Source organism: Lissotriton helveticus, chromosome 9, assembly GCF_964261635.1.
Source record: "Lissotriton helveticus chromosome 9, aLisHel1.1, whole genome shotgun sequence".
In the NCBI taxonomy this organism is placed as follows: domain Eukaryota; kingdom Metazoa; phylum Chordata; class Amphibia; order Caudata; family Salamandridae; genus Lissotriton; species Lissotriton helveticus.
This window is the reverse complement of record NC_136070.1, coordinates 958,586,052-958,874,409: the sequence shown is the minus strand read 5'-3', so window position 1 is coordinate 958,874,409 and position 288,358 is coordinate 958,586,052. Positions and strand designations below refer to the sequence as shown.

General features: G+C 47.9%; 2 protein-coding genes across 9 annotated transcripts in view; both read left to right on the top strand.

Annotated features, from left to right (window-relative positions):
• RBM5 (RNA binding motif protein 5) overlaps nucleotides 1-29,901 on the top strand; it is a 277,566-nt gene extending 247,665 nt beyond the window's left edge. The window contains exons 23-25 of the mRNA XM_078661241.1: nucleotides 1,661-1,758; nucleotides 2,298-2,427; nucleotides 29,276-29,901. Of these exons, the coding sequence (XP_078517367.1) occupies nucleotides 1,661-1,758; nucleotides 2,298-2,427; nucleotides 29,276-29,401 (354 nt within the window). The 3' untranslated portion in view covers nucleotides 29,402-29,901. The remainder of the gene's footprint in view (nucleotides 1-1,660; nucleotides 1,759-2,297; nucleotides 2,428-29,275) is intronic.
• An 82,264-nt stretch (nucleotides 29,902-112,165) lies between these two features.
• On the top strand, nucleotides 112,166-259,975 carry LOC144783085 (E3 ubiquitin/ISG15 ligase TRIM25-like). 8 transcript variants are annotated; one of them, XR_013601390.1, is made up of 8 exons: nucleotides 258,091-258,136; nucleotides 258,246-258,320; nucleotides 258,427-258,500; nucleotides 258,676-258,751; nucleotides 258,835-258,917; nucleotides 259,032-259,125; nucleotides 259,208-259,305; nucleotides 259,771-259,975. XR_013601390.1 is itself a non-coding variant. In XM_078662247.1 (2 exons), exons 1-2 carry the CDS (start codon nucleotides 112,357-112,359, stop codon nucleotides 242,006-242,008), a joined length of 1,758 nt encoding a protein of 585 aa, XP_078518373.1. In that variant the 5' UTR covers nucleotides 112,166-112,356; the 3' UTR covers nucleotides 242,009-243,770. The 8 variants fall into 8 exon arrangements, 2 of the variants coding, with proteins under 2 accessions (XP_078518373.1, XP_078518374.1); XR_013601392.1 differs by having other exon boundaries at nucleotides 258,676-258,917; XR_013601391.1 differs by lacking the exons at nucleotides 258,091-258,136; nucleotides 258,246-258,320; nucleotides 258,427-258,500; ... (2 more) ...; nucleotides 259,032-259,125; nucleotides 259,208-259,305 and adding exons at nucleotides 112,172-112,405; nucleotides 251,636-251,718.
• Nucleotides 259,976-288,358: the final 28,383 nt, after the last annotated feature.

Sequence of the window (288,358 nt, the reverse complement as noted above, 5' to 3'; positions counted from 1 at the left end):
TAGCAGATATGAGCACTTTCAAATCTGCGAGTTCAGCGTGTCTGCTAAATACAAATCTAGCCACATATAGGATACACATGAAGCCTGACTTGCTTCTTAGTTCATTACCAGCATTGTCAGGGCGGGGCAGGAATGTTTCTCAAATCATGTTTAAAAGCTATCACTTAGAATAAATACATAACTAAAACATGAAGTGGTATCACACTGTTATTTGTAATCAGCAGATTTTACATTGAAATAGCCACAAACATTCCCTAGGACATGCAGTTTTACTGATAAAACTATATTGTGTACAAACAATGGGCCCAATTCACAGACCTAACTTAAGACAAAATCCTAAACTTGCTACCATTTTGGTATTCACAGAAGACACTTACTAATTTCGGTATTCACAGAAGTTAGGAGTCCTAACTTTAGGACTCCTAAATGCCTTATGTGAAAACCGAGTCTTAATTAGGATTTTTCTCAGTTTAGTAGTAGTAAAGTTGAGAAAAAGCCTAATTTTAAGACTTTCAGTATTTACAGAAGGCATTTAGGAGTCCTAAAGTTAGGAGTCCTAACTTTACTACTACTAAATTGACAAAAATCCAAATTTTAAGACTTTCGGTATTCACAGAAGGCATTTAGGAGTCCTAAAGTTAGGACTCCTAAATTCTGTGAATACCGAAATGAGTAAGTGCCTTCTGTGAATACCAAAATGATAGTAAGTTTAGGATTTTGTCTTAAATTAGTTCTGTGAACGTTTGGAAATAGTTTCTGTAAATGTCATTTACCCATCACCAAGTAAAGGGTTTGGTTTGCTCCTATTTAACTCTGTTTACATCCCACTTATTTACAAAAAACGTGTTTTTGTAATTCCTGTAATATTTTTACTATTAATGTGCAAGCTATTTATTTAAATGTTTAATGTTAAAGCAAAATAACTGACCTCTTCAGACAGCTCACTTAATAAAACCTCTAACTCTAGAAAGAGAGAAAAACAAACCTCCTTTTCCAAGCAGCAATTAGTTACAAAACAAACTGGCATTCGACCTCTTTCCTTGAACAGACTGCAAATGTGTCAAGTTAGAAACTAGCTTTAATTGCATCTTTTTGCTCATTTACTTTATTAATGAACAGAACTCCTGTTCCTTTCCAGCCTTACACTCGCCTGATGGGACTAGTAAATGCTAAAAAATAGCTTGACTTGATAACATTTTATTTGCAATTGCGAGTGGGCAAGTAGATTTTTCAAGGCCTATGTATTCTGCTTTTTAACATGCTGTGGTTGAGATTTCCAGGCATTGAAATGTCAGTTCCAGCTGTACAGAGATGTGTGCTGCCATTGGGATTAACTTGCATTAATTCATCCTCTGACAGTCTGTCATTAAATAACATTTATAATCCACTAGCTGGGTGCCACAATATGGAGTGTCCTAGTCCACTCACTAAAGGAAATAAGTGATGCATTCATTTATTTTATGTACTGAAAACACTCGTGCATGAGTTTTCTTACTTGTTGTTTCCTATTCCATTATAAGAACCTTCCAGGTACCTTATACGGGTGTGCTAGACTCCTGAGCTAATGCACATGTGAGAACCATTTTGACACCAAGCTGCATTTTATAACTTGGATGATAAGTAACTTTGTACTGCAATTAATTCATGCTTTGTTTTGTAGATGAAATATCGAGATCGTGCTGCTGAACGAAGAGAAAAGTATGGTATCCCAGAACCACCTGAACCCAAACGCAAAAAGCATTTTGATAACAGCACAGTGTATGTATTTGTCATTTTTCAAGACCTATTTGCAGGGAATCTTGTCTTTTAAATATTTATTGATTGCTCAGCTTAAAATGGAAGAATGTTAAATCACAATATTTTGATTTTCACCTTCATTCTCTAAAGTTTACATTCTTGGGAATATACAGTCATGCTTTAACCCCTTCCGTGCGGGGCTGTTTCCCCCGCTGGGCGGGGGGGGGGCGCGTACAGCGCCCCGGTGCTCATGACGAGGTCAGCTCGTCATGAGCTCCGGCCCTCCGGTGCTCATGACGAGCTGAGCTAGTCATGGCCACACCCGTTCCAAAGGAACGCTCAGCACTGCAGGGGAATCAGCCCAGCATGTGAGCGTTCCACGGAACGGGCGCGGTCATGACGAGGTCAGCTCGTCATGAGCACCGGAGCGCCGTTGCTCATGACGAGCTGACCTCGTCATGAGCATTCAAGGGGTTAAATGCTTCTTTTTACTATTGTGTATAAGGCACATCATTTTAGAGCAGATAATTAATTCAGTTAATATGTTCTCTTTCATGCAGGAATTATGAGCAGCCAACAAAAGACGGCCTTGACACAAGCAATATTGGTAACAAAATGCTGCAGGCCATGGGTTGGAAGGAAGGGTTAGGCCTGGGTAAGAAAGCCCAGGGTATCACAGCTCCCATACAGGTAATTTGTTCATCCATTACCTCAGTTAATCCATTTGTAATGTTATTAACCAGTTTATTGGTTCTTTAGCGTTGCATATTTAAGAACTAATGGATAAACGTGAAATGAGTATGTAAGATTATTTTTTTTAATAACTAGTTTGTCACTTCTGTAAACTGTCCAGTCAGTCCATTTCCTTCCTAAACCACAGTTGGCCATGCAGCTGACTTTTTTGTTATGCTTATTGGGAATTGGTAGAAACCTAAGGTGCAAGTGAAGTATATATTATTCCATGTGCACCCGATTCCATACCTCACTCATTCATTGCCTTTTTGAGACTGGATCCATTTTTGCTCCATGTGCAAACCATATTCTTTTTCAATGGGCTACCTCAGTTCCTCATGTTTTACCAGCATTCCTTCTATAACCACTTCCTTCACTTACCAGTTCCTGTGACTATTATGTACCTCATTTGAGCCACTGGATTGTTGAACAATGACAGTTCAGTCCACAGGGATGAACAGGCTTCAAGGTATCCTTGCTCACTTTTGATAGTTAGCTTGTGGCATACATTAGAATGCATCTATATTGAGTGCAAAACAAGCAATGCAGTAAGTAATGCAGAATTGAGAATGTCTACATCCAGTTTAAGGAAAACATTAAAATGATATACAATATAACAAATCAGTTAAGTATGAAATCAAATATTGAAAAAAATAAATTATTGCAAAATCAAAAATAATTTAACTCCATGAAGCTCATCTTTACAAGTCAATGAAAAGCAAAATAACTCCCATCAAAATTAATGGTAACATTTAACACATTTGGTGGTTCTGAAATTCTTTAAAAAAAATAATAAATAGGCTAGACGTATTTCTTAATTTTGAGAATCCCAGTCAGTTGTGCTCCAGCAGTCTGTGTGGTATCCAGAAGCCATTAGGCAGCTAATTTCTATGATCTCATCTGTCACTTCTGGGTGTTAAATGATGCTGAAACATGTTAACCATACTCTGAAAAGTTTGTTTTTGGCTGCTTATTAGAACTGTGTGAGGGGGAAATGCACAAGTCTTGGTACTGAACTTAACTCCGTTTTATTTTGCCACAAGGCGAATTAGTACAATATATTATGCCTCCACCCCTTAAAGATTGAGAGACAGTTTTATTAGATATCCATCATGTGGACATTTTGGTGGCGAGAGGGAGAGCGATTTTGTAAATAAGGTAAATATTGTGGTTTCCACATTTGGCCAACGAGGTGTCCTTTTACCTTGGTCCAGAGTAGTTGTGAACTTTAAGTACTTCAAGATCTATACCTTTTCTTCCAGGGTATACTCATCGATCGTCTTAAGCACTTAATAGTCCCGCCCACATGCGGGGATCCCGGAGCACATAACCTGTACAATATATATGTATGTTTAAAAGTACGAAGTACCCTAAAACATACATATATGTATAAACCCACGTATATGTTCATATATATCTATACATAATCATGCAGCCTAATAAATATGCTAAACAATGCCTCAATTGCATTGAATTTATATTCAAAATCACCATATACATTTAACATATCTAGCACACAGAATATAAGCACATTTAATTGCCAAACATATCCTTTATTTGAAGGAAGAAAGGCAAGAAAATCCAAAGGCATTGTTAGCCAATAGGTTGCATTGGGAACATAGCATATCAAACTGGCGCTGTGCCTTTAAAACCTCCGACCTACCCAATCCAATCATTCACCATAGTTGACAGTAAGGTCTGTTCTCTTTTTTTCTTCCTCCTTGTGTGAGGATCCAGGGCACAGAGCTCTTCTGTTTCGACATTCCTGTCAAACTTTTCTCTTCGGAATTTTTCACCTTCACTCGACTGTTTTAAGTACCTCCTTGATTTCTAACAGTTTTTCGGACTGAAATGTCAGACATTACATGCCATCTGTGTTTAGCAAATGCACTTTGTGGGACAAATAGATGGCAAAATCCAACACGCACTCGGTGTGTATTGTTTGTTTGCCTTCATCATAATCCAGATACATACTATCCCTGCCAATACCTCTCCAGAAGAATATTGAGAGCTGGGGATAAGATTAGACTTAATGCCATGCAAGAGAAGAAAGGAAAGACCAAGTGGCCTTTTAGGGTCCCAACCCCCTTTCAAAGAGCCCTCCTATGAACTTATTTTTCATTGTTAGCCCCCCACTTTTTGCCTAGTTTTGATGAGCTTTCAATTGTAGTGCGTGGGGTCCCTGCAAACCGGGTCCCCTGTGTCAGTACTGCTTCCCTAAACAAATCCCCAATTGGTTCTTCTACCCCCTGTAAGCCCCTAGTTAACGGTACTCTTGAGTACCTGTTGCCTAAGAGCTGAAGAGGGTCCCCTGGGACCATTCCACTGCCCTTGCACCCAGTGAGGAAGAAAACAGTTGACTTAGCACTGCCTGAAGGCATAGGCAAGTCACCCCTCTAGCAGGCCTCAGCCCTAAGGTAGGGCGCACTATACCACAGGTCAGAGCACATCTGCAAAAGCAGATGTGCCTATAATTTTGGGTTCCCTTCCTTTATATTGTAAGTTCCAGTGAAGCCACAGAGTATATTGCCTGGAAACTCGACAACTCGTGTTCCCTAGCTCATGATGGCTTCACTGAACAGAGGAGTGTTTGGAACCAAACTACTCCTTTCAATAAATCCACACTGATACCAGTGTCATTTATTGTACTATGTACCCACAGGGAACCTCCATGGTGCCCCTTGAAAACCTACCACCTGCTCAGAGGGGAGCTTCAAAGGCCTGCCACCTTTGTAATTCGACCCCTAGCCTCTGCTTCCAGCAGCAGATGGCAGCCCCTCGTTTACACCCCCACTTTTGGCGAGAAAACTTCGAGAATATGTGGTTTGCCCAAATCTGCACACTCCACCCCTCTGGTGGAGGAGGCCAAGTTGAGCACACTTTTCAGTCTTATCTGTGGTTGGGGGAGGTTGAGGAAAAGTAGAGGCAAAAGGTAATGAGAACACAAAGACATGGATTAAAGTTCTCGAAGACCACCTCTGCGGCGATGTCAAAACACTTGAAGGTCACCATAAACAGAGCCCCACTGTCCCTGACCAAAGGACACCAATGTTGGCAAGCCTTCTAGCTAACCATCTACCCCACCAGGCACACATGGGGTGAAGGTCAAGGAGCTGAACTGCCGAGTGTGAAAAGGAAGACTACATTGAGGGCCGAAGATAAACATAGAGCTCGAGCAAAAGAAGTGCCTGCTTGAGAAGTAGGGCATGAGGTGGGACCTGAAGTTTTGCAGCGTGAATCTTTCTGGATTCACTATGCTGTGCATTATTCCGCGGTCTTGTGGTTGGGTCCGGATTCGTAGTCTTTTCTTTGTTTTTATTTTTTTGGGGTTTTTTTGTAGCCCAGGTGGGCGTCGGCGTCACACCCCTTTGGGTGTATTTCCGGTGACGTCGGCATGCTTCCTGCGGAAGCTCCCACTCTTGGGCGCCATCTTCAGATTCTTTTTTCCGCGGTCGGGTCTGGATCGTTCCCGTTTGGGCTCCAGACATTTTTGGAGGAAGAAAGAAAATACAGAAAAGACGAGGAGAAGTCATCTGAAGACTACAGGGGACTTCATCGACGAAAAGCCGGCGAGGAGAGGGCGTTTTTCATCGAGATCATCGACGACCGTCGACGAACACGCGACCAGAGAGGCCCTGGACGCTCGATGATGGACAACACGCCGTTCAAGTTCTGCCGTAACTGCCACCACAAGTACGCGCAGAAGGACCAGCACCCGGTATGCAACCTTTGCCTACCGGTGGACCACGAAAGCGGAGACTGCAACGCCTGTTCCGCCTTCGCCCCGAAGACCCTTCGTGTGAGAGAGGCAGAGGGTAGCACACGCCACCCTGCAGGGGAAGGCCCCGACTCCGTCCCTCTACGAGCTGGGGATGTCCTCCGAGGAAGAAGACAACGCTGCCGCCGAAGACGACAGCTACACGATCGTAGAGACCGATTACACGAAGACTTCTGACAAGGTAGGAGACTCTTCGGCCCCCAAGAACCCGAGAGACTCTGAATCTAGAAAAATCGAGGGCAAGACCCCGAAAGCGCCGACGCCAAAAAAGGTGGCGTCCGCGACTACTCCCAGGCCCAGCGGATCCTCCGAGAAGGAGTCCCCGGCGCCGAGGGCTGCTGATCAGCAGAAAACGTCGAAAATCGTCCCCGAAAAGGATCGATCGACGCCGAGGGAGAAAGACCCGAAACTGACGACGACGACCAGAGACCCAAGATCCGGTCCGACGTCGACGTCGAAAACTTCGACGCCGAAAGGTACGGCGACGAACCATCCGCCGAAAAGAACGGCCGACCCATCCGACGCGGAACACGCGGCAGAGATGGAGAAGAAGAGAAGGCGCCTCGAGGCCGAAATGGAGAACATCATGCAGCGGAAGAAAGATTTCGATGCAAAGATGAAGGCCTTCACGATCCCTCAAGACCTACAGGAGGTAGATTACATAGATGTCGACACCGACAGCCCCGAGGAGGTGGTCGACACTTACCCCTCGAGGCCCTCGGCGCCGGACGACATCGGGGCCTACAACTCGGTGATACAGGCTGCCGCAGCAGCTTTCAAGCTCAAGCTCGACGAAGAGAAGCAGAAAGCAGACTTCCTTCTAGAAACATTGCTCCCAACACAAACGAGGAGCCAGTTCCTTCCAATGCTCGAGAGCGTCTTGGCTCAGGGGAAGGAAGCTTTCAGGGAGCCCGCAACATGCAAGGCAGTAACTCCCAGAACTGAGAAGAAGTACAAGCATGCCACTAAGGACCCGGCCTACATTCAGGGCACGGTCTCCGCAGACTCCATTATCACGGCCACAGCAAGGAGGAGGGCTAACGTACCCACTACCTCGGGCCCACCACCGGATAAGGAGAGCAAAAGGATGGATCTGGTGGGCAGAAGGATCGAACGGAATGCCGCGACCCACTGGCGCATGGCTAATTCCAACGCCCTGATAAACAGGCACATGTACCAAATCATGGAGGGACTGGGGCACTTGGTGAAGGACTTGCCCCAGGATGCCAGACAGAAAGCCGAAAAGCTGGTTGAAGAGGGAAAAAAACGCGGCAAACTCTTGCCTTAAGACGGCCCTGGATGGGGCAGACACCGCCAGCAGGCTCATGATGATGGGCGTCACGGAAAGGAGGCACGCCTGGCTCAGGATATCCGGTTTCAAACCGGAGGTGCAACACAGCATCCTGAACACACCGTTCAACGGCAGCACGCTTTTCGGATCAACAGTTGATGAAACGCTCAGCCAACTGAAGAAAGATAATGAAACAGCAAGATCCATGGGAGCATTGCAGTTCAGAGGGAACAAGAGGGGCACCCCGTCACGGAGGCCCGGCGGGAGAGGCGAAAACCAGCCAGGTACATCACACCAGGCTTTCCAGCAAACGCACCAGGCAGACTCGCAGACTCAGCAGGGTCATCAGAAGCAGGCCTGGCAGTACCAACAAAGAGGCCAGTCCTTTCGAGGGAGAAATGGACGGGGACAAAATAGAAGAGGGGGGCAGCAGCCCACCTCCAAGTGACTTCAAAAAAATCCGTGTGCCCGCCCACAAAAAAGACCCCAGGGGGCAGCACGTACAGATGGGTCAAGACAAACTAGACACCTACAACCACATGACACCAGTGGGAGGAAGGTTAAGATTCCACCTCCAAGAGTGGAGAGAAATCACATCAGACAAATGGATCCTCAACATTATCCAATTCAGATACTGCATAGAGTTGGAGGGGAGGCCAACAAGCAGAAAACCAAAAAGAAAGCCACTAGCAAGCAAGCAGCTGCAGTGCCTTCAGGAAGAAGCAAAAGAACTCCTGCAGAAGCAGGCCATAGAACGGGTACCCTTCAAGGAAAGAAACACAGGAGTATACTCAACGTACTTCCTGGTACCAAAAGTAGACGAAACAATGAGACCCATTCTCGATTTACGGTTCATGAACAAATTCATAAGAACGCAAAAATTCAAAATGACCTCCCTGCAAGAGGTGCTCCCACAATTGCAGATCGGGGACTTCATGGTCACAATAGACCTCAAAGACGCATACCTGCACATTCCAATGAACAGAAAGCACAAGCACATGCTCAGGTTCACCGTCGGAGAAAGCCACTACCAGTTCACGACACTGGCCTTCGGTCTAAAATCAGCACCAAGAGTTTTCACAAAGTGCCTCGCAGCAGTCGCAGCGCACCTAAGAAGGCAGGGGATACACGTATACCCTTACCTGGACGACTGGCTGGTGAAAGCAAACTCATACCAGAAATGCAAGCTGCACGCACATACGGTGACAAGCACGCTCATAAGCCTGGGTTTCTCCATCCATTGGAAGAAATCATCAATGGAGCCAGAACAAGTGAAGATCTTCCTGGGAGCACAGATCAACACCTTACAGGGCAAGGTGTTCCCCAGCGAGAAGAGGGCGAGGGCGCTGGTGAAGGAAACTCGCCTCTACCGGAAGGGACAAGCTCGGACAGTGAGGACTGCGAGCAAGATCATGGGGATGATGGCATCATGCATCCACCTGGTACCGAATGTACGACTCCACATGAGACCCATTCAAGAATGGCTACAGGAGCAATGGTCACAAGCTACAGGCAGTTGGGAGGATCTAGTGGTTGTAACGCACGCAGTGCAGAAGGAGATGACATGGTGGACCATGGAGAACATAGCAAGGGGAAAGCCTCTAACGCCAACAGTGACCATCACCACAGACGCATCCCTGAAGGGATGGGGCGCTCACATGGAGGAGCTCAAGGTGAGGGGTCTGTGGACACCAACAGATGCGACAAAGCACATCAATTACTTAGAATTGAAGACAATCTTCCTTGCACTGAAAGCCTTTCAAACAAGACTGTACAAACACAAGGTGTTGATACAAACAGACAATACCACTGTGATGTTCTACATCAACAAGCAGGGGGGCACACAGTCAGCCCCGCTTTCAACGCTGGCGCAGGAGATATGGAGATGGGCCATCCCTCTCAAGATAGACCTGCTAGCCATACACCTGCCAGGGAAGGACAACATACAAGCAGACTGGCTCAGCAGGCAGACATCGGCATCCCACGAGTGGGAGCTCAATGCTCAGGGGACAAGGCGCCTATTCGACAGGTGGGGAACTCCACCGGTGGACCTGTTTGCCACACGCCAGAATGCAAAATGCCAAAACTTTGCATCCAGGCAGCCCGAGGAAGGATCACTAGGGAATGCCCTATGGATAGATTGGTCAAGGACATTTGCCTACGCCTTTCCCCCGATACCACTGATGCACAGAGTACTGAGCAAATGCAGAGCGAGCAACATGACACTGATACTGGTCGCACCACAGTGGGCGAGGCAGACATGGTATTCGCAGATCATGGAGATGACAGTGTGCACCCCACAGATTCAGCAGGAGGAAAGACTTACTCTCCATGCAGAACGGAGAGGTGCTCCACCCAGAGCCAGAGAACATGAGCCTAGTAGCGTGGCTCCTGAGGACATAGAGTTCGCACATTTAAGATTGCCAGAAAGTACCCTGAGGGTACTTCGGGAGGCAAGAAGACCTAGCACTCGGAAGTGCTATGTTGCGAAATGGAAAAGGTTCACAATATGGTGCAGACAAGAAAGACTTCACAATAAAATGAAGGACTCCACAGTGCTAAAGTACCTGACGCACTTGCTAGAGAAGAACCTTAGCTCATCCTCCTTGAGAGTTCACTTGGCAGCGATAGTCGCCTACACAAGGGGAGAAACTTGCAGGAGTTTCTTCACATCACAGGTGGTGAAGAGATTCCTAGAAGGAGTGAAAAGGATCGCACCACCCAAGCGGGTGCCGCCACCTGCATGGAACTTAAACGTAGTCCTAACGGAACTCATGAAGGAGCCCTTTGAACCAATCCACAAGGCGTCCTTAAAGATGCTAACTATGAAAACAGCTTTCCTGGTTGCAATAACGTCCTTACGCAGAGTAAGCGAGCTTCAGGCTCTGACGCTACAAAAGCCCTACATACAAATGCACAATGATAGGGTTGTGATGAGGACTGACCCACACTTCATGCCGAAGGTGGTATCTAAATTTCACATGAACCAGTCTATACAGATACCGAGTTTTTTCCAAAAACCGACAACTGCTGCAGAGCGAGCTCTGCACACCCTGGACGCCAGAAGGGCAGTCATGCACTACATTGAGAGGACGAAGGGACACAGGAAAACAAAACAGTTCTTTGTGTCATTCGCCAACAGTTACATGGGAAAGGCAGTAACCAAAAAGACCATTGCACGATGGATCGCACAGACAATTCAACTCTGCCACAAGCGTGCAGGACAAGAGCTAGCAGAGGGGACACGTGCCCGCTCCACTAGGAAAAAGGGGGCTACAATAGCCTTCCTGGCTAACACACCCATACAAGACATATGCCTGGCGGCAACATGGGCTTCGGTGCACACGTTCACGAAGCACTACTGTGTGGACATACAGATGAACAAGGAAGCTCAAGTTGGACAGAAGGTGCTACAGCACATATTCAATACCCAACGCTCATCTTCCACCCAACCGCCACAGAGATGAGAAACCGCTACAAAATCTATGCACAGCATAGTGAATCCAGAAAGATTCACGCTGCAAAACGAATAGTTTTCTTACCTGTCGGTGTAGTTTTGCAGCTTGAAGATCTTTCTGGATTCACTAGCGAACCCACCCACCTCTGCCAGAAAGATGAGGCTGGAGAGAGAAGAGGTGGAAATAGAAAAGTGGAAAAGACTTTGAAGGTACAAAGCGGTAAAATATCACCTGAATAGAACATTGCCATTACTTCGGAAACGAAAGAAACACGGAAAAAAAGAACCCGAAGATGGCGCCCAAGAGTGGGAGCTTCCGCAGGAAGCATGCCGACGTCACCGGAAATACACCCAAAGGGGTGTGACGCCGACGCCCACCTGGGCTACAAAAAACAAAAACAAAGAAAAGACTACGAATCCGGACCCAACCACAAGACCGCGGAATAATGCACAGCATAGTGAATCCAGAAAGATCTTCAAGCTGCAAAACTACACCGACAGGTAAGAAAACTATTCGTTTTGCAGCATGAATCTTTCTGGATTCAATATGCTGTGCATTATTCCGCGGTCTAGTGGTTTGGTCCGGAATCTTAGTTCTTTTTTTCTTTTTCTTTTTCCGTAGCTCAGGTGTACTTCCTGTGGCGGAAGCTCCCGCCTTTGGGCGCCATCTTCGGATTCATTTTTTCCGTCCGCCGTTGGGTCTGGATAGTCACCGAGAGGCTCCAGAGTTTTTGGGAGAAAAAGAGGAAAAAGGCGAAACTTTCACAGAAAAGATTGGAGAAGATACCGAAGAACAAGATCACCAAGCCGGGACGACTAAGAAGGAGGAGAACTTCGAGATCTTCGACGTCCAACGGAGAATGCGCACAGGGGGCCCCCTGAGTGCAGGAATGGACAAAACACCCTTTAAATTCTGCCGTAACTGCCACCACAAATAAGCACAGAAGGACCAGCACCAGGTCTGTAACCTCTGCTTACCGGTCGACCACGAGAGCAAGGATTGCAACGCCTGCTCCGCCTTCACCCCGAAGACACTCTGGGTTAGAGAGAGCCAGAGGAGAGCCAACTAAAACATGCAAGGCAAAGGCCAACCTCCATCGTTTGGGACCTGGGCCTCCAGCGACGGAGGACAACATCGCTGAGGGACCAGATGACTACACGGTCGTAGAGACTGATAAGAAGGCATCTAAAGAGGTAGGAGAGACGTCGACCCCTAAACCCCCAACAGACTCTAGAAAGCCCGATCAGGACTCTCGAAAAACAGTCCAATTCCTCGAAGGGAGCACTGGCACTGAAAACCTTGACGGCCGCAGCTGCATCCAAGGACAAACAGCCCCGCGGATCCTTCGAGAAGGACTCCCAGGCGGCGAAGACTGGCGAAAAGCAAAGGTAGTCTAAGCTCGTCCCCGAAAAGAACCGCTCGACTTTGAAGGCGAAGGACCCGAAGGTCGCTTCGACGTCTGACTACGTCGAAGAGATCAGCCGAAACGCTCAACGCCGAGCATGCCGCCGAGATGGAGAGAAAAAAGAGAAGGCTCGATGCCGAAATGGAGAACATCCTGCAAAGGAAGAACAAGTTCGAGAAAATTAAAAGGTTCACGATTCCGTCGAAGGCGCCGACGACTATCGTCGAAATAGAAGAGGAAGAGCCCCAGGAACACCTTGATCAAGATGGCCTATACTATGTTATGTTATATTTAATTTCTATAGCGCACGGCTACTCAATAAGAGTGTCCCGGCGCTTTATTAAGGCAGCTCAGTGAAAAAAGAACATAACACCATAAAAACAGACATGAACAGGAGACAAACAAAGCAACCTAAAGGTTAAAAAGCCAGGTCTTAAGGCTCTTCCTAAACAGGAGAAGGTTAGATGTACGGCGCAGAGCCAGAGGCAGTGTTCCAGAGCTGAGAGGCCCTCAAACTGAAGGAGCGCCCCCGATACGTGCCTTCGTCACTCGGGGGAACCACGGCCAGAAATAAAGATTCCGACCGCAGAGATCGAACCGGGCGGTGAAAGGCAAGCCTGCGCTGCAAGTACTTAGCTCCAAAGCCAAAAAGCGCTTTGTGAGCCAGGGTCAGCGCTTTGAACATAATCCTATGAACTATGAAGGAGACGATGACCAGCGAATGACTTTCTGCTCAGCATCCTCGATGACACAAGACCTGGAATGACAGGACATAGACTCCGAAAATCCGGAAGAGCCCGTGGAGACTTAACCTTCGAGGCCTTCGCCACCAGATGACATTGGGGCCTATAACATGGTCAACGCGGCAGCGGCCTATGGAGTCAAATTGGAGGAGGAAAAGCCTAAGGCATGTTTCTTTTTGGAGACCCTACTCAGTCAGTTCCTCCCCATGCTTCCAAGTGTCATGGACCAAGGGAGGGAGGCGTTCAAGGACCCGGCAACCTGCAGGTCTGTGACACCGAGAACTGAGGAAAAAATACAAACTCTTCTTGGGATCCTCCCTACATCCAGGGATCCGTCACAGCGGACTCCATTATTGCGGCAACAGCCAGAAAGAGGGCTATCGTCCCAACAGCATCAGGCCCACCACCAGACAAAAAGCAGAAGAATGGACCGGACTGGGAGAAAAACAGAAATGCAGCAGTACACTGCCGCTTGGCAAACTCAAATGCCCTACTGAACAGACACCAGTACCAGCATTGGGACGAAATATGGCAACTACTCAAGCACCTCCCAGAGGAATACCAGCAAAGGGCATCACATCTGGTGGAAGAGGGGAAATATATAGCAAATGCTTGCCTGAAAACAGCCTTGGATGGGGCTAACACATCCAGCAGACTTATGATGGTAGGAATCACAGAAAGAAGGCAGGCCTGGCTTAGGATCTCAGGCTTCAAGCCAGAAGTGCAAAACACCATTCTAAGCACCCCCTTCAATGGAGAGACACTGTTTGGGGAACCGATGGATGAGAAACTCACCCAGCTCAAGAAAGAAAATGAAACGGTTAGGTCCATGGAGGCCTTACAATTCAGAGGGATGAGAAGGGGTACCCCGACACGGAGACCACGCGGAAGGAGAGGAAACCAGCCGGGAACGTCACACCAGACAATCCAGCAGGCGTACCAGGGCGACAACCAATCCCAGCAGGGGCAGCAAAAGCAAACCTGGCAGTACCAGCCTCGGGGCCAGTCCTTTTGCGTGAGGGCGAATGAACGAGGGCATGCAAAAAGAGGGGGCTAGCAGCCCACCTCGATGTGACTCCGTCACGCAAAGCGTGCCCACCCACACGACCCCTTCGAGGGAGGGTGGAGCACAACAAGACCAACCAAGAGTTACACGGACCAAACCTCGACAAACATCGACAAACATGTAACACCAGTAGGAGGCAGACTAAGGCACTTCTTCCAGGAGTGAAAGAAGAGAACTACAGACAAATGGATACTCCACATCATACAGTTCGGATACTGCATAGAGCTGGAAAAGAAACCACCAAGCAGAAAACCGAAAAGGAAGGCGCATTCAGGAAAAGAACTAGCACTACTCCTAGAAGAATCACAAGAACTCCTCCGGAAGGAGGCCATTGAACCAGTTCCATTCAGAGAAAGGAACAAGGGAGTGTACTCAAACTATTTCCTAGTTCCAAAAGTGGACGAAACGCTAAAACCCATCCTGGACCTAAGGTTCCTAAACAAATACATAAAGACACAAAAGTTCAAAATGACATCCCTCCAAAAGGTCATTCCTCAGATAACGGATGGGGACTTCATGTCCACCATAGTCTTCAAAGATGACTACCGGTACATCACCATGAACAGGCAGCACAAACCTCTACTAAGATTTACTATCAACAAAGAACACTTCCAGTTCACAGCCCTAGCCTTTCGGACTAAAGTCCGCACCAAGGGTGTTAACCAAATGCCTTGCAGCCGTGGCAGCGTACCTGCGCAAAGAAGGGATTCACGTATACCCTTAACTCGGCGACTGGCTAATAAAAGCAATTTCACACAGGGCATGCAAGGAACACGCACAGTGGGTCACAGAGACCCTGACAGACCTAGGATTCTCCATGCACTGGGGAAAATCCTCAATTGAACCAGAGCAAGTGAAGATCTTCCTAGGAGCACAGATCAACACCATATAGAGCAAGGTGTTTCCCAGCGACCAGAACTCTGGCCCTGCTGAAGGAGACACGCCGCTACCGGAAGGGGCGAGCTCTGACAGTGAGGACAGCGAGCAAAATCATGGGGATGATGGTGTCCTGCATGCACCTAATATACGGCTCCACATGAGACCATTCCAGGAATGGCTGCAACAGCAATGGTCACAGGCTACAGGAAGTTGGGAGGATCTAGTGGTTGTAACGCACGCAGTGCAGGAGGAGATTACATGGTGGAACAGGGAGAACATAACCAGGTGGAAGCCCTTAACACCACCAACCCCAACGGTGACCATCACCACAGACACATCCCAGATGGGATGGGGAGCACACATGAACAAACTCGAGGTGAGGGGTCTGTGGACTCCAGCGGATGCGGTCAGACACATCAACTACCTGGAACTGAAGACCGTTTTCCTTGCCCTGAAGGCATTCCAGAAAAAACTGTACAACCAGAGTGTGTTGATAACAACAACGATGTTCTACATCAATAAACAAGGAGGAACACATTCTGTTGCACCGTCCAACCTAGCGCAGGAAATATGGAGATGGGCCCTCCCACTTAAAATAGACCTGCTGGCCATACACCTACCAGGGAAGGACAATGTGGAAGCAGACTGGCTCAGCAGACAGACTTCAGCATCCCACGAGTGGGAGGTCAATGCACAGGAAACGCAAAGGCTATTCAGGAGGTGGGGAACACCGACAAGACCTATTTGCAACACAGCAGAATGCAAAATGCCGACACTTCGCACCCAGGCAACCAGAGGAGCGATCTCAGGGGAATGCCCTATGGATAAGCTGGTCGAAAACATTTGCTTACACTTTTCCCCCCAATGCCACTGATACACAGAGTACTCAAGTACAGAACCAGCAACATGACACTGATCCTGGTGGCACCCCAGTGGGCCAGGCAGGCCTGGTACTCACAGATAATGGAAATGGCACAGGGTGCACCCCACAAGTTCGGGAAAAGGATAGACTTGCACTCAATGCAAAACTGAGAAGTACTACACCCAGAGCCAGAGAGCCTCAGCCTAGCAGCATGGCTCCTGAAGACCTAGTTTGCACACCTAAAGTTACCTGAGAGCACCCTGCGGGTGCTACGAGAGGCTAGGAGACCTAGCACACGAAGGTGCTATGTGGCAAAGTGGAAGAGGTTCACACAATGCGGCAGCAAGAAGAAGCTACACATGAAGATGACCAGGGAATCAACGGTGCTAAGATATCTCATGCACCTGCTGAAAGCAAAACGAAGTTCATCCTCGCTAAGAGTACACCTAACGGCGATAGTAGCCTACACAAGAGGAGAAACAGGGAAGAGCTTCTTTACATCAGAGAGTAAAGAGATTCCTGGAAGGTGCAAAGAGGATCGCACCACCAAAGAGGATGCTGCCACCAGCATGGAACCTTAATTTTGCAGCGTGAATCTTTCTGGATTCACTATGCTGTGCATTATTCCGCGGTCTTGTGGTTGGGTCCGGATTCGTAGTCTTTTCTTTGTGTTTTTTTTTGTTTGTTTTTTTCTTTGCCCAGGTGGGCGTCGGCGTCACACCCCCTTTGGGTGTATTTCCGGTGACGTCGGCATGCTTCCTGCGGAAGCTCCCACTCTTGGGCGCCATCTTCAGATTCTTTTTTTCCGCGGTCGGGTCTGGATCGTTCCCGTTTGGGCTCCAGACATTTTTGGAGAAAGAAGAAAGAAAATACAGAAAAGACGAGGAGAAGTCATCTGAAGACTCCAGGGGACTTCACCGACGAAAGACAAGCAAAGATAAGGCGTTTTCCATCCAGATCTTCGACGACCGTCGACGAACACGCGACCAGAGAGGCCCTGGACGCTCGAGGATGGACAACACGCCGTTCAAGTTCTGCCGTAACTGCCACCACAAGTACGCGCAGAAGGACCAGCACCCGGTATGCAACCTTTGCCTACCGGTGGACCACGAAAGCGGAGACTGCAACGCCTGTTCCGCCTTCACCCCGAAGACCCTTCGTGTGAGAGAGAGGCAGAGGGTAGCACACGCCGCCCTGCAGGGGAAGGCCCCGACCCCGTCGCTCTACGAGCTGGGGATGTCCTCCGAGGAAGAAGACAACGCTGCCGCCGAAGACGACAGCTACACGGTCGTAGAGACCGATTACACGAAGACTTCTGACAAGGTAGGAGACTCTTCGGCCCCCAAGAACCCGAGAGACTCTGAGTCTCGAAAAATCGAGGGCAAGACCCCGAAAGCGCCGACGCCAAAAAAGGCGGCGTCCGCGACTACTCCCAGGCCCAGCGGATCCTCAGAGAAGGAGTCCCTGGCGCCGAGAGCTGCTGATCAGCAGAAGACGTAGAAAATCGTCCCCGAAAAGGATCGATCGACGAGGGAGAAAGACCCGAAACTGTCGACGACGACCAGAGACCCGATATCCGGTTCGACGTCGAAAACTTCGACTCCGAGAGGCACGGCGACGAGCCATCCGTCGAAGAGAGCGGCGGAACCATCCGACGCGGAACACGCGGCCGAGATGGAAAAGAAAAGAAGGCGCCTCGAGGCAGAAATGGAGAACTTCATGCAGCGGAAAAAAGATTTCGACGCAAGGATGAAGGCCTTCACGATCCCTCACAAGACCAAGCCACCAGTGCTGGAGGCGGTCGAGGAGGAAGAAGAAGAGGTCGCCGAAGTCACCGAGCAAGACCAGGACGTCGAGGTGTTCGACGACCAGGAGGAGTACGAGAATCCCCACGAGAGCTACAGCTATGGGGAGGAAGATGAGGGCAGGACAGACACAGAGTCGGCGCCCTATGACCTTCAGGAGGTAGATTACATCGATGTCGACACCGACAGCCCGGAGGAGGTGGTCGACACCTACCCCTCGAGGCCCTCGCCGCCGGACGACATCGGGGCCTACAACGCGGTGATACAATCTGCCGCAGCAGCTTTCAAGCTCAAGCTCGACGAAGAGAAGCAGAAAGCAGACTTCCTTCTGGAAACATTGCTCCCAACACAAACGAGGAGCCAGTTCCTCCCGATGCTCGAGAGCGTCTTGGCTCAGGGGAAGGAAGCTTTCAGGGAGCCCGCAACATGCAAGGCAGTAACTCCCAGAACTGAGAAGAAGTACAAGCATGCCGCAAAGGACCCGGCCTACATTCAGGGCACGGTCTCCGCAGACTCCATTATCACGGCCACAGCAAGGAGGAGGGCTAACGTACCCACTACCTCGGGCCCGCCACCGGATAAAGAGAGCAAAAGGATGGATCTGGTGGGCAGAAGGATCGAACGGAATGCCGCGACCCACTGGCGCATGGCTAATTCCAACGCCCTGGTAAACAGACACATGTACCAAATCATGGAGGGACTGGGGCAGTTGGTGAAGGACTTGCCCCAGGATGCCAAGCAGAAAGCCGAAAAGCTAATTGAAGAGGGGAAGAATGCTGCAAATTCTTGCCTTAAGACGGCCCTGGATGGGGCAGACACCGCCAGCAGGCTCATGATGATGGGCGTCACGGAAAGGAGACACGCCTGGCTCAGGATATCCGGTTTCAAACCGGAGGTGCAACACAGCATCCTGAACACACCGTTCAACGGCAGTACGCTTTTCGGACAAACAGTTGATGAGCAACTCAGCCAACTTAAGAAGGATAACGAAACAGCAAGATCCATGGGAGCATTGCAGTTCAGAGGGAACAAGAGGGGCACCCCGTCACGGAGGCCCGGCGGAAGAGGCGGAAACCAGCCAGGTACATCACACCAGGCTTTCCAGCAAACGCACCAGGCAGACTCGCAGGGTCAGCAGGGCCATCAGAAACAGCCCTGGCAGTACCAACAAAGAGGCCAGTCCTTTCGAGGGAGAAATGGACGGGGACAAAATAGGAGAGGGGGCCAGCAGCCCACCTCCAAGTGACTTCAAAAAAATCCGTGTGCCCACCCACAAAAAAGATCCCAGGGGGCAGCACGTACAGATGGGTCAAGACAAACTAGACACCTACGACCACAGGACACCAGTGGGAGGAAGATTAAGATTCCACCTCCAGGAGTGGAGAGGAATCACATCAGACAAATGGATCCTCAACATTATCCAATTCGGATACTGCATAGAGTTGGAGGCGAGGCCAACAAGCAGAAAACCAAGAAGAAAGCCGCTAGCAAGCAAGCAGCTGCAGTGCCTTCAGGAAGAAGCAAAAGAACTCCTGCGGAAGCAGGCCATAGAAAAGGTACCCTTCAAGGAAAGAAACACAGGAGTATACTCAACATACTTCCTGGTACCAAAAGTAGACGAGACAATGAGGCCCATTCTCGATTTACGGTTCGTGAACAAATTCATAAGAACGCAAAAATTCAAAATGACCTCCCTGCAAGAGGTGCTCCCACAGTTGCAGACCGGGGACTTCATGGTCACTATAGACCTCAAAGACGCATACCTGCACATCCCAATGAACAGGAAGCACAAGCACATGCTCAGGTTCACCGTCGGAGAAAGCCACTACCAGTTCACGACACTGGCCTTCGGTCTAAAATCGGCACCAAGAGTTTTCACAAAGTGCCTCGCAGCAGTCGCAGCGCACCTAAGAAGGCAGGGAATACATGTATACCCTTACCTGGACGACTGGCTGGTGAAAGCAAACTCATACCAGAAATGCAAGCTGCACGCACATAGTGACCAGCACGCTCATAAACCTGGGGTTCTCCATCCATTGGAAGAAATCATCAATGGAGCCGGAACAAGTGAAGATCTTCCTGGGAGCACAGATCAACACCTTACAGGGCAAGGTGTTCCCCAGCGAGAAGAGGGCGAGGGCGCTGGTGAAGGAAACTCGCCTCTACCGGAAGGGACAAGCTCGGACAGTGAGGACGGCGAGCAAGATCATGGGGATGATGGCATCATGCATCCACTTGGTACCGAATGTACGACTCCACATGAGACCCATTCAAGAATGGCTACAGGAGCAATGGTCACAAGCTACAGGCAGTTGGGAGGATCTAGTGGTTGTAACGCACGCAGTGCAGAAGGAGATGACATGGTGGACCATGGAGAACATAGCAAGGGGAAAGCCTCTAACGCCCCCAACGCCAACAGTGACCATCACCACAGACGCATCCCTGAAGGGATGGGGCGCTCACATGGAGGAGCTCAAGGTGAGGGGACTGTGGACACCGACGGATGCCACAAAGCACATCAATTACTTAGAATTGAAGACAATCTTCCTTGCACTGAAGGCCTTTCAAACAAGACTGTACAAGCACAAGGTATTGATACAAACAGACAACACCACTGCGATGTTCTACATCAACAAGCAGGGGGGCACACAGTCCGCACCGCTTTCAACGCTGGCGCAGGAGATATGGAGATGGGCCATCCCTCTCAAGATAGACCTGCTAGCCATACACCTACCAGGGAAGGACAACATACAAGCCGATTGGCTCAGCAGGCAGACATCGGCATCCCACGAGTGGGAGCTCAATGCTCAGGAGACAAGATACCTGTTCGACAGGTGGGGGACACCATCGGTGGACCTGTTTGCCACACGCCAGAATGCAAAATGCCAAAACTTCGCATCCAGGCAGCCCGAGGAGGGGACACTGGGGAATGCCCTATGGATAGATTGGTCAAGGACATTTGCCTACGCCTTTCCCCCGATACCACTGATGCACAGAGTACTGAGCAAGTGCAGAGCGAGCAACATGACACTGATACTGGTCGCACCGCAGTGGGCGAGGCAGACCTGGTACTCGCAGATCATGGAGATGACACAGTGTGCACCCCACAGATTCAGCAGGAGGAAAGATCTACTGTCCATGCAGAACGGAGAGGTACTGCATCCAGAGCCAGAGAGCATGAGCCTAGTAGCGTGGCTCCTGAGGACATAGAGTTCGCACATTTGAGACTACCAGAAAGCACCCTGAGGGTACTTCGGGAGGCACGAAGGCCCAGCACTCGAAAGTGCTACGTTGCGAAATGGAAAAGATTCACAATATGGTGCAGACAGGAAAGACTCCACAATAAGATGAAGAGGGACTCCACAGTGCTAAGGTACCTGACGCACTTACTGGAGAAGAACCTTAGCTCATCCTCGTTAAGAGTTCACTTGGCAGCGATAGTAGCCTACACAAGGGGAGAAACGTGCAGGAGCTTCTTCACATCACAGGTGGTGAAGAGATTCCTAGAAGGAGCGAAAAGGATCGCGCCACCCAAGCGGGTGCCGCCACCTGCATGGAACTTGAACACAGTCCTAACGGAACTCATGAAAGAGCCCTTTGAACCACTTCACAAGGCCTCCCTAAAGATGCTAACTATGAAAACAGCCTTCCTGGTTGCGATAACGTCCTTACGCAGAGTAAGCGAGCTTCAAGCGCTGACGCTACAAGAACCATACATACAAATACACAACGATAGAGTTGTGATGAGGACTGACCCACACTTCATGCCGAAGGTGGTATCCAATTTTCACATGAACCAGTCTATACAGATACCGAGTTTTTTCCAAAAACCCACAACCAGCGCAGAGAGAGCTCTGCACACCCTGGACGCCAGAAGGGCAGTCATGCACTACATTGAAAGGACAAAGGGGCACAGGAAAACGAAACAGTTTTTTGTGTCCTTCGCAAACAGCTTCATGGGCAAAGCAGTAACCAAAAGGACCATTGCACGATGGATCGCACAAACAATCCAACTCTGCCACAAACGGGCAGGACAGGAACTGGCTGAGGGGACACGTGCCCACTCCACCAGGAAGAAGGGCGCTACAATAGCCTTCCTGGCTAACACACCCATAGAGGACATATGCCTGGCGGCAACATGGGCTTCGGTGCACACGTTCACGAAGCACTACTGTGTGGACATACAAATGAACAAGGAAGCTCAAGTGGGACAGAAGGTGCTACAGCACATATTCAACACCCAACGCTCATCTTCCACCCAGCCGCCACAGAGATGAGAAACCGCTACAAAATCTATGCACAGCATAGTGAATCCAGAAAGATTCACGCTGCAAAACGAATAGTTTTCTTACCTGTCGGTGTAGTTTTGCAGCTTGAAGATCTTTCTGGATTCACTAGCGAACCCACCCACCTCCGCCAGAAAGATGAGGCTGGAGAGAGAAGAGGTGGTTAACTAAAGAATAGACTTTGAAAGTACAAAGCGGTAAATACAAACTAAGAAGAACATTGCCATTACTTCGGAAACGAAAGAAACACGGAAAAAAAGAACCCGAAGATGGCGCCCAAGAGTGGGAGCTTCCGCAGGAAGCATGCCGACGTCACCGGAAATACACCCAAAGGGGGTGTGACGCCGACGCCCACCTGGGCAAAGAAAAAAAAAAAAAAAAAACACAAAGAAAAGACTACGAATCCGGACCCAACCACAAGACCGCGGAATAATGCACAGCATAGTGAATCCAGAAAGATCTTCAAGCTGCAAAACTACACCGACAGGTAAGAAAACTATTCGTTAAGTCCTAATGGAGCTCATGAAAGCGCCCTTTAAACCCATTCATAAGGCCTCCCTACAAATGCCTTCCTGGTGGCAATCACCTCGCTGCGCAGGGTGAGTGAACTACAGGCGCTAACGCTACAATAACCCTACATCCAAATACACAATGATAGGATGGTGATGAGAACTGACCAACACTTAATGCCAAAGGTGGTGTCAAGGTTCCACATAAACCAGACAGTACAAATACCAAGCTTCTTTCAGAAACGGGCCACAAGCGCAGAGGGGGCACTGCACACTCTGGACGCTAGAAGAGCAATAATGCACTACACAGAACCAAGGAGCACAGGTAAACCAAGCAGTTCTTTGTGTCCTTCGCAAGCAGTTTCCTCGGTAGACCAGTAACAGGGAACCATTGCACGATGGATCGCACAAACTATACAATTCTGCCACAGACAGGCAGGCCAAGAACTAGCAGAAGGGGCACGAGCCCACTCTACCAGGAAAAAAGGAGCAACAATAGCCTTCCTGGCTAACACACCCATTCAAGACATATGTCTGGCAGCAACATGGACTTCAGTGCACACGTTTACTAAGCACTATTGTGTGGATATACAAATGAACAAGGAAGCACGAGTAGGACAGAAGGTGCTTCAACATATATTCAACAACCAACACTCCTCTTCCACCCAGCCGCCACAAACATAACAAACCGCTACAAAGTCTATGCACAGCATAGTGAATCCAGAAAGATTCACGCTGCAAAACGAATAGTTTCTTACCTGTCGGTGTAGTATTGAAGCTTGAAGATCTTTGTGGATTCACTAGCGAACCCACCCACCTCCGCCAGAAAGATGAGGCAGGAGAAGATGGTGGTAATACAAAGACAATATAGAACCAGACACCTTAAAGGACAATGCGGAAAAATCACTTACTTGAAAAAGAAAGATAACATTGCCAAAGGATTCACAAACAAAACAAGAAAAAAGAATCCGAAGATGGCGCCCAAAGGTGGGAGCTTCCGCGGGAAGCGTGCTAACGTCACAGGAAGTACACCAAAAGTTGGGACGTCGACGCCCACCTGGGCTGCGGGGGGAGAAAAAAAAAGACTACGATTCCAGACCCAACCACTAGACCGCGGAATAATGCACAGCATAGTGAATCCAGAAAGATCTTCAAGCTGCAAAACTACACCGACAGGTAAACTATTCGCTTACAGTGGATGCAGATCTCGGAGAGAACAGCACAGGACCTGAAGTGGTGGCTGACCAACCGCTATTGGGTCGAAGGCAGACCCCTCTCCAACCATATCGCACAGTGTGGCAGAAGTGTTGCTCCTGGGATGGGGCAGCCATTTGGGAGAAGTGTGGGATCAAGGCACTATTGATTCCGGCTAAATCTGGACTCCGCATCAACATGCTGGAGCTCCGAGCGATTCACTTGGCATTGAAATCAAAAGCAATCTGGTTCACGGACAACACCACTGCCATGTGGTACTGCAACAAACAGGACGGGGTGGGGTCGTGGACCCTTTTTCAAGAGGTCCTCAATCTCTGGACATGGCTGGAACAGCAGGGCATATCCCTGGTGGTTCAACACTTGGCAGGTTCCCTGAAGGCCAGGATAGATTAACTGCTGTCTATTCCTAGCCGATCACCAGTGGTGTCTCCATCCGGAGGTCACGCATGTTCTTTCAGAAGTTGGGTGAGCCTTGGTTAGATCTGTTCTCTGCCGAGAACGTGCGATGTCGGCAGTTTTGCATGCTTGAGTTTTCAAAGCGGCAATCTCTCAGTGACGCTTTTAGTCTTGAGTGGAGCTCATGCCTCCTGTATTTATTTATTTATTTATAGTATTTATAGAGCGCGAGCGAAGGCCCTTGGGCATCTCGGCGCTAAGATCTCTGCCATATTCAGCCAAGGAGGGAAAGAGGGAATCACTGATTAAAGAGCCAGGTCTTGAGTTGCTTTCGGAAAGACCAGAGAGACGGGCTAGTTTTAATAGCATGTGGCAGTGTATTCCAGAGTCTAGGTGCTGACACAAGGAATCTTCTGTCACCCCAAGACACCAGTTTGGTACGAGGTACCACTAACTCGTGTAGATTGGAAGATCGAAGGGGTCTGAGGGGACGATGGGGAGTGAGATTTTGGATCAGAAAAGCTGGTCCTTGGTTATGCAAGGCCTTATAGACAATGGAGAGGGATTTAAATTTAATTCTATTTCTGATGGAAAGCCAATGGAGTTCTCTGATGGTTCCTGACACTGAGTGGAATTTGGGGACACCTCCCAGAAGCCTGGCAGCCGCATTTTGGATGGCTTGCATTTTATTGAGAACTCTTTCTTGAGTGTTCAGAAATAGTGCATTGCAATAGTCCAGAGTGGAAAGTACCAAGGATGTTATCAGGGTTTTACCCGCTGTGGCCGGGAGAAAAGGAAGAATTTTTTTTATAAGTCGTAACTTATGGAAAGCGGAGGAGGTGATCTGATTAGCATGGGGGAGAAAGGTAAGACGGTCATCGAACATAACTCCCAGATTCCTCACCCTGCTCACAGGGGTGGGAGGGGGACCCAATGACAGTGGCCACCAGCGGGAAGACCATTCCGGCATCAGATTTCCGAAAATAACTTCGGACTTGTCAGAATTCAATTTAAGGCAATTGGAAGCCATCCAATTCCCTATTGCTTCCATGCCCAGATTGAATTCGTCTGATATTTTTTGGCCATTATTCCTGATGGCAAGTACCAACTGGGTGTCATCAGCATAGGATGTAAGGCTCATCCCATGGGCTCGGATGACATTGGCCAGGTCCGACACATATATATTGAAGAGTGTCGGACTCAGGGATGAGCTTTGGGGTACTCCACATGGCAACGAAAGGGTGGAGGACTGAAAAGATCCTATGGTGACCACCTGTGTCCTTTGTTCCAGAAAGGAGGCCAGAAGAGTCTTAGCCCTTTGCTGAACACCCATGCTTTCGACACGGTCGATCAAGATGGTGTGATCGACCATGTCGAAGGCCGCCGACCGGTCCAGCAATATGAGGACCGCTGTTCCCCCAGCATCCCGAATAGTTCTAATGTCCTCCGTGGCCTTAATCAGTGCCGTCTCTGTCCCATGATATTGACGAAAGCCAAACTGGGAATTGTCCAGCAAGTGGTGTTCCTCTATAAAGGCTGAAAGTTGGAGATTCAGAGCCTTTTCGGCGATTTTGGCCACGGCTGGGAGGCTGGCGATGGGCCGATAGCTCTTAAGTTCGTCCATGTCAAGATTCGGTTTTTTGAGCAGTGGTCTTATTGGGTTTTTTTTTAGCGTGAGTGGGTAGATACCTGAAGTAATCATAGTATTACAAATGGAGGTGATGACAGGTAGTACCACTTCAATCACCGGGGTAAGTACTTTAAGGGGACATGGGTCAAGAGCAGAACCCGTCTTAATGGAAGACATAATGTCCCTAATCTGGGCTGTAGAGACCTCTGCAAACTGAAGGAATAAGGGGGTAGTTCTAATGTTGCAAGCCAAATCAGAGGTGGTTTTAGGGGTGATTTTAACACCATTGGCAAAGGCTGCATAGATGTCATTGACTTTGCTAAAAAAGAAATTAGCCAGTGCATCACAAAGTGGCTGTACGCCTTTCCTTTAATATCACTCTTGTCCAGAGTGCTCCAGAAAATCCGGAGCGATGGCCCAAATTATTCTTGTGGCTGTGGAGTGGGCCTGGAGACTCTGGTATCCAGAGCTTCTCCAACTGAGTATTCCTCCTCCGATCCAGCTGCCCCATCGGTAGGATCTTCTGTCGCAGTAGTAGGGGAGGGTCCTCCACCCAAACCTATCAACTCTACGCCTTCTTGCATGGAAATTGAGCTGCAGCAGTTAAAGGCATTCAACCTTCCTCCCGAAGTCTGCAATGTTTTTGCCAGCCAGGCGTCCCTCTACCAAGACACTGTATTCCTGCCGGTGGCAACATTCTTAGGTCTCGCGACCTATCGATGCGCGCAAGCGCATCGAGCGGAGCGAAAATTCAAGTAGCCAAAATCCTCGTGAAGCCAAGGGCTTCTTGCGCTGCAGTTTTCTTTAAGTTCACGTGAATCACGTGACAGCAAGCTCCTTCGTGCACGAGCTTGCCTGAGCCCTTCTGCCTATCAGCCTGCCAGTTCTCCTCCCCTAATTATTCACTTCACTTGTGACTCCCCACATCAAAGCCTCAGCCTCCCTCCCTTGCCATTTGCTTCCTAACCAGCCTGCCTCACATAATTGCATCAGACCCGACACTTCAAAGGAATGCCCCCCCCCCCCCCCCCCCCCCCCCCCTCGAGAGCCACTTTCACGGCCGTGCATTTCTCTTCCTTCTTTACCTCATGTGAGGAAACAGCGCCACTCGCTGGGCGGCATTGGAACATGTGCCTAGGCTGCAAAATAATGAGGTGGAAGATGTGCTTATAAGGTCCCACAAGCGAGACCTATTGGCAATGCCAATGCTTGTTTTAATATTGTACTGAAAGGTCTATTGATACTTTCTGCTTCCCTCTTTGAAGTCCTTCTCTATATTTTGACCCTTTCCCAGCACGGCCCTGCTCTTGGCATTTTTAATGGGTATCCTCGGTCTGCCTTCTTTAAATCCTCTATTGTCAAAAGATTTCTTAAGGAGCCTGTACTCCTTTTCTCACCTGGCCCATTAATCATGCCTCAATGGGACTTTAATTTGTTTCTCAAATTCCTAATGTGTGCTCCCTTCGAGAGTCTGCACAACTCTGGCTGCTTACCATTGAAACATCCTTTTTGATGGCAGGAACTTCTGCCACGAGGGTTAGCAAATTACATGCTCTGTCAGCCAGGCGTCCTCACAAGACCATCTTCCCAGATAAGTTTGTGCTTCGGACTAGAGCCTCTTTCTTACCTAAATTAGTTTCTCCGTTCCACCTGGGGCAGTCAATCACTTTGCCCACTTTTTTGCTCCTCCGTACCCCTCGAATAAGGGGGATTAACTCCACAGTCTGGACCCAAAAAGAGCATAGTCATTCTAACTTGACTGCACATAAGATCCTGGTGGACGACCAACACTTCGCTGGATCAAAGAGAGGTTTTATGGTGCGGAGGACTATCTCACGATGGGTTGTCCATCAAAATTTGCTACGTTCTGAACAAGAAACAGCCTCCTGAAGGCATAAGAGCTCTTTCACCAGAGCGAAGGCTGCCACCACGGTGTTGCAATATGGTGTCCCAGTCCTCTACATTTGTCAGGATGCAACGTGGGAGTTTCTACGCACATTCACTAAGCATTACATCCTAGACAGTCCATTCCGCAGAAACTGCCTTTTGGCCGCTTGGTCCTTTAGGGCTACCTGGTCTAAACTTGTCCACAGTCCCTCTTTCTGGAATGGTATTTATCTATTCCCAGGTAAGGAATCTGTGGCTAGATATCTTTATCAGATTGACAAGTTACTCACCTTCGGTAACGCTTTATCTGGTAGAGACATGATATAGCTGCAGATTACTTGCCGACCTAACCATCCTCCCGCACAGCATATAGTTTTTTCGGGTGAAAACTAATCATCCCTTACAGGGCCCTAGTTGTTCTAAACACACCACTGTCAGTGCGCTTCATGGCTTTCCACTCCTGACATGGAAAGTCATAAAGTAATGGGCATCAGCGTGCTGAGGTGATGCCAATAATGGTGACGCAGACATCACTTCTGACATCATGTGGAGCGGACTGCCACCTACCAGCACACTAGGGTATTGCTCAAGCAAAATTCTTCTGGATCCAGCCTGACATCTGGGAAATACTATGGAAAGGAATCTACGGCTAGATCATGTCTCTACCAGACAAGGCATTACTGAAAGCAAGTAAATTGTCTCACAGTACAAAACAAAATGGTTACTTATTCATATGACTAGTTTTGCAACTTGATGAATTTTCTAGATTTACGTTCAACCCTCCCACCTCCCTAAAGAGTTGAATGCAACAGGGGAGGGTAAAAGTTGCACCAAGGGGAAGAAGCCAAAGTAGATTGCTAAAAAAGAACCTAAAGATTGAAACCACTCACAGGGACTTCAAAGGCATACGTCGAACATCTCAGATGGTTCATAGTGCTAAAAAGTGTACACCACCCTTGTTTGGGAATAAAATGAAACTAGACTATTCCAGACCCAACCATTAGATGGTGGAATAATGGACAGCTTGTGAATCCAGAAAATTCTACAGGCTGCAAAACTGCTTCTACGTCGAAGTAACCATTATGTTGTCTTTCGTGGGAATTTTCATTTAAAGCCATAACCTGAAGGTTTATAGCAGCGGTGGACGGTAAAAGGTGTTCTTGTTTGGTAGTCAAAATGAATTGTTGGTTTCATGTAGCGTTTGTTTTGGGGCATTGGAGGAGCTTGCCTAGATATAGGAGCAATGTTCATCTTCAGCAATTTCAGCTGGCAATCCATCTGGCCCCATTTTTTTTATTTAACCACTCCCCCCCTTTTCTTTTGGGGGGGGGGGGGGAGTAAGCATTGGAGCATAACTCGGTTTTCTTTATGTTCATATAATTTTTTTTCTTAAACAATAAATTGTTAATGTGATTATTGTTGCCCAAGATAGGCTCGACTTTACTTACGTTTTTAAAACTTTTCTCCAGGACTGAGATAGTTATCATTGCTAGTTGTAGAGGATAATTGTTTGTCCATATTGTGTGCTAACCTTATTGTCCTTAAACTGTTTGATTTCAACAGCAATTTCATGATTTTTTGTTTTTTCTTCTACAGGCAAAAGTACGAATGCGAGGTGCAGGGTTGGGGGCCAAGGGCAGCTCTTATGGGGTATCAACTTCAGATTCTTACAAAGATGCTGTGCGGAAAGCGATGTTGGCTCGCTTTACAGAGATGGAATAAGATATTTTCTACTACCACACTTGTAAATTGTATCCCAGTTTATTGTAACTAAACTTAAAAATTCAACCGGGCAGTCATGCTTGTAAATTGGTGTTAATGCCACTCGACTTTTGTAGCATTCTTGTATTTTTATCATTTCTCACTTGACTCTTGTACAGAATATTGTATATCTTTTGAAAGCGTCAAACAATGAACATCAATACTAGCTGTATTTTTTTTATAAGATCTGTACATTTTGTAAATATTTTATTGTTTGTGAAGCTACTTGTTTGTGACCTTAAACATCCCCATCTCTCTCAAAACACCACCTTATGAGTGTGGGGGCAGTGCTACTTTCCCTTGCTCATCTTTTCTTTCTTAATCTGCTCTGTCTTGTATCATAGGAAACGTGCAGATTTTGTAATATACGTCTTGTGTACATATTTCTTATGTATGTGTAGATTTTCATTTGTTGCCATTTGCACCTTTTGAGAAATAAATTGAAAAAAAGTGTGTAAGTACTTAATCTGTCACATTTATTTTCTGAAGCCATATTTCACTTTTCATTCTGGTGTATACTTCTGCTAGCAGGTTCTTCACCCGTTTAATATCTCCAGGTGCCACACTGCACCCAAAACATTCATAGCCCTCCTGTCCCAGTGGGGGTTGCTTGGCTCCATCTCTGCATTGGAAACCACAACACTGACATTCCTGGAGCCATAAAGCACCCAACCTGGTTCATCAAATTCAGTTCCATGTTTTCTGTGCCTTTTGATGTAGATCTCTCCTTGTTTTAAGATGTTTTCTTCTGAGAAATCCTTCCAAATTCAAGCACAGTACTTATGGATTTCATCCCTAAAAACCACTGTTCAAGCCCTGTTCCAATTGGTAATGGAAAATGTCAACCACTAACCTGTAGTTTACTGCTTGTACTTAAGATTGCGACACAACTTGAGGTCCTGCAACCCGTCGTATTATGAAAGCGATCAAGGCGCACAGGGAAAAGCCTTCCAAGGCCCACAATGAGCTTTGAGTTTTACACCTTTCCTGCACTAGTTCCTTCACTGGTTGACTTTCCTGTAACGCCACTTTTGGCGCCTCCGATGCCAACCACATTACCCTTGGTGCAGAGACTGATACATCCTAGAAAGCAGCTTATTCGTAAGACCAAAGCAGTACCTCCGGTCCTGGAGGGAAGCCCAACAAATAAACTAATACAGGCTAGAGCAGGGTTATGGCTTCTCAGCTGGGTTACTTGCTGACTTTGCATAACCTGTTTTGCTCCAACTCCAATCCAGATGCTAGATATCATCCAACACTGTACAGACGATAGCAATGAGGACTCCAACCTACCTTCTGTACAATTCAATAAAGGTGGGGCACAATCCTCTTACCCCAAACAAAATAGAGGGGGTTATCGGGGCAACAACGCCAAGGGCAGAGGCAAGGGCAACAACAACTCCCGTTCCTCCGCCTCCAACAAACAGTGACGCCCTGTCACTGCCCCCCGACCATTCCACACCTGTCGGGGGGGAGACTCCAGCAGTTCCTGCCAGTCTGGACATCCATCACCACATACAGGTGGGTCAGGAAACTTATCCAGTACGGTTATTGTTTGGAGCTCACATCCACTCCACCCAACATACCACCAAAACACCGTTCTATGTCCACAGAGCATTTGCACTTATTGCAGCATGAGGTTCTCGTCATGCTGCAAAAGGGCGCTATAGAGCTTGTGCCAGTGGAGGAGGAAGGCACAGGGGTGTACTCCCTGTACTTCTTAATCCCAAAGAAGGACGGGTCCCTCAGGCCTATTCTGGACCTCAGGCCCCTAAACCAGTACATTCTCTCAGAACACTTCCACATGCTAACGCTGCAGCAGGTTCTTCCGCTCCTCAATCAGGGAGATTTACTCGCAACCTTGGACCTCAAGGATGCTTACTTCCACATTCCACTCCATCCATCACACAAAAAATACCTCTGATTCACCATTCAAAATCGGCATTATCAATTCAAGGTCCTTCCTTTCGGAGTGACCACGGCCCCCAGAGTGTTCACCAAATGTCTAGCGACAGTGGCGGCGCACCTCAGGAGACAACACATCCATGTCTACCCTTATCTGGACGACTGGCTGGTTCAGGCAAAGTCGGCCCAGCAGTGCGCCGCCGACATGTCCCACACCATTCACCTTCTTCAGTCTGGGGTTCTCCCTGAACTATCCAAAGTCGCACCTTCAGCCAGCCCATGTGCGGCAATATCTAGGTGCAACAATCAATACTCTGAATAATTAAGGAGGTAGGTCCCGGGACGTAGGGTCAGCTGGACCGTATAATATATTTTGAAAGAACAAAATGCCAACCCCACCACTTTTCAGGTGCTCATAAATCTGAGCAAACAAATAGAACTAGATTCCAGATTTGTTCGGTATATTTTATTTATACCCTTTACTTAGAAATTTTAGACACTTAAAACAAAGTGATCCTATGTTTGAGAGACACTCAACATATAACAATACAAAAATCACAAATACATAAATATATTATTTTAACAAACAAAAATATTGTACACCTTTTCTTATTGAACAATAGCAAACAGTAAATCTTTGCACATATTAAAAAAAAATCAATATTTCAACTCAATGATAGACACGTTCAAAGAAGAAATCGAAGAACACAAATCAATTCGGAACATTAATCAAATTCAGAAATCAATCCTGTATGTTTTATGTTTCTTTCTATTCTATTTATATTCTATTCACGGCAGAATAGATAGGACCAAAGACTTTAGGAAAACACAACAACTCTTTGTTGCCTTCTCAGCCCAGCACAAAGGCAACCCCATTTCCAAAGCAGGTATAGCCAGGTGGATCGTTAAGTGCATTCAGATTTGCTATCACAAGGCTAAGCGCACTTTAACGGTCCCTCCAAGAGCCCACTCCACCCGAAAGTTGGGGGCCTCTATGGCTTTCCTTGGTAATATCCCTTTGGAAGATATTTGTAGAGCAGCCACATGGTCTACACCACACACATTTACTAAACATTACTGTGTAGATGTGCACTCCAAGCAGCAGGCAGCTGTAGGGCAGGCTGTTCTTAAAACGCTTTTTCAGACTTCTGCAACTGGCACAGGCGGCTGCCGTTAATGGAGGGACTGCTATTTATTCTATGCTATAGATATGAATTCAGCAGCCCACATGCCTCGAACTGAATATGCTACTTACCAGTATGCATCTGTTCTTGGCATGTAGGGCTGCTGACATTCATATCGCCCGCCCTCCTCCCCGGCGCCTGTAGCGGCTGCAGACTTAACACTTACTCTTAGCATGGCCATCGCTTACACTATTACACTCCATCTTTGCCACAATGGCTAAAAACAATCTGGGGATGGAGTCGATGCCCATGCGCACTGTAGTCCAGGAGAGGAGCCACCTATCTCGTGATACTTCGAAGACTCTTCCAGGACAACAATGTGCAATCATCCGGACCCAACACTAGGCGGCGATCTATGCTATAGATATGAATGTCAGCAGCCCTACATGCCAAGAACAGATGCATACTGGTAAGTAGCATATTCATTACGTGTCCCCCTGCACAGTGTCGATGTCCATTACCTATCGAGTCTAGGTCTAGTGGTTGGGTCTGGAATCGTAGTTTTTTTTTTTTGTAGCCCAGGTGGGCGTCGACGTCCCACCTTCTGGTGTACTTCCTGTGATGTCAGCATGCTTCCTGTGGAAGCTCCCACCTTTGGGCGCCATCTTCAGATTCTTTTTTCCGCCGTTGGGTCTGAAGAGTCACCGAGAGGTTCCAGAGTTTTTGGAGAAAAGGAAAAAGCTGAAATCTACCGAAAGTTTGGAGAATACATCCAGGAACAAAACCACCGAGCTGGGATGACGAAGGAGGAGAACTTAGAATACTTCGACGTCCAACGGAGAATGCGCACACAGGAGGCCCCCTGAGCGCAGGAATGGACTAGACTCCGTTCAAATTCTGCCGCAATTGCCACCACCAGTACTCGCAGAAGGACCAGCACCCGGTTTGCAACCTCTGCCTGCCGGTCGACCACAAAAGCAAGGATTGCAACGCCTGCTCTGTCTTCACGCCGAAAACTCTCAGGATTAGAGAGAGGCAGAGGATAGCCAACCACAGCATGCAAGGAAAAGGCCAACCTCCGTCGCTTCAGGAATTGGGCCTCTCCAGTTACGAAGAGAACAATCGCTGAGGGACCAGATGATTTCATGGTCTTAGAGACCGATAAGAAAACTACAAAAGAGGTAGGAGAGATGTCGACCCCTAAAGCCCCGACACTCTCGAAAGCCTGAGTCAGACTCTCGAAAAACAGTCTGTGTCCACGAAAGGAGCACTGGTGCCGACACTTCCAACGGCCGCAGCTGCATTCAGGGACAAACAGCCCAGTGGATCCTTTGAAAGGGACTCCCAGGTAGCGAAAACACACGAAAAGCCTAGGTCATCGAAGCACGCCCCCGAAAAGGAGCACTCGACGCCGAAAGAAAAGGACCCGAAGGTATTTGAAATCGACGTCTACGTCGAAGAGATTGTCCAACACACTCGACGCCGAACAGGCCGCCGAGATGGAAAGGAAAAAAAGGCTAGAGGCCGAAATGGATAACATCCTGCAAAGGAAAATAGAATTCGACGAGCGGATGAAGAGGTTTACCATCCCATCGAAGCCAGCAACAACTTTCGTGGAAGTCTAAGATCAATCAATCCATTTGTAAAGCGCGGTGAGATGGTCCTGGGTCAGTCGAAGGTGTGCGGGGAGGGAGTTCCATGTCTTGGCCGCCAGGTAGGAGAACGATCTTCCGGTGGTGGTTCTGCGAATCCGAGGGACGGTGGCGAGGCTGGTGATGCGGAGCTGGCGGGTGGGATTGAGATTGGGATTGGGATTGAGAGGCGGTTGTTGAGGTATTCGGGGCCCGTGTTGTGGAGCGCTTTGTGTGCGTGGGTGAGCAGCCTGAACGTGATCCTCTTGCTGACGGGGAGCCAGTGCAGGTTTCTCAGGTGGGTAGATAAGTGGCTGTGGCAACGGATGTTGAGGATGAGTCTAGCGGAGGCGTTCTGTATGCGTTGCTGTCGTTTATGGAGTTTGGCTGTTGTTCCTGCATACAGGGCGTTTCCGTAGTCCAGTCGGCTGGTGACGAGGGCCTGGGTGACTGTCTTCCTTGTTTCGGTGGGGATCCACCGGAAGATCTTTCCGAGCATGCGCAGGGTGTTGAAGCATGAGGACGAGACTGCGTTGACTTGCTTGGTCATCGTGAGGGAGGAGTCCAGGATGAATCCCAGGTTGCGTGCGTGGTCCGTGGGTATCGGTGCGGTGCCCAGCGTCGCGGGCCACCAGGAGTCGTCCCAGGCGGAAGGGGATTGTCAGAGGATGAGGACCTCCGTTTTGTCTGAGTTGAGCTTCAGACGGCTGAGCTTCATCCAATCTGCGACATCTTTCATTCCGTCCTGGAAGTTGGCTTTGGCGGTGAGGTAGAGTATCAGTTGGGTGTTGCCGGCGTAAGAGATGATGTTGATGTTGTGCTTGCGTGCGATGGCGGCGAGGGGGCTCATGTAGATGTTGAAGAGGGTAGGGCTGAGTGAGGAGCCCTGGGGTACGCCGCAGATGATCTTGGTGGCCTCGGAGCGGAAGGGTGGGAGGCGGACTCTCTGGGTTCTGTCGGAGAGGAACGATGTGGTCCGGTCCAGGGCCTTTCCTTGGATCCCAGTGTTGTAGAGTCGGGTTATCAGGGTGCGGTGGCAGACGGTGTCAAAGGTGGCCGAGAGGTCAAGGAGAATGACGGTGGCTGCGATGAGGGCGGTCTCTGTGCTGTGGTTGGCTCTGAATCCAGACTGGGATGGGTCGAGCAAGTTTTCTTCGAGGAATGCAGTCAAATGTTTGTTGACTGTCTTCTTGATGACTTTAGCCGGGAAGGGGAGGAGAGAGATGGGGCGGAAATTCTTGAGGTCTTTGGGGTCCGCTGTTGGTTTCTTCAGTAGGGCGTTGATTTCTGCGTGTTTCCAGCTTTCCGCGAATGTGGCGGACGTGATTGAGTTGTTAATGACATTCCGGAGGTGGGGTGCAATGATGGTGTCTGCTTTGTTGAAGATATGATGAGGGCATGGGTCGGAGGGGGAGTCTGAGTGGATGCTGTTCATGACGCGGGTGTTGTCTTCGGTGCTGATGGGGGTCCATGCGTTGAGGCAGGAGGTGGGGGCCGTTGGTATGGTGGTTGGAGGCGGGGTCTGGGGTCCGAAGCTGTCGTGTATGTCTGTGATCTTGCGGTGGAAGAAAGTGGCGAGGGAGTTGCAGAGGTCTTGTGACGGTGAGATGTCGTTGTTGCCGGCACTGGGATTTGAGAGCTCTTTGACGATGCTGAAGAGTTCCTTGCTGTTGTGGGCGTTGTTGTCCAGCCGCTCTTTTAACGATGTCCTTTTGGTGGTGTGGATCATCTGGTGGTATTCGCGGGTGGCGTTCTTGAGAGTAGTCATGTTTTCTTGTGTCCGCTTGTGGCGCCAGGCTTTCTTGTGGGTTTTGCAAATTTTTTTTGCAATTTTGAGGGCGTCTGTGAACCATGCGGTTTTTCTGTTGCTAGTCTTGCCTGGGGGTTTCTTCAGAGGGGCGAGGTTGTCTGCGCAGTTGGTGATCCACCGTGCGAGGTTGCGCGCTGCGTCGTTGGTGTCGGCAGGTGGGTTCTGGCTCAGTGATGTGGTCAGTTGGTCTGTGGTGACTTTGCTCCAGCATCTGCGGGGGATCTGCGGTGTCTGGTGGTGACAGGTAGTCTTTTTGAAGGTGAAGTGGACGCAGCTGTGATTGGTCCAGTGTAGTCCGGAGGAGTGGCTGAAGGAGACGTGGTTGCTGGCGGAGAAGATGGGGTAGTGTGTGTGGCCGGCGAGGTGGGTGGGCGTGTCCACCAGTTGCTTGAGTCCGAGGTTGGTGAGGTTGTCGAGCAGGGTGGTGTTGCTGTTGTTTTTCTCCAGGTGGAAGTTCATGTCCCCTAGGAGGATGTACTCTGGAGAGGCTAGGGCGTGCAGGCTGATGAAGTCGGCGATGGTCTCGCTGAATTGTGTTTGTGGGCCCGGGGCCCTGTAGACGAGGGGTCGGTGTGGATCTGGAAGTGTAGGTGTTCGGCGGTGAGTGTGTCTTCGGCGTTGGTCGTGACGCTGATGGTGTTCCTGTAGATGATGGCGGCGACTCCTCCAGTTTTGTTGACGCGGTCCTTCCGGGTGATTTTGTAGCCGTCCGGGATCGCTATGGTGATGTCGGGGGCCGAGGAGGGCGTTCATCCAGGTTTCTGTGAGGAAGGCGATGTCTGGAGCTGTTGTGTCGAGGAGTTCCCAGAGTTCGACGGTGTCTTTGTGGACGGAGCGGGTGTTGAGCAGGATGCACTTGAGGTGGTTGTTGTTGTTGTCGTTGCTGTGTTCGGTGGGTGGGGGGCAGGTTCGGAAGCAGGTGAATTTGCAGGCTTGGCAGGTGAACGGTCCGTGGGTGCGCTTCGGGGTGGCTTGGTAGCAGGCGGGTGGTCGGCCGGTGTTGACTGCGTTGAGGACTGCGGAGTCGTGTATCAGTCGGGTAGCTTGTCTTTGGTGAGGGCCTGGGGTTCTGGCGCTGGGGGCAGTCCAGGCGCGGACGGGCGCAGATGGGCTTGCCTTTGGCCGCCAAAAACTCCCGAGCCCTATTCTATTTCGAAGAAGGCGAAGACCAGCGCATGAGTTTGGACTCTGCATCCTCGGCGGTGCAGGACCTGGATTGGCAGGACCTCGACGCCGAAAGCCCGGAAGAGGCCATGGAGACGTACCCTTCTAAACCTTCGCCGCCAGATGACATTGGTATCTACAACATGGTCATCAGGAACGCGGCAAAAGCTTATGGAGTAAAACTGGAGGAAGAAAAACCAAAAGCCTGCTTCCTCCTAGAGACCCTGCTCCCCACTCAAACAAGGAGTCAATTCCTCCCCATGCTACCTAGTGTCATGGACCAGGGGAGAGAGGCATTCAAAGAACCAGCAAGCTGTAGGACCTGTCACCCAGGACAGTGAAAAAAGTCCTCTAAGGATCCTCCCTACATCCAGGGATCCGTCACAGCTGACTCCATCATTGCAGTAACAGCCAGAAAAAGGGCCAACGTACCCACAAACTCAGGCCCACCACCTGACAGAGTAAGAGGATAGACCTCACTGGAAGGAAGATAGAGAGGAATGCATCAGTACACTGGCGCATTGCCAACTCTAATGCCCTACTCAACAGACATGCGTACCAGCATTGGGACGAGGTCGGACGACTGCTCAAACACCTCCCAGAGCAACACCAACAGAGCAGCACACCTGGTGGAGGAAGACAAGAATATAGCAAACGCATGCCTGAAATCAGCCTTGGATGCGGCAGACACATCCAGCAGGCTCATGATGATCGGTGTCACAGAAAGAAGGCATGCCTGGCAGAGGATCTCCAGCTTCAAGCCGGAAGTACAGAATAACATTCTGAACACCCCCTTTCAACGGAGAAACCCTGTACGGAACACCAGTGGATGAGAAACTCACCCAACACAAAAAAGAAAATGAAACTGCAAGGTACATGGGGGCCTTGCAATTCAGAGGACTGAGAAGGGGCACCCCGACACGAAGACCTAGTGGAAGAGGGGGAAACCAGCCAGGAACGTCACATCAGACATTCCAGCAGACCTACCAGGGTGACATTCAGGCGCAGCAGGGCCAGCAAAAACAATCCTGGCAATACCAGCCACGGGGCCAGTCCATTCACGAGTGAGCGAATGGACGAGGGCAAACTAGAAGAGGGGGCCAGCAACCCACCTCAAAGTGACTGCACAACACCAAGTGTGCCCATCCACTCAACACTTCTAGGGGAGGGGCACAACAAAATCACCAAAAAAAGTTACACAAACTAAAGATGAATGAACATGTAACGCCAGTAGGAGGCAGACAAAAACACTTCTTCCAGGAATGGAAGAACATAACTACAGACAAATGGATACTAAACACCATACAGTTCGGATACTGCATAGAACTGGAAAAGAAAATGCGAAACAGGAAACCAAAAAGAAAGGCGCGCTCAGCAAAAGAACTAGCGCTAAGTTTTCCAGCTTGAAGATCTTTCTGGATTCACTAGCGAACCCACCCACCTCCGCCAGAAAGATGAGGCAGGAGAAGAAGGTGGAAATACAAGGGCAATACAAACAGACACCTTAAGAGACTGTAGGAAGGTAGATCCCTGACTATGGTTGCCCCCAACTTTTTGCCTGGTGTTTTGCTGGTTTTCTGACTTAGTTGACCTGGGGCCCTGCTATTCAGGACCCCAGGCCCACTGCTCTCTCTGTAAAATGGATTCCATGTGCCTTAGGTACATATCCAATTGGATACTGAGTCACCTTATCAGTCCCTGTACAGTGTACCTTAGGTACCCAGGACATAGGTGTTCCCAGGGCCAACCAGGGGCTGCAGCATGTATTATGCCACCCCTGGCTGGCCATCCAAATCTGACCCAACTGGCTGCTTGACAGCTGGGGCAAGGTGGTGTAATCACCCTTTGCTTTAGATATAGTATACCTATATCTAACCCTAAAATGGACACAGATCTCCTATCAGTCACTCCTATGGCAGGCCTTAACAATCCTGAAGGCAGAGTGCTTGGAATCGTGTGAGATGGTGCTCTGGCATGAGCTGAGCCTGTCTGCGGCTTTCGGGATCTATCCCTTAGCCGTTTCCATGATATCGCATACCATATACTCTTAAGTGCATTATAATCCTCGCGGTTATATGCCAACTCTGGTATCGCTTTATCAAAACATGTCGAGTAAGGTGTCATACGAATTGGAATACTAACCCCTCGCCAATTCTGGCGACGGGGTTAGCATTCCACCCTTCTAGAGGGACACGACATGTATGTAACCTCTAACCCCGGTTAAAGTCAGACAGAGCCTTAGCATCCACAAAATGGATGCTGCCACCGAGACACAAGTCTGCCCTCCTGCTGCTGGGAGTCCTCCCAGAGCAGGAGGCAAGGACAAAGGGTTTCCTGCCAGGGGCGGTGCCAGCACCGTCCCAGACAGGGTTTTGTGTATTCCAGGTAGGCAGGGCTACAGAGGAAGGTGACTGCAAGTGGCACCCTGGTGCTCACTGTGCATAGGCCGGCTGAAACCAGTTCCAGGGGCACTCCAGCCCCTGGCCTGGGGAAAGCCTGCCAAAGGAGAGGGGTGTAACCACCCCCCTCCTGGTCCCACCCATAGGGCAGGACTTAGTCGCGTGCCAGCCCCCTTTTCCCAGATAAAGGTAGGAGCAGGCCCCCTTCCAAATTAGATCATCTTTGGAATCAAGATACGACTTTCTGCGAAAGGACTTCAAGATTTCCTTCTTCAAGATTCTCCCTTGTGACTAAGGAGTAGTCACCCTGCATCCGCAGGCACCATCGCAAGAACACTGCGGTCTGCTGTAAGTCCTTCCTCCGGAATCCGACTGCCCAGCTCGACAAGACCCGGCTTCCCTGGCACCTCCGACCTCTACTCACCTCTACAGCCAAGCTGAGAACCGTGAGTGCGACGATGCCTCAAGGGACCGACTATTGCCAAGACTGCACGACTTCTGCACAGCAAGCCCGCCGAGTAATTTCCTGGTGAGTGCTTTGGGGTCCGAGAAGCCCCGACCCTGAGCAGCTCCAGCACCGAAGATCAGCCCCCCAGCATCTCCACGATCGGCGTGGGGCCCTTCTGCTTTTTGCTGCTCACCGCGTTGTTTGGCTACTAGCCCGCTGGCTTGTGGCCTTCTGAACGACGCCCGACGACATCACTGCTGCTGGTCTGGTTGCTCCAGACTGGCCCTTGCTCCCTTCCAGAAGAGGAGCACCCCGGACCCTCCTGGTCCACTCAAGACGCCATTTTGAGTCCACCGCGTGGGCTTGAATTAGCCAAGGCTTTGTTGCCCAATCCTGGGTTCTTCGACGCCGACAGCTTCATCCATCGTGGGACAGCTCGCCTCTCCATCCTGGTCGCCGACAACGCCTCCTGGTCCGTGAGATCTGCAGAGCCAGCGTCGCCCACTCACCTAGTCGAGGTGACTACCATCCGGTGCCCTCCTGGTGCCCACTGACTACTGGCTAGTAGTCACGAACTTGGTCCCCTCTGCTTTCAGGTGTCATCCATCTTCCAGATCCAGGCTTGGATCAACTCGAACAATCTTCACTGGTCGCCTGCCAGCATCTTTCTTCCAGGCTCCTGGTCCGGCAACGAGGATTCCCGACGTCTTTTGAGACCTATGCAGCTGCAGCCCCTGGGCTAGGTAACTTCGGCATTTCGGTGCCCCAGCATAGCCTCACTATCCAAGGGTCAGGATCCACTGTCGTTTTCTCCCTACCAGGTCGGGTTCGCCCGTGAACACTAACTTTAGCGTTACTAGCTTCCATAGACTTTGTCCCGCATCCCGCGTGAGAGTGCACACTCTGCACCCGAGTCCCCTAGGCCTCCTAGAAGTAATCTAACGATTCCGTAGTCAAGTCCTAGCGATTCCAAAGCCTATTAGTACTGTACTTACCTGCTAGTAATTTCGCATTCCACTTTTAAAGTATATGGTTTTTCGTGCCCCTCGGGCATTTGTGTATACCGTGCTAACTTAAGTATTTTCGTAAGAGTTTTGTTGTGTGCCTAGCACCCTGTCCTCGTAAAGAGTACAGGGTTGTTGTGATTCTAATAAATACATTGTTTATTTTCATAACACTTGTGTGGTGTCCTTTCACTGGGTGTTCAAGGGGTAATGTGATGGTAAAACAGCTGGCTTAACACGCCCTCTAGAGTCTTAGCCTTAGACTGCTCGTATCCATGCTACTAGGATAGCTGGTCTATAAGGTTGACTTACAACCAATCATCAATAAGGGTTGTTTGGACTGATATATAGTGATCACTAGAATAGTGAACACTGCACATCAGGCCAACTTCTCACAGAGACAAAGTGGAAATTCATTTACTTAAGGAAGAACTTGAAAACATTGCCAAGGATTCACGAACAGAACACCAAAAAGAGAAAAAAAGAATCCGAAAATGGCGCCCAAAGATGGGAGCTCCCGCTGGAAGCGGGCCGACGTCACAGGAAGTACACTAGAAAGTGGGACGTCGACTCCCACCTGGGCTGCGGAAAAAAGTGAAAAAAGACTACGTTTCCGGACCCAACCTCTAGACCGCGGAATAATGCACAGCATAGTGAATCCTGAAAGATCTTCAAGCTGGAAAACTACACCGACAGGTAAACTATTTGTTTCCTTGTCTGATTTTTCATATCTGATAGAGTACTAGCCACAGATTCCTTACCGTAGAATTATCCCCAGGTGTGAGACTAGATCCGGAAATTTTTGCCACAGCATCCCTGCGCGCCAGGGCGTCATCACGCGACTCAGCCCTGGCGTTGTCTGCGTACGTGATGTCAGCGAGGTCTCGTAAGTCACACCCCGGCGCGCCTATGTCAGTTTTTTCCTTTTCCGCGTGCAACGCGGATCCGGATCGTGCTCCAGGCCTGTTCAGGCCTTTCCCTTTCACTTATTGCGTGTGTGTGGGGACAGTGTGCGAAAGCCTTCAGGCTTTAAGATGTGCTCGTCTTGTGCGTGCCAGATGTCGGCGACGGATCCTCACCCCATCTAAATGTGGTGTTTGGGGGAACACCACGACTCCACTGATTGTGAGGTATGCCTGCAGATGAAGTTCCGGCGGGAGCGCCAGATAAAACTTCTCTCAGCTCGCATGTCCAGCTCGGCTTCGTCTCCACGCCCAGCCCCTGCGGAGGGTATCTGAAAGAAACAGGTTAGTATTAGATTCCTTACCTTAGAATATTCCCAGGCGTCAGACTAGATCTGGAAAGTTTTCGTCAGCAGTACCCTTGCGAGTCGGTAGGCGTCGTCCGCGACTCCGCATCCGTCGTCTGTCGTTGGCGCCATGATGACGTCGTCTGAGTAATTGGACGCCGCCCTCGCGCGCTGACGTCAGTTCTTTTTTTTTTTTTTTTGCGCCAACAAGCGCCGATCCGGAAAAAGTGATATCCTTAGTCAATTTTTGACTAAACTTTTTGATCCTTTGGACCTGTTTTTCTCGAGTATTTCGACTCCATCGGTGCCGGTAGGGAGGCCCGGGTTCAAACCCTGTGCTGACTGCAACCGACTGATGTCGGTTACCAACCCCCATTGCCTGCATTGCTTGGGGCTTGACCACGATCACAAGTCGTGCCCCAACTGCCTGGCCTTGACGTCGAAGGCTAGGCGGGAGCAGTCCCGTAAGCGCCTCGAGCTCTGGCAGTCTGCCCTGTGCCGTTCGAGGTCCCGGTCCAGGAGGAGGTCGAGGGACCGGTTGCGGGGCCTGAGTCATCACCGCTCGTCGAGTCGACACCACTCGTCGGGCTCCAAGACCTCAGGTAAGACTCCCTCCGACGACTCGAGCGATGCGGCCGGGTGTTCGGGCGATACCGGCTCCGCCGGAGCCGCAGGTCTCAGCCAGATCCACACCCGCGGGTCCCTGTGCTGAATGAGACGCCGGAGGAGATTTGTGACTTCCTCGTGGCCATGAGGACTAACTTCCCTCCGTCGAGGATTGTCGGCGCGCCTTCGTGCCCTGCAGTCCCGACTCTGGGCCTTGGCGGGCCGTTGGCTTCGGCCCCGGCGGGTACTTTGGTGCCGTCGCAACTTCGGTCCCGACGCCGCAAGGCCCCGCTGGATCCGGGTCGCCGCTGGTCGACCGCACGACCCCTCCGCTGGCGCCGACCCCCAGGGCGTCACCCCGGACGACGTCGTCCCAGATTCTCGCCCCCCCCCGATCCGGTTCCGACGTCGGTGCGGCGTTGCTCGACGCCGCATTCGACGTCGAGGGAAGACCTTTTCTTCTATGATCCAGCGTCATCATTTGAACCTGAGTTCCAGGAGATGGAGGACGAGGCGGATTGGGAGGGGTCTTATCAGGACTGGGCATGTGAGCTAGGGGAGGCTAGTGGTTTGGACAGTTCGCCCAACACTGGTTTTGTCTCCCCTCCTATCGTCGCAGCCGTGAGGACTAACCTCCTCATTGAGGTCCTTAAACCGCAGGCAAGCTGTTCGGAGCCTCTGCTGCTGTTTAATGAGGCCTTAACACACGTTCTTGCGGGCACTTGGTCCAGGCCCGCCACAGGTCCCCCTGTCGATAGGTACGTGGCCAGACGCCACCGCCCGGCCCCGGGCGACCCTAGCTTCTTGTCCACCCACCCCACCCCAGAGAGCCTGGTCATCCAGGCCTCTAACTCCCAGACCGCATTCCCGACAGCTCCCCCTGATCGGGAATCCAAAAGGTACGAACAATATGGCAAAAAGATGTTCTCCTCACTGAGTTTGGGGTTGCGGTCAGTCAACACCGCGTGCCTTTTTGGCCGTTATACCCACTCTCTGTGGGACACGGTCGCGAACGTGCTGCCACAATGCCTGGAGGAGGCCCGGGTTAAACTCGCCCAATCCTTTGCGGAGGGTCGAGATGCGGCACGGTTTTCAATCTGATGTGGGCTGGATACAACGGACTCGCTAGGCAGGGCGATTGCAAAAACGGTGGCGGTTCGCCGCCACGCCTGGCTGAGATCCGCCAACTTTTCGGCCGATGTCCAAAACACCCTTATGGACATGCCGTTTGATGGGCGTCGCCTTTTTGGCGACAAGGGAGACAGTGCGCTTGAGCACTTTAAGGACTCCAGGGCTACGGCCAAGTCCTTGGGCCTGTCTGCCCGCGCCAGCAAATTGCTGCCTTTCGCTCCTTTCGTGGACAAGGAAGGGGCACCCCCACACGTCCTGCCAGTCACGGGCTGCAGACTAACATCCAGCGCAGTGGCGGACGTGGAAACCGCCGTGGCGGTGCCCGGGGACAACGGCGAGGCCAGTCCACATCCACCCCCGCAGCATCCGTCTCAAAGCCCTCCTAGTCCGAGCTTTCAGGCCCATTTGACACCAGTGCAGGGCAGGGTTCGCCATCACCTCCTCCACTGCCACCATCACATCGGACAGGTGAGTGCTGCAAATCGTCCGAAGGGGCTACTCCCTCCCCTTTGGGGCGACCCCTCCAGCCATGCCACCGCAATACCACTGCGTGTCGGATCACTTGAATCTTCTGCAGGAGGAAGTTGCGGCCCTCTTGGCCAAGGGGGGCCATCGAGCGCGTTCCTGGGCCAGAAGTAGGGTGTGGTTGCTATTCCCACTACTTTCTGGTTCCCAAGAAGGGCAAAGGGGGCCTATGCCCTATCTTGGTCCTCCGGAATGTCAACGGCTTCTTCCGGAAGGAGAAGTTCAAGATGTTGACTTTGGCTCAGGTCTTGGCTGCCCTAGACCCAGGAGACTGGATGGTAGCGTTGGACTTGGAGGATGCGTATTTCCACATCCCCGTCCTGCCGGCGCTACCTGCCGTGGTAGGCCACGAGCACTTTCAGTTTACCGGGCTCCCCTTCGGTCTTACCAGCGCCCCTCGGGTGTTCACGAAAGTGATGGAGGTTGTCGCAGCTCATCTGCGCAGATTAGGGGTGTCAGTCTTCCCCTATCTCGATGACTGGTTGTTGAAGGCGGGCTCGCCCCAGACAGTCGTCAGCCACCTCCAGACTACGGCCGACCTCCTGCACCTGCTGGGGTTCTCCATCAGTGTGCCGAAGTCACACATGTGCCCCTCTCAGAAGCTCCTCTTCATCGGAGCGGTTCTAGACACTGCACAGTTCCAGATTTTTCCTCCCGAACAGCGGGTTCGGGATATTCAGGCTCTGATTCCGATCTTTCAGCCTTTATCCCGAGTCTCGGTCAAGTTGACGCTGCGGCTTCTGGGGCTGATGGCCTCCTGCATCCTTCTGGTGCATCATGCCAGGTGGCGGATGCGGGCTCTGCAGTGGGACCTGAAGTTTGTGGGCCCAGCATCAGGGCAACTTGTCCGACCATGTCTTGATCTCGGAGGGCACTGCAAGACAGTTGAAGTGGTGGCTCACAGACCGCGATTGGGTGAGCGGCAGATCCCTCTCCCACATGGGAGATGCGGAGATCAGAGGCCTCTGGTCTCCGGCGGAGTCCCGGCTCAACATCAACCTTCTGGAGCTGCGGGCGATCCGACTTGCGCTGAAAGCATTCCTCCCCTCTGTCCGGGGGAGTGTAGTGCAAGTGTTCACGGATAACACCACCACCATGTGGTACTGTAACAAACTGGGTGGGGTCGTGGACACTATGCCAGGAGTCCCTGGTGGTTCAACACCTGGCAGGTTCCCTGAATGCCAGGGCGGACGAACTCAGCCGTTGGTGCATGATGGATCACGAATGGCGTCTGAACTCGAACGTGGCGCGAGGCCTCTTTCAGCAGTGGGGAGAGCCTCAGTTAGATCTATTTGCCACAGAAGAGCACGCGCAATGTCATCAGTTCTGCGTGTTGGAATTCCCAAGGCAGCACTCGCTCGGAGACGCTTTTCGTTGCGAGTGGAGCTGCGGTCTGTTGTACGCCTTTCCGCCTTTACCACTTCTGCCCAGAGTGCTGAAGATCAGGCGCGACTGGGCCTAAGTCATCCTTGTGGCTCCGGACTGGGCACAAAGATACTGGTATCCCGAGCTACTCAGCATGTCAGTCGATCCCCCGATTTGTCTGCCTCTTCAGGAGGACCTTCTGTTGCAGCAGCAGGGGACAGTCCTCTACCCGAACCTGGCCAGTCTCCACCTCCATGCGTGGAGATTGAGCGGCGACAGTTGAGGCCATTTGACTTGCCACCTGAAGTCTGCGATGTGATTCTGGCAGCCAGGCGTCCCTCCACAAAATCGGTGTACGCCTGCAGGTGGAACAAATTTGTGGCATGCTGCACATCAAAGGCTGTGGATCCACTCTCTGCACCTCTTTCTGAGGTTCTCCTCTTTCTTCTTTCTCTTGCCCAGCAGGGCTCTGCTCTGGGCACTATCAAGGGCTACCTCTCTGCCATTTCAGCCTTTCTAAGGCTACCTGATCAGCCCTCTCTTTTCACGTCCCCGGTTGTAAATAGGTTCTTGAAGGGCATCACTCATGTTTCCTCCTGTTCCTTTCGTGATGCCTCAGTGGGACTTGAACCTTGTTCTTACTTATTTGATGTGCGCTCCCTTCGAGCCACTTCACAATTGCCCTCTTCGTCTTCTTACTCTTAAGACTGCATTCCTGGTTGCCATCACCTCTGCCAGGAGAGTGAGTGAGCTCCAGGCTCTTTCTTCTAAGCCTCCTTTCCTTTCTGTCCAACCGGACAAGGTTGTGTTGAGAACGTGTCCCTCTTTCCTGCCCAAGGTAGTCACAGCCTTCCACATTGGGCAGTCCCATCACCTTGCCCACCTTCTTTCCGCCTCTGCATCCCTCGAAAGAGGACGACAGGCTCCACCGTCTGGACCCAAAACGTGCGCTCTCCTTCTACCTTGATCGCACATGCCAGTTCCGGGTGGATGACCACATTTTGTTGGTTACGTGTGTGAGAAGTTGGCCTGATATATAGTGCTCACTATTCTAGTGATCACTTTGTATCATACCAAACAACCCTTATTGATGATTGGTTGTAAGTCAACCTTAGAGACCAGCTATCCTAGTAGCATGGACACGAGCAGTCTTCAGGCTAAACTCTAGAGGGCGTGTTAAGCCAGCTGTTTTACCATCACATATACCCCTTGAACACCAAGTGAAAGGACACCACACAAGTTGTTATGAAAATAAAGGATATTTATTTATAACAAGTCTACCCTGAACTCTGGTGACCCCTGTGCCCTCGCAGGCGGTCGCTCCCTCCACGCTGCTCTGCCGCTCGCTCGCCGGCCTGCTGACTCAGCTGCTGCCTGGCCGCTCCCTTGATTGCCGAGACCTCCGCTCACCTCCCCCACGCCGCTGCCCTCCGCATCTTCCTCGGGCTCGCCTTCTGCCCGCAGCTTGCCGCCTCTACCCCCGCTCCTCACCGGCCCCGCTGCCCCGGTCACCTCCGTGCTTCCCGCCGCCGCTGACCCGGAGCTCCGCCTCCCCTCCTCTCCCATTGGTCCTCCCGCCTCCCGGCCGACTCTCCCGGCTCCTACTTATGACGCCCCCTCAGCGACCGCGCAGCGGACGCGCGCAGCGGGAGCACCGAATGAGCGCCGAAGGTGCGCCAAAGGTAAGCCCGTCTGCGCCTGGACCGCGCCCAGCGCTAGGACCCCTGGCCCCCACAGACCCCAGCCCACCCGCCGGACCTACGACGCCACCGAACTCTACGCACTCAACGCCGGAAGAACACCGGGATGCTACCAAGCCACCCCGAGATGCACCCACGGACCCTTCTGCTGCAACTCCTGCAAGTTCACCGGCATCCAGAACTCCACTACACCAGCACCGACCAAGACGAGCAACAGCCACAGCCACCTGAAATGCATCTTGCTCAACACCCGCTCCGTCCACAGACACGCCAACGAGATTTGGAACCTGCTCGACTCCACAGCCCCAGACGTCGCCTTCTTCACGGAAACCTGGATGAACGCCTCTTCAGCGCCCGACATCGCCATCGCCGTCCCAGACGGCTACAAGATCATCCGAAGGGACCGCATCAACAACACAGGAGGAGGCATCGCCATCATCCACAGGAACACCATCCGCATCACGACCAACACCGACGACACCCTCGCACCCGCCGAGCACCTTCACTTCCAGGTCCACATCAACCCCAAGACCACCCTCATCTACAGACCCCCGGGACCACGCACACAATTCAGCGAGGACTTCGCCGACTTCATCACCCCGCACGCCCTTCCCTCTGCTGACTACATCCTCCTCGGGGACCTCAACTTCCACCTGGAGAACAACAACGACCGCAACACCACCACCCTGCTGGACAACCTCGCAAACCTGGGACTCAAGCAGCTGGTGACCACCCCCACCCACTACGCCGGGGACACACTCGACCCAGTCTTCTCATCCAGCAAGGACATCGCCTTCAGCCACGCCACCGGACTCCACTGGACGGACCACAGCTGCGTCCACTTCAGCTTCAGAAGGACCACGATCCACCACCACCAGCAACAGGTTGCACGCAGAAGCTGGAACAAGATCACAGCCGACCAACTCGCGACCTCCCTGAGCATGAACCCCACCACCAGCACACCGAACCCAAGCCAGGCGGCCACCAACCTCACCAAGTGGATCAGCAACTGCGCAGACGACCTCGCCCCCCTGAGGACCCCGCCTAGCAGACCCGGCAGCAAGAAAGCCCCATGGTTCACCGACGAACTCAAGAACTCCAAGAAGAACTGCCGAGCCCTCGAGAGAACCTGGCGCAGAGACCCAACTCCGGACAACATGGCGGCCCTCAAGCTCGCCACCCGAAAGCACCACCAACTCATCCGCGCCACCAAGAAAACCGCATTCAAGGAACGACTGGACAACAACGCACACAACAGCAAGGAACTCTTCAACATCGTCAAAGAGCTCTCCAACCCCAACGCCGGAAACGACATCACCCCTTCGCAAGACCTCTGCAACTCCCTCGCCTCCTACTTCCACAACAAGATCGCGGACATACACAACAGCTTCAGCACTCAACCGACGCACGCCACGACCGAACCCCCGCCCCCCACCACCACCCTCCGCGCCTGGCCTCCGATCAACACCGAAGACACCATCCGCACGATGAACTCCATCCACTCCGGATCTCCGACCGACCCCTGCCCTCACCACGTCTTCAACAAGGCCGACGCTGTCATCGCACCCCACCTGCGGGACATCATCAACACCTCCTTCAACACCGCTACCTTCCCAGAGAGCTGGAAGCACGCCGAACTCAGCGCCCTGCTCAAGAAGCCATCAGCCGACCCCACCGACCTCAAGAACTACCGCCCCATCTCGCTGCTCCCGTTTCCGGCTAAAGTCATCGAGAAGACCGTCAACAAGCAGCTGGCCGCCTTCCTCGAGACTAACGGATCTCTCGACCCCTCGCAGTCTGGCTTCCGGGCAAACCACAGCACCGAGACTGCCCTGATCGCAGCCACCGATGACATCCGTGCCCTGCTCGACAGCGGAGAAACAGCGGCCCTCATCCTCCTAGACCTCTCCGCGGCCTTCGACACTGTCTGCCACCGTACCCTAGTACAGCGCCTCAGCAACGTCGGAGTCCAGGAGAAGGCACTGGAGTGGATCACCTCCTTCCTCGCCGGAAGGACACAGAGTCCGCCTCCCTCCGTTCAGATCGGAAGCCACCGAAGTCATCTGCGGCGTCCCTCAGGGCTCCTCCCTCAGTCCAACCCTCTTCAACGTCTACATGGGCCCCCTCGCAGACATCGCACGCCAGCACAACCTCAACATCTCCTACGCCGACGACACCCAGCTGATCCTCTCCCTCACCAACGACCCCGCCACCGCCAGAGACAACCTACACGAAGGGATGAAAGAGGTGGCCGAATGGATGAAGAACAGCCGCCTGAAACTGAACTCGGACAAGACGGAAGTCCTCATCCTGGGATCCTCACCCTCCGCCTGGGACGACTCCTGGTGGCCCCCCGCCCTGGGCAGCGCACCCCAACCAACAGACCACGCACGCAACCTGGGCTTCATCCTGGACTCCTCCCTCTCCATGACCAAACAAGTCAACGCCGTCTCCTCGTCGTGTTTCAACATCCTGCGCATGCTACGCAAGATCTTCCGGTGGATCCCCACCGAGACCAGGAAGACGGTCACTCAGGCCCTCGTCACCAGCCGTCTGGACTACGGCAACTCCCTCTACGCCGGAACCACCGCCAAGCTCCAGAAGAGACTTCAGCGGATCCAGAACGCCTCAGCACGTCTCATCCTGGACATCCCCCGTCGCAGCCACATCTCCGGACACCTGAGAGACCTGCTGTAGGAAGGTAGATCCCTGACTATGGTTGCCCCCAACTTTTTGCCTGGTGTTTTGCTGGTTTTCTGACTTAGTTGACCTGGGACCCTGCTATTCAGGGCCCCAGGCCTACTGCTCTCTCTGTAAAATGGATTCCATGTACCTTAGGTACATATCTAAATTGGATACTGAGTCACCTTATCAGTCCCTGTACAGTGTACCTTAGGTACCCAGGGCATAGGTGTACCCAGGGCCTACCAGGGGCTGCAGCATGTATTATGCCACCCCTGGCTGGCCATCCAAATCTGACACAACTGGCTGCTTGACAGCTGGGGCAAGGTGGTGTAATCACCCTTTGCTTTAGATATAGTATACCTATATCTAACCCTAAAAATGGACACACAGATCTCCTATCAGTCACTCCTATGGCAGGCCTTAACAATCCTGAAGGCAGAGTGCTTGGAATCGTGTGAGATGGTGCTCTGGCATGAGCTAAGCCTGTCTGCGGCTTTCGGGATCCATCCCTTAGCCGTTTCCACGATATCGCATACCATATACTCTTAAGTGCATTATAATCCTCGCGGTTATATGCCAACTCTGGTATCGCTTTATCAAAACATGTCGAGTAAGGTGTCATACGAATTGGAATACTAACCCCTCGCCAACTCTGGCGACGGGGTTAGCATTCCACCCTTCTAGAGGGACACGACATGTATGTAACCCCTAACCCCGGTTAAAGTCAAACAGAGCCTCAGCTCCACAAAATGGATGCTGCCACCGAGACACAAGTCTGCCCTCCTGCTGCTGGGAGTCCTCCCAGAGCAGGAGATAAGGACAAAGGGTTTCCTGCCAGGGGCGGTGGCAGCACCGTCCCAGACAGGGTTTTGTGTATTGTAGGTAGGCAGGGCTTTAGAGGAAGGTGACTGCACGGGGCACCCCGGTGCTCACTGTGCATAGGCTGGCTGGAACCAGTTCCAGGGTCACTCCAGACCCTGTGCTGGGGAAAGGCCCGCCAAGGAAGTGGGTGTAACCACCCCCCTCCTAGTCCCACCCCTAGGGCAGGACTTAGTCGCGTGCCAGCCCCTTTTTACAGGATAAAGGTAGGAACTGGCCCCCTTCCAAATTAGATCATCTTTGAATCCTGAAACTACTTTCCACGAAAGGAACTCAAGACTTCTTCCTAAGATTTCTCCCTTGTGACTAAGGAGTAGTCACCCTGCATCCGCAGGCACCATCTCAAGAACACTGCGGTCTGCTGCAAGTCTCTCCTCCGGATCAAGACTGCCCAGCTCGACGAGAACCGGCTTCCCTGGCACCTCTGACCTCTACCTGCATCATCAGTCACGCTGAGATTCGTGGGTGTGACGAGACCTCGAGGGACCGGCCATCTTCAAGACTGCACGACTTCTTTCCAGCAAGCCCGCCGAGTAATTTCCTGGTGGGTGCTTTGGGGTCCGAGAAGCCCCGACCCTGAGCAGCTCCAGCACCGAAGTGCAGCCTCCCAGCATCTCCACGATCTGCGTGGGGCCCTTCTGCTTTTTGCTGCTCACCGCGTTGTTTGGCTACTAGCCCGCTGGCTTGTGGCCTTCTGAACGACGCCCGACGACATTTCTGCTGCTGGTCTGGTTGCTCCAGGCTGGCCCTTGCTCCCTTCCAAAAGAGGAGCACCCCGGACCCTCCTGGTCCACTCAAGACGCCATTTTGAGTCCACCGCGTGGGCTTGAATTAGCCAAGGCTTGTTGCCCAATCCTGGGTAACTTCGACGCCGACAGCTTCATCCATCGTGGGACAGCTCGCCTCTCCATCCTGGTCGCCGACAACGCCTCCTGGTCCGTGAGATCTGCAGAGCCAGCGTCGCCCACTCACCTAGTCGAGGTGACTTCGCCCGGTGCCATCCTGGTGCCCACTTAATCACTGGCTAGTGATTCAAGAACTTGGTCCCCTCTGCTTTCAGGTTTTCTTCTTCCTTGATCCAGGCTTGGATCCATCGAACTTTCCTTCACTGGTCGCCTGCCAGCAACTTCCTTCTTCCAGGCTCCTGGTCCGGCAACGAGATCCCCGACGTCTTTTCAGACCTATGCAGCTGCAGCCCCTGGGCTAGGTAACTTCGGCACTTCGGTGTCCCAGCATAGCCTCACTATCCTAGGGTCAGGATCCACTGTCGTTTTCTTCCTACCAGGTCGGGTTCGCCCGTGAACACTAACTTTGCCTTTACTAGCTCCCATAGACTTTGTCCCGCATCCCGCGTGAGAGTGCACACTCTGCACCCGAGTCCCCTAGGTCGCCTAGAAGTAATCTAACGATTCCCTAGTCAAGTCCTAGCGATTCCAAAGCCTATTAGTATTGTACTTACCTGCTAGTAATTTCGCATTCCACTTTTAAAGTATATGGTTTTTCGTGCCCCTCGGGCATTTGTGTATAACGTGCTAACTTAAGTATTTTCGTAAGAGTTTTGTTGTGTGCCTAGCACCCTGTCCTCATAAAGAGTACAGGGTTGTTGTGATTCTAATAAATACACTGTTTATTTTCATAACACTTGTGTGGTGTCCTTTCACTGGGTGTTCAAGGGGTAATGTGATGGTAAAACAGCTGGCTTAACACGCCCTCTAGAGTCTTAGCCTTAGACTGCTCGTATCCATGCTACTAGGATAGCTGGTCTATAAGGTTGACTTACAACCAATCATCAATAAGGGTTGTTTGGACTGATATATAGGGATCACTAGAATAGTGAGCACTGCACATCAGGCCAACTTCTCACATTGGTGAGCAGCGGTTGGGATTTGAGCTTGCTGTTGTTTTACCACACATGCCCTAAGAATATCTTGTGAAAGATCACATAAGTACTAAAGGTACATATAACTTAGCTTAGAATACTCTGAGTTCTACTGAACCAGCTGTTGTAGCTCCTAGGGCCTAGCACACCCTAAACTACAACTCTAGCAAGGGATCAGTAGGCAAACACATAGTGTAGGTAAGTGCACCACTTACACCTCACTAGAAAAGCATGTCTACCCAGGGAGAATCTACTGAGACTCCCCTGGTCAGTGTTGACCCTCCACAGGTCACTTCAAGATATGCAGCTCTCAGTTTTCAGGAGATGAGACAAATCTGTGTCTCCAGAAAACTGAAGCAGGGGTCTAACCCCACCATTCCCTTTTTAATAGGTCTCTTAGAGACTTATGATGCGAGAAAGCTTTCTCAGCTAGATGGGAATATGCCAGCCTTAGAGGGAACCTCTGGGGATCCAGACCTCCCCAACACTGCTACTGCAGTTGAGGAGGAGGAGGATCAGGAGGAACTCTCTGGGGATGAGGTAGACAAAGGTCTTGAGGTAGTCAGAAGGCTAACCAGGACCAACTTAGACTTACTTGGGCTAGGATCTGGGGGACCCCCAGTACTAACCCGAAGTGGGCCTAACCTTGGAGTTAGGAGAGATAGATCTCTTTCTAGGGACTCCAATAGATCTCTGCACTCTAATGCCTCTTCTCAGGGGAGAAGGAATCCTCCACAGAGGAGATTTACTTCCCCTCAGAGAAGGGAGCATGAAGCTAGGATGAGACAAGCTGAACTGAGGATTGAAAGGGAAGAAATTGCCCTGGCCAAAGAGAAGCTTGCCCTGGCAAGAGAGCAGCAGATGAGTGGGTTAGCTCCCACTGGTGGCAGCAATCTCCCAAGAGATAGAGAGAAGGGTTTAGATACTAAACACCTGACTAAAATAGTGCCCCCCCTTTAAGCAAGGGGATGACATCCAGAAATGGATGGCTGCTCTGGAGAGGGCCTGCACTGTGCAGTGCATTCCCCAGAGTCAGTGGGCAGCTATACTGTGGCTCTCCTTTGATGGCAAAGGTAGAGATAAGCTCCTCACTACTAGAGTTGAGGATGCTAACAATTACCAGGTCCTGAAAAATGCACTGGTTGATGGGTTTGGTTTAACCATTGAGCAGTACAGGTTGCTGTTCAGAGACACCCAGAAAACTCAGTCTCAGGACTGGTCAGACTTTGTTGATTGTGCCACTAAGGCTTTGGAAGGCTGGCTACTGGGTAGCAAGGTTACTGACTTCACAGGATTATATAATCTTATTATGAGAGAGCAAGTCTTAAATAATTGTCAGAACCAGTTATTACACCAGCACCTGGTAGACTCTGATCTGACCTCTCCACAAGAATTGGGTAAGAGGGCAGACAAATGGGTCAGAACCAGAATTAGGCCCAAGAACCAAGGTGGTGACCAGAAAAAGGAATCAACCAAGCCTCAAGAGAAGGGTGGGAATAAATCTACAGATCAAACCACATCAGGGCCCCAAAAATCCTCTGAGGGGGGTGGGTCCCAGAATCCTTCCAACAACCAGAAGAAACCTTATTGTTATCCCTGTAAACAGGTGGGTCATTTAAAAACTGACAGCAGTTGCCCAAAGAATAACAATAAGGAAAACATACCCCCAAGTAACATTCCCAAACCTCCTGTTACTACTAGTAGTAATCCCCCAGGTGGTGGGAGTGCCCCCAAGAATTTGGGTGCATTTACTTTGGGAGTTCCTGGGGACTCTGGCCTAACCAGGTCCCCAAACTTAGATACTCTTGTCTGTGAGACTGGCATGGGGTTTGCCAACTTCACAACTTGTCCCAACACTTTGGGCAAGTACAGACAGGAGCCCCTCATCAATGGTATAAAAGTTGAGGCCTATAGAGACACAGGGGCTAACATCACTATGGTGACTGAGAGTCTAGTCCCCTCAAGGCAACTTTTACCTGGTGCCACATACCAGGTGACCAATATTGATGGAGTACAGAGAGATCATCCCATGGCAGTGGTCAATCTCAGCTGGGGAGGTGTCACTGGCCACAAGAGAGTGGCAGTGTCACCAAACTTGCCTGTAGATTGCCTACTGGGGAATGATTTAGAGCTCTCAGCCTGGGCTGAAGTTGAGCAAGAAACCCATTCTAAAATGGTAAACACCCATGGTAAGGTTAGTGGGGCAGTGATAGCCACAGCCCCAGTCCAAGATGTCCTCCCTGAACAGGTCAGGAGGGTTGTGCCAGTCACAACCCAATCTCAGACAACTTCCTTCCCAGAACAGGTTGTCAAGGCTGTCATGGTAACAGCCCACACCCAAACTGAGCCCCCTCCTGAAAAGGTTGGGAGAGTTGTGATGGCCACAGCTCAAACTCAGACAGATGATAGTGTTGTGAAGCCTGAAACTATGGATCACTCCACTCAGACAGAGAGCATTGAGGAGGAAGAGAAATCTCCCTCCCACCAGACTTTAGGAAAAGATCAGCCTCCCCAGGGAACTGATCTGACCCCTTGTGAAGAAACTGCCACAGAGGTAGTCAGGCCTAGCCTGGCAGAACCCCTGATGTCAGTGGACCCTTCCAAGATGGGACCCAGTCTGGAGCAGGTAACCTGCCCCTCTCTACCCTGCCTCAGTCAGCCCAGGGCTGTAGAGGTCAGGGAGGCCAGTGTTGGACCCCAAAGGGCCCCCTGTCCAAAAGAATTCCCCAATCAGCAGATTAAGGGCACTGAAGCTAGTAATCCTAGCCAAGTGAAAATAACACATATTCCTGAGGGATCCCCCTTAAAATTAGTTAGGGACCTCCCACAGATGGACACTGTTGGGCACAGCCAAACTTGGGACCTGAGGGCCCCAAACCTGACCTGTCCCTCCAGTAAGCCAAACAGAGGGACCAAACCTCCAGCTGTAGGTAGCCAGAGGTTGACCCTGAGAGCCCAAAACAACTCAGTCTTGGAAAGAAAGGCCTCTATGGTGGAAAGTGATTGGAGGAAGCTGAGCCCAAAATTAGTGGAGCCTCACTTCAGTACTCCATTTCAGCACCAGCCTTTTACTTTGCCAAAACACACCACAGGTAGAGATTCCCTATGGTGGAGACCCTCAGACACCCTTAGGGTGAGGGATTGCTTAGTGGACCATTAGATAGGGGGTAACCATGCCAGTGCTGGTCCTTCCTTATATGGCCACTCAGGCAATATAGGCTTACCTGGCAAGGCTAGCCTTATCTCCTTTCGTTTGGGGGGGGGTTATGTAGGAAGGTAGATCCCTGACTATGGTTGCCCCCAACTTTTTGCCTGGTGTTTTGCTGGTTTTCTGACTTAGTTGACCTGGGACCCTGCTATTCAGGGCCCCAGGCCTACTGCTCTCTCTGTAAAATGGATTCCATGTACCTTAGGTACATATCTAAATTGGATACTGAGTCACCTTATCAGTCCCTGTACAGTGTACCTTAGGTACCCAGGGCATAGGTGTACCCAGGGCCTACCAGGGGCTGCAGCATGTATTATGCCACCCCTGGCTGGCCATCCAAATCTGACACAACTGGCTGCTTGACAGCTGGGGCAAGGTGGTGTAATCACCCTTTGCTTTAGATATAGTATACCTATATCTAACCCTAAAAATGGACACACAGATCTCCTATCAGTCACTCCTATGGCAGGCCTTAACAATCCTGAAGGCAGAGTGCTTGGAATCGTGTGAGATGGTGCTCTGGCATGAGCTAAGCCTGTCTGCGGCTTTCGGGATCCATCCCTTAGCCGTTTCCACGATATCGCATACCATATACTCTTAAGTGCATTATAATCCTCGCGGTTATATGCCAACTCTGGTATCGCTTTATCAAAACATGTCGAGTAAGGTGTCATACGAATTGGAATACTAACCCCTCGCCAACTCTGGCGACGGGGTTAGCATTCCACCCTTCTAGAGGGACACGACATGTATGTAACCCCTAACCCCGGTTAAAGTCAAACAGAGCCTCAGCTCCACAAAATGGATGCTGCCACCGAGACACAAGTCTGCCCTCCTGCTGCTGGGAGTCCTCCCAGAGCAGGAGATAAGGACAAAGGGTTTCCTGCCAGGGGCGGTGCCAGCACCGTCCCAGACAGGGTATTGTGTATTGTAGGTAGGCAGGGCTTTAGAGGAAGGTGACTGCACGGGCCACCCCGGTGCTCACTGTGCATAGGCTGGCTGGAACCAGTTCCAGGGTCACACCAGACCCTGTGCTGGGGAAAAGCCCGCCAAGGAAGTGGGTGTAACCACCCCCCTCCTAGTCCCACCCCTAGGGCAGGACTTAGTCGCGTGCCAGCCCCTTTTTACAGGATAAAGGTAGGAACTGGCCCCCTTCCAAATTAGATCATCTTTGAATCCTGAAACTACTTTCCACGAAAGGAACTCAAGACTTCTTCCTAAGATTTCTCCCTTGTGACTAAGGAGTAGTCACCCTGCATCCGCAGGCACCATCTCAAGAACACTGCGGTCTGCTGCAAGTCTCTCCTCCGGATCAAGACTGCCCAGCTCGACGAGAACCGGCTTCCCTGGCACCTCTGACCTCTACCTGCATCATCAGTCACGCTGAGATTCGTGGGTGTGACGAGACCTCGAGGGACCGGCCATCTTCAAGACTGCACGACTTCTTTCCAGCAAGCCCGCCGAGTAATTTCCTGGTGGGTGCTTTGGGGTCCGAGAAGCCCCGACCCTGAGCAGCTCCAGCACCGAAGTGCAGCCTCCCAGCATCTCCACGATCTGCGTGGGGCCCTTCTGCTTTTTGCTGCTCACCGCGTTGTTTGGCTACTAGCCCGCTGGCTTGTGGCCTTCTGAACGACGCCCGACGACATTTCTGCTGCTGGTCTGGTTGCTCCAGGCTGGCCCTTGCTCCCTTCCAAAAGAGGAGCACCCCGGACCCTCCTGGTCCACTCAAGACGCCATTTTGAGTCCACCGCGTGGGCTTGAATTAGCCAAGGCTTGTTGCCCAATCCTGGGTAACTTCGACGCCGACAGCTTCATCCATCGTGGGACAGCTCGCCTCTCCATCCTGGTCGCCGACAACGCCTCCTGGTCCGTGAGATCTGCAGAGCCAGCGTCGCCCACTCACCTAGTCGAGGTGACTTCGCCCGGTGCCATCCTGGTGCCCACTTAATCACTGGCTAGTGATTCAAGAACTTGGTCCCCTCTGCTTTCAGGTTTTCTTCTTCCTTGATCCAGGCTTGGATCCATCGAACTTTCCTTCACTGGTCGCCTGCCAGCAACTTCCTTCTTCCAGGCTCCTGGTCCGGCAACGAGATCCCCGACGTCTTTTCAGACCTATGCAGCTGCAGCCCCTGGGCTAGGTAACTTCGGCACTTCGGTGTCCCAGCATAGCCTCACTATCCTAGGGTCAGGATCCACTGTTGTTTTCTTCCTACCAGGTCGGGTTCGCCCGTGAACACTAACTTTGCCTTTACTAGCTCCCATAGACTTTGTCCCGCATCCCGCGTGAGAGTGCACACTCTGCACCCGAGTCCCCTAGGTCGCCTAGAAGTAATCTAACGATTCCCTAGTCAAGTCCTAGCGATTCCAAAGCCTATTAGTATTGTACTTACCTGCTAGTAATTTCGCATTCCACTTTTAAAGTATATGGTTTTTCGTGCCCCTCGGGCATTTGTGTATAACGTGCTAACTTAAGTATTTTCGTAAGAGTTTTGTTGTGTGCCTAGCACCCTGTCCTCATAAAGAGTACAGGGTTGTTGTGATTCTAATAAATACACTGTTTATTTTCATAACACTTGTGTGGTGTCCTTTCACTGGGTGTTCAAGGGGTAATGTGATGGTAAAACAGCTGGCTTAACACGCCCTCTAGAGTCTTAGCCTTAGACTGCTCGTATCCATGCTACTAGGATAGCTGGTCTATAAGGTTGACTTACAACCAATCATCAATAAGGGTTGTTTGGACTGATATATAGTGATCACTAGAATAGTGAGCACTGCACATCAGGCCAACTTCTCACACCTGCACTGGCTCCCGGTCAACAAGAGAATCACCTTCCGACTCCTCACCCACGCACACAAAGCCCTACACAACCAAGGCCCGGGATACCTCAACAGCCGCCTCAACTTCTATGCTCCCAAACGCCAGCTTCGATCAAACGGCCACGCCCTCGCCGCCGTCCCCCGCATCCGAAGAGCCACCACAGGAGGACGGTCCTTCTCCTACCTCGCCGCCAAGACATGGAACTCCCTCCCGACCCACCTCCGCCTGACCCAGGACCACCTCGCCTTCAGGAAGTAACTCAAGACCTGGCTGTTCGAGCAGTAGCGGACCCCCCCTCCCTAGCGCCTTGAGACCCTTTGGGTGAGTAGTGCGCTATATAAATGCTGTGATTTATTGATTTTATGAGTCAGGGAGCTAAGCACAACACAAAACTCTTATGAAAATACTTTAAGTTGCACAATTTACACAAATGCCCGAGGGGCACGAAAAACCATATACACAAAGTGGAATGCGAAATACTAGCAGGTAAGTAACAAGATCCAGAGGCTTCAGGATCGCTAGGACTACACTACTGAAGCTTAAGATTACGAGCAGGAGGCCTAGGGAGATCGGGTGCAGAGTGTGTACTCTCACGCGGGATGCGGGAAGAAGTCTCTGGATGCTAGCGTTTCTAAAGTTACTGTTTCCGGACGAATCCGACTAGATAGACTGAAAACGACAAAGGATCTGGACACTTGGATAGTGAACCTGTGCTGGAGTACCGAAATACTCAAGTTACCTAGACCAGGGGCCGCGGCTGCATAGGGTTCAAGTGACGTCGGGAATCCTCGTTGAAGTCTATGGAGCCTGAAAGAAGTTGCTGGCAGGCGACCAGTGAAGAAGTTCGGTGTGATCCAAGGCTGGATCAGTGAAGGAGACGACCTGAAAGCAGAGGGGACTCAGTTCTTAATCACTAGCCAGTGATTATGTGGGCACCAGGATGGCACCGGATGAAGTCGCCTCGACCAGGTGAGTGGGCGACGCTGGACTCTGCAGTCACACGGGCTAGGAGGCGTTGTCAGCGTCCAGGCTGGAGGTGCGAGCTGTCCCACGAGGCTGTCGGCTGTCGGCGATGCTGGACTCAGGATTTGAAAAAAGGGGGTGGTGATGGACAGAGTATCTGAGTTAATCAGAACACTCCTACCCAGTCAACAGATCAGGGCTTGATCCATCACCGTTTTTTAGCTCACTGCACCATCCCAGTTCAGAACCTGGCTATATGCAAATTAGTCTGTCCCTTGCCCAGTGCATCATGGGAACAGGGCAGACCAAACTACCAAGCCAATTCTTCACTGGAAAGGAAACAAGCTTCCGGGGACCGGTTTCTGGCATTACAGCCGTCTTCGGCCCGGCTTGCTTGAATCCTGATGGTGCAATGAGCAAGGGACTCATGTCTGAGCATACCCTTCCACACTCATGGTGGCCAAAATAGTTATAAAAAGGGGGTGGTGATGGACAGAGTATCTGAGTTAATCAGAACACTCCTACCCAGTCAACAGATCAGGGCTTGATCCATCACCGTTTTTTAGCTCACTGCACCATCCCAGTTCAGAACCTGGCTATATGCAAATTAGTCTGTCCCTTGCCCAGTGCATCATGGGAACAGGGCAGACCAAACTACCAAGCCAATTCTTCACTGGAAAGGAAACAAGCTTCCGGGGACCGGTTTCTGGCATTACAGCCGTCTTCGGCCCGGCTTGCTTGAATCCTGATGGTGCAATGAGCAAGGGACTCATGTCTGAGCATACCCTTCCACACTCATGGTGGCCAAAATAATTACAAAAAGGGGGTGGTGATGGACAGAGTATCTGAGTTAATCAGAACACTCCTACCCAGTCAACAGATCAGGGCTTGATCCATCACCGTTTTTTAGCTCACTGCACCATCCCAGTTCAGAACCTGGCTATATGCAAATTAGTCTGTCCCTTGCCCAGTGCATCATGGGAACAGGGCAGACCAAACTACCAAGCCAATTCTTCACTGGAAAGGAAACAAGCTTCCGGGGACCGGTTTCTGGCATTACAGCCGTCTTCGGCCCGGCTTGCTTGAATCCTGATGGTGCAATGAGCAAGGGACTCATGTCTGAGCATACCCTTCCACACTCATGGTGGCCAAAATAATTACAAAAAGGGGGTGGTGATGGACAGAGTATCTGAGTTAATCAGAACACTCCTACCCAGTCAACAGATCAGGGCTTGATCCATCACCGTTTTTTAGCTCACTGCACCATCCCAGTTCAGAACCTGGCTATATGCAAATTAGTCTGTCCCTTGCCCAGTGCATCATGGGAACAGGGCAGACCAAACTACCAAGCCAATTCTTCACTGGAAAGGAAACAAGCTTCCGGGGACCGGTTTCTGGCATTACAGCCGTCTTCGGCCCGGCTTGCTTGAATCCTGATGGTGCAATGAGCAAGGGACTCATGTCTGAGCATACCCTTCCACACTCATGGTGGCCAAAATAATTACAAAAAGGGTGTGGTGATGGACAGAGTATCTGAGTTAATCAGAACACTCCTACCCAGTCAACAGATCCATCACCGTTTTTTAGCTCACTGCACCATCCCAGTTCAGAACCTGGCTATATGCAAATTAGTCTGTCCCTTGCCCAGTGCATCATGGGAACAGGGCAGACCAAACTACCAAACCAATTCTTCACTGGAAAGGAAACAAGCTTCCGGGGACCGGTTTCTGGCATTACAGCCGTCTTCGGCCCGGCTTGCTTGAATCCTGATGGTGCAATGAGCAAGGGACTCATGTCTGAGCATACCCTTCCAGAAGACGGCTGTAATGCCAGAAACCGGTCCCCGGAAGCTTTTTTCCTTTCCAGTAAAGAATTGGCTTGGTAGTTTGGTCTGCCCTGTTCCCATGATGCACTGGGCCAGGGTCAGACTAATTTGCATGTAGCCAGGTTCTGAACTGGGATGGTGCAGTGAGCTAAAAAACGGTGATGGATCAAGCCCTGATCTTTTGACTGGGTAGGAGTGTTCTGCTTAATTCAGATACTCTGTCCATCACCACCCCCCTTTTTGAATCGTTTTGGCCACCACAAGTGTGGAAGGGTATGCTCAGATGTGAGTCCCTTGCTCACTGCACCATCAGGATTCAAGCAAGCCGGGCCGAAGACGGCTGTAATGCCAGAAACCGGTCCCCGGAAGCTTTTTTCCTTTCCAGTAAAGAATTGGCTTGGTAGTTTGGTCTGCCCTGTTCCCATGATGCACTGGGCCAGGGTCAGACTAATTTGCATGTAGCCAGGTTCTGAACTGGGATGGTGCAGTGAGCTAAAAAACGGTGATGGATCAAGCCCTGATCTTTTGACTGGGTAGGAGTGTTCTGCTTAATTCAGATACTCTGTCCATCACCACCCCCCTTTTTGAATCGTTTTGGCCACCACAAGTGTGGAAGGGTATGCTCAGATGTGAGTCCCTTGCTCACTGCACCATCAGGATTCAAGCAAGCCGGGCCGAAGACGGCTGTAATGCCAGAAACCGGTCCCCGGAAGCTTTTTTCCTTTCCAGTAAAGAATTGGCTTGGTAGTTTGGTCTGCCCTGTTCCCATGATGCACTGGGCCAGGGTCAGACTAATTTGCATGTAGCCAGGTTCTGAACTGGGATGGTGCAGTGAGCTAAAAAACGGTGATGGATCAAGCCCTGATCTTTTGACTGGGTAGGAGTGTTCTGCTTAATTCAGATACTCTGTCCATCACCACCCCCCTTTTTGAATCGTTTTGGCCACCACAAGTGTGGAAGGGTATGCTCAGATGTGAGTCCCTTGCTCACTGCACCATCAGGATTCAAGCAAGCCGGGCCGAAGACGGCTGTAATGCCAGAAACCGGTCCCCGGAAGCTTTTTTCCTTTTCAGTAAAGAATTGGCTTGGTAGTTTGGTCTGCCCTGTTCCCATGATGCACTGGGCCAGGGTCAGACTAATTTGCATGTAGCCAGGTTCTGAACTGGGATGGTGCAGTGAGCTAAAAAACGGTGATGGATCAAGCCCTGATCTTTTGACTGGGTAGGAGTGTTCTGCTTAATTCAGATACTCTGTCCATCACCACCCCCCTTTTTGAATCGTTTTGGCCACCACAAGTGTGGAAGGGTATGCTCAGAAGTGAGTCCCTTGCTCACTGCACCATCAGGATTCAAGCAAGCCGGGCCGAAGACGGCTGTAATGCCAGAAACCGGTCCCCGGAAGCTTTTTTCCTTTCCAGTAAAGAATTGGCTTGGTAGTTTGGTCTGCCCTGTTCCCATGATGCACTGGGCCAGGGTCAGACTAATTTGCATGTAGCCAGGTTCTGAACTGGGATGGTGCAGTGAGCTAAAAAACGGTGATGGATCAAGCCCTGATCTTTTGACTGGGTAGGAGTGTTCTGCTTAATTCAGATACTCTGTCCATCACCACCCCCCTTTTTGAATCGTTTTGGCCACCACAAGTGTGGAAGGGTATGCTCAGATGTGAGTCCCTTGCTCACTGCACCATCAGGATTCAAGCAAGCCGGGCCGAAGACGGCTGTAATGCCAGAAACCGGTCCCCGGAAGCTTTTTTCCTTTCCAGTAAAGAATTGGCTTGGTAGTTTGGTCTGCCCTGTTCCCATGATGCACTGGGCCAGGGTCAGACTAATTTGCATGTAGCCAGGTTCTGAACTGGGATGGTGCAGTGAGCTAAAAAACGGTGATGGATCAAGCCCTGATCTTTTGACTGGGTAGGAGTGTTCTGCTTAATTCAGATACTCTGTCCATCACCACCCCCCTTTTTGAATCGTTTTGGCCACCACAAGTGTGGAAGGGTATGCTCAGATGTGAGTCCCTTGCTCACTGCACCATCAGGATTCAAGCAAGCCGGGCCGAAGACGGCTGTAATGCCAGAAACCGGTCCCCGGAAGCTTTTTTCCTTTCCAGTAAAGAATTGGCTTGGTAGTTTGGTCTGCCCTGTTCCCATGATGCACTGGGCCAGGGTCAGACTAATTTGCATGTAGCCAGGTTCTGAACTGGGATGGTGCAGTGAGCTAAAAAACGGTGATGGATCAAGCCCTGATCTTTTGACTGGGTAGGAGTGTTCTGCTTAATTCAGATACTCTGTCCATCACCACCCCCCTTTTTGAATCGTTTTGGCCACCACAAGTGTGGAAGGGTATGCTCAGATGTGAGTCCCTTGCTCACTGCACCATCAGGATTCAAGCAAGCCGGGCCGAAGACGGCTGTAATGCCAGAAACCGGTCCCCGGAAGCTTTTTTCCTTTCCAGTAAAGAATTGGCTTGGTAGTTTGGTCTGCCCTGTTCCCATGATGCACTGGGCCAGGGTCAGACTAATTTGCATGTAGCCAGGTTCTGAACTGGGATGGTGCAGTGAGCTAAAAAACGGTGATGGATCAAGCCCTGATCTTTTGACTGGGTAGGAGTGTTCTGCTTAATTCAGATACTCTGTCCATCACCACCCCCCTTTTTGAATCGTTTTGGCCACCACAAGTGTGGAAGGGTATGCTCAGATGTGAGTCCCTTGCTCACTGCACCATCAGGATTCAAGCAAGCCGGGCCGAAGACGGCTGTAATGCCAGAAACCGGTCCCCGGAAGCTTTTTTCCTTTCCAGTAAAGAATTGGCTTGGTAGTTTGGTCTGCCCTGTTCCCATGATGCACTGGGCCAGGGTCAGACTAATTTGCATGTAGCCAGGTTCTGAACTGGGATGGTGCAGTGAGCTAAAAAACGGTGATGGATCAAGCCCTGATCTTTTGACTGGGTAGGAGTGTTCTGCTTAATTCAGATACTCTGTCCATCACCACCCCCCTTTTTGAATCGGTTTGGACTCAGGATTTGAGCAACAACCCTTGGCAAAGGCAAGCCCACGCGGTGGAGTCAAGATGGCGTCTGGAGTGGACCAGGAGGGTCCAGGGTACTTCTTGTTGGACAGGAAGCAAGGGCCAGTCTAGGGGACCTAGACCAGCGGTGAAAACGTCGTGGTACGTCGTCAAGAGGGTCACTAGCCAACGGGCAAGTGACCGGACAACGTGGCAAGCAGCAAAGAAGCAGAAGGGCCCCACGCAGATCTCGTGGATGCTGGGAGGCTGGACTTCGGTGCTGGAGCTGCTTAGGGTTCGGGCTTCTCAAACCCCAATGCACTTACTCGTGTAGTGTAGCTCCTATTTTCCCAATAGGCTCTGCGCATTGGAATAGTACCTACAGTAGTAAAGGCCTAGGCCAGACGTTAACTAGGTCTACTACTGTCGATACTAGACTTAATTTTTGGGTTTGCCAGCTAAGCTCAGAGTTCGCTAGAAACTTTCTCGAATGTTCAAGGAAGGAATTAACTCCCCTGATTAGACAAGAAGGGATTTAGTTTCTGACAACCATAGAACATGACAACTTTGCTCTCCCCTAATCAAGAGTCAATCTCGAGAGTCGTGTGAGCACAAGGCAATTATTTTACTCAGTCAGTACGTGCATTCTTAGTCTCATCAGAATGTAGAGAAAAGGAAGAGACGGGCGTGTTCAATAAAAAGGTGTTATTTATTGATCAGTCTCTTTTCTCATACATGAGAAATGGATCGATATTATTGCAATACTTATAGTTAAGTAAAGTGCATACATTAAAAGCAATAGTATAAAATAATACTGTAAAAACATTGATATGGTTTCTGAGCCATATGATGTTTAAAATGATTAAAATATATTTACATACACATATACATTTTGACTAAACGTGCTCAACTGGTGTTTCTAAATACGCCTACCCCGTGTACCTGACCTAAGTCTAATGCGTGGGCGGGAATAGAAAGTTACAGTTTAAGTTAAGTTTGTTTTTGCCAAGTGAATAACTAAAGAATTCTCTGTGAGGGGTTATTCAGTTCTGTACCTGGAATTTAGGATGGATGAGGAATAGTATCTCTTTCTCTGCTCTCGATATTCCAAGCTGCCTGCGAGGGCTGCCCGAAAGCGCCGGTGCTGGGTCTCTCGGCTTGAGATAGCAGCGCATCTCTCAGCGCGTCAGGAAGGCGGGGCTGCTGCCAGCGGGGTCTGCTTCTGCTCTCGGCTTCGGCAAGTATGGCTGCTCCGTCTTGTCACCACGCGTGTGTTTGCATAGGGCAAGGTCGGCAATATTTATACCTTAAAGGTGCCGAGATTGACGTAAGGATGGACATAGATACGTCAATAAAGATGTCATACGACTTGCTCGTTAGCACATTCTTTACTAAAGTTCTCTGTGAAATCAAAACAATGGCCGCACGGATTATCCAGGTTGTCATAGGTTTGATTTGTTATGAGAACGTCGTATGCCTTATCAGGGGCTGGAGGAATGTCGCTTGTCTAATTAGATCTCAAGCGTTATGACCTAATCAGATAACACGTTCCTGTGCCGTAGTGTGACTGCGTCAGATAACGGTATCTGCATCATGGGGGTTTTCTTGCCTCATGGGCTGACTGTTAGTTAACTTGATAGTTAGTTTAACCAGAATAGGGTCAGGAATAGGGGGACTGATTCAGAACCTATAGAAATACACGACACCCACTCCACGCTAACTATGGTCATATCTACTAATCTATGCATAGTATAACATAGTACAACATACTATAGAGTATAGTGTATACCTTACCACCCCAAAATACATAAATGCATTTCGAAATTTTCAAATATACTGAAAAATTGCAGTCATATATATTGTATGCACTTAAGCTATGAATTAAATGCAAAAGTAAACACGCATTTTTATGCATTATTGCTTATTGGTATATGAGAAATACACATGAAATGGCTCTTAATATGGCTATACAGAAAGGAAGTTCGAGACCATTTCATCACATAATAAAATATTTGTGAACATCCCAGCGAGCAGCTAAAGTCTATAAAGTATCTAAAAATAGAAATTTTAGTTCTCTAGGAATAGTTTCTTACTTTAAGCAGAAGATCAGTGTCCCGGGGAAAAAATATGTAGAAAAATATTTTAAGGGGCTTGCTGAAAAATATTGCTGTCCGTGAGCTGGAGTGAAATTGTTCATGTGACTTTATTTTTAAAGTTGAAGGCCGAATTCAGGGAACGCCGTGTGCGAGTTTACTCAAAAGTCTCTATTTCTGTTCTGGAGAGAACATCATATCATTCAGGCTTTCGAAAAAACTGTCAACAGCTTCATGGGAAAGTTCCACTAAGTCGGAAATAGGGGTAACCATGCATTCGTGCGCATGATTGTCTCCATTGACATTCTGATTCGCATTGCTGACAGAAGGTCGTACCTGTTCGATGCTGCTTTCATCTTGAACTTCACTACTCTTCAATCGCAGTGGTGAAGATTCCAGGAATGCCGTCATCAGGATTGGCAGCCTTTGAGGGCAACACAAAGCGTGAACCTTGGTAGGAACCAACAGTGTATCTGCATCCACTGGCGCATCCGATTGTAGCGTCAGACAGGTGTCTAACACGCATTCTTCTCCGCATAGCAGACACCTTAGTACAGGTAAAACACACCTTTGCCACATTGGTCGAAATGATAGAAACCAAGTCATGTTCAGGTCTCTAAGCCGGGAGAGTCCCAGGATTTTTGATATCCGGTCCCGGTATCCAATGGCTAGGATCGTATCTTCCATTGTCGCGAGAGTTTGATCTGTGACATGGGTTACCATAACGAAAAATAAGGACTAGGAATAGGATTCCGGCAATTAGTCCTAGGATCAGGGGAAGTCCGCCAAAAATCGAATGGACGAAATCTGGAAAAATACCCAGTATGGCTTTGAATGGTGTTAATGCCATCGAAAATACTGTCTTAAATACCTTTGAGACCCCAGTGGTATCAGAAATATTTAAGATTTCGCTTAGGATTTCCGCGAAATGTACGGGGGAATTAGTTGATAATAATGTATGTATCTCTGCAGTCGTCCTTGCGACTTGTAGATCATACGTTTCTTTTGATGACGTGAGCCTTGTAGGCGTCTGAAGAAGCACTGTTTTCATTCTGCTTAAAGCATCTATTCGAATAGAAGTAATTTTCAAACTGGGCCATGCCCTTGCCTCCCTGTCTGGAAAGGAGCTGGGGAATAAAGAACGTCCACAGCACTTGACCTTCGCCGTTGTAGTTACTAGATAAGGAGTCCCGGGCATAAGACTGCAACATCTGCGGTCTACAATAAGAATGTAACTCCCATTATAGAGTCTTTGAAAGAATGGTTCTATTTCAGTTGCAGGTGCGCCTTGCTGGTGACATGAAAGGTTGTATGAATTCCCTTCACAGGCTCCATGCAAACTAATACCGTTACACAGAAGCGTGCCGCTTAGTGACATAGCACAATTGTTGCCACTAAGAAACACTTTCTGTCCTTTATTACTGACACATGCATGTGAATAGGGCAGGTTCCAAGTTGTTTTAAGGTACCCCTTTCCCAATTTCTCGTACATGCCAGCCTGTATATATTTTTGGCAGTATTGAAACCTGAAGGTTGAGATTGGAATATTTATGATTTTGTGGATTATCCATTCACTGACAGGTCGTTCTGACATTGTCATTGGTAATCTTTCTAGTTTTTCAATGCTCAAGATTGTATAATCAGCACCCTTTTGCGCCATACCGATTTGTCTATCAGTAAGGTTAAATATTTGGAATAGTGACGTTGTGTTGATTAAACGCCAAGGCACATAGCCTGAACGCAGATTTTGTAACGTCCAGCCAAGCTGTACAATGGAACGCAATTGTGACTGACCATGTTGTAATAACAGTGAGTCTTGCGATAATATATCGATTGCTGAAGACACAATGCTGTCCAATGAAAAAATTCTGGAGGACAGAGTCATTAACCCATTGTCCACTACAGAAAGTGATTTTTCCAAATTGATACGGTCAATTTCCCGTATTCTTTCTGCTGTCTCAATTTGAGTAACCTTCCAGGTCTCATTGTATGCTGCATATACAGAGGCTGCTATGAAACGCTTTTGACGCTGTTTGCGTGGTCCCAGTATGAAATCACGCAAGTCAGCACCATCAGTAAGTAAAGTTAGGTGTTGCTTAATTTCAGGCAGTGTGGAAGTTTGTAGCCACTGAAGGCATAATTTGCCCACACTGTAGGTTGTTATTATCCCTGGGTGATGTCTTTGGGGATATCTAGGGTCTGGCCTGGTCATTTTGAAACCCTGTGTTTTATTCAGGAATCTATCTTGACAGTAATTTGTATCTGTGGGCCAGATCAACCATTGTTTCCAATCAGGATGTGTTCTGTTTTGGTTTAATATATGGTTTACGTCTATCTCTTCATCTGTATCAGAGCTATTGCTAAACATTGTTGGCTTCGGAATAGACGGTTTAATCAAATCTTTGATTTTGGCTAAGCCAAGACAGGTGGTTTGTTGAACAGTGTCATTTAAAAATATCATTTGTTCTGGGATCATGCAGGCTCTAAACAAAGCTTCTAAACCCTGTACTTGCCAATCTTTTGTACCCCAAACACTTTTCAAATCAACATTTTTGTCCCAATAATCAAATCCAAATGTATTCATTTTTTCAAAGAATGAATCTGAATATATCAATTTTGTGTTGGTTATCATGGTTTTCATCCCTGTCTTGTTTGACAATTTAAAATAAAATGTTTCAGCATTACTTATGTTAAAACCTGAAAAATATGAATATTTGTCATATACGGTTCTAGAGCTTCCTTTTGGAGGTGTAGCACAATGTTCCCATTGATTATAACTTAAAACATTTCTAGGTTGTGCAGATTTATGTAAAAAATGGTTACCATAATGGTTATAGCAATACATACTATCATAATTTGTAGAACCTTGCAAATAATCATGTTTTGTAAATTTAGCAGACATTACTAAGTCAGACATCATGTTGTTAATACTTTCGAAGTCCCAATCATCAGCAAATGAGTTTGGTTTTGCAAAGTCACTCAAGGAGATCTTGATTTGGTGTGGATATTTCAGGATCTCGACCGGACCATAAATTTCATAGTCAGTGTTGTCCCAGGCTACCCCACCAGGTATAGGATTGGCTGTGAAGTTGGCTGAAGAAAGTTCTGAAGAAAGTTCTCTTTTCTTGACGTGTGAAGATGTGTGTGGTTTGAGGATCAAGTTGATGTTCTGACTTGCTGTGTCCATTTTAGCATATTTTCCCTCAATGAAGCGTCCCAAAGTAAATACCATGATGAGCCAAAGTATGAGGATAAATGCGCCAAAACCCACCCAAAATTCAATCCATGGAGAAACCAGATATGTTTCTTTCAGATGTTTCAAAAGTTCCTTCGCTTTGTCTTTAAAGGATTTTGATGATGGCTGTGTCTTTGATTCACTCAGGCTTTCAGAGGAATCATCGAAGTTGATGAAGTAACCGGATGCAGTTCTGTCAATTGTTCCAATTGGTTCAGGATTTCTGTTTTTTGCATTTTCACTTGGTACTTCAGTATAGATTGGTGTGTCTCTGCTAAATGTCTTTATTTGGGTTTTCAGAGGTCTGAGTTCTATTGCATTGTTGCATAGTCCTTCTTGTTCTTCTGCAGGCGTTTCGAATGTGATGAGCCTTTTTGTTAGGACCTCTGTACTGGTAGCAAACCTTGGTGTTCTGCTACTTATTGGGAGTCCACTTGGCCTACTGTTTGTTATCGGCCACATGTTGTGGTTTTACCAGGTCGATGGATACAACTCGGTTCTCCTTTTTTCCAGCAAGTGGCGGTAGTACAACTGATCTTGTCCCGTTGACAGACAAGACAGGAACTGCTTTTCTGTAAGAAGGCCCAAATTCCTTCTTTACCGCGATCTTTTCCCTGACTAGATCCCCGACTTTTGGAATCCAGACAGGTCTTGCTGGGACAGGTGGTGATTCTTCAGTGGTTGTTGGCTGTTGTTTCAACTGTATGTTGCTCAGGTCTTTTCTTGTTTTGTTTAAGTCCTGCAAAATAGCCAAACGGTCTTTGACATCAAAGGTTTTTTCTATTACCACTGAAGTCTGACTATCGAGGTCAGAGATCAACATCCTAGTTCCGAATAATAATTCGTACGGACTGAATCCCTTCAGAGAATTTCTTGGCAAGTTATTTAGACTACGTTGGACACTTATTAGATGTTTGACCCACCCAGCTCCCGAACCTAATATCCTTTCTATTATAGATTGCTTTCTGCCTTGGTTTTTTCTTTACACCATCCCGTACCCTCAGGAAGGAAGTGAGAAGATTCCCGCTGGGCTGTGCTTATTTGGCCATGTCTCTCCCCCAGGCTGGATTGCCTGAGTGAAAACAATGGTCGAACGTAGCATGCTCTTAGCGTATATGCCATTTAGACTCGCAAATCTTGTATAATAGTCCGGACGTCAGCCGAGTGCTGGTGATCTACATTATAAGTTATACATTATAACTAGCCTGTATATGTTAATCGCAAGCCATTCTTTTTGCTGGTAATATTATCTGCCTTGATACGACGAGGTATTAAACTGCTTCTCTCCCCACTGCGATCTCTGTTGCAGTTTGGGCAGTTTTTTACAAACATGGTGTAGTGCAGGCTCATGCCTGGCCACCAGTACCGTGATTGTAATTCTTCCAGAGAATCTTTTAATTTAAGGTGTCTGAGACCCTCGCCCATGTGTGCGTCTGCGATTAACAAGTTTCTCCTGTCCATGTTTGGAATCACTCTATCCCCCACTCCAGGGATTCGAGCAAAAGGGACGGAGTTTGCATCGATTATGTATGTATAATTGAGTGGATAGTTGATCGGTAGTGCTGAGCAGTCGCCGTTTGATGACGTTTTCACCGCCAGCAATGTTTCACCGTCAATGTATTTTAATGTACGCTTTTTTCGATCTACGGGAGCCGGTTTAGTGGCTGCCGCTGCGGCTGCTTCAGCCAATGAATTCCCCACAACGTGAACGCCATCACGTTGATGACTCAGTGAGTGTGTCACGTGAGTCTTTGGTAGTTCTTTTTTCAAAAGAGCTACTTGTTCCCAGAGCAGTTTCTGCTTTATTGGTACATCTGTGTCATCTTTGTAACCGTTCTGAATCCATGTCTGCAAATCCTTGTTATATGCTTTGACGCAGTAATATGAATCTGACACTATAAGTGTCGGGAATTCGCGATCCGCATTATCCAGCGCCATTTTTAATGCTATTATTTCAGTTTGTAGTTCTGAATTAGTTTCTACTGAGTGTGATTTTGTTAATAGAGGTCTTAGTTTACCTCCGCGCCACACTTCTTTTGTAATCTCACATGTGGGATTGTATGCATGTTCTCCCCAAACGGAGGGTTGAGCATGTCCGTCTGTATAGATTACACAGGCGTAATGTCGTAGAGGCAGAATGTCGATTGGCAGAGGATACGTCTTTTCATATTTTAGATTTTTTAATTCTTCTAGTTCTGGATCAAAGTAGTAGTATACTTTGTCCGTTGTGATTGAATTCACCCATTGTATCCATTCCGGATTCAATGTTGTTGTTGGTAAATTACAAGGTGTTGTTAGTGCCTCAAAGGCTGATTCTGCTGTTCTGACTGTGATATGTCTACCGTCAGCTATGTCTTTTTCTCTAGCTATTGCGGTTTGAACTGCACGAATGATTTTTTCTGTATTACTGAATTTCTGTTCAGCTTCTGTGTACAAGTGTGATTTAAATGCAATTGGTACCTTTTCTCCCTCATTAGAGGTCAGGTATGTGAATCCGCATCTCCCTGGGATGACTCGGATCACAAGGTTGCGTGTGTTATCACGTGTTTCTAATTTTGTTTTAATTAGCATGTCTGTTTGTAAGGATCTCAAAATTTCTGTGTGTGTTTGAGTCCAATTGGATCTTTTAAAGTCTGGTTTAATTAGATCATAAAGGGGTTTGACCCTTTCTGCGTAATTTGCAATGTATGTTCTTCCGAAATTTAGGAAGCCTAGAATTGACTGTAGGTTTTTTAGTGTTTTAGGAGCTTGGATTACGGCACATTTCTCTAGGAAATTGTCTGCCAGGCTTTTACCTTCACTTGATAACTCATATCCTAAGAATAGGACCGTCAGATGGGCAATTCTGGATTTTTTAAAGTTGAATTTGTAACCCTCTGCAGCGAACCCAAGTATTACGGTGTTCACCCTTTTCAAGTGAGTCTCCAAGTCATCATCTGTTAAGTAAATGTCATCGACATAAGATAATGCTTCATCATCATATAGTTGTAGTAATTCTGTTACTCTCGCTGAGAATACCCCCGGGCTGTTCTTGTACCCCTGGGCTAACCGACAGAATTGTTTTTGAGTGCCATTTACTGAGAATGCAGTTAAATATCTGCTCTCTGGTGCTATGTTTTGACAAAAGAATCCATTGGAGATGTCCAGGGTTGTTTTGTATTTTTTGCGCACTATGTTATTCATTAGTCCAGCACTGTGTGAGTTTTGCACTGCAAAGGTTTTGCAACATGTGTTAAGGTGTCGGTAATCCAAAACTAGACGATATGAATTGTCTGGTTTGGAGACCGGAAACAAAGGATTGTTCATTTGTGAGGTGCAAGTTTCAATCACCCCCTGGTATTCTAGCTGATCTAGTATCTCATTTACTTGTTTTTTAGCTTCTTGCTTAATTGGGTACTGCCTTTGTGCAGTAGGTTGTGCTTTTAACTGGATTTTGTGAGGAGGAGAATCCTCATCCCATCCTACATGATTTTTATATAAAGCAGGTGCTAAGGCCACTGCCCACTTTCTAGCAAGTGTGTATTTTTTATGAATCGGTATTTGATTCGAGAAGGCAGGCATAATTACTTCTTCGCCATGAGGGCACTCCCTGACAAACTCTGGTGGCCAGTCTTTTTCAGCTAGAAGGATGTCATAGCCTTTGGAGAGGTTATCCCAAAATAGTCCCCTTATTTTCCTAGTCTTATCTCCCTCTATACGTAATGTTATCTCGTATATCTTGTGGGGCTTGCTAACTCTGGTGTCTGCAGTTTCCACTTGAAGGTATTCATTCGTGTCCACTGTCTCCAGATGATTCATAAGGACTTTGCGAGCTATGCTCACCTCTGCTGCGCTGTCTAGCATTGTCTGAGCCCACTCTCCGTTTTTCAGTTGTGTCCTCAGTATTCTCGGCATTTTTAACTACCTTGATACTGGCTACCTTCTTTTTTGGAAATTGTAATTTCTTTTTTAGCTGAGCAGGTTCCTTGTCTTTGGACTTGGCGTGCTCTTCTGATCGTCCTCTTCTTTCCGATTTCTGCGAGGAAGTCTGAAAAGATTGAGAGGGACGTGTATCAATGTCTTGATATCTATCAGGTTTTTTAATATTATCCCTATTTCTAAGGTTATATCTATTCCCCGAGGGGTCACTCTGCGGTGACCTCTGTCTTTGGTTTGGAGATTTCTCTCTTCGCCTAGGAGACCTTCCTCGGGACTGGAATTTCTTTTCTTTAGGATTGGATTGTTTGTTTCCATCCCAGTTCTTTTTTGGTGAATTATTATTATTAAAAAATATTTTTTCTGGACTTGTAGTCAGTTGCGGTTTTACTGGTATTCCACCTAGACTATCTCTGCCTAGTTCTTCATAGGATTTTTCTATGATTCTGGCAATTTCAGCTGGTTGGTCTGCTATATCTGTCTCTTTTAACCTCTGGCGGATCGCCACGTTTGCTGCTTCACCTTTTATGTTGGCTAGTAATATAGCCGAGACCTGCTTGAAGTCTTTCAGTAATTTCATACCAAGAGTTAAAGCAGGTTCTGGACCGTATTCATCTTGAATTTGTTTTAGCACATCTGGTATTACCGAAATGGATGGAACACCGTGCGTTTTTGTGTAGATGGAAGCAAAGACTGTACCCCAAGTGTCACAGTCCTCAATGTGTGGTGCGATTCCCATTGGGAGACATATAGTCAGAATCCTGTGTTTTTCTAATGGGGTGGTGTCAGGAAACACCGCCTCTATTTGGGTAATTTTCTGTGCCAACCAGAATGGTATCTGTTCCCGTTTAGCTGGAACTTTACCTAGGCAGGATTGGATGTTCTGTGGTGTAATTTTATTTGTGTTCCCCTGGTGAGGGGTCAGCTGTGGAAGTTTAATCGCTGGCTGAATTGTTGAAGTCCGCATTACATACTGAACTAATTGTCTATGAATTTTTAGTAGTCGTTTTAGCTGTATTAACAGCTCTGCTGCAGGCATTCTTTCGATGTCTGGATGTGGTGTGTATCCGGCTAAGACCGGCCACGTTGCTCCTGGTCTTCCTAAAGGACCGAGTCTTGTAATGTGATTGTTATGTTTTAGGGCGCCATCAAATAAGAGCAAATGCTCTTGGAATTTGAGTGGTACTTCCACCTCCTCGAAAGGAGTGTATGTTTCAGGAGGTTCCTCTACTTTGTAATAGTGGAAGTACTTTGTTACAGCATTTGCTGCCGGAAAATGTATCCATGAATAGTATACCTCTGTCTGCCGATATTCGTGTGCCTCAATTACGAATATGACTGTGCCACCTCTAGGTGTCAGTCCATTTTCTATAAGTTTTAAGGTTATAGATCTCCTTTTAATGACCGGAATGAGTGTTATATTTGGGTCTGCTGCTTGCATGGTAGCATCAGCATCTGCGAGTTCAGTTGCTAATCTAACTGCCTCTCTTTCATCATCACTCTCTGCCATTTTACAGACAGGATGGTATTATGTCTATTTGCAGATCAGGTTTCTTTATGGAACAAAGATTAGATGCACAATATTTTGGGACTGTTTTTATCCTTCAACGTTGACTATACCAAGAACCATACATAGGAGTTCCCTCCTGCGAGGTTTTGGAGGATATTACCTTTCACCCACTCCAGACGTCTTTGGAGTATTTGGGAAAAGGGGTCTGAGTGAGAAAGCACGACTGAGTTACTCTAAATGTCTTACGTTAGTTTTATCGCCCTTTCCAAACGCGTTGGGCGTCATGTAGTGTAGCTCCTATTTTCCCAATAGGCTCTGCGCATTGGAATAGTACCTACAGTAGTAAAGGCCTAGGCCAGACGTTAACTAGGTCTACTACTGTCGATACTAGACTTAATTTTTGGGTTTGCCAGCTAAGCTCAGAGTTCGCTAGAAACTTTCTCGAATGTTCAAGGAAGGAATTAACTCCCCTGATTAGACAAGAAGGGATTTAGTTTCTGACAACCATAGAACATGACAACTTTGCTCTCCCCTAATCAAGAGTCAATCTCGAGAGTCGTGTGAGCACAAGGCAATTATTTTACTCAGTCAGTACGTGCATTCTTAGTCTCATCAGAATGTAGAGAAAAGGAAGAGACGGGCGTGTTCAATAAAAAGGTGTTATTTATTGATCAGTCTCTTTTCTCATACATGAGAAATGGATCGATATTATTGCAATACTTATAGTTAAGTAAAGTGCATACATTAAAAGCAATAGTATAAAATAATACTGTAAAAACATTGATATGGTTTCTGAACCATATGATGTTTAAAATGATTAAAATATATTTACATACACATATACATTTTGACTAAACGTGCTCAACTGGTGTTTCTAAATACGCCTACCCCGTGTACCTGACCTAAGTCTAATGCGTGGGCGGGAATAGAAAGTTACAGTTTAAGTTAAGTTTGTTTTTGCCAAGTGAATAACTAAAGAATTCTCTGTGAGGGGTTATTCAGTTCTGTACCTGGAATTTAGGATGGATGAGGAATAGTATCTCTTTCTCTGCTCTCGATATTCCAGGCTGCCTGCGAGGGCTGCCCGAAAGCGCCGGTGCTGGGTCTCTCGGCTTGAGATAGCAGCGCGTCTCTCAGCGCGTCAGGAAGGCGGGGCTGCTGCCAGCGGGGTCTGCTTCTGCTCTCGGCTTCGGCAAGTATGGCTGTCCGTCTTGTCACCACGTGTGTGTTTGCATAGGGCAAGGTCGGCAATATTTATACCTTAAAGGTGCCGAGATTGACGTAAGGATGGACATAGATACGTCAATAAAGATGTCATACGACTTGCTCGTTAGCACATTCTTTACTAAAGTTCTCTGTGAAATCAAAACAATGGCCGCACGGATTATCCAGGTTGTCATAGGTTTGATTTGTTATGAGAACGTCGTATGCCTTATCAGGGGCTGGAGGAATGTCGCTTGTCTAATTAGATCTCAAGCGTTATGACCTAATCAGATAACACGTTCCTGTGCCGTAGTGTGACTGCGTCAGATAACGGTATCTGCATCATGGGGGTTTTCTTGCCTCATGGGCTGACTGTTAGTTAACTTGATAGTTAGTTTAACCAGAATAGGGTCAGGAATAGGGGGACTGATTCAGAACCTATAGAAATACACGACACTCGAGGGTCTCTCGGGGGTCGTGCTGGTGAAGCGTCGTGCAGGTCTTGAAGATGGCCGGTCCCACGGGTCTCGTCACACCCACGAATCTCAGCTGGGCTGGATGACGTAGGTAGAGGTCAGAGATGGCAGGGAATCCGGGTCTCGTTGAGCTGGGCAGTCTTGATCCGGAGGATGGACGTGCAGCAAACCGCAAGAACTTCGATGGTGCCTGCTGGTGCAGGGTGGCTACTCCTTAGCCACAAGGGAGAGTCTTCAGAAGAGTCAAGAGTTCCTTTCGTGGAAAGTAGTTTCAAGATTATCTAATTTGGCAAGGGGGCCTGCTCCTACCTTTATCCTAAGAAAAGGGGCTGGCACGCGACTAAGTCCTGCCCTATGGGTGGGACTAGGAGGGGGGTGGTTACACCCCTCTCCTTTGTCCGGTCTCTCCCCAGCTCAGGGGCTGGTGTGCCCCAGGAACTGGTTTGAGCCGGCATATGCACAGTGAGCACCGGGGTGCCACTTGCAGTCACCTTCCTTTCAGCCCTGCCTACCTGGGATACACAAAATCCTGTCTGGGATGGTGCTAGCACCACCCCTGACAGGAAACCCTTTGTCCAGGCCTCCGTTGCTGGAAGGACTCCCAGCAGCAGGAGGGCAGACTTGTGTCTCGGTGGCAGCATCCATTTTGTGGAGCTGAGGCTGTGTCTGACTTTAACCGGGGTTCACAGTTACATACATGTCGTGTCCCTCTAGAAGGGTGGAATGCTAACCCCTTCGCCAGAATTGGCGAGGGGTTAGTATTCCAATTCGTATGACACCTTACTCGACATGTTTTGATAATGCTATACCAAAGTTAGCATTTAACCGCGAGGATTATAATGCACTTAAGAGTATATGGTATAGCGTTATCATGGAACAGCTATCAGGACTTAGTTCCGCAAGCTGCAAATGGGCTCAGCTCATGCCAGAGCACCATCTCACATAATTCCAAGCACTCTGCCTTCAGGATTGATAAGGCCTGCCATAGGAGTGACTGATAGGAATATATGTGTCCATTTTAGGGTTAGATATAGGTATACTATATCTAAAGCAAAGGGTGATTACACCACCTTGCCCCAGCTGTCTTGCAGCCAGTTGTGTCAGTTTTGGATGGCCAGCCAGGGGTGGCATAATACATGCTTCAGCCCCTGGTAGGCCCTGGGTACACCTATGCCCTGGATACCTAAGGTATACTATACAGGGACTGATAAGGTGACTCAGTATCCAATTAGATATGTACCTAGGGTACATGGAGTCCATTTTAACAGAGAGAGCAGGAAGCCTGGGGTCCTGGATAGCAAGATCCCAGGCCAACTAAGTCAGAAACCAGCAAAACACTAGGCAAAAAGTTGGGGGCAACCATAGTCTGGTATCCACCTTCCTACAACGTGGGCCCTAAGAAGGGACGGGCGGTGCACAAGCGGACCATCTCTCGGTGGGTCGTGTTGTGCATCAAGGCATGCTACTCTTTGGCTAAAAAGGAGCCTCCTGTTGGGCTGAGGGCCCATTCCACTCGGGCCACGGCGGCTACTACGGCCCTGGGCCAGGGAGTCCCCTTGCAGGACATCTGTCAGACAGCTACGTGGTGTCATATAGCTACTGTTTATCTTTATGTGTTAAGTTAGCATAGGCTTATTAAATGTTTAAACACCATTTTTCCTTTTGCTGCTTCTGCACACAACACTTAATTGTTGATTTAGCTTTCAACCTAGAAGTTTGTTGTGGTTTTCATGAGAATAATATGTTATTGCTCTGATATCAGCTTTGCTTAATAAACTATGTCTGTACAGAGAGTGCTGAAGCTTCAAGAATAACACGATACAGAATTGTTATGAGGGCTGATCTCCGCACCTTCATAGACATAAGTGCAGCTTCTGCCAATTTTAGGCTTTAGGCGGGTTTTATATTGCTTTGCTTAGAACACAGGCACACACTTGATGCGGCTCGCATGCAGAGAGCTGGTGGAAGCAGATGTGATCTCTTCATACTAGGATCTTGAGGTATGGGCCCGCCCTGCTAAAACCCAAAGAGACCTTCTTAGATATTAATATAATATGCTAGTTAGGGAGGGTGAGAAATAGGTGGTGTTAACCCTTATTCATTACAGCATGTTAACATGCTGTCACCTTTTGCTTTCTACGGACTAGTAACTATGCTGATAACTTTGCTTCTGATAATGTTTCCTTGTATTATCTAAGATACTGCGTTTGAGAAAACGGCATTAGTAAATAAATATTTCAAATGTGCATGTGTCCTCATTTACTCCACGTTCTGGTTTGAAATGATTGTATAATGAAAGAGTGTTCATGTGTTCCACGTGACCTGAGGTATTGTAAGTTCATGTTCTGGTTTGTCTAAACATTGGGAGTTTATGACCAATGAGACACTGTAGCTAGCCTGGTAAGGGGTTTTGGGTACTGAGGTGAGTTTTGGGTCACCCTAATTCACCGAGGTTCCAAATCTCTATGCACAGTTCTGTGGGAGAACGGAAACCCTGCTACATGGCGCCCAACATTTGTTGGTGGTCTTATATCATGACACTCGAGTAGTATATCATTCAAACCTTAACCCCTTCACGGTCGTTTCCGGTAAACGGTGGTGTCGGAAAACCTACCTATTTTTGAAATAGGTCTTTTCAAGCTTGAATCTCTCTAAAACGGTTTCCTTGAATTACTACCCAGTTGTGCTACAAAGTTTCCTTTGTTTTTCTAAAAACTTCCTGTGCAGTCATGGCCCAGCCTGTGGACATTCCGCAGCATAGTCGCATAGCGGTGCGCAATCATTTGCAAACTTACAATGTACCCGTAGATGGCTTGGCTGTGATTTTGGTGGTGAGTGCGGAAGCAGCTTACCCATACGAACTCTTTTATTCGTGGGTGACATTTCCGGCTGTGGACGCTAATTCTGGTGTGTTCCACAATTACACTCCCTCACCTGTGCCAAATGAATATACTCCGTACAGGGCACTGGAAGTACCTATTGATCATTGGCAGCATTGCGTTTGGTTTGGTGGCGCCCTACCCCATTCGTTAACCGCTCCGAGGTTAGGTCCTTTGTCCATTCCAGGCGCAAATTGGCCTGTTTTGGCTGGATTTACTCCTCATCCTCAACGCGGCAATTGTACCCTAGCGGAGGTATGTCGGCTACATGACGTTTCCGTTGCCGTGATTCGTGCATTAGTGCAATACATAGGTCGTCCTCTCCCTGGTGGGCCCCCGGGGGGTCCGGCTCTTCCAGCGGGACAGGGCAGTTTGAAGCTCAGTCCTGTGATGGTCAATACTGTGATGGGTAAGCGTCCCCAGGAAAAGGATGATTTTCCTTTCTGGCTTGCCGAGAAATTTGACCAGCTGGAAGCAGTGTTTCCTAATACAACTCCTGGACATAAACATAGGATCTTAACGATTAGTTTGCCGAAGGATTTGGCCCCCGAACTCGTTGACTGTGAGACCTGAGGAAACACATTTGCGGCGGTCTATGCGAGGTGTTTCGGCACTCCGTCTATGACTGTCCTGCCTGCGATCGTTAAACGTGTTCAAGATGATCACGGACCGGAGGCAGCGGTTGAATTGGGTATGCGCCTGTGTGGTTCCTTTGATATAGTTTGCGATCTCATTCTTGCTAATGTCAAGGGGGATGCGGTGAACTTTCAAGTGACTAACGCTTTGGAGGCGATTCCCGATGCCGATAAACCCAGGCAGTTAGCTAGGATTATTGTGGCTGCTTATAGAAAAGTGGGTCGCAATAGCAAGGGTCTAAAGCCTTTTTCTGTCAAAGAGAAGAAGCAACCCCAAGGGCAGACTTCAGAAACGGAAGTTCAGCCCCAGTCCAAAAAACAAAATTGGCCTAAAAAACAGAAACAGGGTAAGCAACAACAACAAAAACAAGTCTCCCCCTGCGTCTCAGATGCCTGTGCAGACAGAACGTGTTTATGACTTGCGCGACGATTAAATCGCCTGATCGATTTCAGGTTTCTGATCAACGCTCTCCTCGTTCCTTTCAGGACTCATCGGCCCCGAGGACCGGTGGTGGAAGGGGTCGGGGTGGTCAGCAAGGTCGTGACCAGCCCCGCCAGACAGAAGGCACAGGACAACAGGACGGCTCAACGCCGAAGAGACCGTAGTTTGCCAAAAAGAAAGTCGCGTCTTTAACAGCGCATCGATATGCCACAGATGGTGAGAACGCGGCTTCGGAATCTGACATGGGCTCTGACTTTGCTGGACAGCGCGGCGGAGATTACCATTGTGAGAGGCCCTGCGTCCACTACTGAAGGGGACAGCGACTGATATTTATGTTGTGATAGAACCAGCCGATACAAGAGTTGCTCCCCCCGATAGACTTTATGAAATTGTCCTGTTAATAGAAGGTGACATACAACGTACCATCAAAAGGGTATTTTGGGAAAATCTTTCGTCTACCTATGACATTTTGCTTTCGGAGGCTGACTGGCCCCCACCTTTTGTGCTCGCGGCGCCGCGAGGGGAGGAGGTAATCCTCCCGAGTTTCGCGAACACTCTCGACAGAGCATGCGCAGCATTTTGCAGAAGAGTGGGCTAGGGCTCTAGCGCCGGCTCTGTACCGCAACCAATGTGGTTGGGATTAATTGTCCCCATGCTACAAGATTCCTTTGCGGTCTCAGCCGCAGCCTCAACCTCAATATCACATTCGACGTGAAGGCAAGGCTTCCGTCGCGGCAATCCTTGAACAATTGGAATATCAGGGAGTTATTGAAACGTGTGTCACCGATGAGTAACCCTCTTTTTACTGTGACCAAGCCTGACTGATCGTATCGTTTGGTATTGGATTACCGGCATTTAAACTCGCATTGCCGTAACTGTGCAGTACAGAATACTCACGGCTCTGCCCTAGTGGATAGTCTAGTGCGTAAGCGTTTTAAAACAACGCTTGACATTTCCAACGGTTTTTATGCCCACAGATTGGATAGCTTTAGCTCCCAATGGACCAGTTTTACATGCGCTGGGGTCCAAAAACAATTCCGGCGTCTCCCAATGGGCTAAAAGAATAGTCCTGGTATATTTACCGCCCGCATAGTCTCTTTTGGAGAGGATCGATCCAGATGCTTGCTCGTATGTGGATGACGTATATCTCACAGACGACGAAATTTGGGAGCATCTGTGTCGTGTAAATTCGATTATTTGTAACTTTGCAGACATGGGTTACAAATTTAACTTTGCAAAATCGCACATTGCTGAGTACACAGTGTTGTTCCTGGGCTATGAGCTCAACAATGAAGGTAGAGGTTTGGCTCCTCACTTCTTGGAGAAATGCGCTCAGTTGCGCGCTCCTACAACCCTGAAAAAATTAGTCTTTACTGGGTTTTTTAAATTTCGGGAGGACATACATTCCGGAATATGCCCAGCGTATCAAGCCTTTGTATGCTTTGATACAACCAACTTTTTCCAAATCATGCTGGCTGCCTGAGCACTCAGCCATCTTGCAATCCTTGCAGGCTGATCTGCTCGCTTCTAAATTCTTACTGACTCGTGATAACCACACCAACCTGGTGATAAGAATAATTCCTGGGACAGTGGGTTTCACGTACCTCACTTTTAATGAAGGAGACACAGTACCTATTGCTTACAAGTCACACTTGTACACTGTAGGAGAGTAGGGTCTGCAATCCTATGATCACCCAGATTTTTTTTTTTTTTTTGCTTCACTGGTTTACGACTTTCCCTGGCTGTGGGCCTGCTAATCAGACCCACAGCCTAGCTGTTCTCTCTACTCCAAATTGTACCCAGGTACTAAATTGGCACTGGACCCTCTCCAAGTCCCTGTACCCAGGGCTGAGGTGCACCCAGAAGTCTCCCAGGGGCTGCAGCGTGTATTATGCCACCCCTGGGCTGACTAACTAAATCAGACACAACTGGCTGCTTGACAGCTGGGGCAGAGTGGTGTACTCACCCTCTGCTGTAGATATAGTATTCCTATATCTAAACCTAAATGGACACACAGATCTCCTATCAGTCACTCCTATGGCAGGCCTTGACAATCCTGAAGGCAGAGTGCTTGGAATCGTGTGAGATAGTGCTCTGGCATGAGCTGAGCCTGTCTGCGGCTTTCGGGATCCATCCCTTAGCCGTTTCCATGATATTGCATACCATATACTCTTAAGTGCATTATAATCCTCGCGGTTATGTGCCAACTCTGGTATCGCTTTATCAAAACATGTCGAGTAAGGTGTCATACGAATTGGAATACTAACCCCTCGCCAATTCTGGCGACGGGGTTAGCATTCCACCCTTCTAGAGGGACACGACATGTATGTAACCTGTAACCCCGGTTAAAGTTAGACAGAGCCTTAGCTCCACAAAATGGATGCTGCCACCGAGACACAAGTCTGCCCTCCTGCTGCTGGGAGTCCTCCCAGCCCAGGAGGCAAGGACAAAGGGTTTCCTGCCAGGGGCGGTGCCAGCACCGTCCCAGACAGGATTTTGTGTATCCTAGGTAGGCAGGGCTTTAGAGGAAGGTGACTGCAAGTGGCACCCCGGTGCTCACTGTGCATAGGCCGGCTGGAACCAGTTCCAGGGGCACTCCAGCCCCTGATCTGGGGAAAGCCCGCCAAAGGAGAGGGGTGTAACCACCCCCCTCCTAATCCCACCCATAGGGCAGGACTTAGTCGCGTGCCACCAGCCCCTTTTTTGCAGGATAAAGGTAGGAACTGGCCCCCTTCCAAATCAGATCATCTTTGAATCCTGAAACTACGTTCCACGAAAGGAACTCAAGACTTCTTCCCAAGATTCTCCCTTGTGACTAAGGAGTAGTCACCCTGCAGCAGCAGGCACCAACCAAGCATCGCGGTTTGTTGCCAGTCTCTCCTCCGTATCAAGACTGCTCCAGCACGACGAGAACCGGCTTCCCTGGCACCTCTGACCTCAACCTACATCATCAGCCCAGCTGTGATCCGTGGGTGCGACGAGACCTCGAGGGACCGGCCATCTTCAGAACTGCACGACGCTTGTCCAGCACAACCACCGAGTGACCCTCGACTGAGTGCTTTGGGGTAAGAGAAGCCCCGACCCTGAGCAGCTCCAGCACCGAAGTTCAGCCCCCCTGCATCCACGAGATCTGCGTGGGGCCCTTCTGCTCTTTGTTGCTCACCGCGTTGTCCAGGTCGCTTGCCCTTTGGCTAGTGGCCCTCTCACGACGCTCCACGACGACAACCACTGCTGGTCTGGTTGCTCCAGACTAGCCCTTGCTCCCCTCCAAAAGAGGAGCACCCTGGACCCTCCTGGTCCACTCAAGACGCCATTTTAGGTCCACCGCGTGGGCCTTGCATTTGCCAAGACTTGTTGCCCAATCCTGGGTCCAGCGACGTCGACAGCAAGTACCTTCGTGGGACAGCTCGCACCTCCATCCTGGTCGCCGACAACGCCTCCTGGTCCGAGAGACTGCAGAGCCCAGCAGCGCCCACTCACCTGGCTGAGGTGACTTCGTCCGGTGCCCCTGGGCTAGGTAAACTGAGTACTCCGGTGCTCCAGCATTGTCCAACACCCTAAGTGTTCGGATCCACCCTTGTTTTTGACCCACCTAGTCGGGTTCGCCCGAGAACAGTAACTTTGTAAAGTACTAGTATCCATAGACTTGTTCCCGCATCACGCGTGAGAGTTCCCACTCTGCACACGGCGTCCCTAGGCCTCCTGCTTCTAATCTAAGGGTTCAGCATTGTAGGCCTAGCGTTTCTACAGTCTAGAAAAATATTACTTACCTGCTAGTAACTTCGCATTCCACTTCCTGTGTATATGGTTTTTCGTGCCCCTCGGGCATTTGTGTAAATTGTGCGACTTTCAGTAATTCTTTAAGAGTTTTGTTGTGTGCTTAGCTCCCTGTCTCATAAAGAGCCAGGGTAGTCTTGTTATAAATAAATACACTTTATTTTTTATAACAACTTGTGTGGTGTCCTTTCACTTGGTGTTCAAGGGGTAATGTGATGGTAAAACAGCTGGCTTAACACGCCCTCTAGAGTCTTAGTCTTAGCCTTAGACTGCTCGTATCCATGCTACTAGGATAGCTGGTCTATAAGGTTGACTTACAACCAATCATCAATAAGGGTTGTTTGGACTGATACAGAGTGCTCACTAGAATAGTGAACATTATATATCAGGCCAACTTCTCACATACACTTCGACTGAAATGCGGTTTCCCACTGTGGAAAAGGTTTTAACAGCTGTGCAGATGGCGATTCTTAAGGAACGAGCTCTGTCACAGGGGAAACGCATGCTGGTTGTTACACCCTGTCCTCATTTGGAGGCAGTTACGAAAGCCAGTGTACCAAATTCAAAAGCTTTGCACCCTCGGTGGATTCAATGGGCTGCTTCCTTGACGTCCACGGATGTCACGTTTATTTTTGATGCCTCATTACGGTCGCAAGAGTACTTGCAGTATGAATTTGTTCATCCTGCTCCTCTAGCTATGCGACCTTTGGAGGACTTCCATTGCATCATTTACACTGATGGTTCGGCGCAGGTTGCGCATGGCTGTAAACACGCCTACGTTTCCGCATGCGCCATTGTGGTCGGTGCCATGGTGAACGATGAGTTCCAGTCCAAGGCAGTACATACGCAGCCTCTAGGGGACTGCACCGCACAATTGGCAGAGCTTTGTGCTCTCACTAGCGTTGGAGTACGCTGATCCTAGTGTGACTACTCTCATTGTAAGTGATTCTTACTACTGTGTACAGTCTTACAATGAAAATTTGTTCTTTTGGATTCAAAATGATTTTCGTGATTCCAAGGGTAGCACAATAAAACACAAGATGATCTGGGTTCGAGTGGCAGAGCTTAAGGCTAAGTTGCCACTCGTTTTTGTAATTCATACTCTCGGCCATCAGCATGTAGGAGTCCACGCTGTCGGTAACTCGCTTGCTGATGAAGCAGCGAAATCAGCGGTGTCTACATACTTGGTTGTAGCAGTTACTCGGTCCAAAAGTAAGATTGATGATGACATCTTGGTGGCTGTTGCTGCCACTGAGAAGGGAGGTAAACATCCTACGGGGTTCCCTTCGAAGTTCACATACCACTTAAGTCCCGATAAGGTTCCTTTTGTGAAAATTCCTGAAGTTGGAGAACGTTTAATTCCCAACTCGGATCGCAGGGCTGACTTGATTACAGCGGCACATGAAGGTGTGGCGTCTGCGCATGCGGGCGTCCCGGCCACTGTAACTCAATTACAACAGCGTTTCTGGTGGCGGGGGCTGTACAAACAGACGCGAGATTATGTCCTTCAATGTGACATTTGCCAGCAGATTAAACCTTCGACTGCTGCGCGCCCGCCACAGACACAGTTGTACATTTCTAATAAACCGCTAGGTTGTGTTTATTTAGATCACTGCGGTCCTTTTTCCTCTGATACTGCGTTTAAGTACATCTTAGTAGCAGTGGATTCATGCACACGCTTTGTATGGGTCTGGCCCCATCGCAGCGCTGATTCACGGACTGTCATTAGAGATTTGCGCGTCTTTGTAGGGATTTTTGCCTGTGGTACCTTCCATTCGGATCAGGGTCAGGCTTTCGCCTCTAAGGAGTATAAAGATGCCATGACTTCGATGGGGGTCCAAGTCAAGTTTTCGTCTCCCTACAGACCTGAGGGTAATAGTGTAGTGGAGCAAATGAACCGTGATTTAAAGCAATCTTTGACAGCTCGAGTTATAGGCACTGGCAGAAACTGGCTTGCCCACCTCAATGGCGTGCAGCGTGCTCTTAATAATCTCCCTAGAAGGTCTCTGGGTGGGCGGACCCCATACGAAATGCTCTTTGGCATCAAGATTACGTCCCTGACTTTGATGGTCTAGACTGCGTGGCTCGCGCCACAACCTTTGACGTAGATGAACATTGCACTGTTTTACAGGATCTACAAAAGACCAGAGACAGTCTTGCAAAGGAACATTTGCCCTCCACATCGGATGTTGCGTTGCAGATCCCGGTAGTCGGCTGGCTACCCCAAGTTGGAGAACTGGTTCGAGAGAAGATCGATAACGAGAAAGAATTTGGTCCTTCCTATCGAGCTCCGGTTCCAGTCCTTGGAGTGAAGGACACAAGAACAGTCATTTTACCACCACTTCCTGGTTGTAAGGAAAACAGGTTTATCTCAATTGACAATGTCAAGTTACACAGAGTGGCCGATTCTTCTTAGTATGACACCGGCAGTCTCCTGTCCTTCCATTGTGAGAAATTCAGTTTTGGCCACTGCTTCTAATCCTGAAACTGAAGTGGCCATCGAATTACCTGCAATTTCCAGTCCTTTGTTAAGTACTTTGCCTGGTACTGACCATGATGACAGACTACACTTATCCAACTGACTTATCCATGCCTGACCTGCAAGCACGTTTGGCCACACAATCCAGATTTTCATTTGGCACTGTTTCCAATGCCTCGAAGAAACCCCCACGTTTTGCAGTTTATGCCAGTTTATTTAAAAAACATTTTTTGATTCCCCCTTGGACATATATTTGGCTGGTGCTTTTTTCAATTTACCTTTTTATGTTAATTGGGTTTGTGTTTTATTTTTTCCGGATTGTAAATGGACACTATGTTGAGGAAAGAACATGCATTCGACATCTCAATGGAGCATTGGCCCCCCTTTCCTCATCGCATTCTGCACACAGGCTGAAAAGAGACTTGACATTTGTTAACATCACTGCTTGGCCTGTCCTTGATGGGATAGTATGGGATGCCGTTAGATTTCAAATTCATGGCCCTACTGAGGTTGTTAATGTCCCTAATGTGCTTAGAGTTAATATGGGGGATGTAGTGAAACAAAACATACGTTCTGATGATTGGGATGTTCAGGCCGTAGAGTCTTTGTTTTCTGATTTGAAATACTATGCTGCTTTTGATGCGGAAGATTTGTACTTAGAATCTGCTAATTATGCTGATTTTGTTTTGCTTTCAACATTTTGGCAATCACTTCTTACATAAAACGACTTCCAGAAGGAATACTGTGAATTATACGTAATGGGAACATTGCCCCGCTCCTAAACAAGACAGTTCAAGTACTGTTTTGAAAAAGTACACTTATTTTACTGACTTCCATCAGTCTAATCCAGAGTCCTTTTATTTCAAAATGACACAGAAGCCTATGTCCAAGGTTAGACTTACCGATACCAAATTATTGTACTCTAAGTCCTTTCTTGATCAGCTGGCTGTTGGCGGCTATGAATTGTGGAAGGAAACTATTGACTTAAAATCAGTTTGGGGTTCTAAAAGGTGGCAGGTACAGGGCACAGAGGCTTTGCACCGTGCTTGTCTCATCCCAAATCAAATGTTGTTTTTGAATTCCTCTATTTCACAGACAACATGCTTTGGATTGGCTACTTCTAAAAAATTGAATGCTCCAACCATCCCTGAGTTAGAAGAATATTCTGGTTGGAGTAATTATACTCAGTTTTTGATTAGGGACTTGCAGACCCTATTGCTGAATTCATCCTTTAACATATCCAGTATGGATCCAAAAGGTTGGCTAGTGTGGCACAGAAGTGCTGCTTCATGCCAGCACCGTTTTCTGGGTTTGTCTGATGGCTTTACACAGGTCAGACCTGATCCACGTTTTGAATCTGAACCTTCTGTCACGACTTACTCAGTGGGCAAATTATGTCAAAATTGGCTGAAACATTCTAAATTGTCTGCAGTTAAATTACATCTTGCGAAGCTAAATGATGATGTAGATTTAAATGATTTCATAAAAGGCCCAGCTAGTGGTAGATCAAAAAGGTGGATATATGCTATTTACAATGAAATCTGGAAGACATCACAGATTGAGGCGGCGACACGCCTTAGAGCTATAGATCAAGCTAATCTAGAGAAAGTGCTTGCAGTAGTAGACAATAGTATTAACATGCTTTCTTCCCGCATTTACATGTTAGATAATATTGTGTCTTCTGTAGTGGATATTGTGCAGGATGAAGTATCTGTATTGTACCATGGTCAAAATAAATTGCGTTCTATCATGCAATTTGCTTGGACCCTACAAACACTTAAGTCTGGCAAGGTGCCATGGACCTACATGAATGTCTCCTCTCTCTTTGCCCCCTTTAATTTAACTGACAAGCAGCGCTTGCTTTCTATGCGAGATGCTTCCTTTTCAATGTTACATATTGAGAGATTGGAGTCCTTGCCTTTTTCTGTGGCAGAGGCCACCTCTGCAACGTGGCTTATCCACGACTTGATAACATTACCTTTTGCTTTGTATAAATTTACAAATTGTATGCAATATGTTGCTATAGGTCGATATGAACCATTGGGTAGTGCGTTTCTCCATGAAGTCTGGTCCCTTCCTTTCACTTATATATGTTTGAAAGACGGACAGGAGGTTTATCTGAATGGGGAAGAGTGTACAGAAACACCAGATCACTCATTAATGTGTAGGCACATACAATTGCACGGTTCTTGTAACCAGGACAGGCCAAACTTAGCCTGTGTTTTAAAAGGGACTTCGGTTCCGGCAATGATCCCGACTTTTACCTTACTGGGGAACGGAAGTTATTTAATTTTAAATAATGAAGATTGTTGCGGGTTAATTAAATGTGTTGCTTATGTGGTGACAGTAACTGAACATGTAGTTTGCTGCAAAAATGTACTGTACCCACCCACGCATGGGAACGGGGATGTTTCCATCTGGCCGCGCATCCCAACCTTGAAAGCGGAATTCAATGGCATGAGCAGAATAAGAGCTCTATTGTCCCAAAAAGAAGTGGCCTTGAGTTCGGCTCGAGAAACATTCGTGCTTCACATAGCTAACACCCGTACAGAGGTTCAGGCCCTTTTAAATACTGATTTACCGTTGCATTTTGGAGAACTGGTTCATTCTATATTTAACGCTTCCTCGACGACGGGGCTGGCGCACTTTTTTTAAATAGTTAGCAGCGGTCTCGTGACTTCTTTTGAGAAAATATTTGGAGTCATTCCTGCTTTCTTTCATTCCATTTTTTCAAGTCTGTTTGGTGGATTCCCGGTTTTACTGGCACTAGCGGCAGGCGTTTTGGTGATTTTTTGTTTCTTTAAATATGGATGCCCTTCATGTGTAAGAAGCCGCGCAGTCCCTCCTGGCACTGTTTCGCAACAGGATGCTTGAATATTATGGCACACTGCCGCTTGCGACTTTAAGCACGGCGTTTGGATTATCGTTTCGATTTTCCTATTTCACCTGTGTCCAGCCTGTATTTCATTGCCTGAGCTGTGATTTTGACTGGGCCATTGATTTGTGTCTCTGCAAGACGGTTTCTCCTGACGTCGATTTTAATCAGCTGATGTGTCCCATCGTGACTCACGAGTTGATTTGTTCTGGCGATAGGATTATGGCCTTGGCATTGATGCATGGACTAATGGGTCCTTGGAACATACTCGCAGCAGCGCACGATTTCTTGGCACAGAGCTTTCTTGAAAACCCACCGAGTTGTCCTCTGATGGTGATAGAGGCTCCGGTATAAGAAGAGCACGTATGTTCTTTCCCACTTTTGAATTGGATGGCTGAACTGTTTTCGGATGAAGACGGTGATTTCATGTTGGAGGCTGTTGCTGCATATTTTGCATATTCGGTCTTGCCTTAGAAACTTTCTTGGTTTATGATGATGCCACCTTTTTCTTTGCATTTTTTCACCTCCCAGACCTATTGACTTGACTGTTGTTGAACACAGTATTGACATTTTGAATTTTTGATTTGGTTCATGTAGTTTTTTCCATCAATTATTAGGATTATAACCTTGTTCATCGTTCTTGAACTCTGCTTTCATGAAGTTGCCCTTATTTTATCTTATCTTGTCCGTGCTCGGATCATGGGGGGGGTGTCATATAGCTACTGTTTATCTTTATAATGTGTTAAGTTAGCATAGGCTTATTAAATGTTTAAATGCCATTTTTCCTTTTGCTGCTTCTGCACACGACACTTAATTGTTGATTTAGCTTTCAACCTAGAAGTTTGTTGTGGTTTACATGAGAATAATATGTTATTGCTCTGATATCAGCTTTGCTTAATAAACTATGTCTGTACAGAGAGTGCTGAAGCTTCAATAATAACAAGATACAGAATTGTTATGAGGTCTGATCTCCGCACCTTCATAGACCTAACATAAGTGCAGCTTCTGCCAATTTTAGGCTTTAGGCGGGTTTTATATTGCTTTGCTTAGAACACAGACACACACTTGATGGGGTTCGCATGCAGAGAGAGCTGGTGGAAGCAGATGTGATCTCTTCATACTAGGATCTTGAGGTATGGGCCCGCCCTGCTAAAACCCAAAGAGACCTTCTTAGATATTAATATAATATGCTAGTTAGGGAGGGTGAGAAATAGGTGTTAGCCCTTATTCATTACAGCTTGTTAACATGCTGTCACCTTTTGCTTTCTATGGACTAGTAACTATGCTGATAACTTTGCTTCTGATAATATGTTTCCTTGTATTATCTAAGATACTGTGTTTGAGAAAACGGCATTAGTAAATAAATATTTCAAATGTGCATGTGTCCTCATTTACTCCACGTTCTGGTTTGAAATGATTGTATAATGAAAGAGTGTTCATGTGTTCCACGTGACCTGAGGTATTGTAAGTTCATGTTCTGGTTTGTCTAAACATTGGGAGTTTGTTATGACCAATGAGACACTGTAGCTAGCCTGGTAAGGGGTTTTGGGTACTGAGGTGAGTTTTGGGTCACCCTAATTCACCGAGGTTCCAAATCTCTATGCACAGTTATGTGGGAGAACGGAAACCCTGCTACAGTGGGCCTCGCTGCACACGTTCGCAAGACACTACCGCCTGGACAGCCAAGTCCGGAGAGATGGCTTTTTCGGCTTCCGTTCTCCAGGACTTTCTGGTGTGATTATTGGTTCGCAGACCCACCACCGGGGTTGGTATTGCTGGGGTATCTATTCTAATGTAAGGAATCTAATACTAACCTGCTTCTTTCAGATGCACAAGTTACTTACCTTTGGTAACTATATATCTGTAAGAAACCGTAGTTGGTATTAGATTCCTTACCGCTCCACCCATCCTCCCCGTTCTGCGAACAGATATCTACGGTTAAGGTCATCCCTTTGAGGGCCCTAGTTTCATGGCACCAGTGTTGGTTTTTATCATGGCTCTGCGTTTCTGGCCGGAAAAGCTGTGAATAAGAACTGACGTCAGCGCGTGAGGGCGGCGTCTAAGTACTCCGACGTCATCACGGTGCCGATGACGGACGCGAGCCGTGGACGACGCCTACCGATGCGCAAGGGTACTGCTGACGAAAACTTTCCGGATCCAGTCTGACGCCTGGGGATATTCTAAGGTAAGGAATCTAATACGAACTATTGTTTCCTACAGATATATCGTTACCGAAGGTAACTAACTTGTTCTTTAGGAACCGTCGCCTCAGTCTTCGACTTTGTCCTTCTACCAGGCCGCAAGAGCGTTGCTCACCTGTCTAAGTGTTGTAGCTTGTCCCTGAGGGCTGGTTCCCGGCCTGTTGGGGGCGGATGAGGCTGGCAGGGCACCCCTCGTCCCTCCCCGGGTCCCTCTCGCCCCTCCACGCAGGCAGCTGCCTCGTCTGAGCTCGGGTCGATGCCTTTCCGGCTGCGCCGTTCCTTTGCCAACCCGTCTCCGGTCTCCTGCGCTGAGCGCAGTGGTGGAGCTCGTTCCAGCGTCTCCCCTGGCGTCTGACGACTATGTCCTGCCTCAGATTGCGGACTCTATGGTGCCAGGCAGACGTCGGGCCTTTGACTCGTCCTCTGACGCCTCCTCTTCAGAGGTTTGACACTTGCTGATGTGATTCTCGCCGGAGACGGGCCGCGGCTTCATGGCTTTTTCCCAGACTTAGTCTAATGACGGCTCCTCGCAGTCATCGCGGCTGCGGTCTTTGCCGAGGCGCCGCAGGTCCCCCATTCCTCGGTCCCTCTCCCTCCTTTCCGGACTTGGCCCTTCCTTCCTCCAGTTGGCTTGGGGGACGGCCGCCATAGCCTGCAGCCGTCACCTACTGAGGAGCTGCTTTCTCCACTGCGGGGCCCTACTGATGCTGGTGTTGCCTTTTCTCACACGGTGTCCACGGCTTTGGGAATTTTGCACATGGTTGATCCTGCTGCCCATTTCCCCGTGGATCATCTTCTGGAGGTTCTCCTTCAGGGCTCTGGTGGTAGGGAGCGGCTGCTTCCCTTTGAGGGCTCGCTCCATTCTTCTCTTTTGGGGACTTGGGGCTGTCCCGCCACGGGGGACCCGGTGCCCAACATCTTCTGCACCGCCACCATCCGGCACCACGTGATCTGGTGTCTTTCCCTCCTCCCCTCTACCAAAGGCCCTCTTTTGCAGAATACCTTGCCCTCTCTGCCGCCGCTGTTGTCTCCCCTGTCACGGGAGGTCTGCTGGCTGGACTTCTGGGGGCGCAATACATTTGCCTCAACCAGTTTGGCTCTGCAGGCACTTAACACTCTGTTTTGGCTAGGGCCACTTCTTGCTTGTGGGATTCGGGAGTCCCTTATGTCTTCTGCTTCTCAGGAGGGTGCCCGTGTTGATTTGAGGCACTATGTGTTGGATGGCTGAGAGTTGGCAGCGTTTATTCTTCACTCCGTTCTGGACATCTCGGAGGTGCTTGGTCGTGCCATGGCTTCTTTGGTCGAACTTCGTCGCCATCCCTGGCTTTGGGTTATCTAACCCATGCTGGCCCTGAGACTATTTCTTTCTCTTTAGCTGCTTGACAAGCCTTCTGTGGGTTTTGCCGCACGTCTTTTCTGTTGTCCTCTGCTGCAGAAGTTTTTTCCTAAGAGGGTTCACATGTATTGGGACATAACATGCCCTATGTAGGGAAGTGGTAGCTGTTATTATAGCTCTGTTGTGCTGAGGAGCGGTGATCGCCTTTGGGCCTCTACTCTCCGTGGCGTTATGGTGTGTTGCAGGTGCAATCCTCTTGCTGATGGCTTGAGTCGGGCCTTGGGGTGCCCTTCTCCGGGGTCGCTGCGCTGTTACCCTGGCCTGCTGTCTGCGGACTGGTGTCATAGCTCTGTCCAGTTCCACTTTTTTTGGGGGGGCGTGTCTGCAGACTCCTCTCTGGGGCGTGACCGTGCCCTTCTTTGCCTTCTTGCTCTCGGTCTTCGGCTGGCGTCTGGCTTGCCCTGAGTGCATCGTTCTGTGGTGTCCTTTGCGTCTGGCTCTTTCTTGGTGCTTAGTGGGACGGTCATCCTTGCCTTGCCCGCTTCTTCGTGGGCGCTGCCCTCCGTTCTACCTCTCCTCCCGGGGGGGATGTGATGGTTCTTGAGTTCCTTGTCCCTCTTTCGGGCGTAGTCTGTCCCTGAGAACCGTTGGACGGTTCTTCCTTGGTGGCCTCGGGCTTCCCTTTCTGCTTCCGTCTGCTTATTGCTGACGGCGCCGTTCTGTCTGGTCTACTGCCTTCTGGCTGTGCTAGGCTTGGCTGCCCTCTTCACTGGGTGTGTTACCGGTTGGGGGGGGGGAGAGGGGGGGTTGCCTTTGCTCTACCTCTTCTCCTTGGAGTCTCTAGGTTGCTCTTCTTCCTTGTTGCTCCTCTTCATTGCCTGGGCCTTGGGTGGAGATTCTTTTTGCCCTGTATTGGCGTGGGGAGCTCTAGCCTCCTTTCGCTTTGCTCTTGTTTCTCCTGCTAAGTGAGAACAAGCTCCCTCTTTCTTGTTTTCTCGAGTCCCCATTGGGGTCGGTGGTCTTCCGCATGAGGGGGTTCCCATTGCCTTGGGAGACGGGGCTCTTCACCGTTGGACTCATGGGTGAGGTCCCCTCGCAGACCCTCCTCCCCTCTGGGTATGGATAGGGTATCTATTCTACGTTAAGGAATCTGCGACTAGTAGTCTGTCAGATGTACGAGTTACTTACCTTCGGTAACTATGTATCTGGTAGAGACTATTCTAGCCGCAGATTCCTTCACGGCCCGCCCTTCCTCCCTGTTCTGAGAGGACCTTTGGCTTGGTCTTCTGCATTCGCCTCCCTGGCTTTCTTCTGTGAGTGCATTCTTTCGCTCTTTCTGGCAGGCTGTTCTTCCTGTTTGTTTCCTTCCTCCCTTTTGGCACTTTGGAGGGTAGGGTTATGGGTACTTCGGGGCCCTTGTGCTCTAGTTGCTCCAGGGTGGAGCCTGCCTCTGCCCCCGCCCCTTTTTCATTCTAGGGGTTCTGACCCCTCCGCTATCCTCTTAAGTTGGAATCTTTGGGCCAGGCTTCTGCCCGTGTTCCTTATGGGGGTTGTCACTCTCTGTGATGGGGCTGTCTTGGAGTCTTGCAGTTCCTTGTTTGTCCCGGACTGGTCCCCCTTCATTGTTCTTGGTTGGGGTGGTAGTCCTGCTGTATGTTGTTGTGACATTCTTTCATATGTTCTTTGTCCCCGAGGGGGGGGGGCTATATTTGTACTGACACGGTTGCTGCTCAGGGCTGTGCTCTGTTCTTTGTTCTTTTCCCTGCCTTTGGGTACTGCAGTGTCTGGCACTGCCCCTTATGGTTTTCCTCACCATGACCTTTGGCCAATTTTTCTGCTTTTCGCACATTGTTCCTATACTCTCACAGTTTTGTCTGATGGTTCTGTGTTGTGGCGTGGAAAAGTTCTCCGAAGAAATCGGACATAGGCACACCAGGGTGGGACTAATGTGACCTCGCAGGTGTCACGTCCACGGACAACGCCAGGGCGGAGGTGCGTGATGCCGTCATCCCGGCTCCAGGGATGCTTTGGCAACATTTTTCCAGATCCAGTCTCACGCCTGGGGATAATTCTACGTTAAGGAATCTGCAGCTAGAATCTTCTCTACCAGATACATCGTTACCGAAAGTAAGTAACTCGTACTTCAATCACTTCTTCCTTACTCAGTTTTGGATCGACATTTGGTAACTTCGCTCGAGTACAGTCTGGGTCGACCGCAAACTCTCTTGGGCCTCGCCCTTTGGGCATAGTCCCATCTTTTGATTGAGTCTCTCCACCATTCCTTGATGGTGATGGAATTGATGCCATTCCGATATGGTCTTCGCTGCCACGCAAAATGTCCTGTTACCGATCGCCATCATGTCTGCATTTTGCACCTGTTGCCCAAATACAACAAATTTCCTTCGCCTGCTACTCTATCCGTGCCTAGAAGACTTTGCGACCATCAGGCACATCTACTTGAGCTGTCCCGTAGGAGTGGCGACTGCGTCCATACTTTTTTCCCCCATGGACATCGAGGGGAACATCATCCACAACAGTCTGCTGCAGATGAAGAGGCTCCCTCCCTCCCCCCCAAAAAGAAAACTCTGGCTCCGATCTGGAGATTGAGGACCTTATGGCAGTCCGGGAGTACGGCATCCCCTTCACCTCGATACCTCTCAATTCAAGCAGTCCTCAACCAAAGGGCATACAGCCATTCAGGGGAAGGCTGACAAACCACCACTGCCTTCAGGGTCATGGTTGGCACCAACAAACCACTTTGTACGCCCCACCCAGATTCAGCTCTGCGCTGAGGTAATTTTCAAGACCGCCCACTTCAGCAGTGACCCGACTCAATCTGCCTCAATGTCGACCAGATATTCGGCACCAAAGCTACCCATGGAGCAATAGACTTCAGCGTTGACCACCAAGACTGACTGCTGACGTAGCAGATTCTTCACAAACTGAAGGAAGAGATCGTAGCAGAAACATTTGGTCATCCACCCCCTTATGGGCTGGGTCCTTGCCTGCTCTTTTGTCCCTGCGGTTCCACCCTTAACGCCAGCTGTCTGAGGAAGCCTTGGACAGTCCAACTCCACCAAAGCCGTACAAAACAAGCATTTACTATGCATTTACTAGCAATTGGGGTTAAAAATAAAAAAGTGTTCGAGGCATATGAGTTGCAGATTGTACGCTATGCATAGATCGCCGTCTGGTGTTGGGCCTGGATGTTTGCATGTTTTTGTCTTTGAAGAAGTCTTGTAATCACGAGGTTGGTGACTCCTCCTTCGGTCGACAGTGCGTAGGGGCTCTGGCTCCATCGTTAGATTGTTTATCTGAAAGAAACATGTTAGTTAGATTCCTTACCTTAGAATATCCCCAGGCATCAGACGGGATCTGGAAAGTTTTTCGTCAGCAGTACCCCTGCGCGTCGGTAGGCGTAGTCTGCGGCTCCACGTCCGTCGGCACCGGGATGACGTCGTCTGAGTACTTAGGGGCCGCCCTCGCGAGCTGACGTCAGTTCTTTTTTCCGTGCCAGCATCGCAGATCCTGGAAGAGCTAGTACCCGTAGTCACATTTTGACTAACTTTTTGGTCTATTTTGACTATCTTTCGAGTTGATTCGACTCCTGGTGCCGGTAGGGATGCCTGTATTTAAACCGTGCGACGCCTGTCACCGACTGATGTCGGTGACAGACCCCCACTGTCAGTGTCTCTACTGTCTTGGGGCTGACCACAACGACAAGTCGTGCCCTGCTGCCGGGCCTTGACCTCGAAACCTAGGCGGGAGCGGTCCCGTAAGCTTCTCGAGCTCTGGCAGTCTGCTCGGTGCCGCTCGCGGTCCTAGTCGAGGAGGAAGTCTAGGGAGCGGTCGCAGAGCCGCAGCCATCACCACTCGTCAGACTTTTAAGTCCTCTGGTAAGTCGAGGCATGGGAAGAAGTTGAAGAGGCGACATCGTTCTTCTGACTCCCTTCGTTCGACTCAGCCGAGGGTTTGGGTGGCACCATCCCGTGGCGTCCGGACCCACACCCTCCGGTCCCTGGGCTTAATGCAACTCCAGGCGAGATTTGAGATTTCCTCGTGGCCATGAGGACTCTTTCCACCGTCGAGGCTGGTCGGTGCGCCTTCGGGCCCCGTGGGTCTGGCTGGTGCTCCTAGCGTGCCGGCGGCGTCTGCTGTTTCGGACCAGGCGCCGCAGGACCCCCGGGATCCAGGCCTGGATCCTGGTGGACGCCAGTCGACCTCACGACTCCTCTGCTTGGCCAGACCCCTATGGTGCCACTTTCTGCGCCGTCCTCTGACGACGACGCCCCCGGTTTCAGCCCCAGACCGGGTCTGACATCGGAACAGCACCGCGCGGCGCCATCTCCGTCGATGGGTGAGGCCTTCACCTACGACCCGGCTCTGTCCTTTCTGCCTTTTTACCAGGACACGGATGAGGGGGGAGGACTGGGACCCTCTGGCACTACTGTGCCAGTTAAGTCGGGACTGGGTAGATGAACTGGGGGAGGCCAGTGGTCTTGACACATCGCCTGACAGTGGTTTCATCTCTCCTCCCTCCGTGGCTACGGAGGAGGGTGCTACTTATGGTGTGGTGTTGCCTTGGCTCTTGAGCTCCCTGCTGTGGCCGTGAGGACTAATCTCCTCACAGAGGTGCTTCAACCGCCAGTTAGCTCTTCGGAGCCTATGCTGCCATTCAATTAGGCCCTCACTGATGTTCTGATGGACACTTGGTCCAAGCACTCCACAGTGCCCCCTGTGGATCGGAACGTGGCCCGTCGCCACCGCCCGACTCCGGGCGACCCTTGCTTTCTGCCCGTATACCCTACCCCCGAGAGTCTGGTGATCCAGGCCTCTACATCCCAGACAGCATTTCCGACCGCTACCCCCGGTCGGGAATCCAAAAGGCTTGATCAGTTTGGGAAGAAACTGTTCTCAGTCAGCTTGGGGTTGTGATCCATTAATACAGCATGCCTTTTTTGGGCCATTACACCCATTCTCTGTGGGATACGGTAGCAGACGTGCTGCCTCAGTGTCCGGAGGAGGCCCAGGCACGGCTCGGCCAGGCTCTTGCTGAGGGGCGGGACGCAGCACGTTATTCCATCAGATGTGGACTTGATACCAAGGACTCGCTAGGCAGAGCGATTTCCACGACGGTGACGATCCGTCGCCATGCCTGGCTGAGGATGTTCATGGACATGCCCTTCGACAGCCGTCGCCCGTTTGGCGACAAAGCAGACAGTGCGCTTGAGCGTTTCAAGGACTCCAGGGCTACGGCCAAGTCCTTGGGCCTGTCTGGCCAGCACCAGTAGACTTGTGCATTTTGCCCCTTTCGTGGCCAAGGAAGGGGCGTCTCCACACGTTCGTCCAGCCACAGGCCACAGAACCAACCTCAACGCGGTCACGGACATGGTAACTGCTGTGGCGGTTCAGGGGGACAGAGGCCCGGTCAGTCCACATCCACTCCTGCAGCATCCCCCTCAAAGCCTTCCTAGTCCGACCTTTCAGGCCCATTCGACACCACTAGGAGGCAGGGTTCGCCATCACCTACTCCACTGGCGTACCATCACTTTGGACAGGTGGGTGCTGCAAATCGTCTGAAGGGGCTACTCCCTCCCCTTCGAGGCAAACCCTCCAGCCATGCCACTGTAGTACCACCGCATGTTGGTGGATCACTTGCAACTTCTGCAGGAGGAAGTTATGGCCCTCTTGGCCAAGGGGCCATTGAGCACATTCCTGGGCCATTAGTAGGACGTGGTTGCTACTCCCACTACTTTCTGGTACCCAAGAAGGGCAAAGGGGGCCTGCTCCCTGTCTTGGACCTTCGGAGCGTAAACGGCTTCCTCCGGAAGGAGAAGTTCAAGATGCTGACTTTAGCTCAGGTCCTGGCTGCCCTAGACCCTGGAGACTGGATGGTTGCGTTGGACTTGCAGGACGCATATTTCCACATCCCCGTCCCGCCGGCCCACCTGCGGTTCACAGTAGGCCACGAGCTTCAGTTTACCGTGCTCCCCTTCGGCCTCACCAGCTCCCCTCGGGTGTTCACGAAAGTGATGGCGGTGTTCGCAGCTCACGTGCGCAGATTAGGGGGTTCCAGCCTTCACCTATCTTGACGACTGGTTGTTGAAGGCGGGCTCACCCTGACTGTCTTCTCCCACCTCCAGACTACGGCCGATCTCCTGCACTTGCTGGGGTTCTCCATCAACGTGCCGAAGTCACACTTGAGTCCCTCTCAGAAGCTCCTCTTCATCAGGGCAGTTCTAGACTAGGCGCAGTTTCGGGTTTATCCTGCCGAAGAGCGGGTTCGGGATATTCAGGCTCTGATTATGATCTTTTGGCCTTTATCCTGAGTTTGTCAGGCTGACGCTGCGGCTCCTGGGGTTGATGGCCTCCTGCTGGTACATCACGCCAGGTGGCGGATGCAGGCTCTGCAGTGGGACCTGAAGTTCCAGTGGGTACAGCATCAGGGCAACCTGTCCGACCACGTCCTGATCTCAGAGGGCACTGTGAATCCGCTTTAGTGGTGGCTCACAGACCACGATTGGGTCAGTGGCAGATCACTCTTCCTTCCCCACCCGTAGCTCACAGTGGTGATGGACGCGTCTCTCCTGGGATGGCGGGGCCACATGGGAGAGGCTGAGTCCTGGCTCCATATCAACCTTCTGGAGCTGCGGGCGATCTGGTGTGCACTGAAGGCATTCCTTCCATTCCTTCCCTCTGTCCGGGACGTGTAGTGCTGGAGTTCACAGACCACCGCCATGTGTTACTGCAACAAACAGGGCGGGTGGGGTCGTGGACCCTTTGTCAAGAGGCTCTGCGCCTCTGGACATGGCTGGAACACCTGGGCGTCACCCTGGTGGTTCAACACCTGACAGGTTCCCTGAACTCCAGGGCGGACGAACTCAGCCGCCGGTGCATGATGGATCACGAATGGCGTCTGAACTCTGACGTGGCGCAAGGTCTTTCAGCAGTGGGGAGAGCCTTGGTTAGATCTATTTGCCACCGAAGACAACACGCAATGTCGCAGTTCTGCGCGTTGGAATTTCCAAGGCGGCACTCGCTCGGTGACGCTTTTGGTCGTGAGTGGAGTTGCGGTCTGTTGTACGCCTTTCCGCCTATACCAGTTCTGCCCAGAGTGCTGAAGATCAGGCGCGACCGAGCCCAAGACATCCTTGTGGCTCTGGACTGGGCACGAAGAAACTGGTATCCCGAGCTACTCAGTATGTCAGTCGATCCACCGATTGGTCTGCCTCTTCAGGAGGGCCTTCTTTTGCAGCAACAGGTAACGGTCCTCCACTCGAACCTGTCCAGCCTCCACCTCCATTTTGGAAATTGAGCGGCGACAGTTGAGGCCATTTGACTTGCCTCCTAAAGTCTGTGGTGTCATTCTGGCAGCCAGGCGTCCCTCCACAAAAACGGTATACGCTTGCAGGTGGATCAAATGTGTGGCATGGTGCACAGCAAAGGCTGTGGATCCCCTTTCTGCCCCGCTTTCAGAGGTTCTTCTCTTTCTTCTTTCTCTTGCCCAGCTGGGCACTCTCAAGGGCTATCTCTCGGCCATTTCAGCCTTCTTGAGGCTTCCTGATCAGCCTTCTCTTTTCAAGTCCCCTGATGTAAATAGATTGAAAGGCATCACACACATGTTTCCTCCTGTTCCTTTCGGTATGCCTCAGTGGGACTTGAACCTGGTTTTTACTTATCTGATGTGCGCTCCATTTGAGCCACTTCATAATTGCCCTCTTCGTCTTCTGACACTCATGACTGCTTTCCTGGTTGCCATCACCTCTGCCAGAAGAGTGAGCTCCAGGCTCTTTCATCTAAGCCTCCTTTCCTCTCAGTCAATCCGGACAAGGTTGTTCTGAGGACCGTCCTTTTTTTCTGCCCAAGGTTGTTACTGCCTTTCACATTGGCCAGTCCATTACCTTGCCCACCTTCTTTCTGCCTCCCTTGAAAGAGGAAGAGCGGCTCCACCGTCTGGACCCAAAACGTGCGCTCTCCTTTAACCTCAACTGCACACAACAGTTCCGGGTGGACGACCAACTCTTTGTTGGCTACGTGGGCGCTAAGAAGGGAAAGACGGTGCACAAGCGGACCATCTCTCGGTGGGTCGTTTTGTGCATCAAGGTCTGTTATTCCTTGGCTAAAAAGGAGCCTCCTGTGGGGCAGCGCGCCCATTCCACTCGTGCCACGGCGGCTTCTACTGCCCTAGGTCGGGGAGTCTCCTTGCAGGACATTTGTCAGGCAGCTACGTGGGCCTCGCTGCACACGTTTGCCAAGCACTACTGCCTGGACGGTCCGGAGAGAAGGCTTTTTTGGCTATTCCGTTCTCCAGGACTTCCTGGTGTGATCTTGGTTCGCAGACCCACCACTGGGGTTGGTATTGCTGGGGTATCTATTCTAAGGTAAGGAATCTAACACTAACGTGTTTCTTTCAGATGAACAAGTTACTTACCTTCGGAATCAATATAACTGTAAGAAACATTAGTTAGATTCCTTACCGCCCCACTCATCCTCCCCATTCTGCAAACCGATATCTAGGGTTAAGGATCACGACGACAGACACTGAGCCGCAGACGACGCCTACCGATGCGCTGGGGTACTGCTGACGAAAAACTTTCTGGATCCAGTCTGACACTTGGGGATATTCTAAGGTAAGGAATGTAACTAACTAATCTTTCTTGCAGATATATCATTACCGAAGGTAAGTAAGTTCTTTTCCGCCATTGGGTTCGGATGTAACTTGGTGCGCTCCGGACCGGTATAGTTATCAAATCCCCTTCGCGCAATCTCAGTTAACCGACAGTATTGTTTCGATTGCATGCCTTCGACGTACACTCTCGACAACTTTGTTTACACTTCGATGCTTGCGAATCTCGATGTGGGCTGTTGGGCCTACCCGCGCCGATAGAGACGGACGTCGATGGAACGGACTCCCTTTAAAAAATGTCCTGTGTGGTGCTAAGTTTCCACACTGACCTCCATCCAGTTTGCTATCTGTGCCTCTCTCCGGAACATCGAGAGGACGATTGTGAAGCTTGCCTCTCATTTAAATCGAAAAAGACCATCCGGGATTGTCGATCTAGACGCCGCGACATGCAGCGAGGCACAGGTTCTATTCCGGACATCTTCCATCCAGGGCCCGATAACCTTCTGGAGCCAGAACAAGAAGAGATTCCGGACTCCGTAGTAGACGTCTCCGACGCCGAAGATGACATCACCCCAGCTCAAAGGGACGTGAGTACTGAAACCCCAGCCCCGACCAAGCCCATACCAACGGCTCTGGTAACACATTCGCCTTCGGGCTCAGGTTCACACCGTACAGAAACTTTGAATGCCTCGGGCCTGGCACCGAAGGACAAAGAAAAGCCGTCCGGCTCGAGACAGCCCTCCAGTACCGAAAAACACCCTCGGCACTAAAAGCTCAGTCGTCCAAATTGCCACGCCCTCTTCAACCGGCACCGGGAAAACATTCGGCACTGAAATCTACAAAAGATTCCTCGGCACCGAAGCACTCCGATAAAGCATCAGCACCGACGCGACCGGATAAAACATCGGCGCCGGATAAGTCACCGCACCGAAACAGCCAGATAAAACCTCGGCACCGAAGCACACAGACAAGACTTTGGCACTGAAAAAAGACCAGGCACCGAAAGTTTCAGAATCGGGAAAGGATGCTGTACTGGACAATGTCCCACAACATCCAAAAAACGCTCCCAAAGAGAAATCTTCGATGCCAAGCAAACCTATCAATCTTGAAGAGCTTTTCTTTCCGGATCCAAAACAGACTACTATTTTTATTTACCCATAGACTGGTCACATAGTCACTAAGCCTACATACCACAAGGTCAAACTTCATTCAGACCCTGTAGAAGAGGATTTTTTATTGGAGATTTTTGCTCAACCAAAACAATCTACTCATGTCTTACCCATGCTTCAAGGCTTTCTTAAACATGCTCCTGAGGTGTTAAAAGACCCAGCTAGAGCTAGGGTTCTTAACCCCTGAGTAGAATAAAAATACAAAGCAGCTCCCACTGACCCTATGTACATCAAACACCAACTTCATTTAGATTCACTAGTAGTTGCTAATGCATGCCAAAGGGCAAAACCCAAGGGTCAGGTGAGACACCACCTCCTGACAAAATATCTAAGTTGCTAGACGCGTCGGGTAAACGTATGGCGTCTCAAGCCGCAAATTCATGGATGATGGCAAACACACAAGCTATTCTAGCAAGATACGATAGGGCTTACTATGATGAGCTGGAAAAGCTCATTCATAATCTACCCCAAAAATATAAGGACAAAGCTAATGACGTTATACAAGAAGGCAAACTTATAACCAATACTACAATCAAATGTGCGCTTGACGCAGAAGACATTGCGTCACGTGCAATAAATACTAGTGTTCTGCTACGTAGACATGCCTGGCTCAGGGTATCTGGGGGTAAGCAAGAGGTGCAAAATACCATTCTAAATCAACCAGTTGATCAAGAGCACCTTTCTGGACCTGCAGTCAACGCATCTTTAGAGAAAATTAAAAAAGACACAGGCAATAAAGTCTATGGGAGCCTTACAGTCACCATCTGCCAGAGGCTCTTTTCGTCGCTCCTTTTATAGAGCAGATTCCAAAACGAACCCATCAGAACACCCCACATCATCCTATATAAGTCCCAACCAGGGCTCCTTTTCTAGGGCATACAATAGAGGAGGTTACAGAGGTAACCACAATGAGGGTAGAGGCAGAAGTAATACCACCCGCAACTCCCCTAACAAACTGCGCTCCCCCCGATCATCCCACTCCTGTCGGGGGACGCCGCTCACCGTTTTGTAGTGTGAATCTTTCTGGATTCACTATGCTGTGCATTATTCTGCGGTCTAGTAGTTGGGTCCGGAATCGTAGTCGATGTCCCACCTTTTGGTATTCTTCCTGTGATGTCGGCACACTTTCTGCAGAAGCTCCCACCTTTGGGCGCCATCTTCAGATTCTTTTTTCCGCCGTTGGGTCTGGATCGTCACCAAGAGGTTCCAGAGTTTTTGGAGAGAAGGAAAAGACTGAAATCTACCGAAAAAGATTGAAGAATACATTCAGAAACAAGACCACTGAGCCGGGACGACAAAGAAGGAAGAGAACATCGAAGACTTCGACGTCCAACTGAGAATGCACACACAGGGGGTCCCCTGAGCGCAGGAATGGACAAAACTCAGTTCAAATTCTGCCACACTTGCCATCACAAGTACGCGCAGAAGGACCAGCACCCGCTTTGCAACCTCTGCCTGCCGGTCGACCACGAAGACTATCGGGGTTAGAGAGAGACAGAGGAGAGCCAACTACAACATGCAAGGCGGAGGTCAACCTCCATTGCTTTAGGACTTGGGCCTCTCCAGTGAGGAAGAGGACAACATCGCAGAGGAAGCAGATGACTACACGATCGTAGAGACCGATAAGCAAACATCAAAAGAGGTAATAGTCGTCAACCCCATAAACCCTGACAGACTGTCGAAAGCCTGAGTCAGACTCTCGAAAAACAGAGTCTAAGTCCACGAAAGGAGCACTGGCGCCGAATATTTCGACAGCCGCAGCTGCATCCAGGGACAAACAGCCCAGCGGATCCTTCGAAAAGGACTCCCAGACGGCAAAAACTCAAGAAAAGCCTAGGTCGTTGAAGCACATCCCCGAAAAGGCGCGCTCGACGCTGAAAGAAAAGGACCCGAAGGCTACTTCGATGTCACTCAACGCCGAACAGGCCGCCGAGATGGAAAGGAAAAAAGGGTCAAGGCCGAAATGAATAACATACTGCAAAGGAAAAGAGAATTCGACAAGCGGATGAAAAGGTTCACCATCTCGTCGAAGCAGGCGACGATTGTCGAGGTTGAGGACGAAGAAGAGTTCGATGCCGGAGAGCCGTTGAAAACTTCCGAGCCCCAAGAACACCAAGAGGAAAAGGGCCTATACAATGACGAAGAAGGCGAGGAAGCCCAGCACACAAGTTTGGGCTTGGCATCCTCGGTGGCGCAGGACCTGGATTGGCAGGACCTCGATGCCGAAAGCCCAGAAGAGGCCGTGGAGACGTACCCTTCGAGGCCTTCGCCGCCAGATGACATTGATATCTACAACATGGTCATCAGGAACGCGGCAACAGCTTATGGAGTGAAACTGGAGGAAGAAAAACCAAAAACCTGCTTCCTCTTAGACACCCTGCTCCCCACCCAAACCAGGAGCCAATTCCTCCCCATGCTACCAAGTGTACTGGACCAGGGGAGAGAGGTATTCAAGGAACAAGCAAGCTGCAGGTCTGTCACACCTAGGACAGAGAAGAAATACAAAAACTCCTCTAAGGATCCTCCCTACATCCAGGGATCCGTCACGGCTGACTCCATCATTGCAGCAACAGCCAGGAAAAGGGCCAATGTTCCCACAAACTCAGGCCCGCCACCAGACAAAGAAAGTAAGAGGATGGACCTCATTGGAAGAAAAATAGAGATGAATGCAGCAGTACACTGGCGCATTGCCAACTCTAGTGCCCTACTCAACAAACATACGTACCAGCATTGGGACGAGGTCGGACAGCTGCTCAAACACCTCCCAGAGCAACACCAACAGAGAGCAGCACACCTGGTGGAGGAAGGCAAGAATATAGCAAACTCATGCCTGAAATCAACCCTGGATGCGGCAGACACATCCAGCAGGCTCATGATGATTGGGGTCACAGAAAGAAGGCATGCCTGTCTGAGGATCTCAGGCTTCAAGCCGGAAGTACAGAATAACATTCTGAAAACCCCCTTCAATGGAGAAACCCTGTTCGGAGCACCAGTGGATGAGAAACTCACCCAACTCAAAAAAGAAAATGAAACTGCAAGGTTCATGGGGGCCTTGCAATTCAGAGGAATGAAAAGAGGCACCCAGACACGGAGGCCAAACGGAAGAGGGGGAAACCAGCCAGGAACGTCACATCAGACAATCCAGTAGAACTACCAGGGCGACAATCAAGCACAGCAGGGCCAGCAAAAACAAACCTGGCAATACCAGCCTCGGGGCCAGTCCTTTCGTGGGAGGGCGAATGGACGAGGGCAAACAAGAAGAGGGGGCCAGCAACCCACCTCAAAGTGACTCCGCGCCACCAAGCGTGCCCACCCACAAGACACCTCTATGGGAGGGACACAACAAAGTCAACAAAAAAGGGTTACACGGACTAAAGATCAACAAACATGCAACACCAGTAGGAGGCAGACTAAAACATTTCTTCCAGGAAGGGAAGAATATAACAGACCAATGGATACTGAACATCATACAGTTTGGATACTGCATACAACTGGAAAAGAAACCGCTAAACAGTAAACTAAAAAGAAAAGTGCGCTCAGCAAAAGAACTAGCGCTACTCAGAGGAAGCACAAGAACTCCTCCGCAAAGAGGCCATAGAAACAGTACCATTCAAAGAAAGAAACAAAGGAGTTAAGACCCATCCTGGACCTACGGTTTCTAAGCCGATACATATAACCACAAAATGTCAAAATTACATCTCTACAAGAAGTCATTCCTCAGATAAGGGACGGAGACTTTATGTCCACCATAGACCTAAAAGAGGCCTACCTTCAGCCGTGACTGATCCCTGGAGTCAGCCGTGACGGATCCCTGGATGTAGGGAGGATCCTTGGTGGAGTTTTTGTATTTCTTCTCTGTCCTGGGTGTGACAGACCTGCAGCTTGCTGGTTCCTTGAATACTAACACATTCCCATGAACAAGCAGCACAAACATCTACTGAGATTTGCCATCGACAAGGCACACTACCATGGCCTTCGGACTGAAATCCGCACCAAGAGTCTTCACCAAGTGCCTTGCAGCCGTGGCAGTGCACCTACGGAGGGAAGGAATTCATGTATACCCCTACGACTGGCTAATAAAAGCAAATTCCTACAAACAATGCAAAACATGCACAGCGGGTCACAGAAACACTAACAGAACTGGGATTCTCAATACACTGGGGAAAATCCTCAATGGAACCAGAACAAGTGAAGATCTTCCTAGGTGCACAGATCAACACCATACAGAGCAAAGTGTTCCCCACCGACAAGAGAACCCTTGACCTTCTGAAGGAGACAAGTCAGTACCAGAAGGGGCGAGCTCCGACAGCGAGCAAGATCATGGGGATGATGGCGTCCTGCATACACCTAGTCCCCAATGTACAGCTCCGCATGAGACCATTACAGGAATGGCTGCAACAACAATGGTTACAAGCTACAGGGAGTTGGGAAGATCTAGTGGTTGTAACGCACGCAGTGCAAGAGGTGATAGCGTGGTGGAACAAGGAGAATATAACAAAGGGGGAAGCCTTTGACACCACGAAACCCAGCAGCGACCATCACCACAGACGCATCCCAGAAGCGATGGGGAGCACACATGAACCAACTCAGGGTGCGGGCCTGTAGACTTCAACAGATGCGATCAAGCACATCAACTGCCTGGAACTGAAGACTGTGTTCCTCGCCCTAAAAGCCTTCCAGAAACAACTGTACAGGCAAAGAGTGTTGATACAAACCGACAACACCACAACGATGTTCTACATCAACAAACCGGGAGGAACACAATCAGTCGCACTATCCAACCTAGCACAGGACATATGGAGATGGGCCATCCCACTCAAGATATACCTCCTAGCTATACACCTACCAGGAAAGGACAACGAGGAGGCAGACTGGCTCAGCAGACAGACATCGGCATCCCACGAGTGGGAGCTCAATGCACAAGCCCACTCTACCAGGAAAAAGGGAGCAACAATAGCCTTCCTGGCTAAAACACCCATTCAAGACATATGCCTGGCGGCAACATGGGCTTCAGTGCACACGTTCACTAAGCACTACTGCGTGGATATACAAATGAACAAGGAAGCACAAGTAGGACAAAGTGCTTCAACATATATTCAACAACCAATGCTCATCTTCCACCCAGCCACCACAAACATAACAAACCGCTACAAAGTCTATGCACAGCATAGTGAATCCAGAAATAATCACCCAGCAAAACGAATAGTTTCTTACCTGTCGGTGTAGTTTTGCAGCTTGAAGATCTTTCTGGATTCACTAGCGAACCCACCCACCTCCGCCAGAAAGATGAGGCAGGAGAAGAAGGTGGAAATACAAGGGCAATATACAAACAGACACCTTAAGAGACAAAGTGGAAATTCATTTACCTTAAGGAAGAACTAGAAAACATTGCAAAAGGATTCAGGAACATAACACAAAAACAAGAAAAAGAATCCGAAGATGGCGCCCAAAGGTGGGAGCTTCTGCAGGAAGTGTGCCGACGTCACAGGAAGGACACCAAAAGGTGAGACGTCAACGCCCACGTGGGCTACGAAAAAAAAAAGAGAAAAGACTACCATTCTGGACCCAACCACTAGACTGCGGAATAATGCACAGCATAGTGCATCCAGAAAGATCTTCAAGCTGCAAAACTACACCGACAGGTAAGAAACTATTAGTTTCTACCTGGCTGGAATTCCATCACAACAGACAAGTGGGTAAGACAAATTATCCAGTATGGTTATTGCCTGAAACTCACTTCTACACCCCCCCCCCAACATTCCTCCAAGACAGCATCCAATGTCATTACAACACCTAACGCTCCTCAAACAGGAAGTCTTAGCAATGTTACAAAAAGATGCAATAGACCCAGTTCCTCTACTTCATCAGGGCACAGGAGTCTACTCCCTTTATTTTCCAAATCCAAAAAAGGACTGCTCTCGAAGGCCAGTACTGGACCTGAGACCGCTCAACTTTTACTTTCAATCAGACCACTTCCACATGGTCACTTTACAACAAGTGCTTCCACTACTACAGCAAAGCGACTTTCTCTCCACTGTAGATTCAAAGGGCGCCTACTTCCAAATTCCAATACATCCCGCTCACAGGAAGTTATCTCAGATTTGTGGTAGATTGTCAACACTACCAGTTCAAGGTGCTCCCATTCAGAGTCACTACAGCACCCAGGGGTTTCACCAAATGCCTTGTGGTGGTTGCAGCCCATCTCAGAAGACAACAAAATCATGTCTTCCCCCTACCTAGACGATTGGCTCATAAAGGCAAACTCCCACAACAGCTGTGTACAACACACACTCCGGACAATGCAGTTGCTTCACAGTCTGGGATTCACAATAAATCTTGGCAAACCCCATCTCCAACCGTCTACAATGCAACAATATCTAGGGCTACAGTGAATACTTCCACAGCCCTAGCATATCCCAATCTCATCAGGATAAATGCTATACATATCCTAGTTCTAAGATTTCAACCACAACGCTCACTACCAGCAAGAGTGTTCATGGAGCTAATAGGAATGATGGCATCTTGCATTTTACTCGTCCCACATGCAAGATTGCAAATGCGCCCATTACAAGAATGTCTAACACGTCAGTGGAACCAGGCTCAAGGTCAACTAACAGATCTGATGTTGGTGGACGACTGCAATCATCGCTCTCTGCAGTGGTGGACCACAAAAAACCTTTCCAAAGGGCGGTCGTTCCACGAGCCAGTTCCACAGATAGTGCTAATAGATGCATCGCTCACCGGCTGGGGAGGACATCGCCAAAACCATACCATTCAAGGTTTATGGACCTCAACAGAAACAATTCCACATCAACTACCTGGAATTGTTGGCAATCTCTCTAGAGTTTGAGGCTTTTCAACCGTAACTGCTAGGCAAAGCTGTCCTAATCCGTACAGACAACATGACATCAATGTATTACATAAAAAAACAGGGGGTGGGGGCACACACTCCAGTTATCCCGTCTAGCACAGAGCATCTGGAGATGGACCATTCCATGGAAGATATACCTCCTAGCAGAACACCTACCAGGAGTACACAATCAAATTGCGGATCTGCTCAGCCGTCAAACACAACAGATCCACGAATGGGAACTTCATCCTCAAGATCTTCTTCCATTCTTTCACATGTGGGAACATCCAGACATAGATCTGTTTGCCACACAAAACGCAAAATGCCCAAGCTTCACATCCAGGTATCCACACCCATTGTCCAAAGACAATGCACTATGGATCAATTGGTCAGGCAAATTTACTTATGCTTTTCCGCCTCTCCCACTCATTCCATTGCTAGTGAAGAAACTCCAACAGCATTCCCTCACAATGATCCTAGTTGCTCCAACATGGGCAAGGCAACCATGGTTCAAAACTCTGTTGGAAGTATCAGTGGCACCACATCAAAAGCTACACCTCTCACCAAGGCTTCTCACTCACAACCAGGGTGAGATAAGACACCCAGATCCCAATCAGCTCAACCTTGCGATCTGGCTCCTGAAATCCCTGAGTTCGGCTACCTTAATCTTCCGCCAGACTGTATGAACGTTATCAAAGAAGCTAGATGCCCAACAACAAGAGCATGCTATGCAGCAAAATGGAAGAGGTTCGCCATTTATTGCTCTCACAACAAAATTGGCCCTCTGGATGCTTCCATTCAAAACATCTGTTACCTTTTGTATCTACAACAATGTAACCAAGTGTATACATCTACAAGACTACATTTAGCTGCCATAGCGGCCTACCTGCAAAACAGACAACATTTGTCTTTGTTTAGAGTTCCCGCGATCAAAGCTTTTATGGAAGGACTTAAAAGAATAATTCCACCAAGAGCTCTTACCTCTCCAGTGTGGAATCTCAATATAGTCCTTACGAGACTAATGGGTCCTCCATTTGAACCTTTTCACAAATGTGAGCTACAGTTCCTTACTTGGAAAGTTGCATTTTTAGTCCCCATCACATCTCTCAGAAGAGTGAGTGAACTCCAGTTATTAACCATACAAGAAACATTTTTACAAATCCAGCATAACAAAGTGGTTCTTAGAACAACCCCACAATGTTTACCTAAAGTAGTATCTGCCTTACATTTAAATCAGTCTGTTGAACTACCAGTATTCTTCCCACAACCAGACTCGGTGGCAGGAAGAGCTCTACACAACCTTGACGTTAAAAGAGCATTACTTTACTACATTGAAAAAACTAAATCTTTTAGGAACAACTTTTCATAGATTTCTTCCCACCTCATAAGGGCAATCCTATATCCAAGGCAGGTATTGCAAAGTGGTTTGTAAAATGCATACAAATATGCTACCTTAAAGCCAAACACACGTTAACCATTCCCCCTAGAGCTCATTCTACACCAGACTTCTTCAATCTGTGGGGCGCGCCCCCTGGGGGGGCACACCATCATCCCAGGGGGGGGGGCGCGCACTCCACCGGAAATTCTCACCTGCTTTTAAACGTCCAAAGTACGTTTACTTCCTGCATTTCGTCCCCTTTTCATATGGGGCTTTTGGATTGATAAACTCCTTCGCAACGTCAGCACTGACGTTACACCAATGAAGGGGACAGCTGTACCGATGGCAGGAAGTGCCGCGAAATCACGAACATAAAGCTCCGGAATTCATCTTTTTGGATAGTGTGGCATTTCTTCATTCCTGCCGTTTGCTGCCTTTCACCGTCTTCCTTGGTTCCTGTGTTGAAGTTATCCTGCTGTGTGATCTTCGGTTGACTTCGACATGAAGAACTTTAGTGCGGATGCCCTGGTGTTCTCCTGCTGCTGTCGGAAGATTGAAACCACCAACAGGTAAGTTTCTAACACTTTTATTTTCTACCCTATTAATGTGTAGCCTCGTGCGCAAACAGTCTCCTTTCAATGGTGCCTAGTTTTCCCAGTCAGGCGGAGGGGGACGGGGGGACGGGGGGAGGCTGGGGGTGAGAGGGAAAATCGAAGGCACATGCATGCCCAAGTTGTCTCTGTCGGGTGGAGGTGGGCAGGGGAGGAGGTGGGGGGAGAGAGGGAAAATCGAAGGCACATGCCCAAGTTTTCTGTCGGGTGGAGGTGGGCAGGGGAGGAGGCTGGGGGGAAGAGAGGGAAAATCGAAGGCACATGCCCAAGTTTTCTCTGTCAGGTGGAGGTGGGCAGGGGAGGAGGTGGGGGGAGAGAGGGAAAATCGAAGGCACATGCCCAAGTTTTCTGTCGGGTGGAGGTGGGCAGGGGAGGAGGCTGGGGGGGAGAGAGGGAAAATTGAAGAGACACGACATGCCCATACTAATTTTAAGTATTTTGTGGCTATCCGTTATGCTGCAGCTGCACTCTGCCTGGCTGCCATCTCCACCCTTCCTCCCTTACACACACATGTATGCCCATGGACTTTTCTTTTACAAATCAACAATGATCAACTGTTACACTGACTTGGAATGCTATGAAAATGTGCTTTTACTGGTACAGTCACTTTGCTCAAGTGGGTGCAATTTCAGATATTTATGTTTCCCTCGTCTTTCTTGCTTGATTTGTGTCATTCATAGTCGTTTAAAATTATGAAACTGTCACACATCGCAATGCAGAGCACGGTTATTTTAAATAAAATTGCAATGGGGCAGGATGTGCCTATACTTCTGTAGTGTAAAGAAACATCTCTGGGGATTTCAGCAAGGCCCGTAGAAACAGAGCAAGGGAGAAACAAACTCTGTGTGCCCTATTATAGACAACAAAAACATGGAACACGGCGCCTTCTGCTGTTCAAAGAGATTTTCATTTTTACATTATTACAAAAACGCCTGCACTCACAAGGGAATCACTAATTCACTCTTAGGCAGCCACTCGTTACCAGACAACAGAAGCACACAAGAGCAAAGACGTTGTATTTTCAGAAAGCAAAGCAAGAGTGCCTCATCCTCACGGAATCTGTACATACAGCACAGAGAAAAACACACATGCAAACAGAGTCTCGCACCACAAACACAAGAAGGGAGTGAACAAATGTAATATTTTGTGAGAGGCTGATAAGAAAGCTTTTGAAGAACTTCACTGTAGTTTTGCAGGTGATGCGCACGCATGGTATTGCTTTCTTCAGCACACTGGTGCCTTCTTGGTTTGATTCTATACTGCTATCTAATATGGGTTATTTACATTGGTTTCACTTGTGTGTTTAATTCACCCCCTCCCTTGCCCTACCACTTTTTATTTGCAGCCGCCGCCACTAAAACCAGGGCAACAAAATGGACTGGCGATCAAGACCTTACCACCACTGTCAGTAACTGTGCACTGTTTGATGAGACCGTCACATATTTTGCAGTCTCTATTTCCCATTGTTTATCCAATGTGAAAAGCCATTTAAATGTTATTTTGAGGACTATTTCATTTGATGTCATTTGTATTTACATCTTTTCTATGTTTCTGCCAAAACATTGCAGGCTTGAGAAACTGCTTCCTTTCTCAAAGCCACTGCCACAGCAGCTCAACTATTCTATGTGCTCTTTGAATTTGAGGCTTTATGTGTAGGAACCACACTAGGTGCTTGCAGGGCCAGCATTAGAGTTCAGGGCGCCTGGTGCGACTATATTTTTTGGCACCCCCACCCCTAATAACCTCCATCTCCATGGACTCCCTCACTACCACCTTCCATAGTGTCACTCAACTCTCCATAGTCCATTTTTTTGCATGCATTGCTTTCGTTTTATATTGCTACTCATACCAACCATAGGGTGTCAGAGCACTTTGCATCACACACGTTATACACAGTGCTTAATTTGTGTAAAAAACACAACCAAATAGGTGCTGGTGTCCAGAGCAAATAGGTGCTGGTTTCCAGCGCTCTGCTCAAATGCCCAAAGCCAGCAATATTACATGTTCATTTTCCAAATATCTGCATGGTTTACATTCTTTGCAGCAGGAACATTAACACTCTGCGCTACATTATCAGTCAAAAATGCCACTAGACAAAACTTAATCTCTCTCTTCAGCAGAAAGATTAATCACGTGCGTTATCTTGACATTTTTATTGCTGCCTGAAAACTGCTAGACAGCAAGGAAACAGCAAGTACTTTCCACCCCATCAAATTGAAGGGGAGGGACGTGGTTTTATAGCCAGAGCTGTTGACTTTGATAGTGGGGAGCCGGGTTTGAATCCCATCCTCGGCGCAACATCAAGTGATCTTGGATGAAATAATGTAATTTATCCATGAGTAATGAAAACAAATCTGACCCTGTGTAATGTAACTGGTGCTCATTTAAAGTGGCCCAGTGACCAGGAGTTTGCACAATGTAAAACTGTGAAAAAAAATGTTTTAAGCAATTTATTGACATTCATGTTTCCCAATATATCAAGGTGGTGTTTTACCCGATGGAGTCTTAGCCTGGGCATAGGAAAGATTTATATTTTGAATACAACATTTTTAGAAGGAACAGTGTGGCGGTACGGAGTATCCTAGTAGCCCTCTTTATCCCTTTTATAGATGCCCTTCAGCAGCACACGTTATATGGACATTTTTTGATGCTGTCAAATTCTTTTTTCCAAGTGTTTTTTTTGCTCTGGCCTTTCGTCTGCAATATGGTACAGGCCTAAGAGCAAAGACCAGGGCCCCATGAAAAGCTATGTACAACCTCTTGAGCCAGTCAGAGATGTGCCCGTACTTAAACCGCTCAATAACCATGATTAAGACTTCTGGATTTGATAATCAAAGGTAGTGCAAGTTTCGCATAACGGCAGTCTGTGGGTCATAAAAAAAATCCAAATATATGCTCATCCAATCCTTCACCTCTCTGCAGAGGAACTGCACATGTTGGAATATTGGCAAGGCAAAAGTAAAGGGAACTTGCCGCTTACAGAAGAGTGGGTGTGTTGGTTATGGGGGATATTGAAGTGAAGGAACTCCAAGGAAGTACATTCAAGATCAATTTAACGAATTGGAAAGAATGGAAAGCTAACGTGGCCCTGCCAAAAATCAAATTCTTAACTTGGAGATCATAGCTATCTTACCAGCTGTCAGGACTTGAAATGAATAACTTGCAGTCATTGGCATACTTTATTTCCCCTTAAGATAAGGCAGCAGGTAACTTCTAAGCATGTCATTCACTCCCTTGCCAATCACTATTATTCTGATCTCAGGGGAGCTTTCATGATGTCTCATGCAAAACATATTAAGAACATGCAAGTAATATTTCTTAAACATTTTCTCTTCATTGCAAGGGAAAGCGCTTTTTGATCGCGAAGCAGAGGACTCCTATTCAAGCAGCAGGAACATTCTAGGAAGTGAATAAGAAGGTATGCATTTGTTTTTGAGTGATGGGTGACGGGCAGTGCTGAAGTTTGCCCTCACGAACCTTTGAACAAGTAACTTGCAGAGCCACAACAGTGGTATACAGCATATACATACTACAGCAATTATGGAAGCACCTAAGTAAAGCCTGGATGAGCTGGAATTACTTTTTATCGACTTATCATAAAATTATTTATTGAATTTTTATTTATTTTTGTCCTCATCCAGAAAAAAAGATTAGAGTATGGAGGAGTCAGGGGCCCCGCTTCCTTAATTTATTCGGCCTTTGGTTATTCGAGGTGTTCCGTTTACCTTATCCTTCGGGGGCCTCCTTTTGTCCATCTCTTAGCACATGATTTTCGGAGGGAGGGGAGCTAGTCATTTTTACTACTCAATTCAAGACTCAGCTTGAAATCAGTGGTGCCTTTGCTTTAATCATTGGACCCCCTATCAGTTCCCAATTTATATTTTTCCCAAATATCCCAGAACCTGTTCTTATTCTTGCTCTGCCTTCCCTGTTTATCCACTTTATATACCCTTAGGATGGAGTTTAACCAATCAGAGTGTCTTGGTGATGAATTTTTTACCCATTTTATACATATTTCCCTCCTGGCTAAAAGGATTAGTAAAAATAGGATATTTTCTTGCCCCTTAGACAGTATGATATTGTGTGCATATTTACAAGTCCCAAAAATAATGAGTTCATCGCTTACCTCTATGGGCTGTTCTATGACCTCAGAGAGCGTCTTACCAATCAAGTCCCAGTATTCTGGCAGCAGTGGACATTCTCGGACCATGTGCAGATCATCCGCTCTTTCCATACCGCATTTTGGACATTTCTTTACTGTGCTGTTTTTGAATTTTGACAGTTTTTTTGGAGTCCAATATGCTCTATGTATTGTGAACAGATGATTCTTCTTTAGCGGAGCAGATTTTATCACTCTAGCTGCAATAGTATTCGAGGCTTCCCAAAGGTTCCCAATTGGACGGTTTAGCATGGAGTTACCCCAGATGTTTTGTGGGACTTTATATTCTTCTTCCCTAGATCTTATCAAGGCCCAGTACCAAAATCATATCTCCTTCTTAAAGGGTGACATGTTTAGAATCTTTTGTTTAATATCATCATCCCTTTGCAAGTTTTCTTTTACTCCTTTAAGCCAACTTGTTAATTGATAATATTTGAATCTTGATAACGTCCCCTGGGTCTCTGTCAAGGGTCTCCCACTCTGTAATCTTCTTTCCTTTTATCAACTGGCCCCGATGTATTATGTTGGCTTCTTTTAGTGGGTTGATTAAGCTATCTTTTAAACACTCTGGTGTTCCTGGAGAATCCCAAATTGGGGAGTATTTGCTATAGTACGGTATTCCTAAAGTAGTTCTTATATCGTACCATATTCTTACTGCTGATCTTAACGTCTTCAACTTGATTTTTTTTTTTTATTTGGGATGGCCAAATTTGTATAGATAGTGATCGTTTCCTGGTCCAATTAATGCTTTCCAAGACTCAGGCCATTCTTCCCTTTTGCCTAGTAAAAATCTTATATTTTTAAATTGGAACGCTTTATAATATTCCAGTAGATCCGGGCTGGCTATTCCTCCTTGTAGCTTGTGTCTTCTCAGTTTTTTCCAACTGATCCTAACTCCTTTTGACCCCCATATGAAACTGGATACTTCCCCTTGTAGTTTTTTTATCTCCGCCTTTTTAAACTCCAATGGAAGAGAATTGAATAAATATGTGCACTTCGGTAATACTGTCATTTTTACTAGGTTTGATTTTCCTAGGAAAGATAAGCGTAGGCCTGACCAGGCCTTTAGAAGTCTGCTAATTTCCTTGTGTACTCTTTTGAAGTTTAAGCTTGCTATTTCTTCAATATTCTTACTATACTAAACTCCAAGATACTTTAGTTTGGTCTTCACTAAAGGATTTCCAGACGCGATGTTCCATTCCATTATTTCTGATTTAGATTTATTTACTTGGTACCCTGAAACTGCTCCAAAGTCACTTCTAATCTTCTCTATTTTTGGAAGAGAGTTATTTAAGTTCCCGGTGAATAACATCAGGTCATCAGCAAATAGTGCAACTTTTTTATCCCAACCCTGAAATTTAAAGGGTATAATCTCCTCTTCCCGTCTTAGGAGGCAGACTAGAGGTTCTATGTAAAAATTAAATCATAATGGGGACAGGGGGCATCCTTGCCTAGTTCCTCTCTCGATGTGCACTCTATCAGTAAGTGTCTCGTTAACCAATATTTTAGCCGTTGGACTCTTGTAGATGTTTTTTACAGCTGTCTAAAAGTTATTTCCCTGGTTAAATTTTGCTAATGTGGCGCTTAGAAAGGGCCAGCTGACCCGATCAAACGCTTTGGCAGCATCGAATGTTATAACTGCCAAAGGTACATGGTTATGGGTTGCAATATCTATGGTGGCGATAAGTTCATGAGACAGCTCGGTGATCTGTCTACCCTTAATAAAACCCTTTTGATTCGGATGGATTAGGGACCCTGCCACTGTCCCAAGCCTTCTTGCTAATATTTGCGTATATATTTTGTAGTCGCTGTTTAGAAGGGATATGGGTCTATAGGACTCACATTTAGTGGGGTCCTTTCCTGGTTTTAACAGTATACTTACTATCGCTTCATTCCATGATTTGGGAAGCTCTCCATTAATCAAGAAAATTTCATTAAGGTTTGTAAAAGGGGTCAGAACATTCTTTTGGAGTACCTGATATAGTTCATTAGGTAAAGAATCTGGGCCGGCCGCCTTCCCTCTTTTTAGTGATTTTATTGCTTCTGCAACTTCCTTCTCACTTATTTTTAGATTCAATTGCCTTCTTTGTTCCGGGGATGCTTCAGGAATCTCTATCATTTCGAGCAAGCTTTGTATCTGGTCTTCATCACAAGTACTTTCTTCCGTGTATAGCTCTGAAAAAAAATCTACAAATTCCTTTATTTCCTTGTTTTCAGAAACACATCCAGTTTGACCCTCTCTATGTATTTTATTAACGTGATTCCTAGTTCGCTCTGTTCTTGCTTTCCATGCGAGAATTTTCCCACATCCTTCACCGTATTCGTAATTAGAAAGTTTGCTGACCTCCCATCTTTTTTTTACTATTGTTTCCAGATACTCAGACATTTCCAATTTCTTTATGCTTACTCTATCTCTTAATTCTTCTCTTCCGTGATCATGCGTGGCCTTTTTTAATTCTCCATTGAGATCCAGTAAGACCCTTTCGATATTTTGTATAAAGACACTTTTCTCTCTATTTTTATGGGCCATTATACTCATGATATTCCCCCTCATATAGGCTTTAAAGGCATCCCACGTTATTTGTTTGGAGGTTCCTTCTTTATTTAATTCAAAAAATTGCTGTGTTTCCTTTTCTAGTTTAGCCACACTTGCTTCGTCTAGGAATATTCTCTTATCCACGGTCAATCTTTGTTGCGTTTGAACCTCCGATATCACCAAGTTCAATTGTACCGCGGAATGGTCAGACAAATGTTCTGGGATGTGTTTCACCTTACTTGTGTATTCCGCAAGATTATAACTAAGAAGGAAAAAGTCAATTCTGGATTCGTGGCCTAGCCTCTTGTTCTTAAAGGTGAATTTATGTTCTTTGTCCCCCTTCGCTTTCCAGATATCCATTATCTCTAGATCCTTCATGCAGATTCCGACCCACTCTCTTATTTTCGGCGTTGATAGTAATTTCCCTATCGGGTATCTGTCCTCTTTTGGATTTAATAAGATGTTGAAATCACCTCCCTTTATTATAGGAGTATTGCTTCCATTATCTCTGTTCATTCCTACTGCCCCTACTCTGTCTTTGTGAAGCGCTCTGATATCTGTAAGGATCTTGTTCGTGCTATATAAAACTTTGAATAAATAAAATAAATAAATAAATAAATGGGCATATAAATCTTGTATTGATTCCGGATCATCCACATTTGGACCATAATATCCCACTATTGTATAGTGGTTATTAAGTACTTTAGCCGTCACACTTGCCCATCTCCCTTTCTTGTCGACTTCTGATCTCTCTATTGTTACTTTAAAGGATTTCTTAAATATAATCGCCACTCCTTTAACGTTGCAGTTTTGATTTGTGCAGATGCAGTGATCTATCCAACTTTGCTTTTTCTTTATTGGATCCCATTCTTCTTTTGTTAGGTGCGTTTCTTGGATTATTAATATCTCACAATCAATGTTTTTTAAATATTCTAAAATTCTTGCTCTTCGATTTTAGTCGCAGCCCATTTACATTCCAGGTCAAAATATTAAGTTTTTTCTCCTTCCCTCTTATATTTGTTCTACTCATTTTTAACCATGGAATTGACGGCCTCTGAATTCTCTCTTGGCTTGTTGTAAGGACTTCGTTTTTTTTTTTTTTCCCCAGTTTGCTCCCCACCCGGTGAAATTTCTATTTTTTTACATTTTATTTTTGGTGAGTATTTCCAAGGTGATTGTTCCCCCCTGAAGAAGCCTCCCTCTTCTTTCTTCCTTTGGGCTCAATTGCCCTTGCTTCGAGTTCCCCATCTCAACTTGTGTACTTTGAGTTAATGCTCCTTTTGCTTCCCACCTTTAATTATTATTACACATCCATCGAGCGTTTTTTAGCCTCCATTTTTTAATTTTAGAGTGAACCATCACTATTTGTGTGTACTAGAATGGGCATCTTCTTCCTGCTGGATCTTTATTTGTTCCATTAGTCTTTCCACCTCCTTTGGATCCTTAACATTAAACATGTTGTTCCCCCACATGATCCTCAAAGAGGCTGGAAAACGCATTTGAACATTTGCACCAAGCGACTAGTTGTGGCATAAGTTGGCCCAGCTCCCACTGTCTATCTTGTGTAGCTTTTGAGATATCTGATCTAATCCTACAAGTCCAACCGTCTTTGGAGAATGATGTTGCTTTTAGACCCTCACTCAAGATCTTCTCCTTAAGCGCGTACATCAGGAAGTTAATCAATATTTTCCTTGGATTTTTCCTTTGGTTACTTTTCCTGAAGGGATCGCGGTGGATCCTTTGTATGTCTTCGGCTAAGTTTACTGTTTTGGTCCAGGGTATCAGTTCTTCCAGGAGCCGAATTGTAAACCCTTTTATATCATCCCCTTCCAAACCTTCTGGGATGTTTAAAATTTTAAGGTTATTTCTTCGGGCGTGGTTCTCCAAAGACTCCATTCTCTCACTTATCTCTGATTCTTTGATTTTCAGTTTGGTTATTTCTTTACAATTGTCTTCTGTTTTTTTCTTTAGACCTTCTACTACCCCTTCCACATGCGTTACTCTTTCTATCAAAGTGTTTATTTTGTGGTCTAGCGTTTCACATGTCTCCTGGATCTTGATCTGATTCCGTTCGGAGGTCGCAAATTTGTCCCTTAGCTCCCTCATCATCTCTCCCATCTTCCCTAAGATCTTTTCTGCTTGAGATCCTCCTGTGTCATCTGGAGTTTTGCTTTTATCATTTGATTTAGTTGGTTCCGGTTCTGGAACGGTGTTGGGGGGGAAAATTGGGCCTGAATTTGTGTATTTTTTGATACCTGGTCTCTCCCTATAGTCTCCTGTTTATCAAAGTTCTCCAAAACCTGGTACTGATTACTTATTGGGACTCCATAGCTTTCCATACTTGGTTTTTCTGCCATAATTACCTCCTTTTGTGTGGTATCTTCTCTTTGAGAATCTCTGGATCTCTTTTCACTCCCCTCACTCAGACCCTTCTCTTGTACCTTGAAAAACAGACGCAGGGAAGGGGTAATTTTTTGCAAACTTTTCCCACCTGGCTTTGTCAAGCTGAGCCGTGCTGCATTTGACAGTGGTACAGTGTTTTTTTTCCTTCCTTTAGCAGTCTTGGGTGTGTTGCAAGGCTTGCTTTTACCTCTGCCTGCGTCTTTATTTTCTTCCTTGGATATATCTGCTGGTTTCAGGTCTTCAGTTTTAGTTGTATCTTTAACCTTAACCCCCTGATAGCCACCCTTCAAACTTCTCAGGCTGTAACTTCCTCCTGTGGACCTTCCCTCCGTTAGAGTAATTTTTACTGGAGGGGGCACCTTAAGTTTATCCAGTTTGCTTGTGAGAGATGCTCTGCGCAGCTTACCTTCTCTGCTTTCGGGCTTACTGCACGCTGCCTCGGCCTTAAGGCCCCTCTCCGCGCCCCCAGACCTCAAAATAACACAGGAAAAAGTATTTACTGGAGTCTTTATTTGGTGCACTGCTTTCCTGGATCCCGCTTATATTGTTTTGTATAGGGGCTAAGTATGCACCCACTATGCTATAGTCCGAAATTATGCCTCCTTCTCCTCTGGCTGTAACATGATGTGGGACACGGTGTGCCGTTTTATTGTTTATTAATCGAGCATGAGCCGCTTTTGCCCACACTAAAGGTGAGCACCTCTTGAAACTGACTCCCTTGTTGTTTAGGTCAGGGTGTTTGCTTTCAGTCCCATCCAGTGCTACACCTGCAGGCTCCTTCCTCTAACTGTGGCGCTGTGACGAATTCCTCTCTGGGCTCCAGCTACCTCGCCTCCCCTGTCACCTCCTTGCTCTACAGCCCTCGTCTCTATCTCCGGAGATTAACCCAGAGCCTCTATACCGATCTGTCAACTGGCCCGCCTCTGTGCACCACGTTCGGTGCTCCGCGCAGCCACAGGGAGACAGGTCGGACACCAAACGCCGAAACTGCAAAACCGGGGGAAGAGAGAGTGAGGAGACCGCAACGAACCTGCAACAATGCCCACAGTAAGTCCACAGTAGATATAACTTTATACGGAGTCGTTGCTGACGTCCAGCTCCTTCATTGCCACATCACGCAGACCCGCTCACCATGTCTGCATACCTGGTAGATTTTGAACGCTACGTAGGTGGCCGCTTTTCAAAAATAGATTGTGTACATGGCATATCCCATATTGCCTCATAATTCACCTAGTTTCTGCTCCTTTTCTGCTCGGCGCCGGTTTGCTGGTTCTGCTTCGGTTCTGCCTCGGTGGGAAGTACTACATACAAATGCTGGGAGACGGGGAGCTCACGACTAGACTGCTTAGTCAGCCGCCATCTTCTCCTGCCAAAAAAAAATATTTTTTTATCCAAATTTAGCATTTATAATATAAGAAGAATTTTTGTGAAGATTTTTTGGAAACTACAAAACCTGCTCTACCTCATGAAGCTGTAAAATTGTAGCCATGTACTATTCATTAACATGCAGCTTCGGAATTTTGTATCTTAGGTTAAGCACACATTTGACATGGACCGTTTCCTGCTGCCAAAAGATGGGAGAGTGGTCAAGCGAAAGGCTGAAACAGAAACAGATGGAGAGAGAAAAGCTGCAAAAACACGGAAATATGATGCCTCCTATTTGGACTTTGGGTTCACCTGCATTGTTGTTAGTGGAGAAAGTAGACCACAGTGTGTGGTTTGTGGCGTGATCTGAGCTAATGACAGCTTGAAGCCAACCAAACTGAGGCGTCACTTTGAAACAAAACATGGGTCTCTGGCAGGAAAAAGCAGAGATTTTTTTGCCAGGAAGTTGCTGGACATAACTCAGCAGAAAGAAGCAGTGAAACATGTGGCAAGTACTCCAGCAAATGCATTAAAAGCTTCATACCAAGTAGCATACCACATTGCTAAAAACAAAAGGCCCTTTGTAGATGGAGAAAAAGTGATTCTCCCAGCATTACTCGACGTGGCTAGGACAATGCTTGGAGAAAAAGCAGCAGAGAAATTCAAAAGCATACCCATCTCAGACAAAACAGTTTGCCGCCGCATCTCTGACATGTCAGAAGATATCCAGGGACAGCTCATAGCCCGGTTGAAATCAAGTTTGTTTACTGTGCAATTAGATGAAGCAACTGATGTGTCAAAGGATGCCCATTTAATTGCTTATGTTCGATACTGTTATGAAACCCTACTATTGGAAGATTTTTTATTTTGCAGGACAATCAAGGGGTGAGCAACAGGTTCTGATTTGTTTGACATCAATGACTTCTTGAATATCCATGGCTTAAAATGGGAAAACTGTGTTGGAATCTGTACAGACGGTGCTCCTTCAATGTGTGGTGCTAGGGCTGGCCTAAAAGCTAACGTGTTGAAAGTGGCTCCACATATTCTGTGGACCCACTGTATGATACACCGGGAAGCCCTTGCTGTTCGAAACATGGACAGTGAACCTTGAGGATGTGCTTAATTCTGCCATAAAAATAGTGAATTTTTTAAAGACCCATCCCACAAGAGTTCGTCTTTTTGCTATTTTATGTGCAGAAATGGGAGCTGAGCATGATGGCTTGCTGTTTCATACAGAAGTGCGGTGGTTATCCCGGGGGAAAGTGCTGACTCGAATCTTTGAATTAAGGAATGAAGTACGGCAGTTTCTTCTGTGTTTGGACCCTGGCAAAGCAGAACAGCTATGCAATCCTCGCTGGCTTGTGCTTTTAGCATACCTTGCTGATATTTTCGAGAAATTAAATTCCTTGAATCTGTCTCTGCAAAGAGCTGAAATCACTTCTTTTACCATGAACAAAAGAATAACTGCATTCAAGAAGAAGCTGGAATTATGAGAAGACTAGTGGAAGAGGGCGTGTTTGAGTCGTTTCCATGTTTAGTAGATGCTCTTGAGGAGACTGAATATGAACTTCCAAGTGTTGGTGAGAAAATAAAAAATCACCTAACGTCTCTCAGGAACAGTTTAGAAAAGTATTTTCCTGAGGACAGCGATCATTTCAATGACTGGGTCTTTCAACCATTTCTGGCAGAGGGGGGAGCCTTCTCCCGATTCGCATGCAGGAAGAACTGATTGATCTCCAAAGTGACCACACTCTGCAGATGCAATTCAGCAAAGTCTCATTGGGAGAGTTTTGGCTGAAAATGTCTGCAGAACATTCAGCTTTGAGAGAAACTGCTATCAAAACTCTCTTGCCTTTCAACTCGTCCTATTTATGTGAGGTTGGGTTCTCAGCACTTGCAGTGTTAAAGACGAAGTACCGGTCAAGACTAGATGTGGAGCACAACCTGAGGATGGCAGTAGCAAAAATCCATCCACAGATTGACCGTCTCTGTGGCGAAAAACAGGCACATCCATCGCATTAATGTTAGTGGTGTTATTATCAATCTATGTCAAATCATGTGTTATATGTGTAAAGCAAAGCTTCGTAGTAAAAACAATTTGCGCACTTTTCATCTTGGAAATTTTGATTTAAACTCTGTAAGAAGTCTGTCTTTTAACCACACACACACACTCACAAACCTGAAGTTTACTAAACTCTTCTTGTGTTTAACATTATTTTCCAGATATGGCCCGTGATATGCGGACGGCAGTCGATTATATAGTGTACCAGATTCCAAAAATTTCTGTCGGGTGGTGGGGGGGGCCCGACATCTAAAAAAATGTAGCTGGGGGGGCTCAGCCTACAAAAGTTTGAAGACCTTTGTTCTACACGTAAGCTAGGGGCATCTATGGCATTCTTAAAGAACATTCCCCTAGATGACATCTGTAAAGCAGCAACTTGGGCCACACCACACACATTCACAAAACACTATTGTGTAGATGTGGAGACAAAACAAGCTAGTGTGGGCCAGGCTGTATTAAACACCTTTGCAAACTACTGCAACAGATACAGGTAGCCACCGCTAAGGAGGATACTGCTATATAGTCTATGCATAGTGTACAAGCTGCAGCTCATATGCCTCGAACGGAAAATGCTACTTACCAGTATGCATCTTTTCTTAACAAGTACAGCTGCAGAGTTGTACCTGCCCACCCTCCTTCCCGGATATCTCTATCTGATCCAGTAGTATCTTCATTAGATACATCACGCATGGACATCTTTCTATTTCTAACTACTCAATCTAACCCTACTGGCAAAATAATCTTAACGATTGAGCCAAAGCCCATGCGCACTGTCAACCGAAGGAGGAGTCACCAACCTTGTGTCAACAAGACTTCTTCGAGAACAAAAACAACATGCAAACACCCGAGCCCAACACCAGATGGCGATATATGCATAGTGTACAACTCAGCAGCCCTACATGCCAAGAATAATAATAATAATAATCCACATTTGTAAAGCGCACAATCACCCGTAAGGGTCTCTAGGCGCTGGGGGCCGTTGGGAAGATTAAGCAAGCTATTGCCCAGAGTCACATGGTGCTGGGCTAATCTGCCGCCGGTGCCGGGGATCGAACCGTGATTCCCAGATTCCGGAGTCAGTCGCCCTAGCCGCGGCGCCACACCTCACAGATGCATACTGGTAAGTAGCATTTTCCTTCTTAGTTATGTTCTTTTGTAAAATATATCCCAGCAGTAGCATAAGCAATAAAAGAAAATCCAAGAAGCAAGGAAGGGGTGTAATACCACAGGCTCTTGTTTTCTTATAGCTTATTAGACTGCAGTTTCTAGGTATGAAAAACATACAGGCTTTCTGTAAATAGTGCATGCACAAAATAGTTTTGGTTAAGTGCTGTTTAAGCCTTAACATTTATTAAAGCAGCCTTAATTTTAGTTTTCGACCTGACAAAATGATGCAATACTTTAACAAAATGTGCCGCATTATGCTACATAATTTAGCGTATCATTTATTAAATCCTGCTGCATAATTTGGCCCTTTGTGCCTGTTTTATGTTTGCGTGGGACAAATAGTTTTCAGAAATGTTTTGTATAGTGAATTCAGCATATGTAATGGTTGAGAAGCTTGCACCAAAGTGGTGCAAAATGGTTTACTTGTGCACTACTGTGCATAGCTACTCACCTCACCAGTTTATATTTTTTTACAAAGTATTTTAAGCAAGGTTATACTATTCCTAGAATACAATTAACGCAAAGCAACTCCACACAAAAAAAATACAAAAGAAAGTCCTAAATGAATCATATGAACTTAAAGCTGTCTACAGTTGTGATCTAGCTTATTGTTAAAGAAATCTAACTAGTACCTAGTGTAATTGTTGGAAGCTGGCTCTGTATTCACTATACCAAAGTGAGGTTTAGTATGCACAGTTCAGTGGAACCCCAAAGGTAGGCAGAGGTAAAAGTAGATAGCACCTTACTCTTATTTGTGGTAGTGTGGGCAAGCAGTAAGGCTTTATCAGAGGGTAGTGTTGAGCATTTGTTGTACACAATCAGCAAATGGGCTCACACACTCGAAGACTGAACTTCAGACCAATTAGTTTTGTATAAAAATATTCTTTTAGTTTTATTTTCTAGAACCAAGCAAGCCTGGCAGTGGTAATCAATAAATACTTTACAGTAGAAATGCAGTTTGTAAACAGTTTGAATTGCAATTGTATATGCACTTTGATTTGATTACAGTAGAGCTACTAGTAATGCAATGCTTTTTTTTTTTTTTTTTTTTTTTTTTTTTTAAACCTTTATTAGCATCAAAAGGATATACAAGTCTAGGCCTACAACCAAACAGGCCGGCCGCAATGTGTAAAGCAATCAGAGGTTCCAAGACAAACATTACAGAATCAATCAGCACAAAGCAGAGGCAGTACCATCGTTAAAAGGGGAGAGGAGACTTAAGAACCAGAGGGCCAAAACACAGGAGCAAAAAAAGGTTAATTTTATAATATGGGGATAAGGCGTACGACAGGCTCACTGTCAATATAGAGACGCCCGATATCCCAGAACCAGCCTCAGCGTCAATAAGGGGGTAAGGGGCCACAGTACAGGAGAGACAACACAATGCACACAAGAAGATCAGGATTATTGAGACATAATCGACACCCGAGCATTATCATCGTCACATGTCCACCACCCAAACCACAGCTAAGCCAGAACAGAGGGATCGGAGAAACAGCACATCAAAACCAGCCCGTCATAGTGACCTCTAGGAAAAAGGAGGGAGGGGGGGAGAACGAAGAAAAAAGGGGGGGAAGAGGGGGGGAAGGAGGGGGAGGGGAGGAGGACAAGGTGGAACAATGAAAAAAGGAAAAAATAAATGAAATATAAAAACGAAAGAAAGAAGACACGTCGACACAGGCGTCCCGTGGCGGGAATACAGGAGACAACAGGAATATCAGCACCAGTGAGGGTACAGCGATCGAAAAGAAAAGCAACCGAACCATAAAAGGAGGGTGAACGACGCCACACACCCCACCCCGAACACACCACGGGAGGCCGGGACAGACGCGGCTTTACGAAAAGGAGATACAAAAGGGCCATAGAACCATAAAACAAACAACAAATAGAACCCAACCCACCCATCCCACCCTGCACCCCTGTAGAAGGCTATGGCCTACCCTTCAAACAGCGTGCCTGTCGCCCTAAACCAGAACCCGAAATATAGCGAGAAGGAAAGAGAGAAGAACGAGACAAAAACGAAACAGAAACGGAAAGAAGAAAACAGGAGGGAGGAGCAGAAGAACAGCAATCAATATGGCCGGCCGCCGCCCAACCAGACAATCACAGCAAAAACAGACCAGGACGACACCCCATCAAGCACCATAAAACGTACAGAGAAGGGGACATCCCACCTCTCCCCGGGTACAAACAAGTGCGCCCCTAAGTCGTATATCAAGAGTCAACCAAGAGTCGTGCATATCACCCCCATCCCTTCCGAACCACAAATCCCACCCACCACATGACAGTGTAAAATGAGATACTAAATGCAAGACCAGCATACAATCGAGAAAAATGGTGACTACCATAACAACATGGGGGGTAAATCGGTCCGCAAGGGAGCAGAAGTCCAAACAGAGAGTTTAGATGCATCAGCAATCGCAGCACGAACGATGAAAAACAGGAGTTCAGTTGCGCCGCTGGGGAGGGCGAGGGGGTCTCCACGATAGTCAGAGGCAAAGCCATCGGAGCAGGTGCAGGCGGCAGTCCACCAATAGTTCCAGGCATCCATGCCGGACAGGGCCGCGGCACAATGTCCAAGTCCCCGGGGTCAGAACCTCGAAAAACAGGGAGCTCCAAAGTCACCGGCACACAAAACGATCTTCGATCAGCGGCAGCAACACTTGCAGCAATCGAGGGGGGCGAGGCAATGGAGTCACTGAAACAAGAGGGCGGCAGGAAGAAACGGCTGCCCAAAATGGCGGCAGGTCGTGGCGGACCCACAGGGACATCGGCGGCCAGGGATGCGCTCAGGGATCTCAGAGCTTCCAGGATATCTCTGACCGTAACTCACGCTCACCAGACCAGATCCCCGCGCAATTAGGCAACCCAAGCCCGCCGCCACAGGGCGATTCTTGTTTCAGAGGGTCGGCCGCCATTTCGTGAAGTCAGCCCAGTCGCCGCCCTCCACGACCCCCGGAAAAACAGTAAAAAAATGTAGGACTTTACAGAGCTCCGGGGGTCCCAGCAATGGCAGCCTTGGTGCCGAAAGGAAGTCCGCCCAATACGGGTCCCCGCCTACACCAGCACCGGCGCCCCCAACAAGCCGAGTCCGGGCGCAGAGGACCAGGGCCGCCGGACAAAGCAGCGGCGGGGGGAGGTCCCCTTCACAGAATCAGTCCCCGGTGCATCTCACCCACATCAGCCGCGCGGTCACCGGGGCAGGCCCGGATCAGGATCGCCGGGATTTTCGCACAACGGCTCCCATCATTGGTTCACGCTCTCGGCCGAGGCAGAGAGCCGTCGGATCCCACAGGTTAGGTCCCGGTCTAGGTTCCACGGAGGCCCCGATCTTGCGGAGGGCACAACTTCGGAGCCGCTGCACATTGAGATCTCCGGGCCAGATGGTAAGTACAAACAAGGTGTTCTGTTGCCAAGTCCCCGATAATGTGTCGTCTCCGGACAGGATAGTAGACAGGATAGGCAATCAGGCCGGAGGGCTGCGGGAGCCGAGCTAAAAGGCGACCATTATGCTCGCGAGCTTGGCTCCTCCCCAATGCAATGCTTTTGATATACTGTACATATACTTTGTATTGGCTTTTTAGTAGAATGTCAAGTAGATTACTTTACAGATTACTTTTCTTACTCAGTGAGGAATACCTGGATTGGAGCACTCTAACATTTCCTGTAAACAGGTAAGTAAAAGCGTTTTTGTTATTTAGTTTGTTTTAAAGGGTTTCATAGATTTTCCAACTCCACACTTGGAAACTTTTTCACAGTAATACAGTCAGTTATCCTAAGGAGAGGGTTATCGTTTCAAAGGTAAGTATTCAGTTGTGGGAGTTGGTATTCTTGGGGTAGACTTGGGTCTCCCATGGTCAAGGATACACTCTTGTTACACCCTCAGCGGCACTCGAGTGGCCGGGTGCAGAGTGTTGAGTCCCAGTGTTATCCAGTGGGGGATAGGAGACCGCCGTTTGGTGGCTGCTTATGAGCAGGCCACAGGGTTGTGGGAGCAAAGCTTCTTGACTTAAGCTCAGGGCAAATGGGAGTTCAAGCCAGCACAAAAGGTGCACCCTCGGCAGGACTTGGGCGGCCGGGTGCAGAGTGCTGTTTTGGTGTCAGGCGCCTTGTAGCTTTCAAGGGGGAGTCTCAGGTTTGCAAACACACCACAGGCTCGGGGAAAAAGGTCTTCTGGGTGCGACCACCACTTGGGTGCAGGGGTACCTTTTAGGGTCGGATCTTCTTACCTGCTCCTGGTCGTGGTTGGGGGGACCTTCCGGGTTGAGGATGCAGGCATCGGCTGGAGGCTTGAGGCACGTCAGGGGTCATTGGATCTCGGGTCAGGATCGCTGGGGACACCTCCGTGAGAAAGTGCCATCTTTCTTGCATGGTATGCCCCCACTATTTGCTGAATTGCTGATGTGCTTTGACTGAGTGTGCCCTGGGCTCCTGCCAATCAGGTGCCCAGGGCCTGTGTTCCTTCCCTAAAACGGTATTGAAGCTGGAACCCAATTGGCATCTCTGGCCACATGTCAGCCCCTGGTAAATGGTACCCAGGGCATTGTGACCAGAGAAGACCCCTAAGGGCTGCAGCACGTATTGTGCCACCCTTAGGGGCTCTGCACCCTGACACCCACACATTGCCTTTGCAGACTGAGTGTCCTGGTGCAGAACTAAACAAAGAGTTAACATGGCACACATCCCTGGGTGCCATGCCCACAAACCCCCTGCCCTGGCATACATCAGTCACCCCTCTAGCTGGGTGCCCTATGCGAGTGGTGTGGGCACAGGTGCATGAGCCCTATGCCCCTACAGTACCCAGGGCCATTCCTGGGCACTGCAAGTGCAGTGATGCCATTAAGAGTATATGGGGCTGGGAGGTTGTCATTACGAACTCCACAGCACCATAATGGCTACACTGAAGACTGACAAGTTTGATATCAAACTTCTCAGCACGTTAAACCCACACTGATGCCAGTGTGGGATTTAATGTAAAATGCACTACAGAGGGCATCTTTGAATTGTCCCTGAAACCTAACCTACAATCCACGTCTTGTCTGAGAGGCTGTCACACAGCAGACATGTTGCTGGACCCCTGGGTGGAGAGCCCCCCCCACTCTCCTGGGCCTGCAACAATGCACATCCTGAGCAAGGTGCTAGGTCTCCTCCCCCAGGATGGGCAGGGGGAAGCTTCAAAGGCATACCGCCTTTGGGAGCTTCTCCAGACCACTTGCTGGACTCAGCAACTGGCCCCCACTGGTTCTCACCCCCACTCTGGTGGGAAGACTGGCGGGAAATCCTATGTGAGGAGAGGGGGTGTGCCAGCCTGCGCAAACTCCACGCCTCAGGTGGGAGAGGCGAGGTGAAGCATAACTCTGGGCTCCGCCCATCTTGAGGATGGGGAGCCCTGCCCAATCAGAGATAGGCTCCTGCCCCCCTCCCACAGGAGAGGAGCAGGATATGGGGTGTACTCACCCCAGGACAGGGATCTATTGGGCCCTGCCCTTCCCCTACCTATAACGCCCCTAAATTTTGTATTTATTGGCACCCTGAGCCTTCCTTCCTCAGATGACGATTTTGAAACAAGAAAGCAGACCAAGAAGAAGACCTGCCATGCAGCTGCTAACAAGAGGACGACACCAACTGACTTGGCCCAAGCCCGACAGGCCTGTTGATCCTTGAACCTGCTCCTGCTAAATCCGGGTGTCTCCTGCGGCAACCTCGAGTATTTACCGTGAATTAATATATCGTTTAAATAACCTTATTATTTCGATGACTTATGAAATTTAAAACAATAACAAAAATCCCCTGTATGGTAGGGGAATTTCTTGTTTTTGGGTGGGTGTGGGTTTTTAGGTTATATGGGATTTCTTAGGGTTTGCAGTGGGTATGGGGTTTTTGGGTGGCAAGGGAATTTTGAGGGTTTAGGTTGGGTATGGGCTTTTGGGTGTCAAGAGAATTTTTAGGGTTCAGGGTGGATATGGATTTTTGGGTGGTAAGGTATTGTTTAGGGTGGGTATGGGTTTTTAGGTGGCAACTGCATTCTTTAGATTTAGGGTGGCTATGGGTATTTGTGCGGAAAGGGATTTTTAGGGTTTAGGGTGGGTATGTTTTTTTTGGATGGCACTGGTATTTTTATTGTTTGGGATGGGTGTGGGATTTTTGGTGGGAAGGCACTTTGTGGGGTTTATAGTGTGTATGGGTTATTGGGTGGAAAGAGAATTTTTAAGGTTTACCGTGGGTGTGGGTTTTTGAGGGGCAAGAACAATGTTATGGTTTAGGGTGGGTATGGGTTTTTGGTGTCAATGGAATTTCTGGAGTTTGAGGTGGGTATAGGTTTTTGGTGGTAAGGAATATTTTAGTGTTTAGGGTGACTATAGGTTTTTAGGTGATAAGGGCTTTCTTAGGGTTCGGGGTGGTATGGCTTTTTGGGAGGCACTTGAATTTGTAGGGTTTAGGGCGGGGATGGGTTTTTTGGTGGCAAGGGAATTTTGTAGGGTTTAGCGTGGGTATGGGTTTATGGGTGGTAAGGGATTTTTTAGGTTTTGGGGTGCATATGGGTTTTTGGGTGGCAAGGGACTTTCTAGGGTTTAAGTAGGGTATGGGTTTTTGGGTGGCAAGATAATTTTTTAAGGTTTAGAGTGGGTGTGTTTTTTTGGGCAAGGGAAATTTTATGGTTTAGGTTGTGTATGGGTTTTTGGGTTGTGAGGTTTTTCTTAGGGTTTAGGGTGGTTGTTTTTTTGTGACAATTGAACTTCTAGGGTTTAGGGTGGGTATAGGTTTTTGGTGGTAAGGTATTTTTAAGGGTTTAATGTGAGTATAGTTTTTTAGGTGATCAGGGCTTTTTTAGGGTAAAAGGTGGGTATGGGTTTTTGAGCGGCATGGGAATTTTTAGGGTTTAGGGTGGGTGTGGGTTTTTGGGTGGCAAGGGAATTTTGAGGGTTTAGGGTGGGTTTGGGTTTTTGGGTGTCAAGAGAATTTTTAGGGTTCCGGGTGGGTATGGGTTTTTGGGTGGTAAGGTATTTTTTAGGGTTTAGGGTGGGTGTGGGTTTGTAGGTGGCAACTGCATTTTTTAGATTTATGGTGGTTATGGGTATTTGGGTGGAAATGGATTTTTAGGGTTTAGGGTGGGTATAGGTGTTTTGGGTGGTAATAGCTTTTTATTTTTTTTAACTAGAGGAATCTTCAAGTTCAAGCAGCAGGTGTGGCAGTTTTTACACTCTGTGAAGCAGCTCCCTTAGGTCCCCTGGGCGCCAGTTCGTGTCCTGCGTCCCCTGCTTCAAACTGCAACCTGGGGAGGCTCACTCGCAGCTTGGCTCGGCTGGTGCCCCAGCTATCTCAGCATGTCACAGCACTTTCAAAGCACATCACTGGTCCTCCGCAGCTCACCCGCACATCACCTCTCCCCCTGCTGGGTTCACACATGGCTTCGATAGATTCAACAGCTGCAGCTGAGGGCTTGACAACTCGAAGACTTGAAGCTAAGGCTGATACGCGCCTTGCACTATCTCCCGCCACAGCAGCTCAACGTGGCTCAAAACATCGTCCGCAGCTTCCCTAGTGTCCCACCTTGGACCTCGGGCCACGCTCTTCTTTCGCTGCACGGCAATGGCAGTCCGCGCTCTGGTCCCCGGGATTTTTTAGGGTGGGCCTGGATTTTGGGTGGGAATGGAATCTTAAGTGTTTATGGTGGGTATGGGTTTTTGGGTGGCAAGGGAATTTTGAGGATTTAGGTTGGGTATGGGTTTTTGGGTGTCAAGAATTTTTATGGTTCAGGGTGGGTATGAATGAATGAATGAAACCTGATTTATATAGCGCTACTTAGCCCAATGGGCGTCAAGGCGCCTAAACAAAATGCTTGTAATATCCCCAAAGCAAGCTTACTGGTAGGCCTTGATAAAACACCACGTTTTTAGCGCCTTTCTAAAAAGGGCCAACGAGGGTTGAGTCTTGATCTCAGCAGGGAGGGAATTCCATAGTCGGGGGGCCACAGTAGAGAAGGCCCTTCCTCCCCATCTGACCTTATTATTACGGGGAATGCAAAGAAGATTCATATTGGAGGAAAGGAGGCTCCTGCTTGGAGAATAGCAAGTTAAGAGGGAGCCTATGGCATCAGAGCATCTTGCCGATAGGGCTCCAAAGACAAGGCAGAGTATCTTAAAGAGATCCTAAACTGGATCGGAAGCCAATGGAGGCTCTTCCTGGCTAGTGTGGCAGAAAAAGAATTAGGGGCATCCAGAACAAATCTTGCGGCCGCATTCTGCACAGTCTGGAGGCGTTGAATAAGGCCTTTATTGATATCTGCATACAATGCGTTGCAGTAATCAAGCCGGGAGGACACCAGCGCGACCACGGTCTGCTTACGAGCCTGAGGGGAGAGATAGTGAACGATTCTCCTCAGAATCCTAATAACTCCCCAGCAGGTGGCCACGGTTCTATTTACCTGGAGGTTCATGGTCAGCGAGGTGTCAAAGATGACGCCAAGATTCCTGGCAGAGTGAGATGGAATAGGACAGGCTCCCAACGAAGGGGGCCACCACTCGCTGGACAAAATCTCCTGGTCCTTACCAAAGACCAGCTCCTCGGTTTTATCGCCATTCAGCTTCAAGGAGTTTTGGATCATCCATTCAAAGACTGCATGCAGTTCCTGAAGCTGAAGGCGGAGGTACTGACCGAATGGGCCAGGGACACCATGATCTGTGTGTCATCCGCGTATGACACCACCTCCATCCCCTGCGATTTTACTAACCTAGCAAGTGGGGCCACATAGATGTTAAACAGGGTCGGACTCAAAGCCGACCCTTGCGGAACCCCACATTGCAACGGTTTAGCAGGGGAGAGGAACTCTCCAAGCTTGACCCTCTGCTCTCTTAGTTCTAAAAAGGAAGACAGAAGGCTCAGAGCTGGGCCCTGCACACCTATCTCCCTCAGACGCGATGTTAAAGTCGAGGGAGACAGGGTATCAAAGGCTGCCGTCAGATCAAGTAAGACCAGAAGAGTGGTCTGCCCTTGATCGACCTTAGTTCTAATATTATTCATCACCACAGTGAGTGCCGATTCCGTACTATGGGATTTCCTGAATCCATGTTGGGACTGGTCCAGGAACCCAGAGGAATCGAGGAAGGCAGTGAGATGTATGTTGAGATGAGATTCTAACATTTTAGCAGGAGCTGGCAACAAGGAAATAGGTCTAAAATTTTTAATAGTTTCTTGGTCCAGAGTGAGCTTCTTAAGTAAAGGCTTAACTATCGCCTTTTTCCAGACTGCCGGGAAGGTGCCCTGTAGCATAGCGCCGTTCATCACCTCCAATAGTGGCGGTAACAGGGTGTCCCTGCATTCCTTCAAAACTTTCAAGGGGCAGGGGTCCAGAGGGGAACCTGATTTAGTCTTATTCAGCAGTGAATCTAGGTCTTCAATGGTGAGAGGCGGGAAGACAGTTAGGGTCTTGGAAGGATCTCTGGTCCAGGGCTCTAGATTGGAAAGGGTCAAACAGGGATCAACATCTAGAGTCCTTCTCTGTGCTTCTAGCGTAAGATAAATATCCGCGATTTTAGTGTGGAAAAACTCTGAAATCCTGTCGCATAGCTCCTGCGAGCCTACGACAGGGTCAGGCTCTTGTAAGGAGCACAAAGAGTCGACAATCTTAAAAAGTTCCCTAGATGAGGTAAGGAACGTCGTACGTTTAGAAAAGAACTCCTGTTTTTCCCTGATGATTCTAGCCTTATACTCTCCCAGCAACCGCTTGTGAGAATCTTTCAGAGGTATCCCAGGTTTTCCGCCATTTTCTCTCCTGCCTCCTGCAGCTCTGCCTCATGAGCCTCAGCGACTCAGTGAACCAGGGTTCAGAAGGTTTACCCCTTGCTGAGTAGCGGAGAGAAGCTGGGGCTAGCACCTCAACAGCTCTGGAGATGGAGTTAGCGAGTTCCTGTGCAGCTGCACCAGCATCTCTGGTAGATAAAAGGGCGATAGCCTTATAAAAGGTGCAAGAGATTCATTTGTAATGTTCCTATAGCTCCTCTTCGGAACTCTATTGGCGGAACACAGTATAGGCAGAGGCACAGAAGGAAATGTAAGTTCTAAAGGTACGGCCAAATGATCTGACCAAACCAATGGAACGGGGGACCCGTCGAGAGCCTAGGGTCGTTTGAAAACACCCCGTCCAAGATATGCCCTGCCAAATGAGTTGGACTATTCACCAACTGGAGAAGACCACATGCGGTAAGGGGGGTCTGTCAAAGAGAGAGTATCTTTCGAACTCAGGTCATCTAGATGGAAGTTTAGGTCCCCTAGAATGGTAAAATGGGGTTTACCAAAGTAAGGTTCCAAAATTCTAAAACGGTCACAGCTGAAATTGGATCTAGGACCAGGAGGTCTATAGATAAGAAGACCAGTGAAAGATACCGAGGGAGAAGAGGGTATGGATTTTTGGGTGGTATGGTATTGTTTAGGGTGGGTATGGGTTTTTAGGTGGCAACTGCCTGGTTTAGATTTAGGGTGGTTATGGGTATTTGGGCGGAAAGGTTTTTTTAAGGTTTAGGGTGGGTATGGGTTTTTTAGGTGGCAAGGGTATTTTTATTGTTTGGGATTGGTGTAGAATTTTTGGTGGGAAGGAATTTTGTGGGGTTTACAGTGTGTATGGTTTATTGGGTTGCAAGAGAATTTTTAAGGTTTAGTGTGGGTTTTGGTTTTTGGGGGCAAGGGAAATGTTATGGTTTAGGGTGGGTATGGGTGTTTTGGTGATGAGGACTTTTTAGGGTTTAGGGTGCTTGTGGGTTTTTGGTTGTGAGGTTTAGGATGGGTGTGTGTTTTTGGATGTCAATGGACTTTCTGGGGTTTAGGGTCGGTATAGGTTTTTGGTCCACTGAGACACTGTGTTGTTAACAAATCCACTCGGGCATAGTGTGCGTGGTCACAATTTAGTTAGCTTTAGTTTGTAGGTAAAGGTTGGGTTCAACTCATTCAGAAGGACTGTATCCCTTTGGGTGGCAAACTAATGCTAAAAAAAAAGTGCTAATGGGATTGATGGTGTTTAAGGTCACTAAGTATTCAACAATTGGTTTATGGTGTTGCGATTATCGAGTAGGTAGGTTCTGACATATAGGCTAGCTGTACTCTGTCCCTACGCTTACTCTAAATATTTTAGAATAGCATTTTGTGGCCTTCAAGGACAAGGTACTCAATAGTGTTACTTAAATTGCCACCAATCAATGACTCTGTGTCAAGAGGTCATGGTTGTTATTGGACGGCCTTCAAGTTGATCAGGTGTTGACTAGGCCAGGTTTGGCCCTCATCTTTCAAATGCCAGGAATATCTTGATTCCATCCTCTGATCTTATAAGCCAAGACAACATCCTCACCAGGCTCTTGCTACACCCGTATCATAAGGCTACTTTTATTGCCCAATAATTACATTTCTCTTCAAATAGCCAATCTGAAATTCTTCAGCCCTTATTCAATTATTCAATAACCTCTAGTTTTTGCGTACTATGGAAGAATGGTATATTTTCTTTAAAAAGTCAATGAATGTGCCCTTGGATTAGAAAGAGGTTTCGTCTTATGCTCCTAAAAACACAAGCCTTGTGGGCAATATCCAATTATCCTATGCCAAATCTAAACATCCATGTGGCTTCAAATAACCCGATTATGATTAAGGCATTCTGCAGCTTCTTTCAGGAGCATGTCTTTAAAGGAAGTGTCTCTCTATTTTAAAACTTCAAAATTGTTTACAACTGTGTTCTGGGAAACTGCAATTATGAAACAGTGGAGGAATGTTCAAACAGCATTGTGTTGTGTTATGTTACATTGTACTTGATTTCTAAAGTGTACATATAACATTGGGTCTATTGGTGTTGTTTGCTAAGGATACCACAGAGTGGAGCATCTTATCCAGTAAATTACCTTAAGATTGTTAAAAAATGTGGTGTGAGAGGTTATAGTTTTAGTGGCAAGGCTTTTACGATTCTGGAAGTGAGAACTGAGAAGTCTTGCCCATTATATGAAGATGTCTTACATAGATGTACCCTCAGGAGATTACGGTGAGATGCCCAGAGGATGCTGCTTGGAGAATACCTGAATTTCGATGGAAAGAGACAAATACGATGTTTCAAAAAGGAATGTATACATTGTACACTGGACTTGAAAGCAAATTCTGCCATTCATAGGAAGCCATTGTAACTATACCAGTAGTGGTTTAGTTTTATTTAACTGGGGGCCAAAAGTAATAAGCCGGTGGCTTTGTTTACAACAAATTGAAGTTATTGCTGCAAATTATTTTTTCCTTCATACAATGCATTACAATAATCTAATCTATGTCTGCACAGTACAGAAAAAGCTTCTCTTCTACCTTCAAGTGTAAGGAGCCAAAAAATAGATTTAATGTTGTGCATATGAAAGGTAGAAAAAGAGACAACTGAGGAGACTTGGAAATCCATCTTTACTTTAGAATCAACGTTGACTTCTAGGGGACACTCGTGGCATACCTGGATTGTGCTGCTGTTTGCTGCTTGGGAAGGCTCCCTGTCGACGGCTCGCGGTACCCGCTCCGCGGGTCCCGCTTCGGACTTCTCTCGCTGTTTGGCGCTTCGGTGGGGGTCTGAAAGGCTGCAGGGCTGCGAGCGGAACCCGGGACTCACACTCCCAAGAGTCCCGGTGTAAGCGGCCGCACCACCTGGCCCCGCTCTCCCTGACCGCCCCGCCCCACCTCCTCCAACAGAAAAGAGGGAAGGACCCTGCACTGCGTGGGACACTCGTGGCATACCTGGATTGTGCTGCTGTTTGCTGCTTGGGAAGGCTCCCTGTCGACGGCTCGCGGTACCCGCTCCGCGGGTCCCGCTTCGGACTTCTCTCGCTGTTTGGCGCTTCGGTGGGGGTCTGAAAGGCTGCAGGGCTGCGAGCGGAACCCGGGACTCACACTCCCAAGAGTCCCGGTGTAAGCGGCCGCACCACCTGGCCCCGCTCTCCCTGACCGCCCCGCCCCACCTCCTCCAACAGAAAAGAGGGAAGGACCCTGCACTGCGTGGGACACTCGTGGCATACCTGGATTGTGCTGCTGTTTGCTGCTTGGGAAGGCTCCCTGTCGACGGCTCGCGGTACCCGCTCCGCGGGTCCCGCTTCGGACTTCTCTCGCTGTTTGGCGCTTCGGTGGGGGTCTGAAAGGCTGCAGGGCTGCGAGCGGAACCCGGGACTCACACTCCCAAGAGTCCCGGTGTAAGCGGCCGCACCACCTGGCCCCGCTCTCCCTGACCGCCCCGCCCCACCTCCTCCAACAGAAAAGAGGGAAGGACCCTGCACTGCGTGGGACACTCGTGGCATACCTGGATTGTGCTGCTGTTTGCTGCTTGGGAAGGCTCCCTGTCGACGGCGGCCGCACCACCTGGCCCCGCTCTCCCTGACCGCCCCGCCCCACCTCCTCCAACAGAAAAGAGGGAAGGACCCTGCACTGCGTGGGACACTCGTGGCATACCTGGATTGTGCTGCTGTTTGCTGCTTGGGAAGGCTCCCTGTCGACGGCTCGCGGTACCCGCTCCGCGGGTCCCGCTTCGGACTTCTCTCGCTGTTTGGCGCTTCGGTGGGGGTCTGAAAGGCTGCAGGGCTGCGAGCGGAACCCGGGACTCACACTCCCAAGAGTCCCGGTGTAAGCGGCCGCACCACCTGGCCCCGCTCTCCCTGACCGCCCCGCCCCACCTCCTCCAACAGAAAAGAGGGAAGGACCCTGCACTGCGTGGGACACTCGTGGCATACCTGGATTGTGCTGCTGTTTGCTGCTTGGGAAGGCTCCCTGTCGACGGCGGCCGCACCACCTGGCCCCGCTCTCCCTGACCGCCCCGCCCCACCTCCTCCAACAGAAAAGAGGGAAGGACCCTGCACTGCGTGGGACACTCGTGGCATACCTGGATTGTGCTGCTGTTTGCTGCTTGGGAAGGCTCCCTGTCGACGGCTCGCGGTACCCGCTCCGCGGGTCCCGCTTCGGACTTCTCTCGCTGTTTGGCGCTTCGGTGGGGGTCTGAAAGGCTGCAGGGCTGCGAGCGGAACCCGGGACTCACACTCCCAAGAGTCCCGGTGTAAGCGGCCGCACCACCTGGCCCCGCTCTCCCTGACCGCCCCGCCCCACCTCCTCCAACAGAAAAGAGGGAAGGACCCTGCACTGCGTGGGACACTCGTGGCATACCTGGATTGTGCTGCTGTTTGCTGCTTGGGAAGGCTCCCTGTCGACGGCGGCCGCACCACCTGGCCCCGCTCTCCCTGACCGCCCCGCCCCACCTCCTCCAACAGAAAAGAGGGAAGGACCCTGCACTGCGTGGGACACTCGTGGCATACCTGGATTGTGCTGCTGTTTGCTGCTTGGGAAGGCTCCCTGTCGACGGCGGCCGCACCACCTGGCCCCGCTCTCCCTGACCGCCCCGCCCCACCTCCTCCAACAGAAAAGAGGGAAGGACCCTGCACTGCGTGGGACACTCGTGGCATACCTGGATTGTGCTGCTGTTTGCTGCTTGGGAAGGCTCCCTGTCGACGGCTCGCGGTACCCGCTCCGCGGGTCCCGCTTCGGACTTCTCTCGCTGTTTGGCGCTTCGGTGGGGGTCTGAAAGGCTGCAGGGCTGCGAGCGGAACCCGGGACTCACACTCCCAAGAGTCCCGGTGTAAGCGGCCGCACCACCTGGCCCCGCTCTCCCTGACCGCCCCGCCCCACCTCCTCCAACAGAAAAGAGGGAAGGACCCTGCACTGCGTGGGACACTCGTGGCATACCTGGATTGTGCTGCTGTTTGCTGCTTGGGAAGGCTCCCTGTCGACGGCGGCCGCACCACCTGGCCCCGCTCTCCCTGACCGCCCCGCCCCACCTCCTCCAACAGAAAAGAGGGAAGGACCCTGCACTGCGTGGGACACTCGTGGCATACCTGGATTGTGCTGCTGTTTGCTGCTTGGGAAGGCTCCCTGTCGACGGCTCGCGGTACCCGCTCCGCGGGTCCCGCTTCGGACTTCTCTCGCTGTTTGGCGCTTCGGTGGGGGTCTGAAAGGCTGCAGGGCTGCGAGCGGAACCCGGGACTCACACTCCCAAGAGTCCCGGTGTAAGCGGCCGCACCACCTGGCCCCGCTCTCCCTGACCGCCCCGCCCCACCTCCACCAACCCCGCCCATTGACTTAGGACATACAAATACGGACACCAAACGCTGCGCGGGAGCGCGCGCGGGAGCGACCGGGGCGAAGACCGGGCAAAGAGCGGGCCGTTTGAGGCCGTTCGAGGACGGCAGCGGACGGCCCCGGCCCTAAAGCTCTGGTCCGCTGTGTGATTATAGTAAGATTGGTTGAAGTGTGCCAGGAGGGGGTTTTGGGTTTCTGTATATTGGTACCGTCCATCAGGGTGGCCTATCCAGTTTTTATTACACCTGCATAAAGATAAAGATTGTTATTAGGTTCTATTATAGAAGCTGGGACGAATTCCGAAATCATGGTTTTGAGATCCGGTAAAACTCGCAATGTCCAAATCCAAACCCCAACTGGTGTGGTTTCAGGCCCACTAGACGCTTTTATTACGCGAGCCTCGGGCATCCTGGAAAAGGAAATTGCAATGGTGGAAAAGCGTCTTTCCTTAGACTTAGTTAGTGGAAAACGCTCTTCTATAGGTAGATTGGCCAAGGTTCCTAGCCCCGTACCACCAGCTCACACTCACGCAGCTTTTAATTGCATGCACTTAGACACCACGGAAGCTATTGTCCATATGGATAGCGAGGAACTTAATCCTCCTGCTCACACCACACTTTTCCCCAAACATCCCCTGGACGACCCTGAAGTAACAGGAGAAAATGATACTCAGGATAGCTATTCCACTAATTTAAGTTTTGACTCGGTTGATTTAATCCCTGATACACCCAAAGCAGATTCTAATACACCAGTCCACACAGATTTTATAGATATAAACAAGGGTTCTAGGAAAAGAAAACAAGACTCCAGTTACAAGGGAGGGAGAGAATGCAAGATGCCGAAATTAAAAGATCCCGTTGGTATTCGTATACCAGGCACAGGGCATCCAAGCGGAATTCAATGCACAAATGCACTGCCTAACACTCTATGCCCCTCCCTTATTTCTTTAGGTTCCTCAAACCCCTGTCCAACATGTCTGAGCAGCGATGAATCCCTGCTGGCAAAGATGGAGGTCTTAATGAAAAACCTCCTATCACCTGTTTTGGAGAGGACTAGATTAATGTTATTGCAAATAAACTCTTTAGAGGCCGTAGTTAATGCAAACTCTGCAATACTATTGTCCTTATCGGACATAGATTCTGGGTTGGCCAAACATACCCATCCATCTCTGGCCCCAAAAACAACTTTAATTCCACCGAGCCTAGCTAATAACAATCATAATCCATCAGGACCAGCAACGGACAACCCTAACTTAAACAAAGGGAGTGCATATAAATATTCTCCAAATAAGGTACCAAAGGCTGCTCCCCAACACCCTCAAAAGCCAAAGCCTATGAACAAAACACCCACTAGACGTCAACCAACTAAATTACCCGCTCAGGTAAAACCCAATCCCACTACCCAGAGTTTCCCACCCCACAGGCCCCGTATAAATCCCCAAAATGCCCCTAATCCCCTGGCAAGGAAGCAATCCAGACATCCCACGCCGCGGGTCGACATCCCCATAGAGGCAACACCTTATACCATGGTGCTGACTGGTGTTGCCCCATTGCCATCGGGTAACAGGGAGACCCACGAAGACCTACGAAATAAGGTTACTTTTTGGCTGAACAAAAATAGACCCTTGCCCCCATCCTCGCCAACAGAAATCTTATTTGTAAGGAGGGTCGACTGGGTGGGCCAGAGTCCCAAGGATTTGGAGGGTGATTGTGTCTTAATATCGTTTAGGGACCCATGGGTGGTGGACACAATCTGCCGTGAAGCCAGGTTTGCCAGACAGGGGGACGTCCAAACCCTAGACCTTTCTTATTTCTATCCCCAAAGACAGGCTCTCTCCCAAAAAGCCCCGAGACAGGGACGATCAATTGTTATGAATAACCCCAGGACACTACATCTACCAATTTTTCCACCTTTATTCAACCGCTTTGGTCCCCTGTCCGATCTGGAGGCAATTGATTGACTCCGTAAACCACCCCAAACTTCGGAGTCTGTAGAAAATGCCGACTCTGGGGTAGGGGGTAAGAGGCAGGGCCAGGTGCCTACCCAATTTACAGTCATGGTAGAGGAGGGGGAAAGGGTCCCACCTTCATCAGGGAAAAATTCACCACCTTTAAGGGAAGGGGGAACCTCTCTGTTGTTGGCTGATCATGGCCTCATGGGGGGGTTAGAAAATGGGTTGAAAGCTGGGACGGGTCAGGATTCGCATGTAGTCTCCGCAGTGGTGGCCCCTTCTGTACCCACATCAGAAACTCTGGCCATAGCGTCCTGGAACATTGCTGGGATTAAAAACCGCGTCCACTCTAGTGATTGGCTTGAGTTCATGGATAAATATGATGTCATACTACTCCAGGAAACCTGGTCTGTGGACCCAGTCTATAAGCAGGGCTATGTAAACTTTTATAAAGCAGCTACCCAAAGTGCTACTGGGAATACCAAAGGGCGAGCCTGCGGGGGGTTACTGATCTGGGTGCGACAATCCTTGGGCTATTGCATCACGGAGATAAGTGTACCTAATCCGGACATCTTGATCGTTAGATTGCGAAGGAATGGTCACCAGGACCTGATATTGGTAAATATATATGCACGAGGCCTGCCAGGCGGACGTACGCCACCATTGTTGGGGGTACTAGAATCTGCTTTGGCAGCCCTCGATTGTTCCAATGTCATCTTGCTTGCAGGGGACCTAAATTGTTGCTTTGAACCTCTACTAGACCCTGGGGATTGTTGGGGCTCTGTGGAGGACACAGTATGGGGTATACCTGAGCTGACGTCTGTAAAATCAGTACCCGCCACAGAGGCTGCGGTAAATTGGACGGCCTTTTGTCTTAACAGTGGCTTCAGGGCCTGTAATGGCCGAACTAAATCAGACCAGGGAGCCAGCTGCACTTTTGACAACGGGCTGAGAAGAAGCCGCATTGATTACATTCTGCTAAAAGTAGCAGATTGGTCTCTGATGCTGGACATGGAGGTAATTCCCCGCCCTGAAAGTGACCACAATCCCCTGATTCTGCATTTAAAGGTGCCAGGTCTAGTAAGATTAGAGGAACCTGGTATCTCACAGACGGGGGACGCCTACTTAACGAATGATAGGAAGAGGGTAAAATGGTCCAAAATTGAGGGGGACGACCTATTGAGAAACAAGATTACTAGTGTGGTTAACATTACTCTTAATGAAATGCTGACTCACGTTGAGTTGGGGGACATAACCAGAGCAGCTGATCATATTTTAAGTCTCCATAATCGTTGTTTTGAGGATTTAAAAATTCTGCTTTCACAACCCCGCCGACAGGGAAAAAACCTGGTACCCACTCGCCCCCGCAAATGGTATAATAAAAAATGCAGGGAAGCACATACAGCCCTAGTTAATGCTGTTAAGTCCCGGAATGCCGGGTTGGTGAAAGCCGCCAGGTCATCCTATAGGAAAGCACAAGGGGAGGCTAAAAGGGAGTGGGAGGATAAACACTGGTCCGACCTCCTGATAGCCTCCATGTCTAGCAATCCCATCAAATTTTGGGAGATAGTTAAGTGGGGGAAGGATCCGGATGGTCGCATCCCAACAAACCATGTGTCCCCTAATGAATGGGTTACCTTTTATGCAACTCAGTTTCGTGCTGTTAACCCTACGCCATCCAGCACAATTGAAAAGATTCCCCACCCTAATACTCAGAGCGAGACCATCACTTTTACAGAAGGTGAGGTCGAGCTTGCATTACATTGTACCACGCGAGGGAAAGCGCCAGGTATGGATCTTATACCCGCTGACCTCTTCAAAGCTAATCCTGCCCTGTGGGTACCATATATTGCCATGGTGGCAAATTCTATTGCTGCAGGTGCAGGCATACCTAAATCTTGGAAGGGGGCGGAGATCCTGCCGATTTATAAAAAGGGCAATAGGTCTAGTCCGGGTAATTATCGCCCGATTAGTCTTATTGACTGTATACAAAAACTTATCGCTCGCATGGTCCTGGGTAGGGTCCAAGGATGGATTGAGATGGAGGACATCCTATCCCCAATGCAGGCGGGCTTCAGATCGGGAACCAGCACCATCGACCAGGTGTTCAGATTTTGTTTGATCTACTGGAAGGTGGTGCTGCTTGGCGGCGGTACCATCTTTGCTGCGTTCATCGATCTGAAGTCCGCATTCGATCTTGTACCGAGGGAGAAAATGTGGGGAGTCCTGAAGTCTCTAGGGATGCCAACGGAATTGCTTGATTTGATAATTAAAATGCATAAGGACAACTTTGCTAGGGTAAGATGGGGTGCCCAGGGCCAGGTGACAGAACTCTTCCCAGTCACCCGTGGTGTCCGCCAGGGCTGTGTTTTGGCCCCAACCCTCTTCCTTTTGTTTATTGACCAAGTCGTAAAATTCTTCGAATCGACCCCAACCGATGCTCCCATGCTGGCAGGACAGCGATTCCCAATGCTCATCTTTGCTGATGACACCTTACTCCTCTCCAGAACACGTAGCGGCCTACAGCGGGCTCTGGACCGCTTTGAGGAGTTCTGTGTCATCAGCGACCTCAAGGTGAACGTTGGGAAAACCAAATTTATGGTCTTAAGTAAAAACCGCACCGTCCGAAGTACAGTTAGTATGGGAGGGGTCAAGTTGGACCAAGTTGAGAATATGACGTACTTGGGGGTTATGCTAGACAGTCGCCTGAAATGGAAAACACAAGTTGATGCCCAAAATCTTAAACTTGCACGACTTACAGGCTGTCTACTGAGTGAGCAAAGGAAAACTATAACCAAGCGGGTCACACCAGCCCTCAAAATTTACGATGCCAAAATCAATCCTGCAATCCTATATGGTGCGGATTTGTGGGGGCATATGGATTTGCAGGGCTTGTTTAAAATACAGTGCAAGTTTCTCCGCAATCTGGTTGGTTTGCCACAGTCGTCCCCCTCAATCCCCCTCTGTTTGGATATGGGATGCCCCCCAATTAACGAGTTGGCCAGATTCAGACTGGTTGCCTTCTGGAGGCGTTTATGGACCTCGCCCGACCTCACCTTATTTGCAAACGGGGTAGTAGAAGTAAGGGCAATCAGTGGATCGGAAAAAATCCCCTGGTTTCAAACGGTCAAATCAATCCTGACAGACATGGGCTTAGAGCACCTTTGGTTTTCCCCAGCAGTTAGCATTTTCCCAACTAAACAGGCATTTAAAGAATTGTACTGGTCCACGCTTCGCCTGAACAGAATAAATGCATCATGCTCTGCTAGCCTTACTGGTAGGTTTCTTTGTTTTAAGTTGGACCCCACACGTGAACACTACTGGGACACGGTCTCTAAATCCCTAGACAGGAAACTCTTCCACCAGTTTCGGGTGGGCACTTTGCCATTGAATACCTTCACGAAAAATTGGTCCTCTAGTATCACGGATCAATGTAAATGGTGTCCAGGCCAGAAAGAAACAGAGGGACATTTTTTGTTTGCTTGCCCCAAATATCACGCACCAAGGACCAAATGGCTAAAACCACTTTTTCAGAGTCTGCCCATAAGAAAGTCAGAAGAGGCAATCTATGTATTAAAAAGTAACACTCAGGAAATCATCACAGTGTGTATTGCCAAATATTTGGGTTGGGCGTGGATACTCAGGAAAAAACAGTAGCCTAAATTTGGATAGCAAAAATTTACCTGTAATCCCATTTTATCTGGGGAAATTTGTCTTAGGGAACTTAACTCAGGATTGTCTATAAATTGTTTAATTCATTTTTAATGCTAAATTGCCTTTTTTAATGTATGTGTATCTAAAATGTTAATTAATTATTGCTTGTAAAATTGTCTTTTATGATTCTTTTAACAATCGAAATAAAGACTTTAAAACCTGAAACCTGACTTCTAGGTTTTTAACATTGCCACCTGGAGCAACAAAGGGTCTGCGGGAGGTGGCCCAACATTTAGATTACCATATGCAAGAGTTTCCCTTAGTAACTAGATTGACTGTTTTATGCAGGTTGATCTTGACCCAATTTTTTTTCCATCCACTCATTCAATTAAAGAGCTACTTCATCATGGTAATGGACTTCGAGAGAGTGCCACATTTAGATGAAAATTCAATTAAGTGTCATCTGTATCAATGTAGCCATAAATCCCAAAACATCGGATCTGAATATTGAACAACTCTGGTGCTCAAAGGTTGGTGGGGTGACCAATATTGGCAAACAGCAATTTTCTGGCTCCTGTCTTCCAGGAAGGAGGACAACATTCTAATTCTTTGCCAGATAGCCAACTGAGGGTAAGATAGGAGATCACAATGTTATGTCGATAGTGCCAAAGTCCATTGAGTGATGGAGAAAAATCAGGGCACAGTGACTTTATGTATGCTGCTATTTTCAGGTCATCTATGGTACAGAAATGGGTAATCCATTGATATTTGGGTGAAAGCAGTTTTGGCACCATCAATGATATGATTGACTTCTGGATATGTGGCCACAACATTTTTAGGAGCTTAATGACAGCCAGTAGGTCGGTGATGGTTTTGTCACTACATAGAACATTAGGGTCCACGTTGGAATTTTTGATTAGTGGTTTTACTATGCCTTGCTTCAATTTCACCTGGATAATGCAAGATGCTAAGGAGGACTTCATATGAGATTTTGATAAAGTCCGGAGGTTTATTGAATAGTATTCAGATGGATATTGAGTATAAGAGAGAGCCTGATGCCTCAGTATGGTCATCATACCCATCCAAAATAACAACACTTCAGTCATCAAATCAGGTCAGTATGGCAAGTACCATGGTGGGCAGCAGAACCGTGTGTGTCTTCTAAATAATTCCATTCCCATCAATAATTCTGCACTATATATTCCATCAGAATATTGATTACAAAATATTGAGGCCTAAATATTGACTCAAAATATCTAGAATGCTAATATAAATAGGTAGTATAGGTTTACTATACTTCACTTTACTTCAATGTACCTTGAAGAACCAATGATGCAAACTATACTTAAGCTATACCCACAAACAGCCATACAAGGATGTTCTGACACTTTAACCAAAGCATTTGGCGACACCTCCAACAATCTGTGCATTTGGAGACACCTCCAACAATCTGTACTAAGTGTAGAATATGCAACAAACAGCCAATTTGCTTTGAATTAAAAAAAATATTGCACTACCCTTTGTACCTGTTACAAAGTTAGCTAACTACGACAACTCATTTATAGAAAGTCTTATAAACCCAAAAAAGAAGTGTGAACGAATGGCCTGATTAAAAGATTGGTAGTCCAACTGCTGAACAGCCATTGTGGCGGTCAGGACAATGCCACCAAGCCTGCAACTTCCCGACTGCTGTATTATGACAACACGGCCGGGCTGGCGGTGTTTTCGTAGTGGTGCAATGGCGGCAGCTTGTTTTGGCTCTTACAGAGCCTGAAGGATATGCTGCCACGTTGGCTGAGCCACTTGCACGTTGGTGCACTCTGTGCCATGCACCATGTCATGTCTCATGGATACACCCCATGGGCGAAAACTACCTGCAGCCCTATGTGGTGCCCCTTTCCTAGCCTTTCTGCTAATATTGTCATGGCGGGTCCCTGAAATGAAAAGGTCTGCAGTAAGTCAGGTCACGATCAGCACGGCGGTGCTGGCATCGGCAGCGCCGCCACAGTCCACTGCTTTCCTACCGTTGCCCCATTGGGACCCAGGATCCTGGCAGTGGTCTTGTTTAGGGCTGGCGGCAGTCTGACTGCCAAACTCCTAATTGGGCACAGGGATTCGTGGGACACAGGGACACAGTAAATTATGCTGCGCCTTTAAATCATACATCACTTAACAGTTGCACTTGTTTGTTTAACTGCTCGCAGATTGAAGCTCTACAGAGAAATCCTCTGTTTGCACACCTGCATCCTATGCTGTTCTCTGTAGAAAGGTGCGTTAGAAGCAGGACCCATCTCCCAATTAGAGTTAAGAGAAAGCGGGTCTCTTGCGATGCTAATTGTCCCTTTGTTATGCGAAGAGGTGCATTTGCATCTCTAGTCCGGCGGCATCCCGAAGCCCTGCCCTGAGTTTCGTCTCAAAGCAGGGAGTGTTCACAGACGCTGTTGAGAGAAGAGGCCTTACAGATTTTAGAATCATGCCAAACAAGCTCACCTCTCTTTTAAGGCCTGATGACTTTAATCAGTTAATCTCTACGTGCCTAAAACAAACAAAAAATGAATGTCAGTGTGTAATGTTACACAGGCTACATACAGCACAATATACACAATTGAAGACACAATTGGGATGTGCAGAATGAAAGACATACCTTTTGTTTATCTAGTGTGTACATGCATTTTTTACTTCAGTTGTCTTACACAAGCTTTTCTGGTGCAGTGCGACCACCTGCTTCTGTAGGCCTGCAGTGGATAAAGAAAACGTATGTATGCCATATTTATTTCAGTCACTACATTATTTTCAGACAGTACATCTCAGAAATAGCAGTCACAGGTTGACTATTTTTGTTCCTGACCTTTGTTGTCTGAAACTAAAGCACCAATTTCGAGAAATATTATGATGCTGTCCCAGCACCTAAATAATTCATAGTTAATATTTAGGTGCTGAATAGAGTACAGGGAAGTTGTTTGGGGTACCTGCTGCTATAGCAGAAATGGTAGCATTGGGTATACAATTGTGGCACACCTGCTCCCTGGCATACGTTTTGTGCTCACTCAATAAATAAGTGTACATACAAAATCAACACAACTATAAGGTGCACTTCAAATGTGTCTATAACTATAATGGTGACCAAGACTTGTAGGGCTATGTGTATATTACCAGCACACAACACTTCAATATAAGCATATGCTTCACAACTTGTGGGTCCTTAAAGCAGGCATGTACATAGTCAAAGAGTGGTCGGTTCTAACATCACTCCAATGTTATGCCAAAATTGATTTTTAAAGGGGCAGAGATTATGGAAGAATATAAATTGCAAATAGTCTCTTTATACTCAAAAAGAGTGAGAATTTGTTATTCTCCTCCCTCTGTGTTCGTAATTTCTAAAATATGAAAAAGAGCTGTGGTTGAAAGCATATAACAAAGGAAAATAAATTACTTTGAGGGCATCACCTTTTCCAGCTTCTTTGTTCAATATTGCATGGACAACAGAGAAGCATGTTTCATGTTTTAAGGTGTAAATACAGGCCCTCAAGAGCAACTGGTCACAAAGGGAAATGCAAACATCTATCCATCCAGAACTAGTGTGAAACAAGCACAGTACAGAGGTGTCTAGCAAGGTACTTTAAAGAACCAACAAAACGTTTCAGAGTTTCGGGGCCTGGTGATTTGGGCAGCAAGTTATTATGCTGTAGTACTTGTATCAAATTTTTGTGCAAAGTTTTTTTGAGACATGATCAGCACTGCTCATTTGAACGCTTTACATAATGAAGCATTGCACAGAGTTTTTGAAACATCCATGTAAAATTATAATAAATATTGGCCTCACGTGATGAAGTAGAGGTATAAACAGTACTAATAGACTACCCTATGATGATAATCAGTTTGACACTTGGAATATCAAGGCACCAATCTCCTAGTACAAGTAACTGAATTACATTTCTACTGCCACACTATTCTTCCAGGGTTTCACAGAAATTGTATAACAATCTGTGGCCACAGGGGAAGTCGGTCTTATTGCCGGACTCAGGTGCTATTTGGGAAGCACTCCTAAAATATTTGAATCTTTTCAAAAATCTTTTTGGTGTTTCCTGAAGCTCTCACATTTGTGCTATGAGGTCACAAACTAAACTTTTGAAGATCCCTAGTGCCTGAAAGAGGCAGCATTTATTACCACGTGAAGTGTTGCCATGAAGATGTTGCATCATATTCAAATAAAGGCTGTGCTTAAGTGCTGTGAAGAATTTGGTCTTTGGAATTCATAAGAGTCTGTTCAGGGACCAGCTCACAATTGAGTGTTGGATCATCATGTAGCAGCCTCGAATGCCAGTACTGGTCTATCTTGCTACAGCGACAGATGATGTGGGAGAATCCCACTCCGTGCTCCCCAAATCTCAGGCATTCATCTGTGTGAGTTGGACATATCCTGCTGAGCCTCATGCGGGCCAAGTACAGTCTGTGAAGAATGTTGAAATGGGCCAACTTAATGTGTGCCTTGAATGACACCTCCTTCTCAAGGAAAATCTAAATTCAATAGCTTCATTTAAAATAAAGTTTCCTTTTAATAAATAGAGAAATGGTTCATTTACATGCAAAATATTTGGATATGCAGCTTTCCTTCCAGAGATCTGTCCTTTCTGCTGCACGTATGAATTTCCAATGAGGAAAGTGTGTTTAAATGCAAAGTGTGTTTAAGACTGCAGTACCACCTTATGTCTACAGGGGCAGAGCTGAGCAGAAATATAAACACACTAGATAAACAGGTCCCAACAAGGCAATTTATCAAAATGTTGTAAAAATTGACACAGATGTTCCTTTAGTCATTTTTAGCATTTAGAAGACATTGCCTTGTGGGGACCTGGGTTCAGGTCCCCACAGCGTGGGCAGAGATTGTCACACCTGCCCCAGGCCAGGAAGAGCAAGGGGAGCTTCAAAATCCTAACCGCCTATGTAACGTGACCCCCCGCCTCTCCTGCTATCAGGACCAGGACCCCTTCCTGTCTCCCCACCTTTTTGGTGGGAAGACATGCTGGAAAAATGAGCACAGCCCAGAAGGTGTGCCTACCTCTGCTAACCCCACCCCTCAGATGGGGGAAGTGAAAGTGAAGCCCACTCTTCAATGCCCGCCATATTTCAGATGGCAGGCACTCTCTAATCAGGATTAGGGATTGTGCCCACTCCCCAACGTGGGGTGAGCACACCAAGGGTGTAGTCACCCTAAGGTCAATAGTCCATTGGCTACTGACCGCGAGGCCCCTAAAACACCCCCTAAATACAGTATTTAAGGGAGCAGCTCTGAATCAAGAAGACCGATTCCCGGAACCTACGAAGAAGAAGGACAAAAGAAGATGCCCAGCAGAGGACACTGCGGAGAACAACTGACTTAGCCCCATCCCTACTGACCCGTCTGCAGTTTCGAGAGATCCTGCGCCTTTTAAGCTTCCCCTTCAAGGACCCTGCCCGTCCTGGGGGAGGAGGCTTGGCACCTCATCCCAGGATGTGTATTGTTTCAGCAGCAGGCTCTCGACCCAGGGGTCCAGAAACATGTCTGGTGGTGGCAGCTGAGAGCAGCCACTATGCCAGGACACTAGAGTTAGGTCGTTTTTTAGGGGGCACCTCTAAGATGCCCTCTGGGTGCATTTTCCATTACATCTCACACAGGCATAAGTGTGGGTTTAATGTGCTAAGAAGTTTGAAACCAAACGTCCCAGTTTTCAGTAAAGACATTATGGTGCGATGGAGTTCGTAATGACAAACTCCCAGCACCAAATACTCTTAATGACATTACTTCACTTCAATGTGTAAGAATTGGTTTAGACACTGCAGGGGTACAGGGATCTTGCATCTGTACCCTCACCACTGATATAGTGCACCCAGCCAGAGGGGTGGCTTACCTATGCCAGGGCAGTGGTTTGTAGGCATGGCACACAGGGATGTGTGCCATTTTGACTCTTCGCTTTGTTCTGCACCAAAACATGCAGCCTTCAAATGCAGTGTGTATGTTATGGTACAGGGCCTCTAAGGGTGGCACAATACGTGATGAAGCCCTTAGAGACCTTCCCTGGCCACAGTGCCCTTGGTACCTATGGTACCATGTACAGAGTATTACATGTGGCCAAAGAGTGCCACTTGGGTTTTGTCTCAATGGAGTTCAGGGAAGTAGCATAGGCCCTGGGTACCTGGTTGGCAGGAACCCAGGGCACATTCCATCAAAGTACATCAACAGTTAGGCAAAAAGTGGGGCAACCATACAAAAAGAGGGCACTTTCTTACAGGGTCACAGGAGATCTCGGACCCCGTCAAAGTTGCCGACGCCTCATACTTCGAGATCCTCCATGAAGCATAAGAAGAAGCGGCGCCATGGTTCTCTGCGTTGCTCATTGAAGGATGTGACTCCAAAGTCGGTGTCTCTGAGTCCTAGGCGACGTCGCAGAGATGAAATATATCCTACACCTTCTCCAGGGCTGTCTCTGGCTCCGTCTCAAGAACTGAGGGCTATTACTCCTCTGACTTTGAGGAATGTTACTCCTCTGGCACCGAGGTCTGCGACTCCACCACTGGCACTGAGAACTCAGGCTCCACATCCAGAGCCAAATTTGGTGCCTCCAAGTGCGGCTCCAGAGCCGTCATATCCAGCGTTCCTGACTCCAGATTTTTTTTAATGCTATGTTTAGCATTTTCGCAAGGGCTACTAATCCATGTGGTGAAACCTGAGAGACCAGAGCACAGAGAGGAGACAGATTGCCACGCGTCTCTCCAGAGCCATTGAGCCGTCCAAAAGGTACCATCCCTCGGACTCCAAGCCTTTCACTAGGCCATTTTACCTGTGGTGCATAATCACTGGCGTGCCCACTATCGAAGCTCTATTACGAGCGCAGATCCAGCGCCACTGAGTCACCCACGACAGTGAACCCGGCTGGGTTCACTGTGAGTAACTTTTACTCTCTCTCTCACTTGGTTACACATTTCACGTACGTGTGGCTCAGCACTGCCAGATCTAGATGTCCCTGCATCCTCAGTCCTGATGAGACCCTCTGTCCCGCATAGGGTCGAAACGCCGTCGACGATAATAGAAAGCGAACCACACACATGGCACTCATGATTGTATAGAGTGTTGGATATTTCTGTCTAAATGTTGAGAATGGTCGCTTTCTTAGTACTATTGACCCATGAAACCGTGTAAATACTGTCACATTAAGTCACAATTATAATTTTTTTTTTTTTTTTTTTAAAAGACCTTTATTGTACAGTTTCAGCTTGACACAGCATAAGGCCTACAACCCATTTGGGCCGGCCGCGACAGGACTAGAGTTAAGGCATTATAAATAGGATAACACAGCTGCGTGGCCGACAACCCGAGGGTCCGGCAGCGAATAGAATACTATGTGTACGATATATCAAGTATTTCAGGCATACGACATGGCTTAGGTCTATGATTTTACAATAACCAAATAACAAAACTTTTCTGCGAACTGTAATGGCACACGTAGCACAGCAGTCCCACACAGGTGAGAGAGGAAACGTCTATACCTTGCAGTAGATTGTCAATCATCAGTGCGGCCACCAACCCATCCCCCACAGCCCAGCATTCGTGCACGAAGGGCAGTAAACAGCACACCAGGCACCATCATCAGCCTCGAAAGACCAGGCCCAGCTCTCAATCTGAAAGGTCCTCATCCGGATCAACTCGTGGTGGTTCACAGATATCCCCCCTAAATTTATTCCATGCCCCCCAGATTTGTCCCCATTTTGCCGGGCACCCTCGATGAACAAACACTGCCTTTTCGGCCACCATGGCCTCGTCCATATCTTTGCACCAGTCTCTCAGCGTGGGCAGGACGTCGGAACCCCACAGTTTGGCTATATTGCGCTTCGCCACCATCATACCCAGCACAGCCCAATCCTGCTGGCGATGAGTCAGATCTTCCGCCTCCCAAATGTTCACCAGACAGCGACGTGGGTTGGGCAGCAGGGAAACGTTCGTGGTTTGAGAAATGGTTCGCATAACAGCTGCCCAGTACATGGCCACACCTCTACAGTCCCAGATCGTGTGGTAAAAAGTCCCCCTCTCCCCGCAGCCACGGAGGCAGAATTCGTGAGAGGCCCTCCCTATTTTGTGAAGAACCGTTCTGGTGTAGTATGTGCGGTGAACAATTTTCAACTGTACCAGTTTAAGTCTAGACGGAATCGCCGATTCCTTCGTCGAGGAGAGCACTTCCTGCCATTCAGAGTCATCAAGATCGCCGATATCTCCCGCCCAACAAAGGCGTAACTTGGATAGCATATCAGGGAGGTTGTCGACCAGTTTCCTATATGTGAGGGATGTCGCTTTGTGGGGCATATGTTCTGTAAGCAGTCTATCTTCTAGCGGGGTGGAGTCTTCCAATGTTGTACCGGTCGGGATGGTTGTGAGAAGTGCGTGTCTTATTTGCAAATATCTGTAATATTCTGATTGGGCCATGGCGTGGTTGGTCTGTAGAAACGCGAAGTCAACTACGGTACGTTTTCTCCAGAGGTCACCCACCACGGAAATACCTATGGAGTCCCATGCCCGGAACCCCTTACTATTACCCATGTATCCCAATTGGTGTGAGTCCCACAGGGGTGTCATTAGCGTAATAACGTGTGCGCAACGAAGGTGTCTATGCGCTTTGTACCAGGTCTGTATTGTGTGACGGGTCGGGCCTATCAGAGCAGACGGGACTCTACGACTATACAGGTGTCTTAGTAGTCCCCTGGGTTCAATACCTTGCCTATCCGCCACAAAGGCTGGTTCCGTTTGCGCGGCGTGGAGCCAGTAATTAATTTGCTTAAGGTGGGCAGCCCAGTAGTACAGTTCAATATTGGGTAGCGCTATACCCCCATCATACCAGTCCTTTACCAGCTTGCATTGTGCAATCCGGGCCGGTTTCCCGTCCCATAGTAAAGTCGATACAGCTGCCGCGATGTTCTTAAAGTAGGAGGGGGGTACCGGGAATGGCGTGTTCTCTAGGAGGTAAAGAAAACGGGGCAACGCCATCATTTTGAACAATGCGGCTTTGCCCAGGAGAGTGAGAGGGAGGGCCACACCTTCACGTCTCTTTTGAACCGCTCCAGAGGGGGTCCCAGATTAAGGGCGTGGAACTCGACCGGGTCGGACGAGACTTGGATTCCCAAATACTTGAAGGGGCCGTCCGTATAGTGTAACGGACAGTCCGCCGGGAGCGGGGGTGGGGTTCCAGCAAGAGCGTACAGGACTGATTTAGTCCAATTAATTCTATAACCGGAGACCCTCCCAAATTTCTCGCAGACGTTCAGGAGCACTAGAATAGATTTTTTAGGGGAGGTGAGGTACAAAAGGATATCGTCCGCGTACAGAGATATCCGATCCTCCCACGTCGGCGACCATCTGATACCCCTGATGGATGGCTCCCACCTAACCCAGATCGCCAGCGGCTCGAGTACCAGCGTAAACAGTAAGGGGGACAAGGGGCAACCCTGCCGCGTCCCACGACCAAGCGGGAAATCTCTGGAGACGTGACCATTCGCTGCCACCTGGGCCAGTGGCTTAGTGTAAAGCAAATGGACCCACCCGCAGAACTTGGGGCCAAAGCCCATGTGACGCAGCACAGCAAATAGATAGGGCCACTCCACCGTATCAAACGCCATAGTGGCGTCGAGCGAGAGGAGCACCGCCGGTTCATGTATACTCTCCCGGCGGGCCAGTACCGCTTGAAGGCGTCTTAGATTATACGAGGTATTGCGATTCGGCATAAACCCGGACTGATCCGGGTGTACCAGGGCGTGCAGGTGCGGAGCCAAACGCTGTGCCAGCAACTTGGCAAGGATCTTCGGTTCCGCGTTCAGTAAAGAGATGGGGCGGTAGGAGGAGCATGATTCCGGTGCTTTACCAGGTTTATGTATCGGGATCACTGTGGCAAGGCGTTGATCCCTGGGGAGTTCCCCTACTTCTAGACTGTCCTTAAACATACGGAGAAGATGGGGGGCCGTTATCTGGGCAGTGTGCTTAAACAGTTCAATTGGGAGTCCGTTGGGACCCAGAGCCTTGCCAGATGCCAGTGCGCTAGTCGCCTCTCGTATCTCTTCCACAGTGATGTCAGCATCAAGCTCCGACGCCGCTTCAGGGGAGAGGCTGGGGATCGTCAGATCCTTAATATAGTCATAGGCTTCGTCTGTCGAGTATGGTGCCTGGGGGGCGTAGATCGCCTCAAAGTGATCAGCCAGCAGTTCGACTATGACTCCGGGGTCCGATATCGGACGCCCCCCTGGTGACGCCAAGTGTGCAATCACCCTGCCCGCTTTTTCTTTTCTGTCGAGCCAGGCCAGCATCTTACCCGCCTTGTCGCCCAGTTCGTAGACCCTATGACGGGAGGCTTGAATCCTGGTCCGCACCAACTCCCTTTGGAATGCCACCCACTCCACTCTTCGCAGTCGAACTGTCTGAGCAGTCGCCGGAGAGGGGTGGGACTCCTGGTCCGAGATCGCACTCTGAAGCGCGTCTTCAAGGGCACAAAGATCGTGACGCTGAGCACGTTTCTGGGCAGCAATAAACGTAATTGCCTGCCCTCGTATGACCGTTTTGTACGCTTCCCACAGGGTACTATGGGAGCTCACGGAACCAGTATTCTCCTGAAAGTAGAGGGTGGCGGAGCTGGCGAGGGTTTTCCTCAAAGGGGCGCTCTGCAGATAGCTCGCGTGAATGGGAAAGACGCGATTTCTATGGGGGCGGTGATTCGTGTAAGTGAGTTGCAGCGGCGAGTGATCCGAGATTCCTCGCGGACGGATGTCTGCCTCTGCAATGCCTTGGAGCCCGTCACCTGACATTAGAATATAGTCTAATCGCGAGAGACAGTGATGTGTCGCTGAGTAGTAAGTGTATTGCTGCTCGTAGGGATGCTTATGTCGCCAGCTGTCTGTGAGGCCAAGGGCTTCTATTAGGCCAGCGAGTCGCCCGCCTCCCCGCACCGTCGTAGCATGTGGGTGTCTGTCCATTGAGTGATCTACAACATCATTAAAGTCGCCCCCTATTACCATCGTCGCCGTCGGCAATGACAGTAGAAAGGCCGCAAGGGCCGCATGTGCCGTGGCATGTAGGCCCGGCGGGACATACACAGATACAAAATTGAAGAGTTGGCCCTCCCACTGTATCGTCGCAGCTGCAAAGCGGCCCTGGGAATCAATTTTGGTCTGTTGACACTTCATCGGAAAGTTCTTCCGAATAAGTATTCCCGTCCCTCTGGAGCCTGAGGAGAAATCCGCATGTGCTATGAATTTATACCCCCATCTATCCATCGCTCTCGAGGCCAGGCCCACAAGGTGAGTCTCTTGCAAGAGGACTATCGCCGGGTTGCAGCGCTTCAGGTATTGGAGTACTAGGCCCCGCTTCACCTTGTCGCCTAGACCCCTGACATTCCATGTGAGGACCGTGAAAGTGGACGCGTGAGAGGAATGTGGCGTGCACTGCTCAGGTGTAACCATCATGTGTACTGACATTGAGGTGCGCGTGTGATTTCATACTGGACATCCGGGGACGGGTCCCACCTCCCACCTCTGAAAGGAAAGTGTCTCTAACTAAGTGCGTAACATGTGCCATAGAACTTGTCATAGTGCAAAATTCGAAACCAAAACAATCAAACATTCCCCCTCCTCCCCCCCTCCCTGCCTCCCTGCTACACGGGACTAAAACCGCCCGCCTCCCCAACTTAGCAGAGTGCTCAATCCCATCCCAACCCAAAGTACTTGCTTGCAAGGGGTAAGTAGCTCTGCGACCTCACGAGCGGCTCCAAGTGTACTCCTCTGTCCCGCTCGGAGTGCCCGCCGAGGGTTACTTCGGCAGTGTTCAAATGAAGTGCCGCGCAAGGACTCCGAATGCAGGGGCCTATTCTTCTGTGCGTTCTCCGTCCTCCAGGCCTGATTCTGCAAATAGATCCTGGCTATGATCTTGAGTTGTCTGGTGAGCTGGTTGAGGATCTGGCCGGTGGCCACGCTGGTTCCTGTCATGTCTCCGCGGAGCCTCCACTTGTCTCCATCCGTCCAGCCAGTCTCTCGCCGCCTCCGGGGTGTCAAAGAACCAAGTCTTGTGATTATCCACGATTCGTAGCCTTGCCGGGAAAAGCATGGAATAGGGTATTTCCTTAGCCCGTAGAGATTTTTTGATGTCAGTGAAAGTCTTCCGGCGCCGGGCCACATCAGCCGTGTAGTCTGGGAAGAAGGCAAGAGTGGAGTTCAGTACCTTAACAGGAGCAGAGACCCTGGCCGTCTGCAGTATGGCGTCCCTGTCTCGGAAGTTAAAAAGTCTAGCCAGCACCGGGCGTGGTTGCGCCCCTTGTTTGGGCTTTCCTCCAGGGACCCTGTGCGCCCGTTCAACAGAAAAGAAATTTGAGAGGCCCTTTGGCTGCAGCTTAGTCCTGATCAAATCCTCCACATACAGATCCATGGATTGCTTGCCCTCCGACTCCGGAATACCTAAAATTCGGACGTTGTTTCTTCTGGAGCGCCCTTCCTGATCGTCCAGTCGGTCCTGCAGTTTCCTGGTGACCGCCTCCATGCGCTCCACAGCAAGTTGTAGTTCCGAAGTGTCTTCCACCAACGATTTGGTGACTACTTCCACCTGCGCCACACGTTCCGTCATCTTGTGGAGGTCTGCCCTCAGCAGGCCAACGTCCGTCGATATAGACCCCACCGTCGTCTGCACACTGGAGAGCATCTGCATCAGATCTTCTAGTGTAACTTTTTTGGAGCCGTCTCCCTCCGCACTCTTATCCGTTGAAGTGCGACCCTCCGGGTGTCTCGCAGCGTTTTTTTCAAATGCGTACTTTTCAAGCTTGGATAGCGCCGCCGAGTGTCTGGGTCCTCTTCCCGCCATAGCGTTGATGTGGTGGAGCGTGGCTGTGGGCAATCCGGCAGTAAAAATGGCGTCGTCAGTCAGGGACACTGGACCGCCGCAAGGGGGATCAGCGTCAGATACTGCACACCTCCACACACTCGCCAACACTCCTTATACGCCTTCCAGGCTGAAATGGCGCACAATTGACCCGCCCTGCTTAAGCCCCACAGGAATCTCGGGCTCTGCAAGGACTGTTTGGCCTCAGCAATATCCCATCAAGTCTGGCTTCACCGACCCCGGGGGGGCCGTCGCTCAGGTCGTCCCGAGGGTTAGTGGACGGTGTAGTAAAGGCTGTCCAATGTATTACAGTCGGCTCCCACCTCCGAGATGCAAGTCCGGGAACAGGTGGGGGCGGGCGCCGCAGCCGTGCACCGTCCACACAGCAGTGCGTCGGACCTCCTGATATCGGGGCGCTCAACCACTGGGACCGTCGCCCCCCGCACCCCAGGGCAGTAGCGTTGTCAGGCGACCCACCTCCGGTCCCGTTCAGGACAGCCGGCGCCACCGACCGCATTGGGCCAGCGGTAACTTCCGGCAGGGCTCTCCCGGTCACAGGGCACTTCCGGTCGGCCTGCTGAGTTGCGAGAGGTCGGCGTCCAGCGGCAGTCTCAGGGCCCTCCTCTGCACCACGGTGTATCTTCGTCCGTCGGCAGTCGATTCGGCCCGGAGTAGGGTCGGATCACACCCTTCAGCGCCGGCACTCCGGCCCGGCCACCCGAGGCACAATTTGACGGCTGGAGAAAACGGATTAATGTACTGGGAGCCGCTTCAGTCTCAGAGCTCCCGCACTACGCCGCCATTTCGTTTGGCTCGTAGCCACGCCCCCACAATTATAAGGTTTAATGTTGGTTCTTTATGTTACACTTAGGACACCATCACACTGAGATTACGTGTATGATTGTATATATTTTTTTATCTATTTCTGTAAATACAAACTAATCATTGTTACTCGCTCCGTGTCAAGTGCCTTCTCCCTGTCATTGCCCACAACCCTTGGATTCTATCTGCTATTAAGCATTACTATTACTACAAGAAGTAATTTTATTACTCCACTGGAACCATTGTTTTTCATATAATGTAATTCAATCTGGGCTGGACAGTGCAGACTCTGTGACAAGAGAAATGGGGTATTCTGTGGCGACGAGAAGGCATGCTTGGTTGAGGGGTTAAGGGTTTTCCCCCGATGTTCAGGCTACATAGCTGGACTTGCCCTTTGATGGGTCTCGCTTGTTTGGAGCTAAGGCAGACGCTACACTTCAATGCTTTAAGGACAGCAAGGTTCTTAGGACTATGGGCAGTTCCACTGGGTTTTGGAGCTTGCTAAGAACTTGTCCTTTCCTGGCAGACAGCAACTGCAGCAGCAGACAGATCCTCTGTACAAATCCTACAGAGGAACGGGCAGAGGTAGCCTGCAGGGTTCTCCTCCTCTTCTGCCTCTCTGACTGTTGTTGCAGGGAAGCAGCTCTAGCTCCACCATTTTAGAGCATGCTTGTACCATAGGAGGACGAGTGGCCTGTTTTCTACCTCATTGGAGGTCTGTCACTAACGACCTCTGGGTTTTAAACATTATAGAAAATGTGTGTGCCTTACCCTTCTCTGAGTTTCCCCCTCTTTTTCCTTCCCAACAAGGCCTTTGCTCAGAAGAGCACCTTCTGCTATTCTGAACAAGGACAGAGAAAAAAATAAAAAGGAAAATGAAGGGGAAAGGGACCATACCTAGATATACTTGTTGGGGGAAGGACCACATGGATAAGGCTGTACGTCCAGTCAGCAAGGGGAAACAAGGTGCACAAAGGATTGTAGGGTATGGAGCGGGGAATGAGCACAAGCATATATGGGTAGACAACACCTGTGGGAAGAAAAAAATTAAAATAAATTGATGTTGCGGGTAGGATACATTTAAACAAACTATATTTATGATATGACAACTGAGCAATGTAAAAACAACATTTGAAGGATAAATGTAAGAATAACTTTCAACTCCAAAAATTAGATATGCAAATATTATTCAAGAGTAATTTTAAGATTTATTAGGTGTTGAGATGTCCATTGTCTCAATTCAACATGTGTTAAGGAAAGCCTTCAGTTGACTAAGATCCTCATAGATTGTCATTTTGTTTCTGTAGGTAACTTTGAATAGGTAAGGATGAAATTAAAAAAAGAGGGACAAGAGAGCAAAGTGTTGGTTTCATATTTAAGAAGAATGTATGTCTATCTGCAGTACTCTTTGCGTAGTCCTGGGACAAAATAAAGATTATGAACTGACTAGGAAATGTGTTTCATTTGTTTGGCAGCAGATAAAACCTGCATTAGTTCTGTGCACTCCAAGAAATAGAGAATAACTCCTCTGGGTTTTTTTAGAAGTAGAGGCAGTGGAGGCTCCTCCGCTGAGGCTGAGGACCGTCGCCCCACTGCCCTCTGAGCAGTTAAAAAAGGAAACATAAAATGATAATAACGCATTGTTATTATCATTTTATTTTTCCGTACTTCCTCAGTTCTCGGGGCAGATCTGGATCTGCAGAGCAGGGAGAGGAGTGGTGAGCACTTAAGTGCGCATTAGGATTTGGCCGGCTGTCTTAGGCTGGCCAAACAGTCATGCGCACTTCCATGTTCTCCACCTGGCTGTAATGCGCAGCCTGAGTGGAGAACATGCACAGGCTCATAGTCCCCAACTGAGCATCGAACCACGGCACTCAGACCAATCACGATGCTCGTGATTGTCTTAGGGGGAGCTCTTCTTGCTTCCCTCTCGAGAATCAGAAGAGTCATGGAGAGGCGGCGTTGCGGCAACTGAATCCAGAAAAAGTGATTTATTTGTATTATTCCTGCCCCCCCCAACCCCGCCATCTCCTGCCCCATACCCCTGTTCAGTTGCAGCCACCACTGAGTAGAGGTGGTTGCCCGATGGTGGCCTAGCCTATGCGCTTGTTGAATGTTAAGTGGTGCCCCATCTGATAAGCTTAGTAACTTAGAAAAAAATAATTTTAAAAGTGATAGTTTGATTCCTCTGTCCCTTCCAAAAGTCTGTATAGTTGCAGGATGTTCCTTCTGTTTTGATTTTCAATGTCTTCAACATGTTTCTGTAGGATGAAGACCTGTGTTGGAAGAGAGTTTGCTATGGGCGAGGTTTCGTTGAGATTTGTAATTTGCTGTTCTGCTGCAGATATCCTTTCGTCTATGTGAGACCATATTCCACAGAGAGGTTGTAGTTTGTTTCTTTCATGTAAGGATGCAAGGCCCTAATCTCCTCCAGCAGAAGATCAATTGACACAGTGGGAGGAGATTTTGTTGGAGACAGCAGGTCTTTTTAAGTAGTTTGATTGATCTCTTGCTTGTATTAAGTTGTATATGGGTTTAGGAAGAGGAAGAAGCAGAGGAATTGCCTCTGTGTGAGGAAGAGCAGGAGTCCTCCATTGCAATATGCCATTGTATTACAGTAGGGTACTTTGAGATATTTAATTGACAAACTCTTGAAAGAGTGTTTAAGTCTGCCCATGTAGAGGGACTGTTAGTGATGTTAGGCAGAGGGGCAGGAGGAAATAAGTAAAAAATAGACTCTTGCGGACCCCACTTATGAAAAAAATGGGATTTTTAAATAATGAAGTCTCCACTCCTGAGAGAAGAAAACCCCAGTTAACTGAGAGAACAATTTATACAGCAGAGGGAACTTTTGAAACGTTTACAGATCTTAGAGGAAAGTATGTGAGTTCAGGACAAAATCTCCATTAAAATAAGGAAAGCCCATCTTGCATGTATTAGTGGTGGAAAACGGTGCAGAAGCCTAAAGTCCAGTGTCCAGAACATGAAAAGTGCTCAAAGGCTGTTAGGGCTCATTTGTTGGCAACCGTGATGTTGCACTGCTCCAGTCAAGATGGCGGGTGCCTCTGAGGGAAAGGAAGTGCTCTGCCGATATTGTAGAGGCGTTCTTCCCCAGGGCTGAAAGGAATGTTGATGCCACTACCTCACTCAGTGGCCATTGAGGCCTTACTGGAAGCGAGCGCTGGCAGGAGAAGCCGCCTCTGCAGCTCCGTTCCATGAGCCACCCCGCGGAGCTTCAGATCAATTACATCCTATTTTTATAACAACCAATCAAAAGAAGGGCCCCCTGACAGAAATAAGATAGAGAATAACAGGGGGAACAAACCAGATATTCTCAACAGAAAAATTCTCTATCTTATTTCAATTATGCAAATAGTCACTGATATTATAACGCAAAAGGCACAACCACAAGAAAGAATAGAAATATATCGAAATAGTTTTATTAGATAAATATGATAACTAAAGGATCATGTCATATAAAATCAAAATATCAATTGCACATCCCACCACACACTCAGTCAAATCTCAGGCAAACCATCTCAAGTATCCCATTCTCACACATGAATCTGAATGGATCATTCATACAAGACAAACATAAGAAAATCCAAAATACCGGGAAAAATATAATGAAATCATACATAAAGTCAGGGTATACAAAAATAAAGAGGTGTCACATATATCTAATGACGAATACAGTCTAAAGTGTACATCAATCACAAATAATTTATAGAATAACATCAACAGTTAATCCAAACTGGCTATTAAGAACATGAAATGGATTTGATGGTCTAATGACTCATGACATTCCAACAATTGGAGTCCAGGGCCGACGTGCGTTTCGGTGTTAGCCCGACGTTGGGCATCACCTTCCTCAAGGCATCAGAGTCAGGGGCACTGGGGAACAGAGTGATGTCTCCAATATGGAATGAAAAGGCAGAATGGCAGTGAGCAGCGGAATGGACGTCAACACATGAGAACAAGTGGCCAAGATCACCGATATGTGGCAAAACCGTGTATGAAATCAGCTCAAGAGTAAAAAGTGGACTAGGATCTCAGTCGGTCTGGAAGATGCAGACCGGAGGAGCGGTGCAGGGTAGGTAAATGGATAGAGAACAAGCTTTCAAAGCAGGAAAAATGGTGCAGTATCGGGCGGGATACAATACTGGTCTAGCACGGCATAAATCGCCGGGATAAGGCCGGAACTGGCAGACATGATAATGCCTTTAGTGTCAAGGTTCCTAATTATATGAACAGAACCAGCAACATTCGTCATTGTGTCAATTTTCCATTTTCAATCATATACATGTAGCCCAGATTTTTTTGTGTGCATTCTAGGATTTGTCGTCCTGTTTATCCCCACTGCAACTTCAAGACAAGAAGACCACAATGCAGACCTGGACTGGATGACATACTCACACATGGACCTGGGAACCTTGAGAGGTTCTCAGAATTTAAATTAAAACCTAGCTTCTCAACATAAACATATTGATGCCCCTATCTCAGGACGGATAAATGGTAGACTAGATGGATGTTTTAACTGTATCTTTGAGTTCCTCCAGACAACTAGATAGACCCCTGCTTATCGTTGAGCAACTTTCTGGTGGTTCGGAAACACAGAAGTAAAGCCTGAGAAAAGAGAATGGTATAAACTAGGGGGATTGAAGCAGGCGTAAGGATTGACGCCGCATGTTAGGGATAGGGCACCCCCGAGCCTTGCTGCAGCTGCGTTGCACTTACAATGCAACTCCAGCAATGCGCCGCCTTTCCGACGGGGGATGCGACACGCATCTGCCCTTCTGTGCGCCACGGTGTGTCACATTGTAAATGCGGCGCATCAGTGGTGGCGCACTGGTGGGCAGATGCACCGCAACTCTTCTGGCGGATCCCTGCTGATTAGCAGATGCGCCAGAAGTAGTAAATCTGCCCCATGTTATATATAGGCGGAGCTCTTACGTTTCCCAGTTCTTAGGGTGAGTATCTCATCCAGTCCCGTTTATTTTATTTTCATTCTGGTACTTGTAGTTCTAAAACCAGGCCTGTGAGTACCAGTAATAAAAGAAAATGGAGGGAGTGAAATGCTCTGGCTTAGACTTTGAAACGAAAGAGCTCTATTCCCAGTTGGATATGTCACAAAGGGTTACCACATTGCTCTTTTTTTGGGGTGGAGTTTTATATAGCACAATCTTGACCCGAAGGTATCAGAGCGCTTTATATGAGCACCAGTTGTGTTACAGACGGGCACATACATTGTTGTTGGGCACAGGGAGATTAAGTGATTTGCCCAGAATCACCGGATATTGAGCATCCTTGCATGGGCGTCCGCAGACATTTTTCCAGGAGGGGGGGGGGGGGGGGGGGGGAATGTTAACATCATCACCATCCTCCGACATGATGTGTGCCAGGGGGGGGGGCACAAGAAACACTGGGGCGCATAACTGGGATAGACTCAATTAAATGCCAGGAATCCAGGACATGTGACTGACCCTGCTACAGGCCAACAAACACCACCTGTAGAGAAAAAGCTAAACTTTCTGACAAGGTGCTTTATCTCTGTCTGCTAGGTGTGCAGACTTCCGGGTCCTCGATCCAACACCAATCAAGGCTGTCTTCAGCACGATTCGATTTTTATTAGAATACTTTAAAACAGCCTATTATTAAAGCACCAGATTAAATATACTGTATGCACAGTGTATGTTAGGGATTATTTGTAGCACACATATTTACCAATATTTGCTTCTTGGGGCTAGAATTCATTTTTTTTGTTTAAATATCCTTTATTAGGGGTATAGGAGAAGTAAAACATGAATAGTACAGTACATATAGCATTACATCTCAAAGATGTCTGTCAGGTATACGGGGCCTAGCACCCAATGCTCTGGTTCACTTTCTTCATACTTCATGACTATATTTGCCATCACAAACGTTTCAAACCATGTTCGTGTAACAAGGATATAAATTCCGAAATAAACATCAAGGGAAGGAGGGGAGGGTAGGGAACAGGGGACATAAGAGGGAAATCAGGAAGGGGTGGATATGGTCGGCTAATGCTGGAGTAAGATGTGTGTGTCTTTGTGTGGGTGTGTCGTCATGAGGGACGTGGGTGTCACTCAGAAGTGTCAAACGAAGTGGGCATGGCCTGGGGGGGTGGGAGTTCGTCGATCACTACAGATATCGGGCATGAAGGGGAGAATGTGCTGGTGGGGGTGCCATCATAGGCGATCTCATGGAGTATGTACAAGGGGTGCATCGTCGGTATTGTCCGGGTGGACGACTCCTGTCGTGGTTTGTGCGAGAAGGTGTTCCCTGTGAAAAGAGAGGAGCATTGTGTCCCAGAATTGCGCAATCGGGAACTGACGGAGGCCTGCCGTTTCCTCGTTATGGAGGGCGGTGCTTTCCGCCTTAGCCCAGGTGTCTAGGGATGCGTGCCAGTGTTCTGGTAGTGGCGGGGCAGACCTCTTCCAGTGTTTCGTGAGCAATCTTTTTGCCGTGAGGAGGGCAAGGTCCCAGAAGCGAGAGGGGGCTTTGTTTAGTGGAGTCCGCTTATACAGGCCAAGTAAGCATGCCTCCCACGTGTGCGGGATCGTCATGCCCGTGCATTTGTCTAGTGTCGTCAATATCGCCCCCCAATATGTCTGAATCTGTGGGCACTGCCAAAGCATGTGTAGTAAATCTGCCCCTTCCAGCGCACATCTCGGGCACGTGGCCGCCGCTCCCGGGAAATAGCAGTTAATCTTACAGGGCGAGAGGTACGCTCTGTGTAGTATGTAGAACTGTATTAGTTTAAAACGCGCGTTCCGTGGCACGTGTCTGGGGCCTAATAGGATCATCTTCCACTCCTTATCCGTCCAGTCCCTCCCTCTGTCAGTGGCCCAATGGTCGCGCAGTGGTTGCAGCGATTGTTGTGTGTGTGACAGCAGCGCCTGGTGTAACCAGTGCACCACATGTGTGCCATCCCCCATGACATGCAGGCTCTGGATCAATTGGTGTATCGGAAGTTCCTCCGTGATGTTGCCCCACCGCTGTGTGTACGCTAAAAGTATTGAGGCGTGCTGTAAAAATTGACCCGCCGGGAGACCTGTGTCTGCCGCTAGCGTTGCAAATGGTATCAGGACACCATCGGCGTACAGGTCTGCCATAGTGTCCACCCCTGTGCGCGTCCATGGTTCTAGCGCTGTTTCCGTGACTACAGAGGTGGACCAGGGGGTGCCCAGTAGTGGTAGCGCCGGGGCGTATGGCTTGGTCGCCCTCGTGAGCCGTAGGCTTCTGACATAGCAACGTATCGCCACGGCGACGTGTAACTGAGTGGATTTCCTCGGGTTTGTCAGGGGGTGGAATGTTGCATGTATCCGCGTGAGGGAGTATATGTCCGTGTTCGTAGCAGTGTCTCCTAGGTGGTTGCCCGCTAGCCAGGCGGTGACCCATTGTAGCTGGGCCGCCAGATAATAAAGTTCAAGGTTGGGTACCGCAAGGCCTCCCTCATCTACTGGGGCATATAGTTTCCGGAGGGCTACTCTAGGCCGGCCTGCGTTCCATATCAGGTCTCTGACCATTGAGGCTAGTTCCCTAAAGGTGCGCGCCGGTACGTACACCGGCAGGTTGGTGAAATAATATAAGAGTCTGGGGAGTACAATCATTTTGGTCAGTGTCACTCTACTCGGGACATTGAGTGGTAGGGATTTCCAAAAGGTGATCTGGGATTTTATAGACGTGATGGCACGCGTCAGGTTTCCATCTAGAACATTTTGTGGTGTCCTGTGGATATGTATACCCAGGTATTTGAACGTCGTGTGGTGCCATGGCAGCTGTTCCCCATTGATCGTGACCCCGGGGTCAGGGAGGTCAGGGTTGAACGAGTAAGCACCTGACTTGGCCCAGTTAACCTTAAGGCCTGACATGGTCTCGAAGGATTGAAAGATCTCCGAGAGGCGCCGGGGTATGTGGGTGAGGTCCCTGATGTATAATAGGAGGTCGTCCGCATATAGCGAGACCGCGTGTATGCCGTCTGCGAGCGGGATCCCCCAGTGTGTATCCTCTGCGCGCAGCAGTGCAGCCAGGGGTTCAATGGCTAATGAGAACAGCAGCGGGGATAGCGGGCAGCCCTGCCTGGTGCCGCGTTGCACTCTAATGGCGTCCGAAAGTAGCCCGCCCGTGCGGACTCGTACCATCGGGCGCCTATATAGTAATCCCACCAGCTCAATGAAGTCATCCCCGAGATCGAATCTGCGTAGCACTGCCAGCAGATAAGGCCACTCGAGCGAATCGAACGCCTTTTCCAGGTCCAAAACTAGACAGCCCGAGCTGGGCCAATCTCGTATTGCATACTGTTGGACTCTGAATAATCTACGGATATTTTGGGAGGTGCATCTGGAGGGTACAAAGCCGTTCTGGTCATTGTGTATTAAGCCGGGTACCAGCCCTGCCAGTCGTCGGGCCAGAGTCGAGGCAAGGATCTTGTAATCAGTGTTAAGCAACGCTAGGGGCCTATACGAGCCGAGTTGCGTTTCGTCTCTGCCTGGCTTCAGGAGGGACACCAATGTTGCTTCATTCATGGACTGGGGTAAGGCTAAGTCGTCCAGCGCCGCAGCAAACACCCTCAGGAGCTCCGGGGTTAGGATGTCAGAGCATGCCTTATAGTACTCCGCTGGCATCCCATCAGGGCCAGGCGCCTTGCCGTTCGAAAGGGCAGAGATGGCGTCGCGGAGTTCCTCGGCAATCAACGGCGACCCCAGGTCCTCACGTTGATAATCTGTCAGGGTGGGCAGCACGATGTCTTCCAAATATGTGGCTATTGCCGATGGTGTGGTTAGTAGTCGGGACTTGTACAGCGCACTGTAATGAGCCACGAAGGCCTCGTGTATCTGCGCCTGCGTGTATACCACCGGGCCTGCCAGCGATTGCACCGCCGCCACCGGCGTGACACGTTGTTCGCGTTGGATCAGCCACACCAACAACTTGCCTGGCTTGTCTCCAGAGTGGTGAGTGCGGGCTGCGTGGCCTTGTAATTGATATTTTTCAAGCTGTCAATCAGAGTAGCATGCTCTGCCCGTGCTTGTAGTAACTCCGTGGTGGGGCCAGCTGATGCAGTCTGCTCCAGCCGTAGCAGGTCAGATTCAACACGTCTGAGATCCGCCTCCAAGCGTCGCCGGGAGTGTGCTTGAGTGCCCAAACATTGTCCCCTGAGGACCACCTTGAACGCGTCCCATTCAATCTGAGGAGTGGATGCCGAGCCCGTGTTATCTTCGAAGTATTGTGCCGTCTGTGTGCTGATGGAACCCCTGAACATGGCGTCCAGTAGGAGGTCTGGCTGTAACCGCCACGTGGGTATTGGTGGTCGAGGGCGATCCCACCGCAGGTCCAGGAGGTGGGGGTTGTGGTCGGAGTGTGTGCGCCCCATGTAGCATGTGTCCGTGACAATGGGCAAGAGTTCACTAGAGACCATGAAGCGATCAAGGCGGACATGCAGGGTGTGTGCCCCCGAGTAATATGAGTAGACCCTGGAGTTTGGATTGCGAGAGCGCCATGCATCTTGCAAGCCCCATTGTATGGACCATGCCTGTAGCGCCTTCGTGGTGGCCTGTGCTGGTGAGTTGGGTAATGAAGGACGAGAGCGGTCCAGTGCCAAGTCTAGCGAGCTATTGTAGTCCCCGCCAATGACCCAAGGGACCCCATGCCAGGGAGCTAGTGTGTGTGATAAGCTCGTGAGAAAATCCGCTAACCCCGTGTTGGGCGCATAAATGGAAGCGATTACCATCTGGTTGCCATCCAATTTACCGTGGATAGCCACGTACCTGCCCTCGGGGTCTGTATGTACATCTTGTGTGGTCCAAGGGATGCCCGGTCTGACCCATACCAGTGTACCCCTGGCGTATGAGGAGAACCCCGTAGCATAAAGTTGTCCGCGCCACCTGCGCCGCAGCGTAGCAATTTCAGTGTTGTTAAGATGGGTTTCCTGCAGGAGGGCAATTTGAATGTGGTGGCGTTTGAGGTAAGAGTATATTTGGTAGCGCCTGGACGGTGTATGTATACCTCTCACATTCCATGTGCATATCTTAAAGGGGAACATTATGGCAAGTGAACCAACCCTCCCGTCTGTCTCTACCACCACCCCTCAATACATGCCCGCATATCATCATGAAATCAGTCCCCGCCACCCCACAAACATTTGACGTGGTGCTCCAGTGCCCTGTGACCATGGGAGGGGGGAAAAACATGGCTATCGAAACCGTAAACCATTGAACAGTATGAACTTGCAAAATACCAAAAGGTCGGATGCAAAACGTGCTCCCGTCCATACTCTCTAGGAGAGCAACAATGTTCAAGTCTAAGGGGGTGGTTGTGCTACATGCACAGGATCAGAAGGATTATGTCAATGAGTTTGTGTAGTGAAGGCTTATTGCCTTCCCGGGGGGAGCGATTCAGTCAGAGCCGCCCTCGTGTCGGATGATCCCAGCACATACATTGTAAGATGCCATACATTACGTGTTCCAGTCGGGTCACCCTCAGGCAGGGCAGAGTGTCTCCGCAGCGGCGCTCCGTCCAGTGTGGGTTCCCATTGCCAGTGCTGGGAGTCATAACCATCGATGAGACCCTCGGGGGATGCGTCCCAAGGGTGCAGTACGGGAGAGGAGGGGGCTTGTCCGCCGCTGCGCTCAGGGTGCATCGCAGTCGTGGTGACGTTGGTACTCTGTAATGGTCACTTGTATGCATTTCCGTGGGGAGTTGCATCCGGCGCCTGCTTAGCTGATGTAGTCTGCCGTTTGGGGGGTGACATCAGGTCGAACATCCGATGTCGGGGAGTCAGGCACTCCATAGATTGCTTCGTCGTCGCTCTGAAGGCCTTGTGTGCCGCCGCTCGCCACCTCGCTCCGCGCCGGGGAGCCGCTGAGTTCCATGACGAGGCGGAGGGCGTCTCGCTGCTCTTGTCGTCTGGCATCCGCAGGAGGGGAGGGCCGGGTCGCCACATGTGAGTTCGGTTGAGAATTCCGGCGGGGCCGTCGTCGCCGTCTATGATTGCCGGGATATCGCCGCGGCGCAGGGCCTGTCGCCGTTTTGGGTTCTGTGTCTACCCCGCCGTCTAGCCAGTTTTCAACTTCCCTGGGGTCTGTGAAGAAATGGGTCCGCTCACCCGCCACGACCCTCAGCTTCGCAGGAAAAAGAAGGGAGTATTGAAGACCCATCTGTCTCAGTCGCTTCTTCACTGCTAGGAAGTCATGCCTCTGTCTCTGGACCTGTACAGTATAGTCCGGAAAGAACATCACCGTTGCGTTCTCTACGCGGACCTCTTGGAGCTTGCGGGTCTCTCGGAGTATAGCGTCTCTGTCGCGGTAGTTCATTATGCGGATTAGCATGGGCCTTGGGTTGGAGCCTGTCGTCAGAGGTTTGGTGGGGACCCTGTGCGCCCGCTCAATCACGAAGTGTGGGGGGAGAGATCCTTCCGGCAGGAGGCCTCGTAGCCATTGTTCCATGTGGACCTCTGGGGACCTCCCCTCCCATTTCTCCGGAACCCCGACTAGGCGCACGTTGTTCCTTCGGGTCCTGCCTTCCGCATCCTCAGCTCTGTCTTCCAAGAACTCCACCCTGTTCAGCAAGTCCTGGATGTGTTTATGCGACTGATCCGTGCGGGGTTGAAGTGTCTGCATCGCGTCCTCCAAGGTGGTGGTGCGTTCCGCAAGGTTCTTGTGATCCGCTCTCAGGTGCGTGAGATCGATGACTACGCTGTCAATTTTGGTGGCCAGGGAGGTGCGGGTTAGGCTCAATGATTCCTCCAGTCTCTCCATTGCCGCCAGCATAGTGTCTAGTTTGGCCGCCATCTGGTCCGAGTCGGTGTGCTTCCCGGTTTTATCCATCTTGGCCTTCTGGCTAGCGCTGCTGGAGCCAGTTCTCGTTTTGGGCCCGTTAGACATCTGCGTCACTCCCTCGGGTTCGGCCAGGCAGGCCACGTCGTCCTCAGGATGTTGGGTCGTGCGGGCCGCAGTCCAATCGTTGGGTAGGCATGCGCTGTGTAACGCGCGTGGACCCCGTGGCGACACTACTCTGTGGTCCGCGGCGTCTTGCGCTTGGCAGGTCAGTGTGGTCCGGCCAGTGCGTGAAGGAGAGCAGGCGTGTGGTTCGGGTTAGTCACTAAAGCAGGCCATGGGGGATCTCAGCGGCGCACTCCTGGCGCACGTTGGCACGCAGTCGCTTCTGGGGTGGGTCCGGGGGTGATGCCACGGTCTTACCGGCACTCGTCGCCACGGGGGCTCGCCTCACGGGTCTTGTCGCCAGGTCTTCGTGGTGGCCCCGCTGCACTGTCGGCGTTTACCCTACGAGGGAGTGAGGCAGCCGGGCTGCAGTGCATCCATGCAGCCGGTGGGTCGGGCCGCATCAGCCACCGCTTAGTCACATGAGGTAGGGTGCAGGTGCTCCACTCCGTGAGGCTGTGTGGCTGGCGGGGTGCCCTGGTGAGCAGTAGGTCGCTGGTGCAGCCACTGTGAAGAGCGGGACAGATTCGCGCCTCTCCTGGCGTTTTGCGGCCTGTGCTTCTGCTGGGCTGTGTTCCGGGCCTGTGTCCTCGGCTGAAGCCGCGGTCTGTCCTGCGCGCTTCCCCAGGCAGGGAGCGAGGAAGGCGGCAGCAGTCCGGCGAGAGCTCCGGTGCGTCTCAGGAGCGCCGATTGCACTCAAAGTCGGCCAGCAGGCCGGTGGCGGCGTCCGGTGTTGGCGCCGGTGAATATCGCCGACCGCAGGCGGCGATTATGCGGATAATTGCCCCGGGAAGGCAGGCCTGGCGCGGAGCTTCACTCCAAGGCGGCCATTCCCGTTGCGTGCGTAGCCACGCCCCCTTGGGGCTAGAATTCATGATAACTTTTATCCAAAGTTAAAGCACAACGTCAAAGTTAGTAATAAATAATGCAGCAATCACACATGCTAGTGATGCGCCAATGGGTGCTCCCTTTACTAGAATTCCCCGGGCATTGCTAAATTTTACACACATTCAATTAATTTACACAAAATAAAATGTATAGGTCCAAATGTTAGCTATATTTTTTAAAAGAAACTTAGAGTCCCTCTACGTGTAGTCAATGTCAAACTGACAACGTGCGCACGTTTAGGGATACAATAATGGCCAGCTCCCTTATGCGGAAGCCCAGCACCGTAAATGTGTGGCACATGCAGCGCCAGGGATGCTGAGTCGTACACAGTGGTCAAAGTGGGGGGGAAAAAGTAGGGGAACAGTGGGCGGAGAATCAGAGGGCAGGAATAACCCAAGGATTGGATCTGTGGGTGGAGTCAGAGGTGTGGCCAGAATGCGCAGACATCCCAATTTTTAGTATTTGTTTGGCATTTCACTGCCCAGTTTAATCAACCAATGAATACACATGATTATTTAACCCCTTCGCTGCTAGGCCTTTTCCCCTCCTGTGCTAAGCCTTTTTTTGGCGATTTGGGGTAGTGCGCGCTTAGGCCCCTGTAACTTTTTGACCACGCCAAATTTGCATTCTTTTCTTCCAACATCATGTGGATTCTAAAGGTGCCCAGGGTTTGTGGATTCCCTTGGTGGGGTCCCAGACATTAAGCAAAGTACAGTGAAATTTTAGTTTGTTCAGAAAAATGGGAAAAACGGGCTGCAAATGAAAGCCTCTTGGTTTTTCCCTGCAAATGTTATCAAAAAAGGGTTTGTGGGGCTGAAATCTCCATTTTCTCTGCTTTTAGGGAATGACAGTCTTTTGTCAGAGAACCAATATTTTTCACACAGTGTTGGCATTTTTCTGGGACATAGCCTATTTTTGCTATTTTTAGAGCTTTCAACCTCCTTCCAGTTAATGGTAGAAATGAGTTTGAAAGCAATAATGGATCCTGGAAAGCTATACATTTTCGAAAAGTAGCCAAACTTCTGAATTCAGAAAGGGGTCATTTGTCTAAATCCATGAAGGTTTCTTTATAGAAACTAACAGTTAAATATTGGAATAGTTGAAAATTAGTTGAAAAAAAACAGCCTTTTGTCTCAACGTTTTCACCTATAACTTCTTGTAATTTTGACAGCTCTTTGAAAGCAATATATAGTTACATCCGTTTGACCTTCTTGGTTATGGGGATATATAGGACTTGTAGTTTCACCAAGAACCCGACGAACCCAGAGCCAAAAACTGAGCAGCAACTTTCAATGGTATTTTATTATTTACTGGGTATAGAGCACTTATTCTTGGAAAATGTATACATGGAAACATCGGTATGAAAGACACCTATGTATTTCTGAATTGTGTACAAATTATAGAGTTTAGAAACAGTATATATTTGTACATTTTCAAAATTGGGAATACTCATACTAGCATGAGAATTATTGGTCATTTTTCAAAAAGATTTTTTTTTACACAAAGTCTTTCATTGGGAAGGGAGAAATGCATGAAAACTCAATAGGTAATAACAGTTGATTTACAAATCTGAATTACCCTAAGTCTCCCGATAAAAACGGTACCTCACTTGTGTGGGTCGGCCTTGTGCCTGCGACAGGAAATGGCGCAAAATGTAACGTGGTCACACCTCAATTTTGCAGTTAAAAATTGACCCTTTTATGGCAAAGTGCCTAGCTGTAGTTTTTGCACCCTAGCTCTGCCGGCACCTAGGGAAACCTAGCAAACCTATACATTTTTGAAAACTAGACACCCAGGGGAATTCAGGATGGGGTGACTCGACTGCCTTCCACCAGGTTCTGTTACCCAGAATCCCTTGCAAACCTAAACAATTTGGAAGAAAACGCATTTTCCTCATTTCTGTGGTGGAAAGTTCTGGAATCTGCGTGGACCTTTAGATTTCCACCCACCCCGCGTTCCCCAAAGTCTTATGAGAAAAATGGTACCTCACTTGCCTGGGTCTGCCTAGTGCCTTCGACAGGAAACGGCGCAAAACGCAACGTGGTCGCACCTCAATTTCGCAGTCAATCCTGGCCCTTTTTTGGCTAAGTGCCTACCTGTAGTTTTTGAACCCTAGGTCTGCCGGCACCTAGGGAAACCTAGCACACCTATACATTTTTGAAAACTAGACACCATGGGGAATTCAGGATGGGGTGACTCAATTGCCTCCCACCAGGTTCTGTTACCCAGAATCCCTTGCAAAGCTAAAAAATTGTCAAAAAAACGCATTTTCCTCATATTTCTGTGGTGGAAAGTTCTGGAATCTGCGTGGATCAACAAATTTCCACCCACCCCGTGTTCCCCCAGGTCTCCCGAAAAACATGGTACCTCACTTGCCTGGGTCTGCCTAGTGCCTGCGATAGGAAACAGCGCAAAACGCAACGTGTTCGCACCGCAATCTCGTAGTGAAAATGGGCCCTTTTTAGGCAAAGTGCCTACCTTTCGTTTTTTAACCCTAGCTCTGCCGGCACCTAGGGAAACCTAGCAAACATATACATTTTTGAAAACTAGACACCCAGGGGGGGAATTCAGGATGGGGCGACTCAACTGCCTCCCACCAGGTTCTGTTACCCAGAATCCCTTGCAAAGCTAAAGAATTGTCAAAAAAACGCATTTTCCTCACATTTCTGTGGTGGAAAGTTCTGGAATCTGCGTGGATCAACAAATTTCCACCCACCCCGTGTTCCCCCAGGTCTCCCGAAAAAAATGGTACCTCACTTGCCTCGGTCTGCCTAGTGCCTGCGACAGGAAACAGCGCAAAAGGCAACGTGTTCGCACCGCAATTTCGCATTGAAAATGGGCCCTTTTTGGCAAAGTGCCAACCTTTCGTTTTTGAACCCTAGCTCTGCCGGCACCTAGGGAAACCTAGCAAACCTATACATTTTTGAAAACTAGACACCTAGGGGAATTCAGGATGGGGTGACTCAACTGCCTCCCGCCAGATTCTGTTACCCAGAATTCCTTGCAAACCTAAACATTTGTAAAAAAAATGCATTTTCCTCACATTTCTGTGGTGGAAAGTTCTGGAATCTGCGTGGATCAACAAATTTCCACCCACCCCGTGTTCCCCCAGGTCTCCCGAAAACAATGGTAACTCACTTGCCTGGGTCTTCCTAGTGCCTGCGATAGGAAACAGCGCAAAACGCAACGTGTTCGCACGGCAATTTCGCAGGGAAAACGGGCCCTTTTTTGGAAAGTGCCTACCTTTCGTTTTTGAACCCTAGCTCTGCCAGCACATAGGGAAACCTAGCAAACCTATACATTTTTGAAAACTAGACACCCAGGAGAATTCAGGATGGGGTGACTCAACTGCCTCCCACCAGGTTCTGTTACCCAGAATCCCTTGCAAACCTAAAACATTGACAAAAAAAACCGCATTTTCCTCACATTTCTGTGGTGGAAAGTTCTGGAATCTGCGTGGATCAACAAATTTCCACCCACGCCGCGTTCCCCCAGGTCTCCCAAAAAAAATGGTACCTCACTTGCCTGGGTCTGCCTAGTGCCTGCGACAGAAAACAGCGCAAACCGCAATGTGTTCGCACCGCAATTTCGTAGTGAAAACGGGCCCTTTTTTGGCAAAGTGCCTACCTTTTGTTTTTGAACCATAGCTCTGCCGGCACCTAGGGAATCCTAGCAAACCTATACATTTTTGAAAACTAGACACCCAGGGGAATTCAGGATGGGGTGACTCAACTGCCTCCCACCAGGTTCTGTTACCCAGAATACCTTGCAAACCTAAAAAATTGACAAACAAAATGCATTTTCCACACATTTCGGTGGTGGAGAGTTCTGGAATCTGTGTGGATCAACAAATTTCCACCCACCCAGCGTTCTCCCAGGTCTCCCAAAACAAATGGTACCTCACTTGCATGGGTAGGCATAGTGGCTGCAACAGGAAAAGTCCCAAATCGTACGGTGGAGACTTTAAAATAACCTATAGCAAAACTACCTTCTTTTATTTGGGGGGGTCCCTGAGTTTTTGGCCCGGGGCTCGGCGGCAAACTTGTGAAACTACCAAACCCAAACAGTTCTGAAAACTAGACACCCAGGGGAGTCCAGGGAGGTATGGCATGCGTGGGTCCCCCAATGTTTTCCTACCCAGAATTCCTTGCAAACCTTAAAATTAGGTAAAAAAAAACACTTTTCCAAACTTATTTGCGTGGGATCTCCGTGCCGGCACAAATGTCCTACCACTCAGCGTTCTCCTTGTTCTCCCGAGTAAAATGATACCTCATTTGTGTGGCTGGGCCAAAGCAGAACAGGCCAAAAATGTATTTTTAAGAAATGGTAGCATTCAGGATTGACAAATTAAGCACAGAGAATTCTACTGTTTTGGGGTCATCCTAGTCACAGGCCTTTGGCCCACCCACATAAGTGAGGTATCATTTTACTCGGGAGATCAACGCGAACGCTGGGTGGTAGGACATTTGTGCCGACACAGAGATCCCACGCAAAAATGTATGGAAAAGTGTTTTTTTAACCTAAATTTAAGGTTTGCAGGGAATTCTGGGTAGGAAAACATTGGGGGACCCATGAATGCCGTACCTCCCTGGACTCCCCCGGGTGTCTAGATTTCAGAACTGTTTGGGTTTGGTAGCTTCCAAAGATGCCCGCCAAGCCCCGGGCCAAAAGCTCAGGTGACCCCCCCCAAAAAATAAGGTTGTTTTGCTAAAGGTAATTTTTAAGTCTCCACCGTACGATTTGGGCCTTTTCCTGTTGTCGCCACTATGCCTACCCACGCAAGTCAGGTACCATTTTTATCGGGAGACCTGGGGGAACGCTGGGTGGGAGGAAATTTGTGTGAGCCCAGTGATGCCACGCTTTCCCACACAAAAATGTGTGAAAAAAATGTTTTTTTCAGCTTAAATTGAGGTTTGCAAGGGATTCTGGGTAAAGGGACGTTGGGGGATCCACGCAAGCCATACCTCCTTGGAAGCCCTCGGGTGTCTACTTTTCAGAAATGTGTGTATTTGGTAGGTTTACCTACATGGCCGTCTAGGACGGGGCAAAAAACCCAGGTAACCCCCATTGCAAAAGCTGGTGGTTTTCCTATAGGCAAATTGCCTATGTCAAAACCATAGTGGCGGCAACAGGAAAAGGCCCAAATCGTACGGTGGAGACTTAAAAATTACCTTTAGCAAAACTACCTTATTTTTTGGGGGGGTCACCTGTGCTTTTGGCCCGGGGCTCGGGCATCTTTGGAGACTACCAAACCCAAACAGTTCTGAAAACTAGACACCCGGGGGAGTCCAGGAAGGTATGGCATGAGTGGGTCCCCCAATGTTTTCCTACCCAGAATTCCCTGCAAACCTTAAATTTAGGTTAAAAAAACACTTTTCCATACATTTTTGCGTGGGATCTCCGTGCCGGCACAAATGTCCTACCCCTCAGTGTTCCCCTTGATCTCCCGAGTAAAATGATACCTCACTTGTGTGGGTGGGCCAAAGGCCTGTGACTAGGATGACCCCAAAACAGTAGAATTCTCTGTGCTTAATTTGTCAATCCCGAATGCTACAATTTCTTAAAAATACATTTTTGGCCTGTTCTGCTTTGGCCCACCCACACAAGTGAGGTATCATTTTACTCGGAAGAACAAGGGGAACGCTGGGTGGTAGGTGGTGGACATTTGTGCCGGCACGGAGATCCCACGCAACAAAGTTGGGAAAAGTGATTTTTTTACCTAAGTTTAAGGTTTGCAAGGAATTCTGGGTAGGAAAACATTGGGGGACCCACGCATGCCATACCTCCCTGGACTCCCCCGGGTGTCTAGCTTTCAGAACTGTTTGGGTTTGGTAGTTTCACAAGTTTGCCGCCGGGCCCCGGGCCAAAATCTCAGGTGCCCCCCCCCAAAAAAAGGTCGTTTTACAATAGGTTATTTTAAAGTCTCCACCGTACGATTTGGGCCTTTTCCTGTTGCAGCCACTATGCCTACCCACGCAAGTGAGGTACCATTTTTTTTGGAATCCCTGGGGGAACGCTGGGTGGGTGGAAATTTGTTGATCCACACAGATTCCAGAACTTTTCACCACAGAAATGTGAGGAAAATGCGTTTTTTGTCAATTTCTTAGCTTTGCAAGGGATTCTGGGTAACAGAACCTGGTAGGAGACAGTCGAGTCACCCCATCCTGAATTCCTCTGGGTGTCTAGTTTTCAAAAATATATAGGTTTGCTAGGTTTCCCTAGGTGCCGGCAGAGCTAGGGTAAAAAAACGAAAGGTAGGCTCTTTGGCAAAAAAGGGGCAAGTTTTCACTGTGAAATTGAGGTGCCACCATGTTGCGTTTTGCGCTGTTTCCTGTCGCAGGCACAAGGCAGACCCAGGCAAGTGAGGTACCATTTTTTTCGGGAGACATGGGGGAACGCTGGGTGAATGGAAATTTGTGTGAGCCCAGTGATGCCACACTTTTACACACAAAAATGTTTGAAAAAACACATTTTTTCAACTACATTCAAAGTTTGCTAGGGATTCTGAGAAAAGGAATGTTGGAGGATCCACGCAAGCCATACCCCCTTGAAAGCCCCCGGGTGTCTACTTTCCAAAAATGTGTGGGTTTGCTAAGTTTCCCTAAATGGCAACCGAGGAAGGAGTGAAAAACTCATGTGACCCCCCTAGGTAAACCAATTAGTTTTGACAAATTTAGTTGTTTACTTGTGCAGCGTGACAATTTGGGCGCAATATTGCAAGGAAAATATGACGGACATTGTGAGTTTTGCAGGATATTGTGGATAACATTAATTGTTAGATTTCACCAGAGAGACATCACTATGTAGTCCCATGGGTTTTCAACAATATCTACAATTGGCAGATTATTCGTAGGCGAAATGTACACCTTGGCACAGAGACTAAAAAAAAAAAGATCGCTACACAGCCATCTATTCCTCAAACACACACACATACTGGTTGGATTTGGCATGAGGGCGAGTGATGGTTCAGTATAAATAATTTTATTAACAAGAGATTTCACAAAAATGAAATGCACTGTCAATTACATGGACAAAAAACTGAACCAATGACTCGCAGCTCGTGAGCTGTAAAGCCACTTCAAGGCACCAACCGCTTTACAGGCCATTCACACACATTTCATACCTGACACACAGAAGACCATTCACACCACCAGGCATAAAAGCAATACATCACAACATTTACAAAAAAAGTGACAAGGTTCGTCCTGTTTAAAAAAAAAAAAAAATGTAATTAAAAACTACACAGACATCAAGTTTTCAAACACACACACATTCTGGTTGGATTTGGCACGAGGGTGAGTGATGGTTCAGTATATACAATTGTATTAGCAAGTGATTTCTCAAAAAAAGAAATGCACTGTTAATAAATGAAAGGACGAAAAACGGAACCATTGCCTCACAATTCGTGAGCTGTAAAGCCACGACAAGGCACCAACATCTTTACAGGCCATTCATACACCTTTCATGCATGTGACACTTACAAAACATTCACACCGCCAGCCGCAGGCCGATCACATTAAAACACTCACACAAGCAGACAGCGCCATTCAAGGGCCCATCACTTTCACACGCCCACGTTCCTGACACAGCAACTACACAAAATGATGGACTGCATGGAGTGGTACTCAGCTAGCAGTGTGTGTAGTGACCAACAAAAAGCAAATACTCACACACCGCCAGCCAAGCACCAATCCACACACACCGCCAACCACACACCAATCCTTGCACTCCACCAGCCAAGCACCATCCACTCACACCGCCAGCCGAGCACCTAACCATGCACTCCGCCAGCCAAACAAAAATCCACAAACACCACCCGCAAAACACCAATCCATGCACTCTGCCAGCCAGGCACCAGTCAACACACACCGCCATCCAAGCACCAGCCTACACACACCACAATCACATTTAGAATTCTTTTTTTCAAAGTAACACTAACCGATTGGAAATACCTACAAATCTGCTAACACAAATTCTAAAACTAAACACATTGCACTAATACCAATCCTTGAAACAAACAAAAAAATATTACAGAATACAGACCAGGCAGTTCACACACAATCCAGGCTTAGAAGGACAATCAGGGCAGTACATACGAGACTCCTTCTGCACGCCTCTTCGCCAACAGACTCTACATCTTCTAGTCGGAAAGTCTCTTGCGGATGTGGGAGGAATGTATTCAGGAAATTGGCGATCTTTCAATCTAGCCACATCCTCCACCACTCCAAATCTAGGAACACTTGCCTGTTCCACTAGTACAAGGCTGCCTATTATAGACTCCTGAAACTTAACAAAAGGCATCTTCGACTCAGGACAAGACTTCTGGAACACAACAAAAGCATTAAAGGATGCCAAGTGGAAAAGATGGATAGCCAACTTCTTGTACCAAATGTAAGCCTTTCGAAGAGCAGCATAAGGTTCCAACCTCTGATCTACTCTTTCAACACCACCCATGTACTTATTGTAATCTACAATGCACACAGGTTTGCGCACTTCAGCACCCTGACCCCAAACAGGCACAGGTACAGTGCTTTCATCATGGATAGTAGTCAGCATGTACACATCTCTCCTGTCTGAAAACTTCACAGCTAGAAGCTCCCCACATCGCAATGCACTCGACTGCCCCCGAGGCTTCCCTTTGCAAACAAGTTCTTTTGGGAAACCTTTACGGTTACAGCGCATTGTGCCACAAGCAACAGTGCCCACTTTGGCCAATTCCTTGAACAACCGCACACCAGTGTAGAAGTTATCTACATATAAATGGTGGCCTTCCTTAAATAATCCTAGAGGATTATTTAAGGAAGGGAACTAGGTAGAGGATTAGAATCCTCTACCTAGTTCCCACACAAATTTCTCAGTCACTCCAAAAGTGGAAGGACAACCAGGAGGGTTAATGCTGGACTCCTTACCAGTGTACACCCTGAAAATATAGACATATCCAGTCCCACTGTCACACAGCATATACAGTTTGATTCCATAGCGTGTCCTCTTACTAGGAATGTATTGCCTAAATATAAGCGGCCCTTGAACAATAGCAAAGACTCGTCCACTGCTATTTCTTTACCAGGAGCAAAGATCTTAGAAAAACGATCAACAAAGTGATCAAGGACAGGCCGAATCTTAAAAAGACGGTCACAATCAGGGTGATCGCGTGGCAACGCTAAACCATTATCAACGAAATGCATCATCCGAAGAAGAAGCATATACCGATCACGACTCATGACTGCTGGAAATATAGCTGTTGCCATCAAGGGAGTAGTGGACCAATATGAAGACATTGATGGCTTCCTTAGCAAGCCCATCAAAAAAGTTAATCCCAAAAACTTCTTCATCTCTTCAACATTTGTGGGAGTCCACCGGGTAGCTCTAGAATGGGGCTTAAGGCTGGCACTGTTGTCCCTCAAATACTGTTCTGCATACAAATTAGTTTGCTCAACAATCTCTTGCAAAAACACATCGTCAAAAAACAACTGAAAAAAATGTATTGCCAGAAAATTCTCAGTATTCACTCTACTCCAAGGAACACCAGTGAAATCTGGCAATGCCGGCTGCACCATGCCAGGGGCAACCCAGAGGCCATCTCTATCAACGGGAGGAGCAGCCACCCCAACCTGCAGCCCAGAAGCCTCTTGCTGCACTACACCAACGGGAAGCCTAACAGCCATAGATACTTCTGGCTGCACAACACCAACATAAAACCTAGCATCCCCAGAGGGCTCTTGCCGCACTACACCAATGGGAAGCCTAACAGCCCCAGATGCCTCTTGCTGCACTACACCAACAGGAAGACGAACAGCACCAGATGCCTCTTGGCGCACCACAGCAATGTGAAGCCTTTTGGGCGCAGCCTGCAGCCCACATGCCTATTGCCGACGTAAAAAAAGGGAAACCTTGCGGCCCTAGGCAGCAGCCCAGATGCCTCTTGGCCCACTACCGGCACATCAATGTCCACCGGCACATCAATGTCCTCCTCTACCACAGGCACTTCATCAGCACTAGAAGAAGATTCATCATCCGATGATTCCATGCGAACAGAAAACTCACTGCCTGAATCTTCTGCACCTACCTCTGGGTCCGAATCGGAGTCAGTCTCTGAACCATGGTCAGAGGAAGACTCAAAAAGCAAACCAAGAACCTGCTGAGCAGTCATCCTGCGACTAGCCATTATCCTTACAAAGCAAGAAGACTGCACACACAAGTGAACAACAACCTACACTGTGCAAAGTAAGAAATAAACAAGGTAAGGCTTTCACACAAAGATCTATACAATCCAAAACAATTTAACTCTTACCACATATAGCTACACTCACCAGCACCTACTCTGCTGAGACACAGCAAAAAGAAATGATATCCCACTAGAAAGAAAAAAAAGTACAGATTAGACAACAAAGTACACATCAAGCAATAATGCTAAAAAAAAATGAACAAACAAAAAACACAGAGCCACACAAACTGCTATAAGTACCCCTTTTACAAAAACACATTCATCTAGGGAAAGTAGTACAAAATACATTCACTTACCAAGCACATGCAACTACACAAGCTGCAAAACCAGCAGTAACAAAACCGCAACCTACAACAATCCAGACAGCAAAAGCCTGGAACAAGAATAAAATAGAGAAGAAAAAAAAGTACTACTACATTTCGCAAACAATATAACAATTAAAAAAACAACACACAAATTTGCCCCCAAATTTACATTTGCCCAGATGGGCCATCAAATAGGGCTTAGACCAATCGGGTTTAGGTGAGGTTTTCCATCAAGACACTGGTTACATTTTTGGATGTTTTTTTCTGCCTACCCCTTTTGGTGCCAGTCGGTCTTTTGGTCCTAACTGTACCCCCCTCACACGGGGGCAGTAAGGACAAAAAAAATACCGACTGGCACCATGTGAGGCAGCAAGTAAAAAACATCCAAAAATATAACCACCTTTGGAAGCAAGCCTTCCTCAAGGGCTCACTTCCACACACTACAAAACACAATCCCTAGGGCCTAGTGGGCCAAAACACAGAAAAGAAAAGGGCCAATTTGCCCCCAGGGGGGTGGGGGTGGAGCAGAAAAACATTCCTAAAACAAGTTGCCTCTAGGAAGCAAACCTTGCCCAAGGGGTCGCCGCCATTACAAACAAAAAAATCCCTGGTGTCTAGTGGCATATTTCTGCCCCCCAGGTGGCACAAAAGCTGAAAAAAATAGACCTAAATGCCCCCGGGGGGCAGAAAATGTAAATCTACATTCGACCCCCACCTGGAAGTGACCCTTGCCCAAGGGGTCACTTCCATTGCAAAAAAAACAATCCCTGGTGCCTAGTGGCATTTTCTGCCCCACCCACCCCCTGGGGGCAGAACTGGCAAAAAAAAACGGGCCTATTTGCCCCCAGGGGGGGCAGAAAATCAAAAACAAAATGATTAGCCACCAGGAAGCGACCCTTGCCCAAGGGGTCGCTTCCAAATAAAATAATATGCCCCAAAACATATCCCTGGTGCTAGTGGGGAATTTCTGCCCACCCTGGGGAGAAAACGGCCGAAAAAATGGGCCCCCAGGGGGGGCAGAAAACCCAAAACATAATCAGAGCCCACCTGGAAGCGACCCTTGCCCAAGGGGTCGCTTCCTATAAACTAAATTTAAATCCCTGGTGCTAGTGGTGGGCATTTCCGCCGCACAATCGCGACGCTGTGCGCGATCGTGAGGCAGAAATGCCCTGCAAAGAGACATCAGGGAGAGGAAAATCTCTTTCCTCTCCCCTTGTGGAAAAGTAAATTTTGCCATGTTCTGTGTCCCTACGTGTTCCCCATCCTATGTTATATGTGCATGATCGATATGCATATGTATCCCCTATGATCGATTAAAGACGCAATTCCAGTTGTGTCCAACTTTAGTATGCCAGTTTCCAGTCATCATGAAAACAACGAATATTAGGCCTATGTAAACCTATGTTGCCACATTCCACAGTGTGCACGTTAATTCAGTAAAAGTCCCCGTTTCTAGGCCTCAAAAGGGCCCGGACACCAGATTTAGCTCCTGTCTCCTGAACCCTCTTCGAGGAGCGATACAGCCCCCACCTGTATCCCTGACCCTTCACTTACTTCCTGCCTCACAGTGCCCGGCTCGGCCTGGCTCTGCCTCCCAGTCTGCCAAGAGAATGTTATGCTTCTGGTTATCAGTCCAGCCCTCCTTCTCTGCATTCCTAAGCTACTGAATCGCATCAATAGTTTCAGTCATAGTCTAGCCTTTATGTCTCCATGTAAGAGAAATACTGTATTAATATTCATAGAATATTCCTCGCACACACGACACATGTAGAATAATGCATGCACCAGTCTTAGAGTCTGTTAGCCTTTACCCTGATAACTTTTGGATTCTATCAACATGTTCTCTAAACACCAGATACCAGATAGGTTTTAGGTACATGTCGCTCTGACTCCGCAGACTTTAGTCTCCTCTTCTAGCGCAGAAGTCATAGCCCCCAGTTCTCCCTGGTAACACGTCATTGCCAGTTTGCGCGCACCACTAGGTCAGAGGTCCCAGCTCCTCAGGTAGCCCCCTCCATGTTTCCGCCCCATTTATGACATATTCTGTTACGTTTACATCACATGTCTATGTATACGCCCTGTACACGCCTCTTGTTACACCTACTTACTGCCTTATCTTTCGCGACTGCTACGAACCACGCCCACTGCTACGCCTACTGTATTGAATGTAATGTGTTTTGTTTAACTATATATACTGTGCACTGTTATTAAAAGTTATCCCAAGCTCTAGCCATTCCAGATCCTGCCCCCGGCAGCTGCCATCCTATTCCCGTGCAGGTTGTCCTGTTCCTGTCCTTTATGCTTTATTAAAACCTGCAAACTCCAGCTACCTCGAATCTTGACTCTTATTTATTGAGCTACCCGTTTATTGATTATTCTGAAAAATAGAACCGGTATTTAATTATTTATTTACCACACCCTGATGCCTCCTTGCGGCCCCAAACCCCCCCCAGACACGCAAAAACCTTACCTGACTCCTCGGCGCTCAGGAAGCAAATGGCTTCCCGAGCGCCGGGCACTCCCTGATGACGTCAGCGCGCGCTATGCGCGCTGACGTCACGGGATTCCCATGCGGAGGGGCGGGGGGGCAGCGGAAGCTCTTCTGCTGCCATCCCCATACCAGCCAGCACGATCGGGCACCCTCGGGGGGAGCGCCAGCGCTTCCCCCAAGGGTGGGGCTCATGACGAGCTGGGCTCGTCATCAGCGCACGACCAGTGTGCAAATCAGCGTCGAAAGGGTTAAGGTTATAATAAGTTATTGACATTAAAATATATTCACAAAGTGGGATATGCTTCTAATCACAGAATGTAACAAATACGATAAAGTGTGGAAACACAAGCCATTTGTCTCTGAGCCATGGAGTTTCTGTCATCAGCACTACTCCCTTTTTCCACAACAGCAGTTCAAACATGAATGGCAAAATATCCTAGCTTGCAAATGTTTTCTCTAAAATGATGGCTCTGCCATATTTGCCTCATAATGCAAGATCTGCTGCATGATCTGACCATTTAAACTAATAAATTGTTTGTAGGTCAAAAATATCAACAGTTAATATAAAATGTAACTTGTGTTGCTGCGGAGTGGATGGCCTATTGTAAAGGTTGACTGGTCACCTTTCTCACTGCTGCGTTTGTATGTTACACTTAGGCTGTGGGGTTTTAGGTTTAAACCTATAATAACTGATAACACCCCACTGAAAGAGAAATAGCCCTCACCAGTGAAAACATATAAACACTGAAAAAACACCTGCACAACCACAAACTAAATGCCATTCAAAGGAAGAAAACAGAGAGTGAAAGAGTCTTTTTTTTCATCCTGAAGGGGTCAATACGATGTAACTTTGTTATACAAGCTAGCAGGAAGAAAGGCTGCTTGAGTTTTGTTGTTTAGGGATTTCACTAAAATATTGTTTCTTCTTCCTTTTTCTTTTTTCAGTTTTGTGGTCTTTGGTCTGAAAATGCAGGGTTAAGAAGTCTCATTTAATTATTTTATAAACTGCAGAGAATCAGGAAATATTAAAATCATATTTGATATTTTGGCTGCATTTGATTCTTTAACTGATAGGTAAAATGGCTGGTTTCATAAGAATCTTTCCTAATATGTGTCATCACATTTACCCACAGAGAATGGGTAACAACCCTTAATACAGCAGCCCCCATATTCTAGTCGGTCAGTATTGATAGTAGATGAATTGCCAACACCTCAGGCTTTAAACATTCAATGCAAGATATAGTGATGCATGAGTAATGGCTTGCAATGATGCATAGAAATGTCCCTTCACCACCAACGGCCTTTGAAGTCAATGAAATCTCACCATGGTACTCTGTACAAGTTCTAGATCCCTTCAGTAAAGGGGAATTTCCTCAGTAGTTTTAAAAGTGCTGCTTGATTTTTGACCGCTTCAATAACTGAGGGTATAGGCACCCAGCTCAATGCAAATGTTGCAGAACCTGCCCTGAGAATCGCAATCTTCAAGTGCACTAGTATTGGCATGGAAAGCTATGTCAGTGGCTAGAGTTAACAAATTGTGTACTGGCTGTTTTGGCGTTGTCCGTACCAAGTGCCATTGTTGAGAGGGCCTTTTCACAGAAGTTTACATGGGAAGGAAAGAGCGAGCGCACATGGCTAAAGACTCACTGAAGAAGTCTTGTATGGCGTACTAGAATAAGTTTAATTTGCAAAAATCTATTTGGACCTCATATGCATGATATGTACACTGTCTATATACCATGTTCGATCAGTGCAGACAGCAAGCAATAATAAAAGCAAAACGTTTCATAAACACCGGATAAACACCTTTTCTGTTGTTTTTAGTGGTGCGAAAATGTGTAACCACTGATGACAACTGTTTTTTTAAGGTCTTGAAATCACTTGAAAACACTGAAAAAACCCCACCAGAATTTACCAAAAATAGAAACTGAAAACAGGAAAGCCTAGTTACACTGGTACTAATAAGGCAAAATCTTTCCAGAGACTGTTAGCATGCGTACACACGTCAAAATAATAAAATATCTGAAAATATACTGCATTACGCTGCAGCCTTTTTTTAACGCATAATTTAGTCAACACTACGGCATAATGTTGTCATCCTTTGCTGCATAATTAATTCCAGTGGCCCCACAGCAGGCAGCACATGTTAAAAGTGCTTGTGAATGAAGCAGGGAGGCTGTGAAGTTTGCAAACTTAGTTTGGTGTGCATGCGAATCCTGCATTGCCAATCCCTGGTGAGTTGCAGCTACTACTGCTGAAACAAGGCCAATGGAGGTACCTATGGGTGAGGCAGACTGGCCTCAAGGGCAGGGCCAGCCATAGCACTGGTGGTGTCCTGTGCATTAATGTTTGTTAGTGCCCCCCAATGACCACCTCTTCCATGGATTCCCTGACTACCACCCTTTAACTGTGCCCCCCAAGTTTCCATAACCACTCTCGCTCAGATGCATTTAATTTGATTTACAGCGCCACTCATACCATTGTAGTGTGTCAGTGCACTTTACATCACACACATTACACAGAGACAATCAATATGTGTGGAAATCATTGTATAGAAAATGTTACATAAGACTAAGGACTACAAGCTGTAGGAGTCACATGACAACCATACTAGTAGCCCGTATAGTTTTATAGTGATTGGTCTGGTGTTGCAGGGTTTCTGTACTCACACAGAACTGTGCACAGAGGAGTGGAACCTCGGCAAATTAGGGTGTCCCAAAACTTACCTTAGCAACCAACTCACCCCTTACCGAGCTAGCTACAGTGTCTCATTGGACATATCAAACTCCCAATGTTTAGACAAACCAGAACATGAACTTACAGTACCTCAGGGTACGTGGGACTCATGAACACTCTTTCGTTATATTATCATTACAAACCAGAACATGGAGTAAAGAAGACACATGTGCATTTGAAATGTTTATTTACTAATGCCGTCTTCTCAGGCGCAGTATCTTAGATAATACAAGTATACTTATTATCAGTAGCAAAATTATCAGCATAGTTACTAAGACATAAAAAGCGAATGGTGACAGCATGTTAACATGCTGTAATGAATATGAGTTAACAACACTTATATCTCACCCTCCCTAACACATATATTATATTATTAGCTAAGAAGGTCTCTTTGGGTTGTTTTAGGGCGGGCCCATACCTTAGTGTCCTAGCATGAAGGAATCACATCAGCATACACCAGCTCTCTCTGCATGTGCACCGCATCAAGTGTGTTAACAATTCTCGTGCAAAGCAATATCAATCCCGCCTCAAGCCCAAGTTGGCAAAGGCTGCACTTGTGTTATGACTATGAAGGCGTGGAGATCAGACCTCATAACAATTCCATATCGTGTTGCTCCTGAAACTTCAGCACTCTCCGTGCAGACATGGTTTATTAAACAAAACTGATATCAGAGCAATAACATATTATTCTCACATACACCACGGCAAACCACTAGGTTGAAAGCTAAGTCAACAATTAAGGGTCGTGTGCAGAAGTTGCAAGAAAGGAAAAATGGCGTTTAAATCTCAAATGCACCTATGCTAACTTAACACGATATAAGGATATATAGGAGCTATACAACACCCCCCCATGATCCGAGAACGGACTAAATAAGATAACAGAAGTGCCATCACATGAGAGCAGAATCCAATTATAAACGAGCATGAATAAAAATTCAATTATAAAAACTAATGCTAAAAAATAGCCCACAAGTATAATGTGGCTCAAGCCAATAGGCAAGCAAAAATAAAATGTCTTGACCAAAAGTCAATAAAATCAAGGAAATGCTATCAATCAGCATGTCAATTTGAGGCAGGGTCTATGATAAGACTGTATATGAAAAGTAAGCTGCAACAGCCTCCAGGAGGAAGTCACTGTCCTCATCCGAAAACAGTTCAGCCATCCAATTTAAAAGATGAAAGGAACATACGTGATCTTCCAGCACCGGATCCTCTATAACCATCAGAGGACAGCTCGGTGGGTTTTCAAGAAAACTTTGTTCCAAGAAATTTTGCGCTGCCGACAACACATCCCAGGGACCCATTAGTCCATGTGCCACCGCCAAGGCCATAATCCTTTCGTCAGAACAAACCAACTCGTGAGCAATGATAGGACTCATCAGTTGATCAAAATCGACGTCAGAAGATATTGGTCCGCAGAGACACAAATCAATGGCCCAAAGGAAATCACAGGTCAGGCAGCGAAATACAGGCTGGACACAGGTGAAATAGGAGAACCGAAAAGATAATCCAAACGCCGTGCTTAGAGTCGCCAACGGCAGTGTGCCATAATAATCAAGCATGCGGTTGCGAAACCGCGTCAGTAGCAGCTGTGCGTGGTCTTGCACAGGAAGGGCATCCATATTTAAAAAGGCAGAAAACCACCAATGCGCCAGCAGCTAATGCAAGTAAAAACGGGAATCCTCCAAATAAGGACGAAAAAATAGAATGGAAGAAGGCAGGGATGACTCCAAAAATCTTCTCAAAGGAAGTCACGAGACCACCGCTAACAACTTTAAAAAAATGTGCTAGGCCCGTTGTGGAGGATGCGTTAAAGATAGAACGGACCATGGCTCCGAAATGCAAAGGCAAATCAGTGTTTAAAAGAGCCTGAACCTCCGTACGGGTGTTAGCAATGTGAAGCACGAAAGTTTCACGGGCCGAGCTCAAGGCCACCTCTTTCTGGGACAATAGAGCTCTTATTCTAGCCATGCCGCTGAATTCTGCTCCCAAGGTCGGTATCTGTGGCCAAATGGAAGACTCCCTATGTTCACGTGTGGGAGGATAAAGAACATTTCTGCAGCAAATAACTCGCTCACTTACTGTTACTATGAAAGCTATACCTTTAATTAAACCACAACAGTTTTCATTATTGAGCATTAAATAACTACCATTCTCTAACAATTTAAACGTGGGGATGATAGCAGGAACTGGCGTGCCCTGTAAAACGCAAGCCATATTCGGTCGGTCCTTGTTACATGAACCATGTAACTGTATGTGTCTGCACATTAAAGAATGATCTGGCGTCTCAGTACACTCATCCCCTGTTAGATAAACTTCTTGTTCATCCTTGAAACATCTGTATGTGTATGGGAGTGACCAGACCTCATGAAGAAAACCGCTACCTAAGGGTTCAAAACGACCTATTGGCACATATTTCATACAATTTGAAAACTTATATAAAGCAAAAGGCAGCGTTATTAAACCGTGGATAAGCCACGTAGCAGCAGTGGCCTCTGCCACAGAAAAAGGTAAAGATTCCAACCTTTCAATATGTAGCATAGAAAAGGAAGCATCACGCATTGAAAGCAAGCGTTGTTTGTCTGTCAAATTAAACGGTGCAAATAAAGAGGAAACGTTCATGTATCCCCAGGGAACTTTACCCATTTTCAGAGTCTGAAGTGTCCATGCAAACTGCATGATTGAACGTAATTGATTTTGACCATGGTATAATACAGACACTTCATCATGCACAATATCAACAACAGACGACACAATATTATCTAATGTGTAAATTCTAGAGGAAAGCACGTTAATGCTATTGTCAACAACTGCAAGCACTTTCTCAAGATTCGCCTGATCAATAGCCCTAAGGCGTGAAGCAGCCTCAATCTGTGAGAGTTTCCAAATTTCATTGTAAACCCCATATAACCACCTTTTCGACCTGCCACTAGCTGGGCCTTTAATGAAATCATTCAAATCCACGTCTGCATTCAGTTTGGAAAGGTGATACTTAACCGCAGGTAAAGTTGAATGTTTCAGCCAAGCTTGACACAACTTGCCCACAGAGTAAGAGGTGACAGTATGACCCAAATCAAACCGGGGATCAGATCTAACAGTCTTAAAACCGTCAGTCATATTTAAAAACCTTTTTTGACAAGAATCAGCACTACGGTGCCAAAGCAGCCAACCATTGGGATTCATACTGGAAATGTTAAAGGAGGAATTAAGAAGCAGAGCCTGTATATCTTTAATGGACAATTGAGTAAAATTACTCCAATCCTCATATTCCTCCAACTCCGGGAAAGACGGGGTGTTTAACCTTTTAGATGTAGCCAATCCAAAGCATGTGGTCTGGGAAATGGTTTCATTTAAAAACAACATATGATTCGGGATGAGACATGCACGGTGCAAAGCCTCAGTGCCTCGTACCTGCCAGGCCCTTGAACCCCAAACTGATTTAAGGTCTATTGTTTCCTTCCATAACTCATAGCCCCCAGTAACTAATTGATCTAGGAAGGCCTTCGAGTACAACAATTTTGTATCGGTAAGTCTAACCTTGGACAGTGGCTGTTTGTGAAATTTAAAATAAAAGGACTCGGGATTGGACTGGTTAAAGTCAGTGAAATAAGTATACTTTTTAAGAAACGTTTCTGAACTCCCTTGTGTAGGTGTCGGGCAATGTTCCCACTGTGTAAAATTAACAGCATCCCTTCGGGAAGATGTCTTGTGTAAGAAGTGATTGCCATAATGTTGGTAACAGAACAATTCACCATAATTTGCAGATTCTAAATATAAATCCTCAGCATCAAAAGCAGCATAGTACTTCAAATCAGAAAACAAACTTTCCACAGCATTAACATCCCAATCATCAGAACGAATGTTTTGTTTCACCACATCCCCCATATTAACTCTTAGTACATTAGGAACATTAACGACTTCCGTTGGGCCATGAATCTGAAAACGAACTGCATCCCACGCGATTCCATCCAGAACAGGCCATGCTGTGATGTTAACCAAAGTCAAGTCTCTTTTTAATCTGTGTGTAGAATGTGAAGAGGAAAGTGGGGCCAATGTTCCATTTAAATGAGTAATGCAAGTTCTCTCCTCGACATAGTGTCCATTCATAATCCGAAAAAAATAAAACACAAAACCAATTGACATAAAAAGGTAAACCGAAAAAAGGACCAGCCAAATGTATATCCAAGGAGGTATCAAAAAATGTTTTTTAAACAGGCTAGCATATACTGCAATTTGAGAGTGTTTTTTCGAGGCAAGGGAAGCAGAGTCAAATGAAAATCTGGATTCCGTGGCTAAACGAGCTTGTAGGTCAGGCATGGACAAATCAGTGGGGTATGTATAGTCCAATTCATCAATGTTAGTTCCGGGCAAATTATTTAATAATGGACTGGAAACAGCAGGTAATTCGATGGCCACTTCAGGTTCAATATTCAAAGCAGTGGGCATAATTGAATTTCTCACAATGGAAGGACAGGAAACAGCTGGTGTCATGCTAAGAAGAATCGGCCACTCTGTGTATCTTGACATTGTCAATAGAAATAAACCTGTTTTCCTTACGACCTGGAAGTGGTGGTAAAATGACTGTTCTCGTGCCCTTCACTCCAAGCACTGGGACCGGAGCTCGATAGGAGGGACCAAACTCTTTCTTGTTGTCGATCTTCTCTCGAACCAGTTCTCCAACTTGGGGTAGCCAGCCAACTACCGGGATCTGCAACGCATCATCCGATGTGGAGGGCAAATGTTCCTTTGCAAGACTTTCTCTGGTCTTTTGTAGATTCTGTAAAACATTGCAATGTTCATCTGCGTCAAAGGAAGTGGCGCGAACCACAGAGTCTAGACCGTCAAGGTCAGGGACGTACATCTTGATGCCAAAGAGCATTTCGTATGGGGTCCGCCCACCCAGAGACCTTCTAGGGAGATTATTAAGAGCACGCTGCACGCCATAGAGGTGAGCCAGCCAGTTTCTGCCAGTGCCTATAACTCGGGCTGTCAAAGATTGCTTTAAATCACGGTTCATTCGTTCAACTACACTATTACCCTCAGGTCTGTAGGGTGACGAAAACTTGACTTGGACCCCCATCGAAGTCATGGCATCCTTATACGCCTTAGAGGCGAAAGCCGGACCCTGATCCGAATGGAAGGTACCACAGGCAAAAATCCCTATAAAGATACGCAAATCCCTAATGACAGTCCGTGAATCAGCGCTGCGATGTGGCCATACCCACACAAAGCGTGTGCATGAGTCAACTGCTACTAAGATGTACTTATACGCAGTATCAGATGAAAAAGGACCGCAGTGATCTAAATAAACACAGCCTAGTGGTTTATTAGAAATGTACAACTGAGTCTGTGGCGGACGCGTAGCAGTTGAAGGTTTAATCTGCTGGCATATGTCACAAAGAAGGACATAATCACGCGTCTGTTTGTACAGTCCCCGCCACCAGAAACGTTGTTGTAGTTGCGTTACAGTGGCTGAGACGCCCGCATGCGCAGACGCCACACCTTCATGAGCCGCTGTAATCAAGTCTGTTCTGCGATCCGAGTTGGGAATCAGCCGTTCCCCAACATCAGGAATTGTCACAAAAGGAACCTTTTCGGGACTTAAGTGGTATTTATACTTCGAAGGGAATCCCGCAGGATGTTTACTTCCCTTCTCAGAGGCAGCAATCGCTGCCAAGATGTCGCTATCAATCTTGGTTTTAGACCTAGTAACTGCTGCAACTAAGTATGTAGATACTGCTGATTTCGCTGCTTCATCAGCAAGCGAGTTGCCAACAGCGTGAACTCCTACGCGCTGATGACCGAGAGTATGAATCACATAAACGAGTGGCAACATAGCCTTAAGCTCTGCCACTCGAACCCAGATCATTTTATGTTTTATTGTGCTACCCTTGGAATCATGAAAATCATTTTGAATCCAAAAGAACAAGTTTTCATTGTAAGACTGGACACAGTAGTAAGAATCACTTACAATTAGAGTAGTAACACTTGGATCTGCGTACTCCAAAGCTAGTAAGAGAGCACGAAGCTCTGCCAATTGTGCGGTACAATCGCCCAGGGGCAACGTGTGCACTTCCCTGGAAACGAACTCATCATTCAACATAGCACCGACCACAATGGCGCATGCGGAAACGTAGGCATGTTTAGAGCCATGCGCAACCTGCGCCGACCCATCAGTGTAAATGATGCAATGGAAGTCCTCCAAAGGTCGCATAGCCAGAGGAGCAGGATGAACGAATTCATACTGCAAGTACTCCAGCGACCGTAAGGAAGCGTCAAAAATAAACATGACATCCGTGGATGACAATGACGCTGCCCACTGAATCCACCGAGGGTGCAAAGCCTTTGAATTCGGTACACTGGCTTTCGTGACTGCCTCCAAGTGAGGACAGGGTGTAACCACTAGCATGCGTTTCCCCTGAGACAGTGCCCGTTCCTTTAGAATAGCCATCTGTACAGCAGTTAAAACCTTTTCCACTGTGGGAAACCGCATCTCAGCCGAAGTGTACAAGTGTGACTTGTAAGCAATAGGTACTGTGTCACCTTCATTAAAAGTGAGGTATGTGAAACCCACCGTCCCAGGAATTATTCTTATTACCAGGTTGGTGTGGTTATCACGAGTCAGTAAATATTTAGAAGCGAGCAGATCAGCCTGCAAGGATTGCAAAATGGCTGAATGCTCAGGCAGCCAGCATGATTTTGAGAAAGTTGGTTGTATCAAAGCATACAAAGGCTTGATACGCTGGGCATAATCCGGAATGTAAGTTCTGCCGAAATTCAAAAAGCCCAGTAAAGATTGTAATTTTTTCAGTGTTGTTGGAGCGCGCAATTGTGCGCACTTCTCTAAGAAGTGAGGAGCCAAACCTCTACCTTCATTGTTGAGCTCATAGCCCAAAAACAACACTGTGTGTTCTGCAATGTGCGATTTTGCAAAATTAAATTTGTAACCCATGTCTGCAAAGGTACAAATTATGGAATTCACTCGACACAGATGCATCCAAATTTCGTCGTCTGTGAGATAAATATCATCCACATAAGAACATGCATCCGGATCGATTCCCTCCAATAGTGTGACTATTCTGGAGGTGAAGACCCCAGGACTATTTTTGTAGCCCATTGGGAGTCGCCGGAAGCATTTTTGCACACCAGCGGACTAAAACCTGTCCATTGGGAGCTAAATCCATCCAGTCTGTGGGCATAAAAACCATTGGAAATGTCAAGCGTTGTCTTGAAACGCTTACGCACTAGACTATCCACTAGTGCAGAGCCGTGAGAATTCTGTACTGCACAGTTACGGCAATGCGAGTTCAAATGCCGGTAATCCAATACCAAACGATATGATCCGTCAGGTTTGGTCACAGTAAAAAGGGGATTATTCATTGGTGACACACACGTTTCAATAACTCCCTGATATTCCAATTGTTCAAGGATTTCTGCGACGGCCGCTTTAGCTTCACGCCGTATGGGATATTGAGGCTGAGGCTGCGGCTCAGACCGCAAAGGAATTTCGTGGCATGGGGACAATTTGTCCCAACCACATTGGTTGCGGTAGAGAGCCGGTGCAAGAGCACGAGCCCACTCTTCTGCAAAATGCTGCGCATGCTCAGTTGAGACAGTGTGCGCGAAACTGGGAAGGATTACCTCCTCCCCTCGCGGCGCTGCGAGCACAAAAGGTGGGGGCCAGTCAGCCTCGGAAAGCAAAATGTCGTACGTAGACGAAAGGTTCTCCCAAAATACCCCTCTGACAGTACGCTGTATGTCACCTTCAATTAACAGGACAATTTCAAAAAGTCTTTCAGGGGGAGCCAATCTCGTATCGGCTGTTTCTATAACAACAAAAACTTCAGTCGCTGTCACCCTCAGTAGTGGACGGAGCGCCTCTCTGACTATGGTAATCTCCGCCGCGCTGTCCAGCAAGGTCAGAGCCCACGTCAGATTCCGAAGCCGCGTTCTCACTATCTGTGGCATATCTATGCGCTGTTAAGGCTGCGACTTTCTTCTTCGCAAACTGCGGACGCTTAGGCGTAGAATCCTCCTGCTTCACTGCGCCGTCTGTCTGGCGGGACTGACCACGTCCTTGCTGGCCACCACGTCCACGTCCACCCCCTCCTCCACCACCGGTCTTCTGGGCCGATGTTTCCTGAAAGGAACGAGGAGAGCGTTGATCAGAACCCTGAAAACGATCAGGTGATTTAATCATCGCGCGATCGCGCAAATCATAAACTCTGTCTGCCGGCGCAGGAGCTTGTATTGCAGGAACAGAATCCTGAGTTTGCCTAGTCTGCTTCCCCTGTGTCTGTTTCTTAGGCCAATTCTGTTTTTTGGACTTGGGCTGGACATCTGTCACTGCAGATTGTCCCTGAGGTTGTTTTTTATCCTTCACTGGAAAATATTTCAGACCTCTACTTGTGCGGCCAATTGTCTTATAAGCGGCCACCACAATCTTTGCTAACTGGCGGGGTTTGTCGGCATCGGGCAGAGCAGCCAAAGCATTCGACACCTGAAAGTTAACTGCATCTCCTTTAACATTGGAGAGAATGAGATCACTTACAATCTCAAAAGAACCACACAGGCGCATACCCAATTCAACCGCTGCCTCTGGACCGTGATCATTCTGAACACGTCTAATGATTTCAGGCAGGGCATTCATAGACGGGGTGCCGAAGCACCTCGTATAAACTGCCGCAAATGTTTTTCCCCAGCTTTCACAGTCAGCAAGTTCAGGAGTAATATCCTTTGGTAGAGTAATCGTTAACATTCTATGTTTATCAGCAGGAGTAGAATTCGGAAAAACCGCCTCCAGTTGATCAAACTTCTCTGCTAGCCAGAATGGGAAGTCATCGTTGTCAACAGGACGCGCACCAAAAACCGAATTAACCATCACTGGATTGAGACGCATTCCGCCTCGTTCCATTGGAGCGGCCGCACCCCCCTGGGGACCACCAGGAAGATGTCGACCGATGTATTGCACTAAAGCACGAATCACGGAAATGGAAACTACATGTAGCCTGCGAATTTCAGCCAGGGTACAAGCCCCGTGATTCGGGTGCGGGGTAAAGCCACCCAACGCAGGCCAATTTGTACCTGGAATTGAGAGTGGACCTAACCTCGCAGCGGACAAAGAGTGGGGAAGGGCGCCATCAAACCAAACTCGATGCTGCCAATGATCAATAGGTATTTCCAATGCCCTGTACGGCGTATATTCAGCCGGGACATCCGAGGCGGTGTAGGAGTGGAACAAACCAGAATTAGCGTCCACAGCCGGAAACGTAACCCAAGAGTAAAACAACTCGTAAGGAAACGCCGGATCTGCACATACCACGAAAATCACAGCCATCCCATCTACTGGGACCTGGTACGTCTGAAGATGGTTGCGTACCGCTACGCGACTATGCTGCGCAATAGCCACCGCCGCCATGACAACACTGGAAACAAGAACACACAAAGAATACTTTGTAGCACAACTGGGTAGTAATTCAAAGAAACCGTTTGAGAAAGAATCAAGCTTGAATAAAGACCTATTTCAAAAAATAGGTAGGTTTCACCGACACCCCGTTTTCCGGAAACGGATGTGAAGGGGTTAAGGCATGAACGATAAACTACTCGAGTGTCATGATATAAGACCACCGAAACCGTTGGGCGCCATGTTGCAGGGTTTCTGTACTCACACAGAACTGTGCACAGAGGAGTGGAACCTCGGCAAATTAGGGTGTCCCAAAACTTACCTTAGCAACCAACTCACCCCTTACCGAGCTAGCTACAGTGTCTCATTGGACATATCAAACTCCCAATGTTTAGACAAACCAGAACATGAACTTACAGTACCTCAGGGTACGTGGGACTCATGAACACTCTTTCGTTATATTATCATTACAAACCAGAACATGGAGTAAAGAAGACACATGTGCATTTGAAATGTTTATTTACTAATGCCTTCTTCTCAGGCGCAGTATCTTAGATAATACAAGTATACTTATTATCAGTAGCAAAATTATCAGCATAGTTACTAAGACATAAAAAGCGAATGGTGACAGCATGTTAACATGCTGTAATGAATATGAGTTAACAACACTTATATCTCACCCTCCCTAACACATATATTATATTATTAGCTAAGAAGGTCTCTTTGGGTTGTTTTAGGGCGGGCCCATACCTTAGTGTCCTAGCATGAAGGAATCACATCAGCATACACCAGCTCTCTCTGCATGTGCACCGCATCAAGTGTGTTAACAATTCTCGTGCAAAGCAATATCAATCCCGCCTCAAGCCCAAGTTGGCAAAGGCTGCACTTGTGTTATGACTATGAAGGCGTGGAGATCAGACCTCATAACAATTCCATATCGTGTTGCTCCTGAAACTTCAGCACTCTCCGTGCAGACATGGTTTATTAAACAAAACTGATATCAGAGCAATAACATATTATTCTCACATACACCACGGCAAACCACTAGGTTGAAAGCTAAGTCAACAATTAAGGGTCGTGTGCAGAAGTTGCAAGAAAGGAAAAATGGCGTTTAAATCTCAAATGCACCTATGCTAACTTAACACGATATAAGGATATATAGGAGCTATACAACACTGGAGAAACACAATACCCGGAATTTAAAACGTAATACCATGGTTGGGGGTTCTCCTTAATAATCAGAATTGATTTCTGTCCAAAAGAACACTTTTTGGGACATTAGGATACTCAAAGACTGTGGTGGGGGGAACATAAGGCTCTAATTTATACCTTGCAGTTTGTATGCAGCTCTTAGATGACAGTTCATAGCTCACTGACTGTTCTATGTTAGGATTTTAACTTATAAACTGCAAGTAACAAAAGGATCTCTCTGACAAAAGCAGTAGCCCACTGACCTATTTACATTATGTGCACTTTGTGATCTGCATGGCACATGTTCTTTGCAGCAGGTACATTAACCCTCTGAGCTACCTTTCCATGAGTCAAAACTTCTACTAGACAAAATTCTGATCTCTCTCTAGGAAGAACATTAATCACCAGAGTCATCATGACATTTGGGTGTTGCCGAAAATTGCTTGAGGCCAGGAAGGAGGCAGCAAGCATTTTTAAAACCATAATATACTTGCAAACATAATGCCTCCACCTAAAGTCAGCACCCGGTGCGGTCACACTGGTTGCACTGCCCTAGAGCTGGCCCTTCTCAAGGGTCCTGTGACATTAGTGACTGTTGTTCTAGGGTGTGCTGCTTCATAGGCCTGCCCGCAAGACTGGAGGTGAACTTCAGTATGGATAGTGGTGGACAAGCCTTGAAGGCTAACCTACACTTGTCATGCTAGGGTCCACCTGCTGGTGCGAAGACACCAGGACTTCTAAGGTGTTGCGAAGACTTCTAAGGTCTAGCATGTGATTGTGCTCTCGCAGGAGAGTGGTCTGGTGGGCAGGTTATTAAGGCTGAATCTGGTTCCCAGTTCCAAATTCAGCAGCACTGACCATAGTGCCACACCCTCTCCACCACTGAACACCAGACTGCCCCACTGAGAAAAACTCCCACTGTCTTCAACTACAACCCAATTGTTGTCCGCAATAAACACATGGATGCGGCTCAATTTAAATTATGCACTAGACAAGAGCAATATGCGGCCTACAAAAAAAAGTAACAACATCCTGGAAAAGGCAAACACTTATAGGGAATGCACATTTTAGCAAACCATGGGAAATGTAAGCAGGAACAACATGGTTACCTTAATGCTTTAACACTCAGTATTCATAAATCAGTGAGTGTTTTTGCCTGAAAAGTTAAGGACACGACTACAGGGCCCTGAATGGACCCATTTCAAAGGCCATTGCCTATATCCTTACAAAACTTAAGCAGTATGGTAAAAAGACCACATCCCTGGACGCGGAGGCGAAGCACACATTTTGTTTTCCAATCCACACATTGCAGTACCTCCAGGATTGGTGCACTAGTTCCAAGTCCAGGGAAAACAAAGACAAGAAAACAAAAATAGTGCTTCACTGGCAAACTCTGTAAAAGTGGCGCTACTGTGTTTCAGTGTGAATAAAATCAGTTTGGCCAGTTTGCTACCACTCTGTCTTACTTTATTTAGTTATTTATCTATTTTTCATATTTTTAGCCTTTTATTCCCATTGCTGCACTTTGGAATTAAAATGTCAGAAAAATACGGCATTTCCAGAAAAAGCGTCTTTCTTTTTTGGATCCATTTCGCAGGAAAGCAAATAAAAGAAAGGAGAGGAAAGAGAGTGAGAACCCCGTCTTGAATTCACAGTTTTCATTGGCGTTCGCAGGGGGGGGGGCAAGGAGGGTCGCTCCAGGGGGGGGGGGGCAAGCGCCCCTCCTTGCCCCCCCCCCCCCCCGGGCTTCCTTGTCAAGACTCGAACCCAGTTCCCCAGCTTTGAGGTTGACCACTCTAGCCATAAGGCCTCATCTAGGGTTAACACACATCCATTGATGGGCTTTCCTTTTTCAAGTCATTAGTCCAGATGATTGAAACATGCAAACAGAGTTCATGTCCAGGAATGCATTTGCTTTGCTGAGTAAAAACCATGGGCTGGGGAGATGATGTCCTATTGAGATGGAGTAATATGGCGACCCTAATTTTATACCAGTTAATTTTTAGCTCACCTTATTGTGCAGTCTATTCCTTGCAGACCTGCATATGATATGAAAAGTCAAACCGAATGAAACAGAACGCAACATGCAACTCACACGTTTATCATTTCCATTTGTGAGTAGCTCATCCAGAAAATGCTTTTACTGGCCTTTCTGGGACTTGTAGTCCTGCTTTCATACAGGGTTAAATAAAACTACTATTAGTCCCAGAATGCTAAGCAAAGCCGTTGCGCGGATGGACTACTAACACGCTGTCCTGCGAAACTTGAGAGCCTTGCAAAATGTTGCTCACAGTCAAATACTTTGCTACTCGTGACGTTTTGGATCACTTTGCTTTGCATTCTGGTCATAGTAGTTCCGCTTTGCACCTCAGCCTTCTGGCTAGGGTTGACGTTTAACGACTGTTCTGCCAAGTGCTCCTTAGAAGCCATGACAGAATGCTACCTTCATACCTTTGCTATTACAGAATGGTTCAAAACTACTGTCTAGCAGCAACTCGCTCTCAACGCGGTGTATCATGTTCTGAAGAGGGACAGAATCTTGCGTTTCTGCAAACATAAAAGGAAAGAAACTCCTCATGCACCACAGCCGACTATCAGGAGTTCAGGGAGCGAGTGGCCCACTTTATCTCAATTAGTGGCTGTGTTTTTAACTACAAAACCAAGGCCCGAGGGGGAGGGGGCGATTTCCTTGCTTGCATTAAGGCCCACGGAGCGCTTGCCGCGCCACTGATCAGACACCAAACAAGCCCTGGCCGAATATCTCACACCTGACATCATTCAAGTCTGTGAGCGTGGGCCTTAAAGCGGTACAACGTTCGGTCAGTGGGTGTGGCGAGTATCGCGTGACGTCACACAGCCAACTCGGCTGTGCACTTGTTTTCAAGGTAAGAGTTTCCATTCTGCCCCCTCTCTCTTTCAGTCTAACTTGCCTTTCGCCCATTTTCTCGCGAGCCAGGGCAGGCGAAGGCTGGCATTTGTCGTGTGAGGTGTTTAAAGCACGGTGCCATTTCAACCCTTGAGTTGGTGATAAGGTTTTGTAAATAGTTCTATCAGCAGAAGATGCTGTAAATAGTTGTTTTTTCCTTTGTAAAATTAACTTACATCCCTACTAAAATGTTACCAGTGTTACTGGAGTCATGTGCTTACAAATGAGGTGTTTATAATACATTAAAAAAAAGACCTATAAAGAGAGTCCACACAGCTCAGGATTATTATGGTCCCCTTTGTTGGCTATGACGTATACAAGGACTAAAATAGGCAGGATAGATCGGCGATTTCAAATTTCCTAGATTCATGCATGAACTATTCGTCCAACCATGTTTTCTGCTCTGCATTCTGGGACTTGTAGTCCTGTATATCTCATCGTGAAGAGGAGTGCCTGAATGCAAGGTAAAAAACCTGGGCTGGATGCGCCACTCGTGCATTGACTTAGGGAACTAGAGTGCTCTGGAGAACTGCAAAGGTCTCTTCTAGTTTCAGGGAGGTGACTGCCTGGGCAGGTTTATGCTATACAGGCGTGCAATGCTGACCCTTTGGGCAGGGCGTCCACAAGCAGCTGGCAGACTTGCCCTGGAAAGGACCCTCAGATTAGGAAGGCCCCCTTAAGCCATGTCATCACAGACAATGTTCCCAAATCTGACTTTCATGTGACAATTTACTGTATTTAGGGTGTTGTATTCATGGTTTGTTTCTATTGACTTCATCAGACTAACACATCTGAAACTAATAATGTGTGGCTAAAAAGTCCAGGACTGGAAATAGTATCCGTGATGACCAGACGTGAGGTAGTGACCATAATCTGTGGGGGGGGTTTAGGGTTACCTGTGCCATCAGACACTACTGGGATCAAATGAATAATCTCTAAAGACCACCCATAATCAATACTCTACACAAGCTACACGTAGACAATAGTGTTCTGGTATGGTGATTTGCATAGCACACTAATCACCCGAGAAGGTATCCAAGCGTTTCTGTAGGTGTGTTGTCCCCATGGTTATTGTACGAAGAGCGAGGCCTTCAGCTTCTTGCAAAAATCAAAAAGTGAGGAAGAGGCTCTGATGTGTTGACGGAGGTCTTTCCATGTCTTAAGTGTGATGTAGGAGACTGAGCGACCTCCAGTTTCGCTTTTGCGGGTGGAGGAATATGTGTGAGTGAGGCAGAGCATAGGTGTCTGGTAGGGTGGTGAAAGTGTATGCGGCTGTTAAGGTATTCTGGTCCTATGTTGTGCTGGGCTTTGTAAGTGTGTGTGAAAAGTTTGAATTGGCTGTGCTTGTGAATGGGGAGTTAGTGAAGCTTCCGGAGATGCGGTGTGATGTGGGTGCACCGTGGGAGGTAGCGTATGAGTCTTGAGGTGGTGTTCTGGATGCCCTGGAGTCTGAGTTCTAGTTGTTTGGAGATTCCGGAGTACAGGGTGTTGCTGTAGTTCAGCCTGCTGATGATGAGTGCTTGTGTGAAGGTCCGTCTGGTGTTCAGAGGCAACCATTTGAAGATCTTTCCCAGCCTGTGTAGGATGTAAAAGCAGGAAGGGCACACTGCGTTGACTTGAGCCATCATGTTGAGCTTGTCATCTAGGATGATCCCTAGATTTCTTGCGAGTGGATTATGCTTGTAGCCCTGATGGCCACCAGGGGAAGTCCCATGAGGAGGTCTTGTTGCCAAAGACAAGTACTTCCGTCTCGTCGGAGTTGATCTTAAGGCAGTTGGTTCACATTCAGTCTGCTACCATTGTCATGCAGTTAGTGAAGTTGGTTCTGGTTGTCTTGCCCGGCAAGGAGAGTATGTTTTGGGTGTCATTGGCAAAGAAGATAACAGTGATGTCTTGTGATCAGATGATGTTGGCAAGCGGTGTCATTTATATGTTGAAAAGGGTTGGGCTGATGCAAAGGGGTGGCAACCTGGCCCTTTGGGTTCTTCCCATGAGGAAGGAACAGATCCATTTGAGGGGATCCTTGTATGCCAATCTTGCGACGTCTTTCGATGAGTGTTATGGGAGACCGTGTTGAATGGTGCGGAGAGGTCGATGAGGATGAGGGCCTCTGTTTCTCCTTGGTCCAGGATGATTTTAATGTTGTTGGTGGCCACAATAAGTGCTGTTTCAGTGCTGTGGTTATTTCTGAATCTTGATTGAGTGTTGTCTAGAAGATGGTGAAGGTTGAGGTGGATTGTGAGTTGCTTGTTAATGGCTTCTAACTCAGTTTGGCTGGATAGGGGAAAGGAGATGGGTCGGATGTTGCCCAGTAGATTCGGGTTGGCTGTGGGCTTCTTGAGGAGTGCTTTGATTTCTGCAAAGTTCCAATCATCTGGGGAAAATGGTGGATGTGATTTAGGTGTTGATGATATGGTGATGTTCCCAGGTTGTAGATGTGGTGGGGGCATGGGTCTGTTGGGGCCCATGAGTGGATTGTCCACATGATTGCTGCTGTGTCATGTTTGTGTGAGGTTTGTCCATTCGGCCATATAGTCTTGGTTGGTGGTGGGTAGGTTAGCAATGAGTTCTCTGGGTTGGGCTGGTGTGTGAAGTTGCTGTAGATATTTGCTATTATGCTGTGGAAGGAGTTGGATACGTTGTCGCAGAGTTTTTGGGAGGCAGTGATGTTGTTGACAGTGGCTGACGTCAAGGTAAAATCTTTAATGATTGAGAAGATCTTCTTGCAGCTGCGGGAGCGTCTTTCTATGTAGTCCACTAATGCTTTTTTCTTGGCATCTCTTATTAGCTGGTGATAGTGTCTGAGCGCAGCCATGTAGGTACTTCTGTCGGTGGTGTTGTGGCTGACTCCCCATTTCCAAAGTCCAAAATACTGGCCCGTATGGTTTGCGTGCATGCCTTTCTTAAAAGCTTTTTTTTTTTAAAACAACCGATATAAACGGTGATAAAGGCTAGTTACACTTAGAGCATGGGTACTCATAGCCTTCCCTGGCGGCCCGCGGACCTTGCAGACATCCTACCAATGTATTTTTTTTTCTTTTAAAGATTGTCTGCTGCAGCGCGACTCTGAGAGTCTCTGCTGCTCTGTGGGGGCCAGGGTCGGGCGATTCTCACTTAGCCAGAGTGGAGCTGCAGGGGCCTAAGAAGAGGTGGAATACAACAAAGCCTCATTAGCATGCAAATGGCCTTTAATGACCTGTGAAGTGCTTGGGTGCGGCTGTGTGTGTGTCAGGAAGCTGTCTCACCCGGGGCTGACACACAGGCAGGGTGAGATGACAGAGGGTGACAGAGGGAGGTCGAGGGACAGAGACAGAGGGAGGGATGGAAACAGAGGGAGACAGAGGGAAAGCGAGGGGAGAGGGAAAGGGAGGGAGAGGGACACAGAGAAAGGGCGACAGAGGGAGGGCGGCGACAGAGGAGGACCATGGAGGGAGTAAGGGTGACGGAGGGAGTGAGGGTGACAGAGGGAGTGAGGGTGACAGAGGGAGTGAGGGCGACAGAGGGAGTGAGGGCGACAGAGGGAGTGAGGGCGACGGAATGTGGGCAGGGGAGTGAGGGCGGGTAGTGAGGGAGGGAGAGAGGGAGGGAGCGAGAGGGAGAGAGAGTGTGAGAGAGGGAGTGAGAGATGGGGAGTGAGACAGACAGGGAGTGAGCAAGGGAGGGAGGGAGAGAGGGATCAAGGGAGGGAGAGAGGCAGCGACAGGGAGCGAGAGAGGGAGAGAGGGATGGAGGGAAAAAGTGAGAGAGGGAGAGAGCGAGAGAAGGAGGGAGTGAGGGAGGGAGCGAGGGATGGAGAGAAAAAGGGAGAGCGAGGGAGCGAGAGGGAGGGAGGGAGCGAGGGATGGAGAGCGAGGGAGCGAGGGATGGAGAGAAAGAGGGAGCGAGGGAGGGAGAGCGAGGGAGGGAGGGAGAGAGAGAGAGAGAGAGAGAGAGAGAGAGAGAGAGCGAGAGAGGGATGGAGGGAGACAGAGCGAGAGAGGGAGCGAGGGAGGGAGATAGATGTGTGTGTGCCGGGTGTGGTGGCGCAGTCGAACAAGGCATCCGCTGCAGGGACCTGTGATCAACCTCATGGTCATAGGTTTTTTTGTTGATCTAGCCCTGCCCCCTCCCCCACTGACCCGGCCCCCACCGGTGCGGCCCTCGGAAACAAAACACACTGTAAATTTGGCCCCCGAGAAAAAAGTTTGTGAGTGAGTACCCATGACTTAGAGATTAGAGCAAAAATAACGTCCTGAAGAAAGTCGACAGACCCACACGGGCGATTCCAACGGCTGAAACATGTCGACCTCAGATGTATAGGGTCACTACTCCCCGAAGACATCGCACTGTTTTAAACCTTGCCAATGGGCCAACCATTAAAAAAAGTCATAGGATCTGGCAGGCAATTTTAATTTTTTCTCACACTCCCTAAAACCACACATCCAAGGAACTCCACTTAGAAACATGTTGAGCCCATCCCCCACACTAGGTGAGCAGGACAAGGGTCCAATGATGAAGCAAGCCATAGTTGGTACCTGTGGGTGAAGACCTTAAAATGTATCTCACAAGAGCACAGTGGTTTTCACCGATTTACCTGGGTGAACAATCCTACACTTGATTGAGACAGTATCAACACAATATTCTGTCTTGTGGATAGTAATAGGATCAAACAAAATATGGTAAGCTTCCTCAAGTATTGTTATATATGAAAACGGAAGCGGAGGATAAAACCTTACACATACCTCTCACTCCTCCTAATTGTTGTACATTTTGCATCATCTGTAAGGGGCTTGCCAAACCGGATCCCCCTCCTAGTGCTGGGCTTCAGACCTGCAGATCAAAGGGGGATGGGGTGTGAGGAGAACTTCTTGGGACAACGATATTGGATCTTTGAGGACCGAAGCGCTGGCCATGTCAAATCTAGCCTGATTCAGAGCTAGAAGTACATTCGCCAGGCCGCTCCTATTCCAATGTGTCTCTCTAGCTGGAATCTGAATTCACTGGTCCCCAGTAGAGTAGTAGGTAATGATGAAGTTCAAGTCACCGTTTCAGACTGAAAACACCTAGGTGAGTGAGCTGGACTGGGACCCAAAACTCTGAGCCAGGAGCAGGTCTCCAGTAATTCTTAGACCAGAGGCAGTTATTAAAAGTATGACTTTGACCAAGGAGTATTTAGATTGGCATTCCAACCGGTGTCCCCAAAGGAGGGTCTGCCCTCACACCTACTCATGTGATTTGCATAATATCTCACTGTTTACCATTTTGTGAAGAAATGGACCCACATACCACCTGCATGGGAGGGTGAGATACCCCAGTCTCAAAGGGAGTTCGGAAACCAACATCTGGGCACAAATGGTACCTTAGGCCAAAGAGTGAGTTTCTAGTTCCAGGTGAGTATACAAGGGAAAAGGGGGCTTCCTCCAGAATTAATGAGGCTGTTTATAGGTTGGCCAACTATCCTGCCAGTTAAGATGTCCACTACCCCCCACAATTCTGTTTTTATCAATTTCCCACTTGCAGCAAGCAAAATGTGCCTTGTGCATTTGTCTCAAGGAATCAATTGGTTGTTTAATGCAGGCTACAAAACCAATTGTTTGTGAGCCATCTTTATCCTAAAGAAAAAGTAACCATTTCAAGCAATGTGGAGGCCCTTTTTAGGTCTCGCCTATTCTATCCCGTAGAGATTGAATAGGCATTATAGTAAGCGGTCCGAAAAGTCTACCTAGCTGCGGATCGCGTACAGTTCATGTGAGCTAGGCGCGTGCACATCATCGCCAGCCACATCACACACCACCATTTGTCTGTGCCTCGGCATCAGACTTCAAAGGCTGCCGCTCCCCCGACCCCGCATCAGACTTTAAAGGAATGCACTCCCACGCCCCTACCACAGCAATGCCGAGAGCTTTTTTTTTTCTACATGGCTCGTTACTTATTTCCTGTCTTTCTCTGGCTCACATTTTACTTTCTTCTCTGACTCATGCTTTTTTTTGTTGGATCGTGCATTTCTTTCCCCACTCTTTCGTCTGCTAGTGCTTTTTTTCCCCACTCTTGTCGGCTCGAGCTTTCCCCCCCCACTGTTTCGTCGGCTCAAGTATCCCCTCCTCCACTCTTTCGTCGGCTCGTGCTCCCCCCACTCTTTCTCAGTGCATTTTTTCCCCACGCCTCGCACTGCTGCACGCCTCGCACTGCTGCACGCCTCGCACTGCTGCACTGCCGCACGCCTCGCACTGCCGCACGCCTCGCACTGCCGCACGCCTCACAACACCACCACATCACTCTGGAGCACCACCACATCACTCTGGGGCACCACCACATCACTCTGGGGCACCACCACATCACTCAGCCCAACCACATCATCATTCAGCACCACAACAGCATCACTCAGCACCACAACAGCACTGTCCTTGCTTGCTACTAACAAGCATTGCCATAGACAATAGGACTCGCATTAGGAAAGTGTAAGCTATTGGCTTTGTGAATAACAATGCTATTAATTTATATATTTTCAAAGCCAACACATATTAAAAAAATTGTCATTTACAATGCCAATAGCTCACACTTTCCTAATGCGAGACCTTTTGCATTGCAAATGCTTGTTTAAATATTCGATCCACTGCTTTATTTAGGACCTTTCGTCTTTTTCTGCATAAAACCATTAAAATCTCACAATAATAGAATTTTTAGCTAGAATAAATAACATACGCAATTTACAGTTTATAAACCAAATCCCAACTTCAAAACCTATACATGAACATTTCTTTACAAAAAAAAAAAAGAAATCAAGTTAATTTTCCCCATCGCTTTTTGTGTGTTACAAGCGACCACATAGAGCATATTATGCTGTTGTCTATTTTGTCAAGTAATATTTTGTCATTGCTTCTTCGTGTGAATGCAGGCCAAAAGCGCTGAAAAGGGGAATAAGCCATTCTTGAGTGAGGTCTCCGATAGAGGGGATGAAATAAGTCAAGTCAAGTCAAGTCAGAGAATTTATATAGCGCACTACATACCCAGGGGGTCTCAAGGCGCTTGGAAAGAGGGGGAGTATTACTTGTCAAATATCCATGTTTTAAGTTGCTTTCTGAATGCTAGGTGGTTCTGGGTAAGGCGAAGGTAAGCGGGGAGTGAGTTCCATGTTTTAGCAGCCAGGTATGAGAAGGATCTGCCTCCCATGGTGGTCTTGTTGATGCGAGGTACAGTGGCGAGGGCTTGGCTGGAAGAACGTAGTTGGCGGGAGGGGGTGTAGAAGGACAGTCGTGAGTTGAGGCATTCTGGTCCGATGTCGTAGAGTGATTTGTGTGCGTGGGTTAGCAGTCGGAAAGTGATCCTCTTATTGACGGGTAGCCAGTGGAGGTCTTTAAGGTGACCAGAGATGTGTTCGTTGCGTGGGATGTCTAATATGATCCTGGCTGAGGCGTTTTGGATTCGTTGGAGTTTCTTCTGGAGTTTAGCGGTAGTGCCTGCGTAGAGGGTGTTTCCGTAGTCCAGTCGGCTCGTGACCAGAGCATGGGTGACTGTTTTCCTTGTTTCGGTGGGGATCCAGCGAAATGTTTTTCTGAGCATGCGAAGAATGTTGAAGCAGGAAGAGGATACGGCGCTGACTTGTCTGTTCATTGAGAGTGAAGAATCCAGGATGACGCCTAGGTTCCGTGCGTGGTCTGTCGGGATGGGTGCTTTTCCGAGGGCTTCCGGCCACCAGGAGTCGTCCCATGCAGAGGGGGATGTACCTAAGATGAGGACTTCTGTTTTGTCTGAGTTCAGTTTCAGACGGCTTTGTTTCATCCATTCGGCAACTTCTTTCATTCCTTCGTGTAGGTTAGTTTTGGCGGTGCTGGGGTCATTGGTGAGAGAAAGGATTAGTTGAGTGTCATCCGCGTAAGAGATGATGTTGAGGTTGTGTTGGCGGGCGATGGCCGCGAGGGGGCTCATGTATACGTTGAAGAGGGTGGGGCTGAGAGAGGATCCTTGTGGTACGCCACAGATGACTTCAGTGGCCTCGGACTTGAATGGTGGGAGGCGGACTCTCTGGGTTCTTCCGGTGAGGAACGAGGTGATCCATTCAAGTGCTTTTCCCTGGATTCCGATGTTATTGAGGCGTTGTAAAAGGGTGCTGTGGCAGACTGTATCGAATGCTGCAGAGAGGTCGAGGAGGATGAGGGCGACTGTGTCTCCATTGTCCAGTAGAGTTCGAATGTCGTCTGTTGCTGCGATGAGGGCGGTCTCAGTGCTGTGTTTTGCTCGGAAGCCAGATTGTGAGGAGTCGAGGGATTTGTTGGCTTCGAGGAAGGCGGCGAGCTGGTTGTTGACAGCTTTCTCGATGACTTTGGCCGGGAATGGAAGGAGCGAGATGGGGCGGTAATTTTTGAGTTCGGTGGGGTCCGCTGTGGGTTTTTTCAGAAGGGCGGTGAGTTCAGCGTGTTTCCAGTCTTCCGGGAAGGTGGCGGAGTTGAAGGAGCAGTTGATGACTTCTCGGAGGTGCGGTGCTATGACGGAGTCTGCTTTGTTGAAGATGTGGTGAGGACATGGGTCTGTGGGGGATCCTGAGTGGATGGAATTCATCAGGCGGATTGTGTCCTCAGTGGAGATTGGGTTCCAGTCGTTAAGGGTGTTCACGGGGGAAGAATGTATAGCAAATGGTAGGGTGGGTTGGTTTCCGGGTTGGTTGTCGAAACTGTTGTGGATGTCTGCAATCTTGTTGTGGAAGAATGAGGCTAGGGAGTCGCAGAGGGCTTGAGAGGGGGTGATGTCGTTGGAGTTGGCCGAGGGATTGGAAAATTCCTTGACGATGTTGAAAAGTTCCTTGCTGTTGTGGGCGTTGTTGTCAAGTCGATCCTTGAATGTTGTTTTCTTGGCCTTTCGGATTAGTTGGTGGTGAGTGCGGGTGGCGTGTTTGAAGGCGTCCTTGGTGCTAGTGGTTGGGTCTTTTTTCCAGGCCTTTTCAAAGGAGCGGCAGAGTTTCTTGGACTTCTTAAGATCATCGTTGAACCATGAGGCCTTTTTGCTGCCAGGTTTGCTTTGACGTTTCTTCAGTGGTGCTAAGGTGTCGGCGGTGTTGGATAACCATAGGGTGAGGTTGGCGGCGGCTTCGTTTGCGTTAGAAGAGTGGGCTGGGGTGTTTAGAAGGAGCGATGCGGAGATCTGGTCCGTGGTGATTTTGTTCCAGTTTCTTTGCAGAGTTGGTTGGAGGTGGTTGGTGGGTTTTGGTTTGTTGTAGGTGAAGTGAACGCATCTGTGGTCGGTCCAGAGGAGATCCGTAGTGTGGCTGAAGGAGACATGATTGCTGGAGGTGAAGATGGGGTCGAGTGTGTGACCTGCGATTGTTTAAGTCCGAGGTTGGCGAGATTGTCCAAGAGGGTGGTGGTGTTGCGGTCGTTGATCTTTTCAAGGTGAAAGTTAAGATCTCCTAGAAGGATGTAGTCTTTGGAGGGGAGCGCGTGAGGAGTGATGAAGTCCGTGATGTCTTCACTGAATTTTGCGCGGGGTCCTGGTGGTCTGTAGAGGAGGGTGCCTCTGAGTGTGGTCTTGGGGTCGATGTGGATCTGGAAGTGAAGGTGTTCGGAGTTAGCGAGGTTGGCGTCAGAGCTGGTTGAGATGCGGATTGATTTCTTATGGACGATAGCGATTCCTCCTCCTGTGTGGCCGGTACGGTCCTTGCGTGTGATCTTATAGTCTTCAGGGATGGCAATGGTGATGTCTGGGGCGGAGGAAGCGTTCATCCAAGTTTCAGTTAGGAAGGCGACGTCTGGAGAGATGGTGTCTAGTAGATTCCATATGTCAATGGCGTGTCTGTGGACCGATCGAGTGTTGAGAAGGATGCACTGTAGGTGGTTGGGGTCAGGAATCTGTGTTGTGGTCGTAGCGGAGATGTTGTCGGTGCCGATGAATTTGCAGGAGTAGCAGGAGAATGGTCCATGGGTGTGTCCAGGAGCGGCTTGGACGCAGTTGGGGGCGCGACCGGGGTTAAGGGCTAGGAGGGTGGCGGCATCGTAGGTAGTGCGGGAGGGCTGGGCAGCGCGAGGGGCAGGGGGTATGGCGCTGGGCGCGGTCCAGGCGCGGACGGGCGTAGACGGGCTTACCTTTGGCGCACCTTCGGCGCGGATTGGGCGCGGTCGCTGCGCGTGGACGCTGCGCGCATGGGCTACTGTCATATATGGATGGTGGGAAGGGGGAGGGGCGAGGGCGGCTCAGCTGGGAGGCGTGGCGGGCTCAAGGGAACAACATAGAGTGCTTGGTGTTCTCAATAGCCTCAGTATCGCATATGCATTTACTTGATTTGATTACAGAATTTTTTGTCCTCCAGTATTGAGGCAGTTCAGTAAAAGCATTTTCAGTCCGTATTTCACATCTAGCGAACAGGTTCGAAAAGATCTCATGTTCTTTAAGTACCATTTACTATCCAAGACATCCTTACCTTTCAAATATTTATATAAATTTGTTCCGTGGATGGATTTTAAGGTGTTTTCAAGCTTTAGTCCCACAACCATCTTTGACTTCAATTAATACTTTTATAGACCTAGTGAATCTGTGGTTGTTATACTGTGGTCCGCGGACTCTGTGGGGGTCTAGGATGCCTACTCAAGGGGTCCATGGCTGTTTAGGCAATAGAAGATTTAGAAAGTATACGTACATTTAAAAAAAGCAAAAACCGAAAATGCTAAAACGCTGTGCAAATGTGAAGGAGTTATAAATTGTGTGTGTAAGAAGCTGACTCTGTATATACTGTACTAAAGTAAGGTAATAGTGTGCACAGAGTCAAGTGAATTCACAGAGGTACAGGAGAGGCTATGGTTGATAATACTGTATTCTCTTTTGTGGTTAAACAGTCAGGCTTATCAGAGGGTGTCGAGCCTTTGTTGTACACACTCCGGCAAGAAATTGTACCACACACTCAGACTGAATCCAGACCAATTGTTTGTATATAGAGTTGTTACTTTATTTTTATTACTAGAACCAAGAATCGCTTAGTTGCAGGTAAGTGATACTTTCAATACAATGATAATTTTCAAGATACAGTGCGTACTGATTTTATAGGCGCCTGCAAGTTACTTTTCAGTAGAAAAAATAGGTTGTACACTCTTTAGAATACTTGCAATCATTTTAGATTACAATTTAGTTACTTCCCTAACTCTGCACAAAACAAAATAATCACACTGTTTGGGCTTTGTAGCACATCAGCAAATAGCTTAACTCATTTGAAGACTAAAAGTTACTTTGGTGCAGTACAAGATTGGATCAACACCTTTCATAGAAAAACCCACCAATCAATCGTGTGGAGAAAAACGAAGTGTTACGTTTGCAGGTAAGTAAACGGTTTTGGTAACTGAGTTTTGGGGGTTAGAACCAAGGTTCAGTCCAGCACTCGAGATGCACCACCACCAGCGACATAAGGGCAACCAGTTGCAGAGTGCAGGGTGCCAATATTAGCCAATGAGGCTAGGGGCTCCTTGGGTGGTGGCTGCGCACAGCCGGGCCACTTGCTTTTAGGAGGCAAGCTCCTTGGGTTAAGGGGAGGGCAAAGGGGGTCCCAAGCCTACACCACCAGCGGCACAGGGGTGGCCGGGTGCAGGGTGCTTAGAAGTTGTTGGGAGCCCAATGCAATCCTATGGGGGCTGTTGTCTTTGCATTTTTTGCTACAGGCTCAGTCCAGGAAGTCTTCCAGGAGGAACCATCAGCTGGGCAGGTAAGTAGGAATGTAATTCGACGTCCGGACACTTCGGGATTGGGTCACCAGGATGCAGGGTCAGAGACAGTAGGGGTGCCTTTCGACATCAGGAATCCGCTTACCGGTCCGGTTGCGGTGGAAGGGGGTCATAGTGAAGAGGCTGCAGGTGTTGACATGGAACCATGGAGGGGACATCCTTCGGCGGTTTGGTGGTCTGAACCGCTGGGGGACCCTCAGGCCATGGTTTTGGAGGACAGGTGCAGAGGTAAGTTCTGGAGCAGGGTTTCCTGGTCCAGCAGGGGCTGGATTTTCTTCTGTGGACAGGGCTGCTGTCCTTGGGCATCTCAAGTCTTTATTTTAGTGGGGGACCAGTCCTCACCAACTCTGGAGGTTGATGGTCCTTCTTGGAGCTGTCATCTTCTTTGGAGCTGCAGGCAGGCTGGTAGGGCTGGATACATGTCAGTTGGGCCTAGAGTCTTCACTGCTGTGACAGCATCGGGATTCCAATTGTCTTAGGTCATGAAGAACTGGATTTTGGGTTCAGGGTTGCCCCCTAAATACTGTATTAGGGGGCGTTTTTAGGGGGTCTCGAGGTAGTAGCCAATCGGCTGATGTCCTTACGGTGACTACACTATTTGTGTGCTCACCCCACATGTGGGAGTGGGCACAATCCCTAACCCTGATTGGAGGGTGCCTGAATGAATGAAGGGAGGTGCCTGCCATCTGCAAGATGGTGGGCACTGAAATTGGGCTCCACCTCACCTCCCCCACCTGAGGGGTGGAGTTGGCAGAGGTGGGCACACCTTCTGAGCTGTTCTTCTTTTCCCCCCGCTGAAAAGTGGGTGAGACAGAAAGGGGGCCTGATAGCAGAAGTGACTGGGGATTGCTTGTAAAGGCGGCAAGGCCTTTGAAGCACCTGTGCCACAGATGGCTCTTTTTGACCTGGGGGGGGGGGGGTCCCACTCAAGGTTGCCAGAAAATTGTCTTGTGGTGTCAGGCTGCTGTTCACCAATCGAGAACCCACAAGTGGTTGGTTTGGTTCAGGAAGGGACCCTCTGAGATGTTTGATACCAAACATCCCAGGATTCATTAAAGTCATTATGGTGCTAGGAAATTCATAAAGACCAGTTACCAGACCATATCTGTACTCCTGAGGCTCACCCGGGAGGTTTTTAGTTTGAAAAAGCTTGTATTTTCTTAAAAATTGTGTGTTATTGTGATTTTAAAACTGCGCACTTCCCCTCACCTGCATATCGGTTGGGGCACTTACTCTTACCTCTTGACTCCCTGGCAGTCGATATCAACACCGCCACGGGATAGAAAAACGCCATTCCCGACAGCAGCGAGCGAGCCTGCAGTCAGGCCACGCCCACCTCTTGAGGCCACGCCCCCTAAGACTACTTAAAGCGCCGCTTTCCCGCCTTCACTCAATCTGTACTCCTGAGGCTCAGCCGGGAGGTTTTTAGTTTGAAAAAGCTTGTATTTTCTTAAAAATTGTGTGTTATTGTGATTTTAAAACTGCGCACTTCCCCTCACCTGCATATCGGTTGGGGCACTTACTCTTACCTCTTGACTCCCTGTCAGTCGATATCAACACCGCCACGGGATAGAAAAACGCCATTCCCGACAGCAGCGAGCGAGCCTGCAGTCAGGCCACGCCCACTTCTCGAGGGCACGCCCAATCTCTGCTTTAAATATGTGCAACACTCGTACGCGCAGCGGACGGGCGCAGCGGGCGCGCCGTCAGCACGCCGAAGGCGCGCCAAAGGCAAGCCCGTCTGGGCCCGTCCGGGCCCAGCCGGACCCAGGCCCTGGAGCTCTGCCAGATTCACCGCAGGATCGTTTGACCTACACAAGTGACATGTTTCGAGCCCTTTACCGGAAATGGAATCAGGAATGTCACTACGTTCATGCAATGGGTAAACCCTTTGTCAACTGCGCCCGCTGTAACCCAGCCGAACATTGCTTGGGAAAGCGGGAACTACAGCTGGGCCTCCTTAACTGTCGCTCTCTTCCAAAACACGCGCATGAAATCGCTTTGCTAATACAGGACCATGGCCTGGACGCCCTGCTCCTCACAGAAACCTGGCTCTCTGCTGGCACGGACTCGGACGTTGTCAATGCCCTTCCCCCTGGGTATCTTATCCAAACCCTACATAGACCTAAAGGGAGAGGAGGGGGGCTGGCAATTATCCACAGAGAACACCTTACCTGCCGGATTAGCAATGCCAACATTACAGATTGCGAAAGCTGCCACTTCACCCTTCAAATCCCCCCGGCACACTCCATCTCAGGACTGCTGATCTACCGCCCGCCAGGGACACCAGGGAAGTTCCTCAACGCCCTCACGGACTTGGTGTCACAATTAGCCTCCTCTGTCTAAAATTTTCTCCTCGTGGGGGATCTCCACATTCATCTTAATGATCCCACAGATTCCGCAGTATCGGATTTCCTTAAAGACCTTGGGTCATTTAATATTCGACTGGTCAACAACGAACCAACCCATGATAAGGGTCACATCCTGGACCCTGTTCTGACCAACATCGGGGATATTGCTTCAGATCCCCCTATTCCTCTCCCGTGGTCAGACCACTTCCTTGTTCCCTTCTTCTGGCACCGTGCCATTGCTCTCCCCCAACCCCCCAAAATTCGAGTAACGGGTCGACGTTGGCACAAGCTCGAACCGGTCGAATGGGCCAGCTTGCTCTCGGACACCACACCTGTCCTCTCCGCTGACCCGGCTACGGCCGACGAACAGTTCAACTCCTGGGTCACATCCTCACTGGATAAACTCCTTCCCAATACTACCACTCTCATACATACGAAAAGAGTGGCTCCTGCGCCTTGGTACACCCCGGCGCTCAAATCTTTGCGTCAGGATTGCAAGAGAACTGAACGCTCTTGGAGGAAGGACAAATCTATCGCAAATAAGGAAGTTTATCATATCGCATTACAAAACTATAAAACTGCCCTCCGTAAAACCAAAAGTCTATTCTTTCAAGAAAGAATAGAACATTCCACCAGCTCCAGTAAGGAATCGTTCGCCATTTTAAAAGAACTTCTCAAAATCCCTGACCCGGGACCAAGAGACCCCCCAGACCCCAAAGCCGATGAGGAAAAGTGCTACAAGTTAGCCAATTTTTTCAAGGAGAAAATCCAAAAAATCCTTGACTCTATTCCATCTATGAATTTGAGTGAGGAAGAAGAAGCCAGCAACTCTCTTCCCCTTTCTGGGAACAAGTGACGGCAGAAGAGGTCGAAGCCACACTGCAAGTCATTAAAAGTGGATCTCCTAGGGACCCCGCCCCTTTACGTATTCTCAAAAAGGTAGCACCCACGATCACTCCCCTCCTCACCCAACTTATCAATACCTCTCTTAAACTAGGGGTCGTCCCCCCCAGTTGGAAGGCGGCAGTGGTCAAAGCTCTACTAAAAAAACCTTCCCTTGACACTGCCGACCTTGCGAACTATAGGCCTATTTCCCTCCTCCCGGGAACTAGTAAAATAGCGGAAAAACTTGTGAACAGAAAGCTTTCACAATTTCTGGAGAACAACAACCGTCTAAAAAGCTCGCAGACGGGATTCCGCCCCGGGCAAGGCACCGACATCGCCCTCCTCATGGTGGTGGAGGAGGCCAGAGCACTCCTAGACGAAGGAGGATCAGTGGCAGTGATCCTCCTCGACCTCAGTGCGGCCTTCGACACCGTCAACCACCAGCTCCTCATACAACGTCTTAGCAGTGTCGGCCTGGGAGGAACGGCTCTGTCCTGGATATCGTCCTTTCTGAAACAACGCTCCTTTCAAATCTGGGAGAATAACACCTGCTCCTCCGAAACGCCCCTCCAATGTGGTGTCCCTCAGGGCTTCTCCCTGAGCCCCACATTATTTAACATCTATATGTCCCCATTGGAGGAGGTTGTTATCCCGTTCAGAGTGAGCATCGTCAGCTATGCTGACGATACACAGTTGGTGGTGTCCCTTTCTCATCCTAAACAACAACCTGCGGACCTCTACAACTGTCTGACAGAGATTCAAGGGTGGATGAACAGATCATCTCTGAAACTTAATGGGTCAAAGACTGACATTCTCCTCCTTGGGCAGAAAGGGCCCATCTCACTGCTTAACATCTGGCCTCCTTGTTTAGGCTCACTCCCAGATCCAAAACCGGAAGTAAAAAGCTTGGGCGTGTGGATCGATAAGGAACTATCATTCACAACACAGGCAAATAAAGTAGCCGGGTTGTGCTTCGGGCTGCTCAGGTCAATTCGTAAGATGCTGCCCCTACTTCCTCACAACTCCCAAAAACTGCTGATCCAAGGCCTGATCCTATCTAGGCTTGACTTTAGTAATGCCATCTACTTAGGGGCCCCAGAGGCAACCCTGAACAAATTACAAAGGGCCCAAAACTCAGCTGCCCGGATCCTCACTAATACCCCGGCCAGAGCCTCGGCCAAACCAGCTCTGAAGCGTCTCCACTGGCTTCCGGTGAGAGAACGGGTAATGTTCAAGGCTCTCTGTCTGGCACACAGACTGCTTCAAAACAATGGCCCCCCATGTCTAAAAAAATGTATCAAACCTTACAAAGCCCCTAGATCCCTCCGGTCCGATCAGGAACATCTCATCGTCACTCCTAGAGTCAAGAAGGCCCGAACAGGAGGGAGGCGCTTCTCGGTCCACACCGCACGCCTTTGGAATGCCCTACCTCACTACCTGAGAACTGAACCCAACTACTTAAGGTTCAGGAGGCAACTGAAAACCCACCTCTTTCCTTAAACTGCCCCTCACTGCCCCTGCTGATCCCCCCCCCCCCAGTCGTACGGATCCTAGCGCTGGGATACCTACGGGTGACTACGCGCTTTATAAAATTAAATAATAATAATAATAATAATATACTCACAATGGCTTTACTGTGAACTTATAATATCTAAGAATGGACCTTCAATATTAGAGGGACCTGTCTGATAATGCAGATAGGTCCTCACAAGAGGTATAGGGCACCCTGCCCATGTGGTGCTGGGCAGGCATGGCGCACAGGAATGTGTGCCATGTCCACTCTTAACTTTTAGCAGCACCACAACAAGCAGGCTGCAATGGCAGTGGTGCATTTGGTGGTGAGTGGTTTCTGAGGGTTATAGTTAAGCGTACATAACCCTGACGGCTTTGACTCAGGATGTTTTTTTCTAAATTTGAACACTTTATCAACATTGAACCGAGCAAACAGGCAGAACGTATAGCTTTAAAGAAGATCACAGCGTCATAACGTACTAACGTACCGACGCCGGAGAGAACAGAGCGCAAGCACCGGTCGCAGAACGAACAGAGATTCATACACGCCGTTCACGGTAAGAAACAATTCAGCGTTAGACACCAACACGCGGTTATCCCAACCATTAAGAAGCGATGCAACACACTAAAGAAAAACAACGGGAACTAGTGGGAAATTGCAGCGACATTAAACACCGTCTAAGCAGCATGTGTAAAGCGCGTAAACCAGTCCATTTAAATAGCCAAAGCACAGTGATATAAAAATCATAAGCCGAATTAGCATTACAGAAGGCACCACGGCAGTGACCCGTGTCAACCAGTAAGCACCCGATAAACACGCCAGTGATTAAGACACTCATGGAAAACAATAGCAATAGCCCCTAGAGACAAAAACAGTTAATAAACGATAGCCACCACAGTAAAAACATGGCAACCATTAAACAACAGATAACGCGTAACAGCACATCGGGGGGGGGGATGGAGGCAAATTTTAAAAGTTTCTATAAACACTTGAACAAATGTAATTTGCTTTACAGATTTAACCCCTGATGATGGCGTAAATACGCTGAAATGCATTGGGAATGGAATGAATGTAGTGGAAGCTATACTACATGTAATGAATAATGATGCATTGAGGATTACAAAATTGAAACATGTGATGTGAAATAAACATCTGATATGAATTAAAAGCAACTTTTGGAAAAAAAAACAAAGGAGCAAAGAATCATTCATTTATTGTGGAAGTTCAGCTGGAAGCTCAGCAAATCACCTAGTGCCCGGGGAGACAGACCAAGGACCCTTGGAACTGCTACCCACAGCAATATTGGTTTCTGAGGGTGGCATAATACATGCTTCAGCCCTCAGAGGCCTTTCCCTGGCTACCATGTCTTTGGCGCCATAGGTACCCCTTACAAGGGACTTGCAGGTAGGCCAGAGTTGTGCCACTGGTATAGTTTTAGGGAAAGAACACATGCCATGGGTACCTGATTGGCAGGGGCCCATGGCACACTCAGTCAAAGTGCATTAGAAATCATGCAAAAAGTGGGGGTGTTACTGCAACAGAAACTCTCTTTCCTACAGTATGCTAATAATTAAGTTAGAATTCTTATCTTGATTTGTGGGGGCTGCTTTTGTACATGAAAAGGAATCTAGTATGGACGACTTCAGACCGCAAGTGAAGCACTGGTTTGCCCCCACAAGCAATAGAGCATGAATTGTAGCAAAAAAGACAAAATGATATGATGGTGAGCAACATATCGCTCTGTCTTTTAGAAATAAAATAAATTATTATTTTTTGCATATGTTTTTGTTTGTAAATATATTTCACAAATTCTGGGTTTGTTTGATGTACACTTTTTTTTTTTTTTAGTATTGTTTTTTACGTTAGAATCCTAGAAATTGTTTAGGTAGTGGTGTCCGGTTTTCAGTAGTGAATCACTGGGAGTCCACAGAAGACCAGATGTTAAGAATGGCTGTAGTGGATGATGGTAGCCAATACTGATTTAACCCCAGGGCACGCAATGTAGTTAGGACATTCGCGAACCATATTTATGGGTCCTCCCATTCCGAGCCTATATACAAAATTAGAACATTGGAATGTTGGGAGCTCCAATGAGGACAATGGTGTGCTCCCTGCTTCTATGGGCTGATAAAGCCCGCAGAGCAACATTTCAATGTTTTACAAAAGCCTCTCGGAGCTCGAGGGGATTTAAATCCCCTCGAGCTTCGAGAGGCCTTTGATTTATTTGTTAGAACATTCTGTCAATACAGGGCAGTATGTTCTATTCAGACCCCCCAGGATATAGCGGCATGGAATAGCAAATTTAGCGGCACAAAAATGGAAATTTAGCGGCACAAATATGGAAATTTAGCGGCATTTTATGTGGCCATTTTTCCTACAACAAACACAGATATCTTAGTTTTTTTAGTTATTTAACAACATGAAGCTATGTATATTTGGTTTCTTTACAATGTAGACACTTTGGGGCAGATTTACAAGCCCCTTGCGCTGCTTTTACGCCGCCGTTGCGTCAATTTTGTGACGCAGCGGCGGCGCAAAAGATGCACCATGGTGCGGGGTATTTACTACGTGACGCATCTCCCAGATGCGTCACGTTGCAAAGCCCTGCGCCAGAAGAGGCGTACCATTGCAGGTCAGTTTGTGTCTTGCAATAGCCTTAGAGCTGGGTGCCACTGTACCTGCTGCACTAATGATGGCTATACCTATCGCCCCTTTTATTAGTAAGCACGTTAAATAGTACAGTGTATTTTTAACACAACCTGATATCCCACCGGATGCCCGTTCGACAGACCTAACCACTAGAGAAAGAGGAGTCAAAACCGCCAAGTGGTCACTTGTTACACAGTAGCGAACTGCATGTTGGTACTTGTAGTTTCGTTGCAAAATGTCAGCCTGCAAATCGTCTCCGATTTAAAAGCGGGGACTGGTTGAAGTTGACACCCATGACATGGGGCCACTTGACGCCCGTGTTAAATTTCTCACCTCTAGGATTTTTCCCATGGCTCACTCCCAGGGGGAAATGGTCTGCAATAGGTGAGCTCAACCCTCAGACTTCATCCCTTGTCCAGCGCGCCTCTAAAGATACCCTGTCCCGTGTGCGCCTCAGCTCTCTCGGCTGAGTGGTTCTGTCTGTTTATCTTGAGGGACAGACATCTCTGCACGGCGCTCCGTCTCCAAGCCAGCGAATAGGGTGACCAACTGGCATTGGTGCAAATTCAGGACGGTGAGTGTAAAAATTCAGGACAAAGGGTCAAAATTCAGGACACAAATTCAGGACAGGAGCTCAAAATTCAGGACAAAACTTCAGGACAATAGGTACGTTTTACAGACACATCAGAGGTCGCGCAATAGTATATAAGTAAGCCCAGCCATTTCCAAACATATTCAACCGTTTGCAAACCTATCCATCATGTATCCTTCCATCTATCATTTCACTCATCCATCCCTTCATCCATCCCCTCATCCATCCTTTCACTCATCTCCATTATCCATCCACCCTTTCACCCTATCCATCTGTACACTTATCCATCCACTCTTCATCCCATCCATCCATTCACTCATCCATTCAGCCATTTACCCTTTCACCAATCCAGCCATCCTTTCACTTACTAATCCTTCCACCCATCCACTATTTTAGTCATCCATCCTCCCTTTCTCTCTCCATCGACCCTTTCACTTAGCCATCCATCCTTTCACCCACCCATCATCCATCCATCCATCCATCTGTCCTTCCCCTCATCATCCATCCTTCCCCTCATCACCCATCCATCCTTTTCCCTCATCATCCATCCATCCTTTGCCCTCATCATCCATCCATCCATCTACCCACCCACTCTTCATCCATCCATCCTTCCCCTCATCATCCATCCATCCTTCACCTCATCATCCATCCATCCTTTCACCCACCCCCTCATCATCCATCCATTCCCTCATCATCCATCCATCCATCCACCCTTCCCCTCATCATCCATCCTTTCACCCACCCCCTCATCAAACATCCATCCATCCCCTCATCATCCATCCTTCCCCCTCATCATCCATCCATCCTTTCACCCACCCATCCATCCATCCATCCTTCCCCTCTATCCATCCATCCTTCCTCTCATCCATCCATCCTTCCTCTCATCCATCCTTCCCTTCATCCATCCATCCTTCTCCTCATCCATCCTTCCTTTCATCCATCATCCATCCTTCCCCTCACCCATCCATCCTTCTCCTCATCCATCCATCCTTCCCCTCCATCCATCCATCCTTCCCCTCATCCATCCATCCTTCCCCTCCATCCATCCATCCATCTCCTCATTCATCATCCTTCCCCTCATCCATCTTTCCCCTCATCCATCATCCAGCTACCCTTCCACCCATACATCCAGCTATTTAAATTTTCTCTCCATCCTTCCCCTCTCATCAATCCATCCATCCTCTCTCATTATCCATTCATTCAATCTTTCATTCATCCATTCACCCCATATCCTGGAGTACTGAAAGGTGCCATTGCTTGTTTCAAAAACAATGAGAGGAGTATCCCCTATGAAGTTGAAGAACAGACGTATCTGGAGGACCGGTTTCTGGCAAGAAGGAGGATATTCATCCTTTTGTTTAAAACCCCTCACTCACCACCTAGTGGTGACATGCTTCATCATCGGGGTCCACCTTGGCGTCCTAGCGACACCAAGGTGTGCTACGACACCTGAACTACAGTGGAGCGGGTTGTGACTGTGGGTGCAGAAAAATAAATGTTAAAAATGTCCTGGTTGTACTCAAAAAAGTAGTTTTAATTATAGAGCAACTGAACAATGTTTAAAAATACAAGGGCGAGATCCTGGTAGGGGGGTTACGACCATGGGATCTCTATATGTGTTGGGTGGTCAACATGTTTCTACCTTAAGGGCTATTGCCCGGTATTCATCAGGACCAGAAAAAACAGGTGGACAGGAGGTGCGTGCTCCCTAAAAAGCACACCCGTGCCTTGATCCCCTGTGTGCCTACTGGCAAAATGGCCAGTGGTAAGTGCTGCTCAATGAAATAAGTGAGCAGGCGAATTCGCGAAAAAGAGACCTGTAAGGAGAGAAGAAAGGGTAAAAAACAATCAGGTATTGAGTGATTGACTTACTCTCCTGTAACGTCGTGCAGTTTCTCAGTGAAAAGAAAATATAGTGCCAAAAAAGGGGGGATCTCCCGATAAACATTATACCGTGGTGATGGAGTGAAATACTAATCAACATCTATGCCAAAAGTAGGTGCACGCAAGTTGCATGCGGTGTAAGTGAATAACAATTAATTGACATACATGACGAACACACATGTAACACTGAGGGACAGACTTCAGCTCAAATGGCATAAAACTGGGCTTACTCGAATATGAACTCTCTGCGCTTCAGCGGGCAGGGCGTAGGGTCAATGCCTATAGCGTAACATATTCTGTAAAGTTAAAGAGAGCGCGGGCGTTGTAAATATCAGTGCCGCTCAATGCGCTCTGTGGATGGTGAGCGGCGCCCTCGTGGACCCGGTACATGATTGTGTACCCGGGTACTGACATAGAGAATCTACTTACAGTTACTGGCAGGAAAGATCAGGTCCGACCTACTCCTCGCGTCCTCTGCTCGGCTAATAGTTGCGAGGGCAGCTGGACGTGGTAAAGAGGAGTTGGCCGTTTCCGGAATTGGGCGCGGCCTGGGCGGGTATGGGGGCGGGGCTAGCAGTACGCCGTTGCGTGCTGTCGGTAGCTAGGCTACCGTCGGGAAACAGACAGCAGGTTAGTGTGTGTCAAAACACAGGACAGGTTTGGTTGACTCGCGGAGCTAGAAATGCACCGCAGAGCTGGGACCAATGTTGGTGTAGCGTGAAGTGCACGCCAAGGAATGCAGAATAGCAGTATTTTACACAGGCTGGTGAGTTCAAGGGGGTTGAGAAAAGAATTCATATACTGGCCTGGCAATGGGGCAGACACTGGTTTGTGTGACCGGTAGTGGGCCAAAGGGGGGGGGGGGGTTGTGACACCACGTTGTATAAAGTCAGCCTGCCACAGATTACCAGTATTGGGTCACGTGGGGGCTGTACATCTAAGAGGGTTGTGACGCATGTTGCATATTAGTGGGCGCCTAAGTAGCGCAAATGGCCATGGGTTAATTATATTAAGGCCATGGGTTAATCATATTTATAGTGTAAGGAACACTAAGATAAATGCCCGGTAGGGCAGAGCGTGGATATATGCTGGAAGTATCTTGTTGCATCTGTGCTCTGCTCGTAGTCACTGGTCGGGGCGACCAATGGCAATAGAGTCTCACTTCAGCACCGAGTTCCATGGAATATTATCGTTGAGCCCAATTTTGTGAGAGGAAAGCCGATAAATCCATCGCTGTTCTTTTTCAAACAGTCGTGCTTGTGCATTAGGGCCAGGTTGGATTTGCTCAATCACCGTCCATCTCATGTCGTTGGGGGTGTGATGCGCTGTAAGAAAATGGTCAGTGAGCCTGGTGTTGTTTTTTTTTGCATCGGATTGTACTACGATGTTCTGCTATTCGTTGTTTGACTTTTCTTGTCGTCATCCCTACATATGGTTTGTCACAACTGCATCGGATCAAATAGATGACAAATGTGCTGTTGCAGTTTGTGTGTGATCTTTGTTGCCAAATTTTGCCATCCTCAAGGTTCAAAGTTTTTGTGTTGTTGGTGAGGTGGCAAACGCTGCAGTCACCACATCTGGAATGTCCGATCACTGGGGGTAGACCCCAAGCGTTGGTGATGGTTTGATTGGTTGTTGCCATATTCTTTTTTGGTCTGGTGTTGACCAAAGTGTCTTTTAGGCTACGTGCCTTTTTATAAGAAAAAAGTGGCCTGTCCCACTTATGATTTCCCGTGTGCAGTATTGACCAATGCTTTCTAATACTTTTGCTGACCTGATTGGACACCGCATTGTATGTGGTCACGCATGTGAGTGGAATCTCCTCCTCTGGTCTAGGTGTGTCCTCTAGCAGAGCTTGTCGCGGTTGATTTCTGGCCCTTTTCTGGCATCTCCTTGTGATCTTTTCGGGGTATCCCCGGTTAGTTAGTTTCTTCGTCAGGTCTTCTGCCTGAGTTTTGTAGTCCTTCAGCTCGCTGCAGTTTCTCCTAAGCCTGAGATACTGGCCGTAGGGTAGATTCTCCCTCAGGGGGCGGGGATGGAAACTGTCAAATCTCAGCAGGTTGTTCTTCGCCGTGGGCTTGAAGTGGGTTTTAGTCTTGAGCTTGTCAGTGTCTCTTTCGATCTCAATGTCAAGAAAAACCATTTTGTCTTTGTCAACACTGTGTGTGAACCTTAGGTTTGGGTCACAAGTGTTTAGCCACCTGATGAATTCCATTAGAGTTTCTTGCGGTCCTTGCCAGATAGTGAAGACGTCATCTATGTACCGTCTCCAAAATTTGATGTGGTTGGTGTAAGGGTTGTTGGGGGTGATGACATATTTTTTCTCAAAATCATACACGTAGAGGCCCGCTACACTGGGAGCAAAGACACTCCCCATAGATGTCCCGCCTATTTGGAGGTATAGTTTGCCATCATGTTCAAAGAAGTTTCTTTTGAGAGCGAGAGTTGCACACTCTACAATGAACTCTTTTGGTGTTCTATAATCCCATGTGGAATTGTCCAGTGTTTGCTTAAGTACTGTGATGGTGGCGTCTTGAGGTATGTTAGTATAGAGACTCTCTATGTCTAGACTCACAAGGATGTAGTCTGGTTCAATCCTGATGTCTTCCAACATTGTCAGTAGGCTTTTGGTGTCCTTCAGATAGGTTGCAGTATTTTGTACAATAGTTTTTAGAAAGTGATCACAGAAGCGTGACAAGGGTTCCAAAAGCGAACCTATGCCTGACACTATTGGTCTGCCAGGCGGCGGGGTCTTGCCTTTGTGCATCTTCGGGACTACATAGAAGTAGGGAATCTTACCCTCCGTCTTGCAGAGGTAGTCCGCTTCTTGTTTGGAAATGTGGCCTGAGGCCTCTGCTGCTTCCACCATGTTGGTTATTTCCACCCTTAGATCTTCAGTGGGGTCGGCTGTTAGCCTTCTGTAGTTGGTGTTGTCCCCCAGGAGGCGTTGGCATTCGGTGTCGTAGTCAGTCTTATTCATTATTACCAGCCCCCCACCCTTGTCGGCTGGTTTTATTATGATTGAGTCGTCGTTTTTTAAGTCAGCTATGGCTTTGTTCTCCGCTTGGCTGTTATTATGGTATTGTTTAGTGACTGCTAGTGCTTCAATGTCATTAAATACAGCTTGCTCGAAGGTGTTGATCTCCACCGGGATTGAGTGTGGCGGGGGCGTAAAGGTGGACCGCAATCTAAGACCCGTTTCATTCGTGGTTTCGTCAGAATCAGTGATGGTGGTTTTTTCGAAGTATGCTTTCAGTTTAAGTTTCCGAAAGAAGGCGGCCAGCTCGCAATGTAATTTGAACTTGTCCAAGGCTGCAGTGGGCACAAAACCTAGACCTTTGTTTAGTACATTGGATTCTGTTGTTGTCAATGTACGCGAAGATAGGTTGGTTACTAGCTCCTCGCTGTGCTGGGGCCTGCTTTGTTGGCTCCCGATTTGCTCCTGGTTACGCTGCCCGTTGTGTCTTCCTCCTCCCAATGGACGTTGTTCCCTCGTCTGTTGCGTCCCCTTCCGCGCCTGCCTCTGTTCTGAAAAGGAGGGCGGGACTGGTTTTGTTGGAAGGGGAACTGTTGGAAGGGTGGCTGCCAACCAAACATTGGGTACTGTTGAGGGTGTTGGTAAGGGTGCATCAACGGTTGTTGGAATGGGTGTTGAGGGGGGTGGTTGAATTGTGGCCATTGGAAATTCCCTCTATAGCCTCCTTGTTGTCTTTTTCTGGGCGTACCACTGTTGGAGCTACCGCTGTTGTGGGAACTGTTAGTGGTGTCACTCGATGCATCTGAGTCCTGGTCCGGGACTCCAGTGCTTTTGAAATCAGGGTCCGAGTACGGATAGACTTTTACAAAAGAAAATTTCTTCAAATCTTTCTGAAATTTTTGAACCTTTTGTTGGGTAAGGTTTTCCCTGTATTCGGCTATTTCTTTATTTAAATCATCTAGCTTTTTTTTGTATCCAGTAATACTGGCTTTGATTTGTGTCTCGGTGACTTGAATCTCCACTTGGATCTTCTCCGACAAACGTATGGCCGTTTTCAGAATTAGTATGATCCAATCGTGGGTACAGTGCCACGCGATGAGTGCCCAATCTTTTCTAAACTCGGGGTCGTCTAGGAAGATGCGTGGAGCGTTTGTAACCAAGAGGCCCTTTGGAGCTATTTTGTTGGTAACATATTCCTTCAATATTGTCCCATGCAGGATAGTCCTGATACGGTTCCTTTTCATTTCTGTCAGTTTTTCCCATTCGCAGGTTTGGGATATGGTGTTACTAATATTGGCGTCCGCAAAGACACTAAGATCACTCATGATGGAATCTATCTCATCAGTAGAATATGTAAGTCCTGTGTATTCCGCCATACTGGCTGTAGGTGTGTTCCTCAGAAATTACGGTGAAAAACAGTTTAAAAACTCAGTGGAAAACCGTAGCCAGGGGAATAGGAGAAATCTCTAGTTCACTTTTGATTGAACGAACTCCCTTACTCTCTTTTTTGTTTGTAACACGCCATTGCTTGTTTGCCTTCTATGGCCTGTAGTCCTTTTTTTAAATCGGAAAATTGACAGGTCCGGTTTGCCTCGGACCTGTCCTACCTCTAAAACTCTTCGGTCCTTGCACTGGCTACCGATCAAAAACAGAATCCACTTCAAGGCTCTTAGCTTGGTCTTTAAAATCTTGCAAGGGTCGGCACCAGAGATACTTAAAAAACTTGTCTCTCCCTATGTTCCAACTCGCTCACTCAGATCTCTTGGTCAATCTCTTGTGGTCGTCCCCCGTTTTAGACTTAGTCGGATGGGTGGACGCTCCTTTCGAGTGAGAGCTGCGACTCTCTGGAATGCGCTTCCCTTGGAAATCCGCCTCTTGGATGATCTACTTTCATTTCGTAGGGCCCTGAAAACCTTCCTGTTTTAATCTTTCTTGTTTATTATCCCTGTTTCTTCTTTGTTGCTGGTTTTAGTGTTGTGTTGTGTCCACCTTTCCCTGCGCCAGGACGCTCCTTCGCTGGAGCATCTGTGCGCATTAAAAATGACAATAACATAACATAACTCTGCTAATTCTTTAATCTATAGAATAAAACCATGATTTCATAGTATGCTCATACAGAGCCCAGCGTTTTTGCACTAAACTTCAGCTTTAAGGAGAAGCTTGCTACGATCCAATGCTAAAAATCGTACATGGATGGAGCACTTAGTGCAACATCTTTAAAGCAAGGTCAGACATTTTGCTAATACAATTCACATTAGAGTAGAAGTGCAAGCACATAGACAGTTCCGGGTGTGCATGCTGCAGATAATCTCTCAGCAATGCAAGATTCGAGTTAAAAAAATATATATTAACAGATTTAAGGTAGCGTGTCTTTTGTTTTCAATTTAAATTGTTCTCCGTTTCTTTCCCAAATTGACTTGCTGACTGTGTTTAAAAACAATTTGCCAGGTCAGTAAATGAGCCTTCTCACAGGCCTAAGACTCGAAGTTCCTATTCCTGTCACTGCAAACCCTTTCACATTACACTCGAAGGAGAACTGCTCTGTCCGATCCCTGCTCCATCCTCTGTGACAACAACCCATCCCCCCCCCCTCCCCTCCTGTTGATGTGCAAGGTGAGGGCTCCCATTGTCATTCTTGTGGGCCAGGAAGAGGTGCGAACGAGCGCAGTCCCGGGCAGCTCTGAATGACAAAGAGCCTAGACCTTCACACTGCCAGCTGCAGCCGAGCTGCTTTAACCCTCTGACCCCAGTGTCTGTAGATCTACAGGTGTGGGGCAACCGGTGCATGTCTTTGGATAAAGCAGACCCCCCAGGATATAGCGAAAAATGCCGCGATTTCGCCAAAAATGCCGATTTCGCGGGCATTTTTGTAAAAATCGCGGCATTTTTTAAAAAGTGCCGATTTCGCGGGAAATCGGGAAATCGGGAAATCGCGATATCCTGGAGGGTCTGTCTATTAGCCTTATAGCCCTTCGCAGCAGGGCTATAGCGGCTATTAAAGTTCCGCTCCCTTGTTAAAGTCACTCGCCTGCGGTTCTGGCCTTTAACGCGGGAGCAGGTCTTTAATAGCCAGTATAAGGCTATATTATGGTCTTTCTTACATAGCTTCAGCCATTAAACAAATGATTTCAATCTTCTGTTATCGTTGACAGCTTTAATGTCTAGCTCCATTCTTAGTTACTTGTGTGGTGTTCCTGGGCGTAGCAGCAAGAAACCCATGTTGACCTTATTTTCTGCTACCTGTAGTTTCTTGCTGTTCCTGTGGATCCAGTATTGCCTCCTCTAGGCAGCAGTGGTTAGAGCCCATATGTTAAATGTTTCCTTTACAACCTTCATACTGGAACATCCATGTCTAGCTTTACGTTTTTTTTTAACAACTCTTTTTATTGACAAATCGCATAAAAGACACAGCACTCCGTACCCCGGAGGAACTGCGGCAAGTACAGTACAGCATAATCAGCGATTCAGTTAACATTAGAATACATGCCCCTGACCCCCAACCCCCTTCCCCCACCTTCCTGGCCCACCCCCTCCCCTACCTACCCCCTGCACAGCGTCTCTCCAGCACTGTAGAAAGTGTTCATACATAAAACAGTGTGTATAACATCGCCCCTATGTGCCCATCACACCCGCCCCCTCCACATCTCTTATCGGTGCCGGAGGTTCCAGCCATAGACCCCTGTAGTCTGCCCACCTTTTCCATATTTTATAATGTCTTGTGGGGCAGCCTCTGGCTTCGAATATTGGTCGCTCCAATCCCATGCAAAAATCAAGGCCTTTTTTCCACACAACCACTTTGGGAGCTCTGGGGTCCTTCCATGCCTGAGCCACATCCCTCTTTGCCATTTCCACACAACCACTTTGGGAGCTCTGGGGTCCTTCCATGCCTGAGCCACATCCCTCTTTGCCATTGTAAGTCCCAGTAGGAGTAGGTGTCTCTTGTAAATGTTACCCCCCACCCCTTCGAGGACATGAAGTAGGCCTAATTTTGGGGTACGAGGGAGGTCCCATCCCAGCACTTCCGATAGACAGTCCCACACCCCGGTCCAAAATCTTACCAGACCATCACAGCCCCACACTGTATGCAGGAAATCGCCCATGTCATGGCTACATCTCAGACACGCTGGAGACTCAATCAGGCCTGCTCTCCATAGTTTCTCCCTAGTATAGTAAGCACGATGTAAGTACTTAAACTGTATTAAGCGCAGGCGCATGGCGATAGCCGCTCCTCTGGGGGACTCAAGGGCTTCTCGCCAATCCTCTTCCTCCAGCTCCCCCACATCTCTCACCCAGTGATCCTGTAGTGTCTGTAGATTGGAAGAGCAGTGTGTGACTAGTGTCTGATATATACAGGATATTTTCTTGTCCCCCAGGTCCCCCATGAACACCTTCGCCTCTATCGGGCTGAATTCGGGCAAGGTGTCTAATCCCTCCAGTGCGGGTGTAAGTGCATGTCGAAACTGTAGATACCTAAAGAACTGCGTTCGGAGCATACAAAATTCTTCACTAAGTTCTTGAAATGATTTAAGCGTTGTGCCCTTCAGGACATGGCCTAACGCGGAAATTACTATTAAGTCCTAACCTCTGAAGCCCTGCAACAATGCCAGTGCCGGCAGCTGCCCATTGTGCCAGAGTGGGGTCTCCTCCGTCAGTCTCCCCCACCATCCCATGCGACGGAGTGATTGTCGCCAGATCTGGAAGACCACCTGGGTTGCTCTAGGCAGCCCCTTTCTCAGCCTTGCCGAGTATAGAATAGTGTGCAATGTATCCGGGTCCATCAGGTACCTCTCAAGGGCGTATGCTGGGTCTCCTCTGTCACTGTACCACCATTCATTCAGGACTACGAGATGGGAAGCTTGGTAGTAGGACAACATATCCGACGTCGCCAATCCTCCACAATACGTGGACAAAAAACAGGTACGCAGGGCCACTGGTGCCGCTCCCCCAGCCCATAGAAATTGGCCTAGAGCTGAGTTGACCTGTCGGAACCATTGCGATGGAATTAGGTATGGATGATTCTGTAGTTGGTATAACATGCGGGGAAGGGCGACCATCTTAAAAATAGCTGACCTGCCGTAGATGTTGAGGGGCATACGGGACCAACACTTCATCTCTTGTTGTACCTTATCCCACACCGGGACAATATTACGTTCCCAAGCAATTGCCGGCGAGACCGTCAAGAACACCCCCAGGTATTTAAGACCTCCAGCTGCGATCTGTAGTGTCAATGCCCACGGCCCAATCGCCATGCGGTCACCCAGCACCCAGAGCGTGGATTTCCGTGGGTTTAGGTACAATCCTGAAACCTCTCCAAAAATTCTCATTCTCTCTAGAACCCTGGGCCTGGACCGATTCACATTCGTAGGGAAAAACAGAACATCCTCTGCATATAATGCGATTTTGTCCGAAGGTCCTGCATCCCATTCGAAGCCCCGCAGCTGCGCATCCATCCGAACCCATGCGGCTAACGGCTCCATAGCAAGAGCAAACCGGTACGGCGAGAGGGGATGTCCCTGTCGGGTGCCCCGCCCTATTGGGAAGGCCGCTGATGTCGCTCCCGCCACCCTCACCGAGGATGTCAGACCGGTGTATAGCAGCCGTATATATGACATAAAACGTGGCCCTAGATTGAGACGTGGAAGGAGCGCGAACAGGTAAGTCCAACTCAGAGAGTCAAAGGCCTTGTCAATATCGGCCAGTAGCAGCGCTGCCTGATCCCCGGTCTTACCCATCGCCTCCACCGCCACATGTGCGCGTCTGTTATGTCTCGTCGCTCTATGAGGCATAAATCCGGCCTGATCTGGGTGGATCAGTTCCGTGATATATGGAAGGAGTCGATTCGCAAGCGCCTTGGCCAATATTTTAGCCTCAATGTTTAAGAGGCAAATCGGTCGATAGGACTCATGTCGGTCTGGGGGACGTCCAGGTTTTACAGAACACCACGATTTCTGCATGCCTCCAGTCTGCCGGCAGAAGGCCCTCCTCTAGCGCCGCCTCTAGGGCAGCCTTGTAATGTGACCCTAATTGGAGGTGGTATCGTTTGAAAAACTCGCTTGGAAACCCATTAGGCCCTGGGGCTTTACCGGTATTAAGCTCCCACAGGGCTGTACCCAATTCCTCAGCCGATAACGGAGTCTCGAAACGTTCTCGTACGTCCTCCGGGAGCGCGCGGGGTGGAAGGTCAGCTATGAATTTGTCAACGTCCGACGCAGGAAGATATTCCTGTGGAGCATATTGGGCCGCGAAGTAGTGTGCGAAGCTATCCGCCAATTCCTTCGGGCCGAAATTGAGGCCCCAGTTTCATCCCGGAGACCTGGCAATACCTGTGCCTGAAACGTGTTTTGGCAGAGTCTATGAAGCATTGTACTGGACTTGTCACCCCACTGATAAATTCTGCTCCTTGTTGCCAGCCATACTTGTCGAGCCTCATCTAGTAGTAGGGATGCATATGATTGCTGCGCCAGAAGGAGCTGTCCCACTTCCTCCTGATGTCTCGCAGCTCCGCATTGGGTCTCCAACAATTCCACGGCCGCTGCGGCCTTCACTAGCTCCTCTTTCCGTTTTCGGCGCGCTGCTGCGCACAAGGCAATATCCACCCCACGAAGCGTGGGCTTCAGGGCCTCCCAAACCGTCCTCGCGTCAGACACGGTGCCCAAGTTCTCTTCCTAGTAGTGAGCAATAGCCTCCCCATATGATGATGGTAGGCTTCCTGCTGTAAATTCCATGTGGAGATGCGCCATCGAAATGGCTGCCTCCCTTTGTCTAGGGTGATATCTGTCGTGACTGGAGAGTGGTCCGACAGCCCACGCAGTAGGATGGACGCCGAGGTAACCCTCTTCACAACGGCAATAGGGACAAAAATATAATCAAGTCTTGAAAACGAGTTGTGCACCGCTGAGACATATGAATATTCACGTTCATGTGTGTGGAGATAGCACCAAGTGTCCACCTATCCCATGCCCTGCACCATGTTGCTCAGTTTGGTGGGAGTATCTGCAATGGGGTCATCCCCGGGCCTGAAACGATCGAGTCGGCATTGTATAACATCGTTCCAATCACCTCCAATCACTGCCAGTCCCTCCTGGATCTCTGCCCATATTGTAAACAGTTTCTCAATCAATGCCCACTGTAGTGGGAGCGGGGCGTATACACTCCCAATTATCAGTGGCTCCGTGCCTATCATCCCTTGTATGAAAACATATCTACCCTGTGGGCCAATCCATTGCTTCGTGTGGGCATAGGACAATCTGCGGTGCACCAAAATCGCCACATCTCGAGACCCCCTCATTAACCCTGCATGATAGACCTGGTCATAACCGTACCTCTGCAGGCTGAGTGCTTTATTGCCCAGTAGGTGTGTCTCTTGCAGCAATAGAATGTCCGCTTTTTCCCTTTTCCCCAGCCTTAGTACTGCGCCTCTCTTAATCTTATCAAGCATGTCCGGCACATTCCAACTCATCACTTTCATTGAGGCACTAGTGGGCCTCAGCCACCATCCAGGGGCAAGCATAACATCAGGCATAGTAATGGGCATAGTGGGCATGGACACACCAACATCATCGTTCGAGACAGCCATGTGCAGTGCAACTCCCCCCCCCCCATCCCTCAACCCTCCGTCTCCCCCCCCCTTCCCCCCCCCCAGACACCCAACTTAGCACCCACTTCCTCAACTCCCCAGCCTCCCCCCCCCATACCTCAGCAACAACATTGAAGTACCTGTCGCGGCATAGGATATCCCCAGCCCCCAACGGGAGGCTGGAGACCATCTATCCCAATGGATCCCCATGAACAGCCCACCCAAACCCCAACCAACCCCCGCAGAAAACGAACTCTAATCAAGGGGGAAACCATCCGCCCTTAATACATCACCCCCTCCTTAACCACCACCGACAAAGTCCCAATCATTCAGCAGTCTCTGTCCGCCTCTCCTGACAGATCCACCATCACGTCCCAGCACGACCCCATCCTACCAGGTACCACAGGAGCTCATATCCAGCACCACTCCACCAGGTATAGTTCAATCGTTCAAGGATCAGTCTGTGGTGGGTCAGGAGCCGTCTTCTTCTCATCCGCCGCCCCTCTTGAGGTGGAACCCCTCCTAGATCTGGACCTCTAATTGCTTTTGCTCCGTGAACGTCGGGGGGGGTCTGTCTTCGTGCCCCGCTCGAAGAGGAATCCGAGTCCCGGCCCGGCGGAGTATGTGCTCTTACTTTCACCGTCTCATCAGTCCAATGGAACACCTCCTCATGAGTGTCGAAGAAGAGCGTGCGGGACTGGTACACCACTCGTAAGCGGGCCGGATATAACAATGCATAGGGGAGCATGAGATCCCGCAGTCGTGCCTTGGCCACTGTAAAGGATTGTCTCTGTTGTTGTACAAGCCAAGTGTAGTCCGGAAAAATCAGGATCCTTTGGTTTTCGCACATGAGGGGTTCCTTCGCTCGTGCTTGTCGCAGAATGGTGTCTAGGTCGTGATAGTTCAGCAATTTAGCGATCACTGGTCTTGGGCGCGCTCCCTCCGGTGGCTTCTGTGTGAGGGCTCTATGCGCACGCTCTATCACAAAGCATTTGGAGAGGGAGTCTGGTGGGAGCCAACCTACCAGCCACTGGGTCAAGAACCTTTCCATGTTGCCCTTCTCACAACCCTCTGGGAAACCCACAAATCGCAGGTTGTTCCGCCGGGCCCGCCCTTCTGCATCCTCCGCCCGGAGTGCCGGGCCTTTCTGGATCCCCTCCATGGCGGCCACCTTCCGCTTCAGGATTACCACATCGTCCTCCACACCCGAGATCCGTGCCTCTGCCTCTGTGATGCGGGCAACTGCATTCCGCAGGTCCTGGCGTAGTAGGGTAACATCCGCTCCTACAGCGCCAATCTTCGCATCTAACATATCCCGGGATTGGGTTATCGCCGCCATAAGTGCTGCATTGTCCGGCCCCGAGCCCTGTTGGCCTCCAGTGGCCCCGGCACCACCACTCGGTCTTGGGATGTACTGCCCGGGCTCCGGAATACCTTCACCAGCGCTGCCAACACCACGACTGGTGCTCGAATTGCCGGGCAGCGTCTCCAGGATCAATCAAGGGCAGATGGGCTGCCGAGTCACCTCTCCGCTTCCTTCTCTGAGGGGCCCCCTGAAACCTCCACCGGGAACCCCGTTCAGCGCCCAGGTAAGTCCCTGCGTGAACCACTAGGATCCTTCTGGCCCAGAGGTGTGCGGCGCCCACCACACCCGATGTGAGCTCTACAGCTGCCTCACTCGGAGTCCGACCTGACTCCCGACCTCGTATTCCCGATGGCAGGGTATGGGTAGCGTCGTCGTAGGTGGCACCCTCCTTCCGCTCAGGCTGCACTCTGGACCGCCCGGCCCTACCACAGCAAAGTCCGGCACTACCAGGCCATCTGGGGTCGGAGTCAAGCCACAAATCACCAGCCCCAATGAATGCTCCTCAAAGCTCCCTCGCCACGACTCCACACTCCGGGCCCTTTTTCCAGCAGCAGCCAGCCAGCGGGGCAATATAGACCTGTGTCCCCCTCAAGGGCTGTCGCCGGTTATCTTCCACCAGGCACTATCGAGCATCCCCACCGAGGACCTACTGTCTCTGAAGCGCCAGACCGGAGCAGCCGCCTCCTGGGTCTCTCCACGGTGCCTTAAAAATTTAATCCCAGGCTCCACACGTGCAGCCAGGCCTGACCTCTCCGAGGCCCCTGCAGCCCAGCTGCGATGTAGGGGATCCAGGCGCCCCACCAATGATTACCACCAGCTCCTGAGTGTGGGAGACTCCATGTGGGCCGCCAGGAAAGTTTGGGGTGCCCCCGCACCCCCGGGCCCAATCGCAATGTCCGCCTGCGGCACCTCCGGCCCGGGGAGCACCAAAATCGAGGCCCCGGCTTGTCGGCACCCAGCTAGGCCGCAGCACGATCTTCGCAGCTGCCCGCCGCCGGGAAGCCCCAGAGCCTGGAGAAAGTCACCGGAGGGTCCCTGGGCCAAACGGCACCCCAAACTGCCGTTTCAGGCAGCGGCAAGGGCTGGGGGGAAACGATATTTGGCCGGATTAATTACGGGCAGGACGGAGCTCTCTCAGGCAGCGTCCGACATGCGAGCCCGCCAAGCCACGCCCCCTAGCTTTACATTTTTTAATTCCACTCATCACCTGATAAAGTACAGGGGCAGATTTCTCGAATTTTTTTCTTTTTCAGAAAACCAACTACGCGAACTGACAAAACGACATAGGCAAAATATTTCTTTGCTACACCTATGCTGCTTTAATCTTACATTGGCACTTGGCTGTCCCTTTGCCACCGACAAATACAACGTCAATTTTAGACTCTTTTATGTTCAAGCCATCAATGAGAACATATTGATGAGTTGTGGTGGTTGCGGTTGGGACTGCTGTGGACACTCCTTTACACTTGCCTCACCCACATGCCATCAGGTATGTTGAAATTAGGTTGCAATGTCCACGCTCTGTGTAGGTTGGGCCACTTTAATTTCCCAGTAGCTAAAACAAGAGTGGGCTTGAATTTCCTCAGAGGCGCGGATAACATTGCACTACAGAACTCACCCTGGAGGCCAGCAACCAAGTGGGTGTGGAAGTCACTCAACACGTACCTAGACTCTTACGAACCCCCATGAAACCATTCCAGTCCCCTCACCCCCTCCTCCCTCGTGGGCGGTGGGGCAAGTGAGTTGGAGCGTTACTACCATGGCCTTACGGGGTGTCGGAGGGCTGACATGGCTACCAATCTTACCACAAGCTAACCAGTGGGGTGACGGCTTTGTCACGCGGCTGTAAGTTCAATTAGTCTCATTACTACAGAATCTCTCTCGTATCCTCCTTTCCCCCCTTTCTTTCCTGCTTATTTCTTTCTATCAACCTTTGCCTAATTTCCAGCAAGTCAAGTCAGAGGGGATTAGCTAAACATATATTTGTAAGTGCCTGTAAACACTGCTCTACAAAATACATATGGTTAACCTTGTAACAGAAATGCTAATGTATCTGCTTATAAAAATTAATAAAAATACTTTGAAATAAAAAAATAAAGGGAGGGAGGGTTGCACCAACAAGAAGAATATCTGGAAAAAAGAAGCACTGTAATTGACCCAATATTGACGAGAACAGATTCATGTACATTCATACTAAATTAGGTGTAGGTTGGGCCACTGCAATTTCCCAGTGACTAAAACAAGAGTGGGCTGGGGGTAAAAAAAAAATAGGGAGGGTTGCACCAACAAGCAGAATATCTGGAAAAATAAGCACTGTAATTGACCCAATATTGGCGAGCAGATAAATATACATTAATTAATACTAAACTAGGTCACACAGTTGAACCTACGGGAAACTATGTCAACATCCCAATGCATATCTCCTCTGGCCTGCTGTTCCTGACATCCAACTTGTCCCAGGTAGAGACCCGGACCCAAAATGGATTCCAGGCTAGGAGTTCACAAGTTCACACATCTGGTGAGACGGAAACTAAGCAAAGACTGATATTCACTCAGCGGGTTGTTACCAATTGGTCTCCAACTCCGCAACCACCACAGATAACAATTCTCCACACTACCTTGTCAGGCAACCCATCTGCCACTTGCATGGAGCCATGTCTCTGTGGAGGACATACAAACAAGGGCATCCTGATTCTTAAGCTCTGCTTAAACTCCTTTCAATCAATGTGATAGTTATCATAATTTCTATTATAAATGTATCCACAATTCAGTTTTTTTTCTCCCAAAACTACTATTGAAATTGTAATGCTTTTGTTTTTAGTTTATGACTTTAATAATTCTCTTCGAAGAATGTGAATTTAAATGTATTCAGTTAATCTACTAATTGCTTATGATGTATTTCATGCTTTGTTTTTAAAATGAAATAGATATTTTGTGGTGCATCTGAAGGTAATATCACCGCCCCCACAAGTGTAAAAGGGGGAACAGGTGTCTTTTAGGTATGACACAAGCAAAAAACATTTTGTGTGTGTTTATCCATGTATGTGTGTGTCTTCGTGTGTGTATCCGCCCGCCCGCCCGTCCGTCCGTCCGCCTGCCTGCCTCCTTCAATGATTGGTTTCTTTGAATCTGGACTCTTAATTCATTGGTTTATGACCTTGTCAATGTGGTCTTGGATTAGCCCATAGGAGTACTTTTGTCTCACCTTCTTTCTATTGGATGTTTGGGTATATCCTTCCTCTTCCATTGGGATGCCTGAGGTCCTATTTTACATCTTAACAGTATGGTCACACATGCAATGTCTTAATCCTCCTCTTCAGTGTCTATTAGCTGCTGCATCTTTTGTGCACCTTTTTTGTTTATTTAAAAAAAAAATGTTTTATTAATGCACACCTGGTGGCAAATAGTCCTTTGCACACTAGTTCCTTCTCACAGAACTGATGTTGATGATACAAATGTTCCAAATTTATGGCATGCCTATAGGGGGTTCTTCAAGAAACCAACCTACCTGTGTGTTTCCTGCAACATAAATAGCATTCATAACATTGCTCAAAACTTTGTAGGAAGACCTGATCATCACCAGTTTCTCATGTTGCCATTAGAACCTATCTAAGCGAGGAGACTTAGCTAGGCTTATAAAGCCCCTATCTGCATTCTCTTTCATTGTCTTTTCTCTTTCTGAGCTTTTTTTCTATCTGCCCCCAGATCAGAGAATGGACAGTGAGGCGACTGCAGACCTCTACCCTCTAATGCTGCCTCCAAAGTAGCAGTTTGGCCTAGAAATTCAAAAGGGACTCAGTATTGACCTGAAGATAACTGACAGTGCAACGTAACCTTTTCTGAAAAGTTCCCCCATTAGTTCAAAGCACTCTGGTGGCATGTAGGATCCCCAAAGATTGATCATCTGAAAATTTGAATTGATTACCCCAATTTGATCCTGTTTTCAGTGACTTAAGAATAGTAATTTATATTTTCTGAGCTAGATAGGCACTGTTAATTGGTTAGGAGCAGAGGAGAAGCCTGTGGTTTATTTTGGATTCCAATTTTGTATAATTGATAAAAAAGTAAGCAAAACAGTTTTGTTTTTTAACTCCACTTCATCTTCTGTCAATTGTTTACTGAGAATCCACCTGTCTCCTCCCACAGTTTGCAAAATGGCTGCTTCTCAAAGAATGTCACCTGCTGATCTTGGAGGGGAACTGAACTGCTCCATTTGCCTCACCCTTTACCAGGATCCGGTGAGGTTGAGTTGTGGGCATGACTTTTGCAAGAGCTGCATCCGAAACACCTGGGATCATCAAAAACTGTCCGGCTTGTTTCGCTGCCCTGATTGCAGCAAAACCTTCCACAACCGTCCTCACCTGAGGAGGAACTGGAAGCTGAGCAACATGGTGAACTTTTACCGTTATACGCGTGTCAAGAAGGAGACTGGTCCTGAACTTTCTTGCACTTACTGCCTTGGCTTACAGTCCCCAGCTATGAAGCTATGCCTGCAGTGTGAAATGCTTCTTTGTGAAAAACACCTGAGGAAACACAATGAAAGAGCTGCTCACGTCCTAGCTGATCCTGCCACCCCTCTTGAAAGCAGACGATGCCCCTCCCACGGTGAGCTCCTGAGTTATTATTGTGTTGAGGAAAATGAGTATCTCTGCGTGTCTTGCTGCCTACTGGGACAGCACAGAAATCATAAGATCCACCTGCTGTCTGAAGCCTCTGATAAGAATAAGTCTATGCTGAGGGCCACCATCCAGAAACTGAGTGCGTGGAGAGACGACACCAAGCAACGTATTGACCAGTTGATGGAAAGCGTGAGGGACTTCAGCAAAGAAATCGCTTGTCTGAAAGCGAACGCCTCTGCTCTATTCTCTGACTTCCGCAGGCAGCTCACCATCCGGGAGCAGCAAGTACTAGAGAAGATTGATGCTGAGGAGGCCAAAACTGTGCTCCAGATGACTGCTGCTATCCAGGAGCTAGAGGGTGACCAAGCTGTGTTCACGGAGAAGATTCTGCAGCTTGTGGAACTGTGTGCTGTCCAGGATCCTCTGGCACTGCAGCAGCGATTAACCGCTTCTGATGTGGAAGACAAGGGGGAGAGCAGCTTTGAAGATGGTGGTGTCTCCAACGCGAGCTGTGAAGATAACATCGAGTTAAACGACAGTGAGGATTGCAGCCAGAAGGATTCACCAGGGCATGATCCGAATATTTATGACATGGCTTTGACTAAGAAGCTGTGCGTTGTAACCTTGCAAACTGCACTAAATAATTGTTTGGAAATGCTACCTCAATTGAAGTCTATCAGAGGCTTTAATATCCAGGGCAGCACTGATCTGCTCCTGGATGTGTCTACGGCTGCTTCAAAGACTGGTTTGGTTGTGTCTAAGGATCTGAAAACTGCCTCGCACTCCACAGTAAAACGTGAATTTATAGTCACCCGTCAGCAGTTTACGGATCTCCCTCAGGTATTAAGTTCCAAAATCTTTCCTGGCTTTGGCCAATACTACTGGGAAGTGGAAACCAGTGACACAGGTCAGTGGGCTGTTGGAGTAGCCTATCCCTGCATTAAGCGGTCGGGAAAAGGTTCTGCACTCGGATGGAATGCAGATTCCTGGTGCCTGAACTGGAATAATGGATGTTTGACTGCACTGCACGACTCCCACTGTTGGGTAGTAAATGGAGCATGTCCGAGCCTACTGGGCATTCACCTGAATTGTGATTCTGGGGAGTTGTCTTTTTATAGCATTTCTGATTCCATCATGCACATACATACCTTCACTGAGGACTTCACAGAACTACTCCACCCGGCTTTCTTTGTGGACAAGGGGGCATCAATTAAAATTAAGAGCTTGCCATCTTGAGGTCAGCTTGGGAGCCATCTTTAATGGATTGTGCTGTCATTTGAAATTTCTGAGCACTGAGTTGTCCTGTCTCGTATTCTCATCGCTCACCCTGTAAGACATTGTTAACCTCAGACGCCACTTTCGTATTCTGTATCCCATGTAAGATAACCTAGTATATAGTGAATTGAGAAAACCCTTAGGGCCTCATTACAAGTTTGGCGTTCCTACAGTGCACGGTGCAACACACATTCTGTTGGGACCGTCAAACCCCATGGTTGGACTACCAGCCAGATCAGGAGTTTTCTCCTGGTCTGTCGGGCGGTTCAATGGTGGTCTGGGAGTGGTGGTCTATCAGGCTCAATAAAGACCCTAACAGGCAGATCCCCGCTCTCAGAGTGTCGCCTGCACGTTCTGCCATACATGCCACACCATGCAGGAACTGGGGGTGCAGATTTACAGGGGGGGGCACTACATGTGCCCCCTGCATGTGTTCCCTGGCACAGAGGCACAAGGGGGCCATGTTGCCTCTCCGACACTCTTTTCATGGTGGTGTGACTGCCATGAAAAGGGTGGCAGTGAGGTAACTCAAAATATGCTCGGCCAGCATATTTTGGTCTCGAACTACTGCCAGACTGCAGCAGGATCCTTGAGCCGTGGCAGTAACAGTGGTTCAGTGGCGGTCCGACTGCCACACATATAATACTGCGGGCGGTCCCGCAGTGTGGCAGTGGTCAAACCGCCACCACAACTACGGTGGTCGGGCCGACTGCCGTAGTTGTAATAAGGCTCTTCGTCTAACTTTGTCTTATTGAATGGCGAAAACTGATGCATTTCTCTAAAGCAAAAACATAGTGAATTTCTAACAATGTACAGGTCAGTACTGGAATCAATAAGACTAAATCTCAAGTCTTTTATATTGTACAAAGGTACCAGAGGTCAGGCTGTTGACATAGTTGCTGCACAATCCAGTCACCCTACGTTGGAATGCTATTGCTTATACAACTTTAAAAAAAAAGGTATGACGCAGGCCATAATCTTGTTTGGCTGATAAGTTCGCCCTCACATTTTGCTGAAAATATGTGTACACCTGGTGGTCTTACCAACATTATTCACCAGCTGAGGCCCCGCTGTGATGTATACCATAGTCTTGCACAACTTTTGGGGTTCCCCTTACTATGCTGGAGAGAACACATATACACACCTGGGGAGTCTTGATTTGTGTAGGAAGAGCACTCTTATAGAGCTAGTGCCACTCTGTGATTCAGAGTGCAGTGTTGACAACTGATCTTGTGTGCCACCCTCCTGGGAATATGCAGTGAGAACCCCTTGAAGCAAGGGAAATTAAATGGAACGGTCCAGTGTTGGTTTCAAGGGGACTGCCCTCGAACATATTCTGCCCTGACTCGAAGATCATCCGTCCTGATAGTAACACTGTCCTTGGATGCTCCACCACATATTCAATGTTTCAAGGGCTCTTCTGTCCTGAGAGTATGTCTGTTACGGTTGAATTTAATGAAAGTTATCAACTTGCATTAGAAATGGTAATGACCCACTAATGTCGCGGTGGTAATTTTTTTTTAAATTAGTTTAAAAAGTGGTGGTAAAAAAACTGTGTGTTAATATAGCTATGATGATATTTATTTTATTGTATGATTGAAATCATTACAAACTCACTTTCAACGATTACTGTTAATTTGCATATTCTGATCATAACAGCCATGCACAATGATTTGCTTCAACATATTTCTATTGTGAATGTTTTTTTTTCTTATAAAAGCAAAAGACATTTAAAAAAATTGTTTCTTAAAGTGGATTTTGTGTTGCACTAAACCTTTTAGACTTGTAAAAAAATGGGGGTTTTAACATATTAGTCAACCCTCCAATTATTTATAATTCTGACTGACTTTGAGTGCACATTTCTATTCGAAAGTATCAGAGTTTTTATTTGCTTGCCTTTGCAACAATAACTCTCAAAACCACAACAGTAGTTGATGTAGGACTTTGTTTTCCAAAGTCAAATTTCTCAGTACATTTGGTTTGTACAGTTTGCGTGGAAAGGCAATCTATCAAATTGTTGATGTGGCAGATTAAATCAAGTTTTTTGTAGTTAAACCTTTTGAAACGCGCACTAGGAAAGCCAACAGGTCTCACCTATGAGAACTATTGGCTTTGGCAGTGTTTTTTAGCCATGCTGTTCAGCAGTGTGGATGGTTTGCAGTGTGGCTAAAACTAATTTAAAAAACAAAATGCGCTTTGATGCAGCCTGGGCTAATTCTCAATTTTAAATTTTTTTAAGTGCATTAGTGCTGGATACATCTTTATTATTTTTAGCCATACTGCTATACATCAAGGCTACAAATTATTGCCAAAGTTAGCAATGCCCTTTGATGCAGCCTGGGCTAATTCTCAATTTTAAATTTTTTTAAGTGCATTAGTGCTGGATACATCTTTATTATTTTTAGCCATACTGCTATACATCAAGGCTACAAATTATTGCCAAAGTTAGCAATGCCCATGCTGTACAGCAGGATGAAAAGGCGATGGCAGAGCCAATAATCTGAAAGGCAAGACCTATTGGCTTTGTCAATGCTTGTTAGATCCTTACAAAAAAAACAGTGATTCCTTTCACATAAAGAAAGCAATTGCTCCCATGTCTTCGTGAAAATACATTAGGGAACAGATAACATTTGTTGTCACAATAAACATCCAGTTAAGAGGAGAAAAGGGCTTCTTTGAAGTGCACGTGCATAGTAAAATAGTGCACGCGCTCGTAAAATATTGCTACAAATGGCAAGAAGTTCAACAAGGACGACAGGGAAGAAGAAAAAATAAAAGTAATACCTCAATCACAGCGGAAGGACAGCAATCAAGCTGAAGCAATCAGTACCTGGTCCGTGCTCCAGCTGAGAGAAGAGGACGTGAAGCCAGCATATGTTGACCAATTAGAAGGCTGCAAATAAGAGTGAGAATGTAGCCAATGAACGTTCGGCAATGAGCGGGCTGCAAGCCCCTTGTTGTATACAATATCTCTTGCGAGCGAGAGTGCGTGCAATACATGAGCTGTTGCAGGCAAGACCTAAAAATGGTTGTTTTGCTCGACAGTAGAGGACTGGTCGTCAAACAGCCAAGTATCCATCGCCTCTATAACCTGTGTTTCTTTTTATTTTTCTTTCTTTCTAGTTATGAAACATAGTATTCGATTACTCTAATTAGAAGGTAAGGTGGAAGTATAAGCCTCTCTTTAAAAAGCAATGCACTTTCCTGTGCAACACAGAACGTGTGTATACAGAAAGGGATTGTCGCTCTGTGCAGGCAAACCATCTGGCACAGATGATTTGACTGAGTGCTCGAAACTCTAAGTCCAGATAAGCTATCTAAGAATGAACACTCTGGCAGGAGTTTGTTTCAGAAGTGTTAGGTCTCTCTCTTAATATGGCCTTCATCGTAGACTCTTCACCTGCTGTATTTTTTATTTCTAATAATTTTTTTTTGCTTAGGAGAAAAAAACTTTTTTAGGCCTCGCGCCTAGCGTTGCACTGTGTAGCAGTGCACGCGCAGCGCGAGGCATTTTGGAGGTGCAAAATGGGGAATGTAGGTTGACTTAAGAATCGCACACGCTTGTGCGTTTCCTTTTCAGCTCCCCCATTGGCCTTTGCGTGCGTCTTATTGTAAAAGACTGCACGCAATTGGCAAGAGGCGCGTGCATAGCTCCTCCCACGGCCTATTGTTGTCTATTACATGCACCAAGCGTGTAATAGACACCAATAGGCCGTGGGAGGAGCAATGATCGTGCCCAGACACAGGAATAATGCGCGCGCCACTTGTTTTTCTTTACTTTTGGTATAAGCGCGGCACCCACGCTTTACTTTTGATGTTATAAGTAAAGTGCGGGTGCGGCGATTATACCAAAGGTAAAGAAATAGAAAAAAAACATTCATTTCTTTACTTTTGGTATAATCGCGGCACCCGCGCTTTACTTATAACATTAAAAGGAAAGCGCGGGTGCCGCGATTATACCAAAGGTAAAGAAATAGATATTTTTTTCTATTTCTTTACTTTTGGAATAATCGTGGCACCCGCGCTTCACTTTTAATGTTATAAGTAAAGCGAGGGTGCCACAATTATACCAAAAGTAAAGGAATAGAAAAAAACATCTATTTCTCTACTTTTGGTATAATAGCATTTGCAATGCAATAGGTCTCACATTACTAACTGTTTGAGTTATTGGCATTGCATTATTATTAGCAACGCTAATAGCTCAAACTTTTACTAATGCGAGGCCTATTGCATTGCAAATGCTTGTTTTAATTTACCCTAAGCCCACTTCTTGTCCTTCCTACTGCTTTTCAATCTGAGTCTTGTATGCCCACTTCTAGTAACATGCACATACTTTGTGACCTTTCAGTCTTCCTCCTTTCCAAGAATGCCTTGTTTGTCTGAGATTTAGGCACAAAGACTTGCTCTGTACCTAGGAGATATTTGTTATTTGTACAACTTCACGTAGTCATTGTTCTGAGCAGACTTGTTCTTTTTGTTAACTGGGCAAAATCATTATGGTTTCACTGAGTTAATATTGAATTCTTTTCGGGTGAGGCAAGGCCTCGCAGAGGGGGCTGATATCCAGAAAGCCTGACTTTCCCTCAGGAAGCTGTCTGGGACAGACCAGGCCAGAGGCTGCTAGGAACCAACTGGGGTTTCCTACTAGCTTGTGATCCCTGCTGCGTAGACCTTACCAAGCTGCTTCTCATTCAATTTCCAACACTTAACCCCACCCACCCCTCCCTTACCCCCACCACATGTTTTAACCCAAGCAAGTGACTTAACCTCTCATCAAGATGTATAGGGATGATTCTGTAGGGTCCTTCTCGTGCCTTCTTTTTGGCACTGTTCTCCAGAGTGGGTCATTACAACCCGAGGATACAGTTTCAAAAGTTGTGGCCTTGCTGAACATCTGTCTTCGCATACCTCCTCACGGGACTGACGTACACAGAATCCCTTCTTTGAGAATGCTACATGCAAGACCATTTGCTGAATTTCGGAAGTAATATCTAATAACAGAAACTTGCTTACATAGCAATATGGCACTTTTTTATCCAGGTGTTTCAATTCTGAGCTTTTCAGGCTAATGATATGGCAGATTCTGTTTTTAATTTTCAGAGGCTTTCTCGTGACGTGATATGGAAGTTTCCTTCCCACAGTATGAAGGCTAGAATCTTGCCGGGCTGGTGAAATGGGGTATTTCATTTCAAGACTTGATTGTCAATATCAATGTGTCATACTTGCGTTAGATCAAGCACATGGTGGCCCCATGGATTCCATATAGTGGGCATAAAATGTAGCCACTTTATATACAACACAGTGTGATCAATTACACAATATAAGCATCTGCAGTATGCCATGGGTTTGAAATATGGCTCCCAGGAGCTTGCCAATAGATTACCAAAGCTGTCTGTAGTCAGACGTTAAAAACTTTTATTGAAAACAAGGGGTGGATGGCCAGCCCTGCAGTTCCCAGAGATGTCCGTCCAGTCAACCACCAGAGGATGTGGCTTAATGGCTAGGGCGATAGACTTCGAATCTGGGTAACCTGGTTCGGATCTAGGCAGGGACGCTCAACATCCTGTGATTCTGGGCAAATCACTTCATCTCCCCCAGCCTAACAAAAATGAATGTGCCCGTCTGTACCGCAACTGGTGCTCATGTAATGTGCTATGATACCTTTGGGTGTAGTTCGTGCTATATAAAAACTCCCCCCACGCCCCCCCAAAAAGAGCAAAAAAACACCTGCTGAAGATGGAGGCCTTAATGGTGGCACCTGCATTTTTCTGGATGAACAGAGATGAGAGCTCCATGCCTCAGCTACTACTCTGATGTGGATGCTGTTTTTTTTTTTTTAAAGATGTGTGGTGTTCCTTGTAACCAATGAGAGTTTAGGAAAATAAACCAAAGGAAATTGTAGGTAAATTAACAATCTGAATGTTACATTGATGCAGAAGATTTATGCCTTTACAAAGGGGACCTTTAATCCCATGCGCAATGCTGACCTCTGGAATTAGGGTTACACGTTTGTTATCTCAGTCACGCAAGGTTTGGGGTGGATTAGAGAGAGTAGACTATATTAGGATATGATTGGAAAAATTGACATGTTAACATTGAGCTTGTTTCCCATGCTGTATCCTCCTTCCCACCCTATTACCTTTAGGGCTCCATGATGCTGTGAAGCTTCAGAATTTAGAGACTAAACTCTAAAGTTTTCAGAAGTGAGCTGACAGACTGGGGCGTTTGTGAAAGTTAGGAATCCATCATTAAAAAGTGAATTTTCACTTGTTCACTCTAATTCTAACACAGTTTAATAATCTTCTTATAAGTCATACAAATGTCATGTGAATTTCATCCTCCTGGCATGACGCAGCTTACAACTTACTCATGGCTGGAAAGGGAGTGTGTGCACCATTAATATGATCATCAAACACTACCAGTCCCATGCCCCGTTTGTGTGAAAAAGTTCATAGCCACCACTAATTTGAAAACTGTATCTTGATTTATATCAAGACAAAAAGGTGCATTTCCTTATCAAGCAGAAGAAATCATTTATACTACGGTGTTCCAAATAAATCTGTGTGTATGTGTATATAAATATATGTACCCACTTTACCTACTGGGCGTTCACCAGTAGGTAGTTCTAGTTAGGCCCTAGTTTCCGTAGGCAGAGCGATTTATTTTATTTATTTTTTTCTTTTTGCTTTGCTAATAACTTTGACGCTGTTTGAATCTTCATGAAAGTATAATAACTAGTTTTCCGGTCACTTTAGCTGCTGTCTGAAAAGTTACAGGGTGATCCGTCATTCGGGGTAAAGAAATAGGGGTGGGGAGGGGGGTCCCAAAATGTGTTTTCCCCATGGGGATTTTAGACATGAGTACATCCCAAACCGCTAAACGGAATTACACCAAATTTGGGAGAAAGCTAGATCTTGGTCCAGAAAGAGTGCTTTTGTAATTTGGTGTTAATCTGTGCAGTAGTTTTGGAGTTGTTGATGTAAAAAGATTTATGTATATCTAGAGACGCTCATCCACAGTGGCGGATCTGCGGTGCAACGCGCCAATAACAATGCCGTTGCTGGCTGCAACCTGAGAGGAAAGTTATGGCCATCATTTTGTGCATTGGAACTCTGTTCCCGGGGGGGAAACAAAATGTAAGTCACCGAAGGGGTCAGGGTAGAGGTATCTTGACTCCCAAAGGACTACGTGAGGGATCCCTTATGGGCAAGGAATTGTCCAAAAATGTTTCTTTTTTTTATTAGCACATGAGGGTTAGTGGATCCACTGCGGTGCTCAACGTAACCCCCTGTGTGCTCTCCAGTGGACCTGCGGATCCAGACCACCATTTAAAAAAAAACACATATACCCACCCACACACTCACACACCCACTCACACACCCACACACCCACACAACCACCCACACACCCAGCTACTAGCACACCCACAAAACCACTGACACACATACTCACAGACCAACACAGCTACTCACACACCACCACTTACACACCCACACTGCCACTCACACACTGGTATAGCCACTCACAGACCCACAAAACAACTCACACACCCACCCACCCAGCCACTCACACACCCACTCACAGACCCACACAACTACTCACACCCTACACACCCATACAGCCACTTGCACAACCACTCACACACAGGTACAGCCACTCACATGCCCACTTACACACCCACACAACCACTCGCACACCTGCAAAACCACTTACATACCTGAGGGAAATTTTTATTAAAATACAAAATCTGATTTAAGTCACATGTGTAACATTAACGTGCAATCTTTATTGCACTAACACAACATTAAAAGGTGCAAAATGCAGTAAGTAACTATAGCTATTAGTACCATGCCTCAAAATGTTTAAGCAAGCTTCATTTTACAAGCAACTAAACAAAATGTACAGAGATGTGAACAAAATTATTTAAAAAGTGGATAGTATCCTGACATGCCTTTAATAAAACCTTCACATCATATTCCAGAATGTTTTTTAATAACATTTATAAATGTTTGCTAGAAACACTTTGTTTACAAAAGAAGGGAGAAGGTGATCCAAATCGATCAAGGAGGGCGTGATTACCACTCACATGGAATGGAAGGTCCAGCCTAAGTCAAGGCCCTCAGTCAAAGTTGTGCAAGAAAAGTTGACGAGGCTGTTCCTCAGGGGGGGAAAAAAACAGAGTGGGGGAGGGGTTGGGTTGTACAGATATCCTGGTCAAGGAAGCAGTGGTGGTAAAAAGGTGTTGACCTCCCACTGGGTATCCATTATGTTGGACATGTTGGCCTCACACACCCTTGCAGGTGTCATGCTTCATCATTGGCGTTTGCTCCTCGTCGGGTAGGCGGTGCAATTCCCAACGGGCTGAGGTGAGCCCGTTGGGAATTGCACCGCCTACCCGACGAGGAGCAAACGCCAATGATGAAGCATGACACCTGCAAGGGTGTGTGAGGCCAACATGTCCAACATAATGGATACCCAGTGGGAGGTCAACACCTTTTTACCACCACTGCTTCCTTGACCAGGATATCTGTACAACCCAACCCCTCCCCCACTCTGTTTTTCCCCCCCCTGAGGAACATGCTAGAAACACTTTATCATTAAATAAAATGAATCCTTATTCCATACACTAATAAAGTGCATGAAAAAAAAGTTGATCTTTTAACATATTTGCCTCATTTATTAATGAAAAGATGTGGTGCTGACTAATATTCGTTGCAGGTGACGTTTCTATTCCATATAGCCTATTGTGTAGTTAACATATAATGAATTTTAGTAGAAGGTCAAGAATGTGATTATACCCATGGGAAAGGAGGTCTAAGAATCAAAAGGCCTCATACGTAGACATCATTTTAATAATGCTTCATAATTCGTGATAATTCTTTGAAAGTTCTTTGTGTGGATTCATGAGCAAAGCCACGGAGAGTCTGTTCTCAGAAGAACACTGATAACTGATTGGATGAGAGGAGAAGAAGATACAAGTTCAACTGCAACATTTATTTTCGATTGTTCATATTAGTGCGTGTTCCTAGAGTAGGTTAACACTAAGCACTCAACACCCTGCACTCACTGCCTTTTTTCTAAGACACTTGCTCCATATCCTTTAAGCTAGATGTGAACGACTTAATGCTGGAGGCTGAACGCTTATTTGCCATCCCTTTCTGAGCTGATTACTGAATGTTGTTGCTATTTTATGATACTTTTGCTTCATTGCTGAGACTTTACTGAGTTTAATGAACCTCTCATGAGAAGTTCAGCCGTTATTGACTGATTGAATTTTGAGATTTATGCTCCATCTCACTCTTGCCTCTTGAACTTGAACTCTTTATGGGTTCATGCTAGCACCATTTTTGCCCCATTCGTTAGAATGGAGATTCCTTCCTTTATGGAAGGCGCTGAATGGAATAATTGGTTTTGTTTGTTCTAACCATACTTTTATAATCAATTCTGTAATTTAACAGATACATTCAACCAATCAAATAAAAAGAACAAGTACTTACTACATTTTTTTATAAAATAAACCCTTCAAACTTAAACCTAAATCTCATTATTGACTGAAATTAGAAATAGTATTGTGATTTTGATTTATAGCTCCTGATCTTCTCATAATCGACGGAAAAGGTCTGTTGCAGCGAAGTAAGAGACAAAAAACACCCTGCCTGTGGATCGACCTGGTTGGTGTGAGATACAGATGTTAAACTGTATATATTCTAATTAATTCCCACTCCAGTACACTCAATCACAGATCTACACAGCCACTCATGCACACACTCACATACCCACATAACCCCCGCACACAGCCGCATAACCCCCCTCATACACCCACATAACCCCTCACACACCCACCCATTAGACACCCACTCACACCCTCTCACAGTCACTCACATATTCATACATACACTTGCACAGCCACAAAATCACTCACAAACCCACATAGCCGCTCAGACATCCATGTAACCACTCACACACTCATGTAACCACACCCAAACCCACCCACGCAACCACTCACACCCCCACTTACACACCTATGCAGCCACTCATTTGCCCACTCACAGACCCACAAAACAACCCACTCAGCCACTCCTACACCCATTAACATACCCATACAGTAACTCCCAAACACAGGTAATGATACACTTATAGCAATTGTAATATCATATGTTTGTATTGTGTTGTTTAAGTATTGAATGTGTGCTTTTGGTTTGGATCAGACCCCGGATCCATAAAGTTTATTTAAAAAAAGAAAGACTTGGTGGATTGCATTTATAAAAAGACTACATAAGTTACCTTACCTTTTTAATTTTAAAGTGTATAAAAAGAATGAATGTGTGAATAAAATGAATTTATAAACTTGTGAAAATGTATATTAATAAATTATGCTAATTCTCTCTGATGACATTTCAAATGACGTCACTGACCATGTCATGAGTGAAGTAATATGTGAGGTCATAAGCAGTGCATTGCGGGGGGCATATTTTATAGTTAGCTCAGTTAATTATTATACCTGCTGAATTTCTATGGCTTTGTGTGTGTAAAATCTGAACCAAACTAGAAGGTCCCTGCAACCTTCCGATTTTTCAGCGAATTTTCTGTAGTTTTTATTAATTCTATTTCCTAACTAAAACGTCCCTGTAGCCTTTGATTTTTCCCAGTGAATGTCTACATTTTTTAAATATTATTTCCAAACTGTTGGGTCCCTGCAACCTTTGATTATTTTGTGAATACATATATATGTGTGAATATGTGTATGTGTATATTATATTTATTCCCCCCCCCCCCCCCCCCCCCCCCGCTAACACTCGTTACTTGTCCCATAGGCCTTGTAATATGTTTATAAAAAAATAAATTTCAGTCGTTGGGAAGAGCGAAGTGTAATGCCCCATAAATAGTTTTAATGTTTGTTTTAACAGAAAATTACGAGTGTCACACACTTTTTTTTTAGCAGACTATTTTTCGATTCGTCCTGGACTTGACATCTACGGAGTAATGATAAATAGTGTGCGACACATGCACCAGGGAAAAGCGGGGTCTAAAGTCTCAGAAAATGCTCCGAATGGGATGAGTGGCTTTAACTATTGGAGGACGCAAATAAGAATGAATACAAAATATACGAGACGTTTGGGACAGCAAAAGTGATCACAAAAGAAGCAGGGGTAAAATAATGCTGGTAACTGTGTATGAACTGCAGAACTAATGGGTCTATAAACCCCACACCTACCACAAAATTCTATTTGCTAGATAAAGCAACACTTACTTCTATGAAGGCACGACTCGAGGCTTCCCACAAGAGGGCGCCCCTGTATTATGTTACACTTCAAGTTCCTCCGAAATATTGTACTGAGGAGCATTTCTTTTTATTTGCTATATGTGGAGTGCTAAAGGGAGCCAGAAAATGTTAGTCCACTACATAATCTGTAATCTTTTTGCTCCAGAGTAAAAATGACGGTAAGGGATTAAGTAAACACTGCTTTATTCCTGTTATTATTACCGTACGATATTGTGATGTGTGTGTAATAGATTATTTAACAAAGAAATTATAGTCAAAGCACTTTCTTAAAACAAAAGAACAAAGCGAGTTATCTATTTTTGCTAATTATGTAATCTAAAACGAAATCAAAGAAACAAAGTTTGAGATCAACAATTAACATGAAATTAGATGTTTTTGAGACAAAAGATGGATAAATATCCAAGATGTTGGTGGAGCCAAGAGGATGATAGTAGCCCCGAACTGAAAAAGTGGAATATATTAAAAGAAGGGCTTTAGAAGCACTCAAATGACAGGAGTATTAAGTGCTCTTAAAATACCACCAATTTCCTGGAGGTGTCGACATGAGGTATTTTATAGCATGCTTCCGTGTTGATGGTAAACTCGGAAATCAAGCCTTGGACTTAGTGTTTATCTCTGGCAAGACTAAGAGAGAAGACATTGACCAGAACACAAAGAGGGAAACAACTTCAGATGGAGAAAGGGCCATGATAGCAATGGACACACTAAGGGGCAGATTTACAAGCCCCCTGCGCCACCAGTATGTCACTTTTCGTGACGTACTGGTGGCGCAGGGGACTCCTCCATATTTACAAGGACAGGAAAAGCCACCCTGCGTGACTTGTCCTCTCCTTCTAAATACGGGCCCTTCCCATGCAGCACTTTGCGTTGAAGGGGCGTTCCATGGGTGTTGCTGTGGGTGTTCCCATGCAACATCCATGGAACGCCCCTTCAACGCAAAGTGCTGCGTGGGAAGGGCCCGTATTTAGAAGGAGAGGAAAACAAGACACATCTCCAGATTTACGAGAAATCATAAATCTGGAATATGTCTGAATGCTATGCCACCCTAGAGGTGGCGTAGCGAGGCGCAACGAGGAGAAATGTTTTATCCTCTTTCATTGCTTGCTGCATTCCACAGCACACATTGAAAGAGGAAAATGCCTGTAGTGATTGTTTTTGTGCAGGATGGTGCCCCTTCCTGCACAAAAACAATCTCCCCTCGACGCAGGCATCCTTGCACCGTGGATGTAAAAAGACAAATGATGGGGGGAAGAAATTACAGAAAGGACGGAAAGAAGAAAAGGAAAAAAATGGAAAGCGTCCGAAAGAAAGGTGAAGAGAAGGAAAGGAGGAGTTTTCAGACATTCAGAATGACCTCCAAGGGGGCTGTGCCCCAGGTGTCTGTTTGCTTGCCCCAATTGCACGCTCAGTGCTATTTTGGAGACGGTTAAAAGTGGGGTGTATTTCATTTTTTTTCTCCTTTCTTACTTGCTCCAAAGTCTGTCCAGTCCTGAGAAATCAGTACACATCAGAGCAGGGAGAAAAACAAAGAAAGGTGAAAGTCGCAGTTCATTTATGATTGTACAACTCATCGGAAAAGTAAATGTAACTTCATGAAACATCCTGTGCCACAGAAGGAACACACCCCACCCTCAGCGGCTAAGCACCCTGTGGGCCAGGACACCCGGCTATCACTCTCTCACCCCCTCCTTCCCCTTCACGTAGCAGAAACGCGTCCTGGTTCACAGCCACCATCTCACCAAGGTCAAACAAATTAGAGAGCTCATCTGGCTAATTAGCCCTAAATATTTCTCATCAAAAGTGTTAGTGCTCAGGAGGTGGGGCCTGGGCGAACTAAAGTCTGTGGGGGTGTAAAAGCAACATGTCTGGGGCCAGCAGCCATCTAAAAGATAAGACAGATATTGTGGCAACAGAGACTGGATATTATATTCCACACTCTAAATGCCAGATTTGCCAGTTTCCCACACAGCGCAGCAGCTGCAAATGCTGCACCGCGTGAGAAGAGAGCAGGAAAGCGCCCTGGGGCATATTTACAAGCCCCTGGTGCGTCACTTTTTTTTTACACAACAGCGGCGCAGTGTGGTGTTCCATATTTAAAAGGCCATGTAAAGCCACCCTGTGTTGGTTATCGTGGCCTTTTTTTGTTTTGTTTTATATAGCGTGAACTAGACACGAGTCATCGGGTATCAGAGTGCTTTACGTGAGCACCAGTTTCGTTACAGATGGACACATTCATTTTTGTTAGGCAGGGGGAGATTAAGTGATTTGCCCAGAATCACAGGATGCTGAGCGTCGTTGCTGAGATTCAAACCTGGTTCCACAGCCGTAAGGCTACAGGCTACATCCTCTCCCCAAAAAGGGGCCTTGTAAATATGCCCTCTTTTCACACAGCACTTTGCGTGAAAGAGGCATGCCATGGGTGTTGCTGTGGGTGTTCCCACGCAGCACCCATTGCTTCTGTCATAATCCCAGATTTACAACATTTCGTAAATCTGGGAATGTGTCAGAATCCTACGCCTTAAGGGAGTAAGCATGGGTGCCTCTGTAGCCCCATCAATTGCCAACATATTTATGGCCGCATTTGAGAATAAATGTATCCAGAATGAAATTGCTCCCTTTTATGAGTCTATCTCCCATTGGTCCAGATATATCGATGATATATTTTTTGTATGGACCGATGGGAGAGACACTCTTGAGGAATTCATTGCATGGATAAATGCAGCAGATCAAAACCTGCACTTTACTTCGCATATTAGTGCCGACAGAGTTGAGTTGCTTGACATTGTCATTATGAACTGTGAAGGAGTACTTAAAGTAGACCTCCATGTTAAATCCACAGCTCTAAACACCCTACTGCATTACAAGAGTTTTCACCCTGGAATACAGAAAGACAGCATCCCCTTTTCTCAATTTCTTCGAGTCAGACGCAATTGTACAGACTTAGCTGACTTTGACAGACAAGCATTAATTATGAGATCAAAGTTTATTGAAAGGGGCTACCCTCACCGGCTGGTGAGACACTCATACAAGAGGGCACGCTCCTATGACCGAGATTGTCTCTTGCAGGTTAAAGCCCCTAAACCAACGGAACAGGTAGTTTGCATAACGAAACATTCTACAGTGAATGCCAAAATAAAACAAATTATCAGCTCAAACTGACATATTCTCAATAGCAACTGTACAAACGAACAGAAGTTAGCAAAGCCACTATTCGCCCACAAACAAAATAAAAACATCAAAGAATATATAGTGCACTCCCGTTTCAAACCTGCAACAAATAGTCATAACCCAATGCAAAGATCAATTGTCACCAACAATCCGATCAAAGGGACCTTCCCATGCTCTACATGTACCTCCTGCAAGAATATACTTAGAGGTGAGGAATTTATCTATAATGGACATAAAACTGTAGCCAAGGAGATGTGGAATTGCAGATCATCAAATATGATCTATTTTATACAGTGTCCATGTCTGCTTGGCTATGTAGGAGAAACGTCGCAAATGATTCAAACTCGCCTGACTGAACACCGCTCCGCGGTGAGAACTAAAAAAACTGTTGCTCCTATGGTGAAACACTTTATAGAAAAGAATCACTGCCCGGAAGACTTGAAGTGGCGTATCTTAAGAGGATCCAAACACCAGACTCCAAAGGAGGAGGAATCATTAGAAAGAAAAGAGAGGTGTTTTGGATCTTCATCTTCGACACTTTTCGCCGCGGGTTAAATAGCGAAATTCCATGGGAGAACGCCATTTGTTAATCTGGACTTATGATCGCTATGAAATGATCTTCCGGACATATCGAATTATTCCCTATTGACGATAACCATCGAACTTGGTTGATATTTGTCGTCATGCCATAACATAGTTGTTTTATTAGGCACCCTAAAATTATTCTAAATTAGATTAAAAATAGCGGTGATATCCTTGATTAATGCCTCTTTGTGAATACTAGTATTCTCTCTATTCCTTATGTTATGTTCCCAGTGCGGTGACCACAATAGTAGTTAGTCAACAATTGATGTATCGTCAGGATTATGGCTGACCTTAATATAATATATACCAGGTAATTAAGTTCCCCGATCAAGAATTTGATTGCCAAACATATTTTTGAATATATTAATGCCGATCAAATAGTCTGCCTTCTCTTTTCCTTGTGTTGGGACGATATTATCAAATAAGGAAAATTGAGAAAATATAAATAATCCATCTTCTCTGAGGCCTATGTCATCTAATGTTTATTCTACGAATTGAAGTCATGATCGAATATTCACTTCATGACATTTACATGAGAATTCGGCTGCAAACCATCTCTAACCATTTCAATTGTTGAAAATTGGTCCGTCGTTTATTTACTTCTTAGTAATAATAATAATCCACATTTGTAAAGCGCACAATCACCCGTTAGGGTCTCTAGGCGCTGGGGGCCGTCGGGAAGATTAAGCAAGCTATTGCCCAGAGTCACATGGTGCTGGGCTAATCTGCCGCCGGTGCCAGGGATCGAACCGTGATCCCCAGCTTCCGGAGTCAGTCGCCCTGGCCGCGGCTGTCGGGTACTGTCGAGTCGAGTACTGTCGGGTTTCGGAAGGTCCGTCTTCTATGTTAGTAACGGGGTAAGACGCGTTAGTCCTTCCTTGCTCACATTTACTGCAATACGAAGATCACACACACCTGGTTCCTATTAAAGCCTCCCAACGCGGTATTTAAAAGTCCGCGCAAACCCATTGCTCATCTGGTAATACTATTGTGTGAAGGATAGAAGCTAGAATTCTCGCCGCCGGAGCAAAAGGAAACATCCTTTCTTTGAGGTATGAGCTAGTCATTGCATTATGTTGCTTTGAACTTTCTCTCTCCAGGGGCATGTCCTAAGAGACTGCTCGCTATTTTGAAAGTAACTATTTGTTTCGTTTGGCATAGGAATCACACTAACAGAGGATTCCCCACATCGGGTGGAAGTCTTATATGTCGATCGTCATTAATACGGCTCTAAAGGTGAGCCCATTGGATTGTACCTTTTTTTTCTCTTTAAGGTTGTGATATGCACGAAGGGAAACTGAGGGAAGCATTTCCTTATCATGTCCCTCTCTTTACTATGCAGTTTGTCACATCTTCAGATATATTGATACTCTAGGCGGCGAGGGAATTTTCTCAGATCATCTCCTGTTTTATAAGGTACATATTACTACTAAGTATAGTTACCTCTATGTTAATAACTGTTAGAAACATGAATGGAGGCTTATGTACTATTCATGATAGATAAGTCTACCTATCAATATAAATGCAACGTTGACACAAAAATATATATATATTGAATATTGGTTGAGTGTATATTATTTCTCTCATTCAGCTTGAAATCTTCGAGGCCATCTCACCCGCTGTTTATTCGCCTCATAGTTTATGATCCCTTGACAATATCAGTTAAGGTAATTAGTGATTTTTGAGTTATCTACTCACTATAAACTTTGCACAAACCTGTGTAGCAACCGTGATGTCTTTTCCAATATAGGAACGGAATAAGTCAACATAGAGCGAAGCTACCGCAATTGAAAAGCGGCAACACCTTTTGGTCACATTGAAGACCGATATTAGGTAAAACATTTATAGAAATATAATAACTCTAACAGAGTAGCGGTTGCATGAACCTTACACATGACTTGAAATCAATAGAGGGATAAAATAACTGTGTCATTAATGTTTTTACAGTGTTTGCACTTGAGAAAAAAAGAATACCAACTTGAGGAAAATAATTGCTCCTTTTACACTGGCCCCTAATACATCACTGCGTGTCTAAATAGATGTAAGTAAATCCTAGATATGAAGATAGACAGAATTCATTTTGATTTAAAAACAGGAATATTGACTGAAATATTTTATTTCAGCTATTAGAGATGTGGGCTTTTTAACCTTCAAACTGAAAAAAGGAATTGAGAGAATGACACACTGTCCTAAAAACATATCCTAAACTGCTCCAGTGAGTGTAAGTATTAACTAAATGTAATAAATCAATCCTAGGTTGCAATAAGACCACTTTAAGCCATCCAATAGGAGTGAAGTTTGGTTATATACAGTAATTGACTCTTGTGCTCTCTCTTCTAATGAATCCCCCCCCTTCTTGTGACAAATAACATTGATTCCCAATGCGTTGGTTGCCATATCCTAGAATTTGAATATGTAACCATCTACCTGTCCTTTTCCTGTCTATTATTATTATTAGTGGCATGTTTCCCCTAAGTGGTTGACAACATACGAGGAAATGAAATGAATTTTTGTTTGCATCATTGAACTTATGTTAACGATGGAGGTGTAATTATGGCTACTGGTCAAATGTTCAGAGAATTGTTATTTCTATTTCTATTTGATTAAATTGTTTCTTTAGTTTTAAAATAGAGAATGTAATTGATTATGTAATATTAAAATCTTCCTACATGACTTACCTTTTTAGAAAGTACGTGGCTCCTCCCGAAGAAGGCGCTGGCTGCCGAAACGCGCGTCGAGAAACATTGTGCCACCTGTTGATTTTAATTTTATTTTTTTAATTATAATTGTGTAAACATTTTCTATTGTGTCTTGAATGTTTTTTATGTATTCCCCTTGTGGGTTTAATGTGTAAATGTATAATTTCTTTTAAAAACTGACAATTTATAAATACCAGAAACTGAACTGACTTGCAGGCCACCCTCCATTCTTAACTTTATTTTTAAGTTTTAAGTATTGATTGCCTAGGTTGTTTTTTGTCAAATGTTTACTTTTCCCTGAGCTAGGAATCAGATTATTCTTGTTCTCAGGGGGTCCTTGTTAAATATACGTCGAGAATCCTACGCCTCGCCAGGAGAGGAGTAAGGATGCACAACGAGGAGAAATACTTATATTTCTCCTCGTTTATTCCTCTTATATGTGTGCTTCATTCTGTAGCGCACATAGAAAGAGGAAAACACCTCACATGATTGTTTTTATGCAAAAAGTGTCCCCTCCTGCACAAAAACAATCTACCCTAAAATGTATACATCCTTGCATCATGGCTCAAGGGTGCCTGCGTTGGTGCATGGCAGCCAATTGAGTGCCAGTGCAAGGGAAAGCACAAGGATGCAACATATTGTTGTAAATATGATGCATCCCTGTAATTTGAAAGTGACGAGGTGCCACGCTGCATCACTTTATTGTAAATAAGGCCCCATATTTACAGAAATATGACACTCTCTTCTCCTTGCACAGAAATGTGCGGCCACACACCACAAACACACCTTTGCACCATAGTGCAAGGGTTTCTCCATGAGTCTAGCATACGTTTTGTACTGGAAGAGACCTGATAGACAGCTGTGCGAGTAATAAAAAAATAAAGCGACGATTAAAAGGGAGGCAAACTAAAACTAAAGTGATCTATCAAAGCCCAGCCACTATAATACAAGCCAGGAGGTGGCGCTAAGCACCTGTGCCATCACTAGGAGACCTTAGAGAAAAGAAAGCACCCTCAGGACTTATTTAGGGTGGTGGCTGGGCAAATGTGTGTCCTGACACCAACTCATCTTTAAACAACATCTAACGCTGTCGATGTTTGTGAATAATGCACTGAGCTGTTTAAATCAGTTCTCCAACAAGACCGATAACTTTACAAATTAGAGGCGGCGCCAAAAATATGCAAAATAAATATACGCTATCAGAGACCAGAAGAAGCTAAGGCAAAAATACATAAACACCTCCACAGCTGTAGAAATGTTTAATTAAAAACCAACGAGTCACGCCAATGCAGCATCACTGAAATGAACTGAACTCGAATGAAAGCGAGAATGAGCGGTAGTAAAATGAAGAAAACGCGTGAGGGCGGGGAAAGGGAGGTAGATAAAGAGAGAAAGATGGAGGAAGAGTGAGAGAGAATGTTAGAAAGAAAATGAAGAATGAAGAGAGGCAGCGAGGGGAAGAGAAGGCGAAAAGGGCGAGGAGTAGATTGGGAAGGGGAGAAATTGGGACTGAGAGATAGCCTGGAGGCAATGGGGAGAAAAGGTGAGGACAGAGGGAAGCAGAGGTGGAGGAGAGAGATGAAAGGAGACAGAGGTGAATATGAAAGAGAGAAATAAAAGAGAAAGATGGGAATCAAATCATTTGGGAGAGGAATCGCTGTAAGTAACAACAGCTGAGATCTGATTATGGATCTGATTATGGATAGCCAGAAAAATGCAGAATCCTGCAGGGCGCCAAATGGCCGTCGGAGAAACAGTGAAGGGAGTGGCCTCCGGGGCTTTTGGAGGGGGGGGGGGGGAGCGGCGGCTGGCATCTGCTCCCCAGCTGCGCAGGGATCCGACACCTTAAACACCAGTGACCGCCAGCGCCCGGGCTCTTGCAGCGTCTGCATGTGTCGGTCCGAGCTCGAGGCGCGTCGTGGATTAATAACACTCTTTGTGAAATGCTCCTCCTCCTCCTTGGCCCCCCCTTTGCGCTTTCCACCCCCAGCTGTGCTCCTAAAAGTGCACGTGGAGCTCGGTCAGAGTGGCGGTGCCTTCAGGCCCTGCCCGGTAACACAGAAGGGCCTTTCATTCATGACCTCGAGATGAGGCCTCGTCATGCACTCTAGAAACTGCGAACGAGCTGCTATTTGCTGAGATTTTTCATGGCACGGACCTCCTGTCAGAAGTCAAGAGGTACAGGGGTAAGAACTGAGGTGGAATGAATGCGCCTCTCGCCAAGTCTGTCTCTGAAGTTGTTCGTCACCAGTGGCGGCTGGTGGGGAACAGTTGTGAGGGTCGCAAACGGCGCTTCTTCTCCAGCAGGAAGCACCCAGCCTCCCCTTAACAAACACAACGCTGCCTTGAGTATGGTGACCTACTGGCATAGTGCAAATTCAGGACAGTGAGTGTAAAAATTCAGGACATAGGGTCAACATTCAGGACAAAAATTCAGGACAGAAGGTCAAAATTCAGGACAAAAATTTGGGGCAAAAGGTACATTTAACAGACACATCAGAACAGGTCACACAATATTACATAAGTAAATATACCAACAGACACAAGCACAAGTCAAAATAAGTTTATATTAGGTTGAGAGAACCTTGCACTGCATCTGTTGTGTGCTGGAGTGAAACTTAAATACCTGCGTTTGCATATTGGATGCGCCTGGGTAACATGCACTAAAATGAAACTTACACCCCCCCAGAGCTTGGCCCCCTGGGGAGGTGACAGGAGTGAGGAGCCCATAAACAAAAGCAGTTTGCCATGACCTGGGCTCTGGCAGGGGGAGGACCAGCAAATACTATCATTGGCCCATTATCATTCTGTATGTGATAATTAGGCCCACATACAGAATGATAATGGGTTGATAGCCTGTGCCAAGTCAGGGAGGGGCTGCTGCAGGCCACTGATCACAGCAGGAGCACGAGCTGGTCCTTGCAGTGAGAGTTACAGGACTCTCGGGCTGCTTGCAGGTCGCAGCTCGCTATAAAGTCCGAAATTACGGACAAAAGGCGTCCGTGAAAGAATTCTTCACGGACAAGAGACCCAAATTACGGGCAGTCCATGAAATTTACGGAAGGTTGGTCACCCTAGCCGTAAGCAGCGTTGCGATTGGTCTGAGCGCCATGGCTCGGCGTTCAGACAGGGGCTTGGAGGCTGGGCATGTTCTCCACTAAGGCTGTAAGCCAAGACGGCTGGCTGCGCACTTTAGGTGCAGCCACCATTCCCCCTCCGGCCTCGACGTCAGGGGAGGACGGCCCGCCGCACCCTATCAGCGGAGCTGCACTGCAGTGCAACTGCAATTGTGTTATCATTTTATTTTTACTTTGCACTGCTTTAACCCGTTGTGTGCTCGTGACGGAACCGTTCCGTCATGAGCCTCGGGTGGGCTGTGCTGGTGACCGAACGGTTCCGTCAAGGCCCGCTCGCCGCGCCTGCGTGGCGCGAATTCAGAGCCTGCGCTGAGCGTTCTGATGAGCGGGCGGGGCCGTGACGGAACCGTTCCGTCACAAGCACAGCCCACCCGAGGCTCGTGACGGAGCGGTTCCGTCACGAGTACGGGAGCGCCTCACGGCCCGCCTCCCCTTAGCGCTGCGGCGGAATAGCCGCCGCAGCTAAGGGGTTAAAGAAATGGGGTGACGCTCTTCCGCCTTAGCGGAGGAGCCGCCCCTGCACTAGTCCTCTTTTGTGTTTCTCTTTAAAGTATTCCCCAAGGCCCTATGCTTTTTAAAGCCCCTGGGGGAACATTTACTAAGCTTTCATGGCAACACGGGGCACCATTAAAAATAGCAGGAAACCCCCCCCAGTCCCGATTTTTTTCTGGTAACGTACCCCGGATGTGGAACGCACTCCCTATAGACCTCAGGGACCTGAAACTCCTTCTCCTCAACAAATACTTTACCGACTGGTGGCCAGATGTATCAAAGGGATTTACCCATTCTGTGTCTATGGGAAAGTGTGTTCATACATATGGCCCCAAGTCAACTGATCTAGACTTCAATAGCCTCGCTGACTCTCCTCTTAACTAGACCATCAAGGATAGGTGGTTATTTGACTGTTTCAACTACCTAAGCTTTCACCCTCCCCTTTACAGTATGCCTTCTTATAATGTTATGCTTATCTCTTTATGCATCCTTATGTCCTGCTACGTCATGCTATTTTTCCTTTGTGTATGTAAAGCGCTCTGATACCCACGGGTCGAGCTAGCGCTATATAAAACTTAAAAGGTACTTACTTACTTACTGTGCTGCGTTGCGTGAAAGGGAGAGGGCAGAAATCTTTCATACCTACAAAGATATGGAGCATTTCTGCTCTTTCCTTGTGCTTGGACATTATGTGCAGTCTGGCACTAATCAAGGCACCCTTGTGCATGGTTGCCTGCGTTGCATGCAAGAAGGTACACCTTCCTGCACATAAACAATCCTTAGAGGCATTTTCCTCTCTCTATGTGTGCAGCAGAATACAGCACACGTGGAAAGAGGAAATAACGAGGAGAAAGAAAAAATATTTCTCCTCGTTACACCACACTTGGGAAGGTGCAGCATTGTGATGCATTCCCAGGTTCACAATTCTTGATAAATCTGGGAATGTGCCAAATTCCATGGGGGGTGCAGTGGGAATGCTCATGGAACGCCTACTAAGTTGAAATGTAATGCAATGCAGCTACCTTGCGTTACATTTCTTTACAAAGCCACGCAAATTAGGCCTTGCTTGGCTTTGTATATTACTGAAGCCTTTGCGTTGTCCTTGCATCATTTGTGTGACACAAGGACAACACAAATCCATCATATATATGGGTCCCAGTCACTTTTCCAGATTTGACGATCCGTCCCTTTGAACTTCATAGATTGCGGCCAAAACTTTCATATATTAACTAGCTTCAGGTTGAGTGAGTGTACTCTTCCAAATCTGCTCTAGTCTCAAGTCCAGTAAGAAAAATTGCTATTGCACCATGCCTAGGGTGACCACATTTTGAAAACCAAAATACAGGGCATTTAACAAACAAAGACATAGGAGTACACGTTCACATTGACTGAGGGGCACAGAATCACCTAAAAGACAGCGCTCACCAACATACAAAACACAGATGATGAGGTACTAAGGGAATTAAATTAAATGCAACTTTTACAGAGAGTATCATCTGTGTGCATTAAATTGATTTCTGAAAAGCCTGGAAAAAAATCCGGCATAAAAAAACATACATTTTGCCGCCTCTGTGTTTTGTCGACACTTTTAAAAACCAAGATATATGCTGAATTGAGTGAAATCTTCCGGTACAGAAGAAGAAAAATTGTGATGTCCCGGCAACTGTTCACCCAGGCCATATCTCCTAGTCTTTTTCTTTTTTGGGCCACACTTTGGGGCAGATTTATGAAGGCCTTGCGCCGCCGGTGCGTCACTTTTTCCCATGTTAAAAGTGACGCACCGACGGCGCAAGGCCTTCATAAATCTGCCCCTATGAGTTTACCAGTTAGCCGGACTTTGCTGCGGGGTTACCAAATGGCTACAAATCAAATTTCGTCCGGTATCTCTGCAGCAAATTCCAACTATTACAAGTTTTTCCCCCCGAAATGGGAAAACAACTGCACAAAGCCAGATTTCCTTGATTATACCCTTATTCACCATTTTGGTGAGAAAAACACTCAAAGTGTCTGCGGGACTGTTGGTCGTGGTCGAGGGCACGGGTGGCAGGCAGAGGTGAAGGGCACACTTGCCCATGTCTAGTGGATGCAATATCTGCTCGACTAGGACTTCTGCACATGGTGGACAGGGAGCCAGGCAATGCTGGTGCCCACCGCCCCTGCCAATGCAACATTAGACCCAGGCCTGGTGTCTCTGAATCCTGAATTATTGAATATGGAGTTTTTGGACCTGATAATTTCAAATCTGGACGCACTTGTAACCAAGACTTGTGTTACTTGATCCAGAGTTATCACTCCAGGGTGAAATAATCCAACTCGTAATGAGGCCCTATCTGTCTTAGGCCAACATCAATGCACACAACCTGAATCCACAGAGGCATCTTTATACAAATGACAATTTGTTCTGCTCTTCCTCTTCAATCATTATTTTGAATATGGCTCCACCTGAGAGAAAGGAAACTTTATTTTAAAAATGCTGAGAACTCACTCCTGAATCCAAGCCATAAATGTGGTCCATATTCCCAGCATTATCTTGAAATGCCCTGCTTCCACCCAAGTCCAAATAAAATAGGGTGGGTGGAGAGTTATAAAGACTGTGACAAGTAGAAATAAGAGTAAGGAAAATAACCTGTAAGTAATTGGGAGATCCCTCTTTCTCCTACTGACCATAGTTCAATGACAGGCATTTTGGTAGCCACACCAGAATGACAACTCAGTGATTTTTAAGTGGCCAAAAAAGGAACCAACCCAAATTAGGCAAAGCACAAAGCCCTTAATTAAGGTGGCATCCAGTCAGATCTAACCACTGAAGCCAGCGGGGCCGGACAAGCAGAACCGAGGCCAAGAGGCGGTCTCTTGCATAACAGCAATGGCGAGGACACAGAGTTCCACTTTGACACAAAGTGGGTGATCATGCTGTACGGCACTGGGGATCCCTTCCAACATCACTTCAGGTAAGAGGGTCGAGCAAGCAAAGCTTATGTCCCACTGAAAGTTGTGGAAGCGTAAAAAGCAGATACTGTATAGTACATTTATTGCCGCATTCAATAAAAATGAATTCTCACCTAGTAATAATTACTGTGTATGGATAATATAATTATATTACATATCTATAAGAAATTGAGTTATTAGTTTTAGGATTGCTGTTATTGTCCTCCTGAGGCTTGAGCCGGGAGGTTGATTTTTAATATTGTGTGCTGTACCTTATTTTTCTTCCTTTGTGTCCGCTCCCCCCCTCGCACTGCTTTTAAAATTGAAATCGGAACCTCTATCCCAGCAACTTTAGCGCCGCTCCCCTTACAAAGCTAGGACAAAGTCTTTAGTTTATTTACACTCCTGCCTGTCCTGGGAAGCGGTCGACTGTTAGACCGGCTCCAGGTGGGACTACAGAGGAGCAAGGAAGTCAGGCAGCGGCCATCTTGGTGAGGGCTCGCGCTGCACGTCGCGCTTCGAACGCTTAAAACCTCACTTCCATGGCTCCGCGCAGCGGACGCGCATTGCGGGCGCGCCGATCACGCGCCGGAGTCAAGCCAGAGTCCTGCCCGTCTGCGCCCGTCTGCGCCCGTCTGCGCCCGTCCGCGACCAGACGGGACGCGGGGCAGGAGACTCTGGCCACAATGTCAACACGCAGGCACCCGAGAGAGTGCTCTCTCATAAGCCAATCCGCTATACTCGCGAGATGCTACTTGAAATCGGTAAGACCCCCACTACACCATGTCATCACTTCATAGACCCTAACGCACTGTCTTCTCAATGCAACTCTTGCAACTTTCGCCTTGCTGATGCCCCCAATTCTAATAATCCTGTAACCTGTCTTAAACTGATGCTACTTAATTGTAGATCCATGGTCAAACACAAACTGGAACTTCGCGACCTATTACTACATCATGATTTCGATATATTGTTTTTAACAGAAACCTGGCTAGAAGAATCTTCTTCACCAGAAATACTCGAGGCTGTCCCACTGAGCTACAGCTTACTGAGAATTGACAGGCCTATACAGCGCGGTGGTGGTCTTGCAATGATCTTTAAAAAAGAACTGGAGTGCACCCTCACTCACAAAGGCATCACTAATAGCGAATGCGGCACTTTCATCATCAAAGTGACCCCCCACATGACCATAACTGGGCTTCTCATTTATCGACCCCCTGGCAATGCCACTCCTTTCTGTAATCAACTAATTGAAACGGCGACGCAACTAGCTATCAAATATAACAACTTTATGATACTAGGCGATCTCAATCTTCATTTTGAAGATTTACTTGCCAAGGAAGCTCAACTTCTGAAGACAGCCTTGCACGCTCTGGGGATCACTCTGCTCTCCACTTCACCCACACATAAACAGGGCCACCTTCTCGACCCCATCTTTGCGACTTGGGAAGGCATTAACATACTACCTCCGGTCCCTATCATATGGTCAGATCACCATATGATCATGTTCAACATACCAAAGACCAGGACTAAGAATAATGCCCATAAACCCGTATATGCCAAACGTCGCAATTGGAAAAACTATACCCCAGAACGCCTCACTGACGAATTAAAAACTCACCCTCCTCCCCAAGGTCAATCCCTTCAAGACTCCTGGAATTCTTATGAACTTTGGTTGAGCAAGGCACTTGATAAAATCGCCCCTTGGACTTGCAAGCCCCCAGCTAGGCGAACAAAATCTGAACCGTGGTTTTCAGAAAAACTAAAGGCAGCTAAAGCCCGATGCAAAGTGATTGAAAGAAAATGGAGAAAGAACTACTCCACGGAACTGAAGGAGAACTACAAACGTGAATTAAAGGCTTATCAGAGACTCATAAGAGAGGAAAAAAGTCTCTTTTTCCAAAACAGAATTGAACAGGCTATAAATCCCTCTAAAGAACTGTTTCGGATTTACAAAGAACTTACAGACACATCGAGCCTGGACACGCAAGACACGTACTCTAATGAGTTATGTGAAGAAATTGCTGATTTCTTTGTCAACAAAGTAGATAAAATTCATGCCACATTCTCCGCTCCCCCCACTTCTGGTACGATATCTTCACCTCTTCATAAAACCACTCTTACCCACTTTCTCACTCCTGACAAAGCAAAATTGTCCAGCATAATTAACAGTATCCACTCTGGCTCCCCTAACGATGCGTGTCCATTAGACAAATGCAAAGACATCATGGACAACACCCTCATGGATCAAATAAGCCATCTCATCACCCTCTCCTTCAAAGAATGTCACGTTCCGGAGGTTTGGAAAAACGCCCAAGTCATCCCCCTGAAAAAAAAACCTAATATTCCAATCACTCTATTTCAAAATCTCCGGCCAATATCTCTATTGCCCCAATGCGCCAAAATAATAGAAAAAATAGTGAACACCCAACTCATGGCGTATTTAGAGGAAGAAAACATCCTCCATCCCACCCAATCCGGTTTTAGACCCAAATACTCCACGGAAACTGCTGTCTTGTATTCCTCGGAATTTATCCGCAAGATGGTGGACGAGGGTGAAACAGCAGCGCTGGTCATGCTTGACTTAAGCGCCGCTTTTGATACGGTGCTACATGCCACGCTGCTGTCCCGGCTCTCCGACTTTGGAGTAAAAGACGATGCATTGGAGTGGATTAAATCTTTCCTCACCAATAGAACTTTCCAGCTTCATTGCCCGCCTTTTAAATCATCCTCTCGGACCGTGAGCCATGGGGTTCCACAGGGCTCTAGTTTGAGCCCTACTTTGTTCAATATCTATATGGAACCCCTGGCTCAAATCATAGAGAACTTCGGCGTGGGCATAGTTAGCTACGCCGATGATACGCAGCTCATGTTCAAGCTTACTCCGGATACTGACAAGTATGCTTCAAACTTCTCGGAGTGCATGACTGCTGTTGCCAGGTGGATGGACAGTAATTGCCTCCGGCTAAATGGTGACAAAACAGAGGTACTAGTGATAGGGAACAAAACCTCCCTTTGGTCTCAAGCGTGGTGGCCTACATCACTTGGTGAATGCCCTCAACCTGTCGAGAAAGTCAAGAACCTCGGGATCATGATCGACTCGGATCTTTCAGGCAAATCCCAAGTTCACAAGATCATTGGCAAATGCATCGGAACACTAAGAATCCTTAGAAAAATCATTGACCTAATACCTATTACAGCCAGGAAAACCATCGTGCATGCTCTTATCACACCGCACCTGGACTACGGGAATGCCCTTCTTCTAGGCATTAACCAAAAACTGCTTCACCAGCTGCAATGTGTACAAAATGCAGCCGCCCGATTGGTATTAGGCCTTCCGAAAAGAACCTCAGCCAAGACAGCACTGTCCAAATTGCACTGGCTCCCAGTAAGGGAAAGAATAAAATTCAAGAGCCTCTGCTATGTCCACAGGATAGCCAACAACAAGGGCCCCACATATCTAAGAAGCCTCATGACCATTCATCGCCCTACTCGTCATCTGAGGTCCTCAGGAATGTCCTTTTTCAAACTACCCCGCGTTCAAAAAGCAAAAATCGGTGGTCGCTCCTTTTGTTATCTAGGAGTGAAACTCTGGAATGCTCTTCCGATTCATTTAAGAATGGAACCCTCTGAAACTCTTTTCAGAGCGAACCTGAAAACATACCTTTTCCCTCAATAACTCTGGCCCTTTCTTTCCCCCCGACTTGATTCTCGGATGAGAGTCTTCAGCAATTAGCGCGGGGATACACAGTTGTGCAGCCATGCGCTCAATAAATGTTTTATTATTATTATTATTATTAGTTGGGAAGGATGTGAGTCCTTTAAAAATTAATAAGTTCACAATGATCTTATTACTGGGAACCAAGTACCCCATTGTAGCACTTGACTCTACCAGGGTAGCGATGCAAAGATGTCCAAGGCCTACTTAGGGGAGGTGGTGTGGGCTAGCAATCACAATTTGTTGCTATGCAACAACAACACTCAATAAATTATTGTCCGGTCAGTGCTTTTTTGAAAACAAAAAAAGGAACACTAATATTATTACACCATCTATTAAATACTACACTTAAATTACAAATATGTACATCAGGTAGATGGAAATACCTTTGGTGACACCCTCATCTAACACTGCACAGCTAGTCTGTCCTGGAACCCATAATCACAATACTCCCCACCTATGCCAGATGCAACATCTCAAAATAAGGTTTTGTCAAAGGGTCACCACATTAATAATAATAACCACATATTATACTTTGTCATGGTAACACATTATAAAGTACGTTAGTATAAAGCAGGCGTACTGGGTTTACTAGGTCACCACATTAACAGAATCAGCGACCTCATATTTCAAAGAAACGCCATCATATAAACCAATAGATAGAGTAGTAGCAGTCATAAAAATTCAATATAATGACACATTTTCATTGCCATAGCTTAATCTCAAATCATTTTTTACAATAAAGCATAGCAGTTCAAAACAACATATGTTTGAACCTTTCTTCACCTACTACACTTACTTACTACAAGCCACCTAACGTAGCAATAGAACCAATCACAAAGGGTCGGCACATCCCTGAGCTTATGAGCTTAAATATCCAGCTGAGAGTGCTTAAAAAAAGACAAACAATGCAATATTGTCTCTTGGGGCCATGGGCATAATACCCCAGGAGACTTAGGAAAAAGAAAAAAAAACTCTTTAGAGGGGCTGCTGCACTATTTGCAGTCCCCGCAACACTTTACCATACTGTTGGTAGTGCTCCTACATCCACAGAACGGCAGCATTGCACAGTGTTTCTCCTGCTAAGGGAGGCTTCGAGTGGGGTACGCCCACCCCTCCAAACACAGGCGCGGTTGACGGATGAGCACTTGAAGGCCCTCTTTTGCCTTCTGAGTCCTGGGACCCTTTCTTCAAGAGCCCTTCCAGATTTCATAGCACTAGCCCCCATGGTAATGGGTGTCTCTGGGGTTAGTTAAAAAACAAGCATGTGGAGGGGGCCCCAAGCACACCCACTCCCAAAAAGGCAACCTTTAAAACAAGTATCAACGATGCACTGACACCAGGTCCTACCCCGCCACGGGTGTAATTAAAGAGAAATATGGCAGAGTGCTATGCACCCGTTTTCATGTTACTTTGTTTGCAGCAAGAATGTTTCTAAATGCCATCTCTCTGGCATCGGTGGGCCTCTTTTCTTCATCTTGTGTGTGTTCTGCTCTGCTCCTGGTAGCCAAGCCTAGTGCCTAGGAGCATTTTCATCAAGCTTCTTGACCTCAGAGTGGAGAGCTGAATTTCCTGGCTCCCTGTAGCATCTTGGTCCTTGGTCTGGCTCCTAGTGCTCCTCTCCTGCTGATAGGGACACCTCCATAGTACTCCCGGAACCAGCCAGTAGAGCCAGGCCCCAAACCCTCCTGGCTGTCTTGCATAGCACCTTTGGCCAGCACTGTAGTCCAGGCCTTTCTCATATAAATCCTTGCGGAACCATACAGGGTCCTCCATCAGGCCCTTTCTTCCATCTGGTCCTCAGGGGGCATACTGGGGCCACCACCACTGGCCCTGGAGGGACCTGTGAGAAGTTGGCCTGATATATAATGTTCACTATTCTAGTGAGCACTTTGTATCAGTCCAAACAACCCTTATTGATGATTGGTTGTAAGTCAACCTGATAGACCAGCTATCCTAGTAGCATGGACAAGAGCAGTCTAAGGCTAGACTCTAGAGGGCGTGTTAAGCCAGCTGTTTTACCATCACATATACCCCTTGAACACCAAGTGAAAGGACACCACACAAGTTGTTATGAAAATAAAAGGATATTTATTTAGAACACAACAACCCTGGACTCTTTATGAGGACAGGGTGCTAAGCACACAACAAAACTCTTACGAAAATACTTTAAGTTGCACAATTTACGCAAATGCCCGAGGGGCACGAAAAACCATATACTACACAAGTGGAATGCGAAATACTAGCAGGTAAGTAACTAATCTCAGAGGCTTTGGGATCGCTAGAACTGGACTACTGAACCTTTAGATTACTAGCAGGAGGCCTAGGGGGATCGGGTGCAGAGTGTGCACTCTCACGCGGGATGCGGAACAAAGTCTATGGATGCTAGATTTCGTAAAGTTAGTGTTATCGGACGAATCCGACTAGATAGAGCTGAAACGAAAAAGGATCTGGACACTTAGATAGTTAAGCTATGCTGGAGCACCGAAATGCTCAGGTTACCTAGCCCAGGGGCTGGGGCTGCGGCTGCATAGGTCTGAAAAGACGTCGGGAATCCTCGTTGCAGTCTATGGAGCCTGAAAGAAGAAGTTGCTGGCAGGCGACCAGTGAAGAGATTCGGAGGGATCCAAGCCTGGATCGGTGAAGAAGGATACCTGTAAGCAGAGGGGACCGAGTTCTTAATCACTAGCCAGTGATAAGGTGGGCACCAGGATGGCACCGGATGAAGTCACCTCGACCGGGTGAGTGGGCGATGCTGGGCTCTGCAGTCTCTCGGACCAGGAGGCGTTGTCGGCAACCAGGATGGAGGTGCGAGCTGTCCCACGGAGGTATCTGCTGTCGACGTCGCTGGACCCAGGATTGGGGCAACAACTCTTGGCAAATGCAAGCCCACGCGGTGGACTCAAAATGGCGTCTGGAGTGGACCAGGAGGGTCCGGGGTGCTCCTCTGTTGGAAGGGGAGCAAGGGCCAGTCTGGAGCAACCAGACCAGCATTGTTGTCGTCGTGGTGCGTCGTCAAGAGGGCCACAAGCCAGCAGGCAAGGAGCCGGACAACGCGGTGAGCAGCAAAGAGCAGAAGGGCCCCACGCAGATCTCGTTGATGCTGGGGGGCTGGACTTCGGTGCTGGAGCTGCTCAGGGTTAGGGCTTCTCAAACCCCAAAGCACTCACTCGAGGATCCCTCGGCGGTCGTGCTGGGCAAGCGTTGTGCAGTCCTGAAGATGGCCGGTCCCTCGAGGTCTCGTCACACCCACGAATCTCAGCTGGGCTGATGATGCAGGTAGAGGTCAGAGGTGCCAGGGAAGCCGGTTCTCGTTGAGCTGGGCAGTCTTGATCCGGAGGAGAGACTTACAGCAAACCGCGATGCTTGGATGGTGCCTGCGGGTGCAGGGTGACTACTCCTTAGTCACAAGGGAGAAATCTTAAGAAGAAGTCTTGAGTTCCTTTCGTGGAAAGTAGTTTCAGGATTCAAAGATGATCTAATTTGGAAGGGTCCCCGCTCCCACCTTTATTCTAAAGAAAGGGGCTGGTACGCGACTAGGTCCTGCCCATGGGTGGGACCAGGAGGGGGGTGGTTACACCCCTCTCCTTTGTCCGGTCTCTCCCCAGCTCAGGGGCTGGTGTGCCCCCAGAACTGGTTTGAGCCGGCCTATGCACAGTGAGCACCGGGGTGCCACTTGCAGTCACCTTCCTCTAAAGCCCTGCCTACCTGGGATACACAAAATCCTGTCTGGGATGGTGCTGGCACCGCCCCTGACAGGAAACCCTTTGTCCATGCCTCCGTTGCTGGAAGGACTCCCAGCAGCAGGAGGGCAGACTTGTGTCTCGTGGCAGCATCCATTTTGTGGAGCTGAGGCTATGTCTGACTTTAACCGGGGTTACAGGTTACCAACATGTCGTGTCCCTCTAGAAGGGTGGAATGCTAACCCCGTCGCCAGAATTGGCGAGGGGTTAGTATTCCAATTCGTATGACACCTTACTCGACATGTTTTGATAATGCTATACCAAAGTTAGCATATGACCGCGAGGTACATAATGCACTTAAGAGTATATGGTATAGCGTTATCATGGAACAGCTATTAGGACTTGGTTCCGCAAGCTGCAAACGGGCTCAGCTCATGCCAGAGCACCATTTCACATTATTCCAAGCACTCTGCCTTCAGGATTGATAAGGCCTGCCATAGGAGTGACTGATAGGAATATATGTGTCCATTTGAGGGTTAGATATAGGAATACTATATCTAAAGCAAAGGGTGATTACACCACCTTGCCCCAGCTGTCAAGCAGCCAGTTGTGTCAGTTTTAGGTAGTCGACCCAGGGGTGGCATAATACATGCTGCAGCCCCTGGGAGACCTCTGGGTGCACCTCTGCCCTGGTTACAGGGACTCAAGAGAGGGCCCAGTGCCAATTCAGTACATGGGTACAATTTGGAATAGAGAGAACAGCTAGGCTGTGGGTCTGATTAGCAGGCCCACAGCCAGGGAAAGTCATAACCAGTGAAGCAAAAAGCAAAAATCTGGGGTGATCATAGGATTGCAGACCCTACTCTCCTACATGACCCCCCCCCCAAACTTTGGGACAATAAACTAATCTTGACCAGGTGAGTCTTCTTGCTCTAAGTGGAAATACCTGGAGAGACCATCTGCATTGCCATGATCAGTGCCAGGTCTATGCTCCACTGTAAAATCCATCCCCTGTAGGGAAATGGACCACCTAAGCAGTTTGGGGTTTTCACCCTTCATCTGATTTAGCCACAAGAGGGGCTTATGGTCGGTCTGAATCTTGAAGTGAGTGCCAAACAAGTATGGCCTCAGCTTCCTCAGGGCCCAAACCACAGCAAAGGCCTCCCTCTCAATAGCTGACCAATTTTTCTCTCTGGGTGTCAGCCTTCTGCTAATAAAAGCAATGGGCTGGTCGTTGCCATCAAAATTCAGCTGAGATAGAACAGCTCCCACACCCAACTCAGAAGCATCTGTTTGGACAATGAATGATTTGGAGAAGTCTGGACTCTTTAGGATAGGTGCTGTGCACATGGCCTGCTTTAGGTCATCGAATGCCTTCTGACAGCCTGCTGTCCACTGAACTTTCTTTGGCATCTTTTTACTTGTCAGTTCATTACGTGGAGTCACAATTGATCCATAATTTCTGACAAATTTCCTGTAATAACCAGTCAGGCCCAAGAAAGCTCGAACCTGAGTCTGGGTTGTTGGAGGAGCCCAGTCCTTGATGGCCTGTATCTTGCTCTCCAGTGGCTGAACCTGGCCTCCACCTACAAGGTGGCCCAGGTATACAACCTGTGTCTGCCCTATCTGGCACTTAGTGGCCTTGATAGTGAGGCCTGCCTTCTGCAGAGCCTCTAACACTTTCCTCAGGTGGACCAGGTGATCCTCCCAGGTGGAACTAAAGACAGCTATATCATCAAGATATGCTGCACAGAAGTCATCCAGCCCAGTGAGAACTTGATTCACCAGCCTTTGGAAGGTGGCAGGTGCATTTTTCAGACCAAAGGGCATTACCACAAACTGATAATGCCCACCAGGGGTAGAAAATGCGGTCTTGGGCTTGGCCTCCTCAGCTAACCTGATTTGCCAATACCCAGCTGTCAGGTCAAATGTACTTAAGTAGTTGGCAGAAGCCAATCTATCTATAAGTTCATCTGCCCTTGGTATTGGGTGGGCATCAGTCTTAGTGACTGCATTGAGACCCCTGTAGTCTACGCAAAACCTCATCTCTTTCTTACCACCCTGGGTGTGAGGCTTTGGCACTAGAACTACTGGACTAGCCCAAGGGCTATCTGAGGGTTCAATGACTCCCAACTCCAACATTTTCTGCACTTCTGTTTTGATGCAGTCTCTGACATGATCAGGCTGTCTGTAGATTTTACTCTTGACAGGCAGGCTGTCCCCAGTGTCAACCTCATGGGTGCACCAATCCGTTTGGCTGGGTGTCAGAGAGAACATATGTCTGAAGGATTGAAGAACTAGTTTACAATCCTTCTGCTGATGTTCAGAGAGGCTGCCACAAAAGACAACACCATCTACTGACCCATCATCAGGATTCTGAGTGAGCAGGTCTAGGAGAGGGTCACTCTCCTCCTCCTGTCCCTCATCTGTGGCCATGAGCAAGCTCATGTCCTTCCTGTCAACATATGCCTTGAGCCTATTCAGATGGAGCACCCTGAGGGGGCTCCTGGGAGTTCCAAGGTCCACCAGGTAGGTGACCTCTCCCTTTTGCTCACTGATTGTGTGGGGCCCAGACCATTTGTCTTTGAGTGCTGCTGGGGCCACTGGCTCCAGCACCCACACCTTCTGTCCAGGCTTGTACACAGTCAGGACAGCCTTTTGGTCATGCCAAGCTTTTTGGAGTTCTTGGCTTGCCTCAAGGTTTTTAGAAGCCTTTTCCATATACTCAGCCATCCTGGAGCGGAGACCAAGTACATAGTCCACTATGTTGGTTGCAGGCTTTTTGAGAGGTCTCTCCCATCCTTCCTTCACCAAACACAGGGGTCCTCTCACAGGATGCCCATACAGAAGTTCAAAAGGGCTGTAGCCAACCCCCTTCTGTGGGACCTCTCTGTAAGCAAACAAGAGGCAGGGTATCAGGACATCCCATCTACGCCTGAGCTTTTCAGGTAGTCCATGAATCATCCCTTTGAGGGTCCTGTTGAACCTTTCAACAAGCCCATTGCACTGTGGATGATAGGGTGTAGTGAATTTGTAATTGACACCACACTCCTTCCACATTGCAGTCAGATATCCTGACATGAAGTTTGCACCTCTGTCAGAGACAACCTCCTTAGGGAAGCCCACTCTGGAGAACACTCCAACTAGGGCCCTTGCCACTACAGGTGCTGTAGTGGTCCTAAGTGGAATAGCTTCAGGATACCTGGTGGCATGGTCCACCACCACCAGTATAAACTTGTGCCCTGATGCTGTCTGGGGTTCCATTGGACCAACAATGTCAATCCCCACTCTTTCAAAGGGTACCCCCACCACAGGTAGTGGTATGAGGGGGGCCTTTGTTGTGCCACCTGACTTACCACTGGCTTGGCAAGTGACACAGGAGCGACAAAACTCCTTGGTATCTTCATTCATGTGAGGCCAGTGAAAGTGTGAGACAAGTCTGTCCCAGGTCTTTGTCTGGCCTAAGTGTCCTGCAAGGGGAATCTCATGGGCCAAGGTGAGAAGGAAACCTCTCTGAGACAAGGGGATGACCAGCCTCCTGGTTGCACCAGGTTTGGGGTCTCTTGACTCAGAGTACAGGAGTCCATCTTCCCAGTATACCCTATGGGCACCTGTGGCGTTCCCTGCAGCCTCAGCAGCAGCCTGCTGTCTGAGGGGTTCAAGTGAGGGGCAGTCTAACTGTGCCTTCCCCAGGTCTTCTCTGGAGGGTCCCCCTGAGCCCAGAAACTCAACTTGATCAAGTTCAAGCTCTTTAGGCTCAGTTTCCCTCAGCTCTTTCAGGTCAGCCTCCTCAGAGACTTGATCCTCAACCTGGGGCAAGGGGGAAGGCAAGGCCTTAACCCTACTGCTCCTCTGCTTGGAAGGTGTCTGGTCCATGGTTCCAGGATCCAGCACCTGTTCAGTGGGGCATCTTCTGGCCTGTGACCTAGTCACAGCAAGCACATGTGCTGGCAAGCCTAACATCTCCATGTGAGCCCTCTGCTCCACTTCTGACCATAGTGATGACTCCAAATCATTGCCCAACAAACAATCCACTGGGAGGTCTGAACTAACCACAACTTTCTTTTGGCCACTTACCCCTCCCCAGGAGAAAGCAACAATCGCCATACTATGACTGGTAGTGACGTTGCTGGCATTGGTCACCAGGAAATCTGTACCTGGCATGATCTGTCCAGGGTCCACAAAGTTAGGTGTCACCATTGTGACACTGGCACAAGTGTCCCTATAGGCCTGAGACATTTTGCCATTTATTAAAGGCGTCTGCCTGTATTTGCCCAAAGTATTGGGACTGACATCAGGGGATATATCCACATCCCCTGTACAGACAAGGACAGCCTGAGTGAGTGTGCCAACTAAGTTGTCACACCCCTCAGTACCCAAGGTTAACCCAACTAATCCCTTGGGAGGTACACTACCACTACTGACTGTGCTAGGGGGTGCAGTTGCCTTAGGGGCTGTAGTGGCAGGAGTTTGTCCTCCTTTCTTGGTGCACTCACTAAACCAGTGAGTCTTACTTTTACAGTATTGGCACCACCTTTTTGACTGGCCTTCTTGAGTCTTCTTTTTCTGCTGTGAAGCCTGACCCCCACCCTCTTTGTTCTGTTGGGGACCTGTCGAAGACTTCTGGTCATTTTGCTCATTCTTAGTATTACCCTTTTGGTCTGCTTTCTTCTGACCACCCTGGTTCTGAGCCTGGTTCTGCTTGACCCTTGTTCTGACCCATCTGTCTGCCTTCTTTCCCAATTCTTGGGGAGAGGTCAGATCTGAGTCGACAAGGTGCTGATGCAACAACTGGTTCTGACAGTTATTTAAAATCTGCTCTCTCATGATCAGATTGTACAACCCTGTATAATCAGTAACCTTACTGCCCAGCAACCAGCCTTCCAAAGCCTTAGTGGCACAATCCACAAAGTCAGACCAATCCTGAGACTGAATTTTCTGGGTATCCCTGAACAGCAACCTGTACTGCTCAGTGGTTAAGCCAAACCCATCAATCAGTGTATTTTTCAGGACTTGGTAATTGTTAGCATCCTTAGCTCTAGTAGTGAGGAGCTTATCTCTACCTTTGCCTTCAAAGGAGAGCCACAGGATAGCTGCCCACTGACTCTGGGGGACGCACTGGACAGTGCAGGCCCTCTCCAAAGCAGTCATCCATTTGTGGATGTCATCCCCTTGTTTAAAGGGGGGCACTATCTTACTCAGGTGTCTAGTGTCTAAACTCCTGTCCTTTTCTCTAGGTAAAATGCTGCCACCAGTGGGGTCTGCCCCACTCAATTTCTGCTCTCTGGCAAAGGCAAGTCTTTCCTTGGCAAGGGCAAGTTCTTCCCTCTCAATCCTCAGATTGACTTCCCTCCTCTTGGCTTCATGCTCTCTTCTCTGAGGGGATGTCATCCCTCTCTGAGAAGATGCCTGAGAGACATGGGTGTGAACAGATCTGTTAGAGCCTCTGGATAGAGACCTAACTCGTCCATTCCCAATGTTAAGCCTGCCTGAGAGTGGGCCTGGGGGTGCCCCAGTTCCATTCTCATGCCTACTTAAGTTGACCCTGGTAAGTCTGCTGACTAATACTGGACCTTTGTCTGCCTCATCCCCTGATAACTCATCATCCCCTTCCTGGTTGTCTGTATCCAGGAGGTGGAGGTCTGGGTCACCAAGGGTTCCCTCTAAGGGTGGCATATTCCCATCTGGATTAGAAGGGCCAACGTTAGCAGCTCTTCTGGCATCATAAGTCTCTAAGAGACCTATCAGAAAGGGAATTGTAGGGTTAGAACCCTGTTTTAGCTTCCTGGAGGTACACACTTGTCTCATCTCCTGGAAGCTAAGAGCTGCATATCTGGACATGACCTGTGGAGGGTCTATGACTACCAGGGGAGTCTGGGTAGATTCTCCTTGGTCAGACATGCTTCTAGTGTGGTGTAAGTGATGCACCTACCTACACTATATGTTTACCTACTGATCCCTTGCTAGAGTTGTAGTCAGGGTGTGCTAGGCCCTGTTGAACTACAACAGCTGGTTCAGTAGAACTCAGAGTATTCTAAGCTAAGTTATATGTACCTTGGTACTTATGTGATCTTTCAAATGATATTCTTAGGATACGTGTGGTAAAACAACAGCAAGCTCAAATCCCACCGCTGCCACCAATGTGAGAAGTTGGCCTGATATATAATGTTCACTATTCTAGTGAGCACTTTGTATCAGTCCAAACAACCCTTATTGATGATTGGTTGTAAGTCAACCTGATAGACCAGCTATCCTAGTAGCATGGACAAGAGCAGTCTAAGGCTAGACTCTAGAGGGCGTGTTAAGCCAGCTGTTTTACCATCACATATACCCCTTGAACACCAAGTGAAAGGACACCACACAAGTTGTTATGAAAATAAAAGGATATTTATTTAGAACACAACAACCCTGGACTCTTTATGAGGACAGGGTGCTAAGCACACAACAAAACTCTTACGAAAATACTTTAAGTTTCACAATTTACGCAAATGCCCGAGGGGCACGAAAAACCATATACTACACAAGTGGAATGCGAAATACTAGCAGGTAAGTAACTAATCTCAGAGGCTTTGGGATCGCTAGGACTGGACTACTGAACCTTTAGATTACTAGCAGGAGGCCTAGGGGGATCGGGTGCAGAGTGTGCACTCTCACGCGGGATGCGGAACAAAGTCTATGGATGCTAGATTTCGTAAAGTTAGTGTTATCGGACGAATCCGACTAGATAGAGCTGAAACGAAAAAGGATCTGGACACTTAGATAGTTAAGCTATGCTGGAGCACCGAAATGCTCAGGTTACCTAGCCCAGGGGCTGCGGCTGCATAGGTCTGAAAAGACGTCGGGAATCCTCGTTGCAGTCTATGGAGCCTGAAAGAAGAAGTTGCTGGCAGGCGACCAGTGAAGAGATTCGGAGGGATCCAAGCCTGGATCGGTGAAGAAGGATACCTGTAAGCAGAGGGGACCGAGTTCTTAATCACTAGCCAGTGATAAGGTGGGCACCAGGATGGCACCGGATGAAGTCACCTCGACCGGGTGAGTGGGTGACGCTGGGCTCTGCAGTCTCTCGGACCAGGAGGCGTTGTCGGCAACCAGGATGGAGGTGCGAGCTGTCCCACGGAGGTATCTGCTGTCGACGTCGCTGGACCCAGGATTGGGGCAACAACTCTTGGCAAATGCAAGCCCGCGCGGTGGACTCAAAATGGCGTCTGGAGTGGACCAGGAGGGTCCGGGGTGCTCCTCTGTTGGAATGGGAGCAAGGGCCAGTCTGGAGCAACCAGACCAGTGGTGTTGTCGTCGTGGTGCGTCGTCAAGAGGGCCACAAGCCAGCAGGCAAGTAGCCGGACAACGCGGTGAGCAGCAAAGAGCAGAAGGGCCCCACGCAGATCTCGTGGATGCTGGGGGGCTGGACTTCGGTGCTGGAGCTGCTCAGGGTTAGGGCTTCTCAAACCCCAAAGCACTCACTCGAGGATCCCTCGGCGGTCGTGCTGGGCAAGCGTCGTGCAGTCCTGAAGATGGCCGGTCCCTCGAGGTCTCGTCACACCCACGAATCTCACCTGGGCTGATGATGCAGGTAGAGGTCAGAGGTGCTAGGGAAGCCGGTTCTCGTTGAGCTGGGCAGTCTTGATCCGGAGGAGAGACTTACAGCAAACCGCGATGCTTGGATGGTGCCTGCGGGTGGAGGGTGACTACTCCTTAATCACAAGGGAGAAATCTTAAGAAGAAGTCTTGAGTTCCTTTCGTGGAAAGTAGTTTCAGGATTCAAAGATGATCTAATTTGGAAGGGTCCCCGCTCCCACCTTTATTCTAAAGAAAGGGGCTGGTACGCGACTAGGTCCTGCCCATGGGTGGGACCAGGAGGGGGGTGGTTACACCCCTCTCCTTTGTCCGGTCTCTCCCCAGCTCAGGGGCTGGTGTGCCCCCAGAACTGGTTTGAGCCGGCCTATGCACAGTGAGCACCGGGGTGCCACTTGCAGTCACCTTCCTCTAAAGCCCTGCCTACCTGGGATACACAAAATCCTGTCTGGGATGGTGCTGGCACCGCCCCTGACAGGAAACCCTTTGTCCATGCCTCCGTTGCTGGAAGGACTCCCAGCAGCAGGAGGGCAGACTTATGTCTCGGTGGCAGCATCCATTTTGTGGAGCTGAGGCTATGTCTGACTTTAACCGGGGTTACAGGTTACCAACATGTCGTGTCCCTCTAGAAGGGTGGAATGCTAACCCCGTCGCCAGAATTGGCGAGGGGTTAGTATTCCAATTCGTATGACACCTTACTCGACATGTTTTGATAATGCTATACCAAAGTTAGCATATGACCGCGAGGTACATAATGCACTTAAGAGTATATGGTATAGCGTTATCATTGAACAGCTATTAAGACTTGGTTCCGCAAGCTGCAAACGGGCTCAGCTCATGCCAGAGCACCATTTCACATTATTCCAAGCACTCTGCCTTCAGGATTGATAAGGCCTGCCATAGGAGTGACTGATAGGAATATATGTGTCCATTTGAGGGTTAGATATAGGAATACTATATCTAAAGCAAAGGGTGATTACACCACCTTGCCCCAGCTGTCAAGCAGCCAGTTGTGTCAGTTTTAGGTATCGACCCAGGGGTGGCATAATACATGCTGCAGCCCCTGGGAGACCTCTGGGTGCACCTCTGCCCTGGTTACAGGGACTCAAGAGAGGGCCCAGTGCCAATTCAGTACCTGGGTACAATTTGGAATAGAGAGAACAGCTAGGCTGTGGGTCTGATTAGCAGGCCCACAGCCAGGGAAAGTCGTAAACCAGTGAAGCAAAAAGCAAAAATCTGGGGTGATCATAGGATTGCAGACCCTACTCTCCTACAGGACCCATCCTAGTACTGAAAGTCAGCTAAAGGCAAAGTCCTTAATCCATATCTGCAGGGCATCAGCTGGCTTCTCTTTCCAGCTGGACAACCTTCCCACCATATGTCTACCAAGTTGAAAGTCTTCTCAACTGCCTCTCCCTTGTGCAAGGGTTTTTAATTACATGTGGAAGGCTTTAGGAGTCAAGCAGCCCTGGGACACTCCTGCCATGCTACATCATCCCTCCACCCTGTCCCAACCATCCTACACAGAATTCTGGCACAATACAATATGGCGACTTCAAGTTTTCTCTGGAAAGAGCTGCTCTAAAGGCCTCAGCTCAACCCTAGCAGCTGACATCACTACCTGATCCCTTGCCACCAAAACTTCAAAGGTGAACCCTCTACTGAGTTGATTCGAGAGTTATGGCCCTTCTCTTTTGTTCTAATGGGCCTGGGCTATCTCAGCCCAGGTACAGTGTGACAGGCTTATTATCAGGTCAAGATTTTTTCCACACTGCTTTCTTTCCCAAGAATTGATTCAATCTCTGTTGATTGCTTCTTTTGTGCGGGCGGTCTTTGTTCCCTCTGCTGGGGAGCAGAGTAAGTAACCTGGCCCAGTAGGAGAGACAAAGGCCTAGAATCTGATCATGAGCTGAGTAAAAGAAATATGACAAATCCTGAAGCCTCATATGATGTAGATATGTGTTATTGTGAGGTTCCGTGAATTCTGAACCCGTTTCATAAAGGTCATGGTTTCGTTACGAATTTGATATTAGCGAACCGTAACCAGTTAGTACGGCAAGTATGAGTGTTTTCGTCACGTTACACCGATGGATTCACTACGTATTTAGGGATTCGTTCTGAACCCTTGGGTTCCATTTTGTGTATGGCAGCCATTTTGTGGTTGCCCTCACATAGGCCGATGACTACGGCCGAACGAGTCTTTAGCACACGTACACTTTAGCTGACTTCTGAATGACCTGAGCGAACTGACCCTCTTGCCTGAAGCCAAACTTGTTAGGCCAGTTCCTTTCCCAGTAGCTGATCAAGATTGAGGATCAAAGACACAGGACATCGTAAACCTTTATTGCACACAAATATGTTTTATCTTACTCACACCTGTTTCTGCTCCTTTCTTTATGGTCTATTTACGATGGGGATGTGCTTTTTTTTTAATTATGGGTCTGTTCGACCTGTCTGAAGAAGAATGTTGGGTTTGACCAATGATTGATCATGGGCTGGGCAACTGAAAAGTGGGTTTTACCGTCATGCGATACCTCTGATCTAGATGCATGTGATTGGACAGTTTGTAAATGTAAGGTATTTGTCGGGAATGTGAATTTTGGCATAAAAAGGGATGGCTTGCTTTGTAAAATTGAGCAGTCTCCTGAGAACTCATACCGTGTTGACTTCTAGGACTTCTGTTACTGGCTGCAGCCAATAAATTTGATCTGTGACTTCACCAAGAAGATTCCGTGTCTCTGTGTTCTAAGACAGGTGATACCCGAAGACTTTGGGAGTGCCCCTGGCGCCGCCGGGTCTTAAATAACCCGGTTCTTCAGTTGGCGCCCAACGTGGGGCGACTTCAGTGGTAGCGGTCCAAGCCTGAAGATCGTGAGGAGCGTCGTGTGAAAATTCTGGAGGAAGGCCTACCACTTCATTGACCCCTGTATGTCACCGTGGTCCGAAAGTCTTTGCTGCGAGGTTTCCCGCTTTCCGACGGCTACAAAGGACTGCTGCCCTGACTGTCGCCCTGTCTTGGAGCCTTTGATGATTTGTAGAGCGAGACGATAGACGGGTCATCTGGCGACGTCATCGATACCTCAGTTAAGTATGAGTGGAGCGTCTCCCAGTCCTTAGTTTTTGGGTATCCCTTGGGATCTTTGATTTGGAACTTGCAAGCTCCAAAGCCGAGGGACTTGTGTATTCACGAGACTATCGTATTCGATACTCCCTTGAAGTTTGAAGCTAGACTAGTGAGTGAAGATGCCTGGTCTTAGCAGACTTGGAAGGATATTTTGTTGTGGTCGTAATAGGGATTCCCGATTGGAGGACTCGTGTCCGGTCCCTCCGATTGGAACTCCAACCTATGAGCTCTATGTGAAACATGGCGTGGGCCCCATCACGTATAATGAAGTGTGGATTCGCTACAGTAGAAAGGATGGTGTCCTCAAGTGGCCCCAATATGGTAGTTATGACACGGAAATTTTAGATAATCTAGAGGTTAGACTTTTTAAGAAGAAAGCCCGGCCGGCGATGTTTGACTCTTTCCGCCTATGGCGAAAGGAAGCCAAACAGAAAGAAATTAAATTAGCAAAGAGGAATAAAAGAGAAAAGGGTATCTCGATAATGCAAGCTGCTATACAGTTTAAAGATAATGAAGAAGAACAAGCGAGTGAGCAGTTGCACAGGCAACGTAAAATGGCGTTTGATAAATGCTATCCAGTTTTGCCGCCTCTTCAGCAAGATGCGATGAAGGACCTTGTGAAAGATCCTTTGATGTCACATTTGTTGACTTCGCCACCCCCTTATGCGCAGAGTGCTACGGCACCTCCGCAACCTTTAGTTGCGCAACCTCTGGTTGCTTTGCCTCTTGCTATTGCACAGCCGCCAGCTCCTCTTCAGTTGGCTCCTACTCCTCGGGTGCAGCCTTCTCAAGGGCCGCCGACTTTGCTACCTGCTCCGTCTTTAATTCCTACGACTTTTCTGCCTGTTCTCGCTGCCTCCTCTGCTACTGCTCCTACATTAGCTTCCTCTCAGTCCGCTTTATCTCCTGTCCTGTCAACTTCTCCTTCTGTTCGACAGAGAATGACGGATACTGTTACTAGTCTTTTGTCTCCTTTCTTTGGGTCATTGAGCACGACCCCCGTTTCAGAGCGTAAGCAGTTGCGTAGCCAAATACCTGGTCCCACAGAAAGGACAGTATTAGATCATTTAGCGCGTAAATGGGTTACTGATCCTGCAAGATATGATTTAGAGTCTGTTATGGATGTCTTCCGCCAATGGGAAGCACGGAAGCAGAGATATGTTTTTGACAAGATGTGTGTTTTCCTTTGTGAAGAATGGGAAGATGGTGATCTGGGACAGACTCCGTCTGAGTTGTTCCGTGTACAGTCCGAATTTGCGAAAGGCACGATTGTGGGTCTCGACGTTGAAAGAGCGGTAGCGACACTGCTTTCGTTCAGGAGCGAGTCTCCTTCTCGGTCGTTGTTTGAGCCTGACCCTTCTGTTAGGAGGAAAGTGCGACAATATCCGATGAGAGAGGTTTCTCCGGTGTGGAAAGAGGCCGTTCAGGCCGATCTTAATGCTGGTATTGTAGCTGCACCGGCTCATTTTCAACGTGTTTGGGTACATGTTCCGTGGAAACGAGCTGAAGTTTTGGCTCTTAAGCAGACTTTGCCTGACCCCCGTAAAAATCCTGCAGGATATTATAAGGAATTATCACAGACCGCAGACTCATGTGTTATGAATCTAGCTGATATAGACATGTTGTTTGGAAATGTGGTCCCACAACCTTTATGGGGATTGATTCGTCATACTGATCATGCGCAGGAGTTAGGTGATACATGGGTTAATATTGGTGCTGCGGATGGCCGACAAGTTGGTGGTGCTAAACTTGAGCCTTTAGTTGCAGAACTTCCTGGTAGGATCATTACTTACATGAAGACTTTAATGCCTGCTATGCGAGTAAATTGGGACAAATTGTCTGCTTGTAAGCAGAAGAAAGATGAAAGTGTGTCTGATTTTTTCACTAGGTTTGAAGAAACGTTCATTGACCATAGTGGTCAAGACATGAGTACTGAGGGTGGTCAACGATTGTTTGTTGATAAGTTTGTGCATAATTTACTTCCAGAGTTATGTACCAAGTTAAAGGATTCAGAGAGATCTTGGGCTGTTTCCTCGTCAGCACAGATATTGGCTACTGCACAATACTACGAAAATAGGGATAAGGATGAGAAGGATAGAGCAGACAAGAAGACTAAAGATTTGAAGACGAAGGTTCTTTTACAGCAAGCGTACCCGCCTCGTACTAACCAACGTGATTATCAGCAACCTCAGCAGTTTCAGCGGAACTCTCAAAGGTTCGAGCCTTCTCAACCGTGTTTTCCTGTAGGCCCTAATCAATGTGCATACTGCAAAGAAGAGGGTTATTTTAAAAATAGTTGCCCTGTTTTGTTACAGCGTATGAATGGTGTTTCTGGTGCAAGAGGTCGAGGTGTTCCGCAAGCTTCTAGAGGTAGGGGACGTGGTGTGTTCCCCCAGAATGCGCGTTCCTTTCCTCCACAAAATTCGATGATTTGTTTTGATCAGCAGAATAATGCGTCTGGTAGGACGACTCAGTACTATGCTGACGACTACTATGTCGAAGGTGAGAATATGGATGGTAATGATTGCTAGGACAGCCATGGACAAAGAGAGGGAGTTATTTCAGTTCCAGTAGATCAGAGTGGACCTTATGTTGAAGTGATTACATCAGGTGTGTCAGAGCCTTTTCTGTTGGATACTGGTGCTGCGAAGAGTTCTATTATGCACTCTAGACTCCCTGGCGCACCTTTGTCTGGCTTAACGAATGTTTCAGTAGGTTTTTCTGGCGCCCCAGTTAGAAACCCGATTTCAAGTCCTTTGTCTCTTTCTATTGGACCTCGTGAATTCGAAGCACCCCTTATTCTGACGACAGGTTGTGGTGAGAACTTGTTGGGATTGGATCTGTTGAAAAGATTGTATGCAACGTTGTATTGTTCCCCTTCGGGAGTACAACTTACATTGGGTCAGAAAGTGGTCTCTCCGATGTATTTGTCAAAGGATCAACTTCCGACAGAATTGTCTTCTCTTCCTGGTACTATTTGGGCTACTGGTCCTAATGATGTGGGTCTTTTGGAGATACTGCCATATGTTGTGACGCTGAGAGCGAACGTTAAAATGCCACGTATTCCCCAATATAGGATCTCTAGTGATGGTGAAAGAGCGTTGCTAGCGATTATCCATGATCTAATTGAGAAAGGCGTGATTGAGGAAACAAGAGGTAATGTGTGCAATAGTCCGGTTTTGCCTGTTCTGAAACGCACTGATGCTTCGCAACTGCCTGTATATAGGTTCGTGATCGATGTTCGCGAGGTGAATAAGATTGTAGTTCCACAATTTCCTGTTGTTCCAGATATCACTGCCTTATTGACCATGATTCGAGCTTCGGCCACTTGGTTTTCTGTGATTGATTTGAAGAATGCTTTCTTCAGCATCCCGATTGCCGAGGAGAGTAGGGATATCTTTGGCTTCTCTTTAGGAGGTCGAAGTTTCCGGTTCAAGCGCGCTCCTCAAGGCTATTGTGAGAGTCCGTCAATATATAGTCAGGCTTTGAAAACACAGCTTGATATGATTGTTTTACCGGATGGTGCTGCTCTTATTCAGTACGTCGACGATTTGTTAGTCGCTGCCGATACTGAGGAGATTTGTAAAGAAGCTACTTGATGACCTACTTAGGTCATCTCTTATCGAGGGAGGGAAGAAGATTGACCCCAGTACGAATTCAAGCGATTGCGAGAATGAGTGTGCCAATTACACAGAGAGAAGTGCGTGCTTTCCTGGGTATTACATCGTATTGTAGACAGTGGATTCCAAATTTTTCGCTTCTTGCGAAACCTTTGATAGCTCTTACTGTTAAGGATACTCCGAATCCTATTCCTTGGACCGATGAATGCCAGACAAGTTTTTCTGAATTGCGCGATGCATTGTGTTCGGCTCCTGTGTTGGGTACCCCCGACTACAGTAAGCCCGTTACACTTTATGTCCA

Coding starts and splice junctions, on each gene's coding strand:
- LOC144783085 (XM_078662247.1), top strand. CDS start 112,357: ATGCCCTGGTGTTCTCCTGCTGCTGTCGGAAGATTGAAACCACCAACA. Junction 112,406..240,299: donor AAGATTGAAACCACCAACAG/GTAAGTTTCTAA, acceptor CTCCTCCCACAG/TTTGCAAAATGGCTGCTTCT.